At 43.3% G+C, this 286,535-nt stretch overlaps 2 protein-coding genes, 1 long non-coding RNA gene, 1 other non-coding gene and 3 pseudogenes across 5 annotated transcripts; 2 read left to right on the top strand and 5 right to left on the bottom strand.

Annotated features, from left to right (window-relative positions):
• Window positions 1-289: 289 nt before the first annotated feature.
• Window positions 290-2,549, top strand: LOC134810605 (protein capicua homolog; annotated as a pseudogene).
• Window positions 2,550-2,599: 50 nt separating this feature from the next.
• On the bottom strand, window positions 2,600-3,790 carry LOC134810606 (putative uncharacterized protein FLJ44672). Its single transcript, XM_063815914.1, has one exon. The coding sequence runs from the start codon at window positions 3,579-3,581 to the stop codon at window positions 2,730-2,732; it is 852 nt and encodes a 283-aa protein (XP_063671984.1). The 5' UTR covers window positions 3,582-3,790; the 3' UTR covers window positions 2,600-2,729.
• A 96-nt stretch (window positions 3,791-3,886) lies between these two features.
• Window positions 3,887-7,031, bottom strand: LOC134810607 (putative uncharacterized protein FLJ46235; annotated as a pseudogene).
• A 25,142-nt stretch (window positions 7,032-32,173) lies between these two features.
• On the bottom strand, window positions 32,174-32,277 carry LOC112209062 (U6 spliceosomal RNA). The gene has a single exon (XR_002943743.1). It is a non-coding gene; the product is annotated as a U6 spliceosomal RNA (small nuclear RNA).
• Window positions 32,278-43,047: 10,770 nt separating this feature from the next.
• On the bottom strand, window positions 43,048-135,965 carry LOC100615916 (uncharacterized). The gene is made up of 8 exons (XM_063815915.1): window positions 135,836-135,965; window positions 95,283-95,386; window positions 93,790-93,839; window positions 91,019-91,111; window positions 48,186-48,295; window positions 46,992-47,123; window positions 43,480-43,695; window positions 43,048-43,194 (listed from the first exon to the last, which is right to left on the bottom strand). The coding sequence occupies exons 5-8, from the start codon at window positions 48,293-48,295 to the stop codon at window positions 43,155-43,157; spliced, it is 498 nt and encodes a 165-aa protein (XP_063671985.1). The 5' UTR covers window positions 91,019-91,111; window positions 93,790-93,839; window positions 95,283-95,386; window positions 135,836-135,965; the 3' UTR covers window positions 43,048-43,154.
• A 91-nt stretch (window positions 135,966-136,056) lies between these two features.
• Window positions 136,057-187,813, top strand: LOC107971826 (uncharacterized). 2 transcript variants are annotated; one of them, XR_010159103.1, is made up of 7 exons: window positions 136,057-136,261; window positions 137,197-137,300; window positions 149,531-149,704; window positions 156,004-156,186; window positions 157,668-157,749; window positions 157,835-157,953; window positions 160,287-187,813. It is a non-coding gene; the product is annotated as an uncharacterized LOC107971826 (long non-coding RNA). The 2 variants fall into 2 exon arrangements; XR_010159102.1 differs by lacking the exons at window positions 149,531-149,704; window positions 160,287-187,813 and having other exon boundaries at window positions 136,059-136,382; window positions 157,835-159,485.
• On the bottom strand, window positions 259,717-261,073 carry LOC463855 (PIP5K1A pseudogene; annotated as a pseudogene).

Below are 286,535 nucleotides of genomic sequence, written 5' to 3'. Positions count from 1 at the left end.
CGTGCTTCCTCGACAAACAAAGCTGAGGGCATTCAGGACCACTAGGTCTACCTTAAAAAAATGCTTAACGGAGTTTTTCAAGTAAACATGAATGAAGTTGGGAGCAGTGGCTCATGCCTGTAATCCCATTTTGGGAGGCTGAGGTGGGTGGATCACCTGAGGTCGGGAGGTCAAGACCAGCCTGGCCAACATGGCAAAACCCCACCTCCAGTAAAAATACAAAAAATTAGCCAGGTATGAAGGCCACTGAGATCGTGCCACTGCACTCCAGCCTGGGTGACAAGAGTCAAACTACATTTCAAAAACAAAAAAACAAAAAAAACAAAACTTGAGGCCTGGCCTTCTGCTCCTCTCCAACCCCCCCTTCTCTGGGCCCAAGCCACCTTGGCTGAGGAGGGGGCGAGGTGTGAGCCCCTGCCAGGAACCCCCCGCCCGGACCAAGTACTCGGCCCCCAGGCCTGCGTTCAGTGAGGCCTCCCGTGGCGTCAGCATGTTCGTGTGGAGGAATGTGGAAGGTCACTCTGTGGCCATGTTCCCCTGGTACTCCATCCCCTTCCTCACCCCTCCCTGCAGCCACACGAGGCCCAGCAACCTGCCAGTCACTCAGTGGCCTCCAACCAGAGAAAACAACCTGCCAAGTTGGCAGCTGTTGCTCATGAGCATCCACCAGGTGGGACAGGGAGTGTTGACCCTGGGCAGCCCCCTGGAGCCACCTGCCCTGAAAGCCCAGGGCCCGCAACCCCACACACTTTGGGGGTGGTGGAACCTGGTAAAAGCTCACCTCCCACCATGGAGGAGGAGCCCTGGGCCCCTCAGGGGAGTCCCTGCTGGACAGTGAGACAGAGAATGACCATGATGATGCTTTCCTCTCCATCATGTCTCCTGACACCCAGTTGCCTCTACCACTCAGATGATGTCAGGCCCAGTCCCTCAGTGCCCTGCGCAAGGAACAGGACTCATCTTCTGAGAAGGATGGACGCAGCCCCAACAAATGGGACAAGGACCACATCCGGTGGCCCATGAGTGGCAGTCATGATCTTCAGCAAGCGGCACCAGGCCCTGGCAGGGCGCACCAGGGTCACTCCAACCAGGATATCCGGACCGTCAGCCAGATGCTGAGCGAGCGGTGGTACACCCTGGGGCCCAATGAGATGCAGAAATACCACGACCTGGCCTTCCAGGTGAAGGTGGCCCACTTGCAACAAGGACCGAAAGAAGTCCAGCTCAGAGGCCAAGCCCACAAGCCAGGGGCTAGCAGGAGTGTAACAAGGGCTCGTGGGAGCGGAGCATATCAGAGACGGGCACTGCCACTGCCCCTGGGGTGTCCTCTGAACTCCTGTCAGTTGCAGCCTAAACACTCCAGAGCTCGGATACCAAGGAGCAGCTTCTGTGGGGCAGAACGGCTGCACACAGTCAGGGAACCTGGCTCAGCCTGGCCCAAGCCTTCTCCCACAGGGGGGTACACAGCCTGGACGGCAGGGAAATAGACCGTCAGGCACTACAGGAACTGACACAGGTGGTGTCTGGCACTGCATCATACTCTGGCCCAAAGCCTTCTACTCAGTATGAAGCTCCAGGCCACTTTGCAGCCCCTGGTGAGGGAGGTGACCAGTGGGCAGCCCTGCTGCTGCCCACTTGAGATGCTCATTCCCAGCACATGGCCAGTGAGGACATAGCGAGTGACGAGGAGCACACGGTCATCCATGAGGAGGAGGGGGTGATGATGTCATTGCTGATGATGGCTTTAGCACCACTGACACTGATCTCAAGTTCAAGGAGTGGGTGACTGACTTGAGAGTGGGGACAACTCTGGGGAGGAGCCAGAGGGCAACAAGGGCTTTGGTGGGAAGGTACTTGCACCTGTCATTCCTTCCTCCTTTACTCCTGCCGCCCCTTGCTGGATCCTGAGCCCCCAGGGTCCCCCGATCCACCTGCAGCTTTTGGCAAAGTCTATGGTCCCACCCTGTCCTCCCCCTACACATACTCGGATGCTTCCTCCTCAACCTTGGCACCCACCTCCTTCTTACTGGGCCCAGGATCCTTCAAAGCCCAGGAGTATGGTCAAGGCAGCAGAGCGGGCCCCCTATGGCCCCTACCCCTGGGGATGGGGACCCACGGACGCCTTCCAAGGCGACCTGTTTCCTCCCAATGGATCCTGCCACCTTCTGGGGCAAGAGACCTGAAAGTGTGGGCGACCTGGAGCTACCAGGCTCCTCAGTCATCAGGGTCCCTCCCAACACTAAGGCTTTCCTAGGCAGGAGCTGGGCTGAGCCACCCGGGGGGCAGAGGGGGGCTGGACTCAGGTGAGTATGGGGGTGGGGGCTCCTGCACTTCGACACAGGCAGCGGGAGGGTTTTCTCCCCATTCCCTCTGCACTCCCACCTTGAGCTATACTTTTTAAGAAAGTGATTCACCCTGCCTTTGCCCCCTTCCCCAGAACAGAACACGTTGATCATGGGCGATATTTTTCATTGTGCCAAAAAGTTGCCGTGACCGTCATTAAACCTGTTTAACACCAAATAATAAGTAAAATAAAATAAAAAATTCGGGCTTGGTGCAGAAACTCACCCCAAATAAATCACCTACCAAAATACTTACATAATGGTGGAAATATTCCAAAATTCAATATTTTGGGATTTATACACAAAAGATAAACAAATTAGAGGCCAAGAGGCTGCCGGAAGGGAAAAACGGGGCCTGGGAAGGCCGTTGTGAGGAATGAGCTGGGCCTAAAGAGGCCGCTGGCAGGCGGGAGCTGGGCCTGCCGAAGCGGCCGAGAGGCAGGAGCTTTGGACTCGGGAGGCCGCAATGAGGCAAGAGCTAGCTGGGCATGGAGAGTCCGCTGTGAGTCTGCTGTGAGTCCAGGCCCATGCAGGCCTTCGAGAGGCAGGAGGCCGGGCCTGCAAAGGCCCACTGGAGGTCAAGTTCTGGGCCTGAAGAGGCCACCAAAAGTCAAAAGCGGGGCCTGGGAAGGCCGCCAAGAGCCATGAGCTGGTCTGGGCTGAAAGAGGCCACTGGGAGGCAGGAGGAGCTGGGCCTGGAGAGGCTGACTCGAGGAAGTTTTGCACCTGGAGAGGCCGCCGAGAGGACGGAGCTGGGCCCGGGAAGGCCGACTTGCTGCTCTTCCAGGCCCAATTCCAGGCCGACTTGACGACGACTTGGGCCTGCAGAGGCCGCCGGGAGGCCGGAGCTGGGCCTGGAGAGGCCGACTTCAGGACGATTTGGGCCTGCAGAGGCCGCCGGGAGGCCCAAGCTGGGCCTAGAGGAGCCCACCGACCTTGCCATCGGAGGGCAGGAGCTGAGCCTGGAGAGGCCACCGTGAGGCCTGAGCTGGGCCTGGGGAGCTTGGCTTCGGGAAGTGGTGGGCCTACCAGGGCCGCTGGGAGCTGGGCAGGAGCTGAGTCCAAAGACGGTGTTGGGAGGCCAGAGTCAGGCCTGGAGACACAGCCGGGAGGAAGAGCTGGGCCCGGGGAGGACGCCGGGAGGCTGCAAGTGGGTCTGGAGAGGCCGATTTGAGGAGGCCCGGCCTCCGCCTCCCACATGGCGGCCTCTGCAGGCACAGCTGTTTCTCCTGGCTGCATCTCCCGCCTCCCAGGAAACAAGCTTTTTTGGCTCAGCTCCCGCCTGCGTTTGTAGACCCCGAAGTTTCGGCAACCAAGCTCTTCAGACCCACATCCCGCCTCCCAGTACCTGAACAGTCCCAGCTCCGGCTGGAGAACAGAGTCTGTAGGCCCCGCTGTTGCCTCAGAGGGGTGTCTCCAGGCCCAGCTCTCGCCCCACCGCGACCTCCCAGGCCCAAGTCCCTGCCTGCCTCCCAGCAGCCCGCGTGCGACCCTGCTCCTCCCTCACGGTGGCCTGTTGAGGCAGGGGCTCACGCTGACCTCTCTCAGCATGGGAAGGGCCGGTGTGAGGCAAGGGGTTCACGCTGACATCTCTCAGCGTGGGAGGGGCCGGTGTGAGGCATGGGGCTCACGCTGACCTCTCTCAGCGTGGGAGGGGCCGGTGTGAGGCAGGGGCTCATGCCTCTGGGCAGGTTACCAGAGGCATGGGCATCAACAGGCCACCGTGAGGGAGGAGCTGGACCGCACGCGGGCTGCTGGGAGGCAGGCAGGGACTTGGCTCTGGGAGGCCGCTGTGGGGTCAACAGCTGGGCCTGGAGAGGCCCCTCGGAGGCAAGAGCGGGATCTGCATAGGCTGTTCTCCAACCATTGCTGGGCCCGTACAGGCCACCGGGCGGCAGGAATTAGACCCGAAGAACTTGGCTGGAGAAAGTGCGGAGCCCACAAAGGCGGTTGGGAGCTGGGCAGGAGTTGAGCCAAAAGAGCTTGCTTACTTGCTGGGAGGCACGTCCGGGAGATGCCAACTTCAGGACAACTTGGGCCTGCAGAGGTCGCCGGGAGGCCCAAGCTTGGGGTGGAGGAGCCCACCGACCGGAGACCATTTGGGGCCTGCAGGTGTCATCGGAGGGCAGGAGCTCATCCTGTAGAGGCCACCGTGATGCCTGACCTGGGCCTGGGGAGCTTGGCTTGAGGAAGCTGTGGGATGTGGATACTGGATATATCCAATATCCGATGGAGCTGTGCCTGTGGAGGCTGTTGTGAGGCAGTAGCCTCATCTGCGCAGACTGCCGTGACGTAGGATATGGGCCTAAATAGGCCATTGTGAGTCATGAGCTTGGTCTGTAGAGGCTGACTGGAGAAAGTTCGGGGCCTGGAGAGGCTGCCGGGAGGTAGGAGCTGGGCCAAAAGATTTAAGCACATTTACATTTATTAGGGACTTTATTTCCATTATTACAATATATAATAATATATTTCATATATTAATATATTTAACATATTAATATATATAATAAATGTATATATTTATTATATATCCAATATATAATAAGATAATTATAGAACTCACCATAATGTCGAATCAGTGGGCGTGTTAAGCTTGTTTTCCTGAAACTGGATGGTCCCACCTGAGCGTGATGGGAGAAAGTGACAGATCAATAGGTATTAGATTCTCAAAAGGACAGCGCAACCTAGATCCCTCACATATCCAGTTCACAACAGGGTGCGTTCTCCTATGAGAATCTAATGCTGCTGCTCATCTGAGAAGGTGGAGCTCAGGCGGGAATGTGAGCAAAGGGGAGTGGCTGTAAATACAGACGAAGCTTCCCTCACTCCCTCACTGGACACCACTCACCTCCTGCTGTGTGGCTCCTTACGGCTCCATGGCTCAGGGGTTGGGGACCCCTGCTCAACTGCATCCAAAGCGACCCTTCCCAAAACAGTCTTCACAGTGGTCAAGGGCAGAAACCACTTAGCTCCCAAGGCATGTGCCTCAGCTGGCATTTTGTCACAATCAACAGTACGTGGTAGCTTGAGTCACTGTGAGGTCACCTACTGGAAATCACCAGCATCCCACTTCCCACTGGCAAAGAGCTCAGCACTGCCCCCTGGGAAACCAAACCTATGCCCAAATCCCATCTGTGTGGGTTTACCTCCTGGGACCCTTCCTAACATATTAGTCAGAGTCCAATCAGGAAGCATAAACCACTCAAAAGTTTAAAGTGGTAAAATTTAATACAGAGAATTATTCATTATAACAGGTGAACAGCACAATGAGAGATTGGCTAGCACAAAGTAAAGAGAACTCTAGAGAATATGGGACTAGCCCAGGCCAGGCATGGTGGCTCATGCCTGAAATTCCAGCCATTTGAGAAGCTAATGCAGGAAGATTGCTTAAGGCCAGGAGCTAGAGACCGGTCTGGACAACACAGTGAGACCCTGTCTCTATCCAAAAAAAAAAATGAAAAAAGTTAGCTGGGAGTGGTGGTGCACACTTGTAGTCCCAGCTACTCGGAATGCTGAAGTTTGAGCCTGGGAGGTCAAGGCTGCAGCGAGGCATGATTATGCCGCTACAGTCCAGCCTGGTGACAGAGCAAGACCCTGTCTCAAAGAACAAAACAACAACAACAACCATTTACAGACAGAGAAGAGATAGAGCTAATAAGCTAAGGAAAGATGTTGAAATGTGACAAGTAAAGTAACATGAGGTCTTTTATCTATTTAAAATAATCAAACAAAAAATGACTTACTAAATTATAATACCCTGTGCTGGCAAAGGTGCAGTGAAATGGGCACTTTCTTATACTATGAGGGGTGTTTAAATTGTGTATAAGCCTTCCAGGGTAAAGCCTGTCAATTTTTTAAAATAGCGGAGACAGGGTCTCACCATACTGCCATACTGCCTCCTCCAACTCTTGGCCTCAAGCAATCCTCCTCTCTTGGCCTCCCAAAGTGCTAAGATTATAGCTGGGAGGCACTCAAAACCCTGTCAACTTACATCAAGGGTAATGAGAATGTCCATTCACCATGACTCACAGTAATCTTACTTCTGGGGAGACAATTCAATCTAAACAAAAGGTCATCTGGACACACACAGTAGAAATCTGGGAGTAACTGAAGACAGAGTTGGTAAGTGAAATAAGAAACAGTTCTAAGAAATTAAACTATGGTATCAATAGGCACCTGGTATAAAAGTTCAGTTGATGTTAGCGGCTACTTTTTTGTTGTTTTGAGACAGGGTCTCACTCTGTCACCCAGGCTGGAGTGCAGAGGCCTGATCATGACTCACTGCAGTCTCAGCCTCCCTGGGCTCAAGTGATCCTCCCACCTCAGCCTCCCAAGTAGCTGGGACTACAGGAACATGCCACCACACTAGGCTAATTCATGTATTTTTCTGTAGGGACGGTGACTCCCCCTGCGTTTCCAAGGCCTATCGCAAACTCTTGGCCTCAAGCCATCCTCCCGCCTCAGCCTCCCAAAGTGTTGCGATTACCAGTGTGAGCCACCACACCTGGCCAGCTGCTACTTTTAGCAATATTATTATTATTATTCCACTCGATTAAAAATGATTATTTTCAAGGCTATGCAACAGAATGTATCCTACAGCGTAATTGTAAAAACATATACAGTCGTCGTCCCTCAGTATACAGAATCAGTTCCAGCACCCCATCTCTGCATATACCAAAATCCATGCTTACTCACGTTTCGCTCTCACCCCTCTGGAATCCACGTATACGAAAATTCCAAATATTAGTTGGGCATAGTGTCAAGCACCTGTAGTCTCAGCCACGTGGGAGGGTGAGGTAGGAGGATCGCTTCAGCCTGGAAGGTTGAGGCTGCAGTCAGCTGCGATAGCACTACTACACTCCAGCCTTGGACAACAGAGGGAGACCCTGTCTCAGAAAAAAAACAAAATAAAACGGGTTAGAAATTGTAATCTAACCCTAACCCTAACGCCTTTACCCTAACCTTAACCCTAACCCTAACCCTACCCTAACCCTAAACCTAACACAAAACCCTAACCCTAACCCCTAACTCCTAACCCCTACACTAACCCTAACCACTAACCCCTAACGCTAACACCAAACCCTAACCCTAACCCAAACCCCAACCCAAACCCGAACCCTAACCCTAACCAAAAACCCTACCCCTAACCCTAAACCCTAACCCCTAACCCTAACCCGAACCCAAACCCCAACCCCAACCAGAACCCAAACCCGAAGCCTAACCCTAACCAATAACCCTAACCTTAACCCTAAACCCTAACCCCTAACCCGAACCCTAACCCTAACCCTAACTCTAACCAATAACCCTAACCCTAACCCTAAACCCTAAGCCTAACCGGAACCCGAACCCGAACCCTAACCCTAAACCCTAACCCTAACCGTAACCCTAAACCCTAACCCTAACAACCCTAAAACCCTAACCCTAACAACCCTAAAACCCTAACCCTAACCCTAACAACCCTAAAACCCTAACCCTAACAACCCTAAAACCCTAACCCTAACAACCCTAAAACCCTAACCCTAACAACCCTAAAACCCTAACCCTAACAACCCTAAAACCCTAACCCTAACAACCCTAAAACCCTAACCCTAACCCTAGTGAGCCGAGACAAGGTCTTAGTATGTTGCCCAGACTGGTCTTGAACTCCTGGCCTCAAGTGATCCTCCTGCCTAAATTCCTAAAGTGCTGGGATTACCGGCATGAGCCATCATGCCTGGCTTCATGTTCATTTCTTCTTGCTGCTGCAACATAGTTTGCAGTTTCCTACATTTAGTGGCTTAAAACACCACAAGTCTACCATCTTACAGTTCTAGGGGCCAGAAACCCAAACTAGGTCTATTAAGGCTAAAGTCAAGGTGTCAGCAGGGCTGCATTCCTTCTGGAGACTCTAATATGTTCCCTTGGCTTTTCCAGCTTCTAGAAGCCACCCCCATTCCTTGGATCATGGCCCCTGACTCCATCTTCAAAGCCAGAGGTGAAGCATCTTCAAATCTCCCTCTCTTACCTCTGCTTTCATCACCACATCTCCTGCTCCAATTCTGAATCTCCTACTCTCTTTGTTTTATAAAGACCCTTGTGATTGCTGGGCATGGTGGCTCCCACCCAGAATCCCAACACTTTGGGAGGTCAAGGCAGGAGGAACACTTGAGGCCCGAAGTTTGAAACTAGCATGAAAAACACAGTGAGACCGCCCCCCCCCAGAAAAAAATAAAAATAAATATTAGCCCGACATGGTGGTATGCGCCTGTAGTCCCAGCTACTTGAGAGGCTGAGGTGAGACAGTCGATTTAGCCGAGGAGTTTGAGATCAGCCTGGACGACATAACTAAATCTCATCTCTACAAGGACGAGGTGGGAGGATCACTTGAGCCCAGGAATTTGTGGCCAGCCTGGGCAACAAAAGAAGACCCCATCTGGCCGACATGGCCAACCTGGCCACCATGGTGAAACTCTGACTCTACAAAAATGAGCTGGGCATGGGTGACATGCATGTGTAGTCCTAGCTACTTGGGAGGTTGAGATGGGAGGATTGCTTGATCTCAGAAGGCCAAAGCTATAGTGAGCTATGATCACATCACTGCACTCCAGCCTGGATGACACAGGGAGATTCTGTCTCAAAAAAAAGAAAAGAAATATATATTTAATCTCTGTCCCTGGTTCCTGGCACAGAGCTTCTAAAGCTCTTACAAAGACCTCAGTGATAGATGTGACAGGAACATCTTTTGTTTTAATATTTGGTCTTGGTCCCAGGTTTCTAACACAAGAGCCTCTAAGAACTTTGGGATCTCCAGCATGGTAAGAATGCATTTGGGGATGTTGTTGAGATGACCGGGTGACTGCAAGCTCCTAAATTTCTTCAAGAGGAGGGCTGATTACCATGCAACCACATGGTAAGAGGCTTGGAACTTTCAGCCTCATGCACTGAACTCCAGGGGGAAGAGGGGCTGGAGACTGACTTAATCATCAACAGCCAAAGATTTTATCAATCATGCTTGCATAATAAAGCCTCCATAAACACCCTGAAAGGGGTTTGCAGAGCTTTCCGGGTTGCTGGACACAGGAGATGCTGGGAGGGTCGCATGTTCAACAGAGGGCATGGGAGCTCTGTGCCCCTCCGAACTTAACTTGCCCTGGGTATCTTTCTTTTTTTTTGAGACAGGATCAGGCTCTTTTGTCCAAGCTGGAGTGCAGTGGCACAATCTCAGCTTACTGTAACCTAAGCCTCCCCAGTCCCCAGCTCAAGGTATCCTCTCATCTCAGCTTCCCTAGTAGTTGGAACTCTAGGTGCACACCACCACACCAGTTATTATTATTATTTTTTAATTTTTTATAGAGACAGGTTTTCACCATGTTGCCCAGGCTGGTCTCAAACTCCTGAGTTTCAGCAATCCTCCCACCTTGGCCTCCCAAAGTGCTGAGATTACAGGCATGAGCCACTGCATCCAGCATGCACGTCTCTTTCATTGACTGTTTCTGAGATGTATCCTTCACAATGAACCAGTAATAGGAAATGAACTGGCCAGATGCGGTGGCTCACATCTGTAATCCCAGCACTTTCAGAGGCTGAGGTGGGAGGATCACTTGAGACCAGGAATTTGTGGCCAGCCTGGCCAACACAACAAGACCCCATCTATACAAAAAATAAAAGAAACTAGCCAGATGTGGTGGTGCAGGCATGTAGTCTCAGCTACTAGGGAGGCTGAGGTGGGAGAACCACTGGAACCCAGACAATCAAGGCTGCAATGAGCTATGACTGCACCATTGCACACCAGCCTGGGCAACAAAATAAGACCCTCTCTCTCAGAAAAAAAGAAAATAAACTGTTTTTCTGAGTTCCGTAAACTGTTCTAGCAAATTATTAAACCCAAGAAGACAGTTATGGGAACCCCCGATTGGTAACAGGTTGGTCAAAAGTATGGTGACAACTTAGGACTTGCCATTGGCAGCTGAAGTGAGGATGGCCTCGTGGGACTGAGCCCCTAACTTGTGGGGTCTGTGCTAACTTCAGGTAGTGTCAGAATAAAGTCATGGGATACCCAGTTAATATCCAGAGCACTGAAGAATTTGGTGTAGAAACTCCATACATACATTCAGTCGGAAGTGTGTGAGTAGAGACAAACATGGGCTTTTCTGTCACCTACCTGCTTAACTGCATAGGAGAGGCAATATGTGGTGCTCATGAACAAAGCAAACATTAAAGTCAGACCAGACCCAACATTTGACTCAGTCTTAATATCCAGGTGAGCCTGCGCAAATCATTCATTATTCCTAAGGCTTCATCACTCCATTCATAAAATGGGGATAACTGTGGCACCTACATGTGATTCTGTGAGAATTAATGAAATATTATGCTTGGGGTTATTGTGATCATTATACCTGTTCCAAACTATTTGACAAGGACAGTGATGGATGAAGACATCAAAAAATCAGAAACTGCAATGAGGTCTCTCAGGCAAAATTCCATACAAGCAAATTACTGTGTCTACAAAGCATTCCTGCCACACTTAATTCACCATTCCCTGAACAAAATATGCCATCTTCGTTGTTCAGGTCTGTACAGTGCTGGTTTCCCTTCCCGGGCAGTTTGCGCTATCCCATCCCGGCCCATTCCCCATCCCTCCACCTCCCCCTTCCCTCCCCACTCTCATACAACTCTTCCTCATCTTTCAGGACTTGGCTTCAATGTCACCTTAACTGGAAGCTTCTCTCCCTCTCCAGAAGAGCTTCCCATTGCACTTGATGCATGCACTATTATTTGATCATTTTTAAGTTACAGTCCAAATCTTTTTGTACCTGAATAACATGTTGCCCAGTCAGTCTCTCTTCCTGGATTCAGAAGTCCTTCATGGTAGATCCAGCTGGAAGTGACAAAAAGACATCTTTTGACATAAAGGGATGACACAGACAGACATAAGTTCTTAAATGTCTTAAATGTTATGTGAAAATTAAACAGAATTCAAAGACTTGTGGGGAACACTTAGGAAGTTACTGGGAATGTCATAAAGGGTTAATTTGTTTTTTTTTTTTTTTTTGAGACAGTCTCATTCTGTCACCTAGGCTGGAGTGCAGTGGTGCAATCAGGCTCACTGCAGCCTTGACCACCTGGGCTCAAGTAATCTCAATTTTTATTTGGTTTAAGAAAGTCTTGGTTGAGGGTGGTGGCTTATGCCTGTAATCTCAGCACTTTGGGAGGCTGAGAGAGGTATATTACTTGAGGCCAGGAGTTTGAGATCAGCCTGGGCAATATATTAAGACCCTGCCTCTACCAAAAAACAGAGTGAATGTGTGGAAGACAATTTTTCCACAGACTGGGAGTGAGGGAATAATTTCAGGATGATTCAAGTGCATTACATATATTGTGCACTTTCTTTCTATTATTACTACATAGTAATATATAATGAAATGATTCTACAACTCACTATAACGTAGACTCAGTGGGATCTCTGAGCTTGTTTTCCTGCAACTAGACTGTCCATCTGGGGTGATGGGAGACAGTAACAGAATATCAGGCATTAGATTCTCATAAGGAGTACACAACCTAGATCCCTCGCATGCACACTTCACAACAGAGTTTGTGCTCCTATGAGAATCTAATGCTGCTGCTGATCTGACAGGACATGGAGCTCAGGTGGTCATGCAAGTGATGGGAGGGGCTAGAAATACAGATGAAGTTTCCCTTCACTTGCCTGCTGCTCACCTCCAGCTCTGTGGCCCTGTGGTTGGAGACCGCTGCTCAAGTGCATTTGAAAGGATCCATCCCACGCCATTCTTCAGAGTCATCTTTACTGCTGCAGTGGTCAACTTGTAGCACCCCTAAGCTCACAGGACATATGCTTCAACTGGCATTTCACAATCAACAGTATGTGGCAGCTTGAGTCATTGTGAGCTCACTTCCTGGAAATCACCAGCATCCCATATCCCATTAGCAAGGAGCTCAGCACTGCTCCTTGGATAACCAAACCTATTCCCAAATCCCATCCATGTGCGTCTATCTCCTGGTACCCTTCCTAGCATCAATTCTGTATTTGTAGGAGTCCAATCAGGAGACACAAACCACTCAAAAGTTTAAACTAGAATGAGCAAGATGGTTCACACCTGTAATCCCAGCACTCTGGGAGGCCAAGGTGGGTGGACTGCTTTGAGCTCAGGAGTTTGAGAACAGTCTGGGAAACATGGCGAAACCTCGTCTCTACAAAAAACACAAAAATCAGCTGGGTGTGGTGGCACTTACCTGTAATCCCAGCTACTCGGGAGGCTGAGGCAGGAGAATTGCTTGAGCCTGGCAGGTGGAGGCTGCAGTGAGCAGAGGTTGTGCCACTGTACTCCAGCCTGGGTGACAGTGTGAGACCCGGTATCAAAAAGAAAAAACATATATATATATATATATATATATATATGTAAATTTAATATAAAAAGTATTAATTTTGGCCAGGCAAAATGGCTCATGCCTGTAATCCCAGCACTTTGGGAGGCCAAGGCAGACAGATCACCTGAGGTCAGGAGTTCGAGACCAGCCTGACCAGCATAGAGAAACCCCATCTCTACTAAAAATACAAAATTAGCTGGGCATGGTGGCACATGCCTGTAATCCCAACTACTCAGGAGGCTGAGGCAGGAGAATCGCTTGAACCCGGCAGGTGGAGGTTGCGCTGAGCCGAGATAGTGCCATTGCACTCCAGCCTGGGCAACAAGAGTGAAACTCCACCTCAAAAAAAAAAAAAAAAGGTATTAATTTTTACAGAGGATCAGCACAATGAGGGACACACTAGCACAAAGTAAAGACAACTCTAGAGAATACAGAACTAGCAGAGGCCAGGCATTGTGGCTCATGCCTGTAATCCCAGCAATTTGGGAGGCCTAGGCAGGAGGATCGCTTGAGGCCAGGAGTTGGAGACCAATCAGTGCTAAATAGTGAGACTCTGCGTCTACCAATAAAAAGAGATATTAGCCAGGTGTGGTGGTGGTGCACACCCGTAGTTCCAGCTACTTGGGAGTCTGGGGTGGGAGAAATCCCTTAAGCCTGGGAAGTCTACACTACAGTGAGCCCAGATTGTGCCACTGCACTCCAGCCTGGGCGACAGAGTGAGACCCTGTCTTAGAAAGAAAAAAGAAAAGAAAGTGTTAAACCCCCTATGGGAATCTCCTCTTCTCCTGCCCTCTCTGGAACCTCACTTGTCGGTTCTTCCTCCCACTTTCCTGTATCTTTAACCTATCCCCCACTTTTAGCTCCTTCCCATCATCATTTAAATTACTCAAACTTCTTCTGTTTTAAAAACCTCTCCCTAAACTCAGGGAGAGGTCTCCTGCACACCCATTGAGCCATCGGCTCTCCCTGGTGCCTTCTCTATAGCAGCCTGAGCCATGTCTCTAATCCATGAATCTCATCATGTTACTCCCCCATTTACATCACTTCTCCTTGCCTCAGGGATTAAGTCCAAACTCCTTAACAGCCCCTGCTCTGCCCTGCCTTGCAAGGCAGCCTCACTGCTTGCCCCTCTCCATTTCATCTGCTATGGAGTCCAACTGAGCCTCATCTGCCCCTTGAACACACACTCTTTCTCCTCTGGGAGTCTCTGAAGTGGGTAATATCCTCTGCTTATAGTATGCTTCCCCTTAAACCTCTACTCTCTTCCTAGCTAGCTTTGACTCCTCTGTCACTTGTCCGCTTTGGCATCACCTCCTCATAGAAGACTTCTATGACTCCTGAGATTCTCAGGAGCATGGCAGGTGAAGTGCTCCTCACATGAATGGATGGAGATTAGGGAGTGTGTGTTATTCATGCTTAATTCACCAGTGCTTAGCTGAGTACCTGGCATAAAATAGTTACTGTGGTGGCCAAAGTAATAACCCCCACCGCCACCAATTGCTCATGTCCTATGTTACACAGCACAATTACATAGGAAGGGGGAATTAAGAGTGCAGATAAAATTAATGTTGCTCATCAGCTGACCTTAAAACAAGATTATCCTGGAGTATCTAGGAGAGCCCATGTAATTACAAGCATTCTTTAAAACTGGAAGAGGGAGGCAGAAGGTTAAGAACCAGAGACGGTGGGCACAATGGCTCATGCCTGTAATACCAATACTTTGGGAGGCCAGGGCAGGAAAATCCCTTGAGTGCAGGAGTTCAAGGTCAGCCGTGGCAACATACTGAGGTCCCATCTCTACAACAAAATAAAAACAAAATTCACTGAGTGTCACGATGCTTACCTGTAGTCCCAGCTACTGGGAAGGCTGACATGGTAGGATTGCTTGAGCCTGGGAGTTTGAGGCTATAATGAGTCATGATAGGACCACTGAACTCCATCCTGAGTGACAGGGAAAGGTCCTGTTTCTGAAGAAAAAAAGGACATTGGAATCAGGGCCCTCTCCATCCTGAGGTGCCTACAAGGCATCTCTCTCTGCAAATGAGTAAACATCACCCTCCAACTCCTTACAGAGTGGAGCAACAGGAAAACTCCTTCACCTCATTTCTGTGCTGCTTGGGAGGCCTGGACAGCCCAATAACCAGCTCCTTGCTGATGAAACAATCAGGAAATGGCTCGAGTTGAGCTAAGGAGAATTTGGATCCTTCTTTTGGTTCTCAGTAGGCAGGGTAGGGGCCAGGCATGGTGGCTCATACCTGTAATCCTTGCACTGTGGGGGGCCAAGGTGAGAGGATTGCTTGAGGCCAGGAGCTCAAGACCAGCCTGGACAACATAGCAAGACCTGGGTGGCATACACCTGTGGTCCCTACTACTTGGTAGGATGAGGTGGGAGGATTGATCACTTGATCCCAGGAGTTTCAGGCTGCAGTGAGCCATGATCACACCACTGCACTTCAGCCTGGGTGACAGAGCCAGACCATGTCACAAAAAGTTAGAAAGAAAAAAAAAAAAGAGAGAGGGAGAGAGACTATACACAGGCACCACCACATTTGGCTAATTTTTAAATATTCTGTAGAGACAAGGTCTTGCTAGGTTGCCCAGGCTAGTCTAAAACTCCTGGCATCAGACTGGGCATGGTGGCTCATGCTTGTAATCGCAGCACTTTGGGAAGCTAAGGCAGGCAAATCACCTGAAGTCTGGAGTTCGAGACCAGCCTGGCCAACATGGTGAAACTCTGACTCTATCAAAAATACAAAAATTAGCTGGGCAGTAGTGGCGTGTACCTGTAGTCTCACCTACTTGGGAGGCTGAGGCAGGAGAATCACTTGAACCTGGGAGGTGGAGGTTGCAGTGGACCCCATCACTGCACTCCACCCTGGGTGACAGAGCGAGACTCTGTCAAAAACAACAACAACAATAACAAAAACAAAAACAACAACAACAAAAAAAAACTCCTGGCATCAAGACATCTTCCTGTCTTAGCCTCCCAATGCCCTGGGATTATACTGTTTCCTATAATTGAAGACGCTTGTTCTTATACTGCTTTAAGGTATAAAGGAAGAAAAAAAAACAGATAATGGCAAATGTTGGTGAAGGCCGGGCATGGTGGCAGCCTGTAATTCCAGAACTTAGGGAGGCTGAGGTGGGTAGATCACTTGAGGCCAGGAGTATGAGACCAGCCTGGGCAACATGGTAAAATCCCATCAGTACAGAAAAATATAAAAATTAGCCAGGCATGGTGGCGTACACCTGTAATTTTCAGCTACTCAGGAGGCTGAGATGAGAGAATCACTTGTGCCTGGGAGGTCAAGGCTGCAGTGAACTGTGATGGCATCATTGCACTGCAGCCTGAGAGACAGAGCAAGCCCCTATCTAGAAAAAAAAAAATGTCAGTGAAGATGTGGAGGAACTGGAACCCACACACATTACTGGTGGGAACATAAAATTGTGTAACCATTTTGTTTGGGTATTTCTTTTCTTGTCATTTTAATTGGATTTTTAAAAAATCAAGACAGGGTTTCACTATCTTGCCCAGGCTGGTCTTGAATTCATGGGCTCAAGCCATCCTCCTAGCTGAGCCTCCTGAGTAGCTGGGATTACAGGTGTGAGCCATTGCACCCAACTGGTGTAGCCACGTTAGAAAACAGTCTGGCAGTTTCTCAAAAGGCTAAATGTACAGTCATCCTATGATGCAACAATTTCACTCCTAGGCATATATCCCAGAAAAATAAAAATATATGTCCACACAAAAACTTGTACAACAATCTTCATAGCAGCATTATTCATAATGACCAATACATGGAATACATGGAAACAACCCAAATATCCACCAACTGATGAACAGATAAACAAAATGCAGTGTGTCTCTACCATGGAATACTGCCATAGAAGGAATGAAATATTGATACACACTATGACATAAAGGAACTTTGAAAACACTGTGCTAAGAGGGAAAAAAAGCCACAAAAGATCACATATTGTACAATTCTATTTGTCCAGATTAGGCAAATCTATAGTGACAAAAAAATTAATCAATGGTTGCCTAAGGCTGGGGGCGAAGGTAGGTGGGGAGAGTAGGAGGTAGTGGCTAAGGGGTATGGATTTCTCTATAGGGTAATGAAGGGTTCTAAAAGTGACTGTGGTGATCGATGCACAGCTCTGTGAATATTCTAAAACCTACTGGATTGCAGATTTCAATAAATAAAGTGAATGGTATGTGAATATTTTAATAAAGCTATTATTTAAAATAATAATAATAGGGGGCTGGGCACAGGTGATCATGCCTGCCTGTAATCCCAGCACTTTGGGAGGCTGAGGCAGGAGGATCACTTGAGGTCAGGAGTTTTGAGCCCAGTCGGAGCAACGTGGCAAGATCCCGTCTCTATGACAAAAAATTAGCTGGACATGGTGGCACATGTCTGTAGTCCCAGCTACTTGGGAGACTGAAGTGAGAGAACCGCTTGAGCCCAGGAGTTTGAGGCTACAGTGAACCATGATCATGTCACTGTACTGCAGCCTGAGCAACAGAGCAAGATGCTGTCTCTGAAAAGGAAAGAAAACAAATGCAAGTTTTTATCACTTTGTGAGTGTAGCCAAGTTGGAGGAGAAATAGACAATAATAAAAGAGCACTGAATAATGACGGTGAGTGGCTGGTTGGGCTCAGTTGCTAGCTAAATGGCTTCTAAAAAATTCAATAAAGTTACAGCTCTGGGGACAGTCATGTAGTCAAAGAATGAACACGAAATTCATTACAATTGCCCATGGTCTTTATTTACATGCCTTCTAGTGAAAAATTCCTAAGTGCCTAAACAGCAAGTCTGCAATGATAGCAGCTGTTTATTAAAGACTACAAAAAAGAAATGGAGGCCGGGCATGGTTGCTCACATCTGTACTCCTTGAATTTTGGGAGGCTGAGGCAGGCAGATTGCCTGAGATCAGGAGCTCCAGAGAAGCCTGGCCAACATGGTGAAACCCCATCTCTACTAAAAATACAAAACTTAGCTGGGTATGGTGGCGGGTGCCTGTAATCCCAGCTACTCGGGAGGCTGAGGCAGGAGAATGGCTTGAACCCAGAAGGTGAAGGTTGCAGTGAGCCAAAATCGCACCATTGCACTCCAGCCTGGGTGACAAGAGAAAGACTCTTATCTTAAAAAAAAAAAAAGAAAAAAAAGAAATGGCATCTTCTTCAAGAATTACATCATGTTTCATGATAAAGAAGCTCTAATTTTGCATTTGTTCAAGTATTGATGATATTTACCCAATATGACACCCATCTTGGATAAAATGCAAACAACACAATTTCATTTTCTCATTAACAAAACCGATTAAGTAGTCTAATATAAATTCTGATCTTATTAAAAACTGATCAGATTTTAAAAATTATGGAATTATGGAGCCAATAAGATGTTACAACCTGTACCAAGGGGAATTCCAAAATCCACACATATCTGAGACCATCAAGTATGATGAAATATATTTGATTACTATATTGAAAAATAAACTGATTACATAGCCAACAATTGGACAGGGGTCTCCTCATCCACAGCCACACAAACCCGATCATGCAGCTATATGGTTACAAGGCCTACATAGCCTAGAAGGGACTGGTCTGACTTGAGATTTCATTTGTATTTGTATTTTGAGACAGGGTCCCACTCTGTCACCCAGGATGGAGTGCAGTGGTATAATCATAGCTCACTGCAACCTTGACCAACTGGGCTCAAGAGATGCTCCTGCCTCAGCTGCCCCCATACCTGGGAATACAGGAAAGTACCACCATGTCAGGCATTTTTTTCATTTTTCTAGAGAGAGAAGACTTGCTATGTTGCCCAAGCTGGCCTCAAACTCCTAGAATCAAGAGATCTGCCCATCTCAGCCACATGAGTAACTGGGGCCATAGGTACATACCATCATGCCTGGCTATATTTATTTTATTTTATTAAATTTATTTTTTTTATTTTTGTAGAGAGGAGGTCTTGCTGTGTTGCCCAGGCTGCTCTCAAACTCATGGCCTTAAAACATACTCCCATCTCTGCCTCTCAAACTGTTGGAACTATAGGTGTGAGCCACTGTACCTGGCCTGACTTGAGATTTCTTTTATCTAGCATCCTTTACTTGGTAGGATTGGGAAAGGCAGTAGTGTTTTTTAAAATTACTTAATAATTCAATCAGAATCAAACTCAACCTTGACCACTGCCTTCTCTCACAGCTCACATCCAGTCTGTCAGGAAATCCTACTGACTGACTTCAACATGTATCCAGGCTCTAACCATCTCTCACCACCACCGTGAACCCGGTCAGGATCACTATCATCTCCCACCGGGATGTTGCCACAGCTTGGCCCCCATGCTTCTACCCAAATCTTCCCATAGTCTTTCTCAACTTGGCAGCCAGGTCGTGCTTTTAAATCAGGAGACAGATCATGTCGCCTCTCTGCTCAGAAGCCCTCGGTGGTTCCCATTTTAGTCAGAGTAAAAGCCAAAGCCCCAGCAATAGCGTCCCAGGGCTTACACGATCTGTACCGATCCCAGCCCAGCAACTCCCTGGCTTCCTCGCTGACTTCGCTCCCTCTATCTCTTTGCTCCACTGGCCTCCTTCCAGAGCCTCAGACACACCAGAGAGTTTCCTCCTAATGCCTTTATCCTGTTGACTCAGCCTACAATGCTCTTCCCTCAGCACCTTGGCCAGCTCCATCACCTGCTTCAAACTTTTGCTCAATATTCACTTATGAGGCCAACCCTGATCACTCTACTTAACACTGCCATCTGTCCCCATTCCCACCATGCTCATTTCTTTCTTTCTTTTTGAAACAAGGTCTTGCTTTATTGCCCAGGCTGGAGTACACTGGTGCAATCACAGCTCACAGCAACTTCAACCTCCCAGGCTTAAACAATCCTCCCGCCTCAGCCACCCTAGGAACTGAGACTACAGCTGCATGCCACAACACATGGCTTTTTTTTTTTTTTTTTTTTTTTTGAGAAGGAGTCTCGGTCGCCCAGGCTGAAGTGTAAGGGTGCGATCTTGGCTCACTGCAATGTCTGCCTTTTGGGTTCAAGTGATTCTCTGCCTCCCGAGTAGCTGGGATTACAGGCACCCACCACCACACCTGGCTAATGTTTGTATTTTTAGTAGAGATGGGGTTTCACCATCTTGGCTAGGCTGGTCTTGAACTTCTGACCTCGTGATCCACCCTCCTCGGCCTCCCAAAGTGCTGGGATTACAGGCGTGAGCCACCGTGCCTGGCCTTTAAAAAAATTTTTTTTAGACATGAGGTCTCATTATGCTGCCCAGGCTGGTCTTAAGCTCCTGGGCTTAAGCGATCCTCCCACCTCAGCCTCCTAAAGTTCTGGGATTACAGGCGTGAGCAACTGTAACATGAGGTCCCAGCTTCATGTTCATTTTTTGTTGTTGCTACAACAAAGTACCCTACATTTAGTGGCATCAAACACCACAAATCTACCATCTTACAGTTCTGGGGGCCAGAAGCCCAACTAGGTCTATTAAGGCTAAAGTCAAGGTGTCAGAGGGGCTGCATTCCTTCTGGGGGAGGCTCTAGACAGAATGTGCTCCTTTGCCTTTTCCAGCTTCTACAAGCCACCCCCATTCCTTGACTTACCTCGTGACTCCATATTCAAGGCCAGAAGTGCAGCATCTTCAAATCTCCCTCTCTGACCTCTTCTTCCATTACCACATCACTTTCTCTAATTCTGACTATCCTACCTCCTTCTCTTATAAAGATCCTTGTGATTGGTGGGTATGGGGGCTCCCATCTGTAATCCCAACATTTTGGGAGGCCAAAGAGGAAGGATTGCTTGAGGCCAAGAGTTAGAGATCAGCCTGGGGAAAATAGGAAGACCCTGCCTTTACAAAATTAAAATTAAAATCAGCTGGACATGGTGATGCATGCCTGTAGTTCCAGCTACTGGAGAGGCTAAGGTGGGAGGATTGCTTTAGCCTAGGAGGTCAAGGCTGCAGTGAGCTATGATCACATCACTGCACTCCAGCCTCAGTGGCAGAGTGTGAGACTCTGTCTCCAATATAAGAAAAGAAATATACATTTGGTCTCTGCCCCTGGTTCCTGGCATAGCGCTTCCAAAGCTCTTATAAAGCCCTTCGTGACAGAGGTAATAGGAGCATTTTCTGTTTTGATATTTAGTCTTAGTCCCAGGTTCCTGACACAAGGGCCTCTAAGGTCTTTCAGATCTGCAGCATGGTAAGAATGCATGTGGGATGCTGTTGCGCTAACAGGGTGGCTGCAAGCTCCTAGACTGCTTCAGGAGGAGGGCTAGCTGCCAGAGAAAGCAACCACAATTTTTTTTTAAAACGGAGTTTGGCTCTTGTAGCCCAGGCTGGAGTGCATTGGCACAATCTCAGCTCACTACAACCTCCACCTCCTGGGTTCAAGCAATTCTCCTGCCTCGGCCTCCCAAGTAGCTGGAATTATAGGGATGTGCCACAATGCCTAGCTAACTGTTGTTATTTTTAGTAGAAACGGGGTTTCACCATGTTGGTCAGGCTGGTCTCAAACTCTTGACCTCAAGTGGTCCATGTGCCTCAGCCTTCCAAACTGCTAGGATTACAGGAGTGAGCCACTGCACGTGGCCCCAACCACATTTTTTGAGGCTTGGAACTTTCAGCCTCACCTGCTGAACTCCAGGAGGTAAAAGGAACTGGAGATTGACTTAACTACCAATGGCCAATGATTTTATCAATCATGCCTCCATAAACACCCAAACAGCAGGGTTTGGAGAGCTTCTGTGTTGCTAAACACAAGGAGGTCCTGGGAGGGTAGTGTGCCCAACAGAGGACATGGAAGCTCTGTGCCCCTCCCCACTTGTGCATCTCTTTCATTGGCTGTTCCTGAGATGGAGCCATTACATTGAGCCAGTAATAGAAAATAAGGTGGCCAGATGCGCTGGCTCATGCCCGTAATCCCAGCACTTTGGGAGGCAGAGATGGGCGGAATCACTTGAGCCTAGGAATTTGAGACCAACCTGGGCAACATAAAAAGACCCCATCTATACAAAAAATAAAAGAAATTAGCCAAATGTGGTGGTGGGAACCCTGTAATTCCAGCTACTTGAGAGGCTGAAGCAGGAGAATCACTTGAGCCCTGGAGGTTGAGGCTTCAATGAGCTATGATTGCAGCACTGCACACCAGCTTGGACAACAGAGCGAGGCCCTGTCTCTTAAAAAGAAAAGAAAAAAAACCTGTTTTTCTAAGTTCTGTGAGTTGTTCTAGTAAATAATTAAACTCAAGAAGAGGGTCATGGGAAACCCTGATTTCTAACTGGTTGGTCAAAATACAGGTGACAACCTAGGACTTGCAACTGGCATCTGAAGTGAGGGTGGTCTTGTGGGACTGAGCCCCTAACCTGTGGGTTCTGTGCTAACTCTAGGTAGTGTCAGAATGGAATTGTGGGATACGCATTGGTATCCAGAGAGTTGGAGAACTGGTGTAGAAACTCTGCACACAAATTTGGTCAGAAGTCTGTGAGTAGAGAGAAACGTGTTGCAGGAAGTCAGGGACCCCAAACGGAGGGACCGGCTGAAGCCACGGCAGAAGAACATAAATTGTGAAGATTTCATGGACATGTATTAGTTCCCCAAATTAATACTTCTATAATTTCTTAGGCCTGTCTTTACTGCAATCTCCAAACATAAATTGTGAAGATTTCATGGACACTTATCACTTCCCCAATCAATACCCTTGTGATTTCCTATGCCTGTCTTTACTTTAATCTCTTAATCCGGTCATCTTCGTAAGCTGACGATGAATGTCCCCGCAGGACCCTGTGATAATTGCGTTAACTGCACAAGTTGTTTAAACAATATGAAACCTGGGCACCTTGAAAAAAGAACAGGATAACAGCAATTTCAGGGAACAAGGGAGATAACCTTAAACTCTGGCTGCCTGTGGGCCGGGTGGAACAGAGCCATATTTCTCTTCTTTCAAAAGCAAATAGGAGAAATATTGCTGAATTCTTTTTCTCAGCAAAGAACATCCCTGAGAAAGAGAATGCATCCCTAAGGGGAGGCCTCTGAAATGGCCGCTTTGGGGATGGCTGTCTTTTACAGTCATAGATAAGGGATGAAATAAGCCCTGGGTTCGCGTGGCGCCCCCAGGCTTATCAGGACAAGGAAATTCCCGCCTAATAAATTTTGGTCAGATGTCTGCTCTCAAACCCTTTCTCCTGATAAGATGTTATCAATGACAATGCGTGCCCGAAACTTCATTAGCAATTTTAATTTCGCCCCGGTCCTGTGGTCCTGTGATCTTGCCCTGCCTCCATTTGCCTTGTGATATTTTATTACCTTGTGAAGCATGTGATCTCTGTGACCCACACCCTATTCGTACACTCCCTCACCTTTTGAAAATCACTAATAAAAACTTGTTGGTTTTGCAGCTTGGGGGGCATCACGGAACCTGCCGACATGTGATGTCTCCCCTGGACATCCAGCTTTAAAATTTCTCTCTTTTGTACTCTTTCCCTTTATTTCTCAGACTGGCTGACACTCAGGGAAAATAGAAAAGAACCTACATGAAATATCAGGGGTGAATTTCCCCCGATATCACACGGGCTCTTCTCTCACCTGTCTACCTGCTTAATAGGAGAGGCAATGCATGGTGCTCATGAACGAGGCAAGCATTAAAGTCAGACCAGACTAACATTTGACTCAGTCCTAATATTCAGGTGAGCTTGGGCAAATCGCTCATTAACCCCAAGTCTTCATCATTTTGTGCATATAATGGGGATAACTGTGGCACCCACCTGTTTTTGTGAGAATCAATGAGATATTATGCTTGATGTTATTGTGATCATGATACTATCTGACAAGGGCAGTGATGCATGATAACGTCAAAAAATTAGAAACTGTAATGAGGTCTCTTGGGCAAAATTCCATACAAGCAAATTACTGTCTCTACAAAGCATTTCTGCCACACGTAATTCACCATTCCCTGAACAAAATGTGCCATCTTCATTGTTCAGGTCTGTATAGTGCTGGTTTCCCTGCCTGGGCAGCTCACTCCATCCCATCCCAGCCCAATCCCCATCCCTCCACCTCCCCCTTCCCTCCCCACTCTCATACAACTCTTCCTTATCTTACAGGACTTGGCTTCAATGTCACCTTAACTGGAAGCTTCTCTCCCTCTCCAGAAGAGCTTCCGATTGCACTTGATGCATGCACTATTATTTGATCATTTTTGAGTTACAGTCCAAGTCTTTTTGTACCTGAATAACATGTTGCCCAGTCAGTTTCTCTTCCTGGATTCAGAAGTCTTTCATGGTAGGTCCAGCTAGAAGTGACAAAAAGACATTTAAAAAAAAAAAAAGAGGGATGACACAGAAAGACATCAGCACTTAAAAGTTATAAACGATATGTGAAAAACAAAATTTAAGGGCTTCTAGGAGAAATGTAGGAGGGAAGGTGTTACTGGGAAATATGATAGAAGGTTAATTTTTATTTTATTTTTAGAGAAAGGGTCTTGCTCTATCACCTAGGCTGGACTGCAGTGGTGCAATCACAGTTAACTGCAGCCTCAACCTCCAGGGCTTGAGCAATATTCCCATCTAATTTTTATTTTGTTTAAGAAATGCAGAGGAGGAGCCAAGATGGCCGAATAGGAACAGCTCCGGTCTACAGCTCCCAGCATGAGCGATGCAGAAGACGGGTGATTTCTGCATTTCCATCTGAGGTACCGGGTTCATCTCACTAGGGAGTGCCAGACAGTGGGCGCAGGCCAGTGGGTGCGTGCACCGTGCGCGAGCCGAAGCAGGGCGAGGCATTGCCTCACCTGGGAAGCGCAAGGGGTCAGGGAGTTCCCTTTCCGAGTAAAAGAAAGGGGTGACGGACGCACCTGGAAAATCGGGTCACTCCCACCCGAATATTGCGCTTTTCAGACCGGCTTAAAAAATGGCGCACCACGAGACTATATCCCACACCTGGCTTGGAGGGTCCTACGCCCACGGAATCTCGCTGATTGCTAGCACAGCAGTCTGAGATCAAACTGCAAGGCGGCAGTGAGGCTGGGGGAGGGGCGCCCGCCATTGCCCAGGCTTGCTTAGGTAAACAAAGCAGCCGGGAAGCTCGAACTGGGTGGAGCCCACCACAGCTCAAGGAGGCCTGCCTGCCTCTGTAGGCTCCACCTCTGGGGGCAGGGCACAGACAAACAAAAAGACAGCAGTAACCTCTGCAGACTTAAATGTCCCTGTCTGACAGCTTTGAAGAGAGCAGTGGTTCTCCCAGCACACAGCTGGAGATCTGAGAATGGGCAGACTGCCTCCTCAAGTGGGTCCCTGACCCCTGACCCCCGAGCAGCCTAACTGGGAGGCACCCCCCAGCAGGGGCACACTGACACCTCACACGGCAGGGTACTCCAACAGACCTGCAGCTGAAGGTCCTGTCTGTTAGAAGGAAAACTAACAAACAGAAAGGACATCCACACCAAAAACCCATCTGTACATCACCATCATCAAAGACCAAAAGTAGATAAAACCACAAAGATGGGGAAAAAACAGAACAGAAAAACTGGAAACTCTAAAACGCAGAGCGCCTCTCCTCCTCCAAAGGAACGCAGTTCCTCACCAGCAACGGAACAAAGCTGGATGGAGAATGATTTTGACGAGCTGAGAGAAGAAGGCTTCAGACGATCAAATTACTCTGAGCTACGGGAGGACATTCAAACCAAAGGCAAAGAAGTTGAAAACTTTGAAAAAAATTTAGAAGAATGTATAACTAGAATAACCAATACAGAGAAGTGCTTAAAGGAGCTGATGGAGCTGAAAACCAAGGCTCGAGAACTACGTGAAGAATGCAGAAGCCTCAGGAGCCGATGCGATCAACTGGAAGAAAGGGTATCAGCAATGGAAGATGAAATGAATGAAATGAAGTGAGAAGGGAAGTTTAGAGAAAAAAGAATAAAAAGAAATGAGCAAAGCCTCCAGGAAATATGGGACTATGTGAAAAGACCAAATCTACGTCTGATTGGTGTACCTGAAAGTGATGTGGAGAATGGAACCAAGTTGGAAAACACTCTGCAGGATATTATCCAGGAGAACTTCCCCAATCTAGCAAGGCAGGCCAACGTTCAGATTCAGGAAATACAGAGAACACCACAAAGATACTCCTCCAGAAGAGCAACTCCAAGACACATAATTGTCAGATTCACCAAACTTGAAATGAAGGAAAAAATGTTAACGGCAGCCAGAGAGAAAGGTCGGGTTACTCTCAAAGGGAAGCCCATCAGACTAACAGCGGATCTCTCGGCAGAAACCCTACAAGCCAGAAGAGAGTGGGGGCCAATACTCAACATTCTTAAAGAAAAGAATTTTCAACCCAGAATTTCATATCCAGCCAAACTAAGCTTCATAAGTGAAGGAGAAATAAAATACTTTACAGACAAGCAAATGCTGACCGATTTTGTCACCACCAGGCCTGCCCTAAAAGAGCTCCTGAAGGAAGTGCTAAACATGGAAAGGAACAACTGGTACCAGCCGCTGCAAAATCATGCCAAAATGTAAAGACCATTGAGACTAGGAAGAAACTCCATCAACTAACGAGCAAAATCACCAGCTAACATCATAATGACAGGATCAAATTCACACATAACAATATTAACTTTAAATGTAAATGGACTAAATTCTCCAATTAAAAGACACAGACTGGCAAGTTGGATAAAGAGTCAAGACCCATCAGTGTGCTGTATTCAGGAAACCCATCTCACGTGCAGAGACACACATAGGCTCAAAATAAAAGGATGCAGGAAGATCTACCAAGCAAATGGAAAACAAAAAAAGGCAGGGGTTGCAATCCTAGTCTCTGATAAAACAGACTTTAAACCAACAAAGATCAAAAGAGACAAAGAAGGCCATTACATAATGGTAAAGGGATCAATTCAACAAGAGGAGCTAACTATCCTAAATATATATGCACCCAATACAGGAGCACCCAGATTCATAAAGCAAGTCCTGAGTGACCTACAAAGAGACTTAGACTCCCACACATTAATAATGGGAGACTTTAACACCCCACTGTCAACATTAGACAGATCAACGAGACAGAAAGTCAACAAGGATACCCAGGAATTGAACTCAGCTCTGCACCAAGCGGACCTAATAGACATCTACAGAACTCTCCACCCCAAATCAATAGAATATACATTTTTTTCAGCACCACACCACACCTATTCCAAAATTGACCACATAGTTGAAAGTAAAGCTCTCCTCAGCAAATGTAAAAGAACAGAAATTATAACAAACTATCTCTCAGACCACAGTGCAATCAAACTAGAACTCAGGATTAAGAATCTCACTCAAAGCCGCTCAACTACATGGAAACTGAACAACCTGCTCCTGAATGACTACTGGGTACATAACGAAATGAAGGCAGAAATAAAGATGTTCTTTGAAACCAACGAGAAAAAAGACACAACATACCAGAATCTCTGGGACGCATTCAAAGCAGTGTGTAGAGGGAAATTTATAGCACTAAATGCCCACAAGAGAAAGCAGGAAAGATCCAAAATTGACACCCTAACATCACAATTAAAAGAACTAGAAAAGCAAGAGCAAACACATTCAAAAGCTAGCAGAAGGCAAGAAATAACTAAAATCAGAGCAGAACTGAAGGAAATAGAGACACAAAAAACCCTTCAAAAAATCAATGAATCCAGGAGCTGGTTTTTTGAAAAGAACAACAAAATTGATAGACCGCTAGCAAGACTAATAAAGAAAAAAAGAGAGAAGAATCAAATAGACACAATAAAAAATGATAAAGGGGATATCACCACCGATCCCACAGAAATACAAACTACCATCAGAGAATACTACAAACACCTCTATGCAAATAAACTAGAAAATCTAGAAGAAATGGATACATTCCTCGACACATACACTCTCCCAAGACTAAACCAGGAAGAAGTTGAATCTCTGAATAGACCAATAACAGGAGCTGAAATTGTGGCAATAATCAATAGTTTACCAACCAAAAAGAGTCCAGGACCAGATGGATTCACAGCTGAATTCTACCAGAGGTACAAGGAGGAACTGGTACCATTCCTTCTGAAACTATTCCAATCAATAGAAAAAGAGGGAATCCTCCCTAACTCATTTTATGAGGCCAGCATCATTCTGATACCAAAGCCGGGCAGAGACACAACCAAAAAAGAGAATTTTAAACCAATATCCTTGATGAACATTGATGCAAAAATCCTCAATAAAATACTGGCAAACCGAATCCAGCAGCACATCAAAAAGCTTATCCACCATGATCAAGTGGGCTTCATCCCTGGGATGCAAGGCTGGTTCAATATACGCAAATCAATAAATGTAATCCAGCATATAAACAGAGCCAAAGACAAAAACCACATGATTATCTCAATAGATGCAGAAAAAGCCTTTGACAAAATTCAACAACCCTTCATGCTAAAAACTCTCAATAAATTAGGTATTGATGGGATGTATTTCAAAATAATAAGAGCTATCTATGACAAACCCACAGCCAATATCATACTGAATGGGCAAAAACTGGAAGCATTCCCTTTGAAAACTGGCACAAGACAGGGATGCCCTCTCTCACCGCTCCTATTCAACATAGTGTTGGAAGTTCTGGCCAGGGCAATCAGGCAGGAGAAGGAAATAAAGGGTATTCAATTAGGAAAAGAGGAAGTCAAATTGTCCCTGTTTGCAGACGACATGATTGTTTATCTAGAAAACCCCATCATCTCAGCCCAAAATCTCCTTAAGCTGATAAGCAACTTCAGCAAAGTCTCAGGATACAAAATCAATGTACAAAAATCACAAGCATTGCTATACACCAACAACAGACAATCAGAGAGCCAAATCATGAGTGAACTCCCATTCACAATTGCTTCAAAGAGAATAAAATACCTAGGAATCCAACTTACAAGGGATGTGAAGGACCTCTTCAAGGAGAACTACAAACCACTGCTCAAGGAAATAAAAGAGGATACAAACAAATGGAAGAACATTACATGCTCATGGGTAGGAAGAATCAATATCGTGAAAATGGCCATACTGCCCAAGGTAATTTACAGATTCAATGCTATCCCCATCAAGCTACCAATGACTTTCTTCACAGAATTGGAAAAAACTACTTGAAAGTTCATATGGAACCAAAAAAGAGCCCGCATCGCCAAGTCAATCCTAAGCCAAAAGAACAAAGCTGGAGGCATCACACTACCTGACTTCAAACTATACTACAAGGCTACAGTAACCAAAACAGCATGGTACTGGTACCAAAACAGAGATATAGATCAATGGAACAGAACAGAGCCCTCAGAAATAACGCCGCTTACCTACAACTATCTGATCTTTGACAAACCTGAGAAAAACAAGCAATGGGGAAAGGATTCCCTATTTAATAAATGGTGCTGGGAAAACTGGCTAGCCATATGTAGAAAGCTGAAACTGGATCCCTTCCTTACACCTTATACAAAAATCAATTCAAGATGGATTAAAGATTTAAACGTTAGACCTAAAACCATAAAAACCCTAGAAGAAAACCTAGGCATTACCATTCAGGACATAGGCGTAGGCAAGGACTTCATGTCTAAAACACCAAAAGCAATGGCAACAAAAGCCAAAATTGACAAATGGGATCTAATTAAACTAAAGAGCTTCTGCACAGCAAAAGAAACTACCATCAGAGTGAACAGGCAACCTACAACATGGGAGAAAATTTTCGCAACCTACTCATCTGACAAAGGGCTAATATCCAGAATCTACAATGAACTCAAACAAATTTACAAGAAAAAAACAAACAACCCCATCAAAAAGTGGGCGAAGGACATGAACAGACACTTCTCAAAAGAAGACATTTATGCAGCCAAAAAACACATGAAAAAATGCTCATCATCACTGGCCATCAGAGAAATGCAAATCAAAACCACTATGAGATATCATCTCACATCAGTTAGAATGGCAATCATTAAAAAGTCAGGAAACAACAGGTGCTGGAGAGGATGTGGAGAAATAGGAACACTTTTACACTGTTGGTGGGACTGTAAACTAGTTCGACCATTGTGGAAGTCAGTGTGGCGATTCCTCAGGGATCTAGAACTAGAAATCCCATTTGACCCAGCCATCCCATTACTGGGTATATACCCAAATGACTATAAATCATGCTGCTATAAAGACACATGTACACGTATGTTTATTGCGGCATTATTCACAATAGCAAAGACTTGGAACCAACCCAAATGTCCAACAATGATAGACTGGATTAAGAAAATGTGGCACATATACACCATGAAATACTATGCAGCCATAAAAAATGATGAGTTCATGTCCTTTGTAGGGACATGGATGAAATTGGAAACCATCATTCTCAGTAAACTATCGCAAGAACAAAAAACCAAACACCGCATATTCTCACTCATAGGTGGGAATTGAACAATGAGATCACATGGACACAGGAAGGGGAATATCACACTCTGGGGACTGTGGTGGGGAGGGGGGAGGGGGGAGGAATAGCATTGGGAGATATACCTAATGCTAGATGACGAGTTAGTAGGTGCAGCGCACCAGCATGGCACATGTATACATATGTAACTAGCCTGCACAATGTTCACATGTACCCTAAAACTTAAAGTATAATTAAAAAAAAAAAAGGAAATAAATAAATAAATAAATAAAATAAAATAAAATAAAATAAATGCAGTCTTGCTCTTAGCAAAGCTAAAGTGCAATGGTGTGATCATAGCTTACTGCAGCCTCAACCTTCTAGACTCAAGTGATCCTCCAGGCTTAGCCTCCCCAGTAGCTCGGACTACAGGTGTGCACTGCAATGTGTAGCTCATTTTTTTTTTAAATTTTTAGTAGAGACAAAGTGTCACTATGTTGACCAGGTTGGTGGTGATCTCCTACACTCAGGCAGTTCTCTCACCTCAGCCTTCCAAAATGCTGGGATTACAGGTGTGAGCTGCCACACCTGGCTGAGGGGGTTAATTTTTAATTATATAAAGAGCTCAAAGCAAATATTAGAAGGAGCCTAAATGCCTCCAGCAGTTGACTGGTACTGGTAAATTGTGATACATCCATATAATAAAATATTATGCAACCATGAAAAGGATTAAGATAGATCAATAGGTATTGGCACAAATGTCCACGAAATATGAAAATATGAAGTGATGTTCAATCACCATGTACGTATCTTGAAGGATATGGCCCATTTTCTCAACTGCAATTATTTCCTGAGATAAGATTATGGGTCTAAAGAGTGAAGGACATTTTTCACTTATTTAAAAGTATTTATTATTTTTATAATTTAATAAAAGATTAAACAGATCACTGAATTAGTAAAATACAAAGTAACTCTATAAATAAATGGAAAAGACACAGATACCCCAGGCATGGTGGCTCATGCTTATAATACCAGTACTTTGGGAGGGGGTGGTGGGGGGATTGCTTGAGGCCAGGAGTTCCAGACCAGCCTAAGAAACAAAGCAAGACCTCCTCTCTAGTAAAAATTAAAAAATAAAAATAATTGGCCAGGCATAGTGGCATGTGCCTATAGTCCCAACTACTGAGGTGGAAGGATCACCTGAGCCTAGGAGGTCAAGGCTGCAGTGAGTTGAGACTGTGCCACTACACTGAAACCTAGGAGACAGAGCGAGACTTCATCTCAAAAAAAAAAAAAGGACAATAAAGAAATAAAGCTAATAAGCTAACATAAGGAAAGATAAAATATGTGACAAATAGGCTGGGCACATGGCTCACAGCTGTAATCAAGCACTTTGGGAGGCCAAGGCGGGTAGATCACGAGATCAGGAGTTTGAGACCAGCCTGATCAACATGGTGAAACCACGTTTCTACTAAAAATACAAAAATTAGCCAGGCATGGTGGCATGTGCCTGTAATCCCAGCTACTCAGGAGGCTGAGGCAGGAGAATCGCTTGAACCTGGGAGGCACAGGTTGCAGTGAGCCGAGATCGTGCCATTGCACTCCAGCCTAGTCGACAGAGTGAGACTGCGTCTCAAAAAAGAAAAAAGAATGGGTGACAAAGTAATAATATGAGGTCTTTCATTTATCACACAGAAAATAACTTGTTAAATTACAATACCTGTGTGGGCGAAGGTGCAGTGAAATGGCCATTTTCTTGTAGTATTAGTGGTGTTTAAAATGTATATAAGCCTTCCAGCATAAAGCTGGGAAATTTTTTTTAAGTCATACAGACAGTGACTCATTATACTGCCTCCTCCAACTCCTGGCCTCAAGCAATCCTCCCACCTCAGCCTCCCAAAGTGCTGGAATTACAGGCTGACAGCCACCATGCCTGAAAGCTTTGCAATTTACATCGAGGGTAATAAGAATGCTCATGCCCTGTGACTCACAGTAATCTCACTTCTGGAAATTTCACCTTTGGATATAATTCAACCTAAACAAAAGGACATATGCACAAACACAGTGAAAATCTGGGAGTAATTTTTTTCTCTTTTTTTAAAAAAATATGGAATGCTTCACAAATTTGCATGTCATTCTTTCACAGAGGCCGTGCCAATCTCTCTATTGTTCCAACTTAAGTATGTGTGCTACTGAGGCAAGCATGAGTAATTTAAGATAGAGTGGTTAAGTGAAATAAGGAAGAATTATGGAGAATTTAAAAATCTATGCTATTTATAGGCATCTAGTAACAGCTCAGTAAATATTAGCTGCTACTATTATTATTTTTATGGTAATTTCACTCAATTAAAAACTGTCATTAAAAATTACCATTGTCATGGAACGTAATGTCTCCTACTGTATAATTGTAAAAACAGATACAATTTGTCCCTTGGTATATGGGGGGATTAGTTCCAGCTCTCCCATTTCTGTGTATACCAAAATCCACGCATACTCAAGTTTTCGAAGTCAGTCCTGTGGAATCCACATATAACACAAATGGGAAAATTAGTGAGGTGTGGTGACAAGCACCTGTAGTCCCAGCTACTTGTGAGGCTGAGGCAGGAGGATTGCTTGAGCCCAGGAGGTTGAGGCTGCAGTGAGCCATAATTGCATCACTGCACTCCAGTCTGGGCAAAAGAGTGAGACAGAAGGTTGACTTTTTAATAGAATTTTTCTGTTCACTTGAAGATATGGTCAGGATTGTGGCATATGAAAATTCTTCATAAAATAACTATCTAATCCAATTAATGCTGGAATTGGGAACAGCAGAAGTGTCATCTCAGAGCTACTCACAATGAAAGGTGATGTCTGGGGCTCAGGTGTGTTGAGATCCCCATGCCTGGACTATGGGTGCTGAGTGGGATTTACTTGTCCATCCATTTTCTATATTCCAGCACTGGGAAACTAGGGTTTATCCATCTTGGTAAGATGTCATTTAAATTCCACTTCGCAAGAACCACAAATGGAAGAAAGGCCATGAAACCGCAGGACAGTACTTGTTCTCAAGGGAATCTTCAGCTTAGGTGGCTCTGTAAAAGAGAAATTACATTGTTGAAAAATCGTCGCAGGTCAGGTGAGGTGGCTCATACCTATAATCCCAGCCCACTGGGAGACTAAGGCAGGAGGATTCCGTGAGGCCAGGAGTTCAAGACCAGCCTGAGCAACACAGTGAAACCTCATCTCTACAAAAAATTAGAAAATGAACTGGGTGCAGTAAAACATTCGTATAGTCCCAGCTACTCTGGAGGCTGAAATAGGAGGATCGCTTGAGCCCAGGAAGTGGAAGCTGCAGTGAGCTCTGATCTCACCACTGCACTCCAGCCTCGGTGACAGAGTGAGACCCTGTCTCAAGATACACACAAACACACACACAAACACACACACACACACACACACCCAATCTCTGTCCAGCCTTGACTAATCAAAAGGGCCTTCTGGTTACAGAAGAGGTATGCTCTTTTGAGAGACCAGCAAGCTTGTTCACAGACTTTTCCTCATCCTCTGCTTAGTTTTCCAAGAACCCTCACCGCGGAAATGGAGTCTCTGGGAAAATGACCTAAATCTTTGGGTTACCAGGGGAGAAATATGCCTCCTTTGTCAATTAATAAATGGAACATCTGCCTTAAAATCCAGGGAGTTCTGCTAGAATGAATCACTCCCTAAGACTCTGACCAATGCATGGAACATGAAAAACTGAAGTTTAACTGGGCGCGGTGGATCACGCCTGTAATCCCAGCACTTTGGGAGGCTGAGGCGGGTGGATCACCTGAGGTCAAAAGTTCTAGATCAGCCTGGCCAACATGGTGAAACCCCGTCTCTACTAAAAATACAAAAATTAGTTAGGCATGGTGGTGGACACCTGTAATCCGAGCTACTCGCGAGGCTGAGGCAGGAAAATCGCTTGAACCCGGAAGGCGGAGGTTGCAGTTACTTCTAGAAGAATTTCCATTAGCCCTTTGAAATCCTTCAACATTCATGAAGGCCAAAGAGTTTTCACCTAATTTAATCTGATGGGTATGTGACCAGAGTCTTTCTAGGGAATAGAGACTCCCAAACAGTTCAACTGGGAAGTGAGGAGAGAATTTATTACTCAAAATCAAAGGGAAATAAAAAGAGGCCAACATAGAATGTCATTATTCTTTCTTGGCGGGGAATGGATTCCAGAGTCATTCTGTGACCTTTACATGACCTCCTTATTAGCATCTAAAAGCTTCCAGTGTAGGATGCAGCCAGCTAGGTTCTCTTCTAATGTAATAAAATTTGCTTCGGCAAATCTTATGCAGAGCCATCTCCAGGCTCCAGTAACAATAGGCTATAAATTACTGGATCTCCCATTTGATACAATGAAGCATGAGCACGGTCCTGAATGACTCCTCTACATACTACTCTGGGTGGCTTGAAGTGAATTTGATACAAGAACTGGAGCGAGCACAAAGCAGAGCTAGATCTAGGATTAATGTGCTTGGACCCAGCTCCTCACTACTCACCTATGAGTCTAGTTCCAGAACCCAAGTAGAGGATGGGGAAACAAGGCTCCTGACTTTTTTTCCCTAATGTCTGCATCTCTTTCACATTTCTTATCTCCTTGCAAAGAAACTAAACAGGCTCAACTGAAATAACTAAATGATTAAACCCTATACAGAGAATCTCCAAAGACTGACAAAATATCATTCAAGACTGTTACACAGACAACCTTGAGGATGACTTGATGTACCAGTGATCTACAATATTTGGGATCATTCCAAATTCCCATCAAGGATCTGCCTATATCAACAAAGGAGCCAAGGACCAACCATTCAAATGGGCCCTGCTGCCAAGCCTTTTTTTTTTTTTTTTTACAATGCCATCTCTTCATATTGTTCCATTTAACAAAACTGCAGCACTTCATCTATGCTTAAGTCCCTTGGCCAATGGTACAGAGTCAGAGTATGCTACTCCCTAGCAGGAAATCAACAGGATGACCTACTAAACACCATTCAGAAGATGCTAAGACCCATGAATTGCAACAGGAAAGAAAAGACAGAGAATTAGTCAGACAGGTACATGCTGTGCCAAAAATGCACTACAGCCCCCACCCAATTCTGCCTAATCCTAGCTGGGCTGACACCAACCTGATGAGACAGGCCTATAAGATCTCAAACTAAAACAGAAACTCCTGAACTGGGTTCTTTCGAGCCCAGGAAGCAGCAGTAACTCATTAAAGAACAGATAAGTTCTTAAGGTGAGGGAGAGTTTCAGATAAATGGAATGCTGGTAGAACACAGGGCCCAAAGGAGCAAAAGTTAACCTAAGCCCAGGTAGAACCTTGTTTACTAGAGTATTAGGCATGGGTTGGGGCAACTATTCTAACCAGAGAAACTGGCTTCAGTGAGGGCAAGTTGGCAATCCAAGGTATAGCATGCATAGGGCTGGCAAAATTCAGGGTGACTGAAGCAAAAGCTTCAGAACCAGAAAGACCACATCTGGGGGTAGAGCACAAAACTCTCAAGAGATGAATCTTTGTAAGAGTGAGGCAGAACTATATAGCAGTTTTAGGAGATCTGTTGGTGCCCAGCAAGAGCTCCAAATGGGCTATATGCAGGGATGCAGGCTGTAGTCTCAGGAGAGGAGGTTCACAAAAGTCATTCAGTCCAAGACCTCAAACTGTGTTCTCTACTAAAAGGAATCAAGGTTCCCTAGAGAAATGGCTGACTCCATGTATGGTGCAGTATATTGATCCTGGAACATCTTTTTTTGCCAGAAAGGAAGGAAGCCATCAAAGTCCAACAGGATCACGTCAAAAAGACATGAAAGTCAACCTGAAGAGATAATTATTAACCTAGATGAGACAATGTAAGCATCCAAAACAATAAAGACTGCAATGGCCTGAAATACATCAAATGCAAACAATAATCTATGAGTTCATAATGGTACTCAGAAAAAAAAAATACTGGTCATTAGAGGGAAGGTTACTAGGTCACTAATTTACTACTCTGAAAAGTGACTTAAGATGAGAGGTACGGTGGAGAATTAGCTATTTATTCCATCTTTCCTGTACAAACATAAATTTTTAGGGAGATTGAAGCAGACAAAACAAATCTGGAAAAATGGAGGTAACTGCTTAATCTGCGGGTTGGGTGCATGGAGGGTCAACATATTTCTTTTGTGTATATTTGAACCCCCTACAAAAAAAGCACAAGACAGAATGTGAGCCAAGCAGCTTAGGGTTTAGGCAAGGCTTCTGCCTACAAGAGACACTAGGATATGAGGGGTAGTTTTAGCCCTAATGGGCTGAGCCAACTGGAGGTATATAGGGAAGTGCTAAATTGCACAGGTATCATGTTGCCCAGCACTTGATCAAATCCTAGATCCTAGGTCTGCTTGGTAGCATGCTTCCTAGGTAGTGGATCTGAGGCTACCTATAGAACTTCCTTTGCAGTCATAATTCGCTCAGAAACTACAAAAGTGCTTGCTCTTGAAAATGGGGTCTTTGTCCATTTCATGATTCTATAAAAGAATACCACAGACTGCATAATTTATAAAAAGGAAAAAAGGAAGGAAAGAAAAAAGGAAGGAAGGAGGGAAGGAGGGAAAAAGGGAAGGAGGGAAGGAAAGGAAGGAAGGGAAAGAAGGAAAGGAAGGAAGGGAAAGAGAGAAAGAGGGAAGGAGGGAGGGAGGGAGAGAGAGAGGGAGGGAGGGGAAGGGAAGAAAAGGGAGGAGAAGGGAAAGGAGGAAGAAAAGGAAAGGAAAGGAATAAATTTTATTTCTTAACAGTTCTGGATGTTAGGAAGTCCAAGGTTGAGGGGCCTGCATCTGGTAAGGGTCTTCTTGCTGCATCATCCCACTACAGAAGGCAGAAGGAAAAGAGAGTGCAAGAAAGCAAGAGGGCAAAAGGGGCTGAACTCTGTTTTATAATAAGCCCACTCTGTGATTACTAATCTATTACCACAATAACAACACTAACTCATTCATGAAGGCTATTTTATAAGGCCCCACATCCCAACTGTTGCATTGAGGATTGAGTTTCCAGCACATAAACTTTGGGGGACACATTTAAACCATAGCAGAGCACTTAGGTTAATTCAACTAAGAGGAGCTGGGAAAATCAAAGGCATGAGAAAGACAGCAAAAGCTAGCAGAGAGAAATGCATAGGTTAAGGAAAAAAGTCACAGTGAATCCTGTAGTGCAGGCTACTTTATCAAAAGCACCTAAAAAAGATCTCATTAACTCCCCCAGCTCACCTCCACCCACATCTAAAGAGCCACACACAGCACCACCAAAGGCAGCACGATGAGAACAGCATTCTCCTCAACAGACAAGCTGGGAGTATCTAGACACCTGACCTCAATAGCTCCAGAACAGCCCTAAAACATTTCCTCCCTAACCATCACTCAAGTCACCAGCTTGGAAAGTATTAAGAAAACCCGAATCCTGACACACCACTATGAAACAACTTAAAACAGCAGAGAACAACCCATTTAAACAGCAATGCCAGCTGTTGGGAAAAAAAGGAACAATGAGTAGAGGAGAAACAGACCTCTCGGGGTCCACCAAGACCCAGTCTCTCAGCTTCAGCACTTTTAAATGCAGAATCCATACCCCTCTGGGGCCTGTGGAGCTCCACAAGGCATGTTGTCGTCAAAGATAAATAAGCAGGCAAGCTGGCTAGAAAACCACTAAGGGTATTATTCTTTAAAGAATCTTTATAGGGTCAAAGAGGAATGGGTCTTAACTGGCTATGTGAACTCCCCACAGATTCTGAGGATGATGTCAGTATCCCTTTCCAGATGTGTTTAACACTTTGCAGTCACTTGTATTCCTGCCACTGAGTGCCAGTGCTTTGCTAATTTGAACTGATTCCAGCTCACGCTGACCCCAGCTCCCTGGATGTTACCATTAGCCAAGACTGTCACCCATACTGTACCCTTTCAAAGACTCCTAGAAACAGCTCTTCACCTACTCTTCCAAGACAAGTAAAAATGTCTGCCAAAGAAATGGGGAAAAAAGATTCAGAGAGTGAAAACAATTAATATACTAACAAGAGAGCAAAAAGCAAAGGGGGAGGAGAAACTAGGAAAATCATAGATGGGCTCTTACCTATTTCCAAAGCTGGGCTAATGTCCTTTTGCTTGTGTCTGAATAAGGCACCAATTTTAAGCTGCTAATGAAAAAAAGAAAAAGAGAAAGAAGCAGGCCCAGGCTGGGCGCAGTGGCTCATGCCTGTAATCCCAGCACTTTGGGAGGCCGAGGCGGGTGGATCACCCAAGGTCAGGAGTTCTAGACCAGCCTGGTCAACATGGTGAAACACCATCTCTACTAAAAATACAAAAAATTAGCGAGGCATGGTGGCACATGCCTGTAAATCCAGCTACTCAGGAGGCTGAGGCAGGAGAATTGCTTGAACCTGGAAGGCAGAGAATGCGGTTACCTGAGATCATGCCATTGCCCTCAAGCCACGGCAATGAGAACAAAATTCGGTAAAAACAAAACAAAACAAAACAAAACCACCATAAAATAACTCAGACTTAATTAAATACAACCCTAGAATGACTAAAGATGGATTACACATAACAGAGATAACAATCCAATAAGAATCCAGGCATCTTACCTTTTAATAACAAAAAAAATCCTTTCCTTCGAAAGTAACATCCTCTCAAGGCCAGGAATTCCATTAGTAGAAATCCTTCCTAAAAAACAAAATTCCTGGCCAGGCATGGGTTCACGTCTGTAATCTCAGCACTCTGGGAGGCCGAGGCGGGAAGATCACTTGATGTCAGGAGTCGAGGCGGGAAGATCACTTGACGTCAGGAGTTCGAGACTGGCCCGGCCAACATGGTGAAACCCCATCTCCACTAAAAATACAAAAATTAGCCTGCTGTGGTGGTGGGCACCTGTAATCCCAGCAACTTGGGAGGCTAAGGCAGGAGAATTTCTTGAACCCAGGAGGCAGAGGTTGCAGTGACCAGCAAGGTTGTGCCATTGCACCCCAGCCTGGGCGATAAGAGTGAAAACTCCATCTCAAAAAAAAAAAAAAAAAATTCCTTTGGGAAGGCCTTCTACATAAAAATCTTCAACATGAGACTGGAAAAAAGGGTATGGGATCATCACCAGACCTTTGGCTTTTACAGCTCGAGCTATAAGAACAAAAAGAAAAAGGGGTATCATTTAAACACAGTATGTAGAAAAGAATAATTATTGAATCTGTACTGGTCTTTAACTTTTACACTTTGATCTTTAATTCTGTTATTGTGATTGAGTCCAAAGAAAAATAGTATGAGTAAAATAAAAAGAACACCAAAAATGCTAATATTCTGTTTACCAAAGTCTGTAGTGAAATATCCCATTAAATCCAAGTGCAGTGACACACCCATAATCCCAAGCACTTTGGGAGGCTGAGGCGGGTGAATCTCCTGAAGTCAGGAGTTCAAGGCCAGCCTGGCCAACATGGTGAAACCCCAACTCTACTACAAATACAAAAATTAGGCAGGCGTGGTGGCAGAGGCCTGTAATCCCAGCTACTTAGGAGGCTGAGGCAGGGAGAATTGCTTGAACCCAGGAGGTGAGCTTGCCATGAGCTGAGATCATACCACTGCACTCCAGCGTGGGCGACAGAACAAAACTTCAACCTCCAAAAAAAAGAAAAAAAAAAAAACAGCTAGCAGGTGACATTTGCTATGGGGAGACTAGGGATATGATCTTGCTGCAATCCTTCCATTTTAGTAAATCTAAACAGTGTGAATCCATTCTGTTTCGTCCCCACTCCACTCCAGAGCCAAAACAAGAAAATCAATTATATTTCTAGTTCTTTAAAAACATATCTAACTAAATCATCTAATTAAAAGATAATATGCATGGTTCCATACTCTAAAAGAAAACTTATGTCCTGCATATCATGGACATTTGATGAATGCTTATTCAGTTGACTGGTGTAGACTTCAATAATAACCTGTTCAATGCATTATGCCAGATGAATCTTGCATCTCAAAAGTAGAACAAATATTGTTCTTTCAGTTTTGTCTACCCATAAATGCAATATTTACTAATAAAAAGAAAATGAGTTTATTGCTCTAGAGAGTATGAGAATTTTGACAACATCAATTCTCCTGTCCTAGGACATAATTAATACTTAGAGGCATACTATTTCATGTGGAAGCTACCATTAAATCAATGTTAAGTGTTAATTACCTCACATAATCTTCTAATCTGACTTAAGACTGAAGACGTACCTCACAAAGTTGATTTATCAAGTTGTAAATCTTCACCTGTTGAATTCATAAGTTCATGTCTGAAAGGTGAGAATACTTAATATTCACTAGGCAATATTCAGCAAAGTAATATCCACTAGTACATATTTAATATTTCATCATGAACTGCGGGTGTGAAGAGAAAAGACAGGCTGGGCACAGTGGCTCACACCTGTAATCCCAGCAGTTGGGGAGGCCGAGGCAGGCAGATCATGAGGTCAGGAGTTCGAGACCAGCCTGGCCAACATGGTAAAACCACGTCTGTACTAAAAGTACAATAATTAGCTGGGCATGGTGGCAGGCACCTGTAATCCCAGCTACTCGGGAGGCTGAGGCAGGAGAATTGCCTGAACCCAGGAGGTGGAGGTTGCAGAAACCATTATCACGCCACTGCATTCCAGCCTGGGCAAGAGAGCAAGATTCTGTCTCAATCAATCAATCAATAAAAATATAAGGAGGAAGCATTTACTGTGTATTTATATGTCTGGTATTATGTGAAGCACTTTACTATCTTATCAAATCTTCGGGACAGATCTTCAGTTCTCATGACCACAAAAGAGGATACTAAAGCTCAGACAGGAGAAGAGACGTGGCCAGCCTGTGTCCCCAGGGCCTATGGTCTTACCACTAGGTTACAGTGTTTCCAGATATCACATGTTGTGAGATTTTTGCTTTAAAATGAACCAAAAAAAAACCAAAGGCGAAAAAGGCATAAGCTATTAAAAAGTGGGAGAAACACTAAGAGAACCTTAAGCATGTAACTAAAAATATTATGGAAATGTTATTGAATTCATTAGCAAATTTAGTGCTAGGTTTTCATTGAGGAGTAGGTTATATTACTCATGATGAAGAAAAATGTTCATTTTAAGTATATTAACATAAATACCATCAATATTGTTTATCATGTTTAAATGTTCACTTAAAGCAATTCAGTTAAAATTCTGCATATCATACAATTTTATAGTTTGCTAGTAGGTTACAAGTAAATAGTCACCCAAATAAAAACATCAGTTTTCCACTGGTTGTTGCTCTTTTTTAGGTGAGTATTTGATGTATACCAACAGAGAGAGGATAATAACAAATCGCTAATTTCTTTCATCACTATATAAAGGTGGCTTCAGGATAGAATAGTATCAGGGCAATGATGAATTTGAAATCTAACATCAATTCAGTGATGCATCAAGATAAAAGTAGAGACAACAGGGGCACCTTGGTGAGTACTGAACATTTTATTTATTTATTTATTTTGAGATGGAGTTTTGCTCTTTTTGCCCAGGCTAGAGTGCAATGGTGCAACCTCGGCTCACCGCAACCTCTGCCTCCTGGGTTCAAGCGATTCTCCTGCCTTGGCCTCCCGAATAGCTGGGATTACAGACATGTGCCACCACACCCGTCTAATTTTGTATTTTTAGTAGAGACGGGGTTTCTCCATGTTGGTCAGGCTGGTCTCGAACTCCCGACCTAGATATCTGCCTGCCTTGGCCTCCCAAAGTGCTGGGATTACAGGTGTGAGCCACCGCGCCCAGATGAATTCCAAATTTAACAAAGCAGACTAAGAGAAACAATTCATTTAAAAAAATAATATTTGGCCAGGCATGGCGGCTCACACCTGTAATCCCAGCACTTTGGGAGGCTGAGGTGAGTGGATCAGGAGGTCAGCAGTTCAAGACCAGCCTAGCCAAGATCATGAAACCCCATCTCTACTAAAAATACAAAAATCAGCCAGGCGTGGTGGCTGGTGCCTGTAATCCTAGCTGCTCGGGAGGCTGAGGCAGAGAACTGCTTGAACCCGGGAGGCGGAGGTTGCAGTGAGCCGAGATCGTGCCACTGCACTCCAGCCTGGGCGACAGAGTGAGGCTCCATCTCAAAAAAAATAAATAAATAATTCAATGAAATCCCTAAGATCCAGGGCTTTCCAATAAATATGTAAATAAATTTCCAATCTCCATACTGAAAGTTTAAAAGAAATGCTAACTAATAACTAAAGAAATACAACTTTTCCTCAGCTTTGCAGCAATCTAGAAACAAAGTGTGTAGACACTACAAAGCACCTTACAAGGAGAAACATGTAAGGATGGCATGACTCGCCGGCAGCCCTGGGCTTGTCCACGGTACCCCCATGATGAACAGTAACTCCATTGTGTAAACGCCCATGAACATAAGATTACAGGATTTTTCCAGTTTAGACATACCATATTTTCTTTCAGACAATTCTTCAGTTTGTTTACGTAGATCAGCGATACGATGATTCCATTTCTCTGAAAATCAAGCAAAAGTTGCTTCTCAATAACATGTCCCCATGTCAGAGCAGCACTAACGTATAATGACTGATTTCATATATTTTACATTCTAACAGTCCATATCATTTTACTGCTTTCAAGAAAAAATTTCCCCTTTTTGGTGGTTCTTAGAATTGGTTTAATGGGAGACTATTAGAGAAGCTGAAAAGCAGGAGGGCAGAAAAGTTCAATCAAATTAAACACAATAACAGGGAGGTCACAATGAGGCGGTCTCCAGGGGTCTTTTAGCAAACTTCCTAAAACATGTCTCAGCTGTGTGAAATAAGACTTTACAGCAGCCGGGTGCAGTGGTGCAGGCCTGTAATCCCAGCACTTTGGCAGCAGAGGCAGGTGGATCGCTTTGAGCTCAGGGCAACATAGCCAAAACCCCCCTCCCTAGCCCCAACCCCACCCCGTCCCTACCAAAAATACAAAACAGCAGGGCATGGTGGCGGGCGCCTGTAGTCCCAGCTACTCAGGAGGCTGAGGCAGGAGAATCACCCGAACCCAGGAGGCAGACATTGCAGTGAGCCAAGATCACGCCACTGCCAGCCTGGATGACAGAGCAAGACTCCACCTCAAAAAAAACAAAAACAAAAACACAAGGTTAAGAGGGACCCCCGACCTTACACATACAAGTTTAAGAGGGACCCCTAAGCAAAAAATGCCAACCCTTTTCCTCCCAATCATTGAAACACCAGGAGGGTGTAACAGTTTTGCAGCCTAGCTGTAGCAGGCTGATGCCCCCAAGATGCCCATATCCTAATCCCGGGAACTGGTGAACATGACCTTATATGGCAAAAGGGGCTTTGCAGATATAATGAAGTTAAGGGTCTTTGGCTTTTGGGGTTGATGTACTCACTCGGATCCTTGTAAGAGCAGAGCAGGTGATGGAGAGGGTGGGAGGTGTAGTGACAGAAGCAGGAAACTCCAGTCATTCGAGACGGGCAGCACAAGCTGAGGAGTGCAGGCCACCTCTACGGCCAGGAAACGGATTCTCCCGCAGAGCCTCGGAAGCCACCGACCCTGCTCCCACCTTGACTCAGTAGGACTTACTGTAGAATTCTGGCCTTCAGACCTGTAAGGGAATACATTTTGGTTGTTTTAAGTCACTAAGTGTGTGGTAATTTGTTGCAGCAGCCACAGGAAACTAGTATTGTAGTGAAGCCTCAAAACCCCCCTGAAGGGGCTGGGCTCAGTGGCTCATGCCTGTAATCCCAGCACTTTGGGAGGCCGAGATGGGTGGATCACTTGAGGTCAGGAGTTCGAGACCAGCCCAGCCAACATGGTGAAATGCCATCTATACAAAAAATACAAAAACTAGCCGGGCATGGTGGCACATGCCTGTAATCTCAGCTACTCAGGAGGCTGAGACAGGAGAATTGTTTCAACCCAGTGGGGCGGAGGTTGCAGTGAACTGAGATTCCACCACTGCACTCCAGCCTGGGTGACAGAGCGACGCTCCATCTCGAAAACAAAACAAAACAAAAAAACCCCACCTGAAGGTTTCCAGTTCTGCCAGCAGTCTCCCACCCAACCCCCAGAAGCAGACATTCCATTGCTGTGGGCCATGGACAGGCAGAAGGAAGCACCTCCTCATGGCAGAGGCCTACCCAGGAGAAACCCAAGGGAAGGCACTGCTGGGCTGGCCCCTCTCTGCTAAGGCCATATTCTGTTTTTTTTTTTGAGGCCAGTTTCACTCTGTCTCCCAGACTGGAGTGCAGGGGCACAATCTCGGCTCACTTCAACCTCTGCCTCCCCAGTTCAAGCGATTCTCCTGCCTCAGTCTCCTGAGTAGCTGGGATTACAGGAGTGTAGCATGCCTAGCTAATTTTTGTATTTCTAGTAGAGATGCGGTTTTGCCATGTTGCCCAGGCTGGACTCGAACTCCTTGCCTCAAGTAGTCCACCTGTCTCAGCCCCGCAAAGTGCTGGTATTACAGGAGTGAGCCACTGCACCCAGCATTTGCCAAGACCTTTGATGGCAGGCTTCCTCCAGGTGATCAGTCCTTGTCTGGTCTGGCTCTGCCCCACTCTCCTTCTCACCTAGTTGGAATCCCTGGCTACTTTTCAGTAGAGGAGAGTGTGTACCCCAATCCCAGCTTGGTTCAGATCTGCATTTAACTCATGGAACCTGGCTGCTCCCCAGGTCCTGAAGAAAAAAACGGTCTCTCTGTGGGTATGATAAAGGATGGGCCTGTCCCCAGGACCCTGTGAGAGGGAAGCCCAATGTCCCACCAGGTTGGCAGGGCTGGGGAAGGGAAAGTGTTATGGCAGCCCCAAGAAAAAAAAGAGGCAGCAGAGGGAGCAGGACAGCGCTCACATGGAACTCATGCCACTGCCTGAGTGAGGGGAGGGAGGAGTGCACGCCAGTGACGTCAGGGGGCAGAGAGGCGCAGTTCCAGGGCAGCTTTCCCCCTCACTTCCTGCCATGTTACTCTGATCGCCTCCAGGTGAGCCTGCCCACTTTGTGCCCAGGGGCCTGTAGAAAACCACAGCTCCCCATGGTTATGGCCCCAGGAGTGGGGCAGAGCAGGGAGGAGTCCTGGACAGAGGAGAGGCAGGGGCAGGAGGGAGTAGGCCTCAAACTCCAGGAGGGGGCCCTTCTCATGGGTCCTGCTTTCTGGCTTCTCCTTCCTTACCCCTGGGCTGATCACTTGGGGAAGAACTGAGACAAAGTTTCTCACCCTCAGGCCCAAAGGGTTTAATTACTGGGCCCTTAGGGAGGTGTGAGCCCCCTGAAAGGATGCAAGGTTTTGTTTTGTTTTGTTCTTTGAGACAGAGTTTCGCTCCTGTCGCCCAGGCTGGAGTGCAGTGGCGTGATCTCACCACACTACAACCTGCGCCTCCCAGGTTCAAGTGATTCTCCTGCCTCAGCCTCTGGAGTAGCTGGGATTACAGGTGGCTGCCACCACGCCTGGCTAATTTTTTGTATTTTTAGTAGAGACAGGGTTTCGCCATGTTGGGCAGGCTGGTCTTGAACTCCTGACCTCAGGTGATCCGACTGGCTCCGCCTCCCAAAGTTCTGGGATTACATGAGCCACTGTGCTTGGCCACGACGAAAGGTTTTGTGTGGAAAGCATGTACATGCCTTTCTGGGAAAACAGTCCACAGCTCTCATTCTCAGCAGGCTTCACGGTCAGAAAAGGTTAGAACTCTTGCTACAGAGCTGTGGAAGCAGCCAGGTGAGGGGCTTGCCAAGGGCACTCTGGGCACTACCTGGGCACTCTCGAGCCCATCATCCCCTAGGCAGGCTGCACTGCTTGGTATTTGCAGAGCTGAGGGGGTGGGGCATGTGGGGACTGTGAAATCGCCCTGAGATGACCCACAGTCCTCAGCTGGGAAGTGAGCGCTGCATCTCCTGCAGCGTCCTCCATCCCTAGAGCCATGGGGCCAGGAGAACTGGCCCTTGCAGCAAGTGAAAAGCCTATTATTGATTCCCTCCCTAGCCATGTAGACAGTGAACCAAGACACTCATATCAGGTAAATGCCTTGTTCTCTGTTACCAAGGTAACCAGTAGGCATTCCCAGATACAGCGAAGGTCCTCACACCAAGATATGCACCTGGCCACCTGAGGAAAGAGAAAGGACTATCTGAGGGGATGGAGCTGAGCTGGGTGTGGAGTGGTCCTTGTGGGTCTTGGAGAGTGGGAGGGGGAGCAGCATGAGCCAGGCCTCGAGGCAGAAGGACAACCAGGAGACAGCCTGGAAAAAGTGCTAGACCCACAAGGGCTCAAGGCTGGCCAGAGGGGAGGTGGGATAGGCTGCAAAGTCCTGAGGTCTGAAGATTGGCCCTGGCAGGAAGAAACCAGGTAAGGTGGGGTGTTACCTACACCCTCGGGGCCAGATGCAGGCCAGAGCCAGCCAATTACCAGGCCCTTAGGGAGGTGTGAGCCCCTTGAAATGATGCAAGCTTTTTTGTTTTTGTTTTGGAGACGGAGTTTCGCTCTTGTCGCACAGGCTGGCACCTTTGCCCAGAGCAGGCACCAAGACTTCTGGCTCTGGGTGTGACCTCAGTCTGGGTAAAAGCCCCAGCCCCCACCAGGACCACCTACCCCCTAGACTACTTCAGGTGCTGAGCCCAAGCCAGGGGCAGGAAGCTAAACTGATGCCTAGGGTAATCCCAACAAAGTCCCTGGTTCCCCGCAGCTATGGGGCTGACAGGGAATTACAGCCCAAACCCCAGATGCTGGCTCTCAAACTAACACTGAGCCCTCAGTGCCCACAGGGAGATACAATCAGCGCACTTTCCAGATGGGGAAATGGGATCAGAGAAGTGCAACAGCCTTGCGCAATGCCCCAGACCAGGGCTCCAGGCCCACAGTGTTCTTTTGTCACTGTGTTCAGAGGGCAGCAGCTGCTGTGATGTACCCACCTGAGCCTGGCAGCTTTCTCCAACTTTGGAAGCCCAGGAGCATGGCCCCCGTCCACAGATGCACCTGGCATGAGGCGTGCCCAGAGGGACAGAGGCAGATGAGTTTCGTCTCCTCCACTGGATTGTGAGGGCCTAGAAGGAGACAAGGGTCTGCTTGAGAAGGCAGTGAATAGCGAGCAGCCTGAGGCAGTGCCCCTCTGGATGGATGCGCAGTGCCTGGATGGAACCTGGCTCAGACAGAGCTCAGTTCTGCAGGTCCCTGAGGCATGGAGAGTTCACAGCTACCAAGTGTAGGAGTCTGGATTCAAAGCCAACGGCGTGACTCCAAAGTCCCTGCCCTAGCCCCTGGACCACCCTTGCAGGCCCATCAGATGCCCAGGCCAGCAGCACAGCCGGCCAAGACCAGGGAAACTTGGGGAGCCTCAGAGCACCCCCAGGTATTCCAACCTAATCCTGGTACCCCGCCTCTCACCACCCTTCTTCCTGCTTTAACCTCAACCCCTACACAAAGCCTGGGCCACTTAATGTGGCATCAAACAGATGCCTCAATAAATCAGTCTAATCTTGAAAAATAAAAAGACTTAACAGATATACAACTGCACGTTAGAATGCTAAAGACAATAAACATATAACAACTTAAAGTACATATAAATTCAATATATATCCAATCATTGTAACTATGACACAGTAGAATATTAAAATACTATTTTCAAAATGTATACAAGCTTAATGTTCTATGTATTCAAACTATTTATTCAAAATACAAATCATCAACATAAATTGCCACTAATATTCAGTCCCTTCACAGGACACATGATTCACTGGGAGTTAATTAGCAGCTGGCAGGCAGTGACACACAGCAAAAATGAAAACCAAGAGGTGAAATAGTTCTGAAATAAAGGTTTTAAAGCTAACAGAAATCACTGAATTACTAAGTCATTAGCACTAATTTTGAGCCAACTAACTAATTAATATGAGATGATACAATGTCCTATACTTTGGTAAATACAGACTATGTTTAAACAATGTCTGTAACGTGACTTGTAAAATGCTCCTGGCTTTACAAAGATGTGATTAAGATGTAGTAACACATGCTAAACCACTTCCCCCTGCAGAGCATGTGGTAACTTTCATCAGTCACATTGAGAGTCCAGAAGATAAAGGAAAAGGTCATGGATTTCGCTGAGAACTTACCAGAGTTGAACTCCCTCATTTTCCGTTCCCCAGCATTGGCGGGTTCTGGGACTGGTGGCTGTGGTGGCTCGTTGGTCTTTGTCTCTTAGAAGGTGGGGAATAATCATCATCTTGAAAAAGAAAAAATGGTCATTACTGAAGGAACCATCTTAGGTTACAGCCACCTCTGGGTCAATTCCCAACATTCAAAAGCTGAGCAGGGCTTTAAAGCTATCTTATTAATAATTATTTCTGTATTGCGAACTTCAGCATACTTTTTTCTAGTTACATTTGAAATGTTATTCTTTTGGGATGTGCTCAAGTGAGTACTGCTTTTTCCTCTGCCTTGCTTCATTACTTTTTAGTTTCCTTCATTTGAATCATCATTGTAAGTCTCCCCTTCTCCTCAAATAACTTTCAAATTGCTGCCAAGAACTATGTTCTATCTTAAGGCTTTTGAGAAAAAACTTTCAATGAAGATAGCCTCGTAAAGTTATACAAATATAGAAGGAACGGGATAAAATAAAGCTTAGATTGGAAAAAAATATTTAAGATTATACAAAATTCACGCGTAAACAAGGGAAGCTGAGTAATTGTATGTTCAAATACTTTTAACAAGTGCAAAACATGTAGGCTTAAAGAAATAGAGCTGGCCAGGCATGGTGGTTCACGCCTGTAATTCCAACAGTTTGGGAGGCCGAGGCAGGCAGATAACTTGAGGTCAGGAATTAGAGACCAGCCTGGCCAACAGAATGAAACCCTCTCTCGACTAAAAATACAAAAATTAGGCCAGGAGTGATGGCTCATGCCTGTGATCCCAGCACTTTGAGAGGCCGAGGTGAGTAGATCACCTGAGGTCAGGAGTTTGAGACCAGCCTAACCAACATAGAGAAACCCCGTCTCTACTAAAACTACAACACTAGCCAGATGTGGTGGAACATGCCTGTAATCCCAGCTACTCGGGAGGCTGAGGCAGGAGAATCCCTTGAACCCGAAAGGCAAAGATTGTGGTGAGCCAAGATTGTGCCATTGCACTCCAGCCTGGGCAAAAACAGCGAAACTCCCTCTCAAAAACAAAAAAAAGAAAAAATTAGCCAGGCGTGGTGGCGCATGCCTGTAATCCCAGCTACTTGGGAGGCTGAGGCAGGAGAATCGCTTGAACCCAGGAGGCTGAAGTTGCGGTGAGCTGAGACTGCACCATTGCACTCCAGCCTGGGTAGCAGAGCAAGACCCTGTCTCAAAAAAAAAAAAAAAAAAAAAGAGAGAGAGAGAAAGAAAGAAAGAGGGCTACATTATTTATGAAATAGATACTGTTAACTCAGTCACCAGAAAGCCTGTGTATAAATGAGCAGTGAGATATTCAAGCACAGCACACACACACTTCTCAGGACAGCTGTCGTGAGAGTTCCGTGCTCATTTCCTTCTGGATACATCAGCAACTCACTCTGCTATGATCCTGCAATACATCTCATGTTAGAATTAGAGACATCTGGGCCAGGCACAGTGGCTGACGCCTATAATCCTAACACTTTGGGAAGCCGAGGCAGGCAGATCACCTAAGGTCAGGAGTTCGAGACCAGCCTGGCCAACATGGTGAAACGCTGTCTCTACCAAAGATACAAAAAATTAGCTGGGCATGGTGGCGCGCGCCTGTAATCCCAGCTACTCGGGAGCCTGAGGCAGGAGAATCGCTTGAACCCGGGAGGTGGAGGTTGCAGTGAGCCGAGATCGTGCCACTGCACTCCAGCATGGGGGACGGAGCAAGGCTCTGTCAAAAAAAAAAAAAAAAAAAAAATTGGAGACATCTGGATCAAATCAGCTGCCAGTCTCGCAAACTGTCGGGTAACATCCTATTAAGATTGCTGCTTACACATCATCTATAAAATACTGAAAATATCATTCTAAGAAATCTTTTTTTTTTGAGACAGAGTTTTGCTCGTTGCCCAGGCTGGAGTGCAATGGTGCGATCTCAGCTCACTGCAATCTCTGCCCCCTGGGTTCAAGCAATTCTCCTTCCTCAGCCTCCTGAGTAGCTGGGATTACAGGCATGCACCACCACGCCTGGCTAATTTTGTATTTTCAGTTGAGACAGGGTTTCTCCATATTGGTCAGGCTGGTCTCGAACTCCTGACCTCAGGTGATCCACTGACCTTGGCCTCCCAAAGTGCTGGGATTACAGGTGTGAGCCACCATGCCTAGCCAAGAAACCCTTATTTTAAAACAAGCCAGGCGCGGTGGCTCATGCCTATAATCCCAGCACTTTGGGAAGCCAAGGCGGTGGATCACTTGACGTCAGTAGTTTGAGACCAGCCTGGGCAACATGTTGTAACCCCATCTCTACTAAAAATATATTTTAAAAATTAGCTGGGCATGGTGGTGGGCACCTGTAATCCCAGCTTCTCAGGAGGCTGAGGCAGGAGAACCACTTGAACCTGGGAGGTGGAGGTTGCAGTGAGCGGAGATCACGCCACTGCACTCTAGCCTGGGTGACAATAGAAAGACTCCATCTCAAAAACAAAACAAAACAAAACAAAAACCCACTAAAAAAAAGACTCCATTTCAAAAACAAAACTAAAACCAAAAACACAACACAAATGTAGTACACAAATGAAAATAATTACTGTGTTAAACACAGTTTCATAGAAAATAAAAGACCAATCAAATACAATAAGCTGCCTTTTTAGATGGGTATGTTATTCTTCTTTCACAGCTAAAGAAACGGGCTCTTCTTCTAAGGCCAACAGTGACCTGAAATTATTGACTGGCTTTTCCAATCAAGTGGACAAAATGGTACCAAGGTCGCCAACATCAGACAAATTCACTTGAGGGCCTTATCTATGTGCTTTGAAAGACAAAACTGCTTTTGTTAAGGACACTGTATTTCAGAAAAACATAATCATATTAACAAATAATAACACTGTAAAATGCTGATGTGTTGAATGCTACTTTAGAAAAACATGCTCAAATCTAGGGAAAAAATTTGATACAAAACTACGTATCAATTATCTAGCTAGCTAGCTATCTAGAGACCTGCTTTCATTCTATTGCTCAGGATGGGAAGCAGTGGGATTATCATAGCTCACTGCAGCCTTGAGCTCCTCAAGTGATCCTCCTGCCTCAGCCTCCTAACTAGCTAGGGCCACAGGTGGACACAGTTATGCCTGGGTTTTTGTTTGTTTGTTTTGTAGAGACAGGGTGTCACTACATTGCCCAGGCTGGTGTCAAACTTTGGAGTCTCGCTGTGTTGCCCAGGCTGGGGTGCAGTGGTGCGATCTTGGCCCAATGCAACCTCCGCCTCCCGGGTTCAAGTAATTCTCCTTTATCAGCCTCCCAAGTAGCTGGGACTACAAGCATGCGCCACCACGGCCGGCTAATTTTTGTATTTTTTGTAGAGACTGGGTTTCACCATGGCCAGGCTGGTCTCCAACTCCTGACCTCAGGTGATCCACCCGCCTCGGCCTCCCAAAGTGTTGGGATTACAGGTGTCAGCCACTGAGCCTGGCGGAGCACTTTCTTATGTTTTTAAGTAGCCTAACCCAGGTGGGGCGCTGTCCCTCACGCCTGTAATCCCGACAACTCTGATGGCCAAGGTGAGAAGATCGCTTCAACTCAGGAGTTTGAAACTGGCCCGGGCAACATAGCGAGGCCCCCCCCGACCCCATGTCTAGAAAAAAATACAAAAATTAGGCCAGGTGCCCACCGCGCCCGTCTAATTTTTGTATCTTTTGTAGAGACGGAGTTTCGTCATGTTGCCCAGGCTGGTCTCGAACTCCTGAGCCCAAGCCATATATCCTCCCACCTCGGCCTCCCAAAGTGCTGGGATTACAGTAGGGCCCAGCCAGCCTCATGTTTTATTTAGCAGTCCCTCCCTGTTGCACACCTGGATAGTTTTTTTAATTTTTTTAGACAGGGTTTACCTCAATCTCGCAGGCTGGAATGCTGTGGTGGGATCATAGCTCACTGGAGCCTTGAACCTTTGGGTTCAAGTAGCTGGGGGGCTGAGGTAGGACTACAGAGACGGGGTTGCGCCATGTTGCTAGGCTGCTCTTGGCCTGAAGGGTCCTCCCGCCTCGGCCGCGCCAGACATAGTTTTCTATTTTTGACCAACATAAACACTGTGCTGGGTCTGAATTTTTCAGCTACCCTTCTTCAGCCGGCAACACACAGGACCTGCGGGGAGGTCGCTTTTACCAGTCCCCACTCTGGCGAGAAAACTGCCCAGCTCCAGGCACCATAGCGCCCCAGTGACGTAGCCGAACACCCGCGCCTCTGACGTCGCCAAAGGCCCACCTCTATGGTGTGGGCGAAGACCCGCCCTTGCGACGTCACGGAAGGCGCGCCCTTGCGACGTCACGGAAGGCGCGCCCTTGTGACGTCGCAGGGGACTACCACTCACGCAGAGCCAATCGGAACTCGCGGTGGGGCTGCTGGGTCTTCCAGGAGCGCGCAGGAGCGGACGCTGCCTATGGGTGGCCGGGCGGGATGTAACCGGCTGCTGAGCTGGCAGTTCTGTGTCGCTAGGCTTCTGCCCGGCCGCCGCCGCACATAAGCTGCGAGGAGGAGCTTTACGACTGCCCGGTCTTCGGGGCCGGGCGCAGCAAGGGCCAGACTCTGCGCTAGCAGGCGCTGCGCGCCAACCGGCCAGCACCTGTCGCAGAAGGTGCAACCGATCGCACTGTCGCGCAGAAGCTCCTCAATGGCCAGCGCCAGCTGCAGCCCCGGCCGCCCACTCGCCTCAATCTGAGCCTGGGTACGTGCGCCCCACAACGCCTCCCCCAGCCAGGGCCCGGGGATCCCCGGGAGCGTCCCCGGCTACCTGGCGCCGCTCATCCTGGATAGGGTCGGCCCCCTCTGAGGCTGCCCAGCATGAGGGAGCTGCACCCCTGAGCTTGAACTCTGATGGCCCTTTGTAATAGCATTAAGTCTTTGAAACTTTGTAGCGGGGTAGAAGGGGCTAGGAAATGAAGAAAACATCTTTTTAAAAATATAAGCAGTCGGCTGGGCGAGGTGGCCCACGCCTGTAATCCCAGCACTTTGGGAGGTCGAGGCAGGTGGATCACGGGGACAGGAGTTCAAGACCAGCCTGGCCAGCATGGTTTCACTGAAACCCCGTCTCTACTAAAAACACAAAAATTAGTCAGGCGTGGTGGCAGGTGCCTGTAATCCCAGCTACTTGGGAGGCTGAGGCAGATAATTGTTTGAACCCGGGATGCGGAGGTTGCAGTGAGCGGAGATCGCGCCACTGCACTCCAGCCTGGGCAACAAACCAAGACTCCGTCTAAACAAACAAATATATGTGTGTATATATATGCGATCGAGCCTGGGAGGTTGAGATTACAGTGAGCTGAGATTATATAAGCGATCGAGCACTGGAGGTTGATGTTACAGTGAGCTGAGATTGCGCCATTGCACTCCAGCCTGTGTAACAGAGGGAGACTCTGTCTCTAAAAAATTATACGCAAGTGAGAGCTTTTCCTCCAGCGCTCATGCTCAGACTGAAGAAAGTAATTGGGCCAGGCCTGGTGGCTCACGCCCGTAATCCCAGCATTTTGGGAGGCGGAGGCGGAAGCGGGTGGATCACTTGAGCTCAGGAATTCCAGACTAGTTTGGGCAACATGGTGGAACCCTGTCTCTACAAAAATACAAAAAATTAGCTGGGCATGGTGGCATGCACTTGTAGTCTCCGCTACTTGCCGGGCTTAGGCGGGAGGATCGCTCAGCTGCAGCCTCGACCTCCAGGGGCAATCCATTTCAGCCTCCCAAAGTGCTGAGATTACAGGAATGAGCTATCGTGCCTGGCTTTACACTATATTTTAATACTTTTTTTGAAAATGGAAACTTTTACAGGCAATTCACTTCCTTCAAACTAATGATAAGGAAGTGATGCTGTTCTGTTCTGTTTTGTTTTTTGTTTTTGTGGTTTTTTTTTTTCTTTTTTGAGATGGGGTCTTGCCCAGGTTGGAGTGAGGTGGTGCAAACAAGGCTCACTGCAGCCTTGACCTTCGGGCTCAAGGAATCCTTCCCCGTCAGCCTCCCCGGTAGCTAGGACTACAGGTGCATGCTACCACGCTTGGCTAATTCTTTTTTTGAAATGGAGTCTCACTCTGTCTCCCAGGCTGGAGTGCAGTGGTGCAATCTCGGCTCACTGCAGGCTGGTCTCAACCTCTGACTTCGGATGGTCCACCCACTTCTGCATCCCAAAGTGCTGGGATTACAAGTGTGACCCACCGCGCCTGGCGATTTTGCTCATTTTAGATACTAGAACTTTTTAATTTAAAAATTTTTTTTTTCCTGAGATGGAGTCTTACTTTGTCTCCAGGCTGGAGTGTAGTGGCGTAATCTCGGCTCACTGCAACCTCCGCCTCCTGAGTTCAAGCGATTCTCCTGCCTCAGCCTGCCAGAGTTGCTGGGATTACAGGTGCGCACCACCACACCCAGGAGTTCAAGGCTGCAGTGAGCCATGACCGTACCACTGCACTCCAGCCTGGGCAACACAGCGAGACCCTGACTCCACAAATAAATAAATCAACATCATATGATCTGTACCAGGGTATAGGCAGGTGCTATGATCCCCACTTTTCATCCTCAACTCTAAGTTGAGTCATACATCAACCTCTAGTAAAAAGTGGCATGCTCTCAGTCAAAGGGGTAAGCCCAAACCACGTGGAGAGAATCTTATCTCTTTTGAGAGCTAATATAAAAAGAATTCCTCCTAGGCATAAAAATACTGTGACACCAGTTACTTAGGCTAAACATGCCTATTATGCTAAGTGAGTTATTAACAATAAATACTTTAACTCTGTGCCATGTTAATTATCATAATCTGATTTATAATTTGTTTTAACCTTAGGTTATATATACCTTGAAGCCATTTATATTTTGGTATACTTGTAATAATTACTATACACTGGACTAGGTATATTGGACTAAACACGGAGAGTCAAAAAAGAGTATGTGGTCAGAGTAGAAATCATGCCCTAGCTTCCTTCGTGTCTACCTCCTACCTTGAGTAGAAGTGGTAGAAAAAGTAATTACCTAAGATTTTTTGGATTCTGGTTTGTGGAGAAGCACCCTTATATTTAGGCTGATGGGCGGCGAAATTAGAAAGTATTTTTTGTGATTTAGAATTTTATACGGAGATGTTCATTGTGATTAATTATTCTTTGTATTAGCAGATTTTTGCTTTTTATAGCTGCATGATTTCTTGTTTATTATTCATTCATTATTGTCTATTAATAAAGAAAAACTTTATTTCACTGAGGCAGTGATATATAATCCAACTTGGATTTTTAAATAATGACTGACTTTTTTTCTTTGGGAATACATTACTGTTAAAAATGTAATTATTAGATACATTACTTTTAATGAATATAAGTGGTATAATTAGAAGGCTGAAAAGAATCCTTGGAAACGCGAGTTTAATTTGATAGCTAAGAAACTGAGGACAAGATACTTATTCTTTGTAGCATATTTTCTAATGTCATTTCATTGTCTCACCAAGAAATACTTGCATAAAGCAAGTTCAATTACAGCATCTGTTGAATATTTAAGGTTGAGTAAAGTGGGTGAGTTTAACAGATATTTTCCCTTATTTCTTTTAGGCGAATCTGGATTGGGAAAGTTGACATTAATCAACTCATTATTCCTCACAGATTTGTATTCTCCAGAGTATCCAGGTCCTTCTCAGAGAATTAAAAAGCCTGTACAGGTCTAGATATTGGTATTTTTAATTGATGATAAGCTGGAATAATATTAATACACACAAAGCACGTGTTGTAACTTTCATTATGCTTCCTTAGAGGTGAGATGCAAATTTGCCCTTAGTCAGTGTAAGATGGTAAATATGACTTCATAAAATTAAAAAAACAGAAGAAGTACAGTTAATCGAAAGAATTATCTTGACTAGAACTTTCCAAATTTGTCCTAAGGATTCTCCTAGAGATGACACTGTGACATAGTAACCAATTCCCCTGGAGTTGTGCTATGTAGTATGATAGTCATTTGCCACATGTTTAAATCAATTAAAATTAATTAAATTAAAATGCAATTTCTCATTTGCTCCAGATACATTTCAAGTGCTCAACAGCCACATGTGCCAAGTGGCTGCCATTTTGTGCAGCACATGTATGAAGATTTTCATCATTGTAGAAAATTGCATTGGACAGTGTAGAGAAAACATGATTCATAGAAAAACTATTGTTATTTAAATACAGTGTTCTATATTAGTCAGTGGGATAATACCATATCATAGTTGAATGGCAATAGCAATTCTGTAAGACTCCCAAGCTATATGTGATCTAATTTACTGCTTCTCAGTCTTTGCTATGCATTCCAATCCTGGGTATCCTGTTAAATTTATTTCTTCTAGTAGTTCTGAGATGGGCTGCCTTTCTACACTTCTAACAAGATCCCAGGTGATGCTGATGCTGCTGGATGGTAGATCACACTTTATAAAGCAAGGGGCTAGACTCTAGATATGCACTTTTTATTAAATAGTACAGCAGCCTGTAGCCATTTGTGGCTATTAATCTTTGAAATGTGGGTAGCCTGAATTGTGATGTTCTGCAAATATAAAATATGCCACAGATTTCTAAGACTGAGCATGGAAAAGAAAATCTCCGTAATTTTTTATATTGATTGTATACTGCAGTGATAATATTTTGGATGTATCGGGTTAAATAAAATTGACTGATTTCACCTTTTTCCTATTTTAAAAGTGGCTACTAAGAGAATTTTAAATTACTTACATGACCGACATGGTATTTTTATTTGGCAGCGCTGCTCTAAGCTGTTGATGAAAAATATTGTTGGTGAGCTCTGCTTAGGTAATATATAGGACATGAGCAGAGAGGAGGCACGTGAACAGTTCTGGCTGGAGTAGGCTTCATTGAGGCCGTGATGCTTTTAGCTGGATTTGAAGAAGTGGTAGTGATCATCCCAGTGCACAGGATAGGAGGACAGTCTATATATTCTGAGCGGTAACTCATATATATCATACTGCAAGACCCCAAAGGAGTAATTTTGTGAAGTAAATATCTTATTTCTCCTTTTTAATGTTTCTATTTTAGGAATTTTTTTTTTTTTAGTAACCTTCATAGGGCTTGAGATTTAAAATTACCTGCAAAATTCTACTCTAAAAACTTGATCCTACATGCTTATTTATTTTGTGATAAATATTGGAAATTTTAAACCTAAGCAAGAAAATGAAATTTGAACTTTCTTAATTTGGGTATTATGAATACCTTAAGTATTTATGAATTTAGATATGAAAGGTAAAACTAACCACTATCCAAATTAATATACAGTTCATTTCCAGAACCCTAGTTTCTTCCATGTGCTCACTCGCATTCAGTATTACAACCCCCAAAGATAAACACCTTACTGACTGCCTTCTCCATAAATTTGCCTGTTCTTGAACGTTATATACGTATACTTTTTTGTATCTGTTTTCTTTCAGTGAAGATTATGTCTGTATTATTTACTCATGTTGGGCGTAGTTGTTTTTTTCATCGTCGTATAATACTCCATTGTGTGAATGTATCAGTATATCCTTTATTATTTATTGTAGATAAGCCTTTGGGTTTTCAGTTTTTTACTAACGGGAACATTCTTGTGCATGTCTTAGTAGACTTAGGCACTCATTGCTGTTGTGTGTGCATAAAGATATAAAGGTATTTGAGTTTATTTTATTTGATTTCTAGTGAGGTTGAACATGTCTTTTGTACTCAATAACTGTTCAGATTTCATTAAAGTCTTTTGGTAATCTTAATATTTTCTGTCATTTTCTTGCTGATTTATAGGAGTTTGAAAAATCTAATAATCCCCTACATTTTAGATATTGCAGACATTTTCTCCCCAGGTGAGCATCTGTGAAAGATGTGACATGCCCTCAATTTATTTTAGAATTCTTACATTGGCTTAGCTTCAAAATAAATTGCCTAAACCCATTTTACCTTCCTTTAAAGTAACACTTCAAAAATATCCTCTTCTGTTGTGAATATCTTCCCGGAAACTCTCTTTATCTTGAAAACAAAGGGGTAATGGAGGTGAGAATATCTCTAGTAGGATTTTTAAGACAGGCCTGTGCACACTGTTAAATATCTTTTCTGTACCAAAAAGAAGACCTGTAACATTTGAGAACCAGATTGATCCTTAGTAGAATCCTGTAGAAGTCCTCTTTCCTGATTGAACCATGGAGGTGTATTCCTTTATATACTGAAAACTAGCTGAAGATAATCTAAACTCTTGTGCCCAGTTAGGAAAGAACATGCCATATTACGGACAGGGTCAGACTCATTCAAGAAGCGTGAATATAGTTAGAAAATGAGAATGTAATCTTTTTAATAGTTGGCTGGCTCCTTACCAAGCCCAGTAGTCTTGAAGATATAGGGGAAATAGTGTAAAATGGTTGTCAAGATGAATCTAAAATGGAAATTAATCAGTTCCCTAGAATAGATTGAGAAATTAGCTTTAGGAAAAAGATAAATTTCACACACTCTCTACCACGGAAGGTACAGTGCTGATTCAGACAGACTGGGAATGGTCTCATTTTTAAGTGGTGATGTGAGGTACTTCACTGAGCATTGTGACAGGCACGGGCTTGGGAAGAGCCTATTAGGAAATGGGAGAGGCATGAGACTAAGGAGCACATAAGAGTAATATTAGCACAGAAATTCTTTTTGAGGTTGAAGGTCACTAATTTTATGGTATAGGAATAGAAAGGGGTTAATCCAGAATGGGATTTGAATTGGAAAGGGAAAGAAATAAAGGTTTTGGGAAGGAGGTTGCTAATAGAAAATGAGAGGGGCAAGGGATTTGAGGTCTCAGTAAGGAGACAGGGATGTGAGGAGTGGAGAGGTTCAGAATAGAAAGCCAAATTAGAGTTTTGGGATCAACTTTCTTCTTAGTAAAGTAGTCCTGGGTCTTCGTGAGAAGGAAGTATTCTTCAGGCATAACTGTTCTACTATTGGTTACTTCCTCTTTCATTTTCTTGTGGAACACGATGAAACATTTAAGATGATATTTGTCTTTTGAGCAAATAAATAAGGGAAATAGATAGTTTTTGTGTTTGAGCTAAGTGGAGTATCTCAGGCCATTCCAATGTCTTCAGAGTTTTGGCTGTAATGCTACCTCTTGAGCAAGTGTAGGTAGAGGTAAGCTCTTGACAGAAAATTTTAACCCTCTCTTCAAAATGTTATATGCTTAATTAAATAACTTCTTAATTTACCTTAATAAATGGCGTGTAAACATTAAGTTAGAAAAGGTTAGTGTATATGAAGCTGTATAATCAACATTGTTTGACTTTTTTTCCTCAGATTGTAAAACTGAAAACTCAGTATACTAATACTCTTGTATACTGTATACACTCAGTATTAGAAAATGGGTACCTTTGATTTCTGGAATCTCGGATGCCAAAAGAGGTCTCAATAGATGAATTATACATAGATGATTCATAGATGATAGTTTTAGTTTTATTTATTTTTCAGGGAAAAACATTTGAAAATGTTCTTGATTCATTTTTTTGGTATTAAATTATGCAGCTAATCTTAGAGAACCCTGAGTGATGCCATAAAAGATGTTGATGTGGCCTGCTTAAGGAAAGTGCACGGGAAAGTGGCCATTTGGAATAGATTTGTTAAGAAAAGTTTGAAATTCTTGGACTTGAACTAATTTGTTTTCCATGGATCCCATGAGGATACTTGTAAAAGCAGATGATAGGGTCCAGTTGGATCCTGTGAATGGCACTAGTTTGCAGTTATGTTTTCTGGATCTCTTCCATATGTCGCTGACTTCTTTGTATTTGACCATGTATGGACATACAGAATTTCATAGTCCAGAGAAGAAAAGAAGCTTTATAAACATTCCTTATGTGTGTAAAATACAAATCTTCATTTGTCTTAGCAAGTCAATAAGTAATTAAATTGTTGAACTGGTTTTTTTTTTAAACAGGGAAATATCTTAAAATTTAAGCTGTTAGGTTAAAATGTGTATTTGGTATACAGCATATTACTGAAGGTAGAATGGGCTTCATTTGGTAATAAAGGAACCAGAAATATTTTTAAGTAAAATTGGGAGATGATTCATGTAGATTAACTATATTTTTGTATCACTTTCTAGAATACAGTACTATGTTGTTTAAAAGAGTAAGTAGGTAAAGGAGTGGTATAATTACTTTGGATATTTCTGCTTCAGCCACAGTTACCATGAATAAATGATCTGTCTTTATAAAGGAGATGGAGGTGAACTCAAGATATTGAGATGTTAGATTTGACTGGGTTGTCCTTTGACTGGAAGATCACCAGATAAAGAAAATGTAAACTTCCTAAACCAGATAAGATGATATCGTTAAAAAAATTTTTTGGCCCAGCACTTTGGGAGGCTGAAATGGGAAGATTGCTTGAACCCAGGAGTTTGAAGCTGCAGTAAGCTATGAACTACCATGCACTCCAGCCTGGGCAACAGAGTGAGACCCTGACTAAAAAAAAAAAAAAAATTTTCCTTTGGTTCTCATGATTTCACACTGATGAATCTGGTTGTTTTCTCTTAGTCATTTTGCCTCTCTCATGTTATTAGGGTAACCTGATAATAGACATGTTATCTGAGTTATGTGGTATGTAACAGTGATCTTCTAAATGATGGGCATCCATCACTGATACTGAGGATGATCAGAAACTATTACAACTCTTATTTATTGATGTTTACTTTTAATCTACAGATAAATGATAATACATATTAATACTTAATATTCAGATTGCCAATAGTATATATTTGGTGGGTAAATATCTTTTGGATCTGCAAAATTTTCACTGATAGTTTGTATCAGGATCAAAGCAGTTTGAAGAACATTAATCTAAAAGATAAGACTTTGGCATCTCATTTCTCTAAAAGATAAGTCATGCATGTCCACATCTCAGGCAATTTTTTTCAGTTTTATAAGTTTTATTCTTGATAATAAAATTCTTTTAACAGAAAACTCTTGATTGCTATAGACCTCTGCTGTGTATTCAGTAGTCACTAGCCACATGTGTCTATTTAAGTTAATTCAAATTAAATAAAATTAAATATCAGTTCCTTATTTGCACTAGTCAGATTTTAAGGAGTAAGTAGCCACATGGGCAAGTGGCTACCATCTTGGACAGTGTGGATACACAACAATTCCATCATCTCAGAAAGTGTTATTGGATAGTGTGGCTACAGATTTTTCTTGCTCAGCAATCTTAGTCTCCGCATGTTAGTCTCTTCATGCATTAGGTAGCATCTATAAAACAAGCCAAAAGGAAATAGGCTATCTCTAAAAGTGTCCCAAACTTTTTGTCTTGTAAATTAGCTTATCAGCATACTTGGAGCCTCTTGCCTTAAAAAGGACTTGATATAAATGTGTATCAGGAGAAAGCCTATCTTATGAAGGAATTATTCCCTTTTTATTTGAATCCATGTTTGCTTTATCTTGGGCTCCTGAAAACTGATACTTTGCATTTAACAGCAGCATATGCCCAGGATGAATGATAATACATCTCCTGATACAGAGCTTGAGGTTACAGAATATCTTAAATTGTTCCAGGAACTGTTGTTATCATTTAAGTCCAATAATCAGTAAGATTTCACCCTACCAGAATACACTTTTTTTTATTAACTGTCTGGACCTTTGCTGATTACATTGTCCGGAATGTGGAGTATCGCATTTGAGAAGAGGATTGGATCCTAGCCATAACATAAATATAAGGGTGATTACATCCATGCTGAGAAAGATTTAGGAATGATAGTAAGTTCATTTGAGTGAGTGGTTTGGGCCAAACTTGATAGAGAATAGTCCAGGAAGACATTTACTATAAACGGTAGATTAAATGTTCTTGCCTGGTTAATTACATTTGAACTCTGTGAATGACTGAATCACTCAAGCTGCTTAATTGTATTATTAGTGCACATTTAAGTTATGTATTACATGTCTTTAGTGGTGATCAGAATTTTATCAGTTCCTCTGTCTTTTTTTATACCAAGTATGACTCATAAACCCTGTATTAATTTGCCAAGAGATTGGCATACTATTTGTATATATGCTTTTCTTTCAAATAATCTGGATTCCCAATGCCCACAATCATTGATCCTAAAGAAAATGTGGGAGTAGGTAGATAAACTCAAACATCCCTACCATCACCCCTGGTAGGAAATCACTGGTGTAATGTATGATATTAACATCTGCACCAATTACTCTTATAGGTGGAACAATCCAAAGTTTTAATCAAAGAAGGTGGTGTTCAGTTGCTGCTTACAATAGTTGATACCCCAGGATTTGGAGATGCAGTGGATAATAGTAATTGGTAAAAAGGATTTGTCCTCACAACTTTCCAGTGTATTTGGGGTACTGGGGTGGTTAAACTTTCTCTTCTTAACATTTTAAAACTCTTCTTAGCAAAGGTCACCAAACTTCAAGTAACATGACAGGTTTGTATACCAACTTTTCCACTTATTTGACAAAGTTTAATTTCAAAGTTAAACAAAGAAGTTTAACTTATTTGAACCCATTTACTTTTTGATAAAATGGAGATAATACCTATCATAAAATTGTTTTTAAGACATATTCCAAAATAACGTAGCTAGATAGAAGAATTCTCATTATTGTAAGAAATTCAAAATGCTTTGCTTTAATTTTATCCATTTGTATAAATTCTATCTCAATCCTAATTTAAACCTGATATTTAGACCTTCAGTTTTTCCATAAGTCCTAAGTGAAGAAAACAACTATGAAATTTTAGTCTGAAGTAATTATCTTAGTATTTTATAAATAACTTTAATTTTGTTTGAATTCACATTGTTTTTGAGGTATTTTTCTGTCAACTCTTAAAACTCCTAAGTTCATCATGAAGTTTTTATATTATTTAAGTAATCTCTCATTTGAAATTTGAAACTGAATATAATTGTTTTCATATTATGAAGTGTGTTATTAATACACTTACTAGTGCCAATAGTATGCTAATAATTTAGCTGTGTTTCAACAATAAATATTTTCTTTCATTTGGAAAGTTTTGAAATAATGAATAAAGATTTATTCAACACAATTTATATTTTTGAATCTTTATATAGAATAACTTGACATATCTTCCATTGGTTAATTCATTTTGCCTATTTGAAAATATTGATTATTGTCCTTTAACAGTCATCAGTTAATTCATATGTAGAATTGCAACTTAATTGTTTTGTTTATTTGCATTCTATAGCTGGCAGCCTGCTATCAATTACATTGATAGTAAATTTGAGGACTACCTAAATGCAGAATCGCGAGTGAACAGATGTCAGATGCCTTGTAACAGGGTGCAGTGTTGTTTATACTTCATTGCTCCTTCAGGACATGGGTCAGTAACCTGATACTTCTGATTCCTTTTTATTGTTGTTGCTTACTGTTACCTTTATGTGCATATTTGAGTAATCTTTAAGTTTGTGAAGTACATACAACTATACCCATTATTAAGTACCAAATTTCATGTAGAAATGTCTTAGTTGAAAAGCCTTTTTAAGTCCTGTGTAAGCTACAGTGATTTTACTCCTTAGTTCTTATTCATAAGGATTTTCCCTGCTTCATGGAAATAAACAGTGTTGCCACCATGGTTTGAGGTCTCAATGTGGCAAATTTAGCTTTCATGTTGAACTACCAAATAAAGAGAAGCAGCCAAACCAGTTAGACATATTCAAAATAAATCCAGAGATGCTATTTATTATAAGTCTCATAAGAGATGGTTATCAAAAGCACTTGCATGCCAATGTTTTCTTGTGCCATTTCTTTCTGCAAGAAATCTGTTTGGCTTCTGTTTCACCTTAGCTGTCATAGACATGTTTAAGTATCATGTTGTCAGTACTAACCTTTTGTTTATTAGGACATAAGACCTAAGAATCTAGACATTAATCTGATGTGATTGTTCTGTTTGTTATAGTTAGCCTGTACTCCCTTTTTTTGTTCTTTGTACTTCCCCTTTCATTTTGAGTACATATATGTGTCATTTGTAACTGCAGATTTTTCCAATTATTCTTCCTTAGTCTTTTCCTTTGGGTAAGTAACTCAGCATACATAATTCAGCCACCTGGTGATTGTAACTCCACCATCTCTCCACCAAAAGAACTGTAGTAGCATCAAGCTACATAGCATTAAGTTATCTAACACTCACATTACAGTAGAGTAAACCAATTCCTTCAGGTATACCTTTCTCTTCCATTTTTGGCTTCTCGCTCTCTTTTTTTTGTTTGTTTTTATAGATGGGTCAATGCCCATTATCACTCTAGATGGATAAGGGAGCCTTAATTATATACTTATATTTTTGCACTGTCAGATTGGAGTGGGGTAAAAATGTTTCTTCTTTTATGTGTAATACTCTTGTTTTTTGTTTTTTGTTTTTTTTTTTGCTGTGCCCTAGACCATTACATAACTGAAGACTCCCACCTTCAGGCAGGATTGGGTAGTACATGTTTGTAACTACCTGGCATTGCCTTTTGTTGAGGTAATTTCAGTTTTTATTAGTAGTTGTAGTAGTAGTAGTATACTTTAAGTTCTACAGTATATGTTCACAATGTGCAGGTTTGTTACATATGTATACATGTGCCATGTTTGTTTGCTGCACCCATTAACTGGTCATTTACATTAGGTATTTCTCCTAATACTATCCCTCCCCCATCCTCCACGCCACGACAGGCCCTAGTGTATGATATTTCCCGCCCTGTGTCCAAGTGTTCTCATTGTTCAATTCCTACCTATGAGTGAGAAACACCTATGCGGTGTTTGGGTTTCTGTCCTTGTGATAGTTTGCTCAGAATGATGGTTTCCAGCTTCATCCATGTCCCTGCAAAGGACATGAACTCATCCTTTTTTATGGCTGCATAGTATTCCATGGTGTATATGTGCCACATTTTCTTAATCCAGTCTATCACTTTATGGTGTTCTCAGTTTATATATTTAAATCACTAAACTGACTCTTTGACTTAAAAGGCTCAAAAAAAGTCATCTCAAAAATACAACACACTGTATAACCTTTTATAAGTATTTATGTAGCTTCTTGAATTTATATTTTTAAATCATTCTCATTTAACTTGTCAGGGCCTTTTCCTGAAAGCCAGGAGAGTGAAATCTTAACCTGCAGTTAAGTCAATAAAATTTGTCAGCTTATAACCAATTTTATTATTTTAGATTTTCTGGACTCTCTCCAACTATAGTAATTCTCATGAAATCACATTCCTGCCATCCCCTTGGGGAAAATTTTATTTCTTAAAATTGCATGGGAAATGAGAGCTTTTTTAAAAGAAAAAAAGTTTTATATTCAAATGATATGTAGTGGCTTTGTGCCATTTCTTATTCATCACAAGGGGTAAGATGTTTAAAATTGCTATATCTTATATATAAAAATGTACCTTTGAATAATTTCTCAGTTTAACTATTTTTAGAAATGGAGCACAGTTTTGCCCATTGTACATGATATTGTGGATTAAGTGAAAGAATATGAGGCTGGGCGCGGTGCCTCACGCCTGTAATCCCAGCACTTTGAGAGGCTGAGGCAGGCGGATCACCTGAGGTCGAGAGTTCGAGACCAGCCTGACCAACATGGAGCAACCCCGTGTCTACTAAAAATACAAAATTAGCTGGCCATGGTGGCGCATGCCTGTAATCCCAGCGACTAGGGAGGCTGAGTCAGGACAGTTGCTTGAACCTGGGAGATGGAGGTTGCGGTGAGCCGAGATCACACCATTGCACTCCAGCCTGGGCAACAAGAGTGAAACTCCATCTCAAAAAAAAAAAAAAAGAATATGACACAGAATTTTATGTATAGAGTTCCACGTACCCTGCTCACTACAGACTGAAATTCTATGCAGTCTAATAAATGAATCAGAGCCTTTCCATCTTGTCTGGGTAGTCCCTAGGTTCCCTTTTTAGAGGGTTTTGTTTTTAGAGTGATTATAAATTCGTCCAACAGTGCACTTTCAGTGCCTCCTACCTCCCTCTACCAAGTATGAACTGCATGCATGGCTGATATATGATTTCGGCTATTATCGCTTCATGTGCGTTGTTCACTATTTTGTAACTGTTATTAAAGTAAAATACTGACTTGGAACATGAATTTTAAAATGGTGTTTTATCCTTCTAGTATTGATTCCCACTTTTAGAAAAATTGGTGTCATCCAGTGAGTTTTATATAGAAGGATTTTTTCCCTTAGAAATACATACATACATACATACAAAAAAAATTTGTCATTTTCCCTGTAGTTGTTTATTATGCTGTAGAATTTGAGGCTAAATAGTCTTTTCTCTCTGCTGTGGGTTTATCTTCTAGAAATGATAAAGGATTTTCTATTGCTTAAAAACAAGATTTAAAAACTAAATTTGTTGATGAAAAGACTAGCCAATATAAATCTAAATGGACAGAGGGAAAAAATTCAACCAGAATGTAATGCACATGTGAACTAAATGTTTTCTGTTGCTGACGTTTTGTAGGCTTCTGAAATTTAATGAGACTTTTACAAGGTTTACCTTTTTTCCTAAAGTTTAATTTTTAAACTGACTTAAATGTTTTTTGACACTTTGGTTATATTTAAGAAGTTGACTTCTCTAATTTCCTTGTCATGTTTATTTTTAAATATCTTTCTCTTTAAAAGTTGGGATACTATAATAAATATTCAGCAAGTATTTTGTGTTTAAATATAAAATCTTGTTATTAGGATTTTAATACTTTATATATAGTATTTATATATATAAATATAATATAAACAAAACTAAAGACTCTATGAAAGAATCAAATGGATTTTCTATAACTGAAAATTTCAATGACTAAAATTAAGATATTACCAGATAGGTTTAACAGCAAATTCCATAAAGTTGGTAAGAAAACAAGAATACTCAAAAAATGGAAAGAAGTAGAAAATAAAAGCACTGAGAAGCATAGAATGCAAATTTAGAAAAGAGCTTAAGAGACATATCAGACATGGTAAAAGGTTTAACGCACATATAATCAAACTTTCCTAGCTCTGTTCACGGAAAGGGCCTGGGAGCTGCAACACCTCAACAGCAACAAGCACACCTGCTACCTAGAACTTGGTTTCTAAAAACCATCCTCCTCTAAAAGGAAACAGAGCTCTTTGAAGAAATGGTAATTTCAAAGCTAGAGCACAGAAAGTATAAGATGAGCCCAGAATATCTTTTTGTACAAGAAAGTAAGGCAATGCTCAAAGAATGATGGAGACATGCCCAAAAAAAGCAGAGAAGCCAACTTGAAAAGATTCCAACAGGCCAAATATGGGACAATTTGAACATCAGAATAAAATGGTGACAGTCACAGAATTATAACCCATTGAAAAAAGGAATTCATGACATCATATTAATATAAATAATAATTGAATATTGAAATTCGTTAAAGGAAATGAGATATTTATGTAGTCTTAAGGTATCTTCTCACAAATTATGTATTACTTACAAAGGGGAAAAGTGCACCTTAACGTGAGAATCTTGGCAGAACCACTTTAATCAAGAGGTTTAGTTGAGCATTATCAGTAACAGAGTAAATCAAAATCATGAGCCACTTGATAGATACAATGAGAAAATAAAGCATCACTTCTGTGACACCCTATAAAAAATGAATCTAATAATGAGGAAACATTAGAAAAAAACCAAACTGAGGGATATTCTACAAATAAATTGTCCTGTAATCTTCAAAAATTTCAAGGTTATAAAAGTCAAGAGAAACAGACAATCTTTTCCAAACTCAAGGGAACTAAAGAGGCATGAAATCTAAATGCTTAATTCTGGATTTCATCTTTTTGATATAAAGAACAGTATTGAGACTATTGATAAAATTTGAGTGGGGTCTGAAGATTCATTGGTAGTAGTAAGCTCAATTTAATTTCCTCACTTTGATCATTGTACTCTGGTTTTTAGAATGTTCTAGTCAACAGGTAATATGAATTAAACTAATCGAGGGTGACAGGGCATTATATCAGCCACTTATCAACAAACATTTCAGAGAAAAATAGTTCCTTGTATTGTTATTGCAATTTTCTTTGAGATTGCCCCCTCCAAAACAGTAAGAACTTTCAAAAACAAACAAATATATCAAGCCACAGATTCAAAGTGCTATAAACTCCATGCATGATTAGTTCTCACTCATAGGTGGGAATTGAACAATGAGAACACATGGACACAGGAAGGGGAACATCACACACCAGGGCCTGTTGTGGGGTAGGGGGAGGGGGGAGAGATAACATTAGGAGATATACCTAATGTTAAATAACGAGTTAATGGGTGCAGCACACCAACATGGCACATGTATACATATGTAACTAAACTGCACATTGTGCACATGTACCCTAAAACTTAAAGTATAATAAAAAAAATCATACCTAGGTATATCACAATAAAACTTGACCTCAGAGTTTCTAGCTCTCAAGACCAATTCCTCCCATCCTGCCACTAACAGATTTCTCCAAACATCTCTGCACCTCAGAGTGCAAATACAATCAAACATTTCACTCCATTGATAGGAAGCATCCTTCACTATCTTCTACCAAGGCCTTCCTCCTTTGGTGCTTCAAAATTTTTTATGAAAGGAACATCCATTTTATTCAAAGCACCTCCAAACCTGCAATCCTAAGTTCCAGGCAACTCAATCCCAAAAATCCACTGTAGATGCCCAAAGGCTGGGGTGTTCGATCTTCAACATTTTTGCCTTTATGGCTCCCAGTCAAGATAGAGCTGCACCAAGTCCAATTCCATTCCTCATCACAGATGATTTTTTCTACTTTAAGATCAGAACTATACAAGCTTCTTGCTTTGTGTCAGCATGCTGTTGTACCCATGGGCAAATTCTTAGGTAAGACAAAAACACAGCCCCAAGGGCAGGTAGTAATTTTTTCAGAAAAAGGTAAGGCAATCAATTATCTCAGTCTGCCCAGGACAGTCCCAATTTACACATGTATATTCTCCCAATCTGTAGGCTGTCTTTTCATTTTGTTGATTATTTCATTTAATTTTTTATTATTTATTTATTTTATAGAGACAGATCTCATTATGTTGCCCAGGGTGATCCTTGATCTCCTGGCCTCAAGTGATCCTCCAACCTTGGTCTCCCAAAGTGCTGGGATTACAGATGTGAACTACCACACCCAGTCAACGTGCAGAAGGTTTTCAGTTTGATGTAGTCTGATGTAGTCTCATGTATTTATCCTTGTTGTTGTTGCCTGAGCTTTTGGTGTGATATCCAAAAATATCATTGCCAAGATCAATATCAAGAAACTTTCCCCCTATGTTTCTTACAGAAATTTTATGGTTTCAGATTTTTCATCCATTTTGAGTATATTTTTGTGTATGATGTAAGATAAGGGTCCAGTCTCCCCAGTGTTGGATATCCAATTTTCATAACACCATTTATTGAAGAGATTATTCTTTCTCCACTGTGTTTTCTTGATGTCCTTGTCAAAAACTAGTTAACTTTTATATGCTTGGGTTTATTTCTGGGCTCTATTCTGTTTCATTGCTTTACATCTCTGTTTTCATGCCAGTGCCACAGTGTTTTGATTACTATAGCTTTGTAATATAATTTGAAATCAGAATGTGTAATGCCTATAACTTTGTTTTTTGCTCTAAAGATTTATTTATTTATTTATTTTTGCCATTTCAGGTCTTTTGTGGTTTCATATGAATTTCAGAATTGTTTTTCCTATTTCTGTGAAAAATGCCATTGACATTTTGATAGGGATTGTGTTGAATCTATATATTGCTTTGGATAGTATGGATGTTTTAACACTATTAATTCTCCCAATCCATGAACATGAAATATCTTTCCATTCACTTGTGTCTTCTTCAATTTCTTTCATCAATGTTTTATAGTTTTCATTGTGCAGATCTTTCACTTACCTGGTTAAATTTATTCCTACAATTTCATTCTTTTTGATATTAGGGTAAATTGAATTATTTTCTTGATTTCTATAAATTATTTCTTATAATACTCATACTTGTCAGGCCTCTGGGCCCAAGCCTGCATGTATACATCCAGATGGCCTGAAATAACTGAAGAATCACAAAAGAAGTGAAAATGGCCAGTTCCTGCCTTAACTGGTGACATTACCTTGTGAAATTCCTTCTCCTGGCTCAGAAGCTCCCCCGCTGAGCACCTTGTGACCCCCGTCCCTGCCCACCAGAGAACAACCCCCTTTGACTGTAATTGTCCACTACCCACCCAAATCCTATAAAACAGTCCCACCCCTGTCTCCCTTCACTGACTCCTTTTTCAGACTCAGCCTGCCTGCACCCAGGTGAAATAAACAGCCTTGTTGCTCACACAAAGCCTGTTGGTGGACTCTCTTCACACAGATGCGTGAGACAATACTAACACTAATATTATTTTGATTCGTCAGATGGAAAAGTAAGGCTTGAAGAGGTTAGAAATAACTTTTCCAAGGTCACAGAGCTAATTGCCACAACTATAACTCAGCTCTAGTATGTGAACAAAGATTTTTTTATACCAAACCAAAATTATTTATTTCTACTCCACTATTCTATCATGGTGCATTTTAGGTGCTAATGGGAAAAGGTGCTCTATGATGGTGTCCAATAGACAATTAAAATTCAAATCTGGAAATGAGATCTGGACTGAAGATTTTTTTAAAAATTAGCCCTCATCACATGTAGTCAGCTGTAGAAATCCTTAGCATGGCTGAAATTTTTCATATTAAGAAAAGACTAGAACTTGGCCAGGTGTGGTGGCTCACACCTGTAATCCCAGCACTTTGGGAGGCTGAGGTGGGTGAATCACCTGAGGTCTGGAGTTTGAGACCAGCTGACCAACATGGTGAAACACCATCTCTACTAAAAATACAAAAAATTAGCCAGGCGTGGTTGCACATGCCTGTAATCCTAGCTACTTGGGAAGCTGAGGTAGGAGAATTGCTTGAACCCAGGAGGTGGAGGTTGCAGCAAGCTGAGATCGTGCCATTGCACTGCAGTCTGGGCAAAAAAAGCAAAACTCTGAAGAAAGAGAGAAAGAGAGAGGGAGAGAGGGAGAGAGAAAGGAAGAGACAATGAGAGACAGAAAGAAGGAGAGAGAAAGAACAAAAGAACGAATGAATGAACAAACTAGAAATCGAGCAGGAACCTTGGAGGACCTATTGCTTAAGGTGTAGGCCAAAGAAAGTAAGTTAGGGCAAGAGACTAAGGTATGCCAGAGACCCAGGACAAAACACAGTGCAGAGTGATGTCACAGAGCCAAATGGGAGTGCAAGCTATGGCAAGCCCTCCCAAGTATGTGTGGGTTAAATGTAATTAAATTCAAAATCTCTCAACCCAAAAATTTTCTCCACAAAGGAAGTAGAAAAACAAAACAGTTCATTATTGAATAAGCATTAAACCAGAATGTGATGTGTGAATATAATGGAATGGAATGGAATGGACACGAATGGAATGGAATGGAGTGGAATGGAATGGACCCGAATGGAATGGAACGGAATGGAATGGAATGGAACGCACTCGAATGGAATGGAATGGAATGGAACGGACATGAATGGAATGGAATGGAATGGAACGGACACGAATGGAACGGAACGGAACGGAATGGACTTGAATGGGATGGAATGGAATTGAATGGACTCTAATGGAATGGACATGAATGGAATGGAATGGAATGGAATGGAATGGACTCAACTGGAATGCAGTTGAATTGAAAGGATCCAAAAGGAATGCAATGGAATGCATTGAAATCGAATGGAATGGAATGGAATGGAATGGACTTGAATGGGATGGAATGGAATGGAATGGAATGGAACCGAATGGAATGGAATGGACTTGAATGGAATAGAATGGAATGGAATGGAATGGACTCGAAAGAAATGAAATGGAATGGATTCAAATGGAATGGAATGGACACAAATGGAACCAAATGGAATGGAATGGACTCGAAAAGAATACAGTGGAATTTAATGGAATGGACTCTAATGGAATGGAATGGACTAGAATGGAATAGAACGGAATAGACTCGAATGGTATGGAATGCAATGGAATGGACTCGAATGGAATAGAACAGAATAGACTAGAATGGTATGGAATGCAATGGAATGGACTCGAATGGAACGGAATGGAATGGACAAGAATTGAATGGAATGGAATGGAATGCAATGGAATGCACTCGAACGGATTGGAATGGAATGGACTCGAATAGAATGGAATAAAATGAAATGGACTCCAATGGATTGGAATGGAATTGACTCCAATAGAATTGAATGGAGTGGAACCGAATGGAACGGATTGGAATGGAATGCACTCGAAATGAATGGAATGGAATGGATTGGGCTCAAATGGAATGGAATGGATTCGAATGGAATGGAATGGAATGGAATGAACTCAAATGGATTAGCATGGAATGAAGTGGACTCGAATACAATGGAATGGAATGGACTCGAATGGAATGGAATGGACTTGAACGGAATGGAGTGGAATGGACTCAAGTGGAATGGAGTGGAGTTGAATGGACTCGAATGGAATGGAATGTAAAGGAATGGAATGAACTCGAAAGGAGTGGAATGTAATGGAATGAAATGGACTCAAATGGAATTAAATGGAATCGAATGGAATGGACTTGAATGGGATGGGATGGGATGGAATGGAATGGAATGGAAGGGAATGGAATGGAATGGAATGCAGTTGAATTGAATGGACCCGGAATGGAATGGAATGGAATGGAATGAAATGGAATGAAGTGGACTCTAATGGAATGGAATGGAATGGAATGGAATAGACTCGAATGAAATGGGATGGACTCGAATGGAATGGAACGGAATGGAATCGACTCGAGTGGAATGGAATGGAATGGAATAGAATGGAATTGACTCAACTTAAATGGAATGAAGTGGAATGAACTCGAATGGCATGCAATGGAATGGAATAGAATCGAATGGAATAGAATGGACCCAAATGGAATGGAACGGAATGGAATGGAATGGAACGGAATGGAATGGAATGTATTGGAATGAACTCCAACGGAATGGAATGGACTCGAATGCAATGGAAAGGAATGGAATGGAATGGAATGGAATGGAATGGAGTGGACTGGAATGGAATAGAATGGAATGGAATGGATAGGACTGGAATGAAATGGAATGGAATGGACTGGAATGGAATGGACTCAAATGGAATGGAATGGAATGGACTCAAGTGGAATGGAATGGAATGGAATGGACACGAATGGAATGGAATTGAATGGAATGGAATGGACTGTAATGAAAAGGAATGGATTGGAAAGGAATGGAATAGAACGGAATGGATTCGAATGGAATGGAAAGGACTCGAATGGAATGGAATGGACTCGAATGGAATGGAGTGGAATGTATGCGAATGGAATGGAATGGAATGGAATGGAATGGATTCGAGTCGAACAGAATGTAATGGTATGGAATGGACTCGAATGGAATGGAATGGAATGGAATGAAATGGACGCGAATGGAATGGAATGGACTCGAATGGAATGGAATGGAATGGAGTGGAATGGAATGGACTCGAATGGTATGGAATGGAATTGAATGGACTCGATAGGAATGGAATGGAATGGAATGGAATGGAATGGATTGGACTCGAAAGGAACGTAATGGAATGAAATGTGCTGGAATGGAATGGAATGGAATGGAATAAAATGTAATGGAATGGACTCGAATGGAATACAGTTGAATTGAATGGACCTGAAAGCAATGGAATGGAATGGAACGGATTGGAAGGGAATGGAATGGAATGAAATGGAAAAGACTCGAATGGAATGGAATGGAATGGAATGGAATGGAATGGACTCGAATGAAATGGAGTGGACTAGAATGGAATGGAATGGAATGGAATGGAATCGACTCGAGTGGAATGGAATGGAATGGACTCGAAAGAAATGGAATGCAGTGGAATGGACTCGAATGGAATGCAATGGAATGGAATAGACTCGAACGGAATGGAATGGAATGGAACGGAATGGACGGAATGAAATGGAACGGAACGGAATGGACTCGGATGGAACGGAACGGAACGGAATGGAATGGAATTTACTCGAATGGGATGGAATGGAATGGAATTTACTCGAATGGAATGGAATGGAATGGACTGAAATGGAATAGCATGGAATGGAATGGACTCGAATGCAATGGAATGGAATGGACTCGAATGGAACGGAATGGACTCAAACGGAGTGGAGTCGAATGGATTCAAATGGAATGCAATGGAATGGAACGGAATGCAATGTACTCGAATGGAATGGAATGTAATAGAATGAAAATTACTCGAATGGAATGGAATGGAATGGACTCGAATGGAATGGAATGCAATGGAATGGAATGGCATGGAATGGAATCGAACGGACTCGAATAGAATGCAGTTGAATTGAATGGACCCGAAAGAATGGAATGGAATGGAATGAAATGGACTCGAATGGAATGGAATAGATTGAAATGAAATGGAATGTACTGGAATGGAATGGAATGGAATGTACTGGAATGGAATGGAATGGACTCGAATGATATGCAATTGAATGGACTCGCATGGATTGGAATGGACTCTAGTGGAATGGAATGGAATAGAATGGACTCCAATGGAATGTGGTGGGATGGATTCAAATGGAATGGAATGGAATTGAGTGGATTTGAATTGAATGGAATGTAATGGTATGGAATGGAATGGAATGGAATGAAATGGACTCGAATGGAATGGAATGGAATGGACTCAAATGGAATGGAATGGAATGTACTCGAATTGTGTGGAACGGAATGGAATGGACTCGAATGGAATGGAACGGAACGGAATGGAATGGAATCGACCCGAATGGAATGGAATGGAATGGAATGCAATGGAATCGAATGGGATGGAATGTATTGGAATGGACTCGAATGGAATGGATAGGAATGGACCCGAATGAAATGGAATGGAATGGAATGGTCTCGAGTGGAATGGGATGGGATGGGATGGGATGCGATGGGATGGGATGGGATGGGATGGGATGGGATGGGATGGAATGGAATGGATTTGAATGGAATAGAATGGAATGGAATGGAATGGAATAGACTCGAAAGGATTGGAATGGAATGGACTCAAATGGAATGGAATGGACATGAATGGAACGGAATGGAATGGAATGAACTCGAATGGAATACAATGGAATTTAATGGAATGGACTCTAATGGAATGGACTTGAATGGAATAGAATGGAAGAGACTCGAATGGAATGGAATACAATGGAATTTAATGGAATGGACTCTAATGGAATGGACTTGAATGGAATAGAATGGAAGAGACTTGAATGGAATGGAATGCAATGGAATGGACTCGAATGGAATGGAATGGAATTGACTCAGATGGAATGGAATGGACTCGAAAGGATTGGGATGGAATACAATGGAATGGTCTCGAATGGAATGGAATGGAATGGAATGGACTCGAATGGAATGGAATGCAATGGAATGGACTCAAATGGAATGGAATGGAACTGACTCGAATGGAATTGAATGGAATGGACCCGAATGGAATGGACTCGAATGGAATGGAATGGAATGGAAAAGAATGGAATGGAATAGAATGGACTGGAATGTAATGAGTTTGGAATGGACTTGAATGCAATGGAATGGAATGGACTCAAATGGAATAGCATGGAATGGAATGGACTCAAATGCATTGGAATGGAATGGACTCGAATGGACCCGAATGGAATGGAGTTGAATGGACTCATATGGAATGGAATGGCATTGAATGGACTCGAATGGAATAGAATTATAACAGAATGGAATTAACCCGAATGGAATGGAATGGAATGGAATGAAAGGTATTCGAATAGAATGGAATGGAATGGAATGGAATGGAATGGAATGGACTCGAATGGAATGGAATATAATGGAATGGGAATGGGAATGGAAGGGATGGGATGGGATGGGATGGGATGGGATGGGATGGAATGGAATGGAACGGAATGCAATGGAATGGACACCTATGGAATGCAGTTGAATTGAATGGACCCGAAAGCAATGGAATGGAATGGAATGCAATGTACTCGAATGGAATGGAATAGAATGGACTCGAATGGAATGGAATGAACTCGAATGGAATGGAATGGACTCGAATGGAATGGAATGGAATGCGCCCAAATGGAATTAAATGGAATGGAATGGACTCGAATGAAATGGAAAGAATGGACTCGAATGGAATGGAATGGAATGGAATCGAATGGAATCGAATGGAATGACATGGAATGGATTCGAATGGAATGACATGGAATGGACTCGATTGGAATGGGTTGGGATGGAATGATCTAGAATGGAATGGAATGGAATGGACTCAAATGGAATAGAATGGAATAGAATGGACTCGAATATAATGGAATGAAATTGGCTCGAATGGAATGGAATGGACTTGAATGGAATGGAATGGAATCGAATGGAATAGAATGGAATGGACTCGAATGGAATGGAATGGAATGGAATGGACTCGAATGGAATGGAAAGGAATGGACTCAAATGGAATAGAATTTAATATGGAATTACAAACCACAGTGATATAACACACACGCATGAAGATTTCTAACATGCCATCCTAAATTAAGTCACTGTATCAGTCAGAGTCCAAGTATAGGAAACAGTCACTACCCATGCAAACCTGAAGAGACCTTCATACAAGGGAGCTGAGGTAGCCGCAGCCTGCAGCTCTGTCTTCTAGTCTTGCAGGCATTCATTTAGTTAGTGGAAGCATATCTCCTCCCAGAGCCCAGGCTGCAAGAGTCTGAAATGGAGCTTTTAGCTTTCCAGCCTCTGTATCAAAAGGGCACACCAGAAAGAGGCTAGAATGAATGGTTGGGCACTAACAAATATTTTCACAACCTAAGCCCATACTCGCAGTTGTTTGCTGAACAGACAATCAATAAATCAAACAGCCCTTCCATGTAGAAATTAAGAAGGAAACACAACACCAAAACTCATTATTAAATAGCATTTTGTATTTGAAAACTCATTATTAAATAGCAAATAAATTGCACTAAAATACAAAATTGTAGAATTTGTATTCTGGGAAGCCACAGTAACAAATCCCTGTGACAGAACCCACGAAGTAGAGGTCTCCTGTGGGAATGATGACCGAGGCCCTCGCCGCTGCTCCACCTGCCCCTACAGGGATGCCCTGCTTTTCCAGTTGCCCTTACTCTGATGTGCATCATGGCAGGAAAAAGTGGGCTGCTGCTTTCCTTTAATGCTTTTTGTCCCACTTTATTTTTCACTTTTGCCTAGTATATCTTTTCATTCTTTTATTTTCAACTTTTGTAAATCTCTGTTTTAGGTGGGCTTCTTACGTACAACTTGGAGTTGGGTTTCACTTTTTGATTCAATCTGAAATCTTTTACTTTTACCAGCCTTCAGGTTATGTGTATAAAGTTATGTGTTTACATGTATAGATACAATGTTTGGTCTTACTTTTATGACATGTTTTTGTAGCTTTTTGAAAAAGTTTGTGTTCTCTCTGTAGTTCTTCTGAAATTTAGAAATGTTTTCACTATTTTGTACTAGGGGTTACTTTTGGAATTTTAACTCTATGTAATTCCCTCTCCTTCGGAATCCTCATACAACACATCTTAGCCTGTTAGTTTCCTGTTCCACATTGTGATAAAACTGTCATTCATCTTGCTCCTTCTTCCTTCCATCCCTCTCCTCTACAACTTGATTTTAGTGAATAACATCTTAGTGCCTCCCTGTGATTATAGGTGAGACAGTCAACAAACCTCTAACCACCGACCTTTTCTCCTCTGCCCTCCACTCACACTCTGCTCCATCACCCTCAGCCACACAGCTGACGCTGTAGAGATTCACTGACATCCAGTCTGATGGACACTGTTTCTCCAGCCGAAACTGCTCATGAGAACAGTGAGTATTCCCTGAGTTCTCACATGATCAATAGTGTTTGTTTGAAGACTGGATACAAAAGATGGTTTGACTGGACATAAAATTCATGGGCCATCCTTTCTTCCTGGAGGATCCCATAAGTAAGGATTACTCCACTATCTGAAGAATTTGGAGAAATTTGAAGCCACCCTGATCTTTTCCCTCAGTAAGAGATGACATGTTTGTTTACCCATTGGGAGGTTCTTGCTTCATCTTCAGAGTTTAATAATTCCTGTAGGATATGGCACACTCATAACCTGTTCTCAGTCAACCTTCCCCAGCATAAAATTTGCCCTCTCACAATGTACACTTCCATCTATTTTTACCTGAGCAGAATTTTCCTGAACATTATCTTTAAATATTTGTTCTGTCCTTTTGTTTTGTTTTCCTGTTTGAAGATTCCAATGATAAATATGCTGGAACCCCTCTCCCTGTTCTCTTCAGCTGTAATTTTCTTTCTAGTTCCTTTTAAACTCATGATTACGGTTTCATTCTTATTAATTCTCTCATTCGTATTTTTCCATCACCTTTTTTGTGTTTCCCAAAACATCTGTCTTCTCCTGGGCCCTTCCAATCGCACCTTCACCTCTGTGGTGGTTCTCCTGGCTGCTGCCATCCTTTTTTCTGCCAATTTGACTTTGTTTCCTGCTGTCTCACTTGGTTGTACAGGTTGAGCATCCCTAATTCCAAAATCCAGAATCCTCCAAACTCCGGAACTTTTTGAGCATGGACATGATGCCACAAGTGGAAAATTCCATACTTGACCTCATGTGATGGGTTGAACAAAATTATTAAAAATACTGTATAAAATTACCTTCAGGTTATATGTATAAGGTGTATGTGAAACATACATGAATTTCGTGTTTAAGCTTGTATCCCAAGTTATCTCATTATGTATACGTAAATATTCCAAAATCTGAAAAAATCCAAAATCTAAAACACTTCCAGTTCTAAGCATTTGGGATAAGGGATACTCAACCTCATTAAAATCTCTTTTCTGTTTTGTGGCATTCCTGCACTGGGATCTTCTGCCACAGAACTGCTTCATGAGTTTCCTGTTTTTTTCATTTATGATGAACTGTCTGGTCATGATTCCATCCTGCTTCACAGACACATTTCCCACAATTTCCTTAGAGAATATCCATGCAGTGATGGTCACCTTCTCTAACAGGCATTTCAGAGTGAGGTGGGACTTCCTAGGGCACCTGTTTTGCAGATGCCCTCAGGGTGGGGGAAGGGCAGCTTCCAGCCTTCCCAGTTCCAGCACTCTCTCCCCCAGCCGCTACCTGCATGTGAATCCCTGGGAGACCCCACAGCCCATGTCTCTGAGTAAAACTGGATCCAGGAAGCCCTTTGCTGTCAGTGGTCCTCCCTGGAACTTCTGCACTCTGCAAGCTGGAGTTGAACATCTGCGACTCAGCCTCTCAGTGCACAGGGTATGTGGGGCTCGACTTCTAGACCTGGCCCTGACGAGTGCTTTTGTTAGCCTGAGCCCTTCTGCTCAGTTCCGCCTATACTATCGCTGCCCAGGCTTAGCTGCTTTTGGTAAGCCTCATGCACATTTTAGAGTGTGTGAATTGCATCTGCCTCTTATTTCTCTGAAAATGGAGTTTTTCATCCCTTCCTTCCAATTCTCCTTCCAGCCTTTCTTGATTTCCAGAATGAGAAATCACTAAGTCATATACTGAGCCACAAATAACATTATAAATGTGACAATTACATGATAATCTTTGGGGGGAAAACATTCTGTGATTTCTAACATATTTACATAAAAATATCTTACACTAAAACACACCAGTTGAGGGCACTGGCCAGAGATAAGATTAGGTTAGGCCAAGCAAAGCTGAGAAGACCATTGTTAAAATTTCAATCCTGTTCCTTTATCTTTTCAAATTAACTGAATATTGTTATTAAATTTCTTGTTTTAGTGTTGAATAGCACCCCTTTTCCCTGCTTCACTTTAGAATCAATTTAGAGACAAAGGATTCAGGCCAACTGAGGTTATCAGCATTATCGCTAATAATAGCTGGACTGGCAGATGCGATTCAGATTCACACAACAATGGATTTCCTAATCTGAATCCTAGACTGAGATGAAGCCAGCCAGCCGTAAGCATTGCTTAATAACCAAAGCCTCCCCAGATAGGCTTCTTGCCCTACAGCACTGAAGACATGAAAGAAACAGACCAAAATGTACAAATATCTTTTATTCCTCAAAGGAAAAAGAAGAGTTACACATGCCTGTTTCTCACCAATAAGAGGGGTCAGGGCAGAGTGAGTCTGGGAGAGAGAGTTCTACCACCACGGTTCCCAAAGCATCGTCTAGGGGCCTGTTAGGGGAGCCCGAGGTCTAAACTATTTCCACAGTTTCACTAAGATATGATTTTCCTTTTCCATCCTCACATTTGTTAGTGTGCAGTGAAGTGCTCCAGAGGCCCCAGCATGCTACATTACAGAAGACTGAACTCAGGAGAGATGAGGAATAATCCCCTCCATCACACCAGACACCAGGAGGGTGTGCCAAGGTGTGAGACATACAGTCCAACATGCTACACTATGGAAGACTGAACTCAGGAGCAGAGATGAGGAATAATCCCCTCCATCACACCAGACACCAGGAGGGTGTGCCAAGGTGTGAGACATACAGTCCAACATGCTACACTATGGAAGACTGAACTCAGGAGCAGAGATGAGGAATAATCCCCTCCATCACACCAGACACCAGGAGGGTGTGCCAAGGTGTGAGACATACAGTCCTTACTCTTTTTTTGTTTTGTTTTGTTTTGTTTTGTTTTGTTTTGTTTTGTGAGATGGAGTTTCACTTTTGTCCCCCAGGCTGGAGTGCAATGGCCCGATCTCGGCTCACTGCAACCTCTGCTTCCTGGGTTCAAGCGATTCTCCAGCCTCAGCTTCCCGAGCAGCTGGCATTACAGGTGCATGCCACCATGCCCGGCTAATTTTCTGTATGCCTGGCTAAGTTCTGTATTTTTAGTAGAGACAGGTTTCACCATGTTGGCCAGGCTGGTCTCAAACTCCTGATCTCAGGTGATCCGCCCACCTCGGCCTCCCAAAGTGCTGGGATTATAGGCGTGAGCCACTGCACCCAGCCCAGTCCTTACTTTTAAATAAATGGAGAAATATTTTAAAAATTGTTTTAATTTCTAATGTGGCAAACGTTAATAGATATAACTCACATGACCAAAATCTCTTTGGGGTCCTCAGTAATTTTAAAAAGTGAAAAGGACCCCTGAGACAACATTTGGGTTTGGAACTGCTGCTCCACTAGGGGAAGAAATACCAGAACAGAGAATATGTGTTCCCTGGGAGATAAGGCCTTCCCGACTACCTCCCCTCCTATCATCGAAATAAGTTTTCTACATTTCTTTAATATCATGTTTTAAAATTCCTTTTAAAAGACTGAAATCATCAGCAGAAGGCACGGGATTAGCTTAGCACAGTCAGTTTAGACTAGTTACCCACAGAGGACTACAGAATGGACATCACGAGGCATACATAAGCATAGAGGTGAAAAGGGCCGTGTTCATAGTTGACAAGATTACATTTCAGGTTAAACTGGTAACTAAGATAACAGGGAAAAAGACAATTAACAAAGAAACTGTAATCGTCCATAAGCCTAATTAGCCATAAAGCAAAGTCTGTTGGGAATTTAATGAACATTTGTTAAAAACACAAATATTATAGGAAGTTTTTTATGCAGTCATGGGTCGCTTAACAAGGGGGATACAATCTGATCCGAGAAATGCATTGCTAGGTAATTTCCTCATTGTGTGAACATCACAGAGTGTATTACACAACACCTACACAGCTAGGCTACAGACCTATACAACATATTAATGCACTGAACAGCAACTGTAACATAATGGCAAGTATCTGTGTATCTAAATATATCTAACCATAGGAAAGATACAGTAAAAAAAGGAAACAATCTTATGTGGCCACTACACTACACGCGGTCGGTCATTGACCAAAACATCGTTATGTAGTGCATGACTGCATATCTCCTCAAATCTGACAATTCTAAACAAGTAAAGATGTGGAAGAATTAGATAAACAGAAAGAAAGTACATCCTTCAAATAGAGAATCTGTATTTTTTTCACACATCAATAGAATATTTACAAAAATCAATTATAAAGAACGCTACAAAGGAAAACTTAATCATTTCAAAGAATTAGAGATCTTAAAGGCCAAACTCTCTGGTGGTAATATAATAAAACTAGAATTCAATAAAGTTAAATAAAATCACAGCTATTTGAAATTCGAAGTCCACTTCTGAACACCCTTGGATCTGGGAGCAAATTGGCACTGCATGTGTGCCTGGGCTCCTGAAGGGCCTCACATACATGGGGAGGGGCAGAGAAAGAGAAACAACAACATCCACTACCTCTATTTTTAAAGTCAGCCTTACTACAAAATACAGAAAGTATTCTTCACTGGGCAGACCAAATCAGCTTTGCTCAATCTTCGCCTTTGGGTTCCTTTAGACTTATAATGAACTGTAAGCATTTACTGAGTGATTATTATAAAGGCACCATTTGAAGTACCTGATGCCCTTTTAATGCTGTAATGCCCCTGTGAAGTAGGTCTTACTATTATCCCTGCTCTAGAGATGAGAAAACTGAGGCAGGGAGAGATGAAGAAGCTGGCCCCAAGGCCACACCACTGAGGAGGGAGGGGCCAGACCTGGAGAGCAGGGGGATCCCACAATCTGTGCTTGTGCCTTCCTGCTCTGCTGCTTCCCAGCTAGCGTGTGTGCTGGACACAGCCCTCAGTGATCTCAACTTTGATTATCTAATTTTAAAAAGACTTCTCAAGTTTATTGTCTTTTACAAAAAAGGGATGTAATCTAGCAAGCCAAAGCAGAACCAAGCAGACTTTGTAGTTTTCATCAATTTTCTGGACGCTCCAGCCACTTTCCTCAGGTCCTTTAGCAATGTGTGGACTGCCCGCCCACCGCTGCCCCGAGGTAAGGAAGCACCACACTACAACCTCACGCAGGCTGGATTAAAACATGTCCTCCACTTCAGGCTTAGGAACCAGCGCCCCTCCTACAGCTCACAAGTTGCTCAAGCAGTGGTCTGTGAGAAGTGATTCTATTTTTGGGGTTGTCCCTTTTCTCTGCTTTTCTTGGGAACCATTTTGACTCTCTGTCAAATGTTCACTGACTTCTAGCACTGGCAGAAAGAACGTCTGCTTTTTTATCTGAAACTGAACTGTTACACAACTTATAATTTTATTTTGGTAAAAGCATTCTTAGTTGCTGTGTTTAGTCATACTCTACAAATTATCTTGTTGGTAGGATAAATATGGTGAGAATTAAAGAAAAATGAAGATGGTAGTGGATATTTGCAGACTATTATCAATACCGGCATTTCAAACTTCCAATATAATTTGGATATTTGCCTGGAGGACAAACTTTTTGGCATGCCATATAATGAGGAGCCTTATATTCCCAGTGTGCTCAAACTGCCCTGACACCACCTATTCACCGTCGTCAGCAATCTATGTTCAATTTTCCTTAAAAACATCGGTTACAAGGTCAAATTTAATTCAACTGAGGTCAGACTCTCAGGGGAGCTGAGGAGCACTTCCTTCAATGGAAATGGCCATTTCTGAGTGGTGACAACACTGTCATTTCTTGGACCTTCTTTAACAAATCTGTTCTCAGGAGCATTAACATACTTTGCTAATACATTTTAATCTGGCATTTTTATGGGGGTAATTATAGGAAATGCCTGGAATTAAATAGCCTACAACCAATTCTTGGATCAACAATTAGGAAAACTGAAAAATATATATGTAAATATATCTTTTTCTGTATAAGAAAAGTCCTGCTAAGTTAGGAAATTAGAGGATATCTTTGTGTAGAATCTTTTTATAAAGTGGAAATAGGCCAGGCATGGTGGCTAACGCCTGCAATCCCAGCACTTTGGGAGGCCGAGGCAGCCAGATCACCTGAGGTCAGGAGTTCAAGACCAGCCTGACCCATATGGCAAAACCCCCTCTCTACTAAAAATACAAAAATTAGCCAGGTGTGGTGGCAGGTGCCTGAAATCCCAGCTACTCGGGAAGCTGAGGCAGGAGAATCTCTTGAACCCGGGGGGCGGAGGTTGCAGTGGGCCAAGATTACACCACTGCACTCCAGCCTGGGCGACAAAGCGACTCTGTCTCAGAAAAATACAAAATAAAAAAATAAAGTGGAAATAACTTCCTCTGCTTCTAACTATGCAGTTTGCTTGAAAAAAAAAAAAAGTAACCTGTAGGTGCAGTACAACTATCAGCACAAATGTAATTATCTTAGAGTATCTTAATAGTTCCTACTTCAAGTAGAACTTATGAAGGAGTTTAACTGTGGTAAAAATAATAATAATAATAATTGGAGTAACTTAGAAAACATTTATGTATACAATAGTTGGTTTGTATGCTCAGTCACTCATTCATTTTAGGAATAACAAGTGCCTACTACTTGCCAGGTGCTTGGGATATAGCAGGGCCTACTGAATAAATTATTATACAACAGTAAATTAGCATTGGATTGTGTTGCTTAAAACAACACTCACCAGAGCAAACAAAAGCCTGATTAGCAATATGATCTGAAATTTTAAAAACAGCCCTTTTCAACAGTTCCATCTAATTTGCCAGGTCATTATTTTATAATGTCATATGGGATTGCTGGGTCAAATAGTATTTCTGGTTCTAGATCCTTGAGGAATCACCACACTGTCTTCCACAATGGTTGAACTTATACTCCCACCAACAGTGTAAAAGTATTCCTATTTCTCCATGTCCTCTCCAGCATCTGTTGTTTCCTGACTTTTTAATGATAGCCATTCTAACTGGTGTGAGATGGTATCTCATTGTGGTTTTTGTTTGCATTTCTCTAATGACCAGAGATGAGCTTTTTTTCATGTCTGTTGGCTGCATAAATTTCTTCCTTTGAGAAGTGTCTGTTCATATCCTTTACCCACTTTTTGATGGGGTTGTTTTTTTCTTGTAAATTTGTTTAAGTTCTTTGTAGATTCTGGATGTTAGCCTTTTGTCAGATGGATAGATTCCAAAATTTTCTCCCATTCTGTAGGTTGCCTCTTCGCTCTGATAATAGTTTCTTTTGCTATGCAGAAGCTCTTTAGTTTAATTAGATCCCATTTGTCAATTTTGGCTTTTGTTGCCATTGCTTTTGGTGTTTTAGACATCAAGTATTTGCCCATGCCTATGTCCTGAATGGTATTGCCTAGCTTTTCTTGTAGGGTTTTTATGGTTTTAGGTCTTATGTTTAAGTCTTTAATCCATCTTGAGTTAATTTTTGTATAAAGGTGTAAGGAAGTGGTCCAGTTTCAGTTTTTTGCATATGGCTAGCCAGTTTTCCCAACACCATTTATTAAATAGGGAATCCTTTCCCCATTGCTTGTTTTTCTCAGGTTTGTGAAAGATCAGATGGTTGTAGATGTGTGGCGTTATTTCTGAGGCCTCTGTTCTGTTCCTTTGGTCTATATATCTGTTTTGGTACCAGTATCATGCTGTTTTGGTTACTGTAGCCTTGTAATATAGTCTGAAGTCAGGTAGTATGATGAAAAGATTATAAATCATTCTACTATAAAGACACACGCACACGTATGTTTATTGCAGCACTGTTCACAATAGCAAAGACTTGGAACCAACCCAAATGCCCATCAGTGATAGACTGGATAAAGAAAATGTGGCACATATACACCATGGAATACTATGCAGTCATAAAAAAGGATGAGTTCATGTCCTTTGCAAGGACATGGATGAAGCTGGAAACCATTATTCTCAGCAAACTAACACGAGAACAGAAAACCAAACACCACATGTTCTTATTCATAAGTGGGAGCTGAACAATGAGAACACATGGGCACAGGGAGGGGAACATCACACACCAGGGCCTGTCGGGGGGTGGGGGGCTAGGGGATGGATAGCATTAGGAGAAATACCTAATGTAGATGATGGGTTGATGGGTGCAGCAAACCACCATGGCATGTGTATACCTATGTAACAAACCTGCACATTGAGCACATGTATACCAGAACTTAAAGTATAATTTAAAAAAAAATTTTTTAAGTCGTGACGCATTTAAGAAAGTCACTTAATTTACATCAGAGTAAAATCAAAGTTTATAGACTTAGGAAATAAAGTCGTAATGAAAAAGCTCTTCACGGCTGTCAGGACAGCTACATTTTTGGTCTCTGTCCTTGATTCCATTGTGACCTTCAGCCCATCTCTCTGGGCCCCATTTTCTTGTCTTTACCTCTTGGGTCATAAATGGATCTCCATGCAGCTGTCATCCCTCTGCCTAAATCCTCCTCAAAAGAAAATCAAAATAGTGGCTAACACAGAGTACAGACTGTTCCAAGAGCTTCCTATGATGGAACTAATCTAATCTTTATAACAGTGCTCTGAGGTAGATGCTAAAATCTACCAGATACTATGGATGAGATGATGAAGTCATATGCTTGAGATCCCTGAGTAAATAAATAAGAAAGAGACAGAATTCCAACTGCGGCCGTGTGGCTGCAGAGCCTCTCTCCCTCCCTGCCTCACCCTCGAGTCCCCGCCTGGGAGGGCTCAGGGTCACTCACTAAGCACCTTTCCCATGCACTGCTGTGAGGCTGCTGCTATTAAGTTGCTACTATGGAGTAGTCATTAGTAGAAATTATGAAAAAATTTGAAACAAAATCTTCATATAGCCAGAGACTCTAGCCTGAGATGTCTTTCCTTATTTGCTTATTATTATTTGTAAAAACAGGGTCTCCCTATGTTGCCCAGGCTGGCCTCAAACTCCTGGGCTCAAGTTATCCTTCTGCCTCGGCCTCCCAAAATGCTGGGATTGCAGGCATGAGTCACCGCACCTGGCCACCTTTCCACACTTAAGAGATTCCTGGGATACTGCGAAGCAGGAGTCCATCTCCAGACATGAGGAGCAGGTGGGCTAAAGGAAACAGGACTGGGGAGTCTTGGAGGGGCAGAGCAATGCCCAGGGACACAGAAACTTTTGAATAAAGACAAGAGAGACCGACTCTTCGCCTACATCTAAAGCAAATGAAAACATAAAAATAAATGATGGCAAGAAACTAAACTAAAAATACGCTACCCCTGAAAGTATGTGACACTGGATGTACTATCTAATTGGTCTGCCACAGGCAGAGAATGAAGTACTTCAGATAAGTTAATTTATCAAATAACTAAAATTAGATATATAAACTTTACGATTCTGAAAACTTTTTTCCTACAGATGTGTGTACTTTAGGAAACACAGCATATTTAACATTTTTATAAATTTCAGTTGCACACCGTGCAGCTTTCAGGAAGCTTTCACACCGTGCACTGCCCTGCATGCACCTCCCGAGCCTCAGGCTGTTCATGCCTGGCTGTCAGAAGTCACCTCCTGGCTGCCAGAGGGGCGAGGGGGCAGGCTGTTCTTCTCAGTGCTATAAGCAAGCCCAGGACTCCAAGGGAATGATAACAAATGTGTAAAAACCACAGTCACATTAACCTATAGGCTCAGGACCCAGTTCTACTTCCTCCAGACAGCTTTTGGGTACTGGTCTCCCTCTCTGTGTTTACAGCCGTCCTGGGTTTGCTGGGCACCTCCGAGTTCATGGAAGTGCAGCTCCTCACTGCAGTTGGGACACACTTACTCCACTTTGACAAAGGGGGTGTTATTTTCAGCAGTGGGTGAACAGCAGTGAACAAACCAAGCCCCTGCTCCTGGAACTCAACTGGGATGGGGACGCAGACAACTTAAACACGTGACCACTGGCATACCTAAGGGCCAGGGAATGCTGCTGACATGATGGGGGTGGCGAGGCCAAGGTCCCAGCCAGGTAGGCTTGAGTTGGTATTGCTACAACCTTGTGATCACTGGCAAACAAGATTTCATGGTGGGAGTGTGACTAGAACTGGATTTCAAAGTTTCTTGAAAGCACTAGTTAGAAAAGACAAGGTACATTGATCTGCACACAGGAGGTGCTCAGCGACACCAGCACTGATGGGCTCCTCCTGCCTTGAGTGAAGAGCATCTGCCCCTGGGGCCATTTTATGCCTCCAACAAGACATCTGGCTCAAACTCAACTTCAAAGATTAGAGTAAAAACGAAACTTCCATTCCAAACTACTTATCTTTATTTTGGCAACTGGAACAATCTGTAATTGAACACTAAATTCTATTACTAACTTTTATCCTAAGACTGTGTAGTAATTATTGATTAGTCTCAGTTTAAAATTGCTGTTCAGATGGAAAAAATGATTTTACATAAAACATTAGTTGAAAGATACAGGCTGGGCATGGTGGCTCACACCTGTAATCCCAACACTTTGGGAGGCCGAGGCAGGTGGATCACTTGAGGTCAGGAGTTCAAGACCAGCCTGGCCAAAATGGCGAAACCCCATCTCTACTAAAAATACAAAAAAGAATTAGCCAGGCATCGTGGTGCATGCCTGCAATCCCAGCTACTCAGGAGGCTGAGGTAGGAGAATCACTGGAACCCAGGAAGCAGAGGGTGCAGTGAGCAGAGATCGTGCCACTGCACTCCACCCTGGGCAACAGAGTGAGACTCCATCTTAAAAAAAAAAGATACACATTAAGTTTTTCACACAAATTCTTAAGGGCAGATATTACTAAATGCCATTAGAAAAAAAGGAAACCTTTTATCAAACATTTAAAAAAATGCTTCTACATTTCTTATTTATAGGTATTGTAATAATACTGCGTGACATTACGGACAACTTAGCCTAAATTACGGAAAATCAAATTATTTAGTAGAACTGCAAGACAATCCTCTCGGTTGTTGTAGTAAGTGTTGCTATAAACATTTAAAACCGCAAAAAAAAAACCAAATACCTGCACAGTATGTATGATAAATGCATATGATAAAGTAAAAAAAAAATAGCACACACTGAAAGAAAGCCAACAGAAGAGGGCACTGGGCATGGGCCAGGGAGGGCAAGAATTGGGATGGGGACATGGAGGAGCCCAATCCAAGGCAAGACACAGGTTCAGGCTTTACCACAGTCACAAAGGCTGCTTCTTGTTTTTGTTTTTAGCAGAAGGTAAGCATGAGCAAATCACTTTTTAGAGGTAACTTTGCTGGACTTGTGAAGAATGGTGTGCAAGGTCCAGAGCGACTGCAGGAGAGGGAAGGTGGGATTCCCACAGAGCAGGAGCACAGATGAGCCAAGCAAGGCCCTGCTTAGAAGGCAGCAATCAACAGAGATGCACAGACCTGTGAGGGTGCCGGGACAGCCATGCAACAATGCAGCCCTTTTGCTTCCTAAGGTCACCAGTTCCCTCGCTCCACCTCTGAGAGGTGGTTTGGAGAAACACAGCCCTTCTCAAGAGGGTTGCAAGGTAAGTTTAGTTGGTACATGAGTGCACAGCACATTTTAATTTTTATAGTTATGCATTTATTTTATATGTACTAGACAAACGACCGACAGAAAATTTACCATTTCACAGGTATTAGTGTTTAGGATGAGGCTAAAGTAGGTATTTCTGTTTAAAAAAGTAAATTCGAAGAAAAGCTACCCAGCAAATTATAGTAGTATGTGGTACACAGACCAAAAAAAAATTATGCAGTCGTCCAAATGACTGAAACTGATAAAATGCTGGTCCTGGTCTATGGATTCCCCCTCTGACAAAGCACAGAATACTCGCACCTTCTCCAGAGTCAGTGACCAAAGATGAGAGAGCAGGGTACCCAGCACAGAAACCACCAGGAGCCAACGACTTCCTCCTGTGCTCCATCCTACTCTCTCACTCACACCAGGAATTAAATCCTTTTATGTAGACAGATGGTCAAGAAGTGCTACTATAAAGCAACTCAGTATGGTCTGAACTATCAGAGAGCTACATGGAGAAATAGTTACTGCTAAACAGACCTCTCTGCTGATGTTTTTCCCGGCTACTTAAGTACTGAAAATTTCCACAAGGCTGAGTCAAATCTGCATTTCATCATCTATAAGAAAGGTACCTATCGAGAACACCCTGCTGGCCAGTGTGTAAATATCTAAAGGAGGACTCAGAAAACACCGGGGAAGTCCAGCCTGCACGTGGTGGCTGGGCTTCAGTGAAGCATGGAGCACAACAGGAGTTGTAAGTAGTAGTTACATCAGCAGCCCTGGAAATTCTGCTCAGGACCAAACTGAACAAATAACATTATCTAAAGCTTACAATTATTTAACTCCCTAAATTTTCTGTCCTCCCAGTAGCACTTTCAAATGCCTAAAAGCAATTAAAAGAAACATTTTTCCAATGTCTCACAGAACCATTAGAAACACAAAATTAATAGCTTCATAAACTATAGCTTCTATGTTATCCATAATAGAATGAAGGTGCATAAACCACATAGTAATTAATCTTTGGACAAAAGCAAACAATAAATGGAATATATGGCTAAGATCCTTTCTTTTTGAGTGTGGCCCAAGATAAAAATTTCTTCCAAAAGGGTATCATTAATGCAATAAGGCTTTTGTGGAATTCTATTTTGTATGAAATTCCTGTTTTCTATTAGCTACTTCTTCCTCTGTGACACAAGCCTCATTCCTTGTGAAAAACACGAAGCAGAAAACATTCGTGAAATCATCAGGTAAAGATCCCACGACCTTTCTATCACTGACACAGTATGTAGGTACATGGTACAACCCCCAAGGGACCACCTTGTGGCATCCTCAGCAACCACAGAGCCACAGGGCAGATGAGTGTTTGCTCCCACTGAGGCTCTGCAACCTCTGCCACCAATACTGGAGAAATCCTCCAACCTCACTGTTTTCTCCTGAACTTGTTCCCTTGTTTTACGATTAATACACAGCAAACAGGCACACCTTCAAGCTGCCAAAAGCATCTTAAACGTTGTACACTTACAATCTTCAAAATATAGTTGTTCAAAAGAGTCATCAAAGTAGTTTTTGAAATAGAACACTTACTTTGACCACATAATTGAACCTTCGGGTATCTTGAATTGCACTTGAGAAGTCTAACCGATTAAAGGCTTCTCCCAAGGTGCAATAGCCATGCCTCTGGAAGAGCAACACAGAAGTTAAAATTAGTCAATTAGCCAAAAAGAATTGGCAGTTAATGTCAATTGTGCAATTAAAAAAATTTTTGGCAAAGGACAATTTGTTTTTATTTTGAAGACTGATTTTAGATTTAGATGAGAGTATAGTAAAATTGTAGCAATGCTAATAATTTAAGCTGTTTATGTATACCTGAGACACCGTTAACTGACATTTTTTAGAACCTGCTGAAGTAATAGCAAAGACAAATATTTATTAAATATCTTGCTGGTTTGTTTTGTTGGGGACAAACTGGGGTGTGGACGACGTTAAAGCTAAGATCATAAAAGAACTGGATTCATTCTAGGCTACGCAACTAAAAATACATAAATCATCTGATTAACTGCATTGTAAGGATGTAGGTGTTATAAATATCTAGTTGAAACACAGGATTTCTCTGCAGGGGAGGCCTGCACTGCCCGAGTTTGAAGTATAACATGGGATTTCTCTCCAGAGCAGCCATGCACTGCCCAGGCTGGAAGTATGCTCAACCACAAGGATCAGGGCTGGGAGAGGCGCTTCGGTAGCAAGAAGGTGCCTCTGAAAACCAGCATTGGGATGGAGAGGGCTGAAGGCAAGTGCTGGATGTGACCATGGGCAGCTTTCAGGCTGGGAGCACGGATGCCAAGAACCCAAAACACCAAAAAAACTGGTGCTTAGACCCACAGGTCCAAGAACCGAAGGAAGAAAATGAAACAATTTATTTTCAGTACTGTAAACACTGCTGCTATTCTCTTAGATGTTTTTCTTCCATGATACACCCTTATCCTGTATTGGTTTGTATAGATTAGCACATTAGGTTTCAGAAGTCATTTTAAACTCCATCTTCATCCTCCATATTTGAAATATTTAAAATCTACAGATTTTCAGGTCAAAGTTGTAGAGATAAGTAAGCTAGAAAACAATAATAGAAAACATGAGATGATTGGTCTCAAATTCCAAACAGGTGACTTGAGATGTCCTAGAGAAAGCAGCTGGAGTCATAGCACCTTTGCCTCTAACAGCCGATGCACTCAGAGGCTCATGTGCTTCTGTGCGTCAACCCCAATCGCCCTGACGGGTGCACAACTCAACAAAATATACTCATTTAAAACATCCAAATATGTTGACTGAGTGCCTGCTATGTGGAAAACATTTTCCTGGGAACTCTGGGGAAAGGAAACACTCATTTTGATATAGATTATAATCTGAAATCCATCACAGCTGAGATTCCACACGATGGTGCAGCAGACACTTTCCAAGGTCACCACCCATCTCACAAAAGGAAATTAAATCTGATTCACAGAGCAGACCACAAAGAGCATGTCTGGACCTAGAACCACAGCATGTAACCTCGGAAGCAGTGAGACACCAGCCAGCATGGACAAGCAGCAGGCACTTGCTCTATACCAGGTGAGGGTGTGGAGACATGACGTGGTGCAGGGACACCAGCACCCAGTCCTAGTTCTGGTCCCTCTCAGCCTTGTTAGGTTCTGGTTCCTAGGATTCCAGGGAACATCCCCACAGCCTCACAATAAGATCCTCCTTTCCTGTATATGCTACCTTGGATGGGATCCTCTGTTCTGTAATCAGTATGGCAACAGAGCAGATGAAATATTTAATGGTCTTTCATGAGCACTAAATGTTGTTTTTTACAAACTAGGTTAGATTCTGTCAAATAATCGTCTAATGGTGTATTTGAGTGTATATTAAGGATCTGATTCATTCTATACCCACTAACCATAACCAAACAGATTAAGTTTTCTTTCTCAGAATCTAATCCTTCAGTTTCTTGGAAGCTGGACTAGTTTCAGAGCATCTACAAACATTTCTGGAATATTTAACTTACCCTGAAATAACATATGATAGACAGTAATTCCCTAAATTATTTTCCCCAATTGTTGCAAAATAAAGCAAATGCAGAGTTTCTAGGACTATAAAAGGAACTCAACTTCCCGGATCCTAGTAAAGAAACAGGAAACAGCTTGAAGCTCTCTGGTTTGTTTTATGGCTCATGAAAAAGCTTTAGCCCAACTTGGCAAAAGAAAGGCAGGGAAAGAGTTCACATGGCTCTGCACAAACCCAACCCAATTACTAATTTCATGTTAGCCACTCTTTATGTGGAATTAGAGGGCTCACAGATGCCCTGCCCTCCAAAACACGCCACAGGGAGGACACATTCCCATCAGCATCAGGAGTTCATGCTAACACAGAGAAAATGCGTATGACTGCAGGAGTCCATGATTGGTTTAAATAGCCCTGCTGTTGACTCAGATATGTACAGGTAGGCAGGAACCACACACTGCACACATATACCACATGCCACCACACACCATACATCCCACACACCAATGTGTGCACAAATACATGCACAACCATACATACACACCATACATACAACACACATACACCATACACACAACACACACCAATGTGTGCACAAATACACAGCCACATACCACATGCACATGCAAGCACACACAATGGAGAATCACTGCCTCAAAAGCTCCTCATATGCTATTATCTGTCAGAATGTGAACCATAGATCTGATATTGCAAAAGAAATGTGTTTTATGCAACTTTATTAATACATTTATTTAATGTGACTCCATATTCAACAGAAACAATCCAAGATACTCTTTTATTTATAATAGAATACTTACTTCTTTTGTGCTTTCTTTATGGACATAGATCCATTTTTCACGATAAAAACCTAGAATAAAAATTACCTTTGTTTTTAAAATCTGGCAAATCATTTCAAAATGAAGATTTTAAAGGAATTTAAATAATTTGACATATTAACAAAATTATCTGACTTACTATATTGACAAGAAATGCTTTTACTTGGTTGAATGCAAAAGAATTGCTTTGTTTCTTAAATCAGTTTAAGATATGAACAATGATTTCAGACAGTACCAAGTCCTAGTAACTTAGAAGAAAATTAGTATTTATTAATGACTGAAGCCATATGAAGACGTAAATGATTATAAAATGCAATTACATTACCACATTCCTATGTACCCTAATAAAAAGTTCTATTCTTCTGTTGCTGTGTATAGTACTCCATAGAAACAAATTTTTCAGATAAATCTTAAAAGTTTCAAGAATCACACTAACTGTATTCTCCATGTGACCCTATCTTCTTCATAAAGTAGTCCCCCCGTATTCACAGTTTCATCTTCTACAGTTTCAATTACCCACAGTCAGCTTTGGTTTGAAAACATTAAGTGGAAAATTCCAGAAATAAACCATTCATAAGTTTTAAATTGTGTGCCATTCTGGGTGGTGTCATGAAATCTCACACCGTCCTGCTCTGTCCTGCCTGGGATGCAAATCCTCCCTTTGTCAAGCGAGTCCTACACTACCCGCCCCTTGGTCACTCAGTAGCCATCTTGGTTATCGGATCACCTGTTGAGATATCACAGTGCTTGTGTTTAAAGAACCCTTATTGTACTTCATAATAGTCCCAAAGTGCAAGAGCGGTGATGGTGGCCATCTTGCTATAACTGTTTCATTTTATTATTATTCTCGTTAATCTCTTACTGCACCTAATTTATAAATTAAACTTTATTATAAGTGTGTATATACAGAAAAAAAAACATAGTATCCATAAGGTTTGGTAGTATCCACAGTTTCAGGCATCCACTGGAGGTCTATCCCCTGAGGTAAGGGAGCCTACTATACATTAACATGTGTCTTGGTAACTCACAGATATGCTGCATGATAGAACTCTATGCCCTCTCACAGATAGGTCCCACCTCCAGCCTTCCCCTGCTGCCATCTAACATCCTAAACTCCAGCTCTGAATGTCTGTCTCCTGCTGTGAATCTTCAGTGACTTCAAAACTCAAGTCAGGACACCTCTCAGTTTGGCCTCACTGCTCAAGATTGAGCTGAATTCATGACCATAATTCAAGCATTCAGATTCATGGGCTGTTTTGTGGGTTTTGCTATCTCTTATTTTGTTTTTGCACATCTTACCCACTGAAACGTTGGGCTGCAAAAAGTTTGATCACTAAATATGTAGGCAATGCTGGATACTGGGCTGTTATTTACATATTTGTATCACCTTTTATTTCATAAGATAGCATTGTCAGAGTAATTTAGTATTTCAACATAATCAACAAGTAAAATAAAATTAATGAGAATGATCTTACTTTGAGTATTTGTGTCATTTCTAAAATGGTCCTTTTTCCTTTTTTTGGATGCATATTCATGCTCTTCATTATTGAATATTTCTCCATCTTCACTATTTAAGATACTGAAATAAAGACATATTCTATTAAAATATTTTTTCAGGGAGATCTTCATTTGGCTTTTCTTTTGTAAAAGGATACAAATACTTCAAAGTGACAGACTGTGGGCTTGAAGTCACAGGGGTAATGTCTAATACATTTTTGTTTCATTTTGAGAAATAAGATGTATCCTGGTTCTTTGAGAATATTGTACCAGAAAGTGCTGAACATGTTTTAGAATCTCTCAAGGGTCTTGATATGCTTATCCAAGGTAGTTTCAAACATCAAAATGGCTTATTAAAACAGAGATTTTTTTAAAAAACAACTATTAAAACTCCAGAAAAAAGATGGTAAGAACGTGATGATACCCAATACTGACCAATGACTTGATGTATCCCTTACCCCATGCTGAGTAACCACTCAACATTTCTGTTTACTCCCTATATGTTTAAGGGTTTAACTGAAGTTAATTATTACTGCACTGAACATGTTTTTATTAAGCACCAACCACATACACTGTTAACACATTTAACTGGAACCAGGTGAAGTGACATGTATATTTTTACTATTTAAATACATTTAATTAAAAGCTGTTCTTTGTGAAACAAGAAAATCAAATCATAAGGCAATAACTAAACAATGGGAACACCTTTTACTTTTTAAAAAAATGTCTTCCTTACAGAAAAAAAAAACCTGTAAATAGTAATCCACATCCTCAAAACTAAAGATGTGTAAAATTTTTATTTTCCACACACTGATAACAGATTTTCAGTGTAAAGTGAGGAAGGAAGCTCTGTGGAGACAAGCTGGTTGGTGGAGGCATGCAAGAGTGGTGCTCAAATCCAAGGAACTAAAATTGCTTATTTGCCAGTCATCGTTCTTTGACAAGAAAATTGTATACAAGCCCCTTTCCACTCACCACTATTCACTTTTAGTAAAAAACAGCTGACTTTGCCAAATGAGTCACTTTCTCACTGTCAGAACAGACTTAAACAGCAGTGCCAACAGTTGTAAATCATCAAGACAAGCAAAGCATATTTGAAAAACATACAAACAACTGAACTTTTTGTGGCAGACATTATAACAGCAATTTATGGAAATGTGTTGATGTTTGTATTTTATATTTAGTCTTACACCAGTTTGTTATCATTGATTGAAATACTGAATGTAGAAGCTTTAGAATCTAAAAGGGCTTTTCTAACGAAAATTACAAACATATCAAAGGAAAAGCACAAATACAATGTTCTCCAGAAATAGTGTCGCAGAAATAAAGACAGAATATGGAAGGAGACAGGACTGCTGACTAATCTCATACGTACAGGAAGAAGGACACTCCATGCAGCTTAGCTCCAACATGTGAGCGTGGGACAGAAAAGCAAGGTGAACCTAAAGACATCCCATGGACACACTGAGCTGGAACCAACTCTGCCCATAGGTGGTGGGGCCAGGTTCAGATGCTTGCAGTAACCGCATCCTCCTGTGAATCTGGGTCTACATGGCTGTGGCTCCCTGGGGGCTACCCACACTGTGGGTTCCACAGGTGGAGGTGACCTTCTTGGGCACTGCTGGGACACTTCCTGGGTCTGCCTGGGCAGTGGTAGGGCTCAGAGAACTTCAGCGTTAGGGCCTTGGGGAGTCTATGTCAGACTTGAGGACCAAGCCTGGGCTCACAAATGACAACTGGGCTACTATTTTTACAAAGTATTTTAAATGGGGAAAAAGCCATTATTTTTTGGTTGTGGGTTTTACACTGTCAGGTAAATAAAAATGTACAAGTAGAGAAGAAAGATGAATGCTTCTGAAATTTAAATTCGACACATTAAAATGTTAATAAAGGAGTATTTAATTTATAAATCTTTCTATTCTGCATGTATCAACTACATTTCATAGCAATCAACTACATGTCATAGCAAACATGTTCTCTTTTTATAACCTTCAAGACAAACATCACCTACTCTGACGTAAAAACAAGGGAACCTGCCCAACAACTTGATTAAAAAATGTCAAACAACTTCAACAGACACTTCTCCAAAGAAGAGACACAGCAGCCAACAAGCCCATGAAAAGATGCTCCACATCATGAATTGTTAGGTAAATGCAAATTAACACTACAATGAGATACTACCTCACACTCATTATGAGGCTACTGGCAAATTAAAAAAAAAAAAAGAAAGTTTAACAAGTGGTGTTGACATGGATGTGGGGAAACTGGATCCTTCGTGCAATGTTGGTGGAAATGGAGGATGGTATAGCTACTATAGGAAACAGTATGGAGGTTCTTCAAAAAATTAAACACAGAATTACCATATGATCCAGCAATTCCACTTCTGGGAATATATTCAAAAGAACTGAAAGCAGAGAATGAAAGATACTTGTATACCCATGTTCATAGCAGTATTACTTGCAACAGATAAACATGGAAGCAACCCACATGTCCATCAGTGGATGAATAGATAAGCAAAATGTGGTGTACACTATACACAATATGGAGTATTATTCAGTCGGAAAAAGGAAATGCTGACACATGCTACAATAGGGCTGAAACTTGAGGACGTTACGCTCAGATAAGACAGTCACAAAAGGACACATACTGTCTGATTTGACTTATATGAGGTACTCAGAAAAGTCAAATCATACAGACAGAAAATAGAAAGCCAGTTACCAGGTCTGGGGGTGCTGGAGAATGAAAAGTTAGCATTTAATGGGGACAGAGTTTCAGTGTGGGAAGATGTAAAAGTTGTAGAGATGTATGGTGGTAATGGTTGCACAATAATGTGAATGTACTTAACACCACTGAACTGTACATTTAAACATGGTTAGGATGGCAATTTTATGTTATGTGTATTTTGCTGCAATCAAAGATAAACTGTGCAAGAGAGGAGAGGAAGTAGCAGCTTGTCTTGTTCATGCTGTCTGAGGTGCATGTCGGAGGGATGGGGTGGGGGCGGGAAGTGTTAAAAACAAAGAATAGAACGTTATACAACACAAGCGGAAAACACAGGGCACAAACGCACTTGTATAAAACACAGAGTTTCCATAAACTTAAAACATGTCTGAATGATGGAGCTAACAGCCCTTAACTCCCCACACCCAGGCTGCACCACAGCATATGTCACCCCCTTGCTTGCAAATGTGCCCAAAAGGCAATGACATTCCAAGTTTCCTCTGACAAGCCCAAGGACAGGGCAATGAGTTTTCCAAGTTCCTTTCCATTCAAGAAAAGGAAGAGAAGAGAATAGAGAAGAATCAACAAAACAACTCCAAATAGAAGTAAACGAGAGCCAAGAACGGAACTATTTCTCATAATTAAACCCCAATTTCTATAAATTACAATCCTCATTCTAGTGATGACCTATAATAAGATTTGCACTTTCCTCTGATGGTATTTTCCTTAAGAGATGGATAACAAGGTCTTAATCTTCATCTCCCAGACCACTCTAGGGTTCTACGCACAGGCTTTACAGAAATGTGCTGTTATGGGCCATCATCTTCAAATCATTTCCACACAAGTCTAGGAAAATAAGACAGGCTAGGATAAGCCTCCGGTTTTTAAAATTGCTAATCAAGGGCATCAGTTCTTAACTATATTGCTGTAAGATATGTCACAAAACTTTTGTTACCAGTAAGAAAAATGACCAACATTTGTGAATGATTTAATTTTTAATAATTATTAAAGTACTACACTACACATAATAAAAAATAATACATACTCATAAACTCAACTTCCTTGAGTTGCCAGTAGGAAGCAACCCTGCCGAGCTCTTGATTTTGGATTTCTGGCCTCCAGAATTGTGAGGACATATATTTCTGTGGTTTTAAGCCACTGAGTTTGTGGTTATGGAATCCCAGAAAATGAATAAAATTATCTATCTTTTCAAGTTACTTCAGTTTGATATTGATTATGAAAGGTACATATATGCTATCAAACAGAAGAGACTTTAGGGAGAAAAAATCTCGCATAAATGCAACAAGTTGCCATGACTCTAAGTGCCAAGGTAATATAACATGCAAACTGTGATAATTTCACCAAAACCAAAACAAAGTGGAACAAATCCTCAAACACAGTTGTTGATAATTCCCACCCTGGCCTCCTCTGACATTTCCTTTGGATCAATTTGGCTGCACCTCTTCTGTCAAGCAGGAGCTGGACGACATTTTGGTCAGCTCCTCCTCAGAGGGGAGCTACAATCTCTGCTCTAACAATCCCCAATTGTTGTCTTAAGTTAGACTGTGTTCATCAATGGCTACCTACTAAACTTAGCTTTTTATCTGTACATTTTCCAATCAGGTCGTATTATTTTCTCCTGGTAGGCAAATGTTTACATTTATCCATTTTCCTGATATAAAGCTACTTCGTATCAGTGTGTTATTAGTCTCTAATTATAAGAAGATAATCCAGAAGAGAAAGTCCAGTCAATTTTATATAAGTTAAAAAAAAAAGATGTGAAACCTATTTTTAGAATTAACATTTCCTTCCTAAATATCTAACACGACACACTTACGGACTCTTAACACACCCTTCTTACATGAAGGGAGCAGCAGAGCAGAGGGCGACAAGAGCACCAAGGCCAGGTGGAGCCACAGCCAATGTGGGCCCATCTCACTCCGCAGGGAGAAGCAACTGCACTGTGCACAGAGTGCAATCTGGCAGAAGGGAAACGCCGTCTTAAAGAGCTTCAGATGCAGCAACCTTGAAGAAGGGCTGTGCCAGAAAGTCCACCAGATGAGGCCGCAAACCTATCAAAGGGCATCAGACACTCTGTGCACAGGGTACACAAAACAATGCCTCCCACATTCTGTGACTTCCTGCGTGTGCCACTTGGACCACCACACTCCCTACCTGCACCATCTTACCTGGACAGACTAAATCTCAGCCACCTCAGGACTAGGATATTAACATGGCTTCCAGTTCTATAAATTCCTCCCCCTTAAGAATGCATGTCTGTAAAATCAGAAATGATGAAAACTGGACTTGTGAGTGGCTTTGTAGTAGGGATTACAGGTCCAGAATAGAATAGGTTCAGTAACATATTTAAGATATTTAAGGGAAAAAATATAAGCCAAAGATTTAACATCTAAATAGTGACTATCAAGGTAAAAGTCACACATATTTTTTATGAGTACACACAAACACAGGAAGTACGGTGACCAGGAGCTGAGGGATGACCCACTAAAGAATAAGCTCCGGAAACCAAAATGACTAGAGGCAGATGCAAAGGTGAGCTGCAGGGTGGTCTGTATTTATCTGTGGAGCTGCTGGCACATGACGGTGATAAAAGTGCAGCATGCCATGGTTACCAGCTTGGACAATGCAGACAAAGAAGAACCACCAGAGAAGTGGTAGGGGCGGGCAGAAGATGTGCAGGGGCCAACTGGGACTGGGGTGTCCATCAGCTAACTGCAGTATCAGGTACTATGGGGAGCCAACCAAAGAAACTAAGTGTTTGCTATAAAGGCATTAGGATAAAAGTGGAAAAAAAAAAGGGAGGAAGAAAGCCCTCTTAAATACCAAAAGGGTAAAAGCAAATAAAATAGAACAAGGGATTCCCTGTTATCTGTGATGTAAAAAATGGACTTGGCTCACCTATTAAATGGAAAACAGTCTTGGATTGGCTCACAAAGCAAAATCAAACACCATACTGCATATAAGATATACAGCTATAAAAGGCTGGGAAAATATATAGAGAATTTATAGGACTCAGAAAAAAAGTAACTGTCACAGGAAACTTTATAGCATTAAATAACTATATCAATACAAATTTAAATAATAAAAATAAATTATTTAAACATATAACTGAAAAAGCCAGAAAAAGAATAAGTGAACCAAAAGAAAGGGGTGAATTATTACAAATAAAAGCAGATATTATTAAGTAGAAAAAGAATAGAACTAAGAAGTAAATCCAAAAGCTGGCTCTCAAGAGAAAATAATCAACCAAAACAAACCACTAGGTATCTGATTAGAAAAAAAAAAAATAAGAAAGTTACAAGTGCTAACAAGAAAAATTTAAACGTTGTAAAAGATAAGGAAAAGAAAGGGATAGAGAGAAAAATGTGTAGATTAAGAGACTTTAAAAACATATCAAATTTTAAGAATAAAACAACACTAAACTATAGTGTCTAGGGATATACACTTGGTGATAAAACTATAAAGATTAGGGAAATGATTACCATAAGAGTTTGGGAAGTGGTTATTTTTGGGGAGAGGAAGTAGGTTATAATAGAAATGGGACATGTGGTGGGCGCTTCTGGGATGATTGATAAAGTTCTATTCCTTGACCTGGGTGTGGTTACAAGGATGTTTCCTTTATAAAAATGAAGAAAAACATTAAAAAATCATTACAGGCAACTTTATAAAACTCTTTGCAGTAAGTTAGAAGTAGATGAAACTTTTTTTTTTTTTTTTTTTTTTTTTTTTTGAGACGGAGTCTCGCTCTGTCTCCCAGGCTGGAGTGCAGTGGCGCGATCTCGGCTCACTGCAAGCTCCGCCTCCCGGGTTCACGCCATTCTCCTGCCTCAGCCTCCCAAGTAGCTGGGACTACAGGCGCCCGCCAACACGCCCCGCTAATTTTTTGTATTTTTAGTAGAAACGGGGTTTCACCGTGTTAGCCAAGATGGTCTCGATCTCCTGACCTCGTGATCCGCCCGTCTCGGCCTCCCAAAGTGCTGGGATTACAGGCGTGAGCCACCGCGCCCGGCCGAAACATTTTTTAAAAATATTAAATTTAATGCTATTCCAATACAAAATCAAGTTTTTTTCTTAGAGCTAAACAAGTTAATTATAAAATGCATTTAAGAACAAGAAGAAACTATCCTAAAATTCATATGGAATGAAAAGAGAGCCCAAACAGCCAAAGCAATCCTAAGCAAAAAGAACAAAGCCAGAGGCATCACACTACTCAACTTCAAACTATACTATACAGCCCCAGTAACCAAAACAGCTTCTGTACCGGTACAAAAACAGACTCATAGACCAATGAACAGAACAGAAAACTCAGAAATAAAGCCACACGCCTACAACCATCCAATCTTTGACAAGGCCAGCAAAAGCAGCAGTGGAAAAAGACCATCCTATTCAATATATGGTGTTGGAATAACTGGCTAGCCGCATACAGAAGACTGAAGCCAGACCCCTACCTTTCACCATATACAAAAATTAACTCAAAATATATTAAAGATTTCAATGTAAGACCTCAAACTGTAAGATCCTGGAAGATAACCTAGGAAATACTCTTCTTGACGTTGGCCTTGGCAAAGAATTTTTGGCTAAGTTCCCAAAAACAATTGCAACAAAACAAAATTGGCAAGTAGAATTTAACTAAATGAAAGAGCTTCTGCACAGCAAGAGAAACGTTTGACAGAGAATACAGACAACCTACGGAATGAGAGAAACTATTTGCAAACTATGCATCTGACAAAGGCCTAATATCCAGAATCTACAGGGAACTTATGCAAAAAACGTTCACCTTCTGTCTGTGTTCACGTCACCAAGAGAATAGAAAGGAAAAGGGAAGAATGCAAAAGTCAAAGACACGTCACCCTCCTTGAGACAGCCCTCCAGTCCAGGCCAAATCTCAGCCTGCCCTTGGTCCGCTGTGGTTGGGCCTGCACCCAAGCCATGAGCACACGCAGCAATTGTGGCAGCAGAAGCTTCCTCTGGGCTCAGACTCAGGCTGATGCTGCGTCAGGACCTGCCGCGGTCTCGGCTGGGCTTCCTGGGACTCGGTGGTTGTGGGCTGACTGTAAAGCATGGAATGACTCTTAGAAACTGGGCGTCATTCTTTGTGGTTTTCCAAGCTTGGTCTCTGATGATACTCCAGGTCTTAGGAGACATGCTGAATATTTATTATGCTTACATTCAAGCAACATGAACCCTTAAGGTTGATGTAGCTCCCCGTCTTTTTTTCCCAGAAGGAGGAGCACTGAAGGAACATTTTTCCAGTATGGATTCTTTCCAGCTCCGAGAAGCTGGAGGCACACGGATCCCTCGGCCAGCTCCCATCTATGGACGTGCTGTAGTCACAAGGACTGTGACTAAGGCTCAGTCCCTGAGGAGTGCCTTGGCATGGGCTGCTTTAGGCTGTAAACACCCAGTTTTATCCACTTTATGTGAAGAAAGCCAACAAGGGGCATGGAGTGAGTTCCGCAGGTTTTAGCGGCTGTGGCGGCTGGTGCTCAGTGGGGATGATGGAGGGAAGGCGCCTCCCTCTGTGGGCCCCGAGGTCTGTGCGGGAATCAGCTCTGCAGCTGTGTCCAGGGGCAGCCGTAGACCACACACGGCAGGCTCACAGCTCTGTTCCATGAGAACTTTATACACAAAAGCAGACAGGCTGGGCTTGGCCTCTGGATCATAATCTGCTGACCCCTGGGTAAGAAATTTTAAATATTTACTTAATTCTGTTCAACAGAAGGGGTGATATACTGAGGAGTGAATAATGGGAAAGATCTGATTCAGCTGTATCAGGAAGGACTGGTGTAAATTCAACTTATTAACTGAATTCACAGTATTCGTGTTTTATGCCTTTAGGGGTTAAAAATGGGTCACACACGAGCAGCATGCACTTCACTGGCGTGGCAGGGCACCTCAGTGTTTACATGTGTGGTTCCCATGCTTACCAGGGCTGGAGGCCCCTGTTAGTAGTGAAGTGCATGTGGAGTTCTGGATACTTTTCCTGGCTTTCTCTATTTGTATGAGCTTGTGCAGTTAGAGGTTTGGGCTGAATTTGGGTAGAAATGGGTGGCTCACAGGCTGCAAAAGTTCTGTGGACCCCTTTTCCCCCAGCTGATTAATGTTGTAAATATTAGAATATTGTTACATAAAAGTCTGGATTTTTAGTTTCTTTCACATTGGAATAGCTGCCAACATTGGGCCTGCATTCATCTCTCTAGGGCAACGTCGGCTGCAGCGGAGATGGCTGCTCCCCGGTGGGGTGTGTGCTCGGCCTGCAGCCCCCGCCCTCCGGACTCCATTCGCCTCCGCTCTCAGGTTTGCACCTCGTCATTGTCTTCTAATTTTGCATCCCTGGACTGCGTGACCTACAAGGCTCTCAGCACAACAAGACTCTATGATTCTGTCTATTAGAACAAAAAGCCAGTGAGGCAAGTGTATCATCCTGTTGAATTCACAGCATTAACTCTGGGAGTTGGGGACAGTGTCTATTCTTTCTCCAGACACTCTCTGTTTCTCCTGGATGGAAAGGTTCTGCTACTTGTCCCGTGGTCAGGCCCAGCCAATGGAACGGAATGGAAGTGACTCTGCCCCTTATTGGCAGAAACTTTAAAAGCCGCACAACGTTCCTGCACCCTCCCCTCTGCCATGAGCCTGGCAGTGCTCAGGATGGGAAAATTATCTCACCTGGGCCTGAGGATACAGGAGCTACCCCCAGCCTGCAGTGGAAGAGAAGCATGGACGAGTGATTAAACTTTGTGTTTTCAAGCCACAGAGGTTTTTTGAAGTTGTTTGCTACCATGCTTTGTCCCTACAAACACAGTCATGGAGAAGGCCAGTGGCAGACCCTGAGCTGTTCGCGCATCTGTTCACCAGTATCCAGAATAACAATAGATTTTTGAAACATTCCTGAGAAAATTCTGGGAGTTGCATAGCGGCCAGTCTTATTCTCTAAAGTTGTTCCTTCTAAAGGGTGGGATGACTGAAAATTTCAGAAAAGCAAACCACCGCTGAAAGGCAACATTATTTCTGTTGGCAGAAGGCGGCCTGAGCAATCTAGATTTTCCACAGTTCACCAACTCCTTTTTAAGGAAATATGGCTGTGAGAGGAATAAAACATGATTCCTACCTTTAAGGAACTCAGAGAAGTGAATTAAAGGAAGTCACAGATCAGACAACCAACCACACAAAGTTTCTAAGAGCAAACTGTTCAGGTCGGCAAGTCACTCTTATCCACTGTTTTGCCTTCTAAGGTTTCAGTTACTCCCAGTCATGGTCCAAAAACATTAAATGAAAAATTCCAGAAATAAACAATACACACGTTATAAATCGTGTTTCATTCTGACTAGCGTGATGAAGTCTCATGCCGTCCCACTCAGCCCCACGTGGGGTGTGACTCCTCCCTCTGTCCAGCAGATCCACCCTGTCTATACTACATGCTTTTCCAGCAGATCCACCATGTCTAGACTACCTGCGTGGCCAGCAGATCCACCCTATCTACACTACCTGCTTTTCCAGCAGATCCACCCTGTCTACACTACCTGCCTAGCTAGTATATCCACCCTATCCACACTACCTGCCTGGCCAGCATATCCGCCCTGTCTACACTACCTGCCTACCCAGCAGATCCGCCCTGTCTACACTACCTGCCAGGCCAGTAGATCCACGCTATCTACACTACCTGCCTGGCCAGGAGATCCACCCTGTCAACACTACCTGCTTGTCCAGCAGGTCCACACTGTCTACACTACCTGCCTGTCCAGCAGGTGCACCCTATCTACAATACCTGACTGTCCAGCAGATCCACCCTGTCGACACTACCTGCCTGTTCAAAAGATCCACCCTGTCTATATTACCTGCCTATCCAGCAGAACTACCCTGTCTACACTACCAACCTCCACAGCAGATCCAACCTGCCTATACTACCTGCCTGGCCAGTAGATGCGCCCTGTCTTCACTACCTGCTTGTCCAGCAGGTCCACCCTGTCTACACTACCTGCCTGGCCAGCAGATCCGACTTGTCTACACTACCTGCCTGGCCAGCAGAACCGCTCTATCTACACTACCTGCCTGGCCAGCAGATCCATCCTGTCTAAACTACCTGCTTGTCCAGCAGATCCACCCTCTCTACACTACCTGCCTGTCCAGCAGGTGCATTTTCTCTACACTACCTGCCTGTCCAGAAGATCCACCCTGTATGCACCACCTACCTGTCCAGTAAATCCACTCTGACTATATTACCTGTCTATCCAGCAGATCTACCCTGTCTACACTACTTGCCTGGCCAGTAGATCCATGCTATCTATACAACCTGCCTGTCCAGCAGATCGAGCCTGTCTATACTACCTGCCTGTCGAGCAGATCCACCCTGTCTATACCACCTGCCTATCCAGTAGGTCCACCCTGTCTACACTACCTGCCTGGCCAGCAGACCCACCCTGTCTACACCACCTGCTTTTCCAGCAGTTCCACCTTGTCTACACTACCTGCCTCTCCAGCAGTTCCACCCTATCTACACTACCTGCTTGTCCAGCAGATCCACCCTGTATACACTACCTGCCTGTCCAGCACATCCACCCTGTATACACTACCTGCCTGGCCAGCATATCCACCCTGTCAACACTACCTGCTTTTCCAGTAGATCCGCCCTGTCTGCAATACCTGCCTATCCAGCAGATCCACCCTGTCTATACTACCTGCCTGTCCAGCAGATCCAACCTGTCTACACTACCTGCCTGTCCAGCAGATCCACCCTGTTTATACTACCTGCCTGTCCAGCAGATCCACCCTGTCTACACTACCTGCCTGTCCAGCAGATCCACCCTGTCTACACTACCTGCCTGTCCAGCAGATCCGCCCTGTCTATACTACTTCCCAGTCCAGCAGATCGACCCTGTCTACACTACCGGCCTGGCCAGCAGATCTGCCCTGTCTATACTACCTGCCTCTCCAGTAGATCCAACCTTTCTATACTACCTACCTGTCCAGCAGATCCGCCCTGTCTACACTACCTGCTTGGCCAGTATATCCACCCTATCTACACTACCTGCCTGGCCAGCAGATCCGCCTTGTCTACACTACCTGCCTGCCCAGCAGAACCGCCCTATCTACATTACCTTCCTGTCCAGCAGATCCATCCTGTCTACACTACCTGCTTGTCCAGCAGATCCACCCTCTCTACACTACCTGCCTGTCCGGCAGGTGCATTTTCTCTACACTACCTGCCTGTCCAAAACATTCACCCTGTATACACCACCTACCTGTCCAGTAAATCCACTCTGTCTATACTACCTGTGTATCCAGCAGATCTACCCTGTCTACACTACTTGCCTGGCCAGTAGATCCATGCTATCTACACTACCTGCCTGTCGAGCAGGTCCACCCTGTGTACACTACCTGCCTGAACACCAGAACAACCCAGTCTACACTACCTACCTTGCCAGTAGTTCCACATTATCTGCACTACCTGCCTGCCCAGCATATCCACCCTATCTATACTATCTGCCTGGCCAGTAGATCCACGCTATCTACACTGCCTGCCAGGCAAGCAGATCCACCCTGGCTACACTACCTGCTTGTCCAGCAGTTCCACCCTGTCTACACTACCTGCCCGCCCAGCAGATGCACCCTGTCTACACTACCTGGCAGGCCAGTAGATCCACGCTATCTACACTACCTGCCTGGCCAGCAGATCCACCCTGTCTACACTACCTGCTTGTCCAGCAGGTCCACCCTGTATACACTACCTGCCCTCCCAGCAGATCCACCCTGTCTACACTACCTGCCTGGCCAGTAGTTCCACGCTATCTCCACTACCTGCCTGTCCAGCAGACCCGCCCTGTCTATACTACTTGCCTGTCCAGCAGATCCACTCTGTCTACACTACCTGCCTGTCCAGCAGATCCGCCCTGTCTATACTACCTGCCTCTCCAGCACATCCGCCCTGTCTATACTATCTGCCTGTCCAGCAGATCTGTCCTGTCTACACTACCTGCCTGGCCAGTAGATCCACCCTATCTACACTACATGCCTGGCCAGCAGATCCGCCCTGTCTACACTACCTACCTGACCAGCAGATCCGCCCTGTCTACACAAACTGCCTGGCCAATAGATCCACGCTATCTACACTACCTGCCTGGCCAGCAGAACCACCCTGTCTACACTACCTGTTTGTCCAGAAGGTCCACCCTGTGTACACTAGCTGCCGGTCCAGCAGATCCGCCCTGTCTAAACTACCTCCCTGGCCAGCAGATCCACCCTGTCTATATTACCTGCCTGTCCAGCAGATGCACCCTGTCCATACTACCAGCCTATCCAGCAGATCCACCCTGCCTACACTACCTGCCTACGCAATGGATGCACCCTTTCTACACTAACTACCTACCCAGTAGATCCACGCAATCTACACTACCTGCCTGCTCAGCAGATCCACCCTGCCTACACTACCTGCCTACGCAATGGATGCACCCTTTCTACACTAACTACCTACCCAGTAGATCCACGCAATCTACACTACCTGCCTGCTCAGCAGATCCACCATGTCTACACTACCTGCCTGGCCATTAGCTCCACGCTATCTACACTACCTGCCTGACCAGCAGATACACCCTGTCTATACTACCTGCCTGTCCAGCAGATCCACCCTGTCTATACTAACTCCCTGGCCAGCTGATCCAACCTGTCTATACTACCTGCCTGGTCAGCAGATCCACCGTGTCTATGCTACCTGCCTGTCCAGCAGACCACCCTGTGTACACTACCTGCCTGCCCAGCAGATCCGCCCTGTCTATACTACCTGCCTACATAGCAGATCCGCCCTGTCTACACAACCTGCTTGTCCAGCAGATCCACCCTGTCTACACTACCTGCCTGCTCAGCAGATCCACCCTGTCTATACTACCAGCCTGGCCAGTAGATCCACGCAATCTACACTACCTGCCTGGCCAGCAGAACCGCACTGTCTACACTACTTGCTTGTCCAGCAGGTCCACCCTGTCTACACTACCTGCCTGCCCAGCAGACCCAACCTCTCTACACTACCTGCTTGTCCAGGAGGTCCACCCTGTATACACTACCTGCCTGCCCAGCAGATCCACCCTGTCTAAACTACCTGCCTGGGCAGTAGTTCCACGCTATCTCCCCTACCTGCCTGTCCAGCAAACCCGCCCTGTCTATACTACTTGCCTGTCCAGCAGATCCACTCTGTCTACACTACCCGCCTGTCCAGCAGATCCGCCCTGTCTATGCTACCTGCCTCTCCAGCACATCCACACTGTCTATACTACCTGCCTGTCCAGCAGATCCCCCAGTCTACACTACCTGCCTGGCCAGTAGATACACCCTACCTACACTACCTGCCTGCCCAGCAGATCCACCCTGTCTATACTACCTGCCTGGCCAGTAGATCCTGGCTATCTACACTGCCTACCTGCTCAGCAGATCCACCCTGTCTACACTACCTGCTTGTCCAGCAGGTCCACCCTGTCTATACTACCTGCCTGGCCAGTAGATGCACGCCATCTACACTGCCTGCCTGGCCAGCAAATCCACCCTGTCTACACTACCCGCTTCTCCAGCAGGTCCACCCTGTCTACACCACGTGCCTGCAAAGCAGACCCACCCTGTCTGCACTACCTGGCTGGCCAGTAGACCCACGCTATCTACACTACCTTCCTCTACAGCGATCCAACTTGTCTGTACTACCTGCCTGTCGAGCAGATCCACCCTGTCTATACTACCTGCCTGTCCAGCAGGTCCACCCTGTCTACACAACCTGCCTGCCCAGCAGATCCGCCCTATCTACACTACCTGCTTGTCCAGCAGATCCGCCCTGTCTACACTACCTGCCTGCACAGCAGATCTGCCCTGTCTATACTCCCTACCTGGCCAGTAGATCCACGCTATCTACACTACTTCCCTGTCCAGCAGATCCACACTGTCTACACTACTTGCTTGTCCAGCAGGTCCACCCTCTCTACACTACCTGCCTGCCCAGGAGATCCGCCCTGTCTATACTACCTGCCTGGCAAGTAGATCCACGCTATCTACATACCATTCCTGTACAGCAGAGTCACCCAGTCTATACTACCACCCTTTGGAGCGGATCCACCCTGTCTATACTACCTGCCTATCCAGCAGGTCCACCCTGTGTACACTACCTGCTTGCCCAGAAGATCCACCCTGTCTACACTACCTGCCTGGCCAGTAGATCCACGGTATCCACACTACCTCCCTGGCCAGCAGGTCCACCCAGTCTACTCTACCTGCTTGTCCAGCAGGTCCACCATGTCTACACTACGTGGCTGCCACCAGATCCAAGCTGTCTACACTACCTCCCTGGCCAGTAGATCCATCCTATCTCCACTACCTGCCTGTCCAGGAGATCCACCCTCTCTTTACTACCTTCCTGTCCGGCAGATTGACCCTCTCTACACTACCTGCCTGGCCAGCAGATCTACGCTATCTACAGTACCTGCCTTACCAGCAGACCCACCCTGTCTACACTACATGCTTGTCCAGCAGGTCCACCCTGTCTACACTACCTGCCTGTCCAGCAGGTGCACCCTAACTACACTACCTGCCTATCCAGCATATCTACCCTGTCTACACTACCTGCCTGCCCAGCAGATCGACCCTATCTTCACTACCTACCTGGCGAGAAGATCCACCCTCTCTACTCTACCTGCTTGTCCAGCAGTTCCACCCTGTCTACACTACCTGTCTGTCCAGCACATCCACTCTGTCTACACTACCTGGCTGGCCAGCAGATCCAGGCTATCTACACTAACTGCCTGTCCAGCAGGTCCACCCTGTCTACACTACCTCCCTGCCCAGTAGATCCACCTGGTCTACACTACCTACCTGGCCAGTGGATCCACACTATCTACACTACCTACCGGGCCAGCAGATCCACCCTGTCTACACTACCTGCCTGCACAGCAGATCCACCCTTTCTACACTATCTGCCTGCCCAGTAGATCCACGCTATCTGCACTACCTGCCTGCCCAGCAGATCCACCATGTCTACACTACAAGCCTGGCCATTAGCTCCACGCTATCTACACTACCTGCCTGGCCAGCAGATACACCCTGTCTATACTACCTGCCTGTCCAGCAGATCCACACAGTCTACACTAATTGCTTGTCCAGCAGGTCCACCCTGTCTACACTGCCTGACTACCCAGCAGATCCACCCTGTCTATACTACGTGCCTGGCCAGTAGATCCACGCTATCTACATTCCCTTACTGTCCAGCAGAGTCACCCTGTCTATACTACCTGCCTTTCGAGCCGATCCACCCTGTCTATACTACCTGCCTATCCAGCAGGTCCACCCTGTCTACACTACCTGCTTACCCAGAAGATCCACCCTGTCTACACTACCTGCCTGGCCAGTAGATCCACGGTATCCACACTACCTCCCTGGCCAGCAGATCCACCCAGTCTACACTACCTGCTTGTCCAGCAGGTCCACCCTGTCTACACTACGTGCCTGCCAGCAGATCCAAGCTGTCTACACTACCTGCCTGGCCAGTAGATCCATGCTATCTCCACTACCTGCCTGTCCAGCAGATCTACCCTCTCTTTACTACCTTCCTGTCCAGCAGATTGACCCTCTCTACACTACCTGCCTGGCCAGCAGATCCACGTTATCTACACTACCTGCCTTACCAGCAGATCCACCCTGTCTACACCACATGCCTGTCCAGCAGGTCCACCCTGTCTACACTACATGCCTATCCAGCAGGTCCACCCTATCTACACTCCCTGCCGGTCCAGCAGGTGCACCCTAACTACACTCCCTGCCTGTCCAGCAGATCAACCCTGTCTATACTACCTGCTTATCCAGCAGATCCACCCTGTCTACACTCCCTGCCTGCACAGCAGATCCACCCTTTCTTCAATACCTACCTGGCGAGCAGATCCACCCTGTCTACTCCACCTGCTTGTACAGCAGATCCACCCTGTCTACACTACCTGCCTGTGCAGCAGAGCCACTCTGTCTAAACTACCTGGCTGGCAAGCAGATCCACGCTATCTACACTACCTGCCTGTCCAGCAGATCCACCCAGTCTATACTAACTGCCTGTTCAGCAGATACACCCTGTCTATACTACCTGCCTGTTGAGCAGATCCACCCTGTCTATACAACCTGCCCGTCCAGCAGGTCCACCCTGTCTACACTACCTCCCTGCCCAGTAGATCCACCGTGTCTACACTACCTGCCTGGCTAGCAGATCCACGCTATCTACACTACCTGCCTGGCCAGCAGATCCACCTTGTCTACACAACCTGCTTGCCCAGCAGATCCACCCTTTCTACACTATCTACCTGCCCAGCAGATCCACGCTATCTACACTACCTGCCTGCCCAGCAGATCCACCATGTCTACACTACCTGCCTGGCCATTAGCTCCACGCTATCTACACTACCTGTCTGGCCAGCAGATACACCCTGTCTATACTACCTGCCTGTCCAGCAGATCCTCCCTGTCTATACTAACTCCCTGGCCAGCTGATCCAACCTGTCTATACTACCCGCCTGGCCAGCAGATCCACCGTGTGTATGCTACCTGCCTGTCCAGCAGACCACCCTGTGTACACTACCTGCCTGCCCAGCAGATCCGCCCTGTCTATACTACCTGCCTACACAGCAGATCCGCCCTGTCGACACGACCTGCTTATCCAGCAGATCCACCCTGTCTACACTACCTGCCTGCTCAGCAGATCCACCCTGTCTATACTACCTTCCTGGCAGGTAGATCCACGCAATCTATACTACCTGCCTGGCCAGCAGATCCGCACTGTCTACACTACTTGCTTTTCCAGCAGGTCCACCCTGTCTACACTACCTACCTGCCCAGCAGATCCAACCTCTCTACACTACCTGCTTGTCCAGGAGGTCCACCCTGTATACACTACCTACCTTCCCAGCAGATCCACCCTGTCTATGCTACCTGCCTCTCCAGCACATCCACACTGTCTACACTACCTGCCTGTCCAGCAGATCCCCCGTCTACACTACCTGCCTGGCCAGTAGATACACCCTATCTACACTACCTGCCTGCCCAGCAGATCCACCCTGTCTATACTACCTGCCTGGCCAGTAGATCCAGGCTATCTACACTGCCTGCCTGCCCAGCAGATCCACCCTGTCTACACTACCTGCTTGTCCAGCAGGTCCACCCTGTCTATACTACCTGCCTGGCCAGTAGATGCACGCTATCTACACTGCCTGCCTGGCCAGCAAATCCACCCTGTCTACACTACCCGCTTGTCCAGCAGGTCGACCCTGTCTACACTACGTGCCTGCAAAGCAGATCCACCCTGTCTGCACTACCTGGCTGGCCAGCAGACCCACGCTATCTACACTACCTTCCTGTCCAGCAGATCCAACCTGTCTATACTACCTGCCTGTCGAGCAGATCCACCCTGTCTATACTACCTGCCTGTCCAGCAGGTCCACCCTGTGTACACTACCTACCTGCCCAGCAGATCCGCCCTGTCTACACTACCTGCTTGTCCAGCAGATCCGCCCTGTCTACACTACCTGCCTGCACAGCAGATCTGCCGTGTCTATACTCCCTACCTGGCCAGTAGATCCACGCTATCTACACTACCTGCCTGGCCAGGAGATCCACCCTGTCAACACTACCTGCTTGTCCAGCAGGTCCACACTGTCTACACTACCTGCCTGTCCAGCAGGTGCACCCTATCTACAATACCTGACTGTCCAGCAGATCCACCCTGTCGACATTACCTGCCTGTTCAAAAGACCCACCCTGTCTATATTACCTGCCTATCCAGCAGAACTACCCTGTCTACACTACCAGCCTCCACAGCAGATCCACCCTGCCTATACTACCGGCCTGGCCAGTAGATGCGCCCTGTCTTCACTACCTGCTTGTCCAGCAGGTCCACCCTGTCTACACTACCTGCCTGGCCAGCAGATCCACCCTGTCTACACCACCTGCTTTTCCAGCAGTTCCACCCTGTCTACACTACCTGCCTCTCCAGCAGATCCACGCTATCTACACTACCTACTTTTCCAGCAGATCCACCCTGTATACACTGCCTGCCTGTCCAGCACATCCACCCTGTATACACTACCTGCCTGGCCAGCATATCCACCCTGTCAACACTACCTGCTTTTCCAGTAGATCCGCCCTGTCTGCAATACCTGCCTATCCAGCAGATCCACCCTGTCTACACTACCTGCCTGTCCAGCAGATCCAACCTGTCTACACTACCTGCCTGTCCAGCAGATCCACCCTGTCTATACTACCTGCCTGTCCAGCAGATCCACTCTGTCTACACTACCTGCCTGTCCAGCAGATCCACCCTGTCTACACTAACTGCCTGTCCAGCAGATCCGTCCTGTCTATACTACTTCCCAGTCCAGCAGGTCGACCCTGTCTACACTACCGGCCGGGCCAGCAGATCTGCCCTGTCTATACTACCTGCCTCTCCAGTAGATCCAACCTTTCTATACAACCTACCTGTCCAGCAGATCCTCCCTGTCTACACTACCTGCCTGGCCAGTATATCCACCCTATCTACACTACCTGCCTGGCCAGCAGATCCGCCTTGTCTACACTACCTGCCTGCCCAGCAGAACCGCCCTATCTACAATACCCCCCTGGCCAGCAGATCCACCCTGTCTACACTACCTGCTTGTCCAGCAGATCTACCCTCTCTACACTACCTGCCTGTCCGGCAGGTCCATTTTCTCTACACTACCTGCCTGTCCAAAACATTCACCCTGTATACACCACCTACCTGTCCAGTAAATCCACTCTGTCTATACTACCTGTGTATCCAGCAGATCTACCCTGTCTACACTACTTGCCTGGCCAGTAGATCCATGCTATCTACACTACCTGCCTGTCCAGCAGATCAAGCCTGTCTATACTACCTGCCTGTCGAGCAGATCCACCCTGTCTATACTACCTGCCTATCCAGCAGGTCCACCCTGTCTACACAGCGTGCCTGAACACCAGAACAACCCGGTCTACACTACCAGCCTGGCCAGTAGTTCCACATTATCTGCACTACCTGCCTGCCCAGCATATCCACCCTATCTACACTATCTGCCTGGCCAGTAGATCCACGCTATCTACACTGCCTGCCAGGCAAGCAGAGCCACCCTGGCTACACTACCTGCTTGTCCAGCAGTTCCACCCTGTCCACACTACCTGCCGGCCCAGCAGATGCACCCTGTCTACACTACCTGGCAGGCCAGTAGATCCACGCTATCTACACTACCTGCCTGGCCAGCAGATCCACCCTGTCTACACTACCTGCTTGTCCAGCAGGTCCACCCTGTATACACTACCTGCCCTCCCAGCAGATCCACCCTGTCTACACTACCTGCCTGGCCAGTAGTTCCACGCTATCTCCACTACCTGCCTGTCCAGCAGACCCGCCCTGTCTATACTACTTGCCTGTCCAGCAGATCCACTCTGTCTACACTACCTGCCTGTCCAGCAGATCCGCCCTGTCTATACTACCTGCCTGTCCAGCAGATCCGTTCTGTCTACACTACCTGCCTGGCCAGTAGATCCACCCTATCTACACTACATGCCTGGCCAGCAGATTCGCCCTCTCTACACTACCTACCTGACCAGCAGATCCGCCCAGTCTACACAACCTGCCTGGCCAATAGATCCACGCTATCCACACTACCTACCTGGCCAGCAGAACCACCCTGTCTACACTACCTGTTTGTCAAGAAGGTCCACACTGTGTACACTAGCTGCCGGTCCAGCAGATCCGCCCTGTCTAAACTACCTCCCTGGCCAGCAGATCTGCCCTGTCTATATTACCTGCCTGTCCAGCAGATGCACCCAGTCCATACTACCTGCCTATCCAGCAGATCCACCCTGTCTACACTACCTGCCTGCCCAACGGATGCACCCTTTCTACACTACCTACCTACCCAGTAGATCCACGCAATCTACACTACCTGCCTGCTCAGCAGATCCACCATGTCTACACTACCTGCCTGGCCATTAGCTCCACGCTATCTACACTACCTGCCTGACCAGCAGATACACCCTGTCTATACTACCTGCCTGTCCAGCAGATCCACACTCTCTATACTAACTCCCTGGCCAGCTGATCCAACCTGTCTATACTACCTGCCTGGTCAGCAGATCCACCGTGTCTATGCTACCTGCCTGTCCAGCAGACCACCCTGTGTATACTACCTGCCTGCTCAGCAGATCCGCCCTGTCTATACTACCTGCCTACATAGCAGATCCGCCCTGTCTACACAACCTGCCTGCTCAGCAGATCCACCCTGTCTATACTACCGGCCTGGCCAGTAGATCCACGCAATCTACACTACCTGCCTGGCCAGCAGAACCGCACTGTCTACACTACTTGCTTGTCCAGCAGGTCCACCCTGTCTACACTACCTGCCTGCCCAGCAGATCCAACCTCTCTACACTACCTGCTTGTCCAGGAGGTCCACCCTGTATACACTACCTGCCTTCGCAGCAGATCCACCCTGTCTACACTACCTGCCTGGGCAGTAGTTCCACGCTATCTCCCCTACCTGCCTGTCCAGCAAACCCGCCCTGTCTATACTACTTGCCTGTCCAGCAGATCCACTCTGTCTACACTACCTGCCTGTCCAGCAGATCCGCCCTGTCTATGCTACCTGCCTCTCCAGCACATCAACACTGTCTATACTACCTGCCTGTCCAGCAGATCCCCCAGTCTACACTACCTGCCTGGCCACTAGATACACCCTATCTACACTACCTGCCTGCCCAGCAGATCCACCCTGTCTATACTACCTCCCTGGCCAGTAGATCCACGCTATCTACACTGCCTGCCTGCCCAGCAGAACCACCCTGTGTACACTACCTGCTTGTCCAGCAGGTCCACCCTGTCTATATTACCTGCCTGGCCAGTAGATCCACGCTATCTACACTGCCTGCCTGGCCAGCAGATCCACCCTGTCTACACTACCTCCTTGTCCAGCAGGTCCACCCTGTCTACACTACCTGCCTGCACAGCAGATGCACCCTGTTTGCAATACCTGCCTGGCCAGTAGACCCACACTATCTACACTACCTTCCTGTCCAGCAGATCCAACCTGTCTATACTACCTGCCTGTTGAGCAGATCCTCCCTGTCTATACTACCTGCCTGTCCAGCAGGTCCACCCTGTATACAATACCTGCCTGCCATGCAGATCCGCCCTATCTACACTACCTGCTTATCCAGCAGATCCGCCCTGTCTACACTACCTGCCTACCCAGCAGATCCGCCCTGTCTATACTCCCTACCTGGCCAGTAGATCCACGCTATCTACACTACCTGCCTGGCCAGCAGATCCACACAGTCTACACTAATTGCTTGTCCAGCAGGTCCACCCTGTCTACACTGCCTGACTACCCAGCAGATCCACCCTGTCTATACTACGTGCCTGGCCAGTAGATCCACGCTATCTACATTCCCTTACTGTCCAGCAGAGTCACCCTGTCTATACTACCTGCCTTTCGAGCCGATCCACCCTGTCTATACTACCTGCCTATCCAGCAGGTCCACCCTGTCTACACTACCTGCTTACCCAGAAGATCCACCCTGTCTACACTACCTGCCTGGCCAGTAGATCCACGGTATCCACACTACCTCCCTGGCCAGCAGATCCACCCAGTCTACACTACCTGCTTGTCCAGCAGGTCCACCCTGTCTACACTACGTGCCTGCCAGCAGATCCAAGCTGTCTACACTACCTGCCTGGCCAGTAGATCCATGCTATCTCCACTACCTGCCTGTCCAGCAGATCTACCCTCTCTTTACTACCTTCCTGTCCAGCAGATTGACCCTCTCTACACTACCTGCCTGGCCAGCAGATCCACGTTATCTACACTACCTGCCTTACCAGCAGATCCACCCTGTCTACACTACATGCCTGTCCAGCAGGTCCACCCTATCTACACTACCTGCCGGTCCAGCAGGTGCACCCTAACTACACTCCCTGCCTGTCCAGCAGATCCACCCTGTCTATACTACCTGCTTATCCAGCAGATCCACCCAGTCTATACTACCTGCCTGCACAGCAGTTCCACCCTTTCTTCAATACCTACCTGGCCAGCAGATCCACCATGTCTACTCCACCTGCTTGTACAGCAGGTCCACCCTGTCTACACTACCTGCCTGTCCAGCAGATCCACTCTGTCTACACTACCTGGCTGGCAAGCAGATCCACGCTATCTACACTACCTACATGTCCAGCAGATCCACCCTGTCTATACTACCTGCCTGTCCAGCAGATCCCCCCTGTCTATACTACCTGCCTGTTGAGCAGATCCACCCTGTCTATACTACCTGCCCGTCCAGCAGGTCCACCCTGTCTACACTATCTCCCTGCCCAGTAGATCCACCGTGTCTACACTACCTGCCAGGCCAGCAGATCCACGCTATCTACACTATCTACCTGCCCAGCAGATCCACCATGTCTACACTACCTGCCTGGCCATTAGCTCCACGCTATCTACACTACCTGCCTGGCCAGCAGATACACCCTGTCTATACTACCTGCCTGTCCAGCAGATCCTCCCTGTCTATACTAACTCCCTGGCCAGCTGATCCAACCTGTCTATACTACCCGCCTGCCCAGCAGATCCACCGTGTCTATGCTACCTGCCTGTCCAGCAGACCACACTGTGTACACTACCTGCCTGCCCAGCAGATCCGCCCTGTCTATACTACCTGCCTACACAGCAGATCTGCCCTGTCTACACGACCTGCTTATCCAGCAGATCCACCCTGTCTACACTACCTGCCTGCTCAGCAGATCCACCCTGTCTATACTACCTTCCTGGCAGGTAGATCCATGCAATCTATACTACCTGCCTGGCCAGCAGATCCGCACTGTCTACACTACTTGCTTTTCCAGCAGGTCCACCCTGTCTACACTACCTACCTACCCAACAGATCCAACCTCTCTACACTACCTGCTTGTCCAGGAGGTCCACCCTGTATACACTACCTACCTTCCCAGCAGATCCACCCTGTCTATGCTACCTGCCTCTCCAGCACATCCACACTGTCTACACTACCTGCCTGTCCAGCAGATCCCCCCTGTCTACACTACCTGCCTGGCCAGTAGATACACCCTATCTACACTACCTGCCTGCCCAGCAGATCCACCCTGTCTATACTACCTGCCTGGCCAGTAGATCCAGGCTATCTACACTGCCTGCCTGCCCAGCAGATCCACCCTGTCTACACTACCTGCTTGTCCAGCAGGTCCACCCTGTCTATACTACCTGCCTGGCCAGTAGATGCACGCTATCTACACTGCCTGCCTGGCCAGCAAATCCACCCTGTCTACACTACCCGCTTGTCCAGCAGGTCCACACTGTCTACACTACGTGCCTGGCCAGTAGTTCCACGCTATCTTCACTACCTGCCTGTCCAGCAGACCCGCCCTGTCTATACTACTTGCCTGTCCAGCAGATCCACGCTATCTACACTACCTGCCTGGCCAGCAGAACCACCCTGAATACACTACCTGTATGTCCAGCAGGTCCACTCTGTCTACACTAGCTGCCCGTCCAGCAGGTCCACCCTGTCTACACTACCTGCCCGTCCAGCAGATCCACCCTGTCTACACTACCTGCCTGTCCAGCAGATCCACCCTGTCTATACTACCTGCCTGTCCAGCAGATCTACCCTGTCTACACTACCTGCCTGCCCAGCAGATCCACCCTGTCTATTCTACCTGCCTGGCCAGTACATCCACGCTATGTACACTACGTGCCTGGCCAGCAGATCCACCCCCTCTACACTACCTGCTTGTCCAGCAGGTCCACCCTCTATACACTACGTGCTTGGTCAGCAGACCCGCCATATCTATACTACCTGCGTGGCCAGCAGATCCGCCCTGTCCATACTACCTGCCTGTCCAGCAGATCAACCCTGTCTACACTACCTGCCTGCCCAGCAGATCCACCCTTTCTATACTACCTGCCTGCCCAGTAGATCCATGCTATATACACTATCTGCCTGCCCAGCAGATCCACCATGTCTACACTACCTGCGTGGCCATTAGCTCCACGCTACCTACACTACCTGCCTGGCCAGCGGATGCACCCTGTCTATACTACCTGCCTGTCCAACAGATCCACCGGGTCTGTACTACCTCCCTGGCCAGCTGATCCAACCTGTCTATGCTACCTGCCTGGCCAGCAGATCCACCGTGTCTATGCTACATGCCTGTCCAGCAGAAAACCCTGTCTACGCTACCTGCCTGCCGAGCAGATCCACCCTGTCTACATTACCTGACTACACAGCAGATCTGCCCAATCTACACAACTTGCTTGTCCAGCAGATCCACCCTGTCTACACTACCTGCCTGCTCAGCAGATCCACCCTGTCTATACTACCTGCCTGGCCAGTAGATCCACGCAATCTACACTACCTCCCTGTCCAGTAGATACGCACTGTCTACACTACTTCCTTGTCCAGCAGGTCCACCCTGTCTACACTACCAGCCTGCCCAGCAGATCCACCCTCTCCACACTACCTGCTTGTCCAGCAGGTCCACCCTGTATACACTACCAGCCTTCCCAGTAGATCCACCCTGTCTACACTACCTGCCTGGGCAGTAGTTCTACGATATCTCCCCTACCTGTCTGTCAAGGAGAACCGACCTGTCTATACTACTTGCCTCTCCAGCAGATCCACTCGGTCTACACTACGTGGCTGTCCAGCAGATCCGCCCTGCCTATGCTACCTGCCTCCCCAGCACATCTACACTGTCTATACTACCTGCCTGTCCAGCAGATCCCCCCTGTTTACAGTACCTGCCTGGCCAGTAGATCCACCCTATCTACACTACCTGCAAGTCCAGTAGATCCACCCTATCTATACCACCTGCCTGGCCAGTACATCCAAGGTATCTACACTACCTCCCTGGCCAGCAGATCCACCCAGTCTACACTACCTGCTTGTCCAGCAGGTCCACCCTGTACACACTACGTGCCTGCCAGCAGATCCAAGCTGTCTACACTACCTGCCTTTCCAGTAGATCCATGCTATCTCCACTACCTGCCTGTCCAGCACATCCACCCTCTCTTTACTACCTTCCTGTCCAGCAGATTGACCCTCTCTACTCTACCTGCCTGGCCAACAGATCCACCTTATTTACACTACCTGCCTTACCAGCAGATCCACCCTGTCTACACTACATGCTTGTCCAGCACGTCCACCCTGTCTACACTACCTGCCTGTCCAGCAGGTGCACCCTAAATACACTACCTGCCTGTCCAGCAGATCCTCCCTCTCTACACTACCTGCCTTTCCAGCAGATCCACCCTGTCTATACTACCTGCCTAACCAGCATATCTACCCTGTCTACACTACCAGCCCGCCCAGCAGATCCACCCTGTCTTCACTACCTACCTGGCGAGCAGATCCACCCTGTCTACTCTACCTGCTTGTCCAGCAGGTCCTCCCTGTCCACACTACCTGCCTGTCCAGCAGATCCACTCTGTCTACACTACCTGGCTGGCCAGCAGATCCACGCTATCTACACTACCTGCCTGTCCAGCAGATCCACCCTGTCTATACTACCTGCCTATCAAGCAGATCCACCCTGTCTATACTACCTGCCCATCCAGCAGGTCCACCCTGTCTACACTACCTCCCTGCCCAGTAGATCCAACTTGTCTACACTACCTGCCTGGACAGTAGATCCACGCTATCTACACTACCTGCCCTGCCAGCAGATCCACCCTCTCCACACTACCTGCTTGTCCAGCAGGTCCACCCTGTATACACTACATGCCTGCCCAGCAGATCCACCCTGTCTACACTACCTGCATGGCCAGTAGTTCCACGCTATATCCACTACCTGCCTGTCCAGCAAACCCGTCCTGTCTACACTACTTGCATATCCAGCAGATCCACCCTGTGTAAACTACCTGCCTGCCCAGCAGATCCGCCCTGTCTACACTACCTGCTTGTACAGCAGATCCACCCCGTCTACACTACCTGCCTGCCCAGCAGATCCACCCTGTCTATACTACCTGCCAGGCCAATAGATCCACGCTATCTCCACTACCTGCCTGTCCAGCAGACCCGCCCTCTCTATACTACTTACCTGTCGAGCAGATCCACTCTGTCTACACTACCTGCCTGTCCAGCAGATCCGCCCTGTCTATACTACATGCCTCTCCAGCACATCCACCCTGTCTATACTACCTGCCTGTCCAGCAGATCTGTCCTCTCTACACTACCTGCCTGGCCAGTAGATCCACCCTATCTACACTACATGCCTGGCCAGCAGGTCCACCATATCTACACTACCTGCCCGTCCAGCAAATCTACCCTGTCTACACTACCTGCCTGCCCCACAGATCCACCCTGTCTATTCTACCTGCCTGGCCAGTAGATCCACGCTATCTACACTACGTGCTGGCCAGCAGATCCACCCTGTCTACACTACCTGCTTGTCCAGCAGGTCCACCCTCTATACACTACATGCCTATCCAGCAGATCCGCCATGTTTATACTACCTCCCTGGCCAGCAGATCCGCCCTGTCCATACTACCTGCCTGTCCTGCAGATCCACCCTGTCTACACCACCTGCCTGCCCAGCAGATCCAACCTTTCTACACTACCTGCTTGCCTAGCAGATGCACCATGTCTACACTACTTGCTTGGCCATTAGCTCCACGCTATCTACACTAACTGCCTGGCCAGCAGATACACCCTGTCTATACTACCTGCCTGTCCAGCAGATCCACCCTGTCTATACTACCTCCCTGGCCAGCAGATCCAACCTGTCTATCCTACCTGCCTGGCCAGCAGATCCACCATGTCTATGCTACATGCCTGTCCAGCAGACCACCCTGTCTACACTACCTGCCTACCCAGCACATCCGCCCTGTCTATACTACCTGCCTACACAGCAGATCCGCCCTGTCTACACAACCTGCTTATCCAGCAGATCCACCCTGTCTACACTACCTGCCTGCTCAGCAGATCCACCTTGTCTCTACTACCTGCCTGGCCAGTAGATCCACGCAATCTGCATTACCTGCTGGGCCAGCACATCCGCACTCTCTACCCTACTTGCTTCTCCACCAGGTCCACCCTGTCTACACTACCTGCCTGCCCAGCAGATCCACCCTCTCTACACTACCTGCTTGTCCAGCTGCTCCACCATATATACACTACCTGCCTTCCCAGCAGATCCACCCTCTCTAAACTACCAGCCTGGGCAGTAGTTCCACGCTATCTCCCCTACCTGCCTGTCGAGCAGACCCGCCCTGTCTATACTACTTGCCCCTCCAGCAGATCCACTCTGTCTACACTACGTGCCTGCAAAGCAGATCCACCCTGTCTACACTACCTGGCTGGCCAGTAGACCCACGCTATCTACACTACCTTCCTGTCCAGCAGATCCAACCTGTCTATACTACCTCCCTGTCGAGCAGATCCACCCTGTCTATACTACCTGCCTGTCCCGCAGGTTCACCCTGTCTACACTACATGCCTGTCCGGCACGTCCACCCTGTCTACACTACCTGCCTGTCCAGCAGGTGCACCCTAACTACACTACCTGCCTGTCCAGCAGATGCACCCTGTCTACACTACCTGCCTGCCCAGCAGATCCAACCTGTCTTCACTACCTACCTGGCGAGCAGATCCACTATGTCCACTGTACCTGCTTGTCCAGCAGGTCCACCCTCTCTACACTACCTGCCTGTCCAGCAGATCCACCCTGTCTATACTACCTGCCCGTCGAGCAGCTCCACCCTGTCTATACTACCTGCCGATCCAGCAGGTATACCCTGTCTACACTACCTGCCTGCCCAGTAGATCCACCTTGTCTACACTACCTGCTTGGCCAGTAGATCCACGCTATCTACACTACCTGCCTGGCCAGCAGATCCACCCTGTCTACACTACCTGCTTGTCCAGCAGGTCCACCCTGTATACACTACATGCCTGCCCAGCAGATCCACCCTGTCTACACTACCTGCATGGCCAGTAGTTCCATGCTATCTCCACTACCTGCCTGTCCAGCATACCCGCCCTGTCTACACTACTTGCCTGTCCAGCAGATCCACCCTGTCTACACTACCTGGCTGGCCAGCAGATCCGCCCTGTCTACACTACCTGCTTGTACAGCAGATCCACCCTGTCTACACTACCTACCTGCCCAGCAGATCCACCCTGTCTATACTACCTGCAAGTCCAATAGATCCACACTATCTCCACTACCTGCCTGTCCAGCAGACCCGCCCTCTCTATACTACTTACCTGTCCAGCAGATTCACTCTGTCTACACTACCTGCCTGTCCAGCAGATCCGCCCTGTCTATACTACCTGCCTCTCCAGCACATCCACCATGTCTATACTACCTGCCTCTCCAGCAGATCCGTCCTGTCTACTCTACCTGCCTGGGCAGTAGATCCACCCTATCAACACTACATGCCTGGTCAGCAGATCCGCCCTGTCTACACTACCTACCTGACTAGCAGATCCGCCCTGTCTACACTACCTGCCTGGCCAATAGATCCACCCTGTCTACACTACCTGCCTGTGCAGCAGATCCACCCTGTCTACACTACCTGCCTATCCAGCAGATCCATCCTGTCTACACTACCTGCTTGTCCAGCAGGTCCACCCTGTCTATACTACCTGCCTGGCCAGTAGATCCACGCTATCTACACTGCCTGCCTGGCCAGCAGATCCACCCTGTCTACACTACCTGCTTGTCCAGCAGCTCCAACCTGTTTACACTACCCGCCTGCAAAGCAGATCCATTCTGTCTATACTACATGGCTGGCCAGTAGACCCACGCTATCTACACTACCTTCCTGTCCAGCAGATCCAACCTGTCTATACTACCTGCCTGTCGAGCAGATCCACCCTGTCTACACTACCTGCCTCTCCAGCAGGTCCACCCTGTATACACTACCTGCCTGCCCAGCAGGTCCGCCCAGTCTACACTACCTGCTTGTCCAGCAGATCCGCCCTGTCTACACTACCTGCCTGCCCGGCAGATATGCCCTGTCTATACTCCCTACCTGGCCAGTAGATCCACGCTATCTACACAACCTGCCAGTCCAGCAGATCCACACTGTCTACACTACTTACTTGTCCTGCAGGTCCACCCTGTCTACACTACCTGCCTGCCCAGCAGATCCACCCTGTCTATACTACCTGCCTGGCCAGTAGATTCACGCTATCTACATTCCCTTCCTGTCCAGCAGAGTCACCCTATCTATACTACCTGCCTTTCGAGCCGATCCACCCAGTCTATACTACCAGCCTATCCAGCATTCCACCCTATCTACACTACCTGCATGCCCAGAAGATCCACGCTGCCTACACTACCTGCCTAGCCAGTAGATCCACGGTATCCACACTACCTCCCTGGCCAGCAGATCCACCCAGTCTACACTACCTGCTTGTCCAGCAGGTCCACCCTGTCTACACTACGTGCCTGCCAGCAGATCCAAGCTGTCTACACTACCTGCTTGTCCAGCAGGTCCACCCTATCTACACTACCTGCCTGTCCAGCAGGTGCACCCTAACTACACTATCTGCCTGTCCAGCAGATCCACCCTGTCTACACTACCTGCCTGTCCAGCAGATCCACCCTCTCTTTAGTACCTTCCGGTCCAGCAGATTGACCCTCTCTACACTACCTGCCTGGCTAGCAGATCCACGCTATCTACACTACCTGCCTTACCAGAAGAACCACGCTGTCTACACTACATGCTTGTCCAGCACGTCCACCCTGTCTACACTACCTGCCTGTCCAGCAGGTGCATCCTACCTACACTATGCCTGTCCAGCAGATCCACCCTGTCTACACTACCTGCCTGTCCAGCAGATCCACCCTGTCTATACTACCTTCCTATCCAGCATATCCACCCTGTCTACACTACCTGCCTGCTCAGCAAATCCACCCTGTCTTCACTACCTACCTGGCGAGCAGATCCACCCTGTCTACTCTACCTGCCTGTCCAGCAGGTCCACCCTGTCTACACTACCTGCCTGTCCAGCAGATCCACTCTGTCTACACTACCTGGCAGGCCAGCAGATCCATGCTATCTACACTACCTGCCTGTCCAGCAGATCCACCCTGTCTATACTACCTGCCTGTCGAGCAGATCCACCCTGTCTATATTACCTGCCCATCCAGCAGGTCCACCCTGTCTACACTACCTGCCTGGCCAGTAGATCCACGCTATCTACACTACCTGCCTGGCCAGTAGATCCACGCTATCTACACTACCTGCCTGGCCAGCAGATCCACCCTGTCTACACTACCTGCCTGCCCAGCAGATCCACCTTTTCTACACTGCCTGCCTGCCCAGTAGATCCACGCTATCTACACTACCTGCCTGCCCAGCAGATCCACCATGTCTACACTACCTGCCTGGCCATTCGCTCCACGCTATCTACACTACCTGCCTGGCCAGCAGATACACCCAGTCTATACTACCGGCCTGTCCAGCAGATCCACCCTGTCTATACTACCTGCCTAGCCAGCAGATCCACCGTGTCTATGCTACCTGCCTGTACAGCTGACCACCCTGTCTACACTACCTGCCTGCCCAGCAGATCCACCCTGTCTATATTACCTGCCCATCCAGCAGGTCCACCCTGTCTACACTACCTCCCTCCCCAGTAGATCCACCCTGTCTACACTACCTGCCTGGCCAGTAGATCCACGCAATCTACACTACCTGCCTGGCCAGCAGATCCGCACTGTCTACACTACTTGCTTGTCCAGCAGGTCCACCCTGTCTACAATACCTGCCTGCCCAGCAGATCCACCCTCTCTACACTACCAGCCTGTGCAGCAGTTCCACGCTATCTCCCCTACCTGCCTGTCCAGCAGAACTGCCCTGTCTATACTACTTGCCTGTCCAGCAGATCCACTCTGTCTAAACTACCTGCCTGGCCAGCAGATCCACCCTGTCTACACTACCTGCCTGGCCAGCAGATCCACCCTGTCTACACTACCTTCCTTGCCAGTAGATGCATGCTATCTACACTACCTGCCTGGCTAGCAGATCCACGCTGTCTATACTACCTCCCTGTCGAGTAGAACCACCTTGTCTATATTTCCTCCTTGGCCAGCAGATCCACCCTGTCTACACTACCTGCCTGCCCAGAAGATCTGCCATGTCTACACTACCTGTTTGTCCAGCAGATCCACCCTGTCTATACTAGCTGCCTCTCCAGCATGTCCACCCTATCTACACTACCTGCCTGTCCAGCAGATCCACCCTGTCTCTAATACCTGCATGTCCAGCTGATCCACCCTGTCTATACTACCTGCCTATCCAGCAGATCTACCCTGTCTACACTACCTGCCTGCTGAGCAGTTCCACCCTGTCTATACTACCTGCCTGGCCAGCAGATCCACGCTATCTACACTACCTGCCTGGCCAGCAGATCCGCCCTGTCTACACTACCTGCTTGCCCAGCAGGTCCACCCTATCTACACTACCTGCCAGCGCAGCAGATCCGCCCGGTCTGTACGACCGACCTGGCCAGCAGATCCACCCTGTCTACACTACCTGCCTGGCCAGCAGATCCACCCTCTCTACACTACCTTCTTGTCCAGGAGGTCCACCCTGTCTACACTACCTACCTGCCCAGGAGATCCACCGTGTCTACACTACCTGCCTGGCCAGTAGATCCACGCTATCTACACTAACTGCGTGGACAGCAGATCCACCCTGTCTACACTACCTGCTTGTTCAGCAGTTTCACCCTGTCTAAACTACCTGCCTGCCCAGCAGATCCACCCTGTCTACACTACCTACCTGGCCAGTAGATCCACGCTATCTACACTACCTGCCTGTCCAGCAGATCCACCCTGTCTGTACTACCTGCCTGTCCAGCATATCCACCCTGTCTACAGTATCTGCCTGCCCAGCAGAACCAACCTCTCTACACTACCTGCCTGGCCAGCAGATCCACCCTGTCTACACTACCTTCCTTGCCAGTAGATCCACGCTATCTACACTACCTGCCTGCCCAGCAGATCCACCATGTCTACACTACCTGCCTGGCCATTCGCTCCACGCTATCTACACTACCTGCCTGGCCAGCAGATACACCCAGTCTATACTACCGGCCTGTCCAGCAGATCCACCCTGTCTATATTACCTGCCCATCCAGCAGGTCCACCCTGTCTACGCTACCTCCCTCCCCAGTAGATCCACCCTGTCTACACTACCTGCCTGGCCAGTAGATCCACGCAATCTACACTACCTGCCTGGCCAGCAGATCCGCACTGTCTACACTACTTGCTTGTCCAGCAGGTCCACCCTGTCTACAATACCTGCCTGCCCAGCAGATCCACCCTCTCTACACTACCAGCCTGTGCAGCAGTTCCACGCTATCTCCCCTACCTGCCTGTCCAGCAGAACTGCCCTGTCTATACTACTTGCCTGTCCAGCAGATCCACTCTGTCTAAACTACCTGCCTGGCCAGCAGATCCACCCTGTCTACACTACCTGCCTGGCCAGCAGATCCACCCTGTCTACACTACCTTCCTTGCCAGTAGATGTATGCTATCTACACTACCTGCCTGGCTAGCAGATCCACGCTGTCTATACTACCTCCCTGTCGAGTAGAACCACCTTGTCTATATTTCCTCCTTGGCCAGCAGATCCACCCTGTCTACACTACCTGCCTGCCCAGAAGATCTGCCATGTCTACACTACCTGTTTGTCCAGCAGATCCACCCTGTCTATACTAGCTGCCTCTCCAGCATGTCCACCCTATCTACACTACCTGCCTGTCCAGCAGATCCACCCTGTCTCTAATACCTGCATGTCCAGCTGATCCACCCTGTCTATACTACCTGCCTATCCAGCAGATCTACCCTGTCTACACTACCTGCCTGCTGAGCAGTTCCACCCTGTCTATACTACCTGCCTGGCCAGCAGATCCACGCTATCTACACTACCTGCCTGGCCAGCAGATCCGCCCTGTCTACACTACCTGCTTGCCCAGCAGGTCCACCCTATCTACACTACCTGCCAGCGCAGCAGATCCGCCCGGTCTGTACGACCGACCTGGCCAGCAGATCCACCCTGTCTACACTACCTGCCTGGCCAGCAGATCCACCCTCTCTACACTACCTTCTTGTCCAGGAGGTCCACCCTGTCTACACTACCTACCTGCCCAGGAGATCCACCGTGTCTACACTACCTGCCTGGCCAGTAGATCCACGCTATCTACACTAACTGCGTGGACAGCAGATCCACCCTGTCTACACTACCTGCTTGTTCAGCAGTTTCACCCTGTCTAAACTACCTGCCTGCCCAGCAGATCCACCCTGTCTACACTACCTACCTGGCCAGTAGATCCACGCTATCTACACTACCTGCCTGTCCAGCAGATCCACCCTGTCTGTACTACCTGCCTGTCCAGCATATCCACCCTGTCTACAGTATCTGCCTGCCCAGCAGAACCAACCTCTCTACACTACCTGCCTGGCCAGCAGATCCACCCTGTCTACACTACCTTCCTTGCCAGTAGATGCACGCTATCTACACTACCTGCCTGGCTAGCAGATCCACGCTGTCTATACTACCTCCCTGTCCAGTAGACCGACCCTGTCGATACTACCTCCCTGGCCAGCAGATCCACCCTCTCTATACTACCTGCCTGCCCAGAAGATCCGCCATGTCTATACTACCTGCTTGTCCAGCAGATCCACCCTGTCTACACTAGCTGCCTGTCCAGCATGTCCACCCTATCTACACTGCCTGCCTGTCCAGCAGATCCACCCTGTCTCTAATACCTGCCTGTCCAGCAGATCCACCCTGTCTATACTACCTGCCTATCCAGCAGATCTACCCTGTCTACACTACCTTCCCTGCTCAGCAGGTCCACCGTATCTACACTACCTGCCTGTCCAGTAGATCCGCCCTGTCTGTACAACCTGCCTGGCCAGCAGATCCACCGTCTACACTACCTGCCTGCCCAGCAGATGCACCCTGTCTACACTACCTGCCTGGCCAGCAGATCCGCCCTGTCTACACTACCTGCCTGGCCAGCACATCCGCCCTGTCTATACTACCGGCCTATCCAGCAGATCCACTCTGTCTATACTATCTGCCTGGCCAGCAGATCCACCCTGTCTACACTACCTGCTTGTCCAGCAGGTCCACCCTGTATACACTACCTACCTGCCCAGCAGATCCACCCTCTCTATACTACCTCCCTGGCCAGTAGATCCACGCTATCTACACTACCTGCCTGTCCAGCAGATCCACCCTGTCTACACTACCTGCTTGTCCAGCAGGTCCACCCTGTATACACTACCTACCTGCCCAGCAGATCCACCCTGTCTACACTACCTCCCTGGCCAGTAGATCCACGCTGTCTACACTACCTGCCTGGCCAGCAGATCCACCCTGTCTACACTACCTGCCTTGCCAGTAGATCCACGCTATCTACACTACCTGCCTGGCTAGCAGATCCACCCCGTCTATGCTACCTGCCTCTCCAGCACATCCACCCTGTCTATACTACCTCCCTGGCCAGCAGATCCACCCTGTCTGTACTACCTGCCTGGCCAGCAGATCCACCCTGTCTACACTACCTCCCTGCCCAGAAGATCCGCCCTGTCTACACTACCTGCTTGTCCAGCAGATCCACCCTGCCTACACTACCTGCCTGTCCAGCAGGTCCACCCTATCTACGCTACCTGCCTGTCCAGCAGATCCATCCTGTCTACACTACCTGCCTGGCCAGTAGATCCACGCTATCTACACTACCTGCCTGTCCAGCGGATCCACCCTGTCTATACTACCTGCCTGGCCAGCAGATCCACCCTGTCTATACTACCTGCCTGTCGAGCAGATCCACCCTGTCTATACTACCTGCCTGTCCAGCAGGTCCACCCTGTCTACACTACCTGCCTGGCCAGCAGATCCACCCTGTCTACACTACCTGCCTGGCCAGTAGATCCACCCTGTCTGCACTACCTGCCTGTCCAGCAGATCCACCCTGTCTACATTACCTGCCTTTCCAGCAGGTCCACCCTGTCTACACTACCTGCCTGTCCAGCAGGTCCACCCTGTCTACACTACCTGCCTGTCCAGCAGATCCGCCCTGTCTACACTACCTGCCTGGCCAGCAGGTCCGCCCTTTCTATACTACCTCCCTGGCCAGCACATCCGCCCTGTCTATACTACTGGCCTGTCCAGCAGATCCATCCTGTCTACACTACCTGCCTACCCAGCAGATCCACCCTGTCTCCACTACCTGCCTGGCCAGTAGATCCACGCTATCTACACTATCTGCCTGGCTGGCAGATCCACCCTGTCTACACTGCCTGCTTGTCCAGCAGGTCCACCCTGTCTACACTACCTGTCTGGCCAGTAGATCCACGCTATCTACACTACCTGCCTGGCCGGCAGATCCACCCTGTCTACACTGCCTGCTTGTCCAGCAGGTCCACCCTGTCTACACTACCTGCCTGCCCAGCAGATCCACCCTGTCTACAGTACCTGCCTCCCCAGAAGATCCACCCTGTCTATACTACCTGCCTGGCCAGTAGATCCATGCTATCTACACTACCTACCTGGCCAGCAGATCCACAGTGTCTATACTACCTGCCTGTCCAGCAGATCCACCCTGTCTCTAATACCTGCCTGTCCAGCAACATTAGTCCTTAAAAAAAGCAAACACACAAAATCAGTGTCTATTTACAACAACCAAATATTATGACTACGATTTGAAATAAATTTGTAGACCCATGTAAATAAATTTTAAAACTTAATGAGGATATAAAAATGACATGAATAAAGCCTGAAAATCATATTATTAGTATGGAGGACATAGTGACATAAAACCTCCGTGACTGTAGACTCAGGGCAACCTACACTTAAAAGTCCCATGTGGTCTTTTACATGTAAAAAATGAGAATTAGTCTAAAAGTCAATTTTGTCTAAATTTTGATTTTTGGTGAGTATACAGTCAAAATAGTTGTGAAAAGAAAAAAATAAAGTTGTCAAATTTCATGTAACCTATGTTATTTGGAAATTTAAAATAAGTTATATAAATATTTATAACAATATTAAACAATTTCATAAGTGGACTGAATAAAACATAATATTTTATCATATACAATAGCTCCTGCCTTCCTGAGGAAAACATAAAATCAAAGGGCGTGAAGGAAGGATTTTGGTTTCACTGCAGAAACATAATAAGACACCGAAGTGTGTGTTTGTGTGTGCGTACATATAATTAAACTACAGAATATAAAATAGCATCTAATATACATCAAAAATGAGTTTCATAGAAAAATTCATTTTACATATATGTCTATAAAATAATAAAATTTATTCAGCCTCACAATTACTTTGTGAACTGGAAATAACAATGAGTTGTCATTTTATCCAAATCTAAAAAAAAACATACATACAGTATCAAGTTCTGGTTAAAGTAGTAGATGAACTTTACGTGGTACATAAGAGTATCTATACAGTTTGTGGGCTGCATCTTGCTAGAATATATTACATTATAAAATGCACCATTTATTTACTCTGCGATCAAACCCCCAACTTGCCCCAAGTGGAGGAACCCTTGGGGCATTTGCAGAGGAGTCAGTGTGCTAGTAAGCAGCATTCTTTACAAATCTATGAACATCAAGGTCTCCTTGGAACAGATGCTCTGTGAACAATTTATAAAACTCCCTCCTGTTAGACACTTAGGTTGATTCCATTTTTAAATCAATTACTGAATAAAACACACTCCATCGTGTGGATGAAATGCTACCTTAGTTTGTCAAAGCCATCATTTTCTAAACTTTTCTTTTTAATTCAAATCATTAATATTTTGTGACCAGATCAATACTGATTCATTGTTTTAAGCTTCAAATGCATTATACAGTTGGGCAGAACACATTTCCTCTCATCAATCTTCTTTTCCAGGATTTGTCAGGTATTCCTGACATTAATTCACTACTAATATGCACAGTTTCTCTAATCATGGTCAACAAAGATCTGACAGTGCATTGTCCCTAAACGATCCATACTTGCCTCACTGACACCATGTGGCCCACTTCCAATCTATGTCTGGGTGTGAAGCCCTTCCCATATGACCCCCCGAATGGAACTTCGCAAGTTCGAATTCACTGGGTCACAGTGTGATAGTGTGAAGATGGGAGGACGTTAAGGGAAGGCTATGGGTGAGTTGGGAAATGTGTTAGGCAGGGTCAGAGATGACCACATCCTAAAAACAACACTTAAGGAGGGAGATGACAAAACAGTCAATGAATAACATGACTTTTTCCAGTGAAAGTGCCATATCTAATCCTTTTCCATGTTTGTTCTCTGAGCTTCTTTCTTAGGGAAGATCCTTCTTGAGAAGCCCCTGCTGAGTATTAGGAAAATGCATTTCAGGACCTCTCATCAACACACCCTCTTTCTTTACCACAACCACATATATGGGGGCATAACTCAACATGTGTAAAAGACAATCTTCTGCTTTTCACTGAACCTCCAGGAATTCAGGACAATAAACGTCTACATGGAGACCAACAGGTGAGTTTTTCTGCCCCTTCTTTCATAACACCGTTCTTCCCTAGTGAAGTCCACACACATCCTTACATGGCAGCTGTGGGTATATCAACTGGTCTGACCCCTTTTAGTCACAGAGCCTGAAGTCTCTGCTAGTACCTGCTGAGCACAGCGTCATGGGTGAGAATGGGCAAGTCTTTTTCTTTCTCTGGTTCCTGAACTTCCCAGGCTCTCTCACTTCTGGATCCTGAATACCCAAATCCCAAGCTTCCTTCCCAGAACCAACACCTCCTCCTCATTAGAAAGATACCTTTGTTCTGTGCTTACTTTATCAAGTCTTGCTCTTTCCCTATCCACTGCCTTGTGTCACTATGTGTGTGTCTTGGGGCCGGTGGAAAGGTGAACAGAAGCCAGTAGAGAGTAACCAGCACCAGCTTCACAGGAGTGGCATGACCTTGATAAGATAGCGGCAGTTTTCCCTTAACATCCCTGCCGCCTAAAGATTTCAGATCATATGTCACACTCTTAAGTAACAGCGATTTGTCTTTCACGGTTTTAATCATATTGATTAAAAGCATTTGTCTTCTCCAGAACATCACATTAAGTCATCAAAAAATATAAACCTTAAAAAGATGTAATTATTGGAACTGAAAAACATAAAAGGTGAGCTTTGGAAATATCTTTGAGCAATTTATTCATTATGAACACATGTAATCTGTTGGAACAAAGTTCTAGGACAATCCAGGTCATCCTTCAATATTTGCAGAAAACAGCACAAAGAAAACTTGATACTTATACTTAGTTGGAAACTTTATGCCACAGCCATTAAATACAGAGATCATATAAAGGAATAGAGGAAGCTGTTGAATACTAAACTAACTCAAATCATCAATATCCTTACGAAGTGCACGCTGAATTAATGTAAAAAGTATTTAGTAAACAAAAAGTATTTTCAGTATACAATTAAGACTGAAAAGTATTGAGGCCTCATAAGCTGAACCTGACACAATAAATTTAAAAGGGAAACTAATTTGGAAATCAGAAAACCATCTAAGGAATTTGGGGATTAGGCTTCTGCTGCCCTCTCTGCTACTGACGGTCAAGGCCTCCTCATTGTATTCTGTCCTCCATATCTCTGCTGATTCCCATTTTGTCTATTTCCATTTACCCCACTACTACTTGCTCAGGTCACTGTCCTTCATTGTCAGTGTTTGTTCAAATTCCTCAGACCCATCCACTTCCCATCTAAACTTCCCTCCCCTTTTCTCGCTCGTTGGCTCTACCTCCCTCCTCTCTGTTTTCTCCTCACTCTCCTGCCCCACCTCGACATCCACAGCGAGGCAATGAAGAAGCCCCCGCCAAGGAAGAGCCCGCTTCTCAGTGGGACACCGGGAAGGTAAACACCCAACACTCACCGCTAGTGGGAGGCGATTGTGCAGAAGCACGAGGGTTGTTACAGGATCGGGCAGTCTCGGACTCAGGGTCCTGTCTGAGGCGGCCACCCCGAAGCGTGGGGTTTGCGGAGACGTAGGGCCTGGCGGAGGGAAGGATGGGGAAGCATCTCAGGGAGGACTGGCGTCTGCCGAATCCCAGGGCTGCCCTGAGGGGCCAAGAGGGGCGAGGGTGGGGACGACGGAAGACAAGCCACATGCCGAATGGGGACCTGACGCGGCGCGCGACAGGATGGGCGGACGGTGAAGAGACCTAGGGAGGAAGGGCCGGACAGGGGCGACCTCAGTGACGGAACCGGACACAGACGCAGATCTGGCAGCTGAGCGACAGGCTCCGGAGCATTTCCGGGCGTCGCGGGACTCCCCGCCGACAGGAGGGCGGTTGCCGAGCCTGTGACATCCGCGGAGACCAGCAGGCCCCGGGTGTGGAGGATGCCGCAGGAAGGGGACTGCGTGGCTGGGTTTGGCCACAAAAAGCGGAGGGCACTCACCCGAGCGGACCTTGGCTCCGGAGAACCCGTTTCCCGGTCAACAAAACACGTCGCGCGAGGGGCGGGGCCCGTACGTGCAGGGAGGGGAGGCAGGGAAAAAGGCGGGGCCGGGCCGGGGCGGGGTCTCGGGCAGGGGCGGGGCCGGGCCGGGGCGGGGTCTCGGGCAGGGGCGGGGTCTCGGGCAGGGGCGGGGCCGGGCCGGGGCGGGGTCTCGGGCAGGGGCGGGGTCTCGGGCAGGGGCGGGGTCTCGGGCAGGGGCGGGGCCGGGGCCGGGCGGGGTCTCGGGCAGGGGCGGGGCCGGGGCCGGGCCGGGGGCGGGGAGCTTACCGACCTCCGGCCGCCGCTGCGCGCGTTTCTGGCCCTGCCGGTGTCTCCGCCGGTTGAAAGCGCGCGTCTGCGTCGGGTTCTGTTGGAGTGCGTTCGGTGCGCCGTAGGTCCGCGCTGCTTCCACACAACTTCCTGTTAGGTAAGAGGCGCGTGAGGCTCCTGTGCCGGGGGCGGTGCTGCTCCCGAGTCGGCGCGCGGCGGGGACGCGAGTCCGTAGGTGCTGGCGGGAGCGAGAGTGGGGCGGGGACCCTCGCGAGCCCGCACTCTGCCTCTGGGTAGCAGCCTCTTCGGCCCCACACGGAGTGACGCGCGCTCGGGCTCCGCGTTCGCGTCGAGGCAGAGGCCTAGTAGGGGTCGGGCCCGGGGCTGGAGGGGCTGGGACCGGGCGGGGTGCTGCCCTGGACACCGCGCCGGCAGCTGTTCCGCGCGGGTTCGTGTCATTCCTATTTTCAACCTGTCCTGCTCCGCACCTGAGATGATTTATAAATTCGGTACCTTTGGGACAGGCGTGGATGACATCCCATAATTTACTTCGCTATTAATTTCTAAATGTAATACATACCACTCTCTAAAAGTATTTTTTAATTTGAAATATATTTGTATATATGTACATATATATTTATTTATTTCTGAATTTTGTCTCCAGTACATATAATGAGGCTTGTAAAGTGGATAGTGTTCAGGACATAGGTGGATTTTGCTTTTAAGTAGTAAAGACTTAATTGGTGACTTACTGGGGCTATTTGATAAGGATTTTTTTTTTTAATGAACATTAAAAACAGTGAAATTGTATTTCCGGATTTCATTAACTTCATTTATATCTTAATTGGTGAAAACTGTAAGTTAATAACTCATTTATATTTCCTTTGGAGATTCTTAAGTTTGTGCTACCAATGATTATTTCCAAAAAAAGGCACACTTCTGGTTTTCCCAGAACTAATGCTAGCTTCTCAATCTTTTGAGTTTACTTGATATTAATGTTTGACCTCAAATCATGTCACATTTTTGAAGAAAACTTTCTCTTAGCCAGTGGAACATAAACCACCCTGGAGTTCATATAGAGGAGGGGTTCAAATGCCTCTGATAGTGTCGTGTTAAAACTCATGGCCAAACGCAAGGTCACATAGCTTTCTTTCCATGTTTTCCTCTAGAATTTGTATAGTTTTGTCATTATAAAATGGGTCTTGTCCTAGACCCCAAGAACAGGTTTTTGGATTTCACATGGGAAAGACCTTTTGGCAAGTCACAGAGTATAGTGAAGTTAAGATAGTTTATTAGCGACTACTCAGCTACATAGCAGGGCGTCCTCAGAAAGCAAGAGGAGGAATGCACCTGTTGTAAACATATAATTTTTTTTTGAGACAGAGTTTCTCTCCTGTCACAATGGCATGATCTCGGCTCACTGCGACCTCTGCTTCCTGGGTTCAAGGATTCTCCTGCCTCAGCCTCCCAAGTAGCTGGGATTACAGGTGCGTGCCAATATACCCGGCTAATTTTTTTGTATTTTTGGTAGAGACTGGGCTTCACCATGTTGGTCAGGCTGGTCTGGAACTCCTGGCCTCAAGTGATCTGCCTGCCTCGGCTTCCCAAAGTGCTGGGATAACAGGCATGAGCCACCCGGCACCCGGGCTTAATGTTTGTTTATATAGGTTATTAAGAATCAGTTTGTGACAGGCTATTAGTATTGTTACTTCTCTTTGTTACTGTCGATTTTAACAACAATTTATGTGTGTACTATTACCTTTAAAGTAAAACTTATTTTTAAACTAAGAATGCTGAGTGGTGTGCTGTGTGGGTGTACTGTGCTGGTGTTCTATGCAGGTGTATTATGCATGTGTGCTGTGAAAGTGTATTGTGGGGGTATATTATGTAGGTGTGCCATGCAGGTGTATTGTACAGGTGTGCTGTATAGGGGTGGTATGCAGGTATATTGTGCAGGTGTGCTGTGTAGGTGTATTATATGGGCATGCAGTACAGGTGTGCAGCATCTGAGCTCCGTCTTCACCTTAATCCTGAACACTCTTTTCACCTCTCACCTGCACTGCAGTGCTGTTTCCTGGATCACACTTTTTTGTTTGTTTGTTTAATTCCTCCAGGAGAATGAGTGTATAGGAAATAAGGATTTCTCTTCACATGTTACTTGACTAACAGTTTCTCTGGTTATAGAATATATTTTGGATTTAAAGCTCTCTCTGAATTTTGAAAACACTGTTTCATTTTCCGCTTGCCTCCTATGTTGTTCTAGAGAAGCTCAATCGCAATCTCGTCCCCCATCCTCAAGCGATACACTTCTTTTTTCTTTATTATCTTGAAGCATTGAGGGTCTTTTCTTCATTTTTGGCTTTCTGAAATTGCAGGACAATATGATGTAGGTTCATTTTTATCTCTGTGCTAGCTCTTTTCATTTGGAAACCTGTGTTGCGTTCTGAATGCTATGGTCTGAAAGTGTACCTTCAAATTCATATGTTCGCACTTAATGGCCAAGGTGATAGTATTGAGAGGTGGGGCCTGAAGGACGTGGTTAAGTCACAAGGGCAGAGCCTTCACAGTGGGATCAGTGCCCTTAAGGAAGGGCTGAGGGCCTGGGTTTGCCTTTTTACCTTTTCACCTCCTGCCGCGTGAGGGCCCAGCCACAAGCTACCATCTGGGAAGCAGAGTCCCAACCCTTGCCAGACACTGAGCCCACTGGTGCTTTATCTTGGACTCCCAGCCTCCAGAACTGTGAGAGATAAATTTCTGTTTTTTATAAAGTACTCAGTCTCCTGTATTTTGTTGGAGCAGTACAAATGGAGTAAAACACTAAGACATTTTCTGGAATTCTTTGATTGATAATTTTTTCTTCTCAGTCTTTTATCTTGTCTCTTCCTTGAACACATTATTTCTGGTGTTGAACGTTCCAGACCACTTCTCCAATTTTCTTATACTTTTTTCTCCTATTTTTCACCTTTTAGATCTCTTTTTGTTGTTGATTTACTTTCTGTGAGGTTTACCAACTTTATCTAGTACCAGTTTTATGGAATTTAAAAATGGTTTCAGAGTTTAAGTTCCCAGATCCTCTTTTTTTAACTGTTTATTTTTCATGACTTCCAGTTCTTTAGTGGTGACGTATCTTTTCTCTCTGAAGACAGTATTTACAGTTACTGGAATTCCTTCCTGCTCTCCACCTGTCTTTGGTCTGTTTTCCTTTTCCCGTTTTGATCTCTGTCCTTCATGGTGCATCCTCCTGTTGACTCCTGACCATCTGTTCACATGGGGCTGCTGTGGGGTGACTGGGCCGCGCAGTCTCCCTTGGCAGTTCTCAGCTCTCTGTATCCGTCAGCATTTTCTCTTGGTCTGGTCAGGTTTTCCCAGAGGGGACAGTCCATTCTCCAGCCTGGGACAGAGGTCAGGGACACATGTGCTCCCTCCCTGGGTTGGCTCTTTATATGGTGAGTGGCAACTGGTTTTGGACCTCTCTCTTGCAGGCTGGGTCTGTGGGATGTAATTAGAAAGCAACTTTATTTCTATTCACTTACATTTATTCATTGGAGGAGGAGTTTCTCTTTCCTAGGGTACACGTGGACATGCCTATGACTTTTCTGCTTTGTCTTATGTTTAAAAATGTCCTTCAGTCATTGCAGGTCACAAGCAGGCTATCAGCTCAGTAATTAAAATAATTCGGTTCTTCATAGTGAATGTAATTCTAAATTAGATTTTAAGTTGTAACTCCCTGCTTCAGCAATGGTGATGGGGCCTAGAAACCAGAGCACCTGAGCTCCATCCTACAGGGGGCCATACCGGGATCTTTCCATTTTCAGAGGCTTCTCTCTGACAGTGAAGTGTGATGACAGACTTGGGGGCAGGGCAATGGCTAGCTTCTAAAAGCCGCTGGCACTTTAGTGATAAATTTAAATTAAGTGACGGGTAGTGAGGTGTTTGTCAAGGAAAGTGCCGTCCAAATGCTAAATACTGATTATTTCTGCAGCAGTGACTGCAATACCTCAATCTCTGTCTTTCTTGAAGAAGTCATAAATAAACACGATGAATCTATGTAGAAGCGGTAAGTCAGAAAAATCTGTGTGTTTCATTACATAAACAGCGGTTTATCATTAATTGACAGGCTTGGATTGGGAGTCGTTACTGAAACTGATGAGATGTTGGGCAGATGAGCTCCCTCCTATTTCGAAGAGCTTATCTAGGGCTGAGTCATGGGACCTGATAGCGTCTTGTGGTGCTGTCTTCTTGTAGATATATCCGTGTTTTAGAGGATTTCGTTTTTTAAAATTTCTCTTAGAATGTGAATTTTACAAAAAAGGACTTCCCAAATGGATGATTATTTGAAAAATGAATTGTCAGACAAAACTGACACATCAGTTATGGAGAAAACCCTTCAAGAACTGGCTTTAAATGTGTTTTAGTGGGAGCCACAGTGTGGAGAGAAACAGAAGAGGGAGGAGAGGGCGCCCCTTGTTTCTTCTCTCCACAGCCAGGCCTTCGCCACCTTTCTGAGTGTCTTCAAGAATAAAATGCCTCCGTTGTTGGTTTTAGCTGCTTTTCTCCCTCGGGGTAGGTAAAGTGGTTCCAAAACGACAAGCATCCTGTAAAGTCGGAAGGGCTGTGTCCACATTAAGCTGCGTGACTTTGGCTATGAGGGAAAAAAGGCTGGTGAGTGCAGAGAAGACTCAGAGCTGCGGCAGGGCTCCTCCCGCCAAGTCGCCGTGGAGAGGGGCTGTGAGGTGTCCTTAAACAGCCTGGTCTCCAGGGTGACTCAGGAAGGGCTGAGAATGGTCAGCTCCCTCACCTGCTAAACCCGCGCCGCCCCCCTCAGCACACACCCTCCACTCTCCAAACTTGCCCAAGTGCTGATCCGTCACGGCACCAGGACAGGGCATGGAGACTTGGGCTGATTCTTTTCTCTCCCTTCCTCCCTCATTTTTTTTCTTCTCTCACTCCTCCTTTTCCTTTCCTGCTGTTTCCTGCTCTCCTGTTTCTGTCCTGCAGTGTCTGGAGCTCCAGAGAGGCTGGCCCTGGGGTGGGGTCCACATGGACATGGGCGTAAGCAGGTTTGATGGTCATGGGCATAGGCAGGTTCGATGGCCACAGTTCTTTCAGCTCACAGTAAGTTTTGTTTAGTTTTGTTTTGTTTTAGATGGAGTCTTCCTTTGTCGCCCAGGCTGTAGTGCAGTGGCGTGATCTCGGCTCACTGCAACCTCCACCTTAGAGCAATCCTCTTGCCTCATCCCCCCGGGTAGTTGGGACTACGTGTGCACGCCACATGCCTGGCTAATTTTTGTATTTTTAGTAGAGACACGGTTTCACCATGTTGGCCAGGCTGGTCTCCAACTCCTGACCTCAGGTGATCCATCCGCCTCAGCCTCCCAAAGTGCCGGGATTACAGGTATGAGCCACTGCACCTGGCCTCAGCTGACAGTAGGTTTTAGAGCCAGATATTTACACACTAACTTGCCAGAAACATATATGACTTTATTATTCTAATTGATTTTAAGAGATATTATGAACTCAAATCCAAAGTTATGTCCCACCTATCATGACAATTTCATTAAGGAAAAAGTCAAACCATTTTGGAAATGATTTAAGTGAGCAACTTGGAAAAATTTTCTACATTCCTAACTTACTTTCCGGGGGATTGTTCCTGACTTAACATCTATCAGGTGTCTTAGCTTAGCTCTCTTTTTACTTCAGGTTTTTCTTGCCTCCTCAGTGTGCTGGGAGTCCCACTCCACTCAAATGCCCTCAGGTCTAATAATTAACTTCATTGTAGGCTCCTGGCAGGCCTGGGTGGGCGGCAGCTGCATTGTGCTCCTGAAGAAGATTTAAGTTGGGTTTGGTGAACTGGTAGAATTTGCATTTTGCTGTTTCTTTCCCTCTCCCAGAATTTGTACCTTTAAATAGGTTTTTTAGTGTCATTAAGTATATCAAAAGGAAACCCAGTGGGGCAAATTGGCCAGGCTCCATAGAGGTGGCCTTGTCTAAGCCTTTCATCTTATCGATAAGGAAAGACAGGACCAGAGAAGTCACCGACTGTCCCTGGTCCCACTGCTTGGTTTGGGGCAATTTCCTGAAAATAATATCCAAGATGCAAAGCATATGGCTCTGGTGAGACATGTGTGAGGAGCTGAGAATGAGACGGCTGAGTGTCGGGGGCAGATCACGAAGGGCTGCGCTCACCATCAGGAGGTCTGGACTTAGCTGTGAAAGACACAGGCCCTCATGTACGTCCAGGATGCGGTGACAGCGAGGCTTGCAGGAGACAGGTCCCTGCTGTGTGGGGGTGAAGCTGGAGGCAAGATGATGCCTGGAGCTAAGAGATGGTCACAGGAAATCCGGCAAGAATTAACGAGGACTGGACAGTGACAGGCACGCCAAAGAGTGAGAGGAACTTCACTGGCAAGAGCCAACAGGGCTTGTTGATTTAGGAGAGGAGACAAAGGACTGAGGGGTTTCTGGGCTGGGGGGCTGGGGCCTGGGAGGGTGGAGAAGCCACTGTCTGCATTATGGGATGCAGGAGGAGAAACATTCAGTTCTCCACACAATGAGTTCCCTGAGAGGTGTCTCAGTGGGATCGTGGTGCAGTTGGAAATGTTCATGAGAAAGATGAGAAGCGGCACCAGCAGCAAACATCCAGGAACCCAGAAACCATCAGCACAGGTGCCTGCTGAGTCCCATAGACCCACCAGGGCCCACCAGGACCAACCAGGAAGCAAGTGTGGAGCTGGGAGTGAGGGAGCTGGGTGTGGAGATCAGGGGGAAGACTGTCATCTAAAGGGCGAGAGTGGGAAGGATGGAGTCATCTGTAGCTAAAGGGAACCACCATTAGTCAGTCCTTGTGATGAAGGTGCAGGATGTTCCTGCTTCCGTGCACGTCGCTCCTGGGCTGTGGGCAAGTTTGGAACTGCTCTTGTTCCCCAGCATAGTCTCAAGCGAGTGGAATGACGGTTTCCTATAGAAGCACAGTTCCTACAGGAAAGAAGGCGTGGTTAAGAGCATGAGGGCCAAGGAAAAGGAGGGGATTAGAGATAGCCAGCAGTGAGGGAGACGGTTCCAGATACGAGCCGAGTGGGCAAAGCAGGGAATTCAAGAGAGAGAGGAACATATATTACGCAAATTTTAAATTTTTTGGTAGCAAGCAACCTAGCAAAACTAGCTGAATCCAAAGGGGATTTATTGGCTCACATCATAAAAATCTAGTGAAAGATTCTAGCTGAAGTCATAACTAGATATACAAGTTTAAATAATTTTGTCAGAAACTGTTTCTTTGCTGCTCATCCACCTATCCATCCACCCACCTATCTATCCAACCCTCCCTCCCTCCATCCACCCATCCACCCACCTACCCACTCACCCATGTCTTTATCCATTGATCCATGTGCACATCCATCCTTTCATCTCTACTTTCCTCCATCCCTCTCCCTTGCTTCCCTCCCCATCCATCTGCCCATCCCTCCATCCACCTCTTCATCTCTCCTTTCCTCCCTCCCCCATCCCTCCACCCCCTGTTCACCCACCCATTCATCCATCCCTGCATCTTTCCGTCCACTTCTCTGTCTTCTTGTCTCTGCTTCTCTTTGTATTTTGTTCTCACTATTCTCTATTTCATAAGGCTTCCTGAAAGCGGCATCCATTTATTCCTTGTAGCAAGATCCCTAGAGAAAGACTCATAATTTATCTCTCAGTGTTCATAAACTCTCAGGGCGAATTTTATTTGGCCTGACTTGGATCACCTGCCAATATCTGAACGGATTGCATACCCAGGTAATGGAGTATTTTAATCACTGCAGACCCCCCACCCTCACCTGACCAGTGCCCCACAGCAGGACCACAAGCAGGGCCAAGGTGTCTCCAAGGTGCTGAGGAGCTGAGCGCTCAGCCAGCCCACGGCCACGATGGTGTGCCGCCGAAGCCACGCGGCTGACTTCACAGCCAGGATCCGGGATCAGGCTATGTCCCACGCAGCCTGATGAAGGGTAAAAAAGAGCCCAATGCAGAGTGCTGGGGAAGCATAGAGAGAGCCGGGGCACCTGACCCAGCCTGGGACGGTCAAGGGTGACTGCCGTGCAGGAGGTGGCATCTGAGCTGTTCCTTAATTAGGAAGCCTGGCACAGAATGAAGAATGCATTCCTCAGACTGAGTCGGGGTGCAGGGATCCACATGACCGTGCTCCTCTTAGGAAGGGACAAGAGACTTCCATCCTTCTGCCGTGCAGGAGGTGGCATCTGAGCTGTTCCTTAATTAGAAAGCCTGGCACAGAATGAAGAATGCATTCCTCAGACTGAGGCAGGGTGCAGGGATCCACATGACCGTGCTCCTCTTAGGAAGGGACAAGAGACTCCATCCTTTGGCCTGCAGCTGCTGAAATGACCCTTGCAAGTACTGAATCATCTTTAATGAAAAAATACACTGATATGCTGCGAATGTGGAGCTTATCCTTTCAGCCCAATCCGTGGGGAAGGTGTGAATTAAAGACCCTGTGCGTGTGCTGGAGGCATCGTGGACTTTTGTTCACGATTTCCTTTCCTTTTGATGCTTCAGTTGTGGTGGTTGCAGCTCTATAAGCTGTGTGATATGGGCAATTCCTCTCACCTTTTGACCACTATTTTTCTTACTAATGAAATGAATACATACAAGAATACTTGAAGTTTAAATAATGAAACATCTGATACTCACAGGCACTACAGTATTGGATGAATTCTTAAGTGACTATAGGACACCTTTAAGCATGTTCTAGGGCAGGATAACCAAGGACACCATCTCACGTGCCAGGAAATGAGGGGCCTGTGTCCAATAAGTCCCTGGCTCCACGTGGCTCTGCTGTTGCCCACTTCTCTTGGACCCTGGTTGTGGTCTTCCCTTGCCACGGGGCCTTTGCTGGTGATACTCCCTCTGCCTGGAGTACCTCCATAATGTCCACTGCTGGGGCCTTGCCCATATTCTCTACACGTGGCACTGCAGTGCCCCCCCAGCCAGCTCCCAGGGGCCAGTGCCCCCAGTTCCTTGTCCAAGGTCTTTGTCCCGCAGCTAAAACCCAATCTGCTGCCACCGGCTCCATCCACAGGCAAAAGTTCCAGGGAATAAATGCGTCAGGGCACAGCCCTCAGGAGACCTTGGTTACGGACATCTATCCGTCTCCTCACCCTCTGAGGTGAATACATCTCAGGTGCACTCTTTTGGGTGTTTGTTTTTGCTTTTGTTGTTTGCATTGGCTCCCAGAGTCTGACAGTGGCAGAAGGCTCCAGCTGCCCACAGTGGTGACTGGTTTTAAGCGTACCCTTTGTTGGCCATCTTCCTCGCTCTTGGAAATAAACAGCCTGCACTCCAATCCTTGTCACAGGGTCAGCTCCTGAGGGATCTTCTTGGCCTTGCTAATGCTGGCTTATCCTTCAGAATTTAGCTTCCATTTTCACTTCTTCATGGGAGTCTTCTTGAGTATAGTCTCCTCGTCATGTCTGCCGCGTCTTCCTGAGTCAGGGAATATCTCTTAGGCCATATCTATTATAGTCGTGGTCTGATTTATATTTGTGGTCAATTTTTTTTTCTTAATTTTTCGTAGAGACGGGGTCTCACTATGTTGCCCAGGCTGGTCTCAAACTCTAAGTGATCCTCCTGCCTCAGCCTCCCAAACTGCTGGGATTACAGGCTTGAGCCACCAAGCCTGGCCTATGTTTGTGGTCTCTTTGACTAAAAATGATCTTTTCTTCTAACCTGAAATCTCCTGAGGGATGAAACTTTGTGTCTCTTTGGTTTATCCCAGCATATAAATAGTTACACATTTTTGAATTAACAAATGAGCACAAATTTGTATCAAATTATTATCTAGGACAAGCAGTGGAAAAAAATTCTGTAAAGGGCCGGATAACTGTTTTAAGCTTTACGGGCCATGCAGTTTCTGTTGCAATTACCAACTCTGCTGTTGAAGGGTGAAGACGTGGGTAGGTAATATATAAAGGAATGAGCATGTCTGGATGTTCCAATAAAATTTTATTTTCAAAAATAAGCAGCAGAGGAGAGCTTCTGGAATGGTGGTGTGAGGAGCTTGGCAGGCCCTCTATCCAAGGGAATAACAATTTAACCGCCGAACATTCATTTTTTTAAAACTAGAAATTATCCTAAAGGCATACAGCAGGTGGACAAATATTTACTCAAATAAATAATCAACTCTCAGTAAGAACGGTAAGGATCAGTGGTATCAGAGCCACAATCCACCGCTCCCCACCCTCAAAGCGCATTGTGATGAAAGCTCTGCTTCAGGAAGGTCCAGCTAACAAGATGCTGTGGTCTGTCTTCCCGGCTCCTGGTCCAGGGCTGTGGTTTCGACCCAGGAAGGCAGGCCAGCAGCATCTCTCATCCCTCTCAGTGTGCACTGCAGAAGCACCGTTCCAGGAAGTTGCAATTGAGAGGACTAGGGCTCCCCTGCTTCAGCCTGTGCTTGTCCTCAGAGGGTGGGAGCCCCATCCCAGGTGTGGCAGACTGAGCACATCTGCCTGGATTGCCCCACACCGAGTCACTCACAGTGTGGAAATTCCATGTCTGGAGGGGCAAGCTAAGAAGACAAGAGGCTACCATGCCCACCCAGCTACTGGCTCATGCAGCAAGGGTGTCGCTCTGGTGGAACAGGATCACGGTCCCCAGGAGCAGAGGAGACCTAAGAGCAGAGCATGTCCCTGAGGTGACAGACTTTACTTGGAGAACAGCATGCGGAAGTTCAAGCCCAAGGAAGTTGGCAAAAATAGTGGAGATTTTGTTGATGAACAATTAAGAGTGGGTGAAATGGTAGACTAGATAGAACTTAAACAGAGGGAACAAGGAAGAGAGATTGTTGAGAAGAGCTCCAGGGGTCTGAGCAGACTTGAAAAGCTGGCAACACTCTGCCCCTGCAAAAGGGCCTGATGTTCACTGGATGAGTCTATGGAGCAATTTGTGCCCCAGGCATCGTAAAAAAATGATAGAGCACTTGCATTTAGTGGATGTTAACAACTGTGTGTGACACCAAAGAGAGACAGACCAGCAGAAGCTTAACAGAGAGCCCAGAAAAAAACATAGATACCACAGGTGGTCAGAGAGACTGTGTGCTAGTCCAAGGCTGTGCCCTCTGAGGAGCAATATCAGAGCTACGTCCCTAATCAAATAAGCAAGCAAGCAATCAAACAGAAATAGCAGCCCCTGGGGGTCGGGGTCACAATCCAGATTTGCTATGATATATTACCTAAAATGCCAGTTTCCACAAAAATGCAAGAAAACAGGAAAGTGCGACCCATGCTCAGGAAAACAGAAGGCAACAGAAACTATGACAAATTCCAGACATCGGATTAACAAAGACAGCCAGTGTCAAAACAGCCACAGAAACATATTCAAGTTACTAAAGGAGACCATGTTAAAAGAATTAAAAGAAATTATGATGACAATGTCCCATCTAATAAGGAATATCAATAAGGAAATAAAAATTATTTTAAAAAACAAAAAATTGTGGAGTTGAAAAGAACAATAACTGAAATGAAAAGTTCACTCAGGGGCCCAGCAGTAAATTGGAGCAGTCAGAAGAAAGAACCAGCAGACTTGAAGTTATGTCAATAGAGATTATACAACCTGAAAAACAGAGAGGGAAAAATAATTAAGAAAAATGAATAGAAGCTTGGGACACCCTTAATGAGAGTACCAGAGGAGATGTGAGAGAGAAAGAAGCAGAAAAAAAGTTCCAAGCAGAAAAAATGTCCAAGAAATAATAGCTGAAAAGCTCCCAAATTTGCTGAAAAATGTTAACCTACACATTCAAGAAGCCCAAAAACTCTACACAAAGAGACACACCTAGACACACACACCTGCACACACACACCTGGACACAAACACCTGGACACACACCTGGACACACACACCTAGACGCACACATCTGGATGCACACACCTGGACGCACACACCTAGACAAACACACCTGGACACACACACCTAGACACACACTCCTGGACACACACACCTAGACACACACACCTGGACAAACACACCTAGACACACACACCTAGACACACACACCTGGACACACACACCTGGACACACACACCTAGACACACACACCTGGACACACACACCTGGACACACACCTAGACACACACACCTGGACACACACACCTGGATGCACACACCTGGACACACATACCTAGACACACCAGAATCAAAATGTTCAAGACAAAGACAAGGAGAAACCTTGAAAGGAACAGAATAAAATGGCTCACCACAAAGGAGGGAACCCAGTAGGATTAATACTTGATCTCTCTGTAAAATGATGGAGGCCAGAAGGCAGTGGGATAACATATTCAAAGTGCTCAGAGGAAGAAACTATTAATCCACAATCCTATATCCAGCAAGGCCATCTGTCAGACATGAAGGTGAAATAAAGAAATTTCAAGATAAGCAAAAACGGAGAGAATTTCTTGCTAGCTGAACTGCTTTATGAGATATTAAAGGAATTCTTCAGGCTGAAAACAAGTGAACTCATACGATTTTCAAATCCACACAAAAAAACAAAGGGCAGTAGTAAAGGTAATTATGTACTTTTTTAAAAAGGTATAAATGCATATGTTTTCTCCTGTTTTCAAAAGCAACTGCATAGAACAATAAGTATGGAATTGTATTATTGGACGCATAACATACAGAAATGTAATATACTTGACAATAACAGTACAAAGGAGGCAAATGGGAAAAACTGTACTGGATTAAGGAAATGACCACATATTGTATAATCGCATTTATATGAAATGTCCAGAATAGGCAAATCCACAGAAGTAGAAAGTAGATTCATGGTTGCCTGGGCTTGCGATGTGGGTGCAAGAAAGAAGGAAATGAGTACTAATGAGCATGTTTCCCTTAGGGAATGACAAAAATGTGATGATTTCACAGCTCTATGAACGTACTAAAAACCATTGTAGTATTAAAAAAAAAAAAAAGAAAAGAAGAGTAGAATTTTGGGTACATAATTGTAAAATCAATCTTTAGTGGAAAGCTCTGTTATCCAGAAACTCAAAATTAGCTACATAACTTCCCCAGAAATATTCATCCGCAGCAAATATTCATCAGAGACAGAATCCAAACCCAGGTCTGTGTGAATCTAAAGTTTATTTTCCTCCACCTGCCTTAACAACAAATTATTGAATAACTCAAGGACACAATACCTCGAAAGAGTCTGAAACATTTCTGTGATGAATTTACTTATGAATCCCAATACTCTTGATTCTAGATGATGTGTTTTGTTCAGCATCTGTTTCAGTCATATCAAGTAAAACCACTTCCCCCAGGTAATATAGTTTTCCTTTTTACTTTTTCCCTTGGCATCAGCATTTACAGCCCCGTGCAGACTGTTTTAACAAACGCGTTGGTGAGGTGTGGTAGAATCACAGGCAAAGGCATGCTTTGCTGTGCTGTGTAGGTACATATCAAACGCTCACCAAGAAATTATAAAATATTATTCATAGCAGTTTTTTTCTTCAGTATTTTATGGGCTAAGTGCAATCTGGCTTTTGATAACAACGGCTGAATAATATTTGAGTTTGCCAGCTGAAATGTCCTAAATATCTTATTGATTCATTTATTGCCTCTTCAAATAACAAGGCAACAAGACAGTGTCAGAATGCTCAGTGTTTTTACTTTTTTGTCTATCATGGGATGGTGTCAGTTTCAGTAAAAACAATGTCTCTTATTTTGGTCCACATTGTAGGAATCTCACCAGTGACACGCGTTTGTGAAAAGCTGTGAATATTCAGTGCCACAGGGTTAAACCTCGGTACAGAAGCGAGACCCTGCTGGGCAGAGAAAGGGTGACCTGGAAGGTGTGTGAGGGCCCCGCCCACGGGCCCCTGTGATGGTCATGGCCTCAAGAATCACAGTCCAGGTGAGGCCCTGTATCTCCACAGCCAGGACCAGTTCCCTCTGCTCTTGGGTGCCGAGGCTAGCGTCAGCCAGGAGAGGCCTGCAGAATCAGCCTGTGCACCTCTCTGACGATAAGCAGAGATGCCGGTTTAGAGACGTGCTACTCACGGGGCAGTCCTCGGGCCTCCTGTACTCACATTACCTGGAACTTCTTGGAAATTCAGAATCTCAGGCCCCAACCCAGACGGAATGAATCAAAATCTTCATTGTGGTTAAGACCCTCGGAGACACACAGGCCTGGGAAGCACAGGTTAGCATGTCACCTTGGGCAAAGCTCTCAGCATTGTGAGCCTCTGTTTTCTGCTCTGTAAAGGAGGCATCAATATCTACATCATCAGTTTGCCATGAGTATTGAAAAATAATGTCTTAGAAGCACAGGGCAGAGCCTGGCATGTAGTTTGTGCTCAGTGCACAGCAGACAAGAAACCACATGCACCAGACCCGGGCGGCCGTCGGCAGCCCACGCTGAGCAACCATGGGTGGCCCTCTTGTCTCTCGGGACAAGAAATGCTTCTTTAGAAATGCTTCTTTCCTTTCTAAAATGAAAGTTTTGGACAGTATTTCCTTTCACTTAAAAATTTCATCTGTGTATTTGATGGCCTCTGTCGTTTCTTTCCTGAAACTCCTGCTAACATACTGGGAGCTGAAGAAGGGCTCCGTGAAGGCGAGTAGGGGTGCCTGTCCCTCCCAGGGAGGAGCTTCCCTCCTCTCACCTGCTGCACGAGCCCTAGCGCTTCACCAACTCCAGCCTCAGTGCCCTGACACTGGGGGAGGGAAAGGAAGCGCACGCACCAGCCGTTCCACCCACCGAAGTTTTTGGTCCCAATCTGCAAAATCAGTTAAACGTCTTCCTGCCTGGCAGCAGATCAAAGGGTGAGGAGTCTGAGACAGACAGAGATGGCTAGAGAATGGATGGTGAAGTGCTCAGAGGCCCTGTGGGCTATCCCACATGGCGGAAGACAGCAACACCATCAAATCTCCACCCTTTGTTATCCATGACTTAAAAGTGAACAGGGAGGTGGACAACTGTGCAAAGACTGGCTGGAGTCAAATCCTGGGCATAGGTGAAGCATGGAGAATGCTTGTCACACGTTTGAATGTGCAGGGGGACTCTGACTGGAAGCTCCTAGCAGAGGCTGAAGACACTGGTTAGGTCCTGGTGCGTGCCTTGGGATGCATCCCAGGCAACGGGCCCAGGAGCTTGAGGTCATGTCCACCTGGCTCACCAGGGAGTCCTGCACCATTCTTCAAACCTAACTGGAAGAGACACTGATCCTTCCTCCCACCTAAGGGCTCCCAGAGCCACAGGTCTCCGCCTCTCCTGCAACACCTCCTGCTGCCTGTTCCCACTGCCCATGATTCGCTCAGTCACCATCCTCAGCAGCACCCGACAGCCTCTGTGTGTCTGTGTCACTCACCATTACCAGCCCCCTGGTTGCCCAATGCATGTATGTTAGACAGAACAAATGCACGGCGGCCTTCAGCAGCACCGACTGCGTCGACCGCTCTCTGTGCTCACACCAGGAGTGATCAGCGCACACGCCCTCCCACAGGATGGGAGAAGGTGATGACACAGCTGAGCTGGGTGTCCAGAAGCCAGCCCCACCCCACAGCCACTACTGAGAGGTTATGAGATCATGGCCTTATCCCGAGTAATGCTGCTGCAGTGAACTGGGACTTTTTTCCTCTGAATTCAAAGGTGGGGCAGCCTGGGCACCTGGATGCACCATCTGCTCTGTCCCGGCCCGGTGGCTGCTCACTGTGGGATGCTGTGCAATTAGACAGTTACTATCTTTCCCTGGTTGATGGATTAGAGTTTCCCTTTTCTGAGCATCTTGTTTTGAAGTGATCCGAAGTGTTTAGGGTTAAAGAGCGTGATTTTCCCAAACTGTCCAAAGAAATAGAAGCAGGTCTGCAAGAGGGGGGTGCCTAGAGCCTTGAGATGGAAGCGAGATGGGGTGAGACCTGGGGAGCTCTCCAGGCCGCCGGGAAGCTGCACGTCATCCTCTGGACCTCTTTGCTGACTGTGTGCTGTCACCACAGCAGCCGCCTTCTCTCATCTGTAAACAGGATTTTATGTAACTTTCCATACACTTGGTTGTTGACAATTAAGTAGATTGTTCTTAACGATACTTGAAATGATATCAGAATTTCCTAAATATATCATTAAAACAGGAAACTTAGTTACCTACGCACTCGAATCACTGGAGAATACCAAATAGGAATAGGAAAATAACACACTGGTAAGAAAAATGTCCAAGGCCAATCACAGGAGTCAAAGCTCGTGATCACATCAGCTCTGCCTGGGGAGGCCATGCTCATGGCACCATTTAGTGACAAGTGGGTGACTCTGGGGCGAGTTCCAGGGGTGTCACCCCCAAGGCAGCAGCTCAGGTGCAGCCACCATGGAGGCAGTTTCACTGAGGGGCCCTCTGAGGCCCCTACTCTGAGATTCTAAGGCAGGGTTTGAAGAATGTTCCAGCATTTGAACAAGTGAACCCTATGATGTCCTGCTGTGAGAGAGAACAATGTCCCAATTTTGCCCAGGTGATTTGAACATCTCGGTATGAATCTGTTATGGGTTGAATTTTCTCCTGCCCAAATTCTTATGTTGAAGTCCTTACCCCTGATGGGACTAGATTTGGAGACAGGGCCTTTAGGGAGGTGATTAGCGTAAAGTGAGGTCACCAGATGGGCCCTGATGCAATCTGGCATCCTCCTAAGAGGACATGAGGACACAGACACATACAGAGGGACGATCGTGTGAGGACACAGGGAGAGGATGGCATCTGCACGCCAAGGAGAGAGGCCTCAGGAGGAACCAGCCCTGCCCACACCTTGATCTGGGACTTCCAGCCTCCAGGGTTGTGAGAGAGAAATGTCTGTTGTTTAAGCCATGCAGTCTATGGTGCTTTGTTATGGCAGCTCCAGCAAGCTAACCTGGGATCTAAAATGATACTTAAACTGGTTCAGTCTGATTCTTAAACTGGTTCAGTGGATCTAGGCCAGGCTCCCTCACTCTGAGCAGATGTTGGTCCCTTTGCAGGCCTGCTGTGTGTGATGATTGCTAACCAGGTTATGACAGTGATCTTTAAGTAAGTGGGAATCTTGTGAGTTTTGAGGTTTTTTTTTTTTTTTTTTTAATGAAATCTACATGGGAGGTTTCAAAGAGAAATAGCAGCCTCTGTATACATTTGTCAAGCAGGAAGCTGGGTCTGCGGGGAGTAGGGTGGGGCTGGTTCTCCCACACTCTTGCCCCTTTCAGGCCCTTGCCTTGCATGGGCTGCAGTGGTTCTGCCAGTGTGGATTCGAACTGATAGGTTTCGCTGTACCTTGATCAGCATCCTGCTGCCAAGAAAGCCAAAAAGGGCTGGAGCAACCCTCCCATGTGCCATGTGAGCCTGTTTCCTTTCTGCAGTCACCAGTTCACGCAGCAAGTGTCAGAGCGTTCCCATAAGGCCCGGCTCTCCACAGGGGCCAGGGGAGCTTTCTCTGGCAGGGTCTTCTTCACTGTGTGTAGGATACGGCAGCCTTCGAGGCTGTGGAACTGAAGTTTTCATTTTATTCTATTTTAATTAATTTAAATTACAATAAGTATTATCACTAAGTTTATGCAAACACTTGAGGGAATGCTGATTTAGAGCTGGTGGCATAAGGTCACAGAGCTCCTACGAATCTCACGTGGAAGCCTTGTTTCTCCAGGTTTTTTGTAGTTTCTACTGAATCACACACCATGCTGCTTCCATGTTTTTTCAGGGATTTCCAACACAGATTTTCCTGAGTACCCTGGATTAATCTCCTTTTGGATAGGTCCATGGGGGCCCTGCTGCTGTTTCCCCTTAGCCCTGGGTGAGGTCATCATAGAGGGGGAGTGGCAATGGCTCACAAGGTACTAGTGGAACCCCAGTAAGTTATCTCAGAGCCCGCTTAGAACGCAAGTGCTACATCCCCCAAAAGCTTTGCAGTGAGCATCTGATGGGAACAAACTCAGTCAAGGACAGGCCCGGGTTGGGGATTGCAGGCTGCAGATTCAGAATTGTTTATGAGATGGGAGCCATACTTTCTAACAACAAGACCTGAATTTCTCAATTTAATCCAAGTCGTGACTTAAGTTAGCGCCCTTCCGTTCCTCTATTACATTTCTGTTCGGCATGGATCAAATTGCCTACAAGGTAGAACAGATTTCAACTGCAATCTCTGAACCAGAAAATTCACTTATTCTCATGAAAGTTTGTAATCTTTGGAGAGTTGCTTAAAGAAACACTTAAAACCATCTTTCCTCTTTCTATACTCCAAACTTACCTGCTGCAATTTCTTGCTAAGAAGCAAAGTGCTATTTGCCTATTCCTATCTCTCTTTACCATCAGACACTCCTAAGTTAAGAGCTAGATAATTCGCTCAGCCTCAGGCCAGGCCGAGCCTCCCTCTAGAAGTCACATTCCTGAGGTGTAGGGGGTCAAAATGCCTCTCATTGTTCAGAAGCAGGTGAGGGGCCAGCCAGGGCACGTCCTGCTCTCCAGGCTTGGTTCAGATAACTGTCAGCCCAGTTTTCAAGAGCACACACCAAAAATGCACCAAAGCTTACATCCATACAAACACCCGCACATGGATGTTTATGGAAGCTTATTTGTTTTTATTCATAATCACCCAAACTCAGAATCAACCAAGATGTCCTTCAGTAGACGAATGGATAAACTGTGGTGTCTCCAGGCAGTGGAATATTATTCAACGCAAAAAGAAATGAGCTATCAAGGCATGAAAAAATAATGGGGGAACTTTAAATGCATAAATGAGTGAAAGAAGCCAGTCTGAAGAGGCTACACCCCGTGTGCTTCCAACTACAGGACATCCTGGAAAAAGCAGAATTACCGACACAGTGAAAGATAAGGCCTGGTGGTGTGGGGAAGGATGAACAGGTGGAGCACAGGGATCTTTAAGGCAGACAATCTACTCTGTGTGATACTGCAATGATGAGTTCATGCCACTATATATTTTCCCAAACCTATAGAATGTACAGCACCAGTGGTGAGCCCTGATGTGAGCTGTGGACTCTGGGTGACAATAGTGTGTCAATGGAGGTTCATGGACTGTAACAAATGCATCACTCTGGTGGGGGATGTTGATAGTGGGGGAGGCTATGCATGTGGGGAGGTGGGTATGTGGGAAATCTCTGTACTTTCTGCTCAGCTTTGTTCTGAATCTAAAACTGCTCTAAAAATCGTTTATTTAAAAATACACCAAAGCAGTGAGGCCGGGCATGCATACAGCCAAAGCCAAATGATATTTGTGTGAGTCAGGTAAATTTGAGATCTGAAAAATGATCACTCCAGGGAGGCTGAGCTGTCATGGGGCACTTATTGAGAACCTACTTTATGCCCATCTGGTGCTTAGAATTACAAATTAGCTATTATTATTACTAAACAATTCAAAACAAAGTCACTTATCTCAGGGCGCCTTCAATCTTGTTGCCATCGAAGCTAACAAAAGTGGAAACAGAACAAAGCTACATACGGCACATTTCCCAGAACATGCCAGGTGGAGCCTGGCCCTGTTGATTGTGTGTGGCTGTCACTTGCAGGAGGGTTCCATGGACAAGTGAGTTTGGGAAATGCTGGGTTAGGCAAATATCAACAGGCTTCCTTACTGCAAGATTTCTCATAGTCAAAACATACTTTAAATCTCCAAGAGGATGATACAGAGAGCCATGTTTCCCATAATTAGTTGGCCCCAGAAACAGTTTCTTCTGGGAACATTTTGTAAGATTAGTGCTCCTTGAAACACACTGAGGGAGAGGCTAAACTGAGTGGTAGAGATTCATAGATGATTTGGATTCTGGCCCCAGAGTATAAAAGGCCAGGGGGAAAGGACTGTGTTCCTGAGATGGTGAGGTGGAGAAGGGGATGTGTTTCTCCACCACCCACAGAGAGGGCTGGGAAGCCCTGGCACACGGGCTGAATCTGGGAGGTCAGAAGGTGAGGTGAGAGGACAGGAAGACAGCCCACGAGACTTTCAAAGGAAATGGTGAGTCTTACCATGGCTCTCTGGGCTGATGGCAGGGCCCGGCACAAGGTAGGAACTGAGTGTGAGTGCGGGATGCACCCAGGTCTGAAATGCTCAGGAAGGACCCTAGGACATGAGCAACCTGGGCTGGTCCCTCATGGAACCTGAATGGCTGGAAAGAAGGAAGGGTGATCCTGCTGAGACAGGGTGTTGTGAAGATTTCCTTTCCCTCCGAACTAACATCTCACTCACTTCTCTCAGTTTCCATCATTATCTTCTATGGAGTTCTTCATTCCCACATCTGCGGCCCTTAAAATCCTACGGTTGAGTGCCTGCCTTGGATCAGCAGTCAGTTCGTTACCTTGGTTCTCAGACGATGCTTGCAACAACGCCATGCGATTCGCCCACTCTTGGGTAGATGGAGACATTGGGGCTCAGGTGTGGGTAAGTGATTGTGTGACTCCTTGTTAAGCGGCAGAACCGGGACTCAAATTCACACAGATCTGATTCCAACCCTGTGGCCCTAAGCACAGTGTTATTAGACAATAAGCCCTCTGCAGGGAGATTTCCAGTGCTGATGGCAGGGTCTGTCATGAAGGAGGACTCTGCTGAATTTTTCTTTGAACCCCAGGAAGTGCCTGGCACAGTTCTCTGAAGAAATTAGAATGCAGCCAGTGGTTACTAAAGAAATGAATAAGTCAAGTAAATGGACAGAGCTGTGTGCTAAGAGTTCTTTTGGGACTACAGAAATGGGTCAGAATTGGAAATGTCCAGAAAATACTCTTGGATAATTATGAAAGCCACATATAGGAGCTCAGGTTTAACTCCATATGAAATGAAGAGTCACAAAAGAAAAGGAGGAGGAGCGTGTTCAGGCAGAACCTCAAGCTTGAGAGTGCTATGAAATATGTTTGAGACTCAGAAAATAGTTCCTGAAAGAAATGACACATTAATGAATGAAGGTATAGTTATTTGGAGAAAATGAACCTAGATATAAGAGGAACCATATCAAAATGTGTTTCTTTAACTGCGGTCTTCAGAACCTATGAGGTTCGTTGGTATATTCTTGGGAACTATGTGTGTTTGAGAAACATATTTCTGGTGCCAAACTGACAGTCATCTCAAATCCATCACAGCACTTATGATGAATTCTTTTCAAGTTAAATGCTGTAAAGAAAATACTTCTCTTTTTTACTGTTAATTCACAATTTAAAAGTGTTTTCTTACTGAACTACATGTTGGTCCCTCAGATAAGGATTTCTCGAGTCTCAGGTCTTTGGGGTCTTTGAGGAGTGTGACTTCTCAAATTGGATGACACTGATCTAACTGGCTGTAGTATCCATTCAAGCATGAGGGAGGTCAGAGCCTGGGAAAGCTCAGGTCCAAACAGCTCTTGAAAGAGGACATTGCAGGGCAGGCTGCTTTGCCCAAAGGGACCTGTAGACACTGAGAACATCAGTATACCAGGAACCAGCCCCCACCCTTTCACTCTGCCAGACACGAGGCTGTGGGTTACCCATCTTTCCCTGTCTCCTGAACTCATAGCAAAAACAAAAAAACTTCACTTGTTTGTTAACACATATAGTTCAAGACGGAAAGGCTTACACTGAAGCAGAAAGGATTGAGGTTTATCAGCATCTTCGCTTTGAGGCCTCATAATGTACTTCCCATGGACTAAAGTTGTTCACTTTCTTTAGAGGATATTAGCTAAAGATGTGGTAAAACCACGTTTTTGCAGAAAAGTGAATATTCAAAAACAAATGTATATGGTGATTATTTAATAGTTTTCACTCCACTTCGCAACTCAACTTTCGGTTGATGCAAGAGGGATGCAAAGGGAGAATTGTGCTTATAATTCCAGCATTGTGGTGGAATAAAAGAGCACAGCATTGCAGCTGTTGAATATAGTTTTTTTCTTTTTATAGGCAGTTTTAAGAAGAATGCATTGATTCTACAACATGCTATTGTGAAGCCATCCAGGACTGTTCACTCACTTATTTAAGAAAGGTATATTTTCCACTTGGGGTGTGAGAAAAAGTATGGTGTTCACTCATTGTTCTTCCTATCTGGCTTTTATTTTTCTTACTTTTAGAGAAAATAAGAGAAGTATCCCTGAAGGATGAAATATCCTCAAATATGAAAATGTCTGCTCTCTGAAGACCAACTGTCTTAGTCTGCTTTTTGCTGCTGTAACAGAATACCACAGACTTGGTAATTTATAAACAGTAGAAGTCTATTTGGCTTATGCTTCTGGAGGCTGGGAAGTCCCAGATTAAGGGGCTGCATCTGGCAAGGGCTTCTCGCTGCCTTATAACATGGCAGAAGGCACCATGTGGTGAGACAGTGAGGAAGGGCTGATTTCACTTTCACAACAAACCCACTCCCATGATAATGGCATTAATCCATTCAGCAGGGCAGAGCCTTCGTGACCCCATCACCTCTTAAGGCTCCCACTCAGCATGGTTGCACTGGGGTTAAATTTCTAACACCTGAACTTTGGGGACATGTTCAAACCATAGCCAGGGCCCTGAGAAGGGTACCCATTTCCACTGACTTCAAAATAGTTCATGAAAATGGAGTGCTGAGAGAGCAGCAGGGCATTCACAAGAATGGTTTTGAGAGGCCTCACTGTGCCAGGCATGGCCCTCAGGGCAGGCAGCTCTGCACAGCCCCCCATGGCAGCAGCTGGTCAGGCTGCCCAAACTCACCACTTTGGAATCACTTCAGCACCAGCTATCTTCACTTGAAATCAATTGTCTGCAGATTTTAAACTCGTTTCTATGTGCCCAGTAGGCAGAGAAGCCTTCAGAGAAGGATCCTGACTCGGTGGTTTGTGCAGTGACATTTGGCAGTGTTTGCTCGGCAAGCGAGTCTTTGAGGCTGCCCTCATGCTGCTCAGTGGGCACACCAAGAACAAGAGCTGGCCAGGGATGACGGACGCATCTAGGCCTTCTCGGCCTAAGGGCAAGTCCCATTCTTCCTTGATAGGTCTTTAGATGTACCAGTCAGCAAATGTCATCCCCCTCTGCATTCCCGTCATGCTGTGCAGGGAATGCTAAACAGAGGCAGATCTAAACTTAGGAGTTAAGCTTCTTCTCCATGGAAATGTGGATCTGCACAGACAAAGTGTCCAAGTGGGATTTTCCTGCTATTTCAAGGACTGCTGCTGCACCCTGCTGGCTCTTCCTGCACTCCCTGCCTCCAGGACTGACTGTGTCTCTTTGAGTTAGTGAAGTCATCAACTTTTTTTTAAAATCTCTTTTTATTATTATTATTATTATACTTTAAGTTTTAGGGTACATGTGCACAATGTGCAAGTTAGTTACGTATGTATACATGTGCCATGCTGGTGTGCTGCACCCACTAACTCGTCATGTAGCATTAGGTATATCTCCCAGTGCTATCCCTCCCCCCTCCCCCCACCCCACAACAGTCCCCAGAGTGTGATGTTCCCCTTCCTGTGTCCATGTGTTCTCATTGTTCAATTCCCACCTATGAGTGAGAATATGCGGTGTTTGGTTTTTTGTTCTTGCGATAGTTTACTGAGAATGATGATTTCCAGTTTCATCCATGTCCCTACAAAGGACATGAACTCATCATTTTTTATGGCTGCATAGTATTCCATGGTGTATATGTGCCACATTTTCTTAATCCAGTCTATCGTTGTTGGACATTCGGGTTGGTTCCAAGTCTTTGCTATTGTGAATAATGCCGCAATAAACATACGTGTGCATGTGTCTTTATAGCAGCATGATTTATAGTCCTTTGGGTATATACCCAGTAATGGGATGGCTGGGTCAAATGGCATTTCTAGTTCTAGATCCCTCATCAACCTTTTTAAAAAGCATTTAGGAGCTGCTGGTTGTAAATGATCACTGAGAAATAGTATTTCCCTCACTTGTAGCCATCTGCTTCTCTTTTTGGTTCTGGAACATTCTAGAACCTTGGAAGGTGGCTGGGGCTGAATCTCAGCCAGCAGGGTTGCCCAGTGCCCCTTGTCACCCCCTGAGCAACACAAGCCAGGCTGCGTTTATTCTGGGTCTGTGCATCTGGGATCATAGTTTATAAATCTGCCCCAGGGTCCTGCAGTCCCAGCTGTGGAAAGTCACCCTCAGAGGGTGAGGCGGGCGGCGCGCCCCTGTGTGAGTGGCCCCATCCTTCACAGCGAGTTTGTGTCTACTGAATCCCAGACTCTTGGAGGCTGAAGGGTTACAGGAGGTCGTGTGTCTCACGTCGCCACTTCACAGTTGAGGACTCCGTGACCCGCTTTGCTCAGTGGCTGCGCAAGATGAGTAATGACCTGAAACAGGGAAAATGTCTTGGATACATCTTGCGTAATGAGGAGAAAAATGCAGCCATGTTGCAGCCTGATAAAATACTCTGCCAGTATCCTGCCATAAAATGACAGGCGAATTTTCAGTAACAGATTCTCTAATAGTTCTATGGTCTTCTAGATGCTAAACTGTTTAAGTATCTACATTTTCTAAGCCCGCCTAATGGAAATATTCTCAAAAAACATAAACCCTTTATTCTTTCTCAAATAGGTTACATTAGTTATAATATACACTCTGGAGGTGACTTGACCTGTCATTGTGAACAACTATTGCTCTTGGACGACCCAGGACATAGGCCAGCCAGTACGTACCCCAGTGTGTTGGAGAATCGCGCTTGGCTTCTTCCTCTGTGCTGAGTCATGAAAGTTGCCAGAGCAGGTGCAGTTACACAACCTCCAGGCAACATCACATGATCGTTCAAAAAATAATCATCAAGTCCAGGATGCAGCATCTGTCGCAGTTCTGGGCATAGGATGACGGTCTGAAATACACTTACTAAATTTGAATAAGAACGGGCTCAGGTCAGTGATTATCGCTAGTGCCTTATCAACACCCTGTGGCTTTTCAGCATTAGTCCCCATATCCTCGTCCGGTGTGGCACTGAGAGCAGTGGATTAAGTTTGAAGGGCCTGTGGATCATTCAGCTGGGGAAGTCCAGGTAAAGAAGACGATATAGGGGAGCTCAGAGCAGGGCCTGGGCCTCCAGCCTCTTCTGGACAACAGCCATGTAGAGCCAGTGAGCTGAGGGCTGTGAGGAGCAGGGTGGAAGGTAGGGAGGGGTTACATGAAGTTGCATAAGGGTTATTTTCTTTGTAGAATTTTTTTAAGATAGGAAAACATGACAATGTTTATAAATTGGAAGAAAAGTACAAGTTGTGAAAGGGAGAGGTTGAATCCAGAGAGGGGAGGAATAAACTTGGAGAAGAGAGACAGTGCTCAGGTGAAATGGGAGGTGAGTGGAGAAAGCTGTGTAGATGGAGATGAGTTTGTGGGGAGGGGCAGGAGGTGAGAAAGCCTCTTTCTTTCTTTGCAAAGCAGGACACTTCTTCAGATCTCATTTTCAATTTTGCTTCTTTTAGATTATTATTCCTATTTTCAAAGCAAGCTGAAACTTCACTCATGAGATTGTTCTTTTCCCAGGAGTCATTGGAAGGTGAATGTTTACAGCTAATGTCAAAGATCTCTTGAGCCTTGATAGCTAGTCTGTATTTGGCAAGACTTCAATGTTAGAAGATTTAAGATACTTTTAGTCTGAGTAACAATCACAATTAACTCATTTAGCCTGGCTTAGGCTGATTTGGAGGAGATGGAAGTAAAGGCTCAGTTCAAGACTCACCTTCTTCATCGAAACTTCTCCAATTCACCCCATTCTTCACTGGGCTACCTCTTCATATGACTGTTATCATCCCTCTATAATCTGATAGGTCAGTCAGCTGGGTAACAATCAACCTTAAAATTTTAATGTCTTGTGACCACAAATTTAGTTTTTTTTCTGCTCCTGAGTTTGTGGGTCAGCTGAGGTTTGAGGATCTTCACTCAGCTCATCTGGTCTTAGATCCAGGTTCAGGTATGGCCCAGGCATGCTCTATCTGTCTTATTCTGAGGCTCAAGCTGAATGGGTTACAGATACCCAGGAGTAACTGATGATGACAAAGCAGGAGAAGGCAAGGGCAGCCCCACAAACATTTCAAAACCTGCTTGTGTCAAATCCACTATCATTCCTTTGGCCAAAACAAGTCACATGGTCAAGGAAGTATACTCTGTCCAACCATAGGGAGTCACAAACTGGGTATAACAATTCAGTCTGCAACCCCTGGCTTGTCAGTAATCTCACCTGAGAACCTGTCAGTTACCTGCTCCATATACGCACATGAGAAAAAATTGTAGCTTATCCTTCTCCTGATTCCACTGTATTTAGAGTAGAAACATCTTGGGACAGGGCTTGGATTCAAAGATTGGCCCCATCACCAGGATACATCATTTGTTCTTTGGCAGCTCTCTTTCCTCTTCTGCCAAATGGGAAATAAGAATTCTGTGAACAGATACGATAGGATACACATATAAAGACATTGGTCAGATATGATATGTATGGAGATGAGAAGAGAGTTGTTTAACAATATTTTAAAACTTAGGGTTTATTCGTGACCATATCCAATTTCAAACTAAGCCATGCATTTAATCTTGATTTGCTAAGAAAATTTGCAAACTAAGCCGGTATTGATTTTTGTGGTTAGGGATACTAGAAAACCAGTAACTGTGTTCTCATCGTAACAAAGCTTAGCATATTCACCCCAAAGCAAAAAAAAAAGTTCCAGAGGTGGGGTCAGTGGCTTTGCATAAGCATGGACTGGGCAGAGTGTGTCTTCCTCCACCAAATGGCACATGGTTGACCTCTTCACTTAAAGGAGACATACTCAACAATGTGTGTCACACTGTGGACTCTGCCCAGTGTATACGGTACACGTGCATTCAAGAGAAACAAGGTTTAACCAAATGCATTCAACAGCAGATACTTGAAGCTTACTTGAAAAAGCCTCAGACTGCTCACGACAGGTGCTGGCTGTTGAATGTTGAGACAGAATTTTCAAAACCAGATGCAAACGAATCCAGTCATCTGACACTTGGTGTGGCTTGAAAAACAATATACTGATCTGGTCTTAATTTTGATCATTTGTTTCAAATGTGCTGTTTTTATTTTCTCATTCACCTAAACATTTCCACTTCCTTCTGCTGACATTAAGGGACAGAGAAAGGTATCTGTTGGTTGTTAGGCTCAGAATTCCATTCATCTAAAAGCCAGCTAAGCCCTAGCTAGATGCAGACATGGAGGAAAGTTGACCCATGCAAAACTTCTCTTGGGAGTCCCATTTAATACTCATCAGTCTTCTTGTTGCCTGCTTCTAATTCTGCAGGTCCTCCTTGGTTTCTCTTTAAGCCAGCACTTATTTCCATGGTGGGTTGGAGTGAGGAACAGTGTTGCAAAGGCAATTAAAATGTTGACAAATTGGGGCCACATTTTGTTTATAAATAAAATAAATTTCTGTGAATAGCATCCAAAGTTTCTCAGTTACTAAAGAACTCAGATATTGGGAGGCTGCTAAATTAGGGTAAGTGCTAAAAAATCTGGCTGATTCGATTTGTGACTTGAGGGGAAAAGAGATATGCAGTTAGAGATATTTTCAGATTTGGTATTGAGGTTATCACTGTCAGAGAAAAGGAAGCTGAAATTAATTACTAAAGTTAAAAGCTGGAGTGTGAAGGACTTAAAAGCCAAAATTTACTGACAGACTTCTTTTCATTTTTAAATCTCAAACATTAATAAGAGCAATTAATAAAATTATCAAATTGTTCTATTATAGTTCTTGGTATTAGAGGCTGTAAACCATCTGGATCCTCAGGGTATCAAAAAAGTAAAGACATTCATGAATTACCAACTGGGAATTTGGATCAGGTCTCGCATAATGAAGCTCATGCACAGTAGCTGCTGCTCACTCTAAGTCCTCTAGGGCATTTTCAGTAATTCAGCAGAAAGCCACACTGACATCATAGAAATTCATTACAGTTAGCAAAAACAGTTTTAGAAAAAAATGATGAATAATCAAGTATAATCTACTTTAGCAGTTTAACAAAAATTCTGCTCACTGATTTAGACTAAAGATTTTGAAATTTCAGAGTTGGTCTAAGGTATTAAAATGTTCTTAGGTAGCTTGTGAGTGAGACCATTTGCTTTTGGTACTACTCTCAGTGTTTTTCTTTCTGTAACAGTGCCAAGGGTTAAGTGTCTCCATCTCTTTCATGAGCATAAAATATGTACAATAATTTTGCTTTGTTTTTTTATTGGAATTTAAAGCAGTATTGCAAGATCAGATACTGTGAGCATATTCTCATATCTCTTCAATACAAAAAAGGGGCAAAGCATAATTTATTCCAGAGGAGATCTGGATGCATTTAAGCTTGCAACTATTACTCCACATAAGTTATCTCTCTATGTGTTTAAATATGATTATGTATGTCAGTTGAGAACTTTTAGGCCGGGTGTGGTGGTTCATGCCTATAATCCTAGCCAGGCGTGGTGGGAGGGGCCTGTAATCCCAGCTACTTGGGAGGCTGAGGCAGGAGAATCCTTGAACCTGGGAGGTGGAGGTTGCAGTGAGCTGAGACTGTGCCACTGCACTCCAGCCTGGGCAACAAGAGCAAAACTCCATCTCAAAAAAAAAAAAATCCTTTCAGGTTTTGGTCCTAGATAGAGTAGCTGACAAAGATAAAAGATCTCAAGAGTTCAACCAGTTCCATCACCCTTTGGCCACTGAGAGGTTTAATTCTATATATTTTTGGTGCCTACTGAATATTTCCATCAGATATAAGACATCACAGCCTTGGAAAGGAAGTTAGAAACCATCCATCATGTAGATCAGCATTTGGAAAAGTCTGTTCCATAGAACAGCTCTTTCTTGAATGAAATAAATAGCTCTCCATTGAAATTCCATGAAGGTCATATTCATATTGAAAGCTCTGAGATGTTCTATACTGGTAAAGTCTCCTTCACTTTGTTTTAACAAGGGTTTCTCAAATGTGTTTAACCACAGAGCACTTTTTTTCCTTGTGATGTTTGCCACACTCCTTAGGAGTAACCTCCCATGTTACACACTGAGGGCAAGGTTGTACTAGACTGTGAGCTCTTTAAGGTCTAGGAGCAGCTCTTTGCTGGATCTTGGATTCCTGGTGCCTCCCACAGTGCTGGCAAGTGGTAGGCACCTAATCAGTGTTTGCTGAGTGGATCTAGTTCAACACCTTCAGGTCGTGAGTGAAGAGCCTGAAGGTCCACACAGTTAGGTAGCTGGCCAAGGTCACACAGGTCATAAGGGAAAGAATGACAAGAAGCCACTTAGATACCGAGGCAGAGAATAGCCTGCTGAGGCCAATAGACAGAGTCCAGCTTTGTCACCAAAATGGAGAATGTGTAAGATGAGGCACAGAAGAGTGGTGGGGCCAGAGAAAACACAGCAGAATGTGGCTGACAGGATCTTAGGAAGACGAAGTTATGAGGTGCTGAGCAGAGACAAGCAGGAAGTAGCCATGCAATTATTTTACTATCTGTTATCGGTTATTTGTTTAAGTGTACCTGGATTCAACAGAGTAGTCAAATCCATCCCTTTCATCACTAAACACTGAGATTCCCACTGACTTCTACCTACCATAACCAATTTTCCTGGAATTTATCAAATATTCTTGAAAATCTACTGCAGTCAACATAAATTTGTAGAAAAAATATGTTATTTTTTAATATACAAAAACTTCGTATCTTAAAATGTATTTAAAAACTCCAAATATTTATAAACTCCTGTTCTGGGGTCATTTGTTTTCTGTAATAAAAAAACCGTGAAAAGAACACTGTGTAAGAGTGAATAAGCCCAGGTTCAAGTCCTGCTGCTATTAATTGGGGTGTTGGATAGAACACAGCTCTCCATGTATCAGTTTGCTCATTTGTGAAAAAAAAAAAAAAAAAACATTCACAGCAGATGATTTCTAAGGTTCCACCCAACCTTAAAATGTTAAGTTTCCAGGAAAATTTTGTGTAATAACATTTCTTTACTGGAAAACAAAAATTTTGGCTTGCTCTTTTGACTGGGGATTTGGTTTAGCAAGAATATTATTGCTCATCCTTTGAGAATGTGAAGCTGTCAGGTAAACATCAGGAAAAATTTTAAAACAGAAAATTAATCAGGGAAAGAAAATACTTGTCAGGTGTTTTAGAATCAGAGAAACCCTAGTTTACATAATAAAGCATCACATAAACTGGCAGCAAGACTGTCCCACAATCCACAGAGGAGAGAGCTTTAAGGATATAGCCATGAAAATTGCAAGCAAAATAAGAAATGAAACTTAGTTTTCCTGATGATATTCTTTCCAGTATCTCTAAGACAGTTCCTTAACTTCCAATTATGTTTATTAATAGTTACTGAGACTTTAAACTATCTGGCCTAAAGTTCTTTGGTGACTTCCATTGATGTTACTGGATGGCCCAAACTTTTCAAGCCAATGGTTCATGGCCATCATGAGCTTACCACTGTCTATCCTCCATCCTGGCATTGACTCCCGTCTTCTCAGGCTGGTCAAGTGCATTTCACTTCTACCCACTCATTCCTTAAGTTTCCCTCTGTCTCTGTGCCCTCATACTTGTGACAGAATGCTTTCTCTTTCCTTAAGAAAAACAGCTAAGTGGGGAAAAGGCGGGACCAACAGCCCCCTGAGCACACTCTTTAAAACAGGTCAAGTGTTGATTGGTAAGACTATGACAAAAAGGTGTTGAAGAAGCTGTGGGAAGACAAGATCACTTCTCTAAAGTGGTGGCCACATTGTAGGGGCTTTAATGCTCCACACTGTAGGAGTATTTTAGGTGCTCCTCCCTGTGTCCCCAGTGATGACAGAATCTGGTGGTGCCTCCACACTTCACCCTCTCCTGGGGCAGGATATATGATTGGGCATCTTCAAGGGGATTTGACCTTCATATCATTGGGGAAGGGCCTGGTCTCAACAGAGCTTAATCAATAAGCAACCATATTCTTTCTCAATATGCTATAGTATGCTATAGGTCCAACATTATATACACATTATTGTATATGGTTACTTTTTATTTATTTTTTATTTTTTGAGACAGAGTCTTGCTCTGTCACCCAGGCTGGAGTGCAGTGGTGTGATCTCAGCTCACTGCAAGCTCTGCCTCCTGGGTTGAAGCAATTCTCCTGCCTCAGCCTCCTGAGTAGCTAGGACTACAGGCACCCACCACCACGCCCAGCTAATTTTCTGTATTTTTAGTAGAGATGGGGTTTCGCTGTATTAGCCAGGATGGTCTCGATCTCCTGACCTCGTGATCCACCTGTCTTAGCCTCCCAAAGTGCTGGGATTACAGGCATGAGCCACCGTGCCCAGCCTGTGTATGGTTACTTTTTAAATAATTTATGAGAATACAGGAGAAAAAGTATGCATTTATGTATTTTTTAAAATAATTACATAACTATCTTTACTGGTTGTGTGTGTGTGTGTGTGTGTGTGTGTGTGTGTGTGTTCAAATTACTATACGGAATCACTTGATTTCAGCCTGTAGAACTTCCTTTAGTATTTCTTATAAGGTGGGTCTGCAAGTAATAAATTATCTGTTTTTGTTTATCTGGGAAAACCTTTATTTTTACTTCAGTTTTGAATAATACCTTTGCTGGATATAGGATCCTTAGTTGACAGATTTTTTACTTTGAAAATTTTGAATATGCTATCCCATTGTCTTCTGGCCTCCATCTTTTGTGATGTGAAGTCAGCTGTCAATCTTACTAGGATTCCATTATAAGTAATGAGTCATTTTTCTTTGCTGTTTTCATAATTTTCTCCTTATCTTTGGCTTTCAGCATTTTTACTATGATGCATTTGTTTGTGGATCTCTTTGAGTTTACCTTACTAGGAGTTTATTGAGCTTTTGGAATCTGTTGGTTATTGTTTTTCAATAAATTTGATATTTTTTTCCACCCTTATTTCTTCATATATTTTCTTTGGTCCCTTCGGTCTCTCCTCTCTTTCTAGTAATCCTAATAAGCATATATGTGTACCTGATGGTGTTCCACATTTCAGTGAGGCTCTGTTCATTTTTTTCTTCATTCTTTTCTCCTATTTTTCAGCTTGCATAACATCTATTAATCTTTTTTTCAAATTTGCTTCTTCTTTTTTTTCTGCTAGTTCAAACCTGTTGAGTCCCTACAATAAGGTTTTCATTTCAGTTGTTGAATTTCTCAAGAATTTCCATTTAGTTATTTTTTATAATTACTCTCTTTATTGATATTCTCAATTTGATGCAATATTATTATCATACCTTCATTTACTTCTTTTTTTTTGAGACAGGGTCTTGCTCTGTCATCCAGGCTGGAGCACAATGGCATGATCATAGCTCACTGCAACCTCCACCTCTTGGGTTCAAGCAATTCTCATGCTTGAGCCTTCTGAGTAGCTGGGACTACAGACAGGTACCACACTGGGCTTTTTTTGTATTTTTAGGATAAATGGGGTTTCTCCATATTGACCAGGCTGGTCTCAAATTCATGGCCTCAAAAGATCCACCTGCTTTGGCATCCCAAAGTGCTTGGATTACAGGCGTGAGCCACCACACCGAGCCCATTTACTTCTTTAATCAAACTTTATGTCTAACTTAGAGTCTTTTTTTCTGTTAAATCATACAACTGGTCACTCTCAATGACAGTTTCTGCTCACTCCTGCTCACCCCCTGCCCAGTATATGGGACATACTTTCCTGTTACATGGCACACTTTATAATTATTGTTGTAACTGGACATTTTAGATAATATACTGTAGCAACTCTGTGTACTGACAATCCCCCTTGGAGCTTGTTACTATTATTTAATTATTTGTTTAGTAATTGGCTGAATTATTTTAGTAAAGTCTATTCACTCCTGTAAGGTACATGGATGTGCTTTGGTCAAGGAACAGGCTGAGGTGAATATCCAGGCATGCATGACTCAGTGAGTTTGGAACACAGGCGCACACCTCCACTTATTATACAACTGCTTGTGTAAGTTCATTCTTGGCTCGAGCCACTATTGTCTGATAAAGGTATAATTGCCCTGCTGACACTGTGTATAGAGCTCAACATGGCTCATGTGCAAACACTCACACCCAAAGAGAAGGAGAGAGCCAAAGCTGTCCATCTTGCAGATGGACAGGAGGGAGCAAGGACACAGCTCAGCTTGCTCATGCCCAGAGAGAGAAAGAGTTCAGCTGCTGACCTTGAAGGCAGCAGGTTGGTAGGTTGGTTGGTTGGTTGGTTGGTCGGTTTGTTGGTAGGTTGGTTGATTGGTAGGTTGGTAGGCTAGTAATTACTGCTATTACTATTACATCTGTCATTTTTTTTCTTTCCCTTGGCACACTTATTTTTAAATGATGCAGACTTTGTGTCCTCCTGCAGCAGTAGACTTCCCGTCTCCTTTAAAACTTTTTCAAAGGGAAAAGGGGGAAGATGGGCTTGTGGCTCCACAGAGAAGTCAGCTGTAGATGCTGCCTAATGCCAAACGCCAGCTCCCTTAGACTCAGTCACTGCGGACACCCCTGCAGCACTTGGCAATGACTATTCCCTCTTTCAGAGTTGCCTCTTTTGGGATCCAGGACCCTGCACTCTCCTGTTTTTCCTTCTACTTTCTGGCAATTCTTCTCTTTAAGCATCCTTTGTGGGCTCCTCTTTTTTTCTGTCTGGTCCTCTTCAATTTCCCTCCTGCCAAGACTTGGTGGTCCACAGGGTCCTGCCCTCTGCTGTCTTCTCTTCTCTGCACAGTTCATCAGCCTCTAAGAGCCCCACAGTGCAGGTAAGCACTGAGGATAACATAAGTCACACAGGTGTGTATGCTTTGTAAGGTATACAGGGGAGTCACATCATGCATGCATTTGACTGTTTATGCACAGCAAAGCAAAATCTAAACAATGTGTATGTGCCCAGAAAGAACAAGATGAGAGGTGACAATCTGTCATGTGCCAGGTTATCTCAGGATGCATCAGGCCCCCAGGAGGCACCATTTTTGACTGAATATAGTTGAGATAAGGGTGTGCCACACAGCCTACCCAAGCCAAACTACTGCTCAACTCATGAAGCAGCAAGCTCCTTAGATGTGAGGGGGAAAGTTGCCTGCATTGGCATGATTCAGAGAAATCTACCTCTGTGTCATCAGAACTTACAGGTGATATAAGGAACCCCACAGCCTGTAATTTTGGCTCTTTGAGATGACTTGAGACCTTAACCCAGAATAAGATGAAACACCTCCCACCTAGTCCCATAGATGATCAGAAATTGTGATAGTACAGGAAAGATGAAAACAGCAAATCTGAAGTTTTGACTAAAAGAGTATGGGGAAAGGATCTTACTCAGAATCGAGGTTTCTTTTAAAAGATAGTTGTGAGTTGATTATTATCCTGAGCTACTTATTCAGATCACTCTTATTTCCAGCCCGCAGGTGGAAATTCCTGTGGGTCCCAACATCCTACCCACAACCAAGAGCAACTGTGTTATTTCTGTGAGGTCCAGACATAAATGTACCTCTTCTCTCTGCATTTTTTCTTACCTTTGTGTTTATATTTTTAAGTTTGGAAATGCTCTATTACCTCAGGATGCACTAGGCCAAATTAACAGAACATGCAAGGCTGACAAAAAAAAACAAACAAGGCAATCAACGAATGCTAAGTGAACCACAAAGATGGCTTTTCTCCTTAGGGGCATGTTGGCTTGAAAGAAAGTTGTACCATATTCTGGAAACAGGAATAAAATAACTCTTCAAAACTCCCAGACTAGAACTCAGGTGCTGAGAAAGAGGTTTATGCTTAGGGGAGAAAAAAGAAACTAAGCTCCAGATATTTATGCTAAGTAAGATTAGGGCAATATGGTTTCACAAAAATACACTGATGGGAATAGAGTATGTCTAGTACATTGGTAGTCTTCTGCTGTATGAGATGACTCCTCAAATCACTTTCTGTACCAGCCTTCAAAAAGATAGGCCAGAATCCCAGAGGTTCAAAAGTTAGTCTGTTTGAAAAGATAAAGGGGAAGTCAAAAGGTCTGAGAACCAAGAAAGCTGATGGTGTAACTCACAGTTTGAGGCCAAAGGTCTGAGATATTGGAGGCCACTGATGTAAGTCCTAGAGACTGAAAGGCCTAAGAACCTGGAGTCCTGATGTCCAAGGGCAGAAAATGGTGCCCAGCTCAAGGAGAGATAACAAATTTGCCTTTCCTATGCCTTTTGGTTCTATCTGGGTCTTGATGAATGGGATGGAGCCATTCACATTGTGGGAGGGTGGATCTTTACTCAGTCACTGATTCAAATGCCAGTCTCTGCCAGAAACATGCTCACAGACGCACCCAGAAATAACACCTCACCAGCTATCTGGACATCCCTTAACCCAACCAAGTTGACACCTGAAATTAACTATCACATATAGTTCCACAGGTGAGAAGGGGTGAGAAAATTAAAAGCCAATGTTGTCTTCTTGATTCAAAGAAATAACAGGCAAATCATAGAAACGAAAGACTGTGGCTAAAATAGAGTTATAGCTTAGTGTTTTTACAAGATTTGAATTTAAATACTTTTGGGGTGTGAACCCCAAAAATTTGAGATAGGTCTCAGTTAATTTAGAAAGTTTATTTTGCCAAGGTTGAGGATAAGCGTCAACTGACACGTACTGACAACATGTGCCCAAGGTGGTCAGAGCACTGTTTGGTTTTATACATTTTAGGGAGATACGAGACATCAATCAACATATGTAAGATGAACATTGGTTCAGTTTGGAAAGGTAGGACAACTCAAAGCAGAGTTGGGAGAACTCAAAGCAGGGAAGGGACTCCCAGGTCATAGGTAGATAAGAGACAAATAGTTGCATTCACTTGAGTTTCTGATTAGCCTCTCCAAAAGAGGCAATCAGATATATATTTATCTCAGTAAGCAGAGGGTGACTTTGAATAGAATGGGAGGCATGTTTGTCCTAAGCAGTTCCCAGCTTGACTTTTCCCTTTAGCTTAGTGATTTTGGGGCCCCAATATTTATTTTCCTTTCACAGATGGTAAAAAAACTAATGAAAATTAAATAACTCCTTCACTCCAAATTATCTTCTGTTCATTGTTGAACAATGAGTGCACAGATACAATTACTAATAATATTGTTTTCTTAATTTTTTGCTTAACATTATCTCATACGGCATTTACACGATTATATGATTGACTATTTAATCTTTTTTTTTTTTTTTTTTTTTGAGACAGAGTCTCGCTCTGTCACCCAGGCTGCAGTGCATTGTTGCAATGTCGGCTCACAGTAACCTTCACCTCCTGGGTTCCAGAGATTCTCCTGCCTCAGCCTCTGAGTAGCTGGGATTACAAGTGCCTGCCACCACACCCAGAAAATTTTTCTATTTTTAGTAGAGACAGGGTTTCGCCATGTTGGCCAGGCTGGTCTCGACCTCCTGACCTCAAGTGATCTGCCCACCTCAGCCTCCCAAAATGTTGGAATTATAGGTATGAGCCACCGCGCCCAACCAGCATTACTTTAATATTGGACATTGCAGTTTTAATTTTTTCTTTAATAAGTTATACATAACTTTCTTTTGGGATTTTCCTTTAATTTTTTTTGTACGTGCCATACAGTTCAAATGACATAAACAGTTTTCCTTTATATAGTGCTAGACTTCCTCTCAGAAACATTAATGTTACTGAGAATGTACAAACATGCCTCCATGTTTACAAACATGTTATTTTATCACTCTTACTTACATGTGCTAGTTTAGGGAATAATTGTTCATAATTTCTAGTTATTCTCTTTTCTATTTCTTTATTCCTCCCTGGGAAGGCTGTGAGTCCGAGGTACTAGTTGGGAGTGCATCATTTTCTCCTCTTCACAGAAAAGCCATTCTCCTGCAACTGGGGAGGCCATTGACCTGGAAGGAGTCCATGGCTTCAAGAATGAGTATGAGCCCATTTCAGCCCCCATCCCAAAGTCTCCATGCCCTTGTGAGTCTCACTGGTGCTGCTCCTCCGTCTGGTGCTATTCCTGGACCAAACTGAGGATCGGACGGCTATTTCTGGTTGCCCAATAATAAGATGCAGATGAACTGCGGAGGAAGTGAGTTTTTATTTCTGTAACCAGTTACATGGAGAAGGCCTGGAAAATATCTCCAGACCAACTCAAAATTACAAAGTCTTCCAGAGCTTATATATATTCTAAGCTATATGGCTATGTGTAAATGTGCATTCATCTAAAGACATAAGTGATTAACTACTTTAAATCTATAACCAAGATCCGAGTCTTGAAGACCTCCCCCTGGAGCCTCAGTAAATTTACTTAATCTAAGTGGATCCAGGTGCTGCGGTGATTACCCTTATTTTGTCTCCTGCTAAATTATGGAGATTTGGGGAGTTCCTTCACAGGACCTGAACACAGTTCTGTTTGTTTGATGATACTCACCACTATCCTGGAGACGGACAACAGAAGCACCTGGACGGGCTCTGTTCATTTGGTGATGCTCACACCATCCAGGAGACTGAGAGCAGCAGCACCTGGACAGACTGGCCAGGGCCTGAGATCTTCCACAGCCTGGTTCCCAGCTTGTCACAACTTATAGGAGGAAAACAGGCCCCTTACAGCAGCACACTTATGACAGGGTAGACCTTTTACTTTCTGGAATGTTTTGTAAAGTTTATGGAATAATCAGAAAATGTAGATTTGCCTGTTTCCTGAATTTTTTTTGTTCTGTGGCACTCATATTATTTAAGGTGAAGAAAGCACAGAGTGGAGGCAAAGATAGGACACAAAAGACATATTTGTCAGCAATACCCAATGCAGTCGTTTTCAGTTTAAATTCTTAGAGTTTTTAGACAAACTATTATTGAGAAGCCCAATGTATAAGACTTAAGAAAATATAAAAGGGCTGGGACCCTAGAGTCCTGCTACCTCACTCCTCTGAGCCCTGATGGTTTCTCAGGGAAGAGTTTGAAAACCACAATCCTGTTGTTTTCCTTTTTATCTTTCATTTTAAATATAATTGTTTAGAATTATGTTAACCCATTTTATTTTGGTTGTGAAAAGATAATGAACTAATGACTAATAGTTGACTATCCAGTTCAACTATTTCACAGATAACTTTGCCAAATTCACAGAGTTTGTCAGTGATAAAACTGGACCTGGGACCCAGGTTCCCTGACGTGCAGCCACTGAATATCCCACAATTCCTGATGTCCATTAGCTTTGACTGAAAAAAAAAACATATAATTTATTGGGAAAAAGACCATAGTAAACTCCAGTTTTAGTCATCTCTATTTCAAAATTTGTAATTGTGTCTTCGCTGTAGTTATAAATTCATCTTAGTGGTTTGTTGGTTGTATTATACTTTTGTTGATATGCTTTTCTGATCTTCATTAAGATGATGGCCAGTCATAGATTATTGTTTACAGCCAACACCATAATTGTCTATTTTAATAATGGTAAATAATGAAACCCAGTGCAAATCTGTCAAAGCACAGGCCATTTGACCCAGCCTTGCAACCCCCATAGCTACATTTTCAGTCACGTGGACTGACAGGTGGTTACACTTCACACTGAATATACACAAATGCATGACTGACACTTCCCATTTGGGCCTCCCAGGGTGACTTGTTCTGGTTTTCACCTTCCCCACTTGATCTTATGTAGTAAGGAGGCAAGAAATGCCCAAGCAACTCAAATTCTGTTTTACCAGTTTGAACCATAACTATTGAGACAGACTGAAGTGTTTGAAGGAATGACATAGAAGGTCTATGGATTTTTGGGTGGTGCATGTGATGTCATCAAATTAGATTCCTCCCTTGTGTGTCCATAGACCTGTGCTTTAAAAGACCTTTCAAATGGAGAAAAACAAAAACCATGGGTGGAGATGCTGAGAAACAGCTCTGCTCAAACAGGCTTCCATCCCTGCTGCACAGCTCTCCCAGCCTCTTCCCTGCTCTGTTCTCAAGGTCTTGGCCCTCAGCTCAACAACTCATTCTTGCAAGAGTCGGCTGAATAATTAGCAATGCCAAACAGAGTGAGTCATGGGAGGTAGCTGCTTCTCAGGAATATCTGTGTTCTGACATATACGTATATTTGTTTTTCTTTTTTTTTTTTTGAGATGGAGTCTCACTCTGTCACCCAGGCTGGAGTGCAGTGGCATGATCTCAGCTCACTGCAACCTCTGCCTCCCAGGGTCAAGCGATTCTCCAGCCTCAGCCTCCCAGGTAGATGGGATTACAGGTACCCACCACCACGCCTGGCTAATTTTTGTATTTTTAGTAGAGACAGGGTTTCCACCATATTGGTCAGGCTGGTCTCGAACTCCTGACCTCATGTGATCTGCCTGCCTTGGTCTGCCACAGTGCTGGGATTACAGGCATGAGCCACCAGGCCCAGCCAGATATGTTTTTAAATAGTGGTAATACAAAGCTTTTAAATTCCATTGTGCAAATCTCTAACATGATGGCAGGTGTAGAAATTGATATCTCAGTGCAGAGAGCCTGTGAAACATAGTAGTGCTAGCCCAAGCTCACTGCAAGTGAAGGTGGGGAAGTCATAACCCAGTACAGAAGAGTTAGACTATGGGTAATGAGGTTTCTGCAGAACCTCCAAGATAATGCAGAGAAATTCAGTTAAGAGCATTGGGGATTTACCTGTATACAGGTATATGCTGAGAGAGGTCCCAGTGAGGACAACTTCTCCACCATGGTCTCACACTCCTGAAAGCAAACCCATGAGGTATGATGAGGGAAAGTGGTTTGTTCAAATAGGTCTTTGGTTTGTCAGTTTAAAACTGGTTACCACAGAGTTCAGTGTGGGTCCCCTGCTGGAACTTTAGTCTGTCTGTGGATTTTAGGGACTGGCTGAAACTTCACATTTAGAAAGTCAATCCAGATGATACGGTTGAGTCACAGACCACAAGCAGTCATGTCGGGCTGTTTCTATGCTGACCCTGATCAGCTCTCTGAGTGTGGCTATTGTTCACGGCCCTGACCACTTGGTTTGTGTAATTTCTTGCACCCTCTGGATTAAAAATTCTGAGAATCCATAATTTCATTAAACTCAGGTTTTATCCTATCCAAGATTTGTTCCAAATGACAGCATGCTGGAGTCATGCTAGGACATGCTAGTCAATGCTGGGGCTAGAGTGACTCACTGCTGCCTTGTGCTCCCCTCCTTCCTGTGTTGGGGGCTCCACTTTTACCCCTGTCCTGTTCCCACATCCCAAACTCCCACCTGGCACCTAACTGTTCAAGGGATCACAATCAGGGCATGTCTCCCACATGGCTTCAGATGCAAAAAATTAACCCCCCCACCAAGTAAAAGCATATTGACCTCACATTTCATTTTCCAAGAGCTCAGTCTTTTGCTAAATAATTGGAGATCAAGTTTCTGGCAATTAACAAATACAAAGGCATTACTAATGGAAACTCTTAATATATGACCACCTCCTAAACTTTTTTACGTTTTGAAAGAAAAATTCCTGGGACAAATGTCTAAGCCCCAAAGAAATAGCTCTCCTGAGTTGCATATTGAGGCACTCAGGCAGAACTGATAGAGGCATCATTGTTAATACAGTAACAACAGATACAAATCCCGGAGTACTAATTACGTGTCAGGCCCTATACTAAGTGCTTCTTATGTAATATATCAGGAAATTATCATGAGAAGCTTATGAGGCAGATATTATTATTCCTGTTTGTACAGATAGAAAAAAAGATGCCCAACAATGTTAAGTAGACTGCATAGGTCATACAGCTAACAAATGGCAGAATTGGGCCAAACATTTAACATCCACATGTTAGTGTCTTTTAGCAAGAGATTTTCTACAGAGAAGTCAAATTAGATCACAGGTATTTGCCTCTTGTGCTTAAACAGGCTCTTATCAGGGCTAGCCTTTGGCTTTTTTCCATGAGAACATTTTACTGAGTTTATTTTGTTTTCTTGATCTACAATGCCTAGGAACTCTAAGAACTGGGGATGGAAAGAAAGTCCACTCCCTGAGATGATTTCTTGTCACCTTTTGGCTACGTCCTGGATCTCAGAACCAGGCCTGCTTTTCCTGGCTATACATGGCAAATCCAACTGGGAAATTTAAATTTTTGTTTTATGTTTGAGAAACAGGACCTAATATGAATGTTTGTTCTAGTTGTGTTGACTTAATGCTGATAGAGTTAAATTTGAGCTCTCAGGATCTATTTTTGTACTCTTTGTCAAACGTGTTCCTTCTCCATTGGTCTCCATTGGCTTGCAGTAGTGGTGCTGCTCTGTGTCTATTTCACACCTTACAGCTCCATTTATTAATGCCTTCAGAATCTTCTTTATGTGCCTTCTATTTTCTTTGTGTGATGCGTGGGGCAGAGTCAGCTCTGGCTAAAATGTCAGAACGAAGAATCCTTAGTGCAGCTCATGTATCCATGCTGAGTAAATGCCAAGAGTGGCTGTGAACCTTCCCTTGACTCTCCTCCACAGCTGCCACTCAACCAAGACCCTGCATTCTAAGGGTGGTCAGTCTGTTAGTCACATGGAACTAATGCACAAGAAGATTGGATGGATTGATGAGAAGCTAAACTTTCCCAATAATATTTACATTTTTAAAGAGGGAATATGTCACAATAAATGAGCTCCTGCCTGATAAACATCCTGCCTAAAACCCTTCCAACCTATTGTTGCTTTGCTTCAAGAAGAATACAATGATTGGTGGAGCTTGAGGCAAAGCGACAAAGCTTGAGGAAAGGTTTTAGGCAAGATGTTTATACTTCTCTTGTACTTCTCAAGTTAGTTATTGTACTTTTCCACTCCAGAATTTCTGTTTCTTAATAATTTCAATCGCGTGATATTTTCTATTTGGTATGACATTATTCTCATACTTTCCTTCAGTTCTTTAAGAATTTTTTAAAATTTCTTTGAGTAGATTTGGAATATCTGGTTTAAAGTCTTTCATGAGTAAGTTCATCATGTGAGCTTCCACAGGGACACTTTCCATTGATTGCTTTTTTCTCCTGCATATGGGCTGTACTTTCTTGTTTCTTTTTGTGTCTTGCAATTTTTTCTTAAAAATTGACATTTTAAATATTATAGTGTGAAAACCCCAGGAATCAGATTTTGCAACCTCCCCAGGGTTTGTTATTGTTGCTGGGGCATTTTTTGGTAGCTTTTATTGTTTGTTTACTGACTTTAAAGAAATAATTCTGCCAAGTCTGTATTCTCTTTCGTATATGAGCACTGAAGTCTCTACTTGGCTAGCTTAAAGGTCAGATAATGAATGGATAGTGATTTCCTTAAGTGCTTGGAACCAATAAGTCTGTCACTATTTCCTGAGGGGGTCTGTATGAGTGATGGGGCACACTTCAAACATTAGTAAGTAATGAACAATTCTGCCTTAGCCTTCCCTTGCTGTTTGCTCAACATATTAACGTCAGCCCAAGATGAGAGTTGAGGCTTTCTCATGTCTTTCTGAGTATGCACTTGTTAAAAGAAAAACCTTAGACAAATTTAATTTAACAAAATTTAATTGAGCAAAGAATGATTCATGAATCAGGCAGCCTCCCAAACCACAGCAGGCTCAGAGAGACTCCAGCACAGCCATGTGGCAGAAGAACATTTATGGGCAGAAAATGGAAGGTGACAGACAGAAAACAGAAGTGAAGTTCAGCAACAGCCAGATTGATTACAGCTTAGAGTTTGCCTTATTTGAACACAATTTGAACAGTTGGCCCACTTTAATTGGCCAAAACTTGGTGATTGGCACAAGAATAGGCTAGTCTGTTTATATATCCAGTTAGGTTTCAGTTTACTGTGTATAGAAACCTTAAGGGTGAACTTAAAATATATAAGGAGGCAGCTTTAGGCTAAGCTTAATTTAACAAATTCCCCCTTTTGATCATCCCCTTGATTTTGAGAGATTGCCGAAAACATTAGTAATTGACGTCACTATCATCAAGTAAATGTACTGATTTGGTCTTGAAATCCACTGAATAATAGCAGAACAGAGGGTTTTGTAAGGTAGGTAGAAGGACATCAAGTTATTTTTTTTGGTAAGGGTTAGAGCAGAGGGTACTTCCTTGTGCTTGACTCTCCTGTTTACAGGAGAGAAACAAAACCTGGTCGGTTATAGGACCTATCTCTTTCCTTAAAGTCTTAGTTAAATTATGCCATATGTAGTATGAGTGACTCCATTTTGGTTTGGTCTGGTCTGTTGGGGCCTAGTGTATGAGCTCAGTTCAAAACAATGGCCTCCCATAATTTTGTTTAAGAATTACACCCTTTTTGTCAGGTTCTCACTTAGGTGAGAGTATGACTGGTACGATTTGGCTCTGTGTCCCCACCCAAATCTCATGTTGAATTATAATTCCCAATGTTGGGGGAAGGACCTGGTGGGAGGTGGGATTGGATCATGGGGATGGATTTTCCTCTCATTTTTCCTGTGATAGTGAGTGAGTTCTCATGAGACCTGATGGTTTAAAAGTGTATGTCACTTCCCCCTTTGCTCTCTCTCTCTCCTGTTGCCATGTGAAGATGTGTTTGCTTCCCCTTCACCTTGTGCCATGATTGTAAGTTTCCCGAGGTCTCCCCCACCATGCCTTCTGAACAGCCTGCAGAACTGTGAGTCAACTAAACCTCTTGTATTTATTATTTATTTATTTATTTATTTATTTATTTATTTTTTGAGACAGAGTCTCGCTCTTTCATCCAGGCTGGAGTGCATTGGCAGGATCTTGGCTCACTGCAACCTCCACCTCCCAGCTTCAAGCGATTCTCCTGCCTCAGCATCCCAAGTAGCTGGGACTATAGGCATGCGCCACCACACCCAACTAATTTTTGTATTTTTAGTAGAGATGGGGTTTCACCATGTTGACCAGGATGGTCTCGATCTCTTGACCTCATGATCTGCCTGCCTTGGCTTCTCAAAGTGCTGGGATTACAGGCATGATCCACCGCACCTGGCCAAACCTCTTTTCTTTATAAACTACCCAGTCTCAGGTAGTTTTTTTGTAGCAATGTGAGAACAGACTAATACAATGACCAAAACCTGAGGCTTTAGTGCCACTCTCAGTTACCATCATTTTGGATTTCTAGTCTGAACACATCATTCATACGTTACAGTGCCCTCATGGTCACACATTTATTTGAGCTCTTGTCATTCCAGTGGAAGAGATACCATTTGACATTCTTGAGATGCCTGCATGCAAGTATTTAAAACTTTTGAGAGAATACAGAGTACTAGGGAGACTACTATTATGACTATCAGGAGGATAATACCAAGAGTTTGCAGTATGCTCCTTAGCTAGGGTCCCCATGAATCAAACAAACTAAACAAGTTGATCAAAAAGTGAGATAGACAAAGAGCCACTCACTTTAACCAAGCAGTCTGTTCATTAATCTCCTACAACTGAATCTCTATAGTACCCAATGTATTTCTCCATGTGCAAAAAGAAGTGCCAGCAACTACACAGATTCTTCCTTGCCTAGCCAGTAAGTGATCCAGAATGATTCTATTTTTTATTATTTATATTATTTATCCTTTAGCATAACTTTCACAAGAGAATTTAAGATCTGTTGTCTAGCCATAGCCTTTACAGTAGAATCTGCTATAGGGCCTATCAGGAGGGATAAATTTCTAATCATTGTCTCATTTACTCCAAATCATAGAAAAAGAAACCTCATAAATTATGCCTATCTAGAAGGGCAAAGTCTCCTGACAATGTTCTCTTTAACCTATGATGTAGGTTAAAATGAGTGAACCAGTGTTCTCTTTCTGACTGATGATGAGGCAACAAATGTACAATTAAAATTTCTCACCTACGTTGACCCTTCATCTTTCTTCTAAAAGGCATAAGATTGTTCATGTATATGGCTGGATGCAAAATCATTCACAAATAAAACTATAGCAGCTGAGTGCACACCAATGACACCTTTTTCACTTTTATTGTTCACGGGGGAATAAGAAAAAAATGGAAAGTTAAGAGTCTGATGATGGCAGACAAGTCTTGATCCATGATGTTGTGAAAAAGCTGTCTGTATCAAGGATGCTGTCTGCTTCTGGGGATAAACTTCCCTGGTTAGATTTACCTTAAGGTTTCCAAGGGGTGAACAGTTCCAAGAATGTGGAGGGGGCCTTCTGAACTGTGAGATTATGAACCCAAGGTTCCAGGTCCTGAAATTTTGCTGCAATGAGGATGGCAAGGGCATCTGAACTGTGACATTATGAACCCAAGGTTCAAGGTCCTGAAGTTTTGCTGCAATGAGGATGGCAAGGGCATCTGAACTGTGACATTATGAACCCAAGGTTCAAGGTCCTGAAGTTTTGCTGCAATGAGGATGGCAAGGGCATCTGAACTGTGACATTATGAACCCAAGGTTCAAGGTCCTGAAATTTTGCTGCAATGTGGATGGCAAGGGCATCTGAACTGTGACATTATGAACCCAAGGTTCAAGGTCCTGAAGTTTTGCTGCAATGGGGATGGCAAGGGCATCTGAACTGTGACATTATGAACCCAAGGTTCAAGGTCCTGAAATTTTGCTGCAATGTGGATGGCAAGGGCATCTGAACTGTGACATTATGAACCCAAGGTTCAAGGTCCTGAAGTTTTGCTGCAATGTGGATGGCAAGGGCATCTGAACTGTGACATTATGAACCCAAGGTTCAAGGTCCTGAAGTTTTGCTGCAATGGGGATGGCAAGGGCATCTGAACTGTGACATTATGAACCCAAGGTTCAAGGTCCTGAAGTTTTGCTGCAATGGGGATGGCAAGGGCAGTCTTTATCTGATGTTGTTTTTAGAAGACCCAGTCTCTAAGTTCTAGATTGTGAAAGGTTTGATTGTCCTCGGTCAGTGGACCATAAAAAAGATTTCTTTACCTGGTGAAAATACATCTTGACATAATGCATTAAAGCCTTGCAGCATTTAGTTATATCAGGGTTCAGTAGTGGAAGATAAATGACGTTGTATTATTAGGGGAATAGGTCTTCCAGTGACTATTTTGTAAGGTATCACCTTATGGTTTACACTGGAAGTGGATCTGATTGCCATTAATATAAAATACCTTCGACCAAAGCAATCCAGTCATTTCAGTTAGCTTTACCAAATGTTGTCATATTTATAAAACCTTATTTAACTGCTTTAAAACTTATCCAGTGAAACAAGTACTTCCATCACTGGAGATTTCTCCAGGAATGTCCCATGGGGAAAACACATTTTCTAATAACCTTTTAGCTACTGTTATAGAATTAGCCCTCTTGCATGGAAAAGCTTTCATAGAACCAGAAAACATGCATTGAAAATGACAATTGAATGAAATCCCTCTGTAAATGTTTAAATGCCCGATCATAAACAGAAATGTACCTGCAGTTTTGATTGTCCTCTTAGGAATAAGAATTTAGCAAACCAAACATTGGTCATCAACTATTTTAGCAACTTAGAAGAGTCACCAAACCAATATATATATTTTTAATTTGGATCATTTTATTTCTTCAATGATGAGTCATGGAATGCAGAGATTTTAATAACAAAAGCTTTAAGGACTCAGGAAGATGAAGCAGCTGTTCTCCAGGAGCCCACACTTAACATTGGACTTATATTCTCTTAAATACTGATTGTTTCTCCAATTTAGGTGCATAGCACTGATAACCAATAGATTATCATAGGTAATTTGACTTTCACCATGGAGTTCATTTAAATTGCATGTCTTAACAATTTCAGTACTAGCTGATTTAGCAGGAACATCTGGCAAAATATTTTCTTGGTATTCAATTAGTTTTTTTCCTGCCTGGCTTAGTAGTTTTATAAACCAGCCAGTCTCTTCATTAGAGTTCCAGGAATTTTTACCCAATCCAAATGATGTGGTCCTAAAGTTATTAGAAACTTGTGTTCAAGAGCATGTGTCAGGGTTCTTCCCATCCTTTCATGAATCTCTTTAAAGACACCATATTCTAGGATTTTATGTGCTTGTGAAGTTTTAAGAAACTGCATCAGAATTAAGCAATTAACTGTGGAAATGACTTTAAATGGTCATAAAGACAATTGAAAAGGAAATTTGGTTATTTCTGTGGTTTACAATAACTCAACATAATAACCAGAATTATGACCGATAGCATATACCCAGACATATTAGGATTTTAGAAATCCCATATAACTTTGGAACATATATTAATAACATATTCTTTAAGATATAACTTAAGAAGGTTAAACCATCCTTTCTTGTTTGACAATGCTTCCCATGTAATTTCACATGTCAAATAATCCTGTTTATCTCCCTTATGGATGCTTCAGGGGACCTTCATAGCATCCCAAAGTTAAAAGGTCAAAAAAGACTTAATTTTGAAGTTGAAATTTGATTTTTAGGAAGCCAATCAAATATGTCAAAGTTTTAAAACACATTACCAAAATAAGATCACAAGTCACCGTAAAATAATAGTCATTCATTTAGCCAAAGTGATAATTAAAAGATTTTTTAAACAAAAACCTGTACTCTTTGAGAGAGGAGACTTAGCCATACTTCCTGTACAGCCTGTGAACCACGAGCCAATTAAACCTTTCTTCTGTATAAATTACTCAGTCTCAGATAGTTCTTTATAGCAATGGAAGAATGGACTAATACAGTGAGCTAATACCTAAATGACCTTCATGAATTTTGTTGAAAGAAACGGCTTGGAAACTATCTGATCAGCATGAGATTTGTCACTCAGTCATCTCAGTCACTTTCCTGGATCAATATTTGTATTTTGAATTTGCTGTTAGTGTGCAGAGGCTGCACCTCCATCCCAAGTGCATCTGAAGGCAGTTCCCTCTGACCAACGAACACATGTGGAAGTTGAGAATCTAGAAAATGACTCCCTTAAAACTATTCATGTCCCTGGAAGGTCTTCCCATATCCCCAACAACATGCATTCTCATTTGAAGACCACTGACTATTCCACAGCATAAATCAGCCAACATGATTTGTTGAGTGATCATGAAGTGCTGTAGATTTCAGATATCACCAGCCCCACCCACTGGGATTCAAGCTGACTACTCATTAAATGTCCTCTTTGATTCACTTTACCTTTCCCTGTGGAAGAACTTGTTTAGGCCCGTTTACTAAATCCTGATGTAAGTCAACACCAAATTAGAGAAAATCACACTTTTCAAAAAAAAAAAAAACTTTAGATTGATTCTCAAATGCCAAGTTTGAAATTTTCCATAACACAAAATAATTTGGAAGTCTGATTAAAGTGAGTAGGAATGATGCAAAATCATTAAGTCCAATTATTATTATTATTATTATTATTATTATTAGATCATTTCACTGTAGGACAGTTACTCCATAGCTAGTGTTTCTTAGGGAAAGCATCTTTTAACCTCAGAGTACATCTCACAAAGCAATGATATGCCTTTGAAAAGCAATGCTAAATAGACATTTTACAAATGGAATCATGCTGTCCACACATTAGGCAATTTATTATTAGAGCAATCCTAAGATTTTTTTAAAATAAAGAGATGCCCTATGCTGAATGAAAAAGCTAATACTTTAATATGCTTTCTTGTCAAATGTTCATTTTCATATAAAGGGCTTTCTTGGCAGGGGTTGCTGGGGAGCTGGACACAGCTGTCTCATTTTACTGCTGCTTGCCTTACTGTGTTTTGCCTTTTCTTTCAATGTACAAAACTGTGCACTCTTTTCTTAGCTCTGGTAGAGGGCTCAGCAATTAGCCTATGAAAGGCTATTACAAATTTTCAAATCATAAAATGTATGCTACACTGACCATGATGACTGATGTAAAATATACTTTAAGCTGTCTCAGGATTTTGAGTCTTATTCATTGGAACATAAATGAGCAGAGCAATGATAAAAGAGATTATTATGGTTGATAAAGTGTCAATTAAAAGTCTTTAATATGCTTCTTCTAGGAGATCATTAGCTATTAATTCAATCATTTGCTAATGCAATACAAACCTTTCCTGACTTGTGGCTGTCTTGTGTAGGCTATGTACTGATGTGAAGTTGCTTGTACTTGGCCTTCACTACTCCATGCACAATATATGATATTGGAATTATCTCTTTGAGCTGAGGGATGTTTTATTACCCTGATTGTGCTCACCACTCTTGTCTTCCCCAGTACATGAGAAATCTGAAACATTTTCTATGTTATTAAGTCAGTGTCACTTGTGGATGGTTGTGACTCCCCATCCTCACTCCAATTCTCATAGATGGAAACAGAATTTGTATTTATGCATCAGCCAATAGCTCTCCTTCAGCATTTTGCATATTTAAATAAATGTGGTTCTGATCATTTCTTTTTTTGAGATCATTGCAGATGTGTCTGATGATGCCACACATAACAAAGAGAATACTTGACTGAGATAATCTTATTTCAGAAGGCTGGCTTGTTAATGGGTATCTGTAACTACGACCTGAAAATACAGTCAACAAGAAAGAAAACCTCTGCCTTGCACAAACATATATGTCTGAATGCGTGAAATTTAAACTGCCTTTTAAGTGACTGTTATTTAGTACCAGTTAGCTAGATGACCCTCCCTGGGGTTGGAGCATCATTAGGTATCAGCCTGAGGAAATGAAGTGCGAGGTAGATCCGCTGACAGGAGGTCATGAGAGAGCTAAATAATTTTTAAAAAATGGAAGTGTCTTCTGGTACCTAAGCTGAGAGACTGAGTGTGGGAGGCTGTAAAGCAACTGGTGGCTAAAGCCAACATGAGCAAAGCCGAGGAGTCTTTAGTTCAAGAAGAAGGACCAGGAACTTGAAGGTGATGATCCCTGGTCTCTCCATCAAGGGCATCCTGTAGTCAGCTTGGTCAAAGAAGCTTGGCTGTGTGCTGTGTTTCAGTGTCCCCTCCAGAGTTTGTGTTGAAACATACTTGCCATTGTATCAGAATTTACAGAAAGTGGGACCTTTAAGAGATGATTAGGTCATGAAGGCTCATGAAGGTAATGAATGCATTAATACTGTTATTATGAGAGTGGAATCCCAATAAAAGGAAAAGTTCAGCCCAATTTCCTCTCTCTGTCTCATGCATTCACTTCTGCTTCTACCCTTGCCACATGAGATGACGTTTGCCACATGCTGGCACAATGCTTTTGGACTTCCCTGCCTCCAGAACTGTAAGAAATAAATCTCTTTTCTGTATAAATTACCCAGTCTGTGGTATTCTGTTATAGCAGCAGAAAATAGGCTAAGCACTGTTCAATGATTAATCTCCCTTGCTATTTGTTTATTCCAGTAATTGGCATAAATTGAGACTAGCAGAGGGCATGTCCATTTTGTGTTGCTATAAAGAAACACCTGAAGCTGGGTAATTTATAAAGAAAAGGGGTTTATTTAATTTAAGTTCTGCAGGCACCAAACCTGAGGGACTGCCTGGCTTTATAAGAACTCTCAAGGGAAGTAATTACACTAAGAACCAATCCAGTGTCTCAAGAACAAGAATTGCACCAAGCCATTCATGAGGGGTCCACCTCCATGACCCAGAAACCTTCCACTAGGCCCAAACTGTCAACACCACCACAGTGCTGATCAAATTTCAACATGAGATTTGGTGGGGATGAACAAACCGTAGCCACACCGTAGCAGTGGGAAGCTGAGGTGAGAAGGTGCGGGGTGTGAGGAGTCCTACACAGACCTACGGCTTAGTCACTGACTGCAAGCTGGTGGGGTGAGAGGCCTAGTCCCTGGGGTTCGGATGGTGCTGTCACCGTGAGTGCAGGTAACATGTAGCTCACCATGCTGTTTGGTTATAAAGCTATAAAACTTATTTCCTATTTAATGTTTTTCCTGGCCAGCTTCTTTCATGCAAAAAATAATGTCCCAACATGACAGTGGGCATTGCCTTTTGCATTTTCTGCAGGGCAGCCTGTGAAGGTGGCAGCAATGGTTTGTTACTTTCCCATCTCTCCTTTCCTGTGTTTTTTGCACTTTTGCTGCTTCTCCAATGGGGTCACAGTGAGTTCAGGATGCCAGTCCACCCACACTGAATAACATTATGCCCCTGGCCCTTTCCTCCCATCTCTATTAACCTGGTGGACATGTGGCCCTCCCATTACTTCTTTCCTTGGCTGTTGTAGTGGCAGTTTATGATACACTGAAGTAGACAATACACTAAAAAGGTAATATATCCCTTCCAGAAAAAAATCTTATATGGAAGCAGGATTCCTACAGATAAAGAGTTTTAAATCCACAGGAAAAATTTAATGGGGGATGTTTGGTAGTGTAATTGGGTCAAAGCCTCATATATTATAATTTTTGGTGACTGTTCTGCCTATAAAATATGTAACCTACTTAGGGATAGGTATTGGTCAGGCACAAATGTTTTTCTTTGTTTGGTTATGAAAACTCTGAAAAATACTAAAGAATGTATATGATACATATCACGTGATTACATAGTGCATTTAAGGACAAACCAGCTGAGTAAACAGATGTTACTATCAATGTGTTAGGAATCTGCAAACAACCCCCCCCGCCCCGGCATCAGAGCCCTCTGTGGGCTCCTTTCTAGTCACATCCCCTGCCTCTTCCTAGAAGTAACCATAACCAGATTTGTGTTTATAGTTCCACTGTTTTCGTTACAGTTTTACAACATATGTGTATATCTCTAAATGATGAGTTGCAGTTGTCGAGTATTACATGTTTTAGAACACATTACAAGTAGTTTCTTTCACTGTGTGTATTCCTTCATGACTTTATTCCTTCAATGTTATGCTTTGGAGATTTATTCTTGTTGACATGAATAGCTGTACATTATTTGTTTTTCCTGATACATACTATTACATAGTGTGAATACTTCTGAATTATTTGCCCATTCTTTTGTTGACAGATCTTTGGGTACTTCCAGATTTCTACTATTACAAACCACAGTGCTTCAAATATTCTTACACCATATCTCAAAGTATATATATGCATGATTTCTCTCATTGAAACCTAGGACTGGGAGTATAAGGTTATAGAAAATGTACCACATAAAGTTGATTAGATTACTGCTATATTGTTTTCCTAACTAGTTGAAGGAAATGATATTTCTACCTGCAGTACATAAGGGTGTGTGTGTATGCACACACATATATAAAATGATATACATTTGTCATATGTATCATAGCTAACATTTGCTCCCAATCTGAGGCCTGCATTTTTGCTTTTGTCAAAGTGTTTTTTGTTTGCTTATTTGTTTTTTCATAAAGATAAGTTATTAATGCTATGAAGTCAAGTTTATCTGTTATTTCTTTTATGGTTAGTGCTTTTGTGTCTTATTTTTAAAATCCTCTACCATGAGATCATAGAGGTAGTTCTATGTTTTCTTCTTAAAGTTTTGCCTTTCACATTTTTCTTTTTTTTATTATCCTTTAAGTTTTAGGGTACATGTGCACAATGTGCAGGTTAGTTACATATGTATACAGGTGCCATGTTGGTGTGCTGCACCCATTAACTCATCATTTAACATTAGGTATATCTCCTAATGCTATCCCTCCCCCCTCCCCCCACCCCACAACAGGCCCCAGTGTGTGATGTTCTTCCTGTGCCCATGTGTTCTCATTGTTCAATTCCCACCTATGAGTGAGAACATGCAGTGTTTGGTTTTTTATCCTTGTGATAGTTTGCTGAGAATGATGGTTTCCAGCTTCATCCATGTCCCTGCAAAGGACATGAACTCATCATTTTTTATGGCTACATAGTATTCTATGGTGTATATGTGCCACATTTTCTTAATCCAGTCTATCATTGTTGGACGTTTGGGTTGGTTCCAAGTCTTTGCTATTGTGAATAGTGCCGCAATAAACATACGTGTCCATGTGTCTTCATAGCAGCATGATTTATAATCCTTTGGGTATATACCCAGTAATGGGATGGCTGGATCAAATGGTATTTCTAGTTCTAGATCCTGAGGAATTGCCACACTGACTTCCACAATGGTTGAACTAGTTTACAGTCCCACCAACAGTGTAAAAGTGTTCCTATTTCTCCACATCCTCTCCAGCACCTGTTGTTTCCTGACTTTTTAATGATCGCCATTCTAACTGGTGTGAGAAGGTATCTCACTGTGGTTTTGATTTGCATTTCTCTGATGGCCAGTGATGATGAGCATTTTTTCATGTGTCTTTTGGCTGCATAAATGTCTTCTTTTGAGAAGTGTCTGTTCATTTCCTTCGCCCATTTTTGATGGGGTTGTTTCTTTTTTTTCTTGTAAATTTGTTTGAGTTCATTGTAGATTCTGGATATTAGCCCTTTGTCAGATGAGTAGATTGCAAAAATTTTCTCCCATTCTGTAGATTGCCTGTTCACTCTGATGGTGGTTTCTTTTGCTGTGCAGAAGCTGTTTAGTTTAATTAGATCCCATTTGTCAATTTTGGCTTTTGTTGCCATTGCTTTTAGTGTTTTAGACATGAAGTCCTTGCCCATGCCTATGCCCTGAATGGTATTGCCTAGGTTTTCTTCTAGGGTTTTTATGGTTTCAGGTCTAACATTTAAGTCTTTAATCCATCTTGAATTAATTTTTGTAGAAGGTGTAAGGAAGGGATCCAGTTTCAGCTTTCTACATATGGCTAGCCAGTTTTCCCAGCACCATTTATTAAATAGGGAATCCTTTCCCCATTTCTTGTTTGATGTCAGGTTTGTCACAGATCAGATGGTTGTAGATATGTGGCATTATTTCTGAGGGCTCTGTTCTGTTCCATTGGTCTATATCTCTGTTTTGGTACCAGTACCATGCTGTTTTGGTTACTGCAGCCTTGTAGTATAGTTTGAAGTCAGGTAGCGTGATGCCTCCAGCTTTGTTCTTTTGGCTTAGGATTGACTTGGCAATGCGGGCTCTTTTTTGGTTCCATATGAACTTTAAAGTAGTTTTTTCCAATTCTATGAAGAAAGTCATTTGTAGCTTGATGGGGGTGGCATTGAATGTATAAATTACCTTGGGCAGTATGGCCATTTTTACAATATTGATTCTTCCTACCCATGAGCATGGAATGTTCTTCCATTTGTTTGCATCCTCTTTTATTTCATTGAGCAGTGGTTTGTAGCTCCTTGAAGAGGTCCTTCACGTCGCTTTTAAGCTGGATTCCTAGGTATTTTATTCTCTTTGAAGCAATTGTGAATGGGAGTTCACTCATGATTTGGCTCTCTGTTTTTCTGTTATTGGTATATAAGAATTCTTGTGATTTTTGCACATTGATTTTGTATCCTCAGACTTTGCTGAAGTTGCTTATCAGCTTAAGGAGATTTTGGGCTGAGACAATGGGGTTTTCTAGATATACAATCATGTCATCTGCAAACAGGGACAATTTGACTTCCTCTTTTCCTAATTGAATACCCTTTATTTCCTTCTCCTGCCTAATTGCCCTGGCCAGAACTTCCAACACTATGTTGAATAGGAGTGGTGAGAGAGGCCATCCCTGTCTTGTGCCAGTTTTCAAAGGGAATGCTTCCAGCTTTTGCCCATTCAGTATGATATTGGCTGTGGGTTTGTCATAGATAGCTCTTATTATTTTGAAATATGTCCCATCAATACCTAATTTATTGAGAGTTTTTAATATGAAGGGTTGTTGAATTTTGCCAAAGGCCTTTTCTGCATCTATTGAGATAATCATGTGGTTTTTGTCTTTGGCTCTGTTTATATGCTGGATTACATTTATTGATTTGTGTATATTGAACCAGCCTTGCATCCCAGGGATGAAGCCCACTTGATCATGGTGGATAAGTTTTTTGATGTGCTGCTAGATTTGGTTTGCCAGTATTTTATTGAGGATTTTTGTGTCGATGTTCATCAGGGATATTGGTCTAAAATTCTCTTTTTTTTGTTGTGTCTCTGCCAGGCTTTGGTATCAGGATGATGCTTGCCTCATAAAATGAGTTAGGGAGGATTCCCTCTTTTTCTATTGATGGGAATAGTTCCAGAAGGAATGGTACCAGCTCTTCCTTGTACCTCCGGTGGAATTCGGCTGTGAATCCATCTGGTCCTGGACTTTTTTTGGTTGGTAAGCTATTAATTATTGCCTCAACTTCAGAGCCTGTTACTGGTCTATTCAGATATTCAACTTCTTCCTGGTTTAGTTTTGGGAGAGTGTATGTGTCGAAGAATTTCTCCATTTCTTCTAGATTTTCTAGTTTATTTGCATAGAGGTGTTTATAGTATTCTCTGATGGTAGTTTATTTCTGTGGGATCGGTGGTGATATCCCCTTTATCATTTTTTATTGCATCTATTTGATTCTTCTCTCTTTTCTTCTTTATTAGTCTTGCTAGTGGTCTATCAATTTTGTTGATCCTTTCAAAAAACCAGCTCCTGGATTCATTAATTTTTTGAAGGGTTTTTTGTGTCTCTATTTCCTTCATTTCTGCTCTGATCTTCATTATTTCTTGCCTTCTGCTAGCTTTTGAATGTGTTTGCTCTTGCTTCTCTAGTTCTTTTAATTGTGATGTTAGGGTGTCAATTTTAGATCTTTCCTGCTTTCTCTTGTGGGCATTTAGTGCTATAAATTTCCCTCTCCACACTGCTTTGAATGTGTCCCAGAGATTCTGGTATGTTGTGTCTTTGTTCTCATTGGTTTCAAAGAACATCTTTATTTCTACCTTCATTTCGTTATGTATGCAGTAGTCATTCAGGAGCAGGTTGTTCAGTTTCCATGTAGTTGAGTGGTTTTGAGTGAGTTTCTTAGTCCTGAGTTCTAGCTTGATTGCACTGTGGTCTGAGAGACAGTTTCTTATAATTTCTTTTCTTTTACATTTGCTGAGGAGTGCTTTACTTCCAACTATGTGGTCAATTTTGGAATAAGTGTGGTGTGGTGCTGAGAAAAATGTATATTCTGTTGATTTGTGGTGGAGAGCTCTGTAGATGTCTATTAGGTCCACTTGGTGCAAAGCTGAGTTCAATTCCTGGGTATCCTTGTTAACTTTCTGTCTCGTTGATCTGTCTAATGTTGACAGTGGGGTGTTAAAGTCTCCCACTGTTATTGTGTGGGAGTCGAAGTCTCTTTATAGGTCTCTAAGGACTTGCTTTATGAATCTAGGTGCTCCAGTATTGGGTGCATATATATTTAGGATAGTTAGCTTTTCTTGTTGAATTGATCCCTTTACCATTATGTAATGGCCTTCTTTGTCTCTTTTGATCTTTGTTGGTTTAAAGTCTGTTTTATCAGAGACTAGGATTGCAACCCCTGCCTTTTTTTGTTTTCCATTTGCTTGGTAGATCTTCCTCCATCCCTTTATTTTGAGCCTATGTGTGTCTCTGCATGTGAGATGGGTTTCCTGGATACAGCACACTGATGGGTCTTGACTCTTTATCCAATTTGCCAGTCTGTGTCTTTTAATTGGAGCATTTAGCCCATTTACATTTAAGGTTCATCTGGTTATGTGTGAATTTGATCCTGTCATTATGATGTTAGCTGGTTATTTTGCTCATTAGTTAATGCTGTTTCTTCCTAGCCTCGATGATCTTTACAATTTGGCATGTTTTTGCAGTGGCTGGTACTGGTCATTCCTTTCCATGTTTAGTGCTTCCTTCAGGAGCTCTTTTAGGGCAGTGACAATATCTCCCAGCATTTGCTTCCCTGCAAAGGATTTTATTTCTCCTTCACTTATGAAGCTTAGTTTGGCTGGATATGAAATTCTGGTTTGAAAATTCTTTTCTTTAAGAATGTTGAATATTGGTTCCCACTCTCGTCTGGCTTGTAGATTTTCTGCCGAGAGATCAGCTGTTAGTCTGATGGGCTTCCCTTTGTGGGTAACCCGACCTTTCTCTCTGGCTGCCCTTAACAGTTTTTCCTTCATTTCAACTTTGGTGAATCTGACAATTATGTGTCTTGGTGTTGCTTTTCTCGAGGAGTATCTTTGTGGCGTTCTCTGTATTTCCTGAATTTGAATGTTGGCCTGCCTTGCTAGATTGGGGAAGTTCTCCTGGATAATATCCTGCGGAGTGTTTTCCAACTTGGTTCCATTCTCCCTGTCACTTTCAGGTACACCAATCAGATGTAGATTTGGTCTTTTCACATAGTCCCATATTTCTTGGAGGCTTTGTTCATTTCTTTTTATTCTTTTTTTCTCTAAACTTCTCTTCTCACTTCATTTCATTAATTTGATCTTCCATCACTGATACCCTTTCTTCCAGTTGATCAAATCAGCTACTGAGGCTTGTGCATTCGTCACATAGTTCTGGTGCCTTGGTTTTCAGCTCCATCAGGTCCTTTAAGGACTTCTCTGCATTGGTTATTCTAGTTAGCCGTTCATCTAACTTTTTTTCAAGGTTTTTAACTTCTTTGCCATGGGTTCGAACTTCCTCCTTTAGCTTGGAGTAGTTTGATCATCTGAAGCCGCCTTGTCTCAACTCGTCAAAGTCATTCTCTGTCCAGCTTTGTTCCACTGCTGGTGAGGAGCTGCATTCCTTTGGAGGAGGAGAGGTGCTCTGATTTTTAGGGTTTCCAGTTTTTCTGCTCTGTTTTTTCCCCATCTTTGTGGTTTTATCTACCTTTGGTCTTTGATGATGGTGATGTACAGATGGGGTTTTGGTGTGGATGTCCTTCCTGTTTGTTAGTTTTCCTTCTAACAGTCAGGACCCTCAGCTACAGGTCTGTTGGAGTTTGCTGGAGGTCCACTCCAGACCCTGTTTGCCTAGGTATCAGCAGTGGAGGCTGCAGAACAGTGAATATTGCTGAATAGAAAATGTTGCTGCCTGATCATTCCTCTGGAAGTTTCATCTCAGAGGGGTACCTCGCTGTGTGAGGTGTCAGTCTGCCCCTACTTGGGGGTCCCTCCCAGTTAGGCTACTCGGGGGTCAGGGATCCACTTGAGGAGGCAGTTTGTCTGTTCTCAGATCTCCAGCTACGTGCTGGGAGAACTACTACTCTCTTCAAAGCTGTCAGACAGGGACATTTAAGTCTGCAGAGGATTCTGCTGCCTTTTGTTTGGCTATTCCCTGCCCCCAGAGGTGGAGTCTACAGAGGCAGGCAGGCCTCCTTGAGCTGTGGTGGGCTCCCCCCAATTCGAGCTTCCCGGCCACTTCATTTACCTACTCAAGCCTCAGCAATGGCGGGTGCCCTTCCCCCAGCCTCACTGCCCCTTGCAGTTTGATCTCAGACTGCTGTGCTAGCAATGAGCAAGGCTCCTTGGGTGTAGGACCCTCTGAGCCATGCACAGGATATAATCTCCTGGTGTGCCGTTTGCTAAGACCATTGGAAATGCACAGTATTAGGGTGGGAGTGACCTGATTTTCTAGGTGCTGTCTGTCACCCTTTCTTTGACTAGGAAAGGGAATTCCCTGACCCCCTGCACTTCCCAGGTGAGGCGATGCCTCACCCTGCTTCGGCTTATGCTGGTGCACTGCACCCACTGTCCTGCACCCACTTTCTGACACTCCCCAGTGAGATGAGCCCAGTACCTCAGTTGGAAATGCAGAAATCACCCATCTTCTGCATCATTCATGCTGGGAGCTCTAGACTGGAGCTGTTCCTATTCAGCCATCTTGGCTTCACCCCTCACATTTTTCTTTAAGCTACCTTAAATTCATTTTTGTAAATGGTGTGAAGTTAGGACCCAGTTTTACTTTGCACATGGATAAACAAATGGTCCTGGTACTATTTGTTGAATGGTAAATACTTTCCATAGAAATATGCTCTGCTGGTACTTTCATAATACCATTTCTCTATATTTTAAAATAAATCAAATATCTATATATGGCTACCTTTCTTTTTTTTTTTTTTTTTTTTTTTTTTTGAGACAAAATCTCACTCTGTCACCCAGCCTGGAGTGCAGTGGTGTGATCTTGGCTCACTGCAATCTCCACCTCTTGGGTTCAAGAAATTCTCCCGCCTCAGCCTTGTGAGTAGTTAGGAGAAAATCTTTGAAATATATCCATCTGACAAAGGTCTAATATCTGGCTTCCATAAGGAACTTAACAAATTTACAAGAAAAAAACAAACAAACCCATAAAAAAAGTGGGCAGAGGATATGAATAGGCACTTTTCAAAGGAAGACATACATGCAGCCAAAAAGCATAGAAAGAAAAGCTCAACATCACTGATCATTAGAGAAATGCAAATCAAAACCACTGTGAGACACCATCTCACACCAGGCAGGATGGCTATTATTAAAATGTCAAAAATTAACAGGTGCTGGCAAGGTGACAGGGAGACGGAATGTTTGCACACTATTGGTGGGAGTGTAAATTAGTTCAACTATTGTGGAAAGCAGTATGGTAATTCCTCAAAGAATTAAAAACAGATCTACCATTCAACTCATCAATTCCATTACTGAATATATCCACAGAGGAATAGAAATCGTTCTACGATAAAGACACATGCATGTGAATGTTCATTGCAGCACTATGCACAATAGCAAAGACAGGAAATCAACATAAATGCCCATCAGTGGTAGACTGGATAAAGAAAATGTGGTGCATATGAACCATGGACTACTATGGAGCCATAAAACAGAACGAGGTCATGTCTTTTGTGGGAACATGGATGGAGATGGAGGCCATTATCCTTAGCAAAACAGAAAACCAAATACCACATGTTCTCACTTGTAAGTGAGAGCTAAATGATGAGAACACATGGACACACAGAGGGAAACAACAGAGACTTGTGCTTATCAGAGGGTGGAGGGTGGGAGGAGGGAGAGAATCAGGAAAAATAACCAATGAGTGCTAGGCTTAATACTTGGGTGATGAAATAATCTGTACAACACACTGTCACAACGCAAGTTTACCTATAAAACAACCCTGCACATGTACCCTGCAACCTAAAAGTTTTAAAAAAATCCATTTTCTAGGAGGAGAAAAATTAATTAATAAAAGCACAGTTATTGGGTGCATGCTTTGTTTTCATTGAGAGCACTGCATGGTTGAAAATATTTGCAGATCACAGCTTTAACCAGCAGCCAGACCATTAAGTGTTCTTAAGTATCTGAGTCTGTGGATATAGAACCTAGGCCTGCACAAGGAGGGACAAGGCTTGGTTCTTCAGCTGTTTCCAGTTTTCACCAAGTGCCTGCCAGAGCCTGGGTCCTGTAGCCCCTAAAATGCTGAGAAAGTGGAGAGCAACAGTTATTGTGGACAGCCCGCCAGGGTCAAGGGCCATATTTACTCTTCTCCTCCACCCCAGTGAGTATTCCATGTTAATTTCATGGTAAGCCATCATGTTATAGTTTTAGTGTTTTATCAAGATATTAGAACCAAAATATTTGCAAATTCAATTCTGGTCACCATGTTTAAAACTCAGATAGTCATGAGTTCTTTTTCTAAAGCAAGATTGGCTGATGGTAATTTCTAAGATATGTTCTAACATGTAGGCATTTACCTGTAAGAAAAGGGCTGTGTTAGATCCCAGCCAATTAAAAAAAAAAAAGGCAAACTCAAGGGTTTATTTACAGAGGTGTGGGCAAAGCCAAAAGAAACAATAAAAGCCTGTGAAATTCTCCCAGACTAGCAACAGCAGAAACCCTTTAATACCCCGGGGCCCAAGGGTGAGGAGAGAATGGGCTGCTGGACCCTCCCAGAACTCTGGCAGGGCTGTTTCTCCATGGGGTCATTCTGCCTGACACTGTGGGCTCAGGTGGGGGTGCTTCATGGCTGCTGCTCGTCACCCTCTCATGTGCAGGGCGGCCCTAGCACAGAGAATGGTTGAGTAGAAATGCTAGTACAGCTGAAGTTGAGAAACACCAGAGAGAAACCCAGCCTTTGTGAAAACCCACTGCTGGAAGGAAGGAAGCAGAGGAAACCAAGGCCCTCCCCACCTCTGATGGCCGGTGCCTCCCTCTGGCTGAAATCCTGGAACAGGACCTGGGTGATGCTCCCAGAGGCCAGCCTCTCAGGACCCAGAGCAGAGCTGGAGAAGTGGGAGGATGACTTAAGAGCCAGGTGGAGAAGACCCACAGCACCCTCCTCTCAGAGCCCAGACCGGGAACTCTTTCTTCACGCACAAATGAGAATGGTAAATCTTTTTAAAAGACAATTTTTTCCCATTGTCTTGCCTCCCCTGCTTGCTGTGGTGTGGATGGGGTTTGTTTGTCCTCCCTGAATCTCATGCTGAAATGTGGTCTGGGCATGGCGGTGCTGACAGGTGGGACCTAGTGGGAGGTGTTTGAATCTAGAGTGGAACTCGTCATCGGCTTGCTGCCTTCTCATGGTAGTGAGTTCTTGCTCTGGCAATGCTAGATTAGTACCTGTGAGCGTGGCTTGTTGTAAAGCTAGGATGTTCTTTCGTTTGCCTCTCTCTTTGCAGGTGTCCAATCCCCCTGGCCCTTCTCTGCCATGTTTTAACCCAGCACATGGCCCTCACTGGAAACCAAGCAGATGCTACGCCTGCTTCTCCCACTTCCCAGCCTCCAGAACTGTGAGCCAAGTAAATTTATAAATCACGCAGTCTCACGTACCAGGTTATAGCAACCCTTATCATACAAAGACACTGTTCCTCAGCTTCTCCAGTCTATAACCCTGACCCTAACCCAGGTTGCCCAGGTTGGTTTCCATCCTGGGCCCCTCCCAAACCCCACAGGTCTTGCTTGTCCATAGGTCTTGGTGCATTGTTGCTGGAGGATCAGAGAATTGCCCTGGGTGTCGGGTCAATTCACCCAAAAGGAGTAAAAGCACCTGGGAATTTACCCCACAACTCAACCTAAGCCACGCACTGTCTGAAGGAGGATAAAATACCCACTGTCTATGCCTGCAGGCAGGATGAATTCTGATTCTATGCAACAATGAAGCACTATAACCCAAGCTCTGAGCTGCCCAAGCCCAGGCAGGGCTCTAGTGCTTCTCCCAACACCTCGCCCTGCTTGTTCCATCTGTTTTGGTTTCTCTCCTTTATTCAATGGATAATATGCAAATTATAGCTGAATAATAATTTCACCAATATCCTTGTCTCATAATCTGCATCCAGGAAGAGCTTGCCAGAGGCCATATCACTTATCTCTGCCCTAATCATGAAAAGTATTAACCTGAACAGTAGTAACCTATGACCTCACCCTAACCCTCACCTTCACACTTACCCTCATCATAATGCAAACTGTAACCCTAACCCTCACCTTCATCCTCACCTTCACCCTAACCCTAACCATCACCCTGAACTTCAACCTCACCCCAATCCAAATTCTAATCTTAACTCTAATCCTCACCCTCGCCCTAACCCTAACTCTAACCCCTAACCCCCAACCCTAACCGTATCTCTAACCCTCACTTTATTTACAGCAATCTGTGCTCTAACACAAAATGACATCAAAAAAATTGTAATGTTGACTACCCTCACCCTAAACCCTGGAACCTACTTGTGGCCATTGGCCAACTGAACCCTGGGCTCTGAGCCCTGGGGCAGGCAAGGGAATCTGGATGACTCCAGCCTGCTGGAGAGAGGCAGCCAAGAGAAGCATGTTGTTAGGAACATAATCAAATTAAATTAATGGGCTGACTGGCCCCAGCAGCTCCATCTAACAACACAGAAAAAACAACAATAAGAAATGGATCATTTCTCCTGGTTTGAATGCTGGAAAACTTGCAGTCACTGAATATATTTCAAATGAAATTCCCTACACTATTCTGGGAAATAACTGTTCTCTGCACTCAGCCTGGTGGCTACAAGGATAAAAGTAAATATTGCAAATAAACAAGATAATGTAGAGAAACTAAGGGAATATTTGGGAGTTTCCTGGTTCTGAAGGACAGGAGGAGAGAGAAATGCTATGGGGGCCTGGGGGAGCTCCTGGCCATGGCTCTGTCTCTCTTTTCACCCTTACAGGGGCTGCAGAGAGAGTGCAGCAGCTTGCTACTAGTGTACTTAAAATGAACTTGCAACTGTAAAATCCCTGGTATTTCTGAATTCTCAGGCAGACATCTATTATGCTAAAAGGCACATCTGAAGTTTTAAAACTACATATCTCCCAAACATGTGGCCTGATGCCTCTGAAAGGAAGTTAGTGTCGCCACAGAGTGGCAGAAGGACCATCATCTGCTCCTTCATCTAGAGAATTGAAAGCAATTCAGAGCTTTGAAATGGCTCCTGGATAGAAGAAATAAGCTAGTCTCTAGATAAGATGTAGTGGCAGCTTTGCCAATGTTCAGATGCAGGAGCTGGTAGTGTGCTGTTAGTCTTCAACTCACTTTTAAAAAGTACAAGCCTGGTCCCTCCCAGTCTAGCCTCAACTCCCTCTTTGCCAGCAGGACAGCACTGCCAGGCCTCCTCTGTGCCCCACCAGACCATCACCCTTGCTGCTGCCCTTACCCTCCTTTTGGCCTGGAATCTGTTTTTTAAGACTCACTTCCCTATGGAGCCTTCCCTGAAGACCCAATCCCTAAGAGAATGTTTTCTTCACTAGGACCCTGATGGTGGATGCTGTGGATTCCTCCAGCCTCTCTCTGCATGCCAGCCTGGAGGCTTCCAATTGCAAACACCTATGACATTTCCTGAAGCCTTTGTCTGGCTCCTGGAATCCACCTGATGGTGTGCAGGGTTGGCTTGAGGTCCTGGGAGTGGCCCTTGGACCAGTTGGTGTGTGAGTACGCTGGTGGAGCCTCCAGCAGTCTACCCTTGTTCGGGATACTTTGGAGCCTGCTGTGCACCATCTCCCAAAGTTCCCCAGGAGATTTCAGTCCCATTAATTTAATAAGAGTTTATTCCACAGGCTCCCTTTCCTTTCATGTCTCACTGCCCACGGGCCTCCTGGGAACATCTCCCAACAGCATTGCCTGCACTCATTTCTCAGGTCAGCTTCTGGGAAACTCAACCTAAAACAATCCCCACCGGTCTTACCATGGTGCTCACTCAGCATTCATTCATTAATGTTTTTCTGCTATCTTCTAAATGTAGTATCTCATCAATGAGATCATGAACTACTTGAAGGAAGTAGCTTCCATCACCAGCTTCCCCCACAGTTTCTGGAATAGCATAGAGCTTTATATAGCTGGCACAGTGGGACTGAATTTTTCACTTCCAAAACTTTGTTAACATAGCAAGTTTTCATTTATGCCACCTACAGTTTAAGAAATAAGGTGCTTGTGAGCTTACCAAGATACACAGAAATTATGTCAACTGTAAATATTACACCAACACGTAATGGCATCACTGGTGCCCAAACTCCTGGTTTGGGTTATACATAATTTTTCTTTACATATACAACAAAGGAAGTTATTTGGGAGAAAATAGCACATGCTATCAGGAGTCAGTGATTTTTGAATACAAGGCAAAGACCTATTTTTCCTCTCAAACTGAAAGGTGGAGGGGTTCTTGATTATTGCTATTTGGGGCAGTTGATAATATTGTACAGTCAGAGGGACTTTGGGGCCATCTGATAGCCAATGTTCTTCTATACAGTTGATCATTTGCAAGAAGGACAAGATAGTCTTAATATTTTAGTTATGAGAGAGCAAAAGCACCTTGGTGTGCTGGAAAAAGAAAAAAAAAAATAAAAGTCTCTCCAATCAGACACCCTTACAATTCTCCCTGATCCTCCCTGTGTGAGGTTGTTAAGCTTTAGAGATAGGCTGGCCTGGGTCTTAGCTGTGTCACTAGTGGTTGATTTTAGCCATATCATTCCTTTTTAAAATGTATTGTTCTTATCTGTAAGTGGGGAAATAATAATGACTCTGACTTCATAGAACTGTTACAATTAAAGTACATGAAACAGTGTGTTTAAAGTGCCCAGTACAGCGTTGGGCAGCTAATAAACTATTAATAAGTGGTTCCTGCTATCACAACCACCGTCATCGTCACGAGCGTAATCAGAGGCCCTGCAGCATCCCTGCAACACGGTGGAGAGGCCGAGTCCCGGGTGCTGGTTTAACAGTGAATGAGCCCTTTCCACTCGATTCTTCCAGGATCACACACTGATCTGCCATCTGCTACATCACTTTGGTCTTGTCCATGCAGAAAATATGCTAATTCCAGAAATGACTTTTTTTGTCACTTTAGATCCTTAGAGACTTTGACGAAGTTTGGCTGCTGGATCTCTAGCCTGTCTTCTCTGTGGGTGATTTTATAAACTTCTCTCATTAGGGTCCATCTCAAGCAAAACTCTAAAATCAGTGACATTTTCTCGCCTTGGGGGATTTTTAAACAATTCCCTGGGGTCCCAGCATCAACTTTTTAAAAGCCACTCCAGGATGTCCCAACTGCAGCCAAGGTTGAGAATCACTGGACTTGGTTGTGGCCATAAACTAGGAACCTGGGGAGGGGTGGAGACAGGACTAATGGGATTGAGGGGCTCAGGGAACCGCGAGGCTCTGGGATGGATGTGTTTTGCACAGGGATGTTGAAAGGCAGGGGTCCTGGAGAGGGAAACAGAGATGAGCCAGGCCAGGAGCCCTCCAGTGAGCAGGAAGCTGATAGCGTGAAGCTGATAGACGAGGGCAAGTGGAGGAGTCCGAGGGTGGGGCCTGAAGGTGTGTCCTACTGAGAACAGGATATTTGAGAGGAGAAGGAAAAGAGCAAGGAGGCACCACTGTCTAGTTGAGGCCCTGTGCTGAGGGGGCATTGAGGAGGAAAATGCAGCTACCAGTGTGAGAGAATCTAGAGCATCCTCAAGGGGGTATTTCCGTTTTAATTAGAGCAAGAAGACTTTTTCATTCACTCAACAAGCATACTGAGTGAACAAAGCAGACTGACACCCTTCAACACTCACAGTGGAGAGCTATGAAGGGAACCCTGAGGGAAGCTGCTGAGCATGTGGAGGTGCCGTTGGTCTGAGCACGTGGAGATGCTATTGCTTTACTCTGAGTTCTGTGGGCTCACATTTTGGTGACAGCTTAGGAACCAGTCAGATTAGTGTTAGATGGAGGCAAATATAGAGTCAAATCCCTGGTGACCTGTGGATAGTGTGGATAGCATGGCTCTGAAGACTGGTAAATGATTCCCCCTCATCTCTCTGAGCAAGGAAGTGGGTAATAAATTCTAATTGGAGATGCTTTGCAGGATGTGTCAGAAGCACTTGGGGAGAAGGCTGTGTCTTGTCCAGGAAAGAAAAGTTTTACAAGGAACACATGGAGCTCTGTGAGGCCTCCTCTACATTTTACATTGGCAGGGTCAGGACAGGGAGGGACTGTGCTCCAGACCCAGGGAGAATCCCGGCTCTACCATTTAACTCTGGGACTTTAGGCAAGGCTTTTCTTGGCACCTCCTTTCCTCATCTGGAATAGGGAAATTATAATGATACTTGCTTGAAAGGCTTGTTGTAAATATTAGATGAAAATATTAGGCATAACAGCTGGTACCATTTTGGGGTACACAGGAACCACTCTATACATGTTAGTTATTTTTTAAATTATACTTAAGTTCTGGGATACATGTGCAGAACGTGCAGGTTTGTTACATAGGTATACAAATACCATGGTGGTTTGCTGCACCCATCAACCCGTCATCTACATTAGGTATTTCTCCTAATGCTGTCCCTCCCCTAGCCCCCACTCCCTAACAGGCCCCAGTGTGTGATGTTCCTCTCCCTGTGTCCATGTGTTCTCATTGTTCAACTCTCACTTATGAGTGAGAACATGTGGTTTTTTGTTACTGTGTTAGTTTGCTGAGAATGATGGTTTCCAGCTTTATCCATATCCCTGCAAAGGACATGAGCTCATCATTTTTTATGGCTGCATAGTATTCCATGGTGTATATGTGCCATGTTTTCTTTATTCAGTCTATCACTGATGGGCATTTGGGTTAGTTCCAAGTCTTTGCTATTGTGAGCAGTGCTGCAATAAACATATGTGTGCATGTATCTTTATAGTAGAATGATTTATAATCCCTTGGGTATATACCCAGTAATGGGATTGCTGGGTCAAATGGTATTTCTTGTTCCAGATCCTTGAGAAATTGCCACACTGTCTTCCACGATGGTTGAACTAATTTACACTTCCACCAACAGTGTAAAAGCATTCCTATTTTTCCACATCCTCTCTAACATCTGTTTTTTCCTGACTTTTTAACAATTGCCATTCTGACTGGTGTGAGATGGTAACTCATTGTGGTTTTGATTTACATTTCTCTAATGATCAGTAATGTTGACCTTTTTTTCATATGTTTGTTGGCTGCATAAATGTCTTCTTTTGAGAAGTGTCTGCTCAGACACTTTGCCCACTTTTTGTTGGGGTTGCTTGCTGTTGTTCATAAATTTGTTTAAGTTCCTTGTAAATTCTGGACATTAAACCTTTGTCAGATGGGTAGATTGCAAAATTTCCTCCCATTCTGTATGCTGCCTCTTCACTCTAATGATAGTTTCTTTTGCAGTGCAGAAGCTCTTTAGCTTAATTAGAACCTATTTGTCAATCTTGGCTTTTGTTGCAATTGCTTTTGGCATTTTTGTCATGAAGTCTTTGCCCATGCCTATGTCCTGAATGGTATTGCCTAGGTTTTCTTCTAGGGTTTTTATAGTTTGGGGTTTTACATTTAAGCCTTTAATCAATCTTGAGTTAATTTTTGTATAAGGTGTAAGGAAGGGGTCCAGTCTCAGTTTTCTATATATGGCTAGCCAGTTTTCCCAGTATCATTTATTGAATAGGAGATCCTTTCCCCATTGCTTGTTTTTGTCAGGTTTGTTGAAGATCATATGGTTTTAGATGTATGTTGTTATTTCTGAGGTCTCTGTTCTGTTCCATTGGTCTATATGTCTATTTTGGTACCAGTACCATGTTGTTTTGGTTACTGTAGCCTTGTAGCATAGTTTAAAGTCAGGCAGCATGATGCCTCCAGCTTTGCTTAGGATTGTCTTGACTATATGGGGTCTTCTTGGATTTCATATGAAATTTAAATTAGTTTTTTTCTAATTCTGTGAAGAATGTCAGTGGTAGTTTGATAGGAATAACATTGAATCTATAAATTACTTTGGGCAATAAGGCCATTTTCATAATATTGATTCTTCCTATCCATGAGGATGGACTATTTTCCATTTGTTTGTGTCTACTTCTCCTTGAAGAGGTCTTTCACGTCCCTTGCTAGCTGTATTCTTAGGTACTTTATTCTCTTTGTAGCAATTGTGAATGGGAGTTCATTCATGATTTGACTCTCTGCTTGTGTATTGTTGGTGTAAAGGAATACTTGTAATTTTTGCACATTGATTTTGTATCCTGAGACTTTGCTGAAGTTGCCTATCAGCTTAAGGAGTTTTGGGGCTGAGATGATGCAGTTTTCTAAATAGAGAATCATGTCTCTGCAAACAGAGACAATTTGACTTTCTCTCCTCCTATTTGAATACCCTTTATTTCTTTCTCTTGCCTGATTGCCCTGGCCAGAACTTTGAATACTGTGTTGAATAGGAGTGGTGAGAGAGGACATCCTTGTCTTGTATTAGTTTTCAAAGGGAATGTTTCCAGCTTTTGCCCATTCAATATGATATTGGCTGTGGGTTTGTCAAAAATAGCTCTTACTATTTTGAGATAGTTCATAAATACCTAGTTTATTGAGAGTTTTTAACATGAAGGCTCACACATATCACCTATGGCTGCTTTTGCACTCCAACAGCAGAAAGGAGGTGTTGATGGAGATTGTATGCTTCAGATATCCTAAAATGTTTACTATCTGGCCCTTTGCAAGGAATTTTTTCAAAAGCCTTTTCTGCATCCATTGAGGTAATAATGTGGTTTTTGTCTTTGGTTTTGTTTATGTGATGGATTATGTTTATTGATTTGCATACATTGAACCAGCTTTGCATCTCAGGGATGAAGCGGACTTGATCATGGTGGATAAGTTTCTGGATGTGCTGCTGGATTTGGTTTGCCAGTATTTTATTGAGGATTTTCACATTGATGTTCATCAGGTTTACTGGCCTGAAGTTTTCTTTTTTTTGTTGTGTCTCTGTCCGGTTTTGGTACAGAATGATGCTGGCTTCATAAAATGAGTTAGGGAGGAGTCCCTCCATTTCAATTGTTTGGAATAGTTTCAGAAGAAAGGGTGCTAGCTCCTCTTTGTACCTCTGGTAGAATTCAGCTGTGAATCCATCTGGTCCTGGGCTTTTTTTTTTTTTTTTTTTTTTGGTTGATAGTCTATTAATTACTGCCCCAATTTCAGAACTTGTTATTGGTCTATTCAGGGATTCAACTTTTTCCTGGTTTAGTCTTGGGAGGGTGTATGCATCCAGGAATTTATCCATTTTTCTAGATGTTCTAGTTTATTTGCATAGAGGTGTTTATAGTAGCTAGTGGTCTATTTTGTTAATTTTTTCAAAAAAACAGCTCCTGGATTCATAATTTTTTTTGGAGAGTTTTTCGTGTTTCTATCTCCTTCAATTCTGCTCTGATGTTAGTTATTTCTTGTCTTCTGTTAGCATTTGGATTAGTTTGCTCTTGCCTCTCTAACTCTTTTAATTGTGATGTTAGGGTGTTGACTTGAGATCTTTCTAGCTTTCTAATGTGGCCATTTAGTGCTATAAATTTCCCTCTTAACACTGCTTTACTGTGTCCCAGAGAATCTGGTATGTTGTCTCTTTGTCCTCATTGGTTTCAAAGAACTTCTTGATTTCTGCCTTAATTTCATTATTTACCCAGGAGTCATTCAAGACCAGGTTGTTCAATTTCCATGAAATTGTGTGGTTTTGAGTAAGTTTCTTAATCCTGAGTTCTAGTTTGATTGCACTGTGGTTGGAGAGACTGTTTGTTATGATTTCCATTCCTTTGCATTTGCTGAGGAGTGTTTTACTTCCAATTATGTGGTCGATTTTAGAATAAGTGCCATGTGGCACCGAGAAGAATGTATATTCTGTTGATTTGGGGTGGAGAGTTCTATAGATGTCTATTAGGTCCACTTGATCCAGAGCTGAGTTCAAGCCCTGAATATCCTTGTTAATTTTCTGTCTCATTGATCTAATATTGACAGTGAGGTGTTAAAGTCTCCCACTACTGTTGTGTGTGAGTCTAAGTCTGTTTGTAGGTTTCAAAGAGCTTGTTTTATGAATCTGGGTGCTCCTGTATTGGGTGCATGTATATTTAAAATAGCTCTTCTTGTTGCATTGATCCCTTTACCATTATGTAATGTCTTTCTTTGTCTTTTTCAATCTTTGTTGGTTTAAAGTCTGTTTTGTTAGAGACTAGGGTTGCAACTCCTGCTTTTTCTTTTTCTTTTTTTCTTTTTTTTTTTTTTTTTTTTTTTTTTTGCTTTCCATTTGCTTGGTAAATTTTCCTCCATCCCTTTATTTTGAGCCTATGTGTGTCTTTGCATATGAGATGGGTCTCCTGAATACAGCACACAAATGGGTCTTGACTCCTTATCCAATGTGCTAGTCTGTGCCTTTTAATTGGGGCATTTAGCCCATTTACATTTAAGGTTAGTATTGTTATGTGTGAATTTGATCCTATCATCATGATGCTATCAGGTTATTTTGCTCACTAGTTGATGCAGTTTCTTCATAGTGTCATTGGTCTTTATATTTTGGTGTGTCTTTGCAGTGGCTGGTACCAGTTTTTCCTTTCCATATTTAATGCTTCTTTCAGGAGCTCTTGCAAGGCAGGCCTGGTGGTAAGAAAATCCCTCAGCATTTGCTTGTCTGGAAAGAATTTTATTTCTCCTTTGCATATGAAACTGAGTTTGGCTGGATATGAAATTCTGGGTTAAAAATTATTTTCTTTAAGAATGTTGAACATTTGCCCCCAGTCTCTTCTGGCTTGTAGTTTTCTGCTGAGAGGTCTGCTGTTAGTCTGATGGGCTTCCCTTTGCAGGTGATCTGGCTTTTCTCTCTGGCTGCCTTTAACATTTTTTTCTCATTTCAACTTTGGAGAATCTGAAGATTATGTGTCTTGGGGTTGATCTTCTCATGGAATATCTTAGTGGTGTTCTCTGTATTTCCTCAATTTGCATGTTGGCCTGTCTTGCTAGGTTGGGAAAGTTCTCCTGGATAATATCCTGAAATGTGTTTTCCAGCTCATTTCCATTCTCCCTGTCTCCTTCTGGTACTCCAATCAATTGTAGGTTCAGTCTTTTTATGAAGTCCCATATTGGGGTCTTTGTTCATTCCTTTTCACTCTTTTTTCTCTAATCTTGTCTGCATGTCTTATTTCAGTAGGGTTGTCTTCAAACTCTGACATTCTTTCTTCTGCTTGGTAGATTTGGCTATTGATATTTGTTAATGCTTCACGAAGTTCTCGTGCTGTGTTTTTCAGCTCTATCAGTTCATTTCTGTTCCTCTCTAAACTGGTTCTTCTAGTTAGCAGCTCCTCTAACCTTTTATCAAGTTTCTTAGTTTCTTTGAATTGGGTTAGAACATGCTCCTTTAACTCAGTGGAGTTTTTTATTACCCATCTTCTGAAGCCTACTTCTGTCAATTCATCCATCTCATCCTCCATCCAGTTCTTTTCCCTTGCTGGAGAGGCATTGCAATCATTTGGAGGAGAAGAGGTACTCTGGCCTTTTGGGTTTTCAGGGGTTTTTTTGTTGATTCTTTCTCATCTTCATGAGTTTGTCTAGTTCCGATATTTGAGGCTGCTGACCCTTGGATGGGCTTTTGTGGGGACATTTTGTTGTTGATGATGCTGTTGTTGCTTTCTGTTTGTTTTTCTTTCAATGGTCTGGTCCCCTTTCTGTAGGGCTGCTGTGGTTTGCTAGGGATTCACTTGAGGCTCTATTCATCTGGTTTGCTCCTGCACCTGAGCTGTCACTCAAGGAGACTGGAGAACAGCAAAGATGGGTGCTTGCTCCTTCTTCTAGGATCTCTGACCTCGAGGGGCACCAATCTGATGCCAGTAGGATGGCTTCTGTATAAGGTATCTATCTGACAATCCCTGTTGGAGGGTCTCACCCAGTTGGGTGGTACAGGGAACAGAACCTGTTTAATGAAGCACTTCTACTGTCTCTTGGTGGAGAGGGTGTGCTTCACTGAGGGGAAATCCACTCATCTGGGCTGCCCAGATTCCTCAGAACTACAGAAAGAAAGGTTAAGTCTGCTGGTCCGCAGAGACTGCGGCCACCCCTCCCCTAGGGGCTCAGGCCCATGGAGATTTGGGTTCTGTCCCTGAGCCTCTGGTTGGAGTTATTGGAGTTCCTGCAGGGAAGCCCCACCCAGTGAGGAGGGATGTGTCAGGGTCAGGCCTGAAGAGGTGCTCTGGCCACAGTCTGCAACAGCCAGTGTGCTGGGCTGTGGAGGACATCTCTTGGGGACCAAGCCATCCAGCATCTCTGGCTCCAGCATGGGAAAAGCATGGCCTGGAACTATAGAGATGGATGCCCCTCTTCCCCCACCTAGGGAGCTTAGCATGTTAGGCAGTTATAAGTCCTAGTGCTGGCTGCTGCCCCCTCCCACAGGAGCTCAAATGGCTTAGGCAGTAGGTAGCCACAGCTGTGGTGCTGGTCACCTCTTCCCCTGGGAGCTCAGCAGACTTAGGCAGATTCCAGTTGAGAGGCTGTTGAGAATCTGCGTGGCTCCTAGGTTGGGACCCTAGGCCCTGGTGGCGTGGGTTCACAAGTGGGATCTTCTGATTCATGGGTTGCACAATTCCATGGAAAAAGGACATTTTCCCCAGCTGGGTAGCACGCTCACTCACTGTCTGCCTTGGCTGGCAGGTGGGGGCTCCCCTGTCCTGTGCAGCTCTCAGGTGGGCCATTGCACCACACTGCTTTTCCCTCCTTGCTGTGGATCATGTCAGCCGCCTAGTCAGTTCTGATGAGAAGACCTGGATACCTTGGTTGCTGGTGAAGGATTCACATGCTAATTACGGTTCTTTATGATGGAAGCCTCTGATAGCTGCTGTTTCTAATTGGCCATTTTAGCCCTGCCCCCACCTTACTCAGATTTTAAGTACCTATAGGTACATGGGTCTGTTTGGGGACCTAATTCTGTCTCCCAGTCTGTTTGTTCTTGAACAAATATCATGCTGTTTGAATCACTGTAACTTTATACTGTGTTCTGATATTTATGGAGTCTTAATTGCCTTATTAAAAAATTTTTTGGGGGTCAGGTGCCTATAATCTTTGGAAGGCTGAGGCAGGAGGATAGAGCTTGAGCCCAGGAAACCTACCTGGGCAACATGGTGAGACCTCATCTCTACAAAATATTTTAAAATTAGCTGAACATGGTGACACATGCTAGTGGTCCCAGCTACTCAGAAGTCTGAGGCTGGAGGATCACTTGAGCACAGGGGGTTGAGGCTATAGTGACCCATGTTCACACAACTGCTCTCCAGCCTGAACAACAGAAAGAGACCCTGTAAAAAGGGGGAACAATTGGCATTTTAAATTTAGTTATTCCAGATGAGCTTAATTTTTTTTAAAAGAAACAATGTAGTTTTGCATTAAAACGTATATGTTCTCTCAAGAGAATGAACATATACACATGCTTCCCCAAGCAGATAAGTGGTGTCTCCATTTATTCAGATCCTATTTTGCCTTAATAGTTTTTTCATCTTCCTTATATAGATCTTGTACCTTTCTTGTTAAATTTGTTAAGTACTATTCTAAACCTTAGAACCTAGACTAATATTGAAATATATTATATATTTACATATTGTCTTAGTCAATTTTGTGCTGCTATCACAGAATATCACAGACTGGCAAATTTGTAAAGAGCAGAAATCTATTTTTTCACAGTTTAGGAGAGTGGGAAGTCCAACATCAAGGCACCAACAGATTCAGTTGTCTCGTGAGGGCTGCTCTCTGTTTCCAAGATGGCACCTTATTGCTGTATCCCCTCTAGAGGGGAGGAACACTGTATCTTCACGTTGCAGAAAACAGAAGGGCAAGCAGAACAGACTCCCTCCATGAAGCCCTTTTATAAGGCGGCCTAATTTCATTCAGGAAAGGAGGAGCTCTCATGACCTAATCACCTCTTAAAGACCCCACCTCTTACTATCTTTACTTTGGCCGTCAAGTATCAATACCTGAATTTTGGAGGGGACACATTCAAACCATAGTACAATGTATAAGAACTAAGTATTACTTGAAGATTACAAAAGATTTGCCTTTTAAAACCATGTTTCCTTTGTTCCTTTTTAGTAATGGCTGTTTGAATATCTTTAGTCATTAGAAGTTTACTCATGTGTTTACCTCTTCTTAAATCAATTTTGATAACTTATTTTTTTCCTAGAAAATCACCTATTTCCTCTTGACTTACCACTTTTCTGCCCCCAAACTTATAATTTCTTTCATTCCATTCATATCTGTGTGCAATCTCTCATCTCATTCTTGATGTTTATGGTTTCTCTATTTTTCTTGGTGATATCTCTGAAAGATTTGTCTTCTGAAATACCAGTTCTTGGTTTGATTCAACAATTCTATTTTTCTTGTTGTTAACTAATTTCCTGATTGTTTACATTTGTCACATTTTTCTTCTTATTTAAATTGATTTATATTTGTTGTCTTCTAGTTTTCTTGAGTTTTAGAGGGTCAGTTTACTTTCAGTTTTTTTTAATTCAGGGAGATATCAATTTTACCCACTTTATCTGGCCCATTTTTAAATGTCTCATATTAATGCTCTTTTACTTCACAAGAAGGGCTTACTGTATCTTTTTTTTTTCAGTTTTTATTCTGAAGGCTTTTTCAGTGTTTATTATCACTGAATTTATCTAAGAAAAGAGGTACAACCATTCTTCATACATATAAAGTAATTCTGAAAGCATTCCGGTCTTTAGAAACGTAGTTGATGTCGTGATTTAAGATGAAATTATTGGATGCTTGGGGAAAAATCTAGATAACTCCTAGAAACAATAAACTTCAAACAACTGAAGGAACATAGCTGAATATATGTGTTCAAAAACTTGAAAGATGACAACCTTTGTAATATATTTTAATGCCTACTCTTTCCGCTTATAGGTAATTTAGTAAAAGCTAAAACACAAAATTACTCTCCTCTTTGAGAAGTTCTAATTCCTGATCTTTCAAGAAATTTGAAAAACATCTTTCCTTGAAAATTCTCAGCTACAATTTCCCATATACAACACTTTTCTCAGTCCAGACTCCACTGGAAACTAGACAGTGCCCCCTTGCAACCATCCTTTCTCCCTTAGTATTTAATAGCACTTATTAAACACAACTTGTGCCCAGCTTGATGCTTACCTAGAGAATGATACCAAGAAATGTATAGCTTGGTTCGTTCTTCCAGGAATTCATATGTGAGGAAACCTTATCAAAAAACATGACAAGATGAAAAGTAAGGCCTTGGAAACAACCTAGATCAGGGTTGACAAACTGTGGCCCACAGCCCAAAGCTGGCCTGATAACTGGTGTGCAAATAAAGACTTATTGGAACACAGCCGTGCTCGCTCACACATATCACCTATGGCTGCTTTTGCACTCCAACAGCAGAAGGGAGGGGTTGATGGAGCCTGAATTCTCCACACATCTTAAAATGTTTACTATCTGACCCTTTGCAAAGAGTGTGCTGACCCCTGGTATAGATAATTGGGCCAACCCTCGGGTTGAAGTCAAGTAGAAGCACTGGACAGATGTCTGTGTCTGCAGGAAGCCTCAGGATGCCGAGGACACTGAGGAGCCCCAGGCTCATGCTTCCTAAGAAGACAGAGATGGAGAGAAGTCACCCAGTGCTTGCAGCCTCTCTTGTCCTGGATGAGACATTGACAGCTTCCTGGGCTAGAGAGAAAATGTTGGCATCCAGGGACCAGCAGGGGGTGGTGCTTCAGGAGCCTCATACTTTGGGTTGGAGAACCAGAAATCCTGCTGGAACAGGGTAACTGGAAGTAGATGCAGACTGATGTGGTAACCAACACCTAACTGTGAATCAACTCAACCCCTGAAACTGAATTATTATGGCTCTTGGCACCTAACAGAGCAAAATATGTGCTAGGAGACAAAATATCACCCTAGGATTTTAATTATTTAAATATAACATCCTCTACACGATAAAAAAGTACCACTTCATATTCTGTTTGTGATGGTTTAGTGGATATTGGACTAATCCTCCTGCCATAAACAAACATAAAAGCTGAGCAAAATGTGCAAAACAACTCTTGCCAAGCATTCGACAACAAATGCAGGGCTGTGATCCTCAAGAGAAGAGGGTGCACACATGGGCCTCACATTCATCCCAGCTTTCTCCTTCTAAATCTCAGCACAGGGAAATGGGGTCCACGTAGAGACCAGTAGTCTCTCTGGGCAGAGGAAGCAAAGACTGAAATTCAAGAATGCTAAGGTGACAGGAATTTAAGAGTAGGAAGCTGCAGAAAAGTGGGCCCAAAAGTCTGTGTAAAACATGTCCCCATACACTTGGCTTACTCTAAGCAGCAGGTGCATAAGAAAAGAGTCTGAAAATCCTCTGAGAAAACAGCCAGGAGAGGCTGACACTGAACAGAGAATTTAGAGCTCACCAAATGCTGCAGAGACATGGTAATTTGGTCCCAGCCAGATTGGAGAAACTTGTTAACACTGTGAGAATCTAGTTGAGACCCAGAAAGGCCATGCCGTAGGAGTAAGGAGCACTCCCTAGCAGTGAGCCCCACGTAGTAGGGGTCAGGGCAAAACTGAAATGGTCACACGTAGCAGTATATTAGGGTTTGCAATATCTAAAGCCAGATTTCAAGAAAAAGATTCAAAAAGAATTTTAGACTGGATTGGAGCTGGAAAAATGAGTAAAATTAGGATTTGTAAGACTGTATAGAAAATTGGAGATTTTTAAAGTATGTTTTAAAAAATAACGGGTGTTAAATTTCAACAAATGCCTTTTCTACATCTGATGTGTCTGGCCCCGCATTAGGGACTTACTTTTCTCCATGAATACCATCTAAGGGAAGTAGCCTCAGGAGCCACCTGATTACTCTCCTGCAGTCCCTAGAGACAGTGCTTCACTGCAGGTGGCCAGTGCTGCAGAAATGGATGCCTGTTGGTGCTGTGCACACAAGCAAACCACATGGCCAACATCACCTGTATTCAACAAGTAGAATCTTTTTGCCCCATCAGATAATTCTGATTTTGTTCCTTTTCCAGGAGCTCTATTTCTTCTTCCCTTCCTGCTTTCCTCCTTTCTTCCCTCCCTCTCCACCTCTTCCTCCTCCTCCCTCTCTCTCTTTCTCTCAAAGTGTCCCATCTTTGACATGAGTTTGAATCCTGAGTCTGTCTTTTGCTAGCTGAGTATATTGAGGAAAACTAAATTATGCATCTCAATTTTTCTCAGCTGTAAAAACACCATATTTTTAAGATTGAGAGGATAAGAACATATTTACAAAAGTATCACTTGCATATCATAATGCTCAATACATGTTAGTTTCTTTTTTTTTTTTTTTTTTTTTTGAGATGGAGTCTCACTCTTGTTGCCCAGGCTGGAGTGCAGTGGCACGATCTTGGTTCACTGCAACCTCTGCCTCCCGGGCTCAGGCTATTCTCCTGCTTCAGCTTCCTGAGTAGCTGGAATTACAGGTGCCCACCACCATGCTCAGCTAATTTTTGTATTTTTAGTAGACATGGGGTTTCGCCATGTTGGCCAGGCTGGTGTCAAACTCCTGACCTCAGGTGATCCATCCGCCTCAGCCTCCCAAAGTGCTGGGATTACAGGGGTGAACCACCATGTCCGGCCATTAGTTTATTTTTTATTCATACAAAATATTTTGCATTTTTATTAGGTATAAGTATTTATTACATGCATAGTTTCCAATTTTGTTTTATGTTCTAGGAAAAATATTACTATAAAAATACAAGCTAGAGTGAATAATACAAAAAGAAATTCATAATCTTTTGAGCTTATAGAAACCCCCATGGTAAACATTAATTATATTACCTGGAGATAAAACTCATGCCCCTTATCCTCCTTATTCCCAACATCTCAGCCTCCCGAACAGTATCAGTAGAACTTAGGGGACGATAATACAGCTTGAGTGGACACCTGCTTAGAACTTTGAATGTGACAGGCAGTGTTCTAAGGGCTTTGCATCTGATAACTTATTTAGTTCTCATAATGAGTAAGTGCTTTTATAACTTCCACTTTACAAATGAAGAAATTGATGTGTGAGAATAAGAGAACTGTCTGAAATTGTTCAGCTGCAGAGTGGCAGATCTGGGATTCAGAGTAAGGAGTTTAATCTTTGCACTGTTGCACAGAGGATATGTAATGGTACAGGGTCAGAATCTTGGAGCATAGGTACTGGGTACAGGGTCAGAATCTTGGTGCATAGGTACTGGATATAGGGTCAGAATCTTGGAGAATAGGTACTGGGTATAGGGTCAGAATCTTGGCGCATAGGTACTGGATATAGGGTCAGAATCTTGGAGAATAGGTACTGGGTATAGGGTCAGAATCTTGGAGAATAGGTACTGGGTATAGGGTCAGAATCTTGGAGCATTGGTAGTGGGTATAGGGTCAGAATCTTGGAGAATAGGTACTGGGTATAGCGTCAGAATCTTGGCGTATAGGTACTGGGTATAGGGTCGGAATCTTGGAGCATAGAAAGTGAGTATAGAGTCAGAATCTTGGAGCATAGGTACTGGGTATATGGTCAGAATCTTGGAGTATTGGTAGTGGATATAGGGTCAGAACTTGGAACATAGGTACTGGGTATAGGGTGAGACCAACCTTCCATATCTTTTGTAAAAATTTTACACTCTCCCATTTTCCTTCTCTATTTGATTTTTCTCCAGTGTACTTACTGCATTCTGATATCATTTACTTATTTTTAAAATTTTTATATTTGTCCTCTAAAATGTAATCTTTACAAATACAGGGATTTTCAAAAATGTCTGTTTTATTCATTACTGGGTCTCTATTATCTAGAGCAGTACCCGGAACTTTCCAAGTGTTCAAGAAATTAAAGTTGAATGAATGGGTAAATATGTAATTTTCCATGTTTTAAAAGTGATTTTTTAATCATATGCTAACTCAATATAATAAACAGTGTCTAGTGGAGTGATGTCAGCAGGAAGGCAGACTAGGAAGCTCCAGGCCCTCATTTCCCAAGAGAAATATTACATGAACATCTAGAGACTGTCTAAATTAACAGTAAATGAACTCTGGAAATCTGCCAAACATCTAAGGCAACCAAGCAAACGTCCCATCAAGGAAGAGCCACAATCAGAATGGTGGTAAAATTTGTGGTGTTTTTACTTGCTTTATCTCACCACATTCCTGGTGCTATATGATTTGGAGCAAACAGTGGCCTGGTCCTAAGTTCCCTTCCACGAGCTGGAGAGAGCAGAAAGGACCTAATTTACAACACTCTAATCTCTCTGGGGCTGCCTGATGGACCTCTGAGCTCAGATAAGCATAAGTGGTGCACCTTGGATCTCAGGTGAGGAGAATCCCTGGGAAGCAGTGGGCATGGCTTGTGTAAAACCACAAGGACACCACAGACCACCAGGTGTCTGGGGCAAGAGATTACTCATGGAGGGATACAATAGAACAGCTTAGGTCCCAAGAAGAGGTGAAACAGGACTCTAGGGGAATTAAGAGATTTAAAAGCGTCTATTTATACAGGTAATTTGGAAAAAAAAACACACACACAGGCCCAGGGAAGACACACTCCTAGAACAGCACTGAGAAGACCTGAACCCTCCATATGGAGCTATTCCCAAGGCTCAGAATACACCCTGCTAACTGTTGAAGGTCTTCCCCTGCATGAAGCCTGTCTGCAAACATTGGGACAGGTGGCTGTTTTTTCAAATTCTTAATTTTTAACAAAAGATCACAAGGCATACAAAGTAATATGAAAATATGGTCCATTTTAAGAAACAAAATCTTCAGAAATCACTCATGAAGAAACATAGGCATCAGATTTACTAGATAAAGACTTTAAATATACTTAAAGAGCTAACATGGAAAAGAAGGAGAAGAGAGAGAAAAGGGGGAAGATAATTTATTTGAAGAAATAAGGGTCAAACTATTTCCAAGTTTGAGGAACTCCAAGAAGCTCCGTGATCACCAAGTAAAATAAACCTAAAGAGACCCACATTCAGATATGTTATAGTCAAACTGTCAAAAGCTAAAGACAAGGAGATAATCTTAAAAGCAACAATAAAAAAAAAGACATGTCGTGTGAAAGGGATCCTTAATAAGATTATCAATGGATGTCTCAGCAGAAACTTTGCAGGACAGGAGGCAGTGGAATGATATATTTAAAGTACTGAAAAAAGAAAAACCTGCCAACTGAGAATCCTACATCTGACAAAATTGTCCTTCAGAAATGAGGGAAAAATTAAGACATTAAGATAAATAATAACTGAGGGAGTTTATTGCCAATAGATCTGCCCTCAAGAAATACTAAAGGGAGTCCTTCAAGTTGAAATGAAAGGACACTAGAGAGTTACTCAAAGCCACATAAAAATTTAATGCTCTCCATCATAAGTAGACACACGAACAAATATAAGAACCAATATTATCATAATTTTGGCATATAACTCCACTTTTTATTCTTCCACAAGATTTAAAAGACAAAAGCACATGTGTCAGTCCGTTTTCACACTGCCATAAAGAATGACCTGAGGCTGGGTAATTTATAAAGAAAAGAGGTTTAACTGATTCAGCTCCACATGGCTGGGGAGGCATCAGGAAACATAATTATGGCAGAAGGTGAAGGAGAAGCAAGCACCTTCTTCACAAGCTAGCAGGAGAGAGACAACAAAGGAGGAAGCGCATACTTTTAAACCATCAGATCTCATGAAAACTCACTCACTATCATGAAAACAGCATATTAAATTCACCGCCATGATTTACCAGGTCCCTCTCCTGACACATGGGGATTACAATTTGACTTGAGATTTGCATGAGGACACAGAGCCAAACCATATTAGCATAAAAAGTATAAATTTGTGTTATTGGGTACACAATATATAAATGTGTAACTTGTGACATCAATAACATACAGGGAGTGAAGATGTAAAGGAGTAAGGTTTTGTATGGGATTCAAGTTAAAATGGTATCAGTTTAAAGTAGATTGCTATAACTTAGGATGTTATATGTAATCAGCATGGTAATCACAAAGAAAAATATCTATAGAATATACACAAAAAATGAGAAAGGAATCAAAGTGTCACCAAAAAAAAAAAAAAAACAACTAAACACAAAGGGGATAATGGAAGCAACAAGGGGGAAAAAGTATAACACATACAGAAAACAAACAACAAAATGAAAATTGTAAGTCCTTCCCTATCAGTAATTACTTTAAATGTAAATGGATTAAACTCCTCAGTCCAAAAACAGATCGGCAGAATGGATCTTTTAAAAAAGCAACATCAAGATCCAACTATATGCTGTCTACAGAGACTCACTTTCAAACTAAGACACACATAGGTTAAAAGCAAAAGAGTGGGAAAAGATATTCTATGCAGATAATAATAAAAAGAGAGCAGGGGTGGCTACATTAAAAATGAGAGTCTATTTCTGAACTATATATTCAGTACTTTAGGATGTCTGCAGTAGTAGAATTACAACACAAAATATTGTAACTTCATCATAAATTTTGTGATCAGATGGCGTATGTTCCTTGTATATGCTTTTATGTAACTTCCTTTGCCTTTCAGACACTTTGTCTCTTTCAGATAAATTTTAGAACCATTTCATTAAGTTTTTCAAAAATCCCAATTTGGGTTTTGACTGAAACCATGTAAAATTTTTGTATGCATTTGTGGAAAATATACATCTTTATTATACTAAGGCATCCTATCCAGGAATGTGTCATGTCTCTTCATTTAGACTTATACAGGTTTTGATATACCAGAAAAGTCTACAAAACAGTCTTACACTAAACTTACCCTTTTTATTCCTATAAATACTTTAGAATTAGCTTGGCAATTTACACACAAGAACACAAGAGAACTGACATGCTATTGAGTCTCACATCTCACTAGAATAGTCATGTCTCGATTTATTTACATCTTCTATAATATTTTGAACAAATGTTTATATTTTCCCCAATGTCCTTAAATGTCTTTTGTTAGATTTATTTCTAGATCCTTTATATTGTTTATGGCTTTTGTAAATGAAATAATCTCTCTAAAATTTTCCACTTGGTCCTGATATAGAGTAATACAAATGAATTTGGGATATTGCTTCTGTATTCAGGAACCTTATGCTTCTTAATTCTAAAAATTACCTGTAGATTTTTTTGGATTTTTCTACATAGAAAAATCACATCATCTGTGTATGATGATGTTTTTCTTCCTTTCCAAGTATGGGTTTTTATTTCTTTTTCTTGTCTATTGTACTTGCTGGACTCTCAAGCCTGTCCAACCCATGGCCCTGGGCTGCATGCAGCCCAGGACAGCTTTAAATGCGGCCCAACACAAATTCGTAAACTTTCTTAAAACATTTTGAGATTTTTTTTGGTAATGTTTTTCTTTAGTTCATCAGCTGTCACTAGTGTTAGTGTATTTTATGTGTGACCTAAGACAATTCTTCTTCTTCCAGTGTGGCCCAGGGAAGCCAAAATATTGGACACCCTTGCTCTAGTACAATGATGAGTGAACGTTGTGAAAACAGAAATGTGTAGCTTGTTTCTGGTCTTAAAGGGGATTCCTGCATTTGTACACTGTTTTTTGTTGTTGTTGTTGTTTTTGTTTTTTTGTTTTTACAGAATTTTTAAAAATTCTCCTTAGCAGGCACTTTGTCTTCTAGTTTGTTGAGAGTTTGTATCATAGATTTTTTTTAACTTTTATTTTAAGTTCTGGTGTACATGTGCAGGTTTGTTATATAGGTAAACTCATGTCACAAGAGTTTGTTATACAGATTATTTCATCAACCAAGTACTAAGCCTAGTACCCAATGTTATTTTTTCTGATCCTCTCCTTCCTCCCATCCTCAAGTAGGCCCCAGTGTCTGTTGTTCCCTTCTTTGTGTTCATGAGCTCTCATCATTTAGCTGCCACTTATAAGTGAGAGCATTCTGTCCCTGCATTAGTCTGCTAAGGATAATGGCCTCCAGCTCCATCCGTGTTCCTGCATTATGTCATTCTTTTTTATGCCTGTATAGTATTCCATGGTGTATATTTACCACATTTTCTTTATCAAATCTGTCATTGATGGGTATTTAGGTTGATTCCATGTCTTTGCTATTGTGAATAGTGCTACAATGAACATATGCATGCATACGTCTTTATGGTAGAATGCTTTATATTCCCCTGGGTATATACCCAGTAATGGGATTGCAGGTTTGAAAGGTAGTTCTTTTTTTAGCTCTTTTTCTTATTTATATCCCTCTCTTTTTCTTAGATTAGTGGAAACTTACTATACATGCTCTTCTTTACTTGCTTTTTTCTCTTAAATATAAAATTTAGTTAAATGATTACTTCAATTGAAAAACTTAAACTTCAATTAAAAGTTTTTCTGAGATCACTTCATAACAACATATAAAAAGTAGGCACTAAATATTAGGTACTTGTGGACATAAAGATGGAAATAATAGATTCTGGAACTACTAGAGGGAGGAGGAAGGGAGGGGGCATGGTTTGAAAAGCTAACTATTGGGTACTATGCTCACTGCTTGAATGAATGATGGAATCATTCATATCCCAAACCTCAGCATCACACAATATACCCACCTAGCAAACCAGCACATGTACCCTGAATCTAAAATAAAAGTGGAAATTATTTTTGAAAAAATTAAAAACCAAATATATAAAGATATTCTTCATTTCTTTTTTAAAGCTATTTTGTCTTCCTTGTGTAGTACATTGTAAATACTTGATAAATATTCACAAAATTAATCAAAATTTCAGGTGCAGAGAGATTAAGTAGCTTGACCAAGAGTGCACAGATGAATTAAATAAGGATTTGTTTAATATCATTATGAAAATTAAATCACATCTACTGTAGTAGAGGGAGTTTTTATTATTACTCTGCTCAGAATGACAAAATTATTAAGATTTAGAAGTGTTTATGTTTCTTTACTTTCAACTTTTTATAAACATCTTTCCAGCAAATAAGTTCAGAAAGAATCAATATTTAAAAGCTCTCAGACTATTAATGCAAATGAAATAGGAGAGTTCCCTGATTCTCCTCACAGAACATGCAGCAGGGGAGTGACTCTCCTGCTTGGTAGCCCTGCAGCTCAACCCCCTAGGGCGAGCATGCAGATGGGTAGGTGCACAGGCCAGGGTGAGTGCTTCAGGCTCTCAGCCCCGCGGTAGTGTCTAGGGGCTGGTTGGTTGCCTGCAACCCCAGTGTTACAAAGCCCTTTCAGCTTTGCCATCTGTAGATGGCTTGTGTGTTAATCAGCTCCATGGACTCTGCCTTATTGCAAGGGCAGAGGGCCAGTGTGACAGGCTTCTGTATCTTGAGCTCTTGCTCAGTGTCCCGAAAAAATCAGATCACACGTGGGCTCGAAGGAAGAGTGCAAGGTTTTACTGAGTGGTGGAGGTGGCTCTCAGTGAGATTGATGGGGAGCTGGAAGTGGGGTATGAAGTGGGAAGGTGATTTTCCCCTGGAGTCAGGCCGCCCAGCAGCCGGACTCTTCTCCAAACACCCCCAGCCGAACTCCTCTTGGCATCTGGACATCCCTCCTCTTCTCTCTTTCTCTGCCACATCATTCCACCATCACTGGTCTGCTGGTCTGCTGGTCTCAACGTTCAGCCGCTTGTGTGTGCCCACTAAGGCCTCAGGTTTATACAGGCACAGGAGGCGGGGCGTGGTGGGCCTGAATGGTCTTTGAAAATGCAACATTTGGGCATAAAAACAGGAGTGCCGGTTCTCACTTATGTATGTGGGCATAGGCCTGAGGGTGGAGCCCTCACCAGGGACCCCCTCTCCCACTTCTATACCCAGCACTTCCCTGCCCACTTCCCATATCACAAACATTAATTAACATTGTTTGGAAAACTGTCTTTGAACTGAAATTTTTGATGTAGTATTTGAAATTCCTTAAGGTGCTTAAGAAAAAATTTTAATTGTACCCTTAAAGCCAGTTCTGGTAAAAATACATTGTTATGTAAGTGCTAAAATACTGGATTTTGCTGATCTTTTTAAATGCTATGTGAAAAGCCCAGTAATTTGCCACGAGTTTCAAGAATACTTCATATGCTACTGAGAAACTGAATGAATGTGCTGAAAAAAGGAGAACAAAATGTAACTCCCTCAGCCATTATTCCTGGATGCTACATGAAGAAATGCTGAAGATGAGTGATCTGGCAATTCTTCAAATAATTCAAGTGCTTCCAAATAGCCCAGGGAATTAATATGCTTTCAGAGAATTGGCAGTGGAAACAGGATCAAGTAGAATAATTTCCAAATGGAATTCTTTTCTCCAGCTTGCTTCATTTAGATGACTTAGATGTAACCTTGGAATATTATTGTACAAATAATTATATATACATGTATTAAATATATATGTGTATATATATATATTTAAGATAGGCACATAAAACTAATATGAGAGAGAAGCCAGCAAAATGGCTGACTAGAGATGCCTGGCACTTGTCTCCCCCATAGGACGGGACCAAGACAATATATAAACACTAATATATGACTGGAGTGTCAAAGGAAGAGAACATTGGGATGCAGTGGAGGGCTGGAGGTGCACTGTGGTGACTAAAAGTCCAGGAGGGCAGTTTGGAGGCACATGGCCTCTTAAATCCCATTTCTCACAACCTAGATTGGATTGGGCTGGAGACAGGATGGACTTTCTATTGCAGGGAAAAGGTAAGCAGAAGATCCCCACCAACCCTTACTGCCATAACAAACACCTATGTTCCACACTACAGGAGAATAAAACACAGTCCTCACAAGCCCTGAGCCCAATTTGGAGTGCTGCTGGGAATTCAGGCAGTTGTACTGCCCCAGATTAGGAGCATAAGGTATGCACTCTCCACCCGCAACACACTCCTTGCGAGCCAAACTGCCACAGTACAGTACTGTCTTAAAACCAGAGCCACCTTGAAACTCCATATCTCTGGAGTGCATCCTTCTCTGAGGGCCAGTAGCTACTGTATCTCTCCAGCACTGAAGCTCCATCTTCATTATGCAAGGCCCACATAGGTGATTGAATGCTACAAACCCAGCTGTGTGGACCCTGGGCCCAGGATTGGCTACACTTCCAGTTGAAGGAATAATCTGCCAGTCCCGCCCAAGATGAACATGCTCTTAAGTCAGCTAAGCTGCTGCACACACACCCCTATGTGGGAGACCCTGAGCTTCCAAGTAGCTGATACACTCTGGGGCCAATGGAATGGCTACATACTTGCTCTCAGAACAGCCCCGTAGCATCCTCAATCCCCACAAACATGCTCCTGGCCTGCCCAATGAACCTGCATCTCCAATATGGGCCTGAGAAACAGTCCCACAGGTTGCCCTTGGTAGGCACACCCCCAGGTCAGCCGAGTAGCTGTGCACTCACATCCTAGGCCTGAAAAACAGCTCCATAAGTTGCTCCTGGCAGCAATGCTCCCACGTTGGCTGAGCAACCATGTGCTTGTGCTCCTGGCTGGAGTAATAGCCCCACAGCCGCAACCCCAGTGAATCAGAACTCAGTTGGCTGACCCACCATGTGAATACACACACTCTCGACCTGAGAAATAGCTCAGCAAGCCCATCCTTGACAAAGCTGCAACACTGTCACTGCAAACTGTCTTAACCTAGGCCACTGAGAAACTTGCAAATGCCACTTGTATAGATTACAGCTGAAGAAAATACACAGAGACTACACTAATACATCCACCTAGAACCAAAGCCAACACACCCCACTGAACTAGCACTCCAAGACCCATTCATACAAATAAATTCTTCCCTACAAAATCTATTACATAAAATGGAAAGAGGGGACTTTCCCACAAGATGCATAGAAATCAGTGTAGGGATGCATCAACCATGAAAAAGCAAGGAAATATGTCACCTCCAATGGAAAACAATAATTCTCCTGTAACAGAAACCAGTCATAAGGAAATACACGAAATGCCAGAAAAAGAATGCAAAACAATAATCTTAAGGAGACTCAATGAGATATAAGAGAATACGAATAGACAATTCAATGAAATCAGGAAAACAATTCATGATTTGAATGAGAAATTCAACAAAGAGATAGATATCATTAAAAAGAATGAAATGAAAATCCTAGAGCTGAGGAATTCAATGAATGAAATAAAAAATACAATTGAGAGTTTCAACAACAGACTAGACCAAGCAGAAGAAAGAATTTCTAAACTTGAAGATATGTCTCTTGAAATAACATAGGCAGACAAAGCAAAACAAAAAATGAAGAAAGCCTAGAAGATTTATGGGACATCATTAAGCAAACAAATATTTGTATGATGGGCATTCTAAAAGGAGAAGAAAAAAGTGAGAAAAACATATTTAATGAAATAATAACAGAAAACCTCTCAAGTCTTGGGAGAAAGATAGACATCAGGCCCAGGAAACTGAAAAAATTCTAAATAGATTCAATCCAAACAGGTTCTCTACAAGGCACATTATAGTCAAATTGTCAAAAGTCAAAGACAAAGAATTTAAATCAGTAAGAGAAAAGCCATCAAGTCACATATAATGGAATCTCCATTAGACTAACAATGAATTTCTCCACAGAAATCTTACAGGCCAGGAGATAATTGGATGATATATTCAAAGTATTGAAAGAGAAAACTACTAACCAAGTATATTATACCAAGGAAGTCTATAGTTCCGAAATAAAAGATAAACAAAACCTCTTCACAGACAAGTAAAAACTGAGGGAATTTATCATCACTAGACTGGCCTTACAAGAGATGCTTAAGGCAGTCTTACATCTGGAAGTGAAAAGACAATAACCACCATCATAAGAATATGTGAAACTATAAAAACTCACAGGTAGAGCCAATACACAAAGGAGAAAGAGAAAAGAATCAAAACTTATCACTGCAGAAAACCACCCAACCACAAAAATAAACAATAAGAGAAGATGTAAGGAACAAAGGAATGCCAAACAACCAGAAAGCAGTCAATAAAATGACAAAAGTCCTCACTTACCGGTGTTAACCTTGAATGTAAATGGATTAAATTCCCCACTTGAAAAATATAGACTGGCTGAATGGATAAAGAAAGACCCAATTATATACTGCCTGCAAGAAACTCATCTCACCTGCAAAGACACACATAGACTGAAAGTGCAAGGATGGGAAAAGTTATTTCATGCGAATGGAAACCAAAAGTGAGCAGAAATAGCTATGCTTATGTCAGACAAAACAAATGTCTTTAAGTTAAAAGCTGTAAAAAGAGGCAAAGAAGGACACTGTATAATAATAAAGGGGTCAATTCAGCAAGAGAATATAGCAATTGTAAATGTATATGCACCCAACTGCACAACTCCCAGATATATAGAGCAAATATTACATCTAAAGGGAGCAATAGATCCCAATGCAACAATAGCCAAGGGCTTCAACACTCCACTCTCAGTATTGAAGATATCATCTTGACAGAAAATTAACAAAGAAATATCAGATTTAAAATTCCACCATAGACCAAATGAACCTAACAAACATTTACAGAACATTTTACCCAACGGCTGAAGAATATATAATACATTATTTTCACCAGCACCTGGAATATTCTCCAGGATTGACTGTATGTTAAGAACACAAAAAAAGTCTCAAAAATTTTTACAAATTGAAATATATCAAATATATAATCTGACCACAATGAAATAAAACTAGACGTCCATACCAAGAGGAACATTTAAACTATAAAAATGAATGGAAATTAAGTAACATGCTTCAGAATGACTGCTGAAGAAAGAAATTAAGAATTAAATTTAAACATTCCTCAAAACATGAAAATAAAAGTACAACATAACAAAACCAATGAAACACAGCAAAAGCAATATTAAGAGCCAAGTTTATAGCAGTATGATGTGATTTGGCTGTATCCCCACTCATATCTCATCTCAAATTTTGGCTCCCATAATTCCCACATGTGTGAGGGACCTGGTGGGAGGTAATAGAATCATGGGGGCAGTTTCCCCCATACTGTTCTCGTGGTAGTGAATAAGTCTCATGAGATCTGATGGTTTTATAAGGGGAAACCCCTTTCACTTGGTTCTCATTCTCTCTCTTGCCTGCCGCCATTTAAGACCTGTCTTTTACCTTCTGCTGTGATTGTGAGGCCTTCTCAGCCATGTGGAGCTGTGAGTCCATTAAACCTCCTTTTTCTTTATAAATTACCAGTCTCGGGTATGTCTTTATCCACAGCATGAAAACAGACTAATACACAGTAAGTGCTATAAACTTGCCTACATCAGAAATAGAAAGATTTTAAATAAACAACCTAACAGTGCATCTCAAGGAACTAGAAAAGCAAGAACAAACCAAGGCTAAAATTAGTAGAAGGAAAGATATAATAAAGATCAAAGCAGAAATAAACAAAATTGAGACAAGAAACATAAATGATCAATGAAACAATAAGCTTGTGCTTCAAAAAGATAAATAAAATCAACCAACCATTAGCTAAACTAAGAAAAAAACCCAAGGCTGGGTGTGGTGGCTCATGTCTGTAATCCCAGCACTTTGGGAGGCCAAGGCGGGTGGATCACCCAAGGTCAGGAGTTCGAGACCAGCTTGGCCAACATGGCGAAACCCTGTCTCTACTAAAAATACAAAAAAATTAGCTGGGCATAGTGGTAGGCACCTGTAATCCCAGCTACTCAGGAGGCTGAGGCAGGAGAATTGCTTGAACCTGGGAGGCAGAGGTTGCAGTGAGCTGAGAGTTCCATTGCACTCCAGCCTGGGCAACAAGAGTGAAACTGTCTCAATAAAAGAAAGAAACCCAAATAAATAAAATCAGAAATGCAAAAAGATTTTACAAGGGATATCATAGAAATACAAAGGATTATTAGAAACTACTAGGAACAACTATAGGCCAAAAATTTAAAAACCTACAGGAAATGGATAAATTCCTAGATGCATACAACCTACCAAGATTGAACCAAGAAGTAACTAAAAATCCTGAAAAGACCAATAACAAGTAATGAGATTGAATCAGTAGTAAAATGTCTTCCAATAAAGCAAAGTCCAGGACCAGATGGCTTCACCACTGAATTCTGCTGAACCTTTAAAGAAGAATTTATAATAACTATTCTCAAACTACTTAAAAAAATCGAAGCAGAGGAAATTCTTTCTAACTCATTCTGTGAGACCAGCATAACCAACCCTGATACCAAAACCAGATAAGAACACAACAAAAAAATAAAACTACAGGCCAATATCCCTAGTGAACACAGACACAAAAAACACTCAACAAAATACCAGCTAATTGAATCAAACAATATATCAAAAACAAGACATCCCCATGATCAAGTTGAATTTATCCCAAGAATACAAGGATGGTTCAAAACATGCAAATCAATAAATGTCACATCACATCTGTAGAATGAAGGACAAAAATCATGTGATCATCTCAATAGATGCAGAAAAAGCTTTTGATAAAAAGCTTTTCATAATTTAAAAAACCTCTTAATAAATTAAATATAGAAGGAAATTACCTCAAGTAATAAAGGCCATACATGACAAACCCACAGCTAACATCTTACTGAACATGCAACAGCTGAAAGTTTTTTCTCTAAGAACTGAAACAAAACAAGAACATCCATTCTCACCACTCTCATTTAATGTAATACAGGAAGGCCTAGCCAAAGTAATTAGGCAGGAGAAAGAAGTAAATGTCATCCAAATTAGAAAGGAGGAAATCAAATTGTCCCTGTTTGCAGACAGCATGATCTTGTATGGAAAAACCTAGACTCTACCAAAAAATAAATAAATAAATAAATAAGCCCTCTTAGAACTTAAAAATGGGAAGTTGCCCTGTTTGATCACTCTGAGTGCTTATTAAAAGAAACCAGGCTTCCATCATACATGGGTGCCTTAACAGACACCGTGAAATTATTCCTGTTTTTGGTGTTCAGATAATTCTATAGTATAACAATGTAGTTAGTTCTAGTGTTTCATAAAATACATTCTTAATCTTTGTTTTCCAAAAGATACAGTCCCTTCAGACTCCTCATTTGGGCGAATAACACAACTCAGTCTGTTAAACAGAAGACATCAACCAAAGACATTGTAAAATTCTCGCAATTATAAAAGTATTGAAATAGCCAGGCAGGGTGGCTCACACCTGTAATCCCAGCACTTTGGGTGGCCAAGGCGGGAGGATCACGAGGTCAGGAGATCAAGACCATCCTGGCTAACATGGTGAAACCCCGTCTCTACTAAAAATACAAAAAATTAGCCAGGCATGGTGGCACGCACCTGTAGTCCCAGCTACTCAGGAGGCTGAGGCAGGAGAATCACTTGAACCTGGGAGGTGGAGGTTGCAGTCAGCTGAGATTGTATCACTGCACTTCAGCCTGGGTGATAGAGCAAGACTCCACCTCAAAAAAAAAAAAAAAAAAAGAAGTATTGAAATAACATTTTGTAGTTATTTCTGGGGTAATTTTTCTCAATTCCAAAATTTTATTATTTTCCCTTAAAACATGTTCTGCTTTGTCCTAATAAAATCTGAATTTGTTCTTTTCAGAATCTGATTAAGCAAATGAAGATCATAATTACCCTATGTGGAAACTTTGTGTGAATTAGAAAAAGGTACTTTCTCAGATAGACAGCAATCTGGGCTTACAGCCTTGCTGAGCAGAGGGCACATTTGTACACAGAAAAGAGTATCACCTCCTCTGTGCTGATGCTGACACTAGGGCATGTAACTTGAAGAGGAAAGCTTGGACTAATTCAAACTCCCACTTATCCTGTCCATTATTCTGGTATGTAGTCTGTGAATTGGAAGGTGAAGTGAAACCATGAAAAGAGTCATTTAGGTTGGATTGAATTATGAAAAATATAGCATAAAATATTTTTCTGTTTTAAAATTAAAATAGTAAAATTAAAAATATAAAAAGTACAATGAAGAAAATAACAATCTTTCATATTATGACCACCTAGAATTAATCATATCATATTTATTTGTTTTTTCTCAAAAATTATCTTATTTTGTTTTATTCATTATTTTAATCAACATATAATAATTGTACATATTTGTGGGGTACAGTGTGCTCTTTTGATATATGTATACCATGTGTAAGAATCAAATCAAGGTAATTAGTGTATTTTTTATCTGGAGATACAATCTTACTATGTTGCCCAGGCTGGTCTTAAACTCCTGAACTCAAGCAATGCTCCCAGATCAGTCTCCCAAAGTGTTGGGATTATGGATGTCAGCCACTATGTCTGGTGTAATTAGTACATCTATTACCTCAAACATGTATTGGTTCTTTGTGTTGGGAACATTCAAAACCCTCTCTTCTAGCTGTTTGAAATGTACAATAAAGTACTGTTAACCATAATCACCCTACAGAGCTGTAGAATCTAGAGCCCTCATCTAGCTGTAATTTTATATCTGTTAACGGACCTCTCTCTATTTCTCCTCCTCCCTTGTCTTATTACATTTGTACAAAAGTCATGCTTATTATGAAGAATTAAAATGATGGAAAAAATATGCAAATAAAGAGTCCCACCAAATTCTGCCACACAAAAATTACCACAGTTAACACTGGGGAACATTATTTTAGATATCTTCCTATACACATATTTATGGAAAGATAGAAATAATTTTATCACATAGAATCATATTATAGGTGTGATTTTTAAAATAAAAACTATTCAAAAATAATAAATAACAATAAAAATTTCAATTTTTGGCAGTCTCTATTAACTTCCTGCTTTGGAAGAGAACAACATCAGTACTCTCATTTCTTTCCATCTCTTCCTCTCCACCTACCTCCAAATACTTATTAATGACTTTATGCATCATAGATTTAGCATATTAAAATTCTCCTCTGCAGCTATAATTTATGTCATGGTTCACTATTGGTTAGTTCTGTAGATAGATTCAGAAGTCACCACGAGTCCTTTCACTGCAGCTTCTCCTTTCCTGAGTTTTATTCTGATACACCTTTTAATTGGCTGGATTTTTTTAAGGAGGCTCATGAGGGCTATATTCCTGAATATCTTTATGACAATTTCATCTGGTAACCATTATTCTTGAACTACATCTTGACATCTTAATTGGGTATAATAGTCTTGGGCCACATTGTCTTTTCTCAGCATGTTGCTTTCTTGTCTTTTGATTGAATGTCTCACTTGGGAAGTCTCTGTCATGTCTTATTTAGCACCTTGTCAATGGTTTGTACTGTTACTCTAGATATACATGAAATATTTTCTGTCATTGAAGTTCAATAACTTGAACAGCATGTATTTTGGTGTTGAGCATTCTGTATCAACTATCCCTCAAAGGGCATATACTTTTTAAAATTATAGATTAAATTATTCATTTTGGGAAAATTCTATATTATAAACATCTTCCCTCTTTCCTTCACTGATTTTTCTACTTTAGGGATGCCAATTATTTTTATCTTGGACCACGCTTGTCTTTCTTCATCTTTCTCTCTTTCTTTTCTTTCTTTCTTTCTCTCTCTCTCTTTCTTCTTTTTGATTTGATCTTCTCTTTTCAAAAGTAGTCACTGTGATTATGTCAAAATTTTTATTTTGGTCAATAATTAGATTTTCAGCAGTCTCTATTGTGTTCTTTTCTGTTTCTAACTTACTTATTAGTTTGATATTGGTGTTGTTTTAAACCTTGATGTGTCTCTTAGGACTCAAACTTCATCTTATTCAGTTATTTTACCATCTTACCATTGATCATTTGTTCATGGATATTATGTTTTTGTTAAGTTATTCTACAATAAAGAGAATTTTCTTCTGTTTATTGAGTTACATTTTATTTCACTCAAACTTTGTGTTTTTATGCCATCTCTCTCCTACTCCTTTTTTTCTTCTCTCTCTCCTCTTTCTCCACCTTGTCTTCTCTTCCTTTTTCTCCCTCTCCTCTGGCTTCCTGTTACCCTCTTCCTTCTTCCTCTTTCTCTTCATCCTCCTCTTTCTTTGTCTTTTCCTTATCCTCCTTCTTCACTTCCTTTTTCTTCTGCTATATGTTTACATGATTTTTCTGCTGTGTCTTCTCATCCTACACATGTTTGGGTGCCTCTCTCCAGACACGTTATTTCTCCTGATAAAGTGTGAGTAATATCTCTTTCTATTGTATCTATCACCAGGTTTTTCCTCTGTGAGTGACTTTCCTCTCTGAGTGAGGAGTAGTCACTTTGTATTTTTTCCATATTTTTGTAGCCTGAGGGAATAAAAGTGTATTACGTGGTTGTATAAAAGTGTATGATTGAGAGAGGCTTAGTGAAGTAGTTGCAGTTAATATTAGAATAACTGGGCTCTGCCTTTTCTTCCTATGCCAGAGTTTATTCAATCTAGATAGATGAAAAATACTATCCCATGGAGAGATAGCCTTGGACTTCAGCATGTTTCCTCAATTTAGAATATAGACCTGAAGCCTTATTTTTATTAAATTGTTAGTCCCATTATTCAGTTTCTTAACTTTATATTTTTCTCTCCAACAACAGTTTTTTAAAAAATTTTTAACGAGAGAATAACAAGATAAGGCTATTTCTGGATTTATTTATTCCTGTATTTGAGGTATAAGTGACAAATCTCAGGATTTTGTGACTTTATCAAAATAATTTTGGAGAATGGTGGTGAAGTGATTATATTCTATTTCTTTTGTTATTCCTAGTTTTGGAATTTTATTTTTGTTGTTTTGTCTTAATAGTTGTTCTTGGAATTTTTATCCCCCCCACCCCCAACCCATTTTGTTAGGCATTGTGAGAGATAAATTCGGTAAACTTTTGCTTTCTGTTTTAAACTCAGAACCATATTGTGTTTTCAATAAGAAAAATTTCTTTCTGGTGTAATTCCTCGGTACATTTTCATAACTTTTTAATGGACTCTAAATGTTGGCATGGGCCTTAGGGATAACTTTGTTGATATTGTTCTATCCATATGCCCAGCTGACTTCTTCACTTAAACTCTCATAGACCTCTTAGACCCAATGTCTATGAAGAAACTTTTGGCTCCTGCTTGGTCCCATTGATCTGCTCCTTACCTAGTCTTTTTCCATGTCACTAAATGGTACCACCATTTCCCCTGTTGTTCAAGCCAGCAACTTTGATCATATTTGACTTTTCTTTCTGTTACATTCCACATCCAATCTATAAGCAATTCCTAACAGCTCTGCTTTTGAAATATAATCTGATTTTGATAATCTCTCACTCTCTATTTCCTGTTCACCTTGATTACTATAGCATCTTCCTAACTAGTTTTACCATTTCCTCTCATTCTATACACCATCTTCACACAGTGACAACAGTAATCCTTTTAAAATATAAATCAAATTAACTCCCTGCTCAAAATATACCACAAGATTCCCACTAGCCTGGAGCAAAATCACAAGTCCTGTAAGGTCATTATCTGTCCCTGGCTGCCTCTCAATCCTGTACCATTTTTCCTGTTTGCCAAGCTCAAGTCCCATTGTGTTCATTTCTGATGCCTCAACATGCTATTTGCCTGGGGGCTTTGCACTTGTTACCTCTCCGACTTCTAAACACTTCTCTTGTGTATTTCCATGACTCATACCTTTACTTTATTAAAGTCACTTCCCAAATACCACCTCTTCAGAGAGGTCTTTTACTGCACTCTCACTGTCTCCTCAACCTGCTTTACTTTTCTTCAGAGGAGTGTCACTACCTGATATTTTAAAAATACATTTATCTATTGGTTATCTGCCTCCTCTTCTAGAGTGTAAGTTCCCCAAGGCAGGGTCTATTTTGTGTGCTTCTGTTTCCCTAGAGCTGAAGACAATGGTGGACCCATTGTTGACATACAGTAATTTTTTAAAGTAAATGAATAAATTACTATATAATTCTGTTTTCATTTGAATCATATTTCTTTTTTTTATGAATGGTGGCAGATGAGGCAATTCATTCAATTCTATTATTGATGCTGCTAGTTGTTGTATTTTCCTGAATATGTCAGTAGAAAACAACATGGTCTTTGTATGTCTCTGAAAAATATTGAACACTTCACTTTGAGAAACTGTATTCTCTCCATTATTCCTACTAATGGATTCACTTAGGTAAAAACACTGACCTACAGCTTGAAGACAGTCAAGCAGAGACTAAACTCCCCCTTCCTCAGCCCTTCCTCAGCCCTTTGTTCTGTTCAAGTCTTCCACGGATTGGACAAGGCCCACCACTATAAGAGAGGGCAATCTGATTTATTCAGTTGACCAACTCACATGTTCATCTTCTCCACAAACATCCCCACAGACACACCCAGAAATGACTTCTAACGAAGCATCTGGACACCCTATGGCCCAGTCAAATTAATACATAAAACTAAACAGTATAGCCCCTTTTCACAGTCTTCTGCCCAGAAATATTAGGTTCCTATTGGACTTTTAGCCACCAGCCCCATGACTGGAGACTGCTGCTGTCGGGGAAAAAGAAAAAGAGAAAACCCTCTTTATGTACATCCTCTCCAAGTTGACTCACCTTCAAAATCTTTCCATTTTATTTTTCAGAATCCTCAGGTGGTAATCTTTTTTTCCAGATTTGTCCAGAGTTTTTAGTTGTAACCAGTGAGAAAGATGGGCTGTATTGGGCTTCCCCCACCACAAGGAAATTGGAGCCAAATTACCAAATTACAAAAAAATGTGGTAACTTTTATGCAACCTATCTTTCCTATTGGACTAAAAGGGGATACTGTTCATTTTCTAGTATATCTCTTATGTGTACGATACCTTATATCCTCAAAAACATATAAATAAATAAACAAACCAGGAGGATTTGCTAGCATAATATTTAAAAATTGAGAGCTACTGATACTTGGAATTTTCCCAGAATGTCAAACATTTCCCACCTTCAATTTATATGTTTGTCTTAGTAATTTCTAGGCATACTGAAGTTTTTTATTAAGAATTCTAGCAGTAATTTTTAGATGATGAAGCCTCCACAAACATAAACCAACCATTCATTGGCAGCTGATGAGTGGGCCATTGCACTCCATCATATTGAAATTCAATCAGACATGAATTGGGGGTTTCCCCAAATAGTTGAATCAGAAACATTTGGTGCATTTTGCTATTAAATGGATGACACATTCAATGCAGAATAGATTTCTCAATTTCATATCCGATGTTTACGTTCCCTTTAGTAAGAATGAAACAAATCTGCAGATCCAGACAGACTCACGGGATCCAACCCCATGCAAGAATTTGAGTTGGCAATGGACTCCTGTGGAGAATGAGAGAGAAGACTCGCCAGTAACAGAGACCTCTTCAACTTTGGATAAATTCTCTCCAAGGCCCTGGATTTTTTGGAAGCAGTATCACAAATAAAACTGTTTATTTTTTCAAGGGGAAAAATTATAGGTTGAGGGACGGCAGGCAAAAATGTAGTGGTTTCAACTCTGTGAACGTACTAAGAGCCATTGGATTGTACACTTTACATTGGTAAATTGTATAATATGTAAATTATATCTCAAAGCTGCTTCTATATATTATATAAATATATGTATAAACATAGTGAGATATATATATTATATATAATATATATAAATATAAATATAAATATATATATATATATATAAAAATGTAGTGATTTAATCTGCCTGACCCTAGCAGGAAGGGAGAGGCCGAATTCGGGTTGCCGCAATGGTGCTCTGTTTTTGTGGCTGTGAAAGCCTACTCCGGAAATAATCAATCTGCCAAAAACATATGCCGAGGATTTGAGGATGCTTCAGAAACCATTTTACAGATAAAAGTGTCCTATATTTTTTCCCAAGGTGATTCTTCACAGTGTCATAATAATGCCATGACTCAATTAGTAAAGCTACGAGAGGTGTGAACTGAGATTAACGTGCCGTCAGCCTAAGTAGCTAATGGTATCACAGCAGTGTCCAACAATTGGGAATGCAGACTAAGAAAGGACAGATCTCTTTCATCAACAACTTTCCATTTTTATTGTATTCATGGAATGAATCTGGCATTATTCAAATTTCTATGAAAATTGATTCCTTTTCTCCTGGGATTTTCTTTATTTTTAAAAATTGAATTCTTGATGTTTTGCACAAATACAAGGGTGTAGGCAGATATCAAAATGTGAATGACTATGTTTTTGTTTTGAGTATGTGAGTACAACATTTATACCTGAATATAGAAATTCAAAATAAATTGCTAGAGACTTGAATCAGATCAAATTCAGAACCAAAATAGGTATAAATGGCACTCACTATTGTATAAACTTTGAATTGAAATCATCAGTTTGCCTGGCCATCAGAGAAATGCAAATCAAAACCACAATGAGATACCATCTCACACCAGTTAGAATGGCAATCATTAAAAAGTCAGGAAACAACAGGTGCTGGAGAGGATGTGGAGAAATAGGAACACGTTTATACTGTTGGTGGGACTGTAAACTAGTTCAACCATTGTGGAAGTCAGTGTGGCAATTCCTCAGGGATCTCAAACTAGAAATACCATTTGACCCAGCCATCCCATTACTGGGTATATACCCAAAGGACTACAAATCATGCTGCTATAAAGACACATGCACACGTATGATTATTGCGGCACTATTCACAATAGCAAAGACTTGGAACCAACCCAAATGTCCAACAATGATAGGCTGGATTAAGAAAATGTGGCACATATACACCATGGAATACTATGCAGCCATAAAAAATGATGAGTTCACGTCCTTTGTAGGGACATGGATGAAATTGGAAATCATCATTCTCAGTAAACTATCGCAAGGATGAAAAACCAAACACCGCATATTCTCACTCATAGGTGGGAATTGAACAATGAGAACACATGGACACAGGAAGGGAAACATCACACTCTGGGGACTGTTGTGGGGTGGGGGGAGGGGGGAGGGAATAGCATTAGGAGATATACCTAATGCTAAATGATGAGTTAATGGGTGCAGCACACCAGCATGGCACATGTATACATATGTAACTAACCTGCACATTGTGTACATGTACCCTAAAACTTAAAGTATAATAATAATAGAATAAAATAAAATGAAAAAAGAAAAGAAAAAAAATCATCAGTTTGCCATAGTATCACACATAATTGTGTGGTCTTTGAGTTCAAATCTCGGTTCCATTATTAAGTGCGCCATATGATTCTGGGAACTTACCCCACCTCTCTCAGCCTTTGGTTTTCTCATGTATAAACTGAGTTACTAAGATTGTTCAGAGAATAAATAAGAAATTTATATAAAGTACAGTGTAAATACTCAGTAAATTGTTCTTGTAACTGTTTTTTTCAAATTATTGTTACTAGAAACTGGACAAAATAAAAATATACATAACATAATTAATTAGTATAAGTCAGAATAGAAACACTCTGTCCAGTTCTTCAAAACCAACCTCACCAGGCTGATAGTTCATTTGATTCAAGTCCCTGAGTTCACAGTGTTACCAAACGGGTTCCATTTGCCCACATGTAATGGAAAGCCAAATACTGAAGCACTGGATTTTTGCAGCAAGAAGGGTTTTTACCAAGCAGCTGAGCAAGGACACAGGAGTTGGGCTCAAGTGTGTCTCCTGAGTCAGGGGTTGGGGCAGGTTTTATGGTCAAGGGGTAGTGAGGCATCATCTGGTTGGGTCTTGCAATGAGGTGGTGCTAGGAAGTGTGGTCTGACTGGATCCTGCCATGGGTTATGCCAGGGTTCGATCTGATTGGATCCTGGATCCTGCCATGTCGTGTCCACTTCTTAATTCAGTCCCCGCTCCTCAGCCCAACCACTGAGGTTACGCCCATGTTGCACACTGGGTTCATCTGGGCACGCTCAAGTTATGTGACCTTCAACTTGGGGGTCTGTGGAAACTAAAAAATAATTCAAAACTTAGTCACATAAAAGTTGAACCAGATTGGTTTAGTTACAACAGACCCAGCCAGCAACTCCCTTTGAAGACTCCCTGGCTCTCTCCTGTTTCCAGTCCAGACGCTCCCAGTTCATTGATCTCTTTCCCCCCCTTTTCACATCATCTGCCAGTTTTTAACACATTGATCACTTTATCTGCAAACAATTCTGTCTTTCCTCAGGAGTCATATTCGTAAGTCTCAGGGACCTTTTGGAAAGATCCTTTTTGGTTTTCCTATGTGGTGTTTTGGTGGCACAACTCCTTAAAACACAGTATTTGGAGCTTTTCCCCACCTCAGAGAGTGGTTTGAATAAAGAAAACTTGATAGATTCTAGGAGGACAAATCAAACAGCCTTGAGGCAAGCTGTAGTCTGTAACTATCAATCTTTTCTTTTACTTTTTGAGACAAGGTCTCGCTCCCTCACTCAGACTGGAGTGCAGTGGCTCAATCACAGCTCAGTGCAGCTTTGAACTCTTAGGCTCAAGCAGTCCTCCCACCTCAGCCTCCCAAGTAGCTGGGACTACAGGTGTGCGTCACCACGGAACTAATTTTTTTGTTTGTTTTTTTTGTTTTACTTCTTGTGGAGACAGGGTCTCACTATGCAGCCCAGGCTGTTCTCAAACTCCTGAGCTCAAGCGATCCTCCTGCTTTGCTTTCCCAAAGCATTGGGGTCATAGGTGTTCGCCACCCTACCTGGCCATGAGTCTTATTCATCTGAGATATTTTGCATGGTTTATTCCTCTTATTGATGCTTTTCTTTGTATTACATTTGCATGTAGGAGGGCTAAATTTAATTCTAAGTTTATTATGCAGAAGATTTGGTAAATATGAAGGTCCCTAAGTAATTTACTTTAGAGGATTCGTTTTTTAAATTTACAAATTTCAGGCAGCAATCCAATCTCATTTTCTATTTAGTTCATTTTCGTATTTGGAACTCTTTCTCTGTTTGAATCAAGTGAAAACACACGTTTCCACAATTTCTGTTTATACCGTTTACATACAATGTTAAGCCACTGGAACAATGCATTTGTGCCGATTATGCCTTAAAACAAAATAAACATAGAAGAGTTTATTAGCTTTTGATCACATGGCAAACTATATTTTGAATAATCACATAATGATTTTAACATTTCCAGAAGCATTCAAAAACCTATCTCAACATCTATTTTTGAGAGTCACAGAAAGCTTGAAAATAGGTGTAATAATCTCTCTCTTGCCTGCAGGCAAGATTATACCCACATTATCCCCAGTAAGTAGTTGTGGCACTATGGAAATGTTTTTAAACTGCTTTTATATGTACTGTAAGTATTTACAACAGAACTCCAAAAGTAAAAAGGAATAAAAGATAATCATGTTATTTTTGAGGGGCTGCTGATGAGTCTTATTTCCCCACCCCCATTGACTGGAAGAATTTTGCTCATTTTGGTTTTATTTTTTCCTTCATACTCTCCTCCTCCTTATGGGTCTGATTATTTTTTTCCAAGAAAACTAATGATTCAGGAAAAGGAGTGACAGTTTGAGGGCAGTTAGACGGCAGTGATGAAGTGGGAGGGCCGTGGTGCCGGCACAGGGAGAGCTTTTGTGGTCCCCACAGTTCCAAAGACCGCTGCTTCCCAGGAGAGCCCATGGTCCCTGCTGTCCACAAGAATCAGGGCTGCTGACCAACAACTGATTAGCAGAAGCTTTTCTAGGTCCTTCAGGTTGCCAGGTTGACTTGGGTGCTTTGAAATGGAAGCCAAGTATACCTGCCCAGAACCAAATTCTGTACTAGCCTGTCCCAAACCGCAGATCTTTGGAGGAAGAGAGGGCTGTGCAGGGGTGGAGTGAAGACAGACAGTTTTCTGAAGGTTTTCCAGCCCAAGTTACTGCAGTGGCAGTACCCCAAGGGTTGTCAGGAGTGAGAGGTGGGAAGCCTGGTTTGCTGAGAATTTCAGTTTAGTCAAGCAAATGAATGAGGTGCATTTGGTGCTTACGCTGCTACAAATTTAGAAACCACTAAGTTCTGACAAGTATCAGAGAATATTCTTGGCTTTCAAATTCTTAACCAGCAGCTCATTTTAATGATAATAAGGTAGGATGAGGAAGGCAAGGCTCTTCCTCCTAAAGCTTAGGCTTTGGTCGAACAATCGTTTACTCCTTTTCCAGTCGGACCTGAGGGGTCCACATGCATAGGATTGCTTCCACCCCACAGGAGCTGCATCATCTGCAGCCTGCAGCATTCTTCGGGCCCTGTCATGGTTTGAAACTGCTGTGCATTCACGCTTACACACTTGCTCATACCCACCCATAGCCTTGTTGAAATACACCTTCCAGAGGATCTGGAACCTCTGCTCACCTCCCCACATCATGACTAACTACCCTACCCCTGCCCCATCTTCACCTGTTCTTCAATTCAGTCTCACGATGTCCCTGGGGACCCTGAGAACACTTCACTGTCTTGTCTGTCTTCCACGTTCACCTTCCCAAGATCTGCTTTCCTCCATTCTATCCGAGGTTGTTGAACATAGGTGGAGAACTTAATAAACTGGACCCAATATCTTGCATTATTGATTTGCTTCCACCTCTCAATACCTGCAGACCTTCATCTCATTTTCCTCAATTTTTTCCTTGTACGTGTGTCATACACTCCTTCAGGATGAAGAAAATGTCTTATTCACCTTTTTATGCCTCAAAATAACAGATCAATATCTAACAATACATATCTAATAGATTAAATGTGTTTAAAAGTGTTTAAAGTGTTTATTAAATTGAGTAACAAAGAATAATGAGAAGAATGATTTGATTACTGCTGGGAAAAAGTCTACACATGAGAGTTGTGTGAATTGCAATATCTGGTTGGATATTGTCTTATGCTATAAACTTAGTGTTTCTTAAGCATGAATCTTATCTAAACAAGCTCACTATAAGGTCTGTTAGTTAAGGAATGGCATGTTATATTTCTCTTTAAATTCCCATGTTATTTATCCAGTGGGCTAAATACTTCACCAAATTCCAGACTAAAAAGGGACCCTAGAATTATGTCCAATAACTGACTACACCGGGATCACCTGGGGAGGCTTACAAAATCTGGCTTCTTAGGCTGTAATCAGGACCTTCTGAATCAGAATTTCAGAGGCACAGGTATACATGACTTTAGGAATTCCCTAAGTAATTCTGTTTGCAAATAGGTTGGCAGCCATGAGTATAGCCCAGTCTTCCCAAAATACAGATGAAAAAACTGAGAGAGGGCCAGAGAATTCAAGCAATTTTCTGAAGTGGGGGTATCAGTGTCCTTTCCACACTTGGTGTGTGGGCTTTGTTCATGTCAAATTTCTTGTGCAGAACTCATGCCCTCAGTGTCACCTTACAGAGGCAGTGGACTGTCTCCTGGGCCCTTGGGTTGAGTCTGTGCTGACAGTACCTTACCTCACACTTGGCCCACACTTCCTGCCTTAGGCTCCTCTGAAGCCTGCCCTGCACGCCTGAGAGCACAGACAGAAATGGCAGGGTGTCTATGCTCCATGACACACTTCTCAACTGCTGGGAGTGGGTTGACAGAGACTGCTTCTAATTGTCAGCCTGTTCGCAGATAATTCTGAGAAGTGTTTTATACGCTCCCAGAAGGTCGTGGTGACCAACAGTTAATGCCTTCCTGTGTCAGTTTTCCTCTTTTCCATTTCACTTCCTCTGGTCTTTCATTCCTGCTCTCTGGAATAACTTTCCAGGAAACTGCGTGGACACAAGTCTTTGCCTTGGGTTCTGATTTTGAGGGGAGTCCAGACTGAGATAGTTAGGACCTTAGGATGTGGTCTGAAGCCAGATCTGATGGCAATGAGGCCCACATTGCTAGTAAGTGTCATGCACTGGCTTCAGAATGACTGAGAACTTATCTGTGGAGAATTCGAATGGAAGGAGTTGTAACATGTGAACCATTGGGCTGTGTGATAGCCCCGATAGTTGGATGGTTTAAGGGCAACTAATCATTAAAATAATTTTAATGATTGTGGACTTAGTTGGCTTTTAAATGCTTTGGAAGCCTTGAAAACACAGTGGCAGGCTTAGGATTAAGCAACCTGGCGAGAACTGGTCCTTGTGGGTTGCTGGGATGGCCCCCAGGACACAGTGTGTCCACAGCAAATGAACAGGGGCAGTGGAACTGCCTGGGCCAGATGTTGAGGGAGGGTCAGGAGGCTCAGAGAGTGGGTTTCTCATGTGATGCTGATACACTCTGCTGGGAGACCCTGGAGAACGTGCCCCCGATAAGGCCATTGAGGAGTTTCCTGAGGAGCAGACACTGGTGTAACTGAGAAGTGTGGGGTGCTGACCCCTGGAAGCTGAGGCTAGCAGTGGGAAATGCAGCCACAGAACGGGGGTCCTGGTATCAGTTGGGACTGCAGGGTTCCGGAATGGCAGCAGCCAGTTGTTACAAACTGCTAGGAGCAGGGTGGGCAACAGCAACACAGCCATAAAGAACAAGAAGGAAACCTGGGGATGTGTGTGTCTGGAGCCCTGGGGGTCAGGATGATGGCAAGTCACTCATGGTGTGGAGAGACAGATGGACAGCAGATGCTGACTGAGGGTGTTACTTGAATTGCATAACAGACAAAAAAATGAAGTTGCTGAGATGTCTGTGTTGTCCTGTCACGAGGTCACTTGGCATTGCAGAAGGTAGGAAATAAGTATCCTATCTACCAGCCTGTGGTCCAGGCTAGCAGGGTTGGAACTGAGGAAAGTAGATGGACAGGGTCTGTTCAGAGGCTCTAGAATTTGCTGACAGATTAAACCTAGGGCAGGGTGGAAGCCAAATCAAGGATAATGCCCATGTTTTGACTTAAGCAGTTTGGTGGACAGTGGTGCCAAGAATACCAGGGTAGGGCAGGAAGAGGAGCCAGCGTGGAGGAGCTGAGAGTTCTCCTTAGAACAGGCAACATCTGAGGTATCTGCTAGACACCCAAGGGGCAAGCCAGATAGGCCATCAGGTACAGGAGTCTAAGACTCAACAGAGACATAGACTTGGCTAAGACTGGCACAGAGGTAACCACCACTGTGTGAAAACACCTGAAGAGACAGTGTGGATAGGGTGGACAGAGAGCCAGTGGCACGCCCCTGGTGCGTGCTAGTGTTTAAGTTCTGGTAGAGGAGCAGGGTCTAGCAAAGGAAGCAGAGCAGGCAGAGCCAGATAGGCTGCAGGAAACCCAAAGGATTCTGGAATTAAGAAGTTGAGAAGAAAGTATTTGAAGTGGGAGAAAATATAAAAGGACAGTGCGACCAACTGTTTTGAACCCTGCTGAGAGTTTGAATAACAGCCAAGGACAGAGAAGTAACTGGTGGAGGCCAGTGATGATGTTGACAAGAGCCAGGTCAATAGAGTGGGACACAGTAGCCTTTTGAGAATGAATTGAGGAGAACCTGATGCTACCACTCACGGTCATGGTGTGGAACAGGAAAAACATGGGGTTTCAAATGTGCAGGTCTTCGTGTTCATTACAAAGAAAGACCAACCATATTTTTAAAATATTTTGCTGTATTTCGTAGCTTAAAATATTGAGAAAAAAATGATCTGATTTCCTAAAGAGACCAGGTGTTACAATGGAAGACCTACTTTCTAGGAAATAAAATTCTCACATGAATCCTGAGGAGTTCTCAGATTGAACTGTGTTTCTCTATTTTGAGAGTAGAAGTTCAGAAAAGTAGTAAAGAGTAAACAAAACAAATACGACATAGATTTGGAGGAGAGAAAAATGGATGGCAAATCATGAGTGTCCAGGAAGAGATGGAGCTAAGGCCAGGAAGCTGTCCCAAGGCCACCGTGAAGGGGAGAGAAGATGTAGCTGGGTGGAGCCTAACACATTTGGCAATATGAATGACACACTATCTGAACCTTGTAATACTTCAGTTCACTTTTATTTTTACTACTTAATTTTGAAAAGAAAGTAGAAGTCATGAAATATGCTAGTAATACAGATGTATATTTGTGTAGATAAAATGCGTGTATTATGCATTACACACTGATCCCTTCATCACTGAAATCTAAACACAGCTTATGTGTTGTGCCTTACCACGCCGTTATTCACTGTGTTGCACCTACGTGAATTATCACCATTACAGCTGGGATGGCATGGAAAGATGAAGCACAAATACTCCTTGAAGATTCCATGTTCTAACCATGAGTACATGGAGTGGAAATAAATTAAATGTAGTCAGTGAAGTTCAAGTCTATTCACTTGGAAAAGCTTTATTTGTAGCTCCACCACTACTAACCCTTACAAGAATTTTAAGAGCAGGCAACAGTCATCGCCAATGTTTCTTGTAGCCAATCATGAACCCTTAAATGCCAAAAGATGCCTTGGAGTACTGGGAATTTTGTTAATGATATTTTGACAGGCTAAAATGTTTTATAGCTTCTAGGTAAGGATGCTCCAAGTCTTCTGCAGAATGAAAACAGGTTCTTAGCCACAAATCAGGCTGTCTGGTTTCCATCTAACTTACCATAGACTGCCTAGAATGGGAATATTTCATCTGACCTGGCTTTCTCTGCAGCGTTAATGATTATCCCAGGAGAATATTATTTTTTCCAGAGCAGATTCTGTTTCATTTTCAGTCTAGCTGCATTTGGTGTCTTTGAACCATAAACTTCAAACCTATGAGAGGGAATGTTGTGTTGGCTTATTGTATGTGAAGCTGCAATTGAAGTTGAGTTCACAAGAGAGTCCACATGCAGGTTTAATTATTCCACAGCTTTGTTGGAATACTTTTCCCTTGTGTTTGCCAAACACAACTTGCATTGAAAATTAATGTTTACAGTGGTAATATAAAGCTAGAAAATCTGTCATATTTGACTGCTATGTTTTCATTTGTTTAAGTAAAACTCTGTCTTTAATAAATAAAAACGTAATTTGAATTACCAAAATCTTGTTTTTATACCAGAAGTGAGGCTCAGCTAACATGTAAATGCTAATTCCCCTTATCAAAGGAAAAGACCTCAATGAGAACACTTGTAAACTGAAGAATTAAAATGTTTTTTGTGTGTAGCTCTTCTCTGTTGTGAACATTAGCTGTCTCTGTTTTTCTAAAAAAGTGGATGTAGCAAATGCATTAAGCCACCTACCCTAGGCTTCTCCAGATTTGCCATGTAAACAATCCATAAATATACAAGATAAAGATACCCTCTAGTGTGATCGTGAGCTATGATTTATCTTATAAAGAAAACATATGACGTGAGTAGATACTGAATCTCTTGGGGAAAATGGGGTCTTGCCTCCAGTTCCCACAGACAATGTTGATGTCTTGTGGGAGCGTCGTTTGCGTGGTCACTACTTTCTCTCATGTGCCAGGAGCAAAGAGCAGCCGAGGATTTGGGATCCGGCAGCCAGAGCCTCAGAATCTTGGGGCTGGCTATTCAAATTTTTCCATTTCTGTCTCTGAGAAGTCAACTGAATTATAGGATTATGTGCAACTTTCCAATTTATCTCTGTCTGGCAGCTGGAAACTCCATGCTTCCTGGAATTTGCTGAACAGAATGATCTGAAGCCACCTAACTTTCTGCTTTACGGCAAGTTCAAAATTGACCTTTGTCTTGGGAAGAAGAGCAGCATCCAGCTAATTGCAGTGTTGTTTTAAGTATGTGTAATGTAGCATGTAGTAAACACCACTGCAGAGATGTCAGGATCACACAAAGCCAAAATAAACCCTTTCTTTGAGCCACAAGAACTGAAATTGTTTGAATTCATTCCCTAAAAGATAATATGTGCTTTGAATGGAATTTGACTGAAAATGGCCTGAATACATCCCAGATTTCTATAGAAATTAGAATGGTGTAGAATTTTTTTCTTAAGTGAATAATTTCCCCATCTGCAACGTGGTGATAAGCATGTTACTTGCCTCTTGGGATTATCGTGAGAATCAGATGAGAGGAGACAAGCTGTTCCATGCAACAGGCTATTGAGTCCCAATCTGAAAACAAAGACAGGCACATATCTGAACATCGCCATTTGAATAAGTTGAACATCTTGAAACAAAATGATCAATAAGTGCTTTCACTTGAACAGAACTCATTTAATATGTAACAAATTTCAGTGAAAGTAAGAACTCTTGAGTAGAGTTTCCAGAGATCTGAACTGAACATAGAATGCTTAGATTTTTTCTTAATAATTGTTTATCTATTTTTCTTTTATACATTTTTGAATTATTGATTACTTTTTAAATTTGTTATTTAATTTTAATGACAAACTATAATTGTGTATATTTATGGAGTACAATGGATGTTATGATATATGTACCCAATGTGGAATGACTACATCAAGCTGATTAACATATCTATCACCTCATATACTTATTTTTGTGGTGAGAACATTTGAAATTTACCCTATTAGGAATTTTGAAATATACAATACATTATTATTAACTAGGGTCACCATACTGTGCAGTAGATCTCAAAAACTGATCCCTCTTCTCTAATTGAAACTTGACCCCTTTGACCAACATCTCCTCAACTCCCACCCCAGCCCCAGGTAAACATCACTCTGTTCTCTGCTTCTGAGTTTGACTGTTTTGGACTCTGCATATAAGTGAGATTATGAAATATTTGTCTTTCTGTGACTGGCTTATTTTACTTAGCATATGTCCTGCAGGCTTATCCATATTGTTGCATGTGATGGACTTTCTTTCTTTTTTAAGGCTAGATAGTATTCCATTATGCATATATACCACCTTTTCTCTATCCATTCATCTGTTGAGGGACACAGGCTAATTCTTTATCTTGGCTATTGTGAATAGTGCTGCAATGAACATGACAGTGCAGCCATCTCTTCAAGATATTGATTTCAATCCCTTTGAATATATGGCCAGATGTGGGATTGCTGGATCATATGGTATTTCTATTTTTGTTTTTCTAAGGAAACTTTATACAGTTTTTCATAATGGTTATACTAATTTCCACCTATAACATTCAAGGGTTCCCTTTTCTCCACATCCTCACCAAGACTTATCTTTTGTCTTTTTGATAATAGCCATTCTAACAGGTGTGATGTACTTCTTATTGTAGTTTTAATTTGCATCTCTCTAATGATTAGCAATTTTTTCATATACCTGTTGGCAATTTTTATATTTCTTATTCTTTGCCTATTTTTTACTTTCTGTATTGGTATAGATTCACAGGAAGTTGCAAAGATAGTAGAGAGGTCCTGTGTACCATAGTACCATATCAAAACCAAAAGAATGGTTCTTGGTGCAATGTTTGTGTATAAACCTCTGTCGGGTTTGCATTCATAATCATAGCTTGAAGATACCACTTCTACTCGGTTGGCCACAGAAGTAGGTAAAAATTTAGCTGCCCCCAAAAATATCTCTTCTATTGGCAGGCATAGTTCTCTGTAATCTCATTTGAATCACTTTGAAATCTATGAGTCAGGTCATGATCGAAACAGGACTTTTACCGGTCCTCTGAAAAATTTTTTGTAGTTTTTATCAAGCTTGTGGAATGATAAGCCAATTCTAGCCAAAAGTTATTGTGCTAATGTTAGAATATTTGAAACTAAAACATAACTTGTAACATTAAAAAACAGAAAATTACTTGAATATTCAACAATAATTTGGTAAATGATTTTTACAAACATATTGAACTATTATGCGGTCCTTTATAATGACAGTATAGGAAGACTTTATTGACATAGAAAGATGTTCACTGTGTGTCATTACATGAAAAAGCTTATAAGGCAATATATTCAGTACCTATTGAAAACAATGGAAAGATTATGTACCAACTTGTTAGAACTATTTTATCAGATTATTTTCATTTTATTATATATTCTTCCTTTTGTAATCAGCTATATTGTTGTATAACTTGCATGCAATAACATCTTCTTATTTTAAGTGTGTAGTTCAGTTACTTTTGAAAAATGTATGCAGTCATATAAACACTAGCATTATCAAGATAGAGAACATTTCCATCACCCTCCAAAATTTCCCCTTTCTTACCACCGGCCACAGGCAACCACCCATCTGCTTTCTGCCACTATATTTTGGGTTTTCTAGAACTTCACATAAAATGAAATCATACAGTATGCAGTCATTGTGTTGCGTTTTTCTTCTTCATAACACACAGCAGTTTTTAACATCATTCATAGTGTCATGTGTATCAGTAGTCCATTCCTTTTTATTGTTGTGTCATTTGCCATTGTGTAAATATACCACGATCTGTTCATTATTTCCCAACTGAAAGGCAGTTACCTGTTTCCAGGTTTGACTATTATTAAAAAAAGTTGCTATGAACATTTGTGTACAAGGCTTTGCATACACCTAGAGTAGAACTGCTGTGTTAAACAGTAGCTGTACATTTAACTTTATAAGAGCATGCTACACTGATTTTCAAAGTGGCTGTAACATTCTGTATCCCACCAGCAATGAGAGTTTCCGTTTCCCCACATCCTCTTCAACACTTGGTTTAACACTTTTTTGTGTAGCCATCCTGGCAGTTATGTAATAGCATCGCATTGTTTTTCACCTGCATTTTCCAAACGACTAAGGATGTTGAACATTTTCTCAAGTGCTTTATTCTTTATTGTCAATGTTGTGTCTTCTATTGGTCATGTGTCTGTTCAGATTTTTGGCCTATTATTTTAAAATTGGGTTGTACATCTTATTATTGGCTTTTGGGTGTCATTGATATAGTGTGGATACAAGTCCTTTATGAAATACACTTTCCTTCCAGCCTGAACTTTGACTTTTTAGGGTTTTTAAACAGGGTTTTCAGAATAGGAGTTTGAATTTTGAAAAATCCCAATTTTATCAATTATTTCTGTTATCCATGTTTTTGGTCTCATATCTGGTTCATGTTTGCTTAACCCAAGGTCATAAAGATTTTCTCCTACATTTTCTTCCTGAAATTTTAAAATTTTTTCCTGTAAAACTTTTTACATTTTCTGTTTATGTCTGTGATGCATTGTCAGTTAGTTATCTTTGTGTTTTTTTTGTTTGGTTGGTTGGTTTTTGTTTTTGTTTTTTGAGACAAAGTCCCTCTCTGTCACTCAGGCTGGAGTACAATGGTGTGATCTCGGCTCACTGCAAACTTCGCCTCCCCAGTTCAAGTGATTCTCCTGTCTCAGCCTCCTGAGTAGCTGGGATTACTGGTGTGCACCACTGTGCCCGGCCAATTTTTATACTTTTAGTAGAGACAGGGTTTCACCATGTTGGCCAGTCTGGTCTCGAACTCCTGACATCAATTGATCCAACCGCCTCAGCCTCCCACAATGCTAGGATTACAGGCGTGAGCCACCATGCCTGGCCAGCTAGTTATCTTTGTATATGGTCTGAGGGTGAGGGTCACTGTGCTCTTTCTCCATGTAGATGTCCAGTTTCTTGTCCAATTGTTCCAGTAACATGTACTGAAAAGTCTATCCTTTCTCCATTAAACTACCTTAGCTTCTTTGTCAAAAATAAATTATGTTTGTTTATAGCTGGTCTGTAGTACCATTGGTCTATATCTCTATCCTTACACTAATGTCCCATGGTTTTTATTAGTGCAGTTTTATTATACCTTTTTAAATAATGTATTGTAAGTCTTCCAAATTTGTACTTTATCAAAATTGTTTTGGCTATTCTACGTCTTTTGAATTAGCATGCAATTTTATAATCAGCTTATAAATATGTACAATAAACTCTGTTGGAATTCTGATTGAGGTTTTGTTGAATCTTTAGATCAATTTGAGGACAATTGACCTTGTGACAATAAGTCTTCCAATGTATTGACATGGTATCTCTTTTCATTTACTTAGGTCTTTAAATTATCTTGGTAATATCTGCTATTTTGGTATACAGATATTATAATACTTTGTTCAATCCACCCTTGAGTATTTCATATTTTATGATACTATTGTAAGCTGTATTATTAATGTAATTTTCATTTCCAGCATTTATTGATAGTATGTAGAAATACAATTGTTTTTGCATTTTGAACTTGTATCCTAAGACATTGCTAAACTCACTTTTAAAGTCCAGTAACTCAAAATAGATTCTTTAAGACATATTGTGTAGACAATTCTTTTGTCTGTGAAAAAAAGGGAGTTTAATCAATTTCTTTTCAATCTCCAAGGATGTTATTTCTTTTTTTCACTTATTGCACTGGCTAGGACCCCAATTACAATGTTAAATAGAAGTGGTGAGAGCAGATATCCTTGCCTTGCTCCTGATCTTAGAGGAAGGCAATCAATCTTTTACTATTCAAAGAATGTTAACCGTAGGTATTTTGGAAATTTCCTTCTATTTCTAGTCAGCTATATTTCATTGATGTTGAATTTTGTCAGAAATGTTTTCTGCATATCTTGGATTATTTGCATGTTTTTGTCTTGCAATTTTTAGGCTCTTAATATGATGAATTATATTCATTGATATTTGAAGGCTAAAACAAACTTGCATACCTGGGGAAAACTCCACTCAGTCATGCTGACTTCTCCTTTTTATATACTGCTGTATTCAATTTGCTAAGATTTTGTTGAGGACTTTTTGCCTATGTTCATGAGGGATATTGGCTTTTGTAGTTTTCTTAAAATGTTTTTATCTGCTTTTGGTATTAGGATAATGCTAATCTTATAAAATAGATAGTTAAGTGTTCCTTTCACTTTTCTTTTCAGGAAGGGTTCGTGTAAAAGTGATTTTTTTTTAAATGTCAGGTCAGCAGGGACTAGAGTTTTCTTTTTTAAATATTTTACTGTGAATTTAATTTTATCTAAGATAATGAGATATCAAAATTTTACATTTCTTCTTAAGTGAGCTTTAGTAATTTGTGTCTTTCAAGAAATTCATCCACTTAAATTATCAAATTTATTAGCTTCCAGAGATTTATAGTTTTTCCTTATTAATCTTTTATATCTGTAACATCTGCAGGAATGTCCTCCCTACTGTTTCTGATAGTGATGATTTTTTATGTTTTCTGCTGGGGTTTTTTTAAATCAGTGTGGCTAGAGATTTATCAATTTCATTGATTATTTCAGAGAATCCAGGATTTTCTGTTTTTAATTTTCTCTATTGTTTTATTTCCTTTTCATTGATTACTGCTCTCTTCTTATGTTTTCTTCCTTCTGCTTATGTTTGTCTTATTTTTCTAGTTTCTTACAGCTAGAATTTAGACAATTGATTTGAGAATTTTCTTGTCTATTTGTTTACTTGTTGTTTGTTATTTAAGTTCTATTAGATTTTGCTCCACATCTTCTGACACTTCACTGTTAAGTGCATACACATTTAGTGTGAATATGTCTTCTTAATAAATTGATCCATTTGTCATTATAAAATATATCCTGATATTTATACCTGATAGTATTATCTTTTCTGAAGCCTACTTTTGATAGTAATATAGTCTATCAGTTTTTTAAAAATTAATGTTTACATGGTACATTTCTTCTATTTTTTATTTAAAAAAATAGGGACAAATGTTTTCTTTTTACAGTACATTTTAAACTTTGAGTTATAGTAAGTAAAACTATTTTAGTGTACATTTCCATGTGTTCTGACAAATGCACTTTCATGTAGCCCCCACCAGTATCAAGATACAGAACATTTTCATTAACCTCTAAAAGTCCTTCATGCTCAGTCGTCACCACCTCCCCATCCCCATCCCCAGCCCCTGGCAAATAGTGATGTTTTCCATACCTGCCAGTTTGCCTATTGTAGATATTATATAAATGGAATCATAGAGTATTTCACCTTTAGGGCCTTTTTTTTTTATTACTTAGAATGAAGCATTTGAGATTCACCCATGTTGTTGTTTATATCAGTATTTCTTTAATTTTATTATAAGTAGAATTCCACTGTATTGGTGCACCACAGTTTATCCATTTATCAGTCGAAGGGTATTTGAGTTGCTTCCCATTTTGGGTGATGATTAATAAAACCTCTGTAAACATTTGTGAGCAAGTTTTTATGTGAACCTAAGTTAACTTCAGTTGGTTATTTACGTGGTAGAAGAATTGCTGTGTCACATGGTAAGTATATGTTAAACTGCGTAAGAAACTACCAAACTCTTTTCCAAAGGGGCTGTAACATTTTGCATTCTGACTAGCAATGTATGAGAGTTCCTGTTACAATTCATCCTTGTCAGTACTTGCCAATACTTGTCAGTATTGGCAGGTGTTTTGTTTGTTTTTTAATTTTAGATATTTTAATAGATGTATATTACTATAATTTTAACTTGTACTTGCCTAATGATTAATATATGTCCTTTTTAGTGAAATGCACATTTAATTTTTTTGTTCATGTAAAAAATTAGGTTGTTTTGCCGGGCGCAGTGGCTCACGCCTGTAGTCCCAGCACTTTGGGAGGCCGAGGAGGGCGGATCACGAGGTCAGGAGATCGAGACCATCCTGGCTAACACAGTGAAACCCCGTCTGTACTAAAAATACAAAAAATTAGCCAGGCTTGGTGGCGGGCGCCTGTAGTCCCAGCTACTCGGGAAGCTGAGGCAGGAGAATGGCGTGAACCCGGCAGGCGGAGCGTGCGGTGAGCCGAGATCGCTCTACTGCACTCTATCTAGCCTGGGGGACAGAGTGAGACTCCGTCTCAAAAAAAAAAAAAAAAAAAAAAAAAAAAAAAATTAGGTTGTTTTTTACTGTTGTGTTTTAAGAATTATTTGTATATTCTTAGGACACAAGATTGTTATTAGGTATTTTACAAATAGTTTCTCCCAGCCTGTGCATTATCTTTTAATTTATTTAACTGTGTCTTTTGAAGAGCAGAAGTTTTAGATCTTGATAAAGTCTAGTTTATCAGTTTGTTCTTTTATGACTCATGATTTTTGTGTCCTATCTAAGCAGTCTTTGCCTAACCCAAGTTAAATTTGTTTTTGCTGTTTCCTTCTAGTGGTTTTGTAGTTTTGTAGTTCTAGAGGTTTTGTAGTTTTAGGTTTTACATTTAGAATTATGAATAATTTTGAATTAATGTCCACATATTGCTCAAGGTATAAATAGAAGTTTATTTTTCCTTTTTAAAAAACATATGACTAGGCTGGGCGCGGTGGCTCACGCCTGTAATCCCAGCACTTTGGGAGGCTAACGCGGGTGGATCACGAGGTCAGGAGTTCAAGACCAGCCTGGCCAACATGGTGAAACCCCGTCTCTACAAAAATACAAAAATTAGCCAGGCATGGTGGCATGCGCCTGTAATCCTAGGTACTCAGTGGGCTGAGGCGGAAGAATCCCTTGAACCTGGGAGGTGGAGGTTGCAGTGAGCCAAGATTGTGCCATTGCACTCCAGCCTGGGCGACAGAATGAGACTCCGTCTCAAAAAAATAAATAAGTAAAAATTAAAATTAAAAAAATGACTTTTCAGTTTTTTCCAGGACCATTTGTTGAAAAAAAAAATCTTTATTTCATTGAATTGCTTATGTACCTTTAAAAAATATTTTGCCCATTCAGATGTGAATCTATTTCTCAACTGTTTATTCTCATGCATTGAGCTATGTGTCTGTAATTTTGCTGATATCACACTGTCATGATTACTAGAAGTCTTTCAACTTATTCTTTATTCTTATTTTCCAAAATGGTTTTGGCTAGTCTAGTTCTTCTTACTTTCCATATAAATTTAGAATCAGATTATTAAGTTTTACCAAAAAAATCCTGCTGGAATTTTGTTTGTAATTCCTTTGACTCTGTAGTTTAGTTTGGAGAAAGTTAACATTTTAACAATATCAAGTTGTCCAAACTTTGAAAATGGTATGTATCTCAATTTATTTAGGTCTTCTTTGATTTCTTTAATCAGTATTTTGTAGGTTTCAGCACATAAATTTTGCAAGATTTTGTTATATTTATATCTAAGTTTTTATATTTTCTTATTGCTTCATGTTTAAAACTGAAACATGTAATTTCATTTCCAAGTTTTAATTGCTAGTATTATAGAAATACAATTGATTTTGTATATTAACCTTGTACTGTCTGACCTTGCTGAACACACTTACTAGTTTCAGGAGCATTTTTATTCATTCTTCGGAATTGCCTAAAGAGGCAATCATGATCATACTACCTGAGCATAGAGACGGTTACTTTTTTAATCAGCTTTATTTTTCTAGAGTAGTTTTAGGTTCACAGCAAAATTAAGCAGGAGTACAGGGAGTTCAGGTTCCATAAACTCCCTTCCCCCGCACAAGCATAGCCTCTTGCATTATCAGTGTCCACCACCAGAGTGGTGCCTTTGCTACAATCAATGAACCTACACTAACACATCATTGTCACCCAAAGGCCTCAGTTTACATTAGGGTTCACTCTAGTTGTTTATTCTACGGGTCTGGTTAATGTACAATGACACACATCCTCTATTATCGTGTCATACAGAGTCATTTCACTGCCCTAAAAATCTCCTGTGCCCTGCCTGTCCATCCCTCCTTCTCCCCACTCAGTGGCAGCCACTGACCTTGGTACTGTCTTTATAGCTGCCTTTTTCAGAATGCCATCTTGAATGTCATTAGAATCAACGATATGTGGCCTTTTCAGTTTGGCTTCTTTCACTTAGTACTATGCGTTTAAAGTTCCTCCATGTCCTTTCATGCCTTGATAGGTTGTTTCTTTTTAGCAGTGAGTAGTATTCCACTGTCTGGATGCACCATCATTTATGTATCCATTCACTTACTGAAGGACATCTTGGTAGCCTCCAAGTTTTGGTAATTATTAATAAAGCTGCTATAAACATCTGTGTGCAGATTTTTGTGTGTTTTCAACTCATTTGGGTAAATTAAAAGGAGCATGATTGCTGGATCATATGGTGAGAGTATGTTTAGTTTTGTAGGAAACCACCAAGCTGTCTTCCACAGTGGCTGTGCCACTTCGCATTCCCATCAGCAATGATGAGAGTTCCTGTTGCTCCGTGTCCTTGCCAGCATTTGGTGTTGTCAATGTTCTGGATTTAGGTCATTCTAATAGGTGTGCAACAATACTTCATGGTTGTTTTAATTTGCTATTCCCTAATGACATATGGTGTTGAGCATCTTTTCCTATATTTATTTGACATCTGTATATCCTCTTTGGTAAGGAATTTGTTCTGGTCTTTTACCCAGTGTTTAATCAGTTTGTGAATTATAGAGATAGTTTTATTTCTTCAATTCCAATTTGTGTCAATTTTTGTCCTCCACTCCTCCCCCCCCCAACACACACACACTTTTTCATATTGAACTGGCTAGGATTTCTAGTATGATGGTATAATGTTGACTTTGAGTTGGAGAGGTGAGAGTGAATATCCTTTACTTGTTCTTCAACTTAGGATGAGAGCATTTAGTCTTTCAGTGTTAACTATAGCATTGCAGACATTTGTAGATGCCCCTTGTTTTGTTGAGGAAGTTTCCTTCTAGTCCTACTTTGCTGGGAGATTTTTCTTCTTATTTTAAATTATGAATGGATATTGAATTTTGTCAAATGCTTTATCTGTATCTATAGGAATTCATGTGGTTTTTCTTCTTTAGTCTATTTACATAGAGAATAACTTTGATTGGTTTTTGAGTATTGAATCAGTCTTGCATTCCCAGTATAAACCACCCTTGGGTATGATGCATTGTCCATCTTATATGTTGCTGGATTTGATTTGCTAATATTTTTGACAATTTTTATGTCTACATTAAAAAGGAATATTGAAGTATGGTTTTTTTCACTTTGGAATATCTTTGACTACTTGTTATCAATGTAATGCTGGTCTCGAAATGAGTTGGAAAATATTGCAGTCTCTTCCACTTTTGTGGAAGAGTTTTGTAGAATTGTATTATGTCTTCTTTACATGTTTGGTGGAATTCAGTAGTGAAGCCATTTAAGCACAGAATTTTCTTTGTTGGAAAGTTTTTAACTTTGAATTCAATTTCATTAATAGATTTGGGATTTCAGATTACTTCTTTTAAAGTGTCTTTCAAATAATTTCCCCTTTCATCTACATTTTCTAATTTATGGAAATAAAGTTGTAGACTGCATTCCCTTTTTTTTTCCCTGTAATGACTGTAGAGGTCTTTGGTAGTGTGGTTGAGGACCCCCTCTTCCAATACTGATAATTTGTGTCATTGAGTCATTTTCCTCCTCTTTGTCTCCCTTCTCTCTCCCTTCTCTTTCTCTCTCTCTCCCCTTCTCTCTCTTTCTCTCTCTCTCCCCTTCTCTCTCTTTCTCTCTCTCCTCTTCTCTCTCTTTCTGTCTCTCTCTCTCCCTCTCTCCTCCTTTCTCTCCCCCTCTATCAGTGTGGCTAGAAGTTTTTCACTTTTATTAATCTTTTAATGGATCAGCATTTGCTTTTATTGATTTTTCTCTATTGTTTTCTGTTTATATTTATAATTTCTTTCCTTCTGCTCTTTTAATATAGTCTCCTTTTCTAGTTTGTTATATAGAAATGTTGGTTTATTGATTTAAGACCTTTCTTCTGTTCTAAATAGGCATTTAATGGCCTTTGTTTCCCTCTAAGCATTGTTTCAGCTGCATCCCATGATTTTGGATATGTTTTCCTTAACATTCAGCTCAAATTTTTCTTCTGCTTCTTATTTGACCCATGGGTCATTTTATGAATCATTTAACTTCCAAACATTTGAGAATTTTCCAGAAATATTTCTGTTTCAGGAAACATACGTTGTATGAGTTCAATTTTTAAAAAGTTGTAACAGTTTGTTTTTGTCTCTCTTGGGAATGTTGTATGTGCTCTTGAGAAGAATATGTACTCTGATATTCTTGGACAGAGTTCTGTAAATGTCAGTGGGGCCAGCTTTGTTGATTGTGTTGTTCAGGTCTTCTGCATCCTGATTTATTTTCTGTTTATTTGTTCTATTGATTACTGAGAAAAAACCTTTAGTCTCCGTCTAGAATTTTTCATGTGACTGTTTTCTCCTTCAAGTCTGTCAGTTTTTGTTCATGTTTATGTATTTTGAAGGCTTGTTGTTAAGTACATACATTTAAAGTGTTATATCTTCTTGTTGAATTAACACTCTGATTACTATGATTTCTCCCTTTGTATCTGTTTGAAATCTATTCATATTAGTACAGAAACTGTAGTTTTCTTTTGGTTAGTGTGTGCATGACATATTTTTGCTATCCTTTTACTTATAATATACATATCTATCTCTCTATATTTAAAGTGGGTTTCTTATAAACAGCACGTAGTTGAGCCTTGCTTTTTTGTCTAATCTAAACATCTTTGTCTTTTAATTGGTTTGTTTCAGCCGTCTCCTTTTAATGAAATTATTGATATGGTTGGGTTAAAATCTGTCATCTGACTCAATGTTTTCTATTTGTTTTGCCCTTTATTTACTCCATTTTTCATTTCCATTTTGGTCTCAATTTTACTGTTTTGTTTTGTGATTATCCCTATCAGTGCTCTACGAGTTTCTCAGAGCTGTTGTTTATTTCATTATTTTTGAAAAATTCTCATCCATTATCCCTTCAAACACTTCCTATGCCCTGTTCACTCTCTCTTCTTCTAGGATTCAAATCTCAAGTATTTCAGCCTGTTGGTGTTGTGCCACAGTATTCTGTTTCCATTCTTCATAGGCCGTGTCTTTCAGTGTGACTTGACTGACTTTTTTGGGGTGGTGGGGTGCAGAGGCTGTGTGGGATCTGCTAATGAGCCATCGGATGACACTTCATCTGTGTTACTGTTTTAAATTTCTATCTTTTCTTTCCGATTCTTTACTATATTTTCCATCTCTGTTTAAAATTCACACTTTTCCTAGTGCTTTAAATATACTAACACTATTTTTAGAAATTCTTACCCAATAGTAGAACACCTGGGTCGTATCTGGATCTAATTCTGTGCTTTGTTTCCTGTCATATTTTCTTGCTTTTCTCATCTCGTACTTTTTGTTGAAAACCTGGACCATATGTTTGGGACCCAGAAGCTAAGGCATGTGGTGTTTATGCCTTGGGACAGACGGGCCTCTTGTGAGGCCTCTGTGTGGGGCTTGGATGCATCGGGGTCTTAGTTGAAACGGATTTGTTTTCGGTTTTGTTTCTGTTGTTGTTGCTATGCGGCCCTCAGGCCTGATGGACTTCAGTCTTGCTAGTGCTTCCTTGGGCTTAGTGTGGCAACTGGTTGCAGGAGGGCTTTCCCTCTGAGCCTGACCCTCAGGCCCGGATCTGTGTACTCCCTCCCCTCAGTGGTAGTCGGAGGTTGCTTTTGATCCAGCACTGGGTGGCCTGGTGGCTATAGCTGGGCTGTCCGCTCTGCTCTCCCTCCTCACTTAGCCTCAGGCTCAGGCAGGCCTGAGGCTCTTTCAGTAATCCTGCCCATGGCAAACGAACCCTTGGAGCTGCATGTGAGTCAGGTTCCCGCCTGTCTCCCAGCCTCAGGGGATCTGTAGGGGTCAGGACCCTGCTTGCTTTCCTGTCCTCCACGGTCTCTTTCCCCCATTTTTCCCCCAGCTGCAATGGCTCTTCCCTGCGCCCTGAGGTCCTTGGGGTTAGCTTCACTTTGCAGTGGTTCTGGAGTCTTACCCCACTCATGAAAATCTCAGCATTCAACCAAATATTCAAGTGTTCTCCACTCTAGGTACCTGAGGTGCTCTCTTCTCTCTCTGTGCAGCTCACTCCTTTCTGGACCACCAATTCTGGCCGCCTCAGCCTCCCACATCTGATTTGTGTCTCCAGAGTTCAGTGAGACACTGGGCTCTGTGAGAGCCACCGTCTCTGCACTGAGTCTGGAAGGCTGCCTCTGGGTAGGGGGGATCTCAGGTCGCTGCCCTTGCTAGCCTCTCGTAGGTGTTTCAGTTCAGCACACCACTCACTCCATATATTTTGTTCAGTTTTCTAGCTCTTGATGGCAGGAGGGCATTACCACAGCAGTTAATCTTTTAAGAGTGGAGACAGAAGAAACAGATGCATGTTCTCTTTATATATAAAAGTAAATAGTTGAAAAACAAAAATCTGCAAATCTAACCTTAGTCTGCCTTCCTGAAAACACATCCAGATTCCCCAGAGTCCAAGTCGCTAGAGGAGTGTGGGAGCCTCTGCACTGCCAGAAGCTCCTGTTCTAAGCTCTGGTGGCACAGCAGCGCCCCCACCCCTCATGCCAGGCGTGACTCATTCATGCCGTCCTAGTTCCTCGGACACTGGGCCACCTTCTCGCTCCTTAGCCTTGCCAATTCCCTCTCACTCGTTGAGTCTCCTCCAAGAAGTCTTCCCTGACTCCTCCTGGGCCTGCAGCTTCTGGGTTGATCAGGGGCCCCTCTCCAGTCATCTGATACTGTCCTCTGCATGTCCTTTCACTGCTCTTGATATGTTCTGAAACCTGTCTGATTATGTAGCTGCTCTCCTCACTAGGCCTTGTTCTTTGAGTACAGATCTGTGGTTTGTTAATCTTTAGATCCAAAATGCCTGGTATGTATTAGTTAGGGCAATGCCACATAATGTAACAAATACCCCCAAATGCAGGAAGCTTAACACAGTGAAACTTTATTTTTAACTCAATTCACAGATAGTTGAGTGTGTTTCTGGTCATCAGAAGAGTGGAGTCTTTTCCATGCCGTTCATCAGTCCAGGAACCCACACTGACATGGATTCCTCTATCTTCAGCTCCCGGTTTCCAGCGTCACCCAGGAAACCACATACAGCCTTTAGGATGGAATGTGGAGCCCCCTGCATGGAGGTTTTCATGGCGCAGGCCTGGGAGAAGCACAGACCACTCTGCAGTAGTCCATTCCCAAGAACCGGTGCACATATTGGAGGTGAGGTGAAAGGCAGCTGAGAAATGTGCGGGGCTCAGTGTCCCGGGGGCAGCCACCTCCGCAGGACAGGTGTGGGAGGGGGAGTGCGTCATGGCCTCCAACTGGGTTCTCTTCTCCACCACATGGCACAGAGTGGGCACTCAGCACATTGCTTAATGAATGAAACCCATTTCATTTCAGTGTCGTGACTCTGGGAGAGTTTCTTAAATATTTTCACATGCTGAAGCAACTGCAATTCTGGGGTCATTTGTGGAATACTATATTTATTGATGTAATTTTTCATTAAAATTATGTTATAATCATAAATATAAACAGTTTTTTAATTTTTAATTTTATTTTTTTCTAAAAAACTGATTAACGTTTAATACATTAAAACCATGTAACACTTTTATATTGCATTGGCCATTTCTGAACAATACAAAGTAGAGGCAAATAGAGACACTTCATAATAATGTTGATTCCCCATTCCTTTCCTTAAGACCCAGCCCTCCCTCAAATATTCCCTCCCACCCATTACAGAACTCTATCCATAATAAAACACTTAAATACTTCATAAATAGTAAATTATGAAAAAATAGCAATAATTGTTTCTTTCCTTCTTGTAAAAAAGAACATGGCAACAGACAGGCAGCCAGAAACTGGCTGAGGGTGTCTAATATAGACAGTTATTTGGGGTATGGGCTAACCTACTATCAAGGTAGGGAAGGAGAAGGGATAGAACAGGAATTCAACAATCTGCCTGAGATACCAGACCCCCTTCCTCCCCTAACAAGAGTGGAAGGATCAGATGGGAAACCACAACTCTTGTAGATGGGAGGAGAGGGCACATGCGGCCCCCATTTCCAACCTCCCTGCATGAAGACAGCGGGTAGGACATATGGCACAGCAATGACTTCACTGAGGCGAGAATCTGCTCTCTCCTCATGAGTTTAAGAAAATATCTGTGGCCAGGCGCGGTGGCTCACGCCTGTAACCACAGCACTTTGGGCGGCCGAGGTGGGCGGATCACGAGGTCAGGAGTTGAGACCAGCCTGGCTAACATAGTGAAACCCCATCTCTACTAAAAACACAAAAAATTAGCTGGCCATGGTGGCAGGCACCTGTAATCCCAGCTACTTGGGAGGCTGAGGCAGGAGAATCGCTTGAACCCAGGAGGTGGAGGTTGCAGTGAGCCAAGATCGCACCACTGCACTCCAGCCCAGGCGACAGTGTGAGACTGTTTCAAAAAGAAAAGAAAAGAAAATATTTGCTAGCCTCATAGATATGGACTGCTTGTTAAACAGACAGAGGTGTCTCTACCTTAGCTCCACAAGCAGGAGAGCACTGTTGGAAAAGATGGGAAGAGAAAAGAAATCTCCTCTGGAGAATGATCTAAAATTCATTGGATAAGTCTTCATATTTACAAAAACAACCGAATACATTTCAAATTGCAAAACAGTAATAATCATTACACCCTGGCAGTGAGTAGGATTCTGCCTAGGAAGGGCTATGATCTCCCAGCCCACGGCTGCCCCATGTTTTAAAAAAAGGGGTAAAGATTACCCCATGTCCCACTCTCTCCGTTCCTCCAGCCTTAACAAATTCATCAAGAAAGGAGGAGTTTAAAGAGGAGCTGTCCTGGCAGAGCAATCACCACACTTCTCTTCACAAACACCATGGTTCTTCTGAGGGAACCCTATGACTAGGCATCTCGTCAACACTTTTGGGGTTTTGATCTGAAACTGGCTTGAAATTGCGTGCTGTGCGCATTTTTCCTTTATTCAGGATAAAAAGAAGAAAGTTGGGAGGTGGTTAAACACCCTTATCCCCTCGAAACCTTTACAGAGATTACAGGGATCTTCTTCCAGGGATCAGAGAGAAAGAACTGAGGTGGGTATAATGTGCCAGCTAGTCTGTCCTGAGGAAATTATGAGTCCAGCTCCTGGTGAAAGATGAGGGGAAAGAAAACTGCCAAGTCCAGCCATCCCATTCCCAGCATGAAGAATGGGGGTCTGAAAAAGCTCAATTGTGAAAGCCAAGGTTAGCCCATTGAAAATCCATCCACCCAATTCTGGAGTGGAGGGGTTGCTGCAGTCCTCAACTGTCTGAGGCACTAATGGCCATTCATGAGGAAGGGGAAAGAGAGTAGGTTCTTCTTCAGGAAGAAGATGGAGAGCTCCCCTCGCTTCCATTACATTCCTTTTTGATGGGCAAGTAGAAGAAAACTCAGCATTGCTGGGGCAAGGGCTGACATCTTGGGATCACAGAGATGGCAGAATCGTGTTTCAGGTCTTCTGAGGCTTTGTGCTCAATGGGTGAACTCTTACTCTGCAATGTCAAGCTTTTCCAAGGTTGTACTTGTGGTTAGCATTTGCAAGGTCTCTCCAACTACAGGTGAGAAACTGGGGTCAGGAATAGGTAAACCCTCACTGATTTCCTCCAAAGGTGGAGTCTGAGGTAAAACATCAGGACAACCAAGGTGAACACCTGGCTCCACTTCCGCCTTTGTTGTGGTTTGTGCCTTATGTTCCCCTGAGACCGATGGCTGGTAACACAGGAGTTGTCACTGGAGCCTGCTCGCCCAGAGAAAGATGAGCCAGACCGAAACTTTTTGGAAGGAGAAGGCTTCAAGGGGATCTTCTTTTTTTGAGACAGGGTCTCACTCTTTTGCCCAGGCTGGAGTGCAGTGGTGCAATCTTGGCTCACTGCAACCTCTGCCTCCTAGGCTCAAGCGATTCTCCTGCCTTGGCCTACCAAGTAGCTGAGGTTACAGGCATGTGCCACTACCGCCCGGCTAATTTCTGTGTTTTTAGTAGAGATGGGGTTTCACCATGTTGGCCAAGCTGGTCTTGAACTCCTGACCTCAGGTGATCCATCCGCCTTGGCCTCCCAAAGTCCTGGGATTACAGGTGTGAGCCACGGCACCTGGCCGGGATCTTCTTAAATGCTGTGTTGCACATGAAGCACTGGAACCGTTCAGTGTAGAAGCCTGGGCGATGCACTGGGACAGTGTCCCCATCACATACTAGGGCTTTCCAAGAATGCTCCAGCTTCTTAACAAACCTGTAAGACTGCAGAATGTCAGTGATGCCAATACAAAGCAGGATTCTTTCCCCCTCACTATTCTGGGCAGGGATGCCACCCATGTGGTCATCAGTCTCCATGGGGCTGCCCCGTCAAGCCTCTCCCTGGATGGATTCCATGGCTGTGGAATACAGAGCCCTTTGGGGGGCTGGTCTTCAAGTGTGAACTGAGCATTGTGTTTGGCTGCTTAAGGGCTCTCGTGCATGATCTATGTTGTGGATTGACATCAAGAGGCTATAGTCCATTATCTCAAAGATCTGCAGCACCAAACAGCCACACTGCAGGGTCTTACAGAGAGCGTTGTACATGTCAGCATCCAAAAAAAAGACCATCGGGATGTCTTGTAAGAAGTCTAGGTTTTTAAATGTGGGAAAATGTGGGAAGAGGCTTCTCTTGCTCTTTCTGGGAAGCCTGCTCTTTGTAGGTTGAACTTTTGAAGTCATATTTGGTATGCATTTTGACCAGTCTTAGTAAGAGATTCTTCATCACCGCAATCTGCGTGTTCTTGCCACCTGCCTGCACACAGCACAGTCCATAGAATTTAGGCAGCAAAGTCCAAGAGTTCTGGTTGAGGTCGATGTGGTATCCTGGAAGCAGCTTCTGCAGAAACTCCGCCTCTTTATGTTGGACTGTTTTAATAATGAATTCATCGTGGATGGACACATATAACAGGGAACCATCAGCTCCAGAGCTACTGAGTTCAATCAGTGGCTCACTGCAGAGGGAGTACAAGTCATCATCAGGGCAGATACCAAATAGCTCCCGAAAGCAGCAGAAGGCAACAGGTGTATAGGTCTTGAAAGGAAACTCACTGCAGTGATGAGCAGGGGTCAGGTTGCTCCCTCCACTGGGAAAGAAGATATTCTCCACCACGCAGAAATCTTACATGAGGACATGACGCTCTGGTGTGGGATCCAGGCTCCCCACAGTGTGAGTAATGCCCAAGTGGATGGCACATTTCAAGGCTGATGAGGTCGTCTTTCTATAGGTTGTCTCTCCTGAGGAGTCAACACCTCGATGGCCTATTTTCTTGATGGGTATGCCCGAGGCACAAGGCACCTCAGACGCCATAGGTCTCTTGATTCCAGATGCTGAGGACGAGGTACAGGAAGCGACCCCTGGATCAAAGGATGAAAAACTGACCGCCGAGGAGGCCCTGAGGAGACCGACGGCCATCTTGGCAGCCCCTCCCCTCAGCGGCCTGGCCTCTTTGAATCCGGCTTTTCCTCTGCTTGACTGGAATCTTCCTTCCCCAAGTCCCCTCACAGAACCCGCGTCTGGGCCACCTCCCCGCCGCTCCGCGGGCCCCCTCAGACGCGTGGAGCCGGCTCTAGCCCGGCTCAGGGCCGCCGCATTCGCCTGGCCTGGGGAGAACTCCCGCCTCGCAGGCCCTTGGCGAGTTTACCCGCTCTCCGCAGGGGGCGCTTCACTCTTTCACAAAAGACTAAGCCCCAGCTGGCTGCCGGGATCCGCGTCCGACCGAGCCACACCTGGAAAAACAACGTGGCGTGAGAAGCCCCAGCGGAGTGAACGCCCCGGCTCCGTCCTCCGGCCACGGCCTGTTTATGGCCCAACCCGGCCGCTCCACTCGGGTGGCCCAGAAGAATCCGACCACTGCGGTAATAGGTTTTATTATGAAATTACAATCATGAGCCTAGATATCCACTAAAAAGCAGTCAAATCAAACATAATTAATCAATTTAATTAATTTAAATTAATGTTTATTCACTCATTCGCTGTCCCTCTGGTCACACTTGCTCACACACTGGTAATAGCAAGCGCCAAAGGCTTAAGAAAAAAATAGTGAGAGAAAAATAAAATTGAGATGCAATATGCAAATCACTTGCTCACTATGTGTTCCAAGGGAAGGACAATCACTGCTCGTCCTGGGCAGAGAGCCGATGTTCCCTAGGACCACAGCTGAAAAAATCACTGGTTTTGTGGAAAGTTGGGTCCTAGGAATTGGGATACGGGACTGGACATTTTTAAACGGGAGAAAAATAGAAAGTACCCAGCACAGCCAGTGACATTTGAGGAGCACGGGCATGAACGAGGTGCCTCAGGACAAGGCCATGAGCGGAGGGCGCACCTGGAGACTCAGTGCTGGCCTGAGGTCCTGGCCAAGTGCACAGATCCTCACCTCTATCTCTGCCTGAGCCTCTGTCCTGAGCCTCGGTCTTCAGTCAGTAACTGCCTGCTGGCCGTTTCCACCTGCATGTCTGGTCGTGATTCAAACACCAAAGCTCATCCCGAAGCAGCGCACCCTCCGAATACCCCATTTCAGGAAACAGTGCTGGGACCTTCCGTCCTGCTGGTCAGGCAATCATGAGCTTGGGCTGTTCCCATCCCTTCCCCCCTTGCCCAGGGTCAGACACCTCACCCTGACAACTCTTGTTAGTTAACAACTCTCTAGTCAGTCTCTTTCATTCCCATTCTTTCAGTCATCAATGTAGTCTTTGTCCTCTGATCCTGCCACTCAACGTGTGTGACAGCATCTGCTGCTTGAGTTTTCCCTCTGATCAAGTCTATATGCTCCCATCATATTCTCAGAATGCACAGTAACAAATTGAAGATGCTGAGATACCTGCTTCACTGCATATAATTCATTGTTTCCCAAAATTTTAAATCTATGAGTCCGCCCTTCTTTTTTGGTGGACACTTATTACTAACTCAATGAACAAGTGTTTTACAGAACACCCTTTGGGGAATGTGTTCATAGCACAAAGTCCACACGCTTTTGTTTGACACTGAAGGCTTTCCGCAAACCTCCTGTATCTCCTGCTCCAGTGTTGTCTCTCATTATTCCCTTTTACTTATATTCCTTGAATGTGCTACGCACAGCCTCCATGTGTGTTTCTGTGTCCTCCATGACCGAGGAATATCGTCTCTGTGTTTCTGAGGTTACTTAATGCTCCGTCTTACCTCAAAGGCCTGGCCCTCTTCACTTCTTCCTTAACAGGACCCCTGACAGCTCAATCACCCAGGAAACGTATTTCTGCGGATTCATGTGTCACTCGATTTCTGGGCCACTCATGGCACTTTGGGGAACTCCTATTGGTAGAGATCATTTTGTCTCCATCAGGGGCTGGTAGCTCTTCCTCACCAACTCAGCCTGACCTCTGCTCTTGCTGGGGACGCAGACATCTCAAACATTCTATCGTATCTTCCATCGGTCCCACTGTGCAATCTGCTCCTTCTCTATGGAGGCCTTTGGCAGGCCCACCATATTCTAGCTCAGCTCCTATCTGTACCCTGCCCAGGATATGGAATATTTCTGGTTTCTTTCATAGCATGCCACACAGGAGCTGTGGGAAACTTAAGACTAATGACTTTCTCTCTTTGCCCAATCACTATCTTTATTCTGTTAGAATAACACACATTGGCTGTGAAATGAAGGATATTCCCAGAATTCTTTTTTTTTCTTTCTTTTCTTTAAAGACAAAGTCTCACTCTGTTGCCCAGGATGGAGTATGATGGTATAATCATAGCTTACTGCAGCCCCAAATTCCTGGCTCAAGTGATCCTCCTGCCTCAGCCTCCTGAGTAGCTAGGACTACAGGCGTGCGCTTTTTTTTTTTTTTTTTTTTTGTTAGAGACAGGGTCTTGCTATGTTGCCCAGGTTGGTCTCTAACTCCTGGGCTCGAGCGATCCTCCCACCTCAGCCTCCCAAAGCACTGGAATTACAGGCCTGAGCCACTGCACCTGGCCTATTCCCAGAATTCTAAATGGGGATGGGGCACACATCCCTATGCATCTAGCATCATCCTTAGCCTGTCCAACAGCCTCCCTGGGCTCTGTCATTTCAGTCTGCGCTGTAAACAGCAGCGGAAGCCAAGACACGTTGCTCCGATGTCTCACTTCTCCTCCCTCCCAGTCTCCAGGTCAAAGGGCTCTCTTTTCTTCCCCTGCCTGCAGGAGGCACTTTCTCTGCCTTTTCTCTTCAACGTGGATTTGCCCCCCTCTCCTCCATGATTTCAAGAAGACAGAAGGACAACTGGAGGGCATGCTCTTCACGGAGGCAAATAATTTTTTTAAAGCTATTAGCTTAATATTTTCAAAATATTAATGTGTAACACATATGGCTGTGTTTTATAAATATAAAGCTTGCAAAAATAGAAGGGCTATAAATATTATTAGTAATTACTTGAAGAAATTGAAAGTGAGGAGAAAAATGTTAAAGACAGCCTTGCCTTTTGCCCAAGTCAGCCACTTCTGTGCTCTGGGCCCAGCGAGGACAGCAGAAGATCCGAGTCCATCCTCCAATCACTGCAAAGATCCTACAAGGGTGGTGGCTGATGAGCAGGGTTGGCAATCCAGTGGACCCTGCGAGTTCACTGTCCACTGCGGAGAGGATGCTTCTCTCCGTCGTAATTGTTGTTTATGAACTTCCCGCCCCAGGTCTAGGGTCTGCTAGGGATTGGCTGCATGCTTCAGTTCTGAGAGGTCCACACTGAAAAGTCAGAATGAGCCTCTCTGTCCCTTGTTTATCACAAAAACCAAGTGTTTCTCCCTGATATGGGATCCTCCTCCTAGCCTGACCCATCCTCAGCACCCCAACTCACTACAGAAGCCAGAAATTCTAATGCCCTAGCAAAACAGAGATTTAGGCCAAAATATGCTCTAAAGTCAAGGCTCAAGTTTCTGAAGAAGTAGATTTATTTTACTAAAATTAGCATCTTTCCAAATTAGATCATAATCTGTAAAGCATTAACTGTCACAGCCTGAGCCTGAATTTGGGTTGCTTGGTGAGAGGTAGTCAGCCCTTCTCAAAAAACGACTGAAGTTTTGTAGGGGTATGGGGCTTTGGGTGGGCAAATCCTGATGTCAACCTTCCTCTCATAATGGACTCCTACAAAAGAAGACTCAGAAAGGTCTCAAGCACAGTCTTAATCAGCGCCCAAGTGCAGCAGCCACCTGATAGATTAGTCATCCTTTAATTAATGACCTCAACGTGCACTGTGTTTGAGTGGGTGCCAGGCGGTGCCCTAGGAATGCCAAGCTGAGTGAGACAGGGCCTCTTCTCCGGAATGCTCACATCTGATCCTAAACAGAGACATGCAATTCCAACAGTTAAGTGCTCTTATAGAGGGAAGCACAGGGCAATTTCCTGGACTCTGCTCCCACAGCTTTTATGTAACACTGAAGACCGAAACCCATGTTGAACTCCACCTCCACAGAAACAAACCATCTCATTGACTTTATCCATCTCAATCCAATACAAATCCAGGAGTACATGAAGTTCAGCTAACATGGAGCACTTTCTTTATTTGGTGTTTTATCTGAGTTGACATTCTTCTATTTTTGGAACACTTGGACACATTTTAGAAATTTTTGTTAGTCAAACAAATTATATTCAGGGATTGAATTCCAAGGCTGGTGACCCACCCAATGCTGAGTCGACCTGAGGAATCATTAGAAGTGCCCCTTTCTCCAGGGAGCCCATGAAAACTTCCTCAGGGTCACAGATTCTCTTACCAGGGCCTCTAGCACAATTCTGAAAACTCAGCAGCCACCCTTGCCGTTCAACAGCCTGCGTTAGGTCAGAAATGGGCAGGTTGGGAAGCGACTTGCAGGCATGTCTCTGTCACAGTCCAGGATGAGGGATGGAGGGTCCATTGCAAACCCTGGGCCTGCAGTGCCCTTAGGTGGAGATTCTAGGCCTTCTTGGAGGGTGACCAGCATAGCCGCATTAACATGACATCTCGAAGCTGGAGGAGAGAAGGAGAAGGCTACTCCAACCACAATGAGCCCGGGCCTCTTTCAGTGCTGGCCAGCATCAGATGGATTCGTCAGGGTGTCTTCCTCCGGGTTACCCACGGCTGATCAGGAGCAGGGAGCTCTGTGTTAACCTCTGTCCTCTCAAAACACCTGAGGAATTGACCTCCTTTCCTGTCTGCTCCCATAGTGACTAAACCAATTATAAAGAAATTAAGAGGGAGCCTGGGGGCCTCAAAGAAAGTGGCAAACTGCCCCTCACTCTGGGCCAGGCCTGCTCCGAATCTCCTGCAGGCATTTATCTGTCTTCAAAGCCCTCTAATAGTCAATCCATCATATGCTTAACATAAACTGTTATTCTGTACTGTGTATAGTACACAGATATAAAATCCTAAATCATATTAAACCACAAATCATTAGCAGATGCCTGTGCAGCTGTCACACACACACATTGAGTGGGAGCATCCTCACAGCTGGCAGACACTTCCAGGATGGGTGCCACCTCCCTCCTGGCTTCTACCCTTCCCAGGGCACCCGTTTCTCAAGTCACGGCCCAGCCCTTGCCTGGCTATCCTCAGAACGTCCTGCCCTGTTGCCCTAAGGCAGGCAGAAATCCCATCTTCTCCTTCTGAAGCTGGAGGAAAGAAAGCACGTGCAAATTCTAGAACACTCCAAGTCCTAACTCTTTACAAGTCTTGCATAAATTTTTATACCTGACTCATTCTTGTAATCCCATGACTTACCAGGAATTGGAAATGAACTACAGCTAAGTGTGAGGGGTTAGGAACAGGAATCGGAGGCTCCTGTAGAGATGAAATGAGGGGACAGGGGTGCCATGGGCAGGTGATGGGAGGAAGCTCAGCCAGGAAGAGGTAAGAGGTAACTGAAATCAGGCATTCCAGCAGGGGAGCAGAGACTTGGAGACACGAGACCTTGGGAGTTCTCGGTACAGGTAGCAGAGGTCAACCATTGACTTGGGGAGGACCAGACTTCCTGACAGGGGCCCAGCTAACTGGATAGAGGTGAAGATTCAGTTCAGGAGCAAAGCTGCCAGCACCAGTGAGGTCTGAGCTGGTAAAGATTACCTGGCTCACCTCTGAGTCAACTAAGGTAGACTCTTGAGTTCTTCAAGTTCTCCAACTCTCAGCCTCCTTCCCAGGTCTCAGAGCAAAGCACAGACTGAAGGTGAACTCAAAGACTCAAGTTGTATGCAAAACATGGCCTTCAGATCAGGAAATGGGGCTGGTCATGACAGTTTTACGATGTTTTGCTTGCTGCAAGAATTCACAGTGTGTCATTATTAGTGTCAGACATCAAAATGGAGCCTCCCTTGCCTTCCCTGTGTATTGCAATAAAGACCATTCTCATTTCTCTAAATTTGCTCTTAATAACCATTAGTGAAGGCTATATGGCACTTGACATCATAGCAGACACTCTTAGGTTGGTAAATTATGTTTGAAGAGAACATTTCTCTCATCCTGGCCAAGCCTGTGGGAAAAATTTTGTTCATCGTGTGCCCAGAACTAATTCTTGATGCCAGGACCAAAAATATTAATGATCAGTGCTTCCTTCTCAAAGACCCGCATCCTTTATAATATTTTACAATGTGTTATTTTGGCAGGAACGATTACTATTCCAATGTGGAGCAGTGGCTCTCAAGCTGGAGAGAGGATCAGACCCCCCGGAAGGCCAGTTAAAATGCAGGCGGCTGAGAAAGTATCCCAAGTTTCTGATTGAGTAGGCCCGGGTGGAGAACTTGGGCAAGGTCCCAAGGGATGCTGATGCTACTGGGCTGGGAACCACTCTTTGAAAACCTCTGCTGTGTAGAGAGTAGGTGGGAAAACTGAGAAAGGTGGACAAGCCACACCGAGGACGCAGCTGCAGACAGAGGCCAGCCTGAGCTGCTTTCTGGAGAAAACCCCCACAGCTCAGCAACCTGGACAGAGGGTTGGAAGAGGTGAGTGGACTCTTTTATTTTATTTTATTTCTCCACTCATTGTCCACTCATGCCTTGAAGTTGGAAAGAGGTAAATTCAGGGGACATAAAGACCTGAGGACTGTTAACCTATCAAATAAATTACATCAAGAGAAACCGCATGTTAACTGTATACACAGACTCAGAAAATTAGAATACACATATGAATGACAGATTCCCAGCAGAATAGTACAGGAATCTAGAATGTTTCATCAACAAATCTAGCCTTCAAAACTATTATAAGAAGAGTATCTGACTGTCCATAATGTGTCTTTGGGGAAACTGATGTAGACAAGATGCTGGGCTAGATGCACCATTGGTCTGACCGAATGTGACCATCATGCTCTTAAATTTGTATCAGTCATTGTCTGGGAGAACGAAAATATACTAGCATCCTGCATGCTTTGATGAAAAGAAGATAATCACTTTTCTGTATCTTGGGCTAGACCAAGCAGGAACTTTACTTGTCTTAATCCCTTAAAATTTTGTTTGTTTTTGTTTGTTCATTTGTTTGTTTTAGATTTAGGGCCTCACTATGTTGCCCAGGCTGGTCTTGAACTCCTAGGTTCGAGTAATCCTCCCACTTCAGCCTTCCACGTAGCTGAGACCATAGGCATGAGCCACAGCACCCGGCTTGTCTTAGTCCCTATTTCGTCCAAATACCTGCCACATGGAATGCACTTAATATATGCTTTTAATATATACCTTGGTCTACAGTTTTCTTATGATGTCTCTTTCTGGTTTTAGTATTGGGATAATACTGCCTCATAGAAAGAGTTAGAAAGTTTTCCTTCCTCTTCTGTTTTCTGGAAGACTGTGTAAAGGATTAATATTAATTCCTCTTTGAATGTTTGGAAGAATTTATTAGCAAAGCCATCTGGGCTTGTACTTTTCTTTGTGGGAAACGTTTTGATTACTAACTCAATTTCTGATTATAGGTTAATGCAGATTTTTCTATTTCTTCTTAAGTCACTTTTGGTAGTTTGTGTTTTTTCCAAAAAGTACTTTTCCATTTCATCTAAGTTATCAAATTTGTTGGCATACAATTGATTTTAGTCTCACTTTATAATCCTTTTTTATTTCTGTAAAGTAAGTAGTAATGTATCCTATTTCATTCTTGATTTTAATAATTTGAGTCTTCTTTCTTTTTCTCCTCTTCAGTCTTACTAAAAATGTGTCCATTTTCTTGATCATTTCGAAGAACCAACTGTTGGTTTCATTTATCTTCTCTATTGCTATTCTATTCTCTATTTATTTTTGCTCTTATATTAATTATTCTGTTTTCTGCACTTCTTTTTTATAATTTCTTAATGTCAAATGTGGGCTTATTCACTTGACCTTTCTTCATTTTTAACATAGATGTTTAACAGTTATAAATTTCCATCTAAGCACTGCATTAGCTACATTCCATAAGTTCTGGTGTGTTATGCTTTATTTTATTTTATACTGTCTTTGATAGATGTTTTGAGGTCATAAAACTGTTGCTTCTGTAGTATTTTTAAAGAAGCAAAAATACCGATTTGTCTGTAAGCTAAAGCTCTAAGGTCTGGCTGTGGGGCTTCTGCAATGCGTTGCACACATTGTACTGAGAGTTCGTGTCTTTGGTTTGAGCCTTTAGATTCTGGGGTCTGGACAAATGGCCATAGTGAGGACTGGGAACCTAAGTGTGGCCACGATGCCTGGCCCCATCCTCCCTGCCCTAACTGTGCCTACTGGCCATGCTGGAGGGGTCAGACCCTCCAGGAATTCATAGCCCTGTCTCTTTCCCAGGATCTGCGTCTGGTACATAACAATTAAAATTAGCAACATCCTAAAAATAAGGGTTACCAACATTAACATTATAATTAATGTATGTAATTAAAACTACTATATAAAAGAGAAATCCTTTTGTATGCAAAGTGTACAAGGAAAATTGGGTGTGTTTTTGGTAAGGAAGATTCAAAGAAAGGCATGAGAATGTGGTGTTTATTGAGAAAAAATAATTTTATCTAGTTTAGAAGTTACGTAAATGTTTCAAATTGAAGGGGAAATGATATAGATAAAACTAAATAAATATAGAAAGTTTGGGAAAATTTTTAAGAGGTTATAAAAGGTTATATAAACTTTTAAAAGGTTATAAAAGGTTTATGAAAATCTTATGTATTCAAAAACTGACAGGGGTTGGGTTGATTTGTTTATAAGGTTTTATTAAAATTAGTTTTAGTATTAATAATACACTGATGCAATGGTAAAATCTGGTTTTCTCTTTTGAACGAGATTTTCATGTAGGAAAAGATTTTTACTCACCTTTTGAGTAAACTTTAAAGAGGGAGGGAAGGAGAGATTGACTTTATTAGGTCTTTTGATTGTTTGGAAAACTGAATCTCCTCTCTCTCAAAGAGTAAAAGTTTTGGCTTTTTAAATTTTTTGAATTATCACTTTGACTAAATGAATGACTATTATTTTACAGCGACTTATGATCTCACTTTGGTCAAGTATTGTAAGTCTTCCTTATTTTAATATCAGATGTTTTAAACCTTTGATATTTGACAAACTTCAAAATCAAATTTCTAAATTCAGTCTTTTTGACTTCAAACTTACATTTTGAACATTAGAGCCCTGCAAATCCAAGAGAGACATATTAGACTTACTTTATATATTAAAATTATACAGAAAATATTGTCAAATAAGTGTCAAGAAAGTGTTTAACTTTCTTTGAGTTATATTTGTATAAATGTGTTGTTAATGCATTCCAGAATTGTATGAGATTCCTAAATTTCTGATGTCTTAGTATATGTTATCAATTATAATTATGGTTATTATGTTAAATTATTGTAGGCCACAGAAATAACCAAAGTTTATTGTCAATTATGCCTTTAACCATGACCATAATAAGTCTTGTCCACAGTTACTCAATTCTCATGTATTTTTCTGAAAACTCTTTTTAAGCAATTATAACCCTAAAGTGTTGAGTCTTCAAGGAAGTTCACAAAAAAGATGGAAAAGATAAGCACTCTTGAACACCAGATTCTGGTAACTTTATAGTAATGTTATTTGGACTGGGCAAGAATTCCCAGAACTCTAATAAAGAAACTAACTGGTTTATAAAACTATTAACCCAAGCAGGACAATAATTAATTGAATTCCAAGAAAATACTTTGCCAAATTTTCATGCTAAATCAGTCAGTACTGATATTGTTAAGATATGCAACTTGAATATACTTTATGTTCCAAATCAAATTACCTATGATAACCCAAGTAATAAACAGTACTATGCATTTGCATTGGAGTAACAAAATTAGTACTTAAGACAATATAAATCCAATATTTAGCATGGGCTTATGGAACCTGAGTGGCCTCCTGGTTCTTCCTGAGTCCTTAAAGGTTTTATTATTAAAAGCTCTGTACTCCATGACTTGTCATAGAAGAGATAAAAGGATCTAAATAGAAAATATATGTATATATTAATGTGGTAACTTCTAAATTCCTAAAATGGTTTATAACCGATGTTTGGTTTGTCAAATCCATAATCCTGAGAAGAGAATAAAAAATTTAGGTAAATTTTGGTACCTGATATGCCATTTAAACATTTATAGAGGGATTCCATTTAATTGCTATTTTCAGTGCATGTTTACTGGTTGTATAGAAACCTTTGCATGAAAGAAGTCTGATACTTCAGTAGCGAAAAGCTACACACACTAGTAAATGTGTTTCCTTCGTGGGGCATTCCTGGATAAATATTGAATGATAGAAGTACTTGTTTCAATGGGTGAGTTGTAAAATGGTTAGGTAAGGTATTACAGATGCAATAGTATCAGGCAAAGCTAACTGAATCAACTGGATTGCCTTGGTTAAAGGTATTACAGATTGATGACAATCAGGTCCGCTTCTAGTGGAGAACACAAGTTGACCCTTTATGAAGTAGTCACTGGAAGGCCTGTGCCCCTAATAATAAATCTCATATTTTTTGCTCCTAAACTCTGACTTGTCTAAATGCAGTTAAACTGTCATGCATTATGCCAAAGTATATTTTCACCAGGTGAAGGAAGCTTTCTATGGTCCACTGATGCAGAACAATCAAATCCTCATGATCTAGAGCCTGGAGATTGGGTATTCAAATAATGACATCAGAGAAAGACTGTACTTGCCATCCACACTGCAGCGAAAGCACTGGGGTGTCAAACCGTGGGTCTGTAATCTTACAACTCAGAAGGTCCCCTCCAGACTCTTGAACAGTACACCCATTGTTGATTTTATGGTAAAGATAACCAAAGAAGTTTCTCCCCCGAAGTAGACACATTCTAGATGTGGACAGCTTTCCCAAATTCATGGATCTAGACTCCTCAGCCATCAGGAAACGTACCCCTCTTTTTTTTCCTTATGCCTCTGTGAACAATAGAACTTGGAAAGGGGTCTTGTGTGCATCCACAGGGTATACTTTTATTTGTGGTGGATTTAACGGCCAGCCTTATACATGGGCAAACTTATGCCTCGATGGATGGAAGATGAAGGGCTAATGCAGGCTAGGAATTTTAATGGTACTTTTGTTGCTCTAGTCAGACAGAATCAGAACATTGGCCCACTCCTCTTAATCTACATCAGATGTCAAAAAGAGCACTGCCGGGAGGCCTTCCTCTTTCTGGGTGGGCATCATTTTTAAGTCTCCTTTATCATGATTTAAAGTAAATGAGGTAATAATTAGAAATTTATCCCTCATAATAGGTTCTGGCAGATTCCACTACAAAGGCCATGGTTGTACAATAGGCTTGTTTAAATTCTCTTTTTCACTATAATTCTTATGTGTACTTCTTCTAAGAAAACTAAAATCATAGTATTTCAAATACTACGGATGATTCAACAAGTGCCAGCAGCTACATAGATCAATGACTTGGTTGAGGTCTGATTTTTTTTTGGCCACTCTGTGATGCCATCCCAATTTGGCTTTTGGGTGCTCTTAAAATCCCTCACCGAGATGTATTCTCTTTCTTCTCAATGTTGACAAGGCTCTTTGGGAATAAGTCTTCCCATAAACAAGGACATCTTGACACTCAGACTTTGATCATCGATGCTTTCAAGAAGAAAGGTTTTTGATCAAAGAGGGAAAATGAGAATGTGTGTGTGGAAAGTATGTGTATATATGTGTGTGTATATTTATATGTGTGTATATGTGTAGAAATATGCCTTTTATCTGAGGAATGGGAGCCCTCTTAAACTACTAGGCCTGAAGAGGCATTAAAATGAGACAGCAGTCACGTTCTACTTCCCCCAACCCTTGAGCTATGTAATCGTCTCTTTAAACTGCTTGTATTGCCACATATAAATATAAATTAACCTAACTATGCCACATGCCAGACACCATAACCCACATCCTATAGCTCAACAATGTATAGCCAATCACTAATCAATGTTATTTCTGTAAACCAATAAGAATTCCTGACAAAAACTATATCAGCCCACCACTTGTCCCCCTTTTTGTCTTTAAAAATCTGCTTGTAACAAAGACTGAATGAAGTACTCCCCAAGGCAACTTGGAAGTGTGTCCCAGGCAGCTGTCCTCAAATGTGGCCCAAGTTAACTCTCTATATTAATTTTGCTTCAGCTTCTTCCTTCAGGTCAACAGCTAATATACTGAATTTTTTATTTCTATCATTCTATTTTTCAATTTCAAAAGTTTTCTTTGGCTCTATTTTACAATTTATATGTGTTTATTAATATTCTCTATTTGATGAGACATAATTCATGTACTTTTCTTTAGTTCTTCACACCTGGTTTACCTTAGTTCTTGGGCATATTTATAATAGCTGATTTAATGCCTTTCTCCACTAAATCCAATATTTCTTTCCTCAGAGAAAGTTTCCATTGACTGTGTTTTCCTGCTTTGGGCCAAATTTTCTTTTTATTTGGAAGTCTCTTAAGTTTTATTGAAAACTAAGCATTTTAAATAATATAATGTAGCAACTCTGGAAATCAGAACACTCCCTTCTTCACAGAGGCTGTTCTGTCTGTTTGCTATTTGTTTTGTGACTTCCTGGGCTAATTCTGTGGAGACTGTGATCTCTGTTGTTAAGTGGCCACTGGAGTCTCAGTTGGTTTGGAGGTCAGCTAATCACTGAACATCGATATCCTTAAATGTGTTGAGTCGTCCCGCCACTGCCGTGGGGCTCTGTTTGGTGGGGGTGATATTTCCTTACCCACCTGTCAGGCTGTTGACATCCCTGTCTTCTGCATCACTTCCTGCCTGAGGCAATCACGAGGTAAGAGACTTGGACCCCTGCAGCACTCTCGTAGGCCTGTACAACCCTGCACCTGTACAGGACTCTATTCTGGGGATTAGCTTGGAACTTTTCAAAGCCCCTTCCGGGCATCTCAGTCTTCAGTCCTCAGATTGTCCTTTTTTTTCTTGTCAGCCTTTTTGTTTCTTTGCTCCTAATGCTAGTGTTGCCTCAGGCATCTGTCTGTCACTGATTTTTTTTTTTTTTTCAATAAATGCCACAGGGGAAAAGCTGTCCACACTGACTGAGCTCTGAGTCAGGTCAAGTAAAGACAAGCCCTTGAGTGGAGGTTTCCAGGGAACTTCCAGACATGTCTGTGAAAGGAAAGTAAAATCTTGGGACCCCAAACTCACTATGCCAAAGGGAACATTGAGCGTGGGTACTGAGTCATGTAAAAAAGGAAACTGCTTTCCTTTTGTTCTCAAACAGATGGCTGCAACATCGAAGGCTGCATAGCTCCCCAGGTGGCCTCCATCACAAATTGCTCACAAGGAAATTCCTTGTAGGCCCTCAAATCTTTGATAATATATATTCCCCCTATAAATGAACCGTAAAACAGAGTTGTGTTGAATCTCACCCTGACTATGTAAATTAACAGCTTGTCTCACAGGTGTGGGACAAAGACAAGACTAGAAATTATTCCTCCACCCACCCTGAGGTAAATGCATATTTGACCTCTTCCTTACACTATACTTACTTCATCTTATGCAAAATGTAGACCTATGGACCATGAGATGAATGCATAGTTGACTTTTTCCCCACTCCTCTCTTTCCACGTGTCAAATGTGGATTCAGCAGGCACTAATCAGGGCCTCACAAGAATGCAACTGCTTGCCTCACAACCTAACTCCTGCTCTTTTCTTCTTACTTCCTTTCCCTCCCGACCACTCTTTCACCCACAAATACTGAAGTCCTCAAAACTCTCTTTGGAAAAAGCACAGGCCACAGATCCTACTGTAACTTGTTTTCCTTTTTCCCAGGCATTTCCCCAACTTTGGCAAAATAAACCTTCAAAACTACTGACATCTGCCTCAGACACTTTTTAGTTTACATATCCCATGTCCAATCCCAGAGTACCTGAGGACAGGAGCTGGGGAGCTCAGACCGATGCTACCCCCTCTAGTGGCTGGGAGGCTGCTAATTGCCACAGCAATCATGATTGTGTGGCTGCCACTTTTCAAGGCTACTGCAGAGCTGATGGAAGAGTGTTGCAGCAGGAAAAGTTAAAATGCCACAAAGCTCTTAGGAAGATTCAGCATTTTTCTTGAATACAATTTCTTTGGGTTGTTGCAAGAGTGGTTAATTTCTAGAGTCTTGAAAAGGTTTATTCTTACAATTTTTCCAGTATTCATACTGCCTTCGTGGAAGAACGTATTTTTGAGGTCCTTACTCCACCATGCTGTTTAATCTGCAGGTGGACATTTTAAAACAAAGAGCACTTACCTAGTAAAAGGTGCGTAACTACTAAAATGTCTAGTAGTTAGGGACTACTAAATTGGTATACAAGTAGCAAATATAGAAAGCCTGAAGGGGAATGAAAAAGGCAGAAACTATTAGCTTAAAAGAGAACCTCCCACCACAAGGCTGAGACACAGATCCCTCCGGGAGGGTGTGGCTTCTCCAGGCAGTGAGGACACTTGCTGGGGGCACAGACCATGGCGAGTCAGAAGCGAGCACGGCCATGCCTCTGCCCAGCCACCCCCTGGAAGCCACACTGAAAGTACGTCAGATGTGAAGCCCCTTCCTCTTGCTATGGTGCCTGCAGTCCCTCTAGCACCATATTGACAAATCCTCACATCACCAGCTGGCAAAACAGACGTTTACACTGTCCCGCTTCAGCATCGCAAAACAAAGCCAAGAAAAGTGAACTTGGAGCATAAAGGCAATATACTGATAAGGGGCACTGCACCTCTTGATAATATACTGATAACGGGCACTGCACCTCTTGATAATATACTGATAACGGGCACTGCACCTCAATAATATACTGATAAGGGGCACTGCACCTCTTGATAATATACTGATAACAGGCACTGCACCTCTTGATAATATACTGATAACGGGCACTGCACCTCTTGATAATATACTGATAACGGGCACTGCACCTCTTGATAATATACTGATAACGGGCACTGCACCTCTTGATAATATACTGATGACGGGCACTGCACCTCTTGATAATATACTGATGACGGGCACTGCACCTCTTGATAATATACTGATGACGGGCACTGCACCTCTTGATAATATACTGATGACGGGCACTGCATCTCTTGATAATATACTGATGACGGGCACTGCATCTCTTGATAATATACTGATGACGGGCACTGCACCTCTTGATAATATACTGATAACGGGCACTGCACCTCTTGATAATATACTGATAATGGGCACTGCATCTCGATAATATACTGATAACGGGCACTGCATCTCTTGATAACGGAAATGCAATCCTCTGTAGTGCATCCAGCTCCAGCCCCTCTGCCACCCATGCAGAAGCCAGCAATCTATAGGCATCCCCAAAATGGAAGCTTCTTTATTCAAATGACATCTAGTCTTATCAAGACCCAAGTCCATTTGATCCAGGAAGCCTTCACCCTGTTAGTAGACTTTCACATTTTCTTATGCTTATCTGGTAGGTTCTTTGAATGTGTGAATTTGTATTTATGTTAGTATTCTGTATCTTAAACCTGAATAGCTGGCAGCCTAAAGTTGGTGAGCTTTCAATTCAATAATAGAATTGGCCACTTAGTGAAGCATATTTTATAGTCTTGGAGATTGATTCAGACTGATTATATTTGGGAGGTATGACTAAGTCCTTGAGCCGCTATCTTCAGTTCCAAAATGTAACCAGGTTGCCAGCTGCTCTTCCTTATAGGAAAGAGCTACAGGGCAGAGTCGGGAGCTGCGTGGCAGCTACAGACAGAGATGCCCCATCCCACATGCTCACCACAACTGGCTCCCAGGACATCTTGCAGGAAACCTCCTGGTAGAATGTTTTAATAACTTTATTTGAGAAGTCATCTTCCAAAACGGCTGCCTAACTGCATGTTTATTTATAAAACAAAGAACTGACTTGGGGAAAACATGACAACTAAAAACAGTTGGCCTTAGGATACTGTAAAGAACAATCATTTGAATTATTTTTCCTGCAGGACTTTGGCGGCTTCAGAGAGCGGACAATTGCCTCAGAAGTAACGTGCAGTGAATATCCTTGTCATCCTGGTGGTTTCACTGTGGATTCCCTTTATTCTCCACCTAGGAATATGATGAAAGTCACCATAAAGTTCATCCACATTGGAATTTAAAGATGAAAGTTATTATCAAGTGTAATTTTCTGGATGTGAAATACCAGCAACAGAGAGAAGAAGGAGCAGAAATAAAGCCACTTCAGAGCATAGGCACTAACCCAGATTAGTGAGAGCGACGTTGCCACATATGCATTTTAATTAGTCGAGAACCTCTGCTTCTGAGGAACAAATCGTCAGTCTTGTTGGGGCTGTAGATGGGGCATAAGAAGGGAAAGCCAAGATTTGAAATGATGGAACGTGGCGTTTCTCCAATTGCCAAGATTATTCTGTAACCAGAGTCTGAGGTATTCCAGGGAAATGTACCTTTTTGAGAACTTGCCAGGAGATTATTTTTGCCCTTAAGGTAGAATCATAGACAGAAACTTTTGTTCCATAATGTCAGTAGCTGAGGCAGCTGTGACACCCACTGCTCTGAGGCATGGTCTCCCACAGAGGGCCCCTGAGTCCCTCTGCTTTTCCCATTTCCAGCAGTGGGTGTTGGGCGTGTGGCTGCCTCACAGCTCACAGGTCAGCAGGCCGTGTCCCTCCAGAACAGTTTGCAGGTTTCCAGGTGGTGTGAACCACTGGGAACATTGGATGCCTGGCAGAGAAATTCCAAAAAGAAGAGGCACGGACCATGAAACTTTTCAAAGATTTAAAACCATTGGTCTCAGTTGGGGTCTTGACGTTATCCCCTCTTGAAGAGAAGATATAGATAACTCTGCACTTTTGTTTCCTTATCTGCTCAAAAGAGGGGTGGATTAGGGATAGGCCAAGGGTCCATGACTGCCCATGACTAAAGCCAGCTTGCTTTTCCCTTTACAAATTGTGGCCTAGGACAGTTTTGTACAAACAACAATGCCAGCTTGAGGCATGGAGGGTAACACAGGCCTGATCACTGTGAGTATCTTACTTCATGGACAGCTGGGTTTTGAATAGTCCCATCTTCCTTACCTTTATAGCAGGCAGGCTCCACGCCCAGCTTTTACAGCTCCCTCCTGGGAAACACCCCCTACCTATCACTCCATTGGTACAGCTGGACTTGTGGATGAGAAAGGACCGCTTGGAAAGTGCAGAGTTCTGCACGCTCAGTCTGCATTTCATCACCCATGCTTGCTTTATGCTCCTCACTTCCAAGTTCAAATGGCCAGTGCCACGCCTGCAGATCCCATCATGTTCCATTTTAGTCTTTTCTCCCCATGGACATTAAACTCTCTATGGAAAATACGTTCTGCAAAAACAGTATCTCCTCACTTTTAAAATTAGCTGAGAAGTAGAAATAATAGCTTTCCATTTTTGTTCTTAAAAGAGATATAGCACTTGGCCAATTCAAGGGTGGAAACTCTCTCTTAATTGCTTTTTTGGGCCTAGAGTAACTTCAAATTGAAACTATCCTCAAATACATGTGGGCTCAGGAAACGAAAATAATTCTGTTTTTGGCAATCACCACTTCTGAGCAAACTAGGATCTTTATCCAGGTCTAATGGCAAAGGACTATAGAGTCCATGGGGAATCACATCTTTTAAATACCAGAAAAGAGTATTAATGCCTAAATTACTAATAATTACACTCAGCTTCCTTTGAAGCAAAGACATTGAGTGCAGAGGAGAGAAAACATACCGTAAGGGTGAACCATCTTTGCACTTGGCTCCTTATCAAGACATTGAATGCAGAGCAGAGAAAACATACTGCAAGGCGGAGCCATCTCTGCACTTGCCTTCTCATCTGGTTTAAGAAAAGTGTCTCAAGGCCAACCGAATCTTTGGGTTGAAAAGAGGCATCTTAGGAAAAGATAGCAATTTGGGTTGCCTATGGGACGTTGGCTCCTTCACGGATCTAGCGTCAAGCTGCACACACCCTTGTGAGTTATATTCACATCACCGTGTGACACCCACAGAGACACTTCCCTCACACAGACTGATAAAAATTCCATGTTGGGCCAATTTTTAATCTGCACCCTATAAATTCAAATTCCACGTGTAGTTTGGCTTAATACAACCAGCCCACTCTGTGGCTCTCTTTGGCCAGTTAACTCCACTGGCTTCCGGGGAATTCCCACAAATCTTCCCAAGGTAGGGTCTTCCATCCCAGGCCCCACCAGTATCTGCCTCCACCCATCTGAAGCCATTCCTTCTCCTTTCAGGTCCTCCTGCTAGTAGTTAGCATTAGGGAGGTCCTGCTCAGCACTACAATTGTGGGGTTCTTTCTTTGAGGCTTATGTCATTCTAGCCTCATTGCAGGAAAAACAATTAAACCAATATAGTTATCGAGCCTTCAAGGGCTGTGGTCGGGGTGAGTGAGAGGTAGTAGTGGGAAAACAGCACCTGCCTGTCTGCTTGGCTTCCGCAGGGCAGTCCTACAGCTTAAAATCACTTTCATGTGTCATTTGTTATTCTTCAGGACTGACATTTGATTTAAAAAATTTATTTCCTTCCAATTAATCTTATATCTCCTTAGAGATATTATTTTTTTTTGCAAATCTACACCATAATTTTGTCCTCCCTAAGCTTACTTTAAAAGTAAATTAAAAAGACAATCAACTAACAGGTACTTATTAAAAACTTATTTTATGGGAAGTATCACTATGCTGAGGCTAAGAGAGACATATAGCAAATCTCTTTCTGGAAGAATGTGTAAGAGAGTGAGCAAAGAGTAACCAGGAATTAAATCAGCAAGTAATAAGTTCACAGCAATGTGGAGGTTCAGAGAAGGCCCTGGCAAGTTGGGGTGGGCTGTGAGTCCCATGGCAGCCCCTGCCCAGAGCCACAGCTTCAGGCCCTGGGTCACCTTATGCTGCTGGAGCAGAGTCCCCGAGCCCGATCACACCAGCACACTCTGCCTGCCAACTGTCCCACACTGAGGGGCTTACTCCCTCCCCTTCTCTGAGCATATTTTGTAAATACCTTTGTTTTATAACTTATTGCTCCAACATAATGTAAACTTTTAATTGCTGGCATTGTTCATTTTTTTACACCCAAGTCACAGCATCTGCCAAACATGGAGTAGGTCTTCAATAAATGGTGAATTGAGTTGGCACTATTTATGAACATGACTAGAAATGGTTTCACAAAGGTGGTAAGATTCCAACCAAGCATTGAGGATTTGGGGTAAAATTTGGCCAGTTGAAAGCTGTAGCAAGGATGTTCCAGTGCATGGGACTGTGAGAGCAAAGGAGGGGAAAATACAGGAGAGGGATCTAATAAAAGGCAACTGTGAGAACGGGACCAGATGTAAGGGGCCCTGGAAATGAGCAGATGAGCCCCCACTCTAGCTGGTAGCTACTGGGGGCGTCTGGGTCTTCTGCGTGGGACTGTGGCACACAGACAAGGGAAAGCAATTCTCACACCAGCCCAGTGCAACAGTGATGACTTTTCCTAGATTTACCCAAGCCAGGAGGCAAGGGCCTGGGATGGGAGATACAGAGACCAGTATTATGAGGGACTAATCAAATATGAGAAGGGTTGGCCTGGTAGGTTAGAAAAAAATGATTTAATATAGCTGCCTTTAACTGATGTTTGAATTTATCTCCCCGTGACTAATTTAGTTAAGAAATTACACAAAATCTCTGTTGGTTCTTGGAAACATGAGAATCCTTGACTAAAGGAGCTATGAGCTTCCCTTGTCTGCCCCAGTTCCCTGGGCAACACAGCAGCAATACCCAGCGAAGCTTGTGCCCAGCACAGCCAGAATTAGACACGGTCCGTGGGTGAGCACAAGTGGTAGCCTTGGAGAGAGGTCAGGGTCGGCATCAGAGGAGCAGCACGACCATCAGGCTCGGCGCCCGCAGGCAGCTGCAAGCAGGCGAGACCCAAGTCCAGGCACCAGGAACACAAAGCAAGATGCACAGTGGAGACACACTGTGGCAGGTGACACAAACGTTGGCTTCACTGACAGTCACTGGACGGTCGGTGCTAGTGTCCTGGGCAGTGGCGTCACGAAGACAGGGCCATCTCCCTGCTCATCTGCTCCCTCTCCTGGATCCCTGCTCAGTGAACACCGCTGTCATCAGAGCCAGGTTCACACGCTGGTCTCTCAGCAACTCCGGCAGAAAGGAGGGATTTCCACTTCCCTATAATCCTGTCCAAACACAGAAATTATGTTTTCTTGGCTCCACTAAGGCCACAAGCCCAACCCTGAACTAACTGTGGTAGCCAGAGGCGATGCAGAGCCCAGAGGGCCAAGGCCGAGTCGTGGCCACTCCTGGGAATATGGAGAATGGGTGATTCTCCCAGGAAAATCCCGGTGCTGTCATCTTAGGAAGAATGACTGGATGCTGGACAGACACACACACAAAAAAAAAAAAAAAGAGAGAGAGAGAGAGAGATGCTCAGTGCAGGAGAAATGGGCCTTGCAGTGAATACAGGTCCCACTGGGTGCTGGTTCATGACCCAGGCTGGGGCCCCCCCATTCAAAGTTGGTAAAGGGCTCTGGGGAGTTGAAAGAAAAGGAAGATAGTAGTTTTTCTTAAATGTTTCCCTGCAGACTTGGAAGTAGAGGAATAAATGAAAGACCGCCCTCCACAATGCTTACACCTCCCTCCAACCCCCTGGTTTTCTAGTCAGATTTAAACCAAGCTGATTATACTTACTCTGGGCCAAATTAATTTATCATTTCTTCTGGGATTAACCTCTGGAAATATGCCATAGAAGAAATGGACTGTTAAAGTTTCTCTGGATGAAAACACACAGCCAGGATTTAGCTTTTACCATCAGCAATGCTTTGCTAGCAAATCATAACGTATCATATACATGCCATTGTATGGGAATGTGTGCCAACATCATTTACACTCAGGATTATATGCAAATCCACTACTCAATGACCTTCTAATGACTTTTAATACTAGTTTATGCAGTAGTTGAATTTGTTAAAGTTTTGTTTGTATAAGAGATATCAGTGATGGCTATATTTCCATAAATCTGAAAAAAATAAGGAAACTAGCCTGGAAAGATTTATTCTTAGTGAATCCAGAGTCACTGAGTTCCCATGATACTATTCAACTCTTGGAGCAGAGGCCATATTTTTCCTTCATTTTCTTTGTTATTTTATAGTAGCCAAATATTAAACTAAGAACATATGCAGAAGCAAAAACAACACACCTCTCAAATCACTGGACTCAGACTATTGCTGTCATGAGTGGAGGCATCTGGTCTCCTTCAGGACTGTGAAATATAGTGTGACATTGGGTTCTGGGCACCATAAATTAGGAGGCCCACTGAGAGGTCTAGAATGGCCAATGGGAAAGGGATATAGCTCACGAAACACGCAAGGGAACTTGTGAACACAAAGGAAAAATGACACTTGAAATTCCAAGGTGGGGAGGAGGAATTATATCTGTTCTGGAAGACCCCCAAGGAAGAGTAACAACCAAGGAAAAGAAAACTCAGGAGGAGATTTTGGCTCATTCAGAACTGTTCAAAGCTGCTCTTGCTGGCCTTTGGTTGAAAGCATGAGGGATTTCTTAGCCCTGAATGTGCTCAAGAGGAATGTGGATGATCACAAAATAATCTTGTTATTAAAAAGAATCCTACTGCCGGGCGTGGTGGCTCACGCCTATAATCCCAGCACTTTGGGAGGCCGAGGCAGGTGGATCACGAGGTCAGGAGATCAGACCATTCTGGCTAACATGGTGAAATCCCGTCTCTACTAAAAATACAAAAAAAATTAGCCGGGCGTGGTAGCGGGTTCCTGTGGTCCCAGCTACTCAGGAGGCTGAGGCAGGAGAATTGCTTGAACCCAGGAGACAGAGGTTGCAGTGAGCCGAGATCGCACCATTGCACTCCAGCCTGGGCAACAGAGCAAGACTCCGTCTCAAAAAAAAAAAAAAAAAAAGACAAAAGAAAAGAATCCTACTATGCAAAACTAAATTCTTCACCTGTGCCTGGGACTCTGTCTTTCTAAAGGATTTTGATCAGCCAATCAGTTTCAACCCACTTCCTGCCATCCTCGTTGCCACCACCCTCATTTCCCTCCTGGACTATGTAAAGGAAAATAAGCTAATCAGCTTCAACGTCTATTTCTCCATCAGCTCCTCCCATTATGATGTAGGTTTCTCATTCTTAAAAACAAGCATAAACCAAAATCTGGCACTTCCCACATCTCCTTCAGCTGCCAACCTTTCTCTTGTCACTTACAGCCACACTTCCTGTATGCACTGTCTAGATGCAGTCTGCATCATTTCACCCTGAACACACATCACAAACCACTCAGCCTGTGGACCACTCCTCTGAGTGTGACCTTGCCAAGGTCATTCATGATTTTCATGTCAATGAATCCAGTGGACATGTGTCAGTCCTCAAGTTGAATGATCTCTCACGGTGACTCTTGAAACATTCATATTCCTGATGCTCCCATGACTACGTTTTCCTGGTGTTCTTACCAACTCCCCGACCACCACTGCTCAGTCTCATTTGTTATCTCTTCCTCTTCTATCCTTAATGCAGAAGCCCAAGAATGTGAATTTGAAGAAGGATTCCAAGTGATCTGATGCCATGATTCAGGGGCCACACAGGAAAGAACACTGCCATACATGGAACTGTTCAGGGGCCAAATGTGGAGAACACGGCTGCACATGGTGGTGTTCGGGGCCACACTGGAGGACACGGCCGTACATAGAACTATTGAGGGGCCAATGTGGAGAAGGCAGCTGCACATGGTGGTGTTTGGGGCCACACTGGAGGACACGGCCGTACATGGAAATATTCAGGGGCCAACGTGGAGAACGCAGCTGTACACGGTGGTGTTCAGGGGCCACACAGGAGGATGCTGCCATACATGGAACTGTTCAGGGGCCAAATGTGGAGAACGCAGCTGTACATGGTGGTGTTCGGGGCCACACTGGAGGATGATGTCGTAAATGATGGTGTTCAGGTCTACACTGGAGGATGATGTCGTACATGATGGTGTTCGGGGCCACACGGGAGGATGCTGTTGTACATGGTGGTGTTCAGGTCTACACTGGAGGATGCTGCTGTACATGGTGGTGTTCGGGGCCACACTGGAGGATGCTGCTGTACATGGTGGTGTTCAGGTCTACACTGGAGGATGCTGCTGTACATGGTGGTGTTCAGGTCTACACTGGAGGATGATGTCGTACATGGTGGTGTTCGGGGCCACACGTGGAGGATGCTCTCGTACATGTTTGTGTTCATGGGCCACACGTGGAGGACGCTGCTCCCCAGGGCTCCTTCCTGACCCTAACCTTCTCTACCACACATTCCCCTGGTTTCAAAGAAATATAAGGTAAGGATTTCGAAAGGACTCTCCCTTGGCCCCTGAGCTGTAAATAGAACTGCTTTCTCAACATCTTCACTTGGACTTGAGTAGACACATCCAAACTTCTCATCTTCATCTCCCAGCCTTCTCTTCTTCCAGATTCTCTGTCTTAGGGCCACCTCCTGGGCACATATCAAGTGAAATGGATCCTGGAGTGGAACAGAAAATAACTGGCAAAATCTACCTACCATTCATCTAGTCGTTCATGCCAGAAACCTGGAAAACAGCTTTCGCAGATTCTCTCCCTACCATCCAACAGGCAGCGACTCACCAGATTCTCTTGGCTCTGTCTCCTAAATGCTACACTTATCTACCCACTTCCTGCCATCCTCATTGCCAGCACCCTCATTCAAACCATCCTCATTTCCCTCCTGGTCCACGTAAAGGAAAATAAAATCTCAGGACCCTCAAACTCCTTATGCCAAAGGGAAAGTTAAGCCTGGAAACTGAGTCGGCCACACAGCCATCCTCTCCCCAGATGAATAGCTGTTACTTCAAAACCTGTGTCAAAACATTATGCATTAGCCAGACCCCCACAGAAAGGCAAAAGGCCTCAGGCGTCTTGGGATGACTGCCCCCACAAAATCCCTTTAAGTAAATTCTTTGCCAGCCTGTAAACTTTTAAAATGTCTATCCTCCCATAAAACATGAACCTGTCAACTGTAGCTCTACGTCTGCCATCTAAATGTAGCTCATACAGCTAAAGCCTCTTCACCTCTTCAGTGGTAGCGTGGATTGCTAGTTTACCTCCACACAGGCAGAACGAAGGCACGAGGAGATCAGTCCTTCCTCCACCCACACAGGTGCATCTGCACAATTGATTCTTCCTTTACTCTGTTTTCTTCAAATGTTCAGCGTATGTAAAATGCAGATTTACTGGGCACTGAGTAAAGTTTCACAAGAATGTAACCATTTGCCTCACTGCCTTCCCCCCGATTTTTAAAGGGAAATGTACAAATATTAAACATCCTGAAAACATCTGAAAAAATAGCCATAGACGCGTCTGTGACTCACGTTTTTTCCTGGGCATGCTCTCAAGCCGGCGCAACAAATCTTCACTGAGACACCTGCCTCAGCCACTCATTTTGGTTAACAACTACTACCTCCTCCTGCCTGGTACCCCTTCTTTAGGGGCCCTGGTCGCCCTCTGAAGGGAATCCACATTCTGCATCTTGTTCTCCAAGGCTGTCCCCTCTCTCTCTCTCTCCTTTGCACCATGCTGTCCCCCCTTTACAACATGCTGTCCCCTCTCTCTCTCTCTCCTTTGCACCATGCTGTCCCCTCTCTCTCTCTCCTTTGCAGCATGCTGTCCTCCCCTCTCCTTTGCAGCATGCTGTCCCCCCCCTCTTTGCACCATGCTGTCCCCCCTCTCTCTCTCCTTTGCACCATGTTCCAGCCACCAGGGCCACGTTTTGGGCATCAGTGCACACATTCTTCTCCTACAGGCTTCAGCACATGTCGTATAATTTTTCTTTCTCAAACAATCTTTCTCTAAGTCCCTATCATTACTTGGGTCTCAGCTTGAAGGTTGATTCCTCTAGAAAGCCTTTCCCAAACTCCTGAAAAACGCAGCAGCCTCTGTGGTAGCCCGACCACATGATTTCCTATTTACCTTCACTGGTAAACCATAAGCTCTCTGAGGGCATAGCTATGTGTGTGTTCCCACCACAGAAAGTTGTAGTTTGGAGCAAGCTTCAGAGGCTCTTCAGGACCCAGAGAGAGAAAAATGTACGTGTTTGCCATTGTCTCATCTGGCCTTGGGCAGGTGCGCGTCTGCCTTGTGTTCCCATTGTCTCTCTCAGTCGGGCCCCAGCAGAGTCCGAGGGACGCCCTGCATGCCGTGTGCATCACCTGCTGTGTGGGCTGCCTCCTTCCCACTGGGCTCCTTTCCTTCTGTTGGGGATATTTCTACCATCGCCTTTGTCCTGGCTCCATCCACAGCAGCCCCCTTCTCTGCCATGGTCAGTCTCGAATCTGGGCCTGGACAATCTGGGTGACGGGATGGAGGTCTTTGGTGCCTTGTATCAGATCCTGTGATCCTTCCTCCTTTGCTTTCCTTGGAACCTGCATCTTCCCTAATAAAGTCTACATTTGACAGAGCTTTGTGAAATGGTCATAGGAGTTTGGAAATC

The sequence above is a fragment of the Pan troglodytes genome, chromosome 6, assembly GCF_028858775.2.
Source record: "Pan troglodytes isolate AG18354 chromosome 6, NHGRI_mPanTro3-v2.0_pri, whole genome shotgun sequence".
Lineage (NCBI taxonomy): Eukaryota > Metazoa > Chordata > Mammalia > Primates > Hominidae > Pan > Pan troglodytes.
The sequence above is the reverse complement of the archived record's forward strand: the minus strand, read 5'-3'. Positions and strand labels throughout refer to the sequence as shown.

Bases quoted from the DNA above. Each gene is read 5' to 3' on its own strand.
- LOC134810606 (XM_063815914.1), bottom strand. From the start codon at position 3,581: ATGCAGCCAGGAGAAACAGCTGTGCCTGCAGAGGCCGCCATGTGGGAG.
- LOC100615916 (XM_063815915.1), bottom strand. From the start codon at position 48,295: ATGATGATTATTCCCCACCTTCTAAGAGACAAAGACCAACGAGCCACC. The intron at 47,124-48,185 runs GTAAGTTCTCAG...GTCTCCTTCTAG, and splicing joins AATGAGGGAGTTCAACTCTG to GCCCTCACAATCCAGTGGAG. The intron at 43,195-43,479 runs GTGAGTACATCA...GTTTTTTTTGAG, and splicing joins CTGCTCTTACAAGGATCCGA to GTGGAGTCTTGCTCTGTCAT.